The sequence below is a fragment of the Equus asinus genome, chromosome 1 (assembly GCF_041296235.1).
Source record: "Equus asinus isolate D_3611 breed Donkey chromosome 1, EquAss-T2T_v2, whole genome shotgun sequence".
NCBI lineage: Eukaryota > Metazoa > Chordata > Mammalia > Perissodactyla > Equidae > Equus > Equus asinus.
In genome coordinates this window covers 124695971-124954620 of record NC_091790.1, presented here as the reverse complement: position 1 = coordinate 124954620, position 258650 = coordinate 124695971, and the positions used below count along the sequence as shown (strand labels likewise).

The 258650-nt window shown below is 41.8% G+C and overlaps 5 protein-coding genes, 1 long non-coding RNA gene and 1 pseudogene across 16 annotated transcripts; 5 read left to right on the top strand and 2 right to left on the bottom strand.

Annotated features, from left to right (window-relative positions):
* Nucleotides 1-5083: 5083 nt before the first annotated feature.
* Nucleotides 5084-37298, top strand: KATNA1 (katanin catalytic subunit A1). The gene is made up of 11 exons (XM_014850630.3): nucleotides 5084-5404; nucleotides 12226-12400; nucleotides 13990-14147; nucleotides 20210-20390; nucleotides 25791-25912; nucleotides 27561-27666; nucleotides 28859-29017; nucleotides 34509-34635; nucleotides 35199-35333; nucleotides 35652-35778; nucleotides 36941-37298. The coding sequence occupies exons 2-11, from the start codon at nucleotides 12239-12241 to the stop codon at nucleotides 37137-37139; spliced, it is 1476 nt and encodes a 491-aa protein (XP_014706116.1). The 5' UTR covers nucleotides 5084-5404; nucleotides 12226-12238; the 3' UTR covers nucleotides 37140-37298.
* A 1517-nt stretch (nucleotides 37299-38815) lies between these two features.
* On the bottom strand, nucleotides 38816-58328 carry GINM1 (glycosylated integral membrane protein 1). 2 transcript variants are annotated; one of them, XM_044768317.2, is made up of 8 exons: nucleotides 58020-58328; nucleotides 53439-53498; nucleotides 53180-53276; nucleotides 46517-46668; nucleotides 45814-45970; nucleotides 45120-45253; nucleotides 43560-43723; nucleotides 38816-39524 (listed from the first exon to the last, which is right to left on the bottom strand). In XM_044768317.2, the coding sequence occupies exons 1-8, from the start codon at nucleotides 58137-58139 to the stop codon at nucleotides 39413-39415; spliced, it is 996 nt and encodes a 331-aa protein (XP_044624252.2). In that variant the 5' UTR covers nucleotides 58140-58328; the 3' UTR covers nucleotides 38816-39412. The 2 variants fall into 2 exon arrangements, with proteins under 2 accessions (XP_044624252.2, XP_044624264.2); XM_044768329.2 differs by having other exon boundaries at nucleotides 45120-45250; nucleotides 58020-58235.
* Nucleotides 58329-72458: 14130 nt separating this feature from the next.
* Nucleotides 72459-106489, top strand: PPIL4 (peptidylprolyl isomerase like 4). The gene is made up of 13 exons (XM_014850634.3): nucleotides 72459-72635; nucleotides 77372-77439; nucleotides 77526-77590; nucleotides 78089-78206; nucleotides 78848-78990; nucleotides 79774-79870; nucleotides 80587-80703; nucleotides 85508-85632; nucleotides 87217-87283; nucleotides 91365-91476; nucleotides 94792-94888; nucleotides 99298-99445; nucleotides 103183-106489. The coding sequence occupies exons 1-13, from the start codon at nucleotides 72566-72568 to the stop codon at nucleotides 103432-103434; spliced, it is 1479 nt and encodes a 492-aa protein (XP_014706120.3). The 5' UTR covers nucleotides 72459-72565; the 3' UTR covers nucleotides 103435-106489.
* Nucleotides 106490-119341: 12852 nt separating this feature from the next.
* On the top strand, nucleotides 119342-150113 carry ZC3H12D (zinc finger CCCH-type containing 12D). 6 transcript variants are annotated; one of them, XM_070507004.1, is made up of 6 exons: nucleotides 119342-119590; nucleotides 127671-128046; nucleotides 138738-138877; nucleotides 142931-143160; nucleotides 146177-146283; nucleotides 147317-150113. In XM_070507004.1, the coding sequence occupies exons 3-6, from the start codon at nucleotides 138740-138742 to the stop codon at nucleotides 148156-148158; spliced, it is 1317 nt and encodes a 438-aa protein (XP_070363105.1). In that variant the 5' UTR covers nucleotides 119342-119590; nucleotides 127671-128046; nucleotides 138738-138739; the 3' UTR covers nucleotides 148159-150113. The 6 variants fall into 6 exon arrangements, with proteins under 6 accessions (XP_070363105.1, XP_044624283.2, XP_070363114.1 ...); XM_044768348.2 differs by having other exon boundaries at nucleotides 142926-143160; XM_070506999.1 differs by lacking the exon at nucleotides 119342-119590 and adding an exon at nucleotides 121155-121294 and having other exon boundaries at nucleotides 142926-143160.
* A 2265-nt stretch (nucleotides 150114-152378) lies between these two features.
* On the top strand, nucleotides 152379-180180 carry LOC123285142 (uncharacterized). 3 transcript variants are annotated; one of them, XR_011502604.1, is made up of 6 exons: nucleotides 152379-157584; nucleotides 162410-162585; nucleotides 163443-163681; nucleotides 164542-168282; nucleotides 169241-169319; nucleotides 171139-180180. It is a non-coding gene; the product is annotated as an uncharacterized lncRNA (long non-coding RNA). The 3 variants fall into 3 exon arrangements; XR_011502603.1 differs by having other exon boundaries at nucleotides 169241-180180; XR_006526663.2 differs by having other exon boundaries at nucleotides 152381-157584; nucleotides 164542-180180.
* Nucleotides 180181-180313: 133 nt separating this feature from the next.
* Nucleotides 180314-258232, bottom strand: TAB2 (TGF-beta activated kinase 1 (MAP3K7) binding protein 2). Of its 3 annotated transcripts, XM_044768394.2 has the most exons (9): nucleotides 257958-258232; nucleotides 232473-232621; nucleotides 226758-226866; nucleotides 215208-215398; nucleotides 206615-208115; nucleotides 187517-187677; nucleotides 187216-187309; nucleotides 185834-185914; nucleotides 180314-182352 (listed from the first exon to the last, which is right to left on the bottom strand). In XM_044768394.2, exons 4-9 carry the CDS (start codon nucleotides 215307-215309, stop codon nucleotides 182210-182212), a joined length of 2082 nt encoding a protein of 693 aa, XP_044624329.1. In that variant the 5' UTR covers nucleotides 215310-215398; nucleotides 226758-226866; nucleotides 232473-232621; nucleotides 257958-258232; the 3' UTR covers nucleotides 180314-182209. The 3 variants fall into 3 exon arrangements, with proteins under 3 accessions (XP_044624329.1, XP_044624318.1, XP_044624335.1); XM_044768383.2 differs by lacking the exon at nucleotides 226758-226866 and having other exon boundaries at nucleotides 257958-258231; XM_044768400.2 differs by lacking the exons at nucleotides 226758-226866; nucleotides 232473-232621 and having other exon boundaries at nucleotides 257958-258231.
* On the top strand, nucleotides 215408-226750 carry LOC139045038 (large ribosomal subunit protein eL30 pseudogene; annotated as a pseudogene).
* Nucleotides 258233-258650: the final 418 nt, after the last annotated feature.

Sequence of the window (258650 nt, the reverse complement as noted above, 5' to 3'; positions counted from 1 at the left end):
CCCTCCACTTGCTCTTTCCCTCTTCCCACAGGAAAGAACATGGACAGAGCAGTGACTTTAAAATTGACCATGAAAACTAGGAAAGCACCCTCATGATGGTGGATCAACAAAATGAATAGAGCCTGGCTACTTGAAAGACGGTGTGAAGTGGGGCCATCTGTCCAGCCCGGACTGATCGACTGCAGAATGTTAGAGAAAAGAAAAGGATATATATACACCTTTGTATATGTATATGTATATATAATCTACATAATATAAATGTAGGTAATATATACATATACATTTGTTACTGCTGCTGAATCCTATACCCTAACTGAGTGTATAATTTGTATTAGTGTATAATCAGATTTGCAAAACAATTAAGGAGGTCATTTTGTACTCTGACCATCTCCCTTGCAATCAATCATGAAATCCAGTTGTTTTACCCTGTATGTTTTTCTCTAATTCATCATCTTCATCCCCATTGTTACTAATTTAGTTGAGGCCATCATCAGCTCTTGCCTGAATTACTGTAAAAACTTTCTAACTGGTTTGACTTCATTCTAGTCCTTGAAGTTTATTATCAAACCTATCACCCAAATGACCTACTTGAAAGATAACTAGATTCTGCTTTTAGTAAGACCAACTAAGCTCCTAATGGATTGACTTTATCACATATAACAACTATATGCTCTGGGGACAATACAAAAATGACCACCTAAAGATACTTGAGTGGAACCAAGAGCAGGCAATTCTGGATGGAAGTCAGCCCTTGGGAGAAAGGAATGGCACTAAGTGACTACCTCATTTTCATTATATCTTGCCTGAAAAAGGACCAAATCTCTAGCTGAATCATGAACCACACATGTGTAGGGAGGAAGCCAAGCGTCCTATCTAAGAATAAAAACTAAACTGGCATTCAAGGTGCTGCCCAACAAGGTCAAACCAAGTCAACTGCCTGCTTACTAAAACAAAACCCTCGAGAGAAAAATCAGAATACAGAGGATCTACAAGATAACATATCCAAAATCCAGGATACTTTCCAAAATTACCTGATACACAAAGAAATATAAAAATATGACCTAGTCTCAAGAGAAAACACAATCAGTGGAGGTCAACCCGAAAATCCTATTTCCAACATCTGGAATTGGCAAATATACCACAGTGGTTTATAACTGTGCAATGAGGTAAAGAAAAATATTCTCATAACAAATGTAAAGATAGGGAATCCCATCAAGAAAATAGAAGCTATAAGAAATAACCAAAAGGAAATTTTCTTTGAATGAAGACATAAACTGGCACACTGTGAGAAAGTTTGTGAGAGGACCAATAAATTGCATTACTTAATTGCATGTATAATAAAAGAATATCTCTGGGAGGTAATTAATGAATTTGATGTCCTTGATCGTCTCTGGGGAAGAGAACTGGATTTCTAGGATGGCAAGAATAGTAAGACGACTTCTCACTATATATACCCTTTGGTATCGTTTGAATTTTGCTATGTGACTGCACTGCCTCTCCAACTATAGAGACATAAAATGGAAATAAAAAACAAAATAAGTTCAAGTGAAGGAAATGGGCTTAGACAAAGGAAGATGAACTTTTATTGAGATGAGAGGCAAAAAACCAAAGGGCAAGTGTGAAGTAGAGAGGTTTGTAAGCCGGAGGGTGAAAGTATTAGGATCAAGTTCAGCTGCATGTAAAACCCAAAACAACCACTGCTTAGACACACAATGTCTGGACTTGGCAGTCCATAGCTGGCACAAGCACCTCCACAAAGTCAACCCACACTTTGTTCAGTTCTGCCATCCTCATCATATGGTTTCTATCCTAAAGGTCACCTATGGTCAGCAGCTGGCTACTTATACTCTATCCGTCTTTTCCCTGTTCTAACCTGGTCAAAATGGGATGGTGAGGGGGAAAAGGGATTTTCAGGGCCTCTTCCTTTAAAGTCCCTTCCCAAAAGTTCTACACAACACTTCCACTGGCCAGAAGTTAGCTCCATGGCCACACCTAGCTGCATGAGTCTATAAAACGTAGTCCTTACTCTAGGTGGCCCAATTTCATCAGCTAGGTTCTGCTACTAAGTAAGGAAAATGGGTTTGTAGTGGGCAGATGGCAGACTGTACCTCAGTGAGCAAGTTGAGGGAATTTCAATCTGGTAGCTTCTATTTTCTCTGAAGGAGCAGATACAGTGATTTGCTGAAAGGGTAGAAAGGGGTAGGTGGCTGGCTTGAAGAAAGTGGTGAAAGTCTGAAATAACTAATGTGCAGAGTAGGAGAGATAACTGAGGTGGGACATGCAGAAAAATGTTTCAGGTGGGCTGGAAGCCATGCAGAGGTGGTACACTAGTCTTCACGGTGGTGTGGTTTTTTCCATAGCATTCAGGAGTCTGGGAGTAGCAGGTCTGTGATGGAAGCTATTGTTGAGGAAGAATGTGTATAAGGTTAGTGAACAACATGGGGATCCGTCCCAGTTTGTTACTGCAGACATTGAGACATAATCTACAAATTCGGCAGATTCTTACGCATGGGTGCAATTTTCCAGTCTTAGACATACTCTGTGTTCCAAGAGATGGCTCAGGTTTTTGAACTACATAGATGAGGAGTGCCAGATGCAATCGGCCAGGTAGATGAGTGAAGTTAGTAAGCTGGTCCAGAAAGTCCTTTTAGATTTCCCTGATGAAATGTAAAAAGTGTCTCCAAATTCTTTTTTAAGTGATTTATTTATTTATTCTACAAATGTCTAATTAATGCCTATAATATGCCAGACGCTGCTCTAGTCAAATGGAGGAAGTATCTAACTTTGCTAAATTTACCGACTGAGGCAAGAGAGACGACAAATCCACACTGCCAAGAGGTGGTTTTTATGTCATTCCCTTCTGCATAGTTCCAGAGGTCACCACACCTCCTGCAATAGTCTCCCAGTCTATTTTCTCTTCCCTCCAAACCTTCCTCCGCACAGCTGCCAAATAAATCTTCCTATTTGCTAGATAACTTATACCTTCACTCGAAAACTTTCAGTGGCTCCATTTTTGCCTATTGAATGAAGTTTAAACTCTTTGCTGCCACCTACCTTTCTACGTCTTTTTGCCTAACTTCCCTTCTATATGTCCTATGATCCTGCAGAGTAACTGACCATTCACCAGGAAAAAATAATCTCCGATTTTCTGAGTCCCAGTCTGGACACAATCATTTTAGAAGGGTGGTGGTTGTAGAGGCCACGCTGTAAAAGAAGACATGACTAGTGTAGTAGTCAGGATGGCACTACACAAATATTCTGTTTCTCCTTTGGGGTGCACTGCAGACTGGAACATCCCCATCCCTTTGAAGTCAGGCTTGGCCACATGACTTGCTCTGGCCAATGAAATCTAGGCAGAATTGGCATGTATCATATCAAGGCAGAAGCTGAGCAAGTTATCTCATTTTCTTTTTTCCACTGCCAAGGGTCCCAGTGCCTGCTATGAACATACAGAGTAAATGAGAAAAAATGCTGTCATTTGAAATCTCTCTGATGTAGGGGTTACTAGGGCATAGGATAGTCTTCCCTGACTAGTACAACTACTGAAGAAATAAAGTAGTAAATGTAAGCCACTCTTTGGAGATTTGTTTTTTTTACTTTAAAAATCAACTTTATTGAGGTATAATTCATAAACAATAAAATGCGCCCATTTTCTATGTACTGTTCAATGAGGTTTTTTGTTTTTTGGGTTTTTTATTTTGGTGAGGAAGATTGTCACTGAGCTAAGATGTGTGTCAATCCTCCTCTCTATTTTGCATGTGGGACACTGCCACAGCATGGCTTGTTGAGTGGTGTGTAAGTCCACACCTGGGATCTGAACCGCGAATCCCAGGCTGCTGGGGTTCTTGGAAGTGGAGCCTGAGAACTTAACCACTATGCCACCAAGCCAACCCTTGTTTGATGAGTTTAAATAAACATATACACCAGTGTAACCACTACCCTAAATGAGATATAGAGCACTTCCATCACCTCAAAACATGTCCTCACGCCTCTCTGCAGTCTATCCTTTCCTCCCTCCCCCTACTCCTCAATCCAGCCTAGGCAAACACTGATCAGCTTTCTGTGACTATAGATTAGTTTTGCCTGTTTTAGAATTTCATATAAATGGAATCACACAACACATACTCATTTTGTGCTCTTTGAGAAAATTTTAAACTTTAAATTGGCTTTATAATTCAACTGACCTTTGCACTTAAGATTAAGGTTGATTCAGCCTAATTAGGGTAATTAATCTGTACCTCCCTGAATTGGTTTTTTATTTCAAAAATATACATTTCATCACAGAATCCATTACAGTAGAGTTCACATCCACCATAGCAAAACTCTCTTCTACTTAGCTGAGAATTTTACAAGACTTTAAGCTCCATAAAACATTCAATTTTGTTGACCACTGTATGTATACCCAGTGCCCACAACAGTGTCTGGCACAGTAGGTACTCAATAAATATTTGTGGACTGAATGGATGTATTTCCCTTGAATGGCCTTTCTATAAGTCTGTGTTAAATTACTGGGATGCCTTAAATTAGAATTTTAATCCCCATGCACTAATAAAGGGAAACCTGTTTTAAGCGCCTCTATTCCACTTTAGGTGGAGGCAGAGGATGGAGTCTGAGACCGGAGGAAGCACAGGACAGTCGAGAAGCTATCTGTAAATCCTGCAACATCATAATTTTAGTTGCCGTCTGCTTGTATTAAAAGGTTGACTCCCCCCCAAAATCAAGAAGGCCTGTCCGAATGTCTTCGTTTACCCATTCCCTATTTTATTTCATGTTATTTCGAGACAAGCACCTCAGCCGAATTCTGAGCATTTGGTTCTAAAACGGGATTTGTCATAAACGAATTGTTTGCCCCTTGACAGTCACCTGTAAAACACACACTCTGATTTCCTAACCTCCGAGGAGTGCAGGGAAAACCAAAAGGAAGGAACAGCGAGCAAGCGCTTAGAAAAGATACTGAGGGCCACCAAGCAGTACCAGCTCAAGTCATTACCAACTCTAATTTTGGCAGCGACCGCAACAAGGCGGCGCGGACTGCGCAGGCGCGCCTCCGCCGGCCCCGCCCCGCCCCCGCCGGCCCCGCCCCGCCCCCGCCCGGCCTCGCGCTCCGGGCGCGCGCACGCCGCCCCGCGTCCTCGCTCCCAGGGGGCCGCCCCGCGTGCGCCGGAGTCGCGGAGGCCACCCCCGGCACCGGAAGTGACCCTGGCGGGTTTGGCTTCAAATTCTCGGCGAGCTGAAGCAGCGCCGGGGGCTGGTGGCGGTTGGAGCCGGCAGCGCGGGGGCCGTGGGCACGGAGCGGGGTGCTGGGGGCCGGGCAGGGCCCTCCTCCCTCGCTGCCCGGGGCCCCGCTCGGCCCTTCCCCTCCGCGGGCGGTGGGCGGCCTCCCCAGGAGCCTCGGCCGCCGCAGGTGAGTGCTCGCTCTCCGGGTGCTCCGGGGCCCCCAGCATGGCCGGGTCGGCGAGGGCCTGCGGACCGGCGGCGAGAGCCCCCGGCGCATCCTTCCGGCAGCCTGCCCCTGCCTGCCCCGAGGGCGTAGGTCCTGGCCGCAGTCGCTGACACCTGGGGCTCAGGTGACGGTCCCCTACCTGAGGAGTCCTGGCCAGCCGGGGACTTTTCGAGCGCTCCTGCCGACCCCATCCCTAGGCCTGTGTCATTAGGGTCTCCGGCAGAGACAACATGTTATTTCTTCGCTTTCGGATGCGTCCTCTCCCCAATCCTTCCACGCCCCCGCCCCGAAACCCTCACCCCTCGAAAAACCCCGAAAGCCTTGATGTTGGGATGCAGCTTCCTTTCATACGTTTTGTTGTAATATTGTTTAGGATATTTTGTATTTAGTTTATTTGCGTTCTGGAGCTGGGCGTCCTCTGGGAGGCTTAAGGCCCTTCTTGTTCAGAGTTGGTAGCTTTTAGAAAATGTATCCGTCGAAACGTTCGTTTCATACGTATATTATATGGTGACGAAGTTAGGGAGAAGCGTGGATCCTTAAGTACCTTAGGGTGGCTAGTCTCAAGCCCTGTTTAATCGCGAATAATTTCCTCTTTCAACTGCCAAGTGCCATTTTTATATGTTACTAACTTCCAGCTGCTCAATGTTGCACCCTTCTCTCTTTGAAGCGCTCATTTGTGTCTTCCTCTTTGAAATCGGACCTTTAGTTATTGCTGAAAACATTCCTAATGTTTTAGAATGTGTGCAATAGATCTTTGCCACATAGTCACAATGATAGAACAATACAAGTGTCAAGGAAGATTCTTGTAATGTTCATACAGGCCTAAATAATATCTCAACGTGCAGCCTCTTTTCTTTTGCATAGCAGATAATTTTTGTAATCAGTGGGTTCTCCCACAAAGAAATAGCCACAAAGTTGTTTGTCTTGTATTAATTTTAATAACTTGTGGCCTGTATCATGCCTTAAAAAGAAAGGCAGTGCCGATCAACTTTCCAGCATTCCGAGAGCGTGAAGAGCTATATAAAGCTCCTTTGTGGCCTTGGTGATTCAAGAAGCGTTTACATTTTATAGACTCAGTGCTAGGCATATTACGTAGTCTACAACAGATTCTGCACCTTTTTTTTTTTTAATTTTTTCCCCTTTTTCTCCTCAAAGCCCCCTGATACATAGTTGCATATTTTTTAGTTATGGGTCCTTCTAGTTGTGGCATGTGGGACGCTGCCTCAGCATGGCTTGATGAGCGGTGCCATGTCCGCACCCAGGATCCGAACAGGCGAAACCCTGGGCCGACGAAGCAGAGCGCATGAGCTTAACCACTTGGCCATCGGGGCGGGCCCCTCTGCACCTTATTTTGAAACTGGTATCACAATTCTGACAAATGCTAAAGGTTAGAGAGTCTTGTAGAACTTACTGTGTTAACAACAATGAATTTCTGTTTACAAGATGGTTTGGGTTTTTTTTTTTTTATCTACTTGACTGGCTGGAAAGAGAGCATATCAAATCAATATGGTCAGTGTTGATAACATACTAAATAGATTTTGCTTTTGGTGTTTACAGATATGGCTTGAATATGGCTTTTAAATTACATTTTAATTGTTATATTCACTGATTTATTTTTGTTTTGTTCGGGGTAAACCAAAAGAAAGTTTACCAAATGCATATATATAGGTATATATGAATATGTATAACTTTCTCATGCTTCTTGAGTATTTATCATATGATGATTATAAAGATAAGAAAAATGTATCCTATGCTTTTGGTCATCAGTCACTCATTTATTTTGATTATTCATAATCATCAGTGACTGACTGTAAATTAGCATGTGTTGCTTTCATATCCCAGAGATGAACATTCTGAAAATTGCTTAACAGTGTGTTGTCACTTAAAGTTACACACACTTGGTTTACTGAAATGCCCTCAGAGAAATGCATGATGGAGGTTCATATATTTTTGTTTTCGGACATCAGTTTTGCAGATAAATATTTTTAACATTGATGCTGATCTTTTAGCTTGTGCTTAATAATATTCTATGCTTTTTTCCTCCTACTAAGCAAAGAAAAAAACACCTAGAATTTAAAAAACTTTTCCACTAACTTCAAGGATTTCAGGGTCTAATTCTGTCTTATTTTTGTCTTCAGTGCAATTCCTTGCAACTCAGTAGGTGCTCCCTGAATATTTCTTTTTTTCCCGTTTTTTTTAAAATTTAATTTAATTTAATTTTTTTTTTTTTGAGGAAGATTAGAGAGAGAAAATATTTCTTGAATGAACGACTTATGCACATTTCAGTAAAAAATGCAATTAGAGGGGCTGGCCCAGTCGAGTAGTGATTAAGTTCGAACATTCTGTTTCAGTGGCCAGGGATTCGCAGGTTCAGATCCCGGGCATGGACCTAGGCACCACTCAGCAAGCCATGCCGTGGCAGCGTCCCACATACAAAATAGGGGAAGATTGGTGCAGATGCTAGCTCAGGAACAATCTTCCTCAAGCCAAAAGAGGAAGATTGGCAACAGATGTTAATACAACCTTCCTCACCAAAAGAAAAAAAATGCAATTAGAATAGAATCCAGTTTAATATTCCTTAAAAAATTAAGTAGGTAAGGTATCCTTTTAACGTGTGGAGTAGGGAAGGCCCCATATTTGTTGTTTTGGAATAGAATAGGAATGTTAGAACTCAAATATTTGGATCTGTAGCCTGTTCTTTTTCAGTCTCTTTATCACTTTTTTTTCTTATCCTGGAGGAGAAAAACACACTTTGTGGAGATACCACACCACATCAAATATTAAGTTTGCTAGAAATTTTGTTGTAATACTGAGTTTTTAGTGTTCAAAAGATTTGACTCTGTTAGTTGATTTAAAATTTCATGTCACACCTTACTTAATTTACATAAATGAATTTACTCATTAGCTAAAATAAATACTCATGCCATGTAAGCAAAAGGTTGGTTCTGATGGAACAATGTAGAGGAAAAGCTTGCTGTGAGATAAAGCAATCGCCTGTGGTTATCTTTCTCTTAATAATCTTTAACCAAGAGTCTGAGCTTTTGGACAATCTCATTTTTGTAAGTGTTCTATTAATTGAACCCCTAGGTAGTGTTTACAGTTCATGGTGGTTAAAATTTGGTATGTAGGTTTTTCTTCAGATACATTCTTTTCTTCAAGTATTGCCGGATATTGTGCCAGGTAGACCCAATTTCTGTCCTCCTGCAGTGTAATTTTAAGCAATAATAAGGGTATGTTCTTGAAAATTGGAGAATCTCGTAAATTTCCAGTGTTGACAGTCACTTGAGAAGGAGGATATCCTACACTTAGAGACTGCTAAAGAATACGAAAAATTTTGTCTAATTTTTTTTCAAACTTATTTTTGTCTTTAGTGCAATTCCTTGCAACTCAGTAGATGCTCCCTGAGTATTTCCTGAATGAACGACTTATGCACATTACGGTAATAAATGCAATTAGAGGGGCTGGCCTCTAGTCAACTAAGGGTATTTTGATACTATTGCCAGTAAGCACATTGTTTCTTTGATAACCCAAAATTTTTCAGGTCATTTTTAATGTGGCCTTGGATTAACTTTCCATTTCTGTTTGTTAGAAAATGTTAACTCATTGGCTTCTAAGGAATTTTGTCTGACTAGAAAGAAGTATTCATAACACAGAACCTTCAGGGAAGGCCTGGAGGGGCTGGCCCGTGGCTGAGTGGTTGAGTTCACGCGCTCCGCTTTGGCGGCCCAGGGTTTCAGCGGTTTGAATCCTGGGCGCGGACATGGCACCACTCATCAGGCCACGCTGAGGCGGCATCCCACATGCCACGGCTGGAAGGACCCACAACTAAAAATACACAGCTATGTACCGGGGGGCTTTGGGAGAAAAAGGAAAAATAAAATCTTAAAAAAAAAAAAAGGCCTGGAGTGATCTGTGAGTTTAGGGACATTGAATCATGGGCCCCCCCCCCCAACAAAATGAAGATCAAGATCAATTATATATAAGTAACAACATTTAGATTTTTCTTAGTTGGGGGAAGGGAAGAAAGATCTGGAGGGAGTCTGTTTTGGAAAAGAGAGAGAGGGAAAAGACAGGAGAGGCCTGATATCCAGGCTCCTGCAGGTCAGCTGTATACTGCCAGCAGCTGGCCTCAGCTGTACTCTTCCTACATCGTTGCTGGGCTGGGTGTCACCAGTCACCGTAGGGCATGGATAGCTTCAGGGCAGAAGCAGTCACACAGTTCTAGGAGGGATGAGCTGAGGATCAAGGAATCTGAGAGTGCTGAGGGTCAGGAACTGGACAAAGATAAGGGATCTTAGTAGTTAAGACAAAAACCTGGCAGTATTCATTCATTCAAAGAGTTCCTGAGTATCTGCTATGTGCCAAGTGTGGTTAGGTGCTGGGGATGTGTCAGTAGATAACAGCCGTGGTCCCTGGCCCTGGAGCTTTTGTTAAGATGGGCCGTTATCAGTGGTCCTGGCTCCAGGGAGTCACCCTTTAGGTCACAGGACTGTTTGCCTTTCCTTTTGGACCTCAGATGCTCAGTCTTGAGTTAGTATAGACCTCAGTTCGGAGCTGTATTGCTTCATAACAAATTACCCCGAAGCCGAGTGGCTTGAGACAACAAACGTTTCTTATCTCACAGTTTGTGAAGTCAGGCTCTGGGCATGGCTTGGCTGGGTGCTTCTGATTTAGGGTCTTTCACAGGCTGTAATCAGGATATCAGTCAGGGCTGCAGTCCTCTCAAGGCTCAACTGGGGGAAGATCCGCTTCCAGGCTCCCTCACGTGGTTGTGGATTCAATTCCTCATTGGCTGTTGGCCTGGGGCCTCCCTCAGCTCCTTGCCATGAGAGCTTCTGCACACAGCAGCTCACAGCCGTGGTAGCTGGTTTCCCTTAGAGCCAGCCAGCAAGAGACAGCAAGCAAGATGGAAGCCACGGTCTAATCTCAAAGATGACATTCCATTATTTTTGTACATTCTTTTTATTACAAGATCACATTCAAGGGGAGGCAATTACACAAGGTTATGGATACCAGGAGGCAGAGAATGAGAACTACCAAAGACTGGCCTGAGGCTGTGGGTGTGATTTTGACGTCGCTGCTTCTCCACGAGGTTGTGATTCCATTTCCCTCTAATCTGTGTCCTAAGGAGCGTAGAACCCCCCCTCTTCTGCTCTCATAGTAGTGCTGATTTTTAGCTCTTCCACCTGCCAACATTTCCTAACTATTAATCTTGCTTCCTCTAATCCTCTAATTCTGGGCTGTATGGATATGATTACCTTCTCTTGTCTGTTTGGCAGAAAATCTTTTTGGTCCTGTGTCTGACAGATAGTGAGTCTGATTGATATTCCTGGTTGGCTTGCCATCATTCTCCTCGCCATGCCCACCAGCTAAACACTCTGCATTAAATTAAACTCAAGAAATTTGCTTGGCATGTTTTTTTCACAGGAAACCTCATTCCAGCATAAAGAATTAAATATGCAGAACGTAAGAGCCATGGTGGTCTCTATCAGAATTAAGCTCTGTTGCATCACTTGCCCTTAACCGTGGGTGGAGTTGGGGAGGGAGGTGTTAAGAAACACAGTTTTAGGAACCATCTCTGGCTGCATTCAGTAAGCAAGGGAGAGAGGTCCCCACACAGACGTTATCTCTGTTCATCCATGAGATACATCTATTTGGATATCCCACTGACATGCAGAAGGAGTCAAAAATAATCACATTTCCTTCATACATCTGTCTGCTTAGCTGTCCTGTGATCTCTCGTCATTCTTTCGTTTTTTACTTCCACAGGCTTGAAATGTCAGTTTTCAGCATCTTCTCCACACTAGTTCATAAGTACTCTGAGCAGTTCTTCACCACGTGCTTCAAATGTGTTTCTTTTTATTTCCAAAGCCACAACCCTAATCTAAATTATTGCCCTCTCAAAAGCATGCAGGTCTTTCCAAGTTTGGACTTCACCATACTGTGTACAGTTAAGAAGTAATAGTAATTATCGTCAACATCAACAAAGCTGACGTTTATCAGATGCCTGCTTCTGATGCTTTGTATCCACACCCCGCTACGTGCAAAGACTGTGCTCGTTTCTCGTGTATAGAAAGCTTCAGGGAAGATGTGGTTAGCATTTATTGAAGCCCTGCTCTTTGTCAAGTAGTATGCCAAGTGTTTTGAATCGTCGTTCATTCCTTACAGTGCAGCTCTTGAACGTAGTTATTATCTCAAGTTTACAGATTTAAAAACTGAGGCTTAGAAAAGTTGTGGGATTTGATCAAGGTGGCAGAATTATAATGCTAACCAAGATTTTCCTAACTTCAGTCCACATGTGCTTTCTGCTCTCCCACACTGCCTTCCAAAAACTAACATGCTGCATTTGTTCTGCAGCTGTTTGGTAAGACCTGTGTGTCGTGCCTTTCAGATGCAGATCCCGCTCTTGAAGAACTTAGAGATACGACCTGTGTCAGTAATATAACTCCAAATAGTCAAGTGCCTTGAGATGAAAGGTCCCTGTGGAGTGCCAGAGGACTTTAGAAGGGGGAGAGTTTATTTTGAACTGAGAAGTTCAGAAAGTAGACATACTGAGAGAACCGCCTCTGAGCTGGGCTTTCACACGTAGGTGGGTTTGGTGGTGGGAACTAAGACATTTCTTTGAAAGAGTGGAAATAGGTTGAGCAAATGTATAGAGATGGAAATGTGGTGTGTGTGATTGTGAGCTTCTTGAGCGCCCTGGAGAGTACACTTTTAAAAAGCTCATTGTAGTGCTTATTGTTGAGACATATAATATAAAAATGTTTCTTTCTTTTTTTTAGCTTATGCTTGAGCATGAGTCTTCTTATGATTAGTGAGAATGTAAAATTGGCTCGTGAATATGCATTGCTGGGAAACTACGACTCCGCAATGGTCTATTATCAGGGAGTTCTTGACCAAATGAACAAGTATCTGTATTCAGTTAAAGATACGTACCTCCAGCAGAAATGGCAACAGGTGAGAATCACGGCTGCTGTATGTTTTAATGGTTTAAGTTTTCAGAAGAGAAGATTTAAATAGATTGTCACTGCTTTTTGCAGCTATGCATTAAGAGTGTATGATATGTTACGTGGATTTGTATATATGGTTACTTGAAACTTGACATTAGTAATAATCCGTATTCACCATCATCAGTATTGAGGTCTATTTAATTATTCTAATTCTTGGAATGTAATAGCTTTTTTTAAAAGTAATTTTGAAATTTTTTTCTAGATCACGTATTTTACCTGGTAAAATTTGTGTTGACTGTATTAAGCTATTGTTGAAGCTGCAGGTGACACTTGAATCTCACGCTGCTGCATTCTCTTTAGAACATCGTAACGCAGACCATATTTGAGTCCCATTTGAGGAACTTTAGTCACTGAGGACCAATAGAAGTTTATAGGTGGAAACTGTAGAACTTATGGGTCCAGGTGAAGATGGTGTTTCTAATAAGGTTCACCCCCTCACAGAGGAAGAACATGCTACAGAAATGAATAGTCTTTTTGAGCTGGTCTTCCGCGTGGAATATTATCCCTCAGATTCTGCCGAGCTGCTTTTTTGTTAGTGTTCCATATTTTTCTTAATTTCTTTAAAAGAGAAATATCCTGCCTCTTTGAATTTAGCCTCTTTCCCTAAATCTGCCTCTGCATACTCCTTACGTTACCAGAAGTGGAAAATCTGTTATTTCATGAGGAGTCTTAAGTTTGTCACTGACAGACTTTTTTTTTAAGCCAGACACTTTTGACTTTAAAAGTCTAAGCTTTTTTGTAAAGATACTTAAATCATTTATTTATTTATTTACTTATTTGCTGAGGAATATTCACCCTGAGCTAACATCTGCTGCCAGTCCTCCTCTTTTTGTATGTGAGTGGCCACCACAGCATGGCCACTGACAGGCAAGTGGTGTGGGTCTGTGGGGAACCGAACCTGGGCTGCCAAAGTGGAGCACGCTGAGCTTCACCACTCGGCCACCGGGGCTGCCCCTAAACCATTTAGTTTTAAAAGCAAACATTACCAGCTTCATTTCAATATTTCATATATACATATAGTGTTTAAATTGAGTCAAGACTGCTTTTAAAAAAAATCTTGATTATATTTGAATTGAGCAGTTTATCCTCTGAAGTCATACTTTTCAAACTGTGGGTTGCAACCATTAGTGAGTTATGAAATTAGTGAATTCTGATCAGCATTTTAAAAGTCAATTAAATAGCATAAAAAACCATCCATGTGCAACTTGCAAAAGTATTATTTTTATCAAACTTTAAAGTTACAGCTAACTTTTCAGTTTGTTATGCAAGCTGAATAAGAACCGTACGTCAGTAACATAGCTTAATTAGCCAGGATATTTAGTTCATTTTACCAGAATTAATTTTGCAATTGAAAACGAAGAATTAATAAACCATTTTTAAATTTCAACAGAACATTTTGGTGTGATTTACTGGGTATCTATCTGATGTCAAAATGGAGGTTTCTGACATCTCTAATAAATGGCCTTAACTTAATCTTGGCAGTGATTTATTAGTTATAGAAACTTGAAGAGCCATATTCTCCTTCTTTGAAACCAGGTTTGGCAGGAAATAAATGTGGAAGCTAAACATGTTAAGGATATCATGAAGACACTAGAGAGCTTTAAACTAGACAGCACTCCACTGAAGGCTGCACAGCATGAGCTGCCAGCTTCCGAGGGGGAAGTCTGGTCCTTGCCGGTACCTGCGGAACGAAGGTAAGTGGAGACCTTTTAAGAAATAAACTAGCACAGGCAGCTAGTCACAGTGCTTATATCTAGGAGGAGAACTGGGTGGCTAAGAGACAGGAATGGGAGAGGGTTTTTTATTTTATTTATTTAGTCACTTACTTTTTGAGGAAGATTAGCCCTGAGCTAACATCTCTACCCGTCTTCCTCTATTTTATATGTGGGACGCCTGCTGCAGCATGGCTTGATGAGCAGTGCATGGGTCTGCGGCTGGGAACCCAGGGCAGCTCAAGCAGAGTGCACAAACTTTACCGCTACACCCCCAGGCCAGCCCCAAGAGGGTTTTTTGCTGAATGCCTTTTATAACTCTTAAATTGTGTATCATGTAACTCTATGGTCCATTTCAACAAATTAAATTTGGGTGGAAATAAGCCAAAAATATGCTTTTGTGAGGGAGTTAGACTAAAACAGTGGTTCTCAAACAAGCTATCAGAGGATACTGCTATTCATCAAGCCATACTGCTGCTAAAATTAAAAAATGGGGGGCCGGCTCCGTGGCTGAGTGGTTAAGTTCGTGTGCTCCGCTGCGGCAGCCCAGGGTTCAGATCCTGGGCGCGGACATGGCACTGCTTGTCAGGCCACATTGAGGCGATGTCCCACATCCCACAACTAGAAGGACCTGCAACTAAGATATACAACTGTGTACAGGGGGGTTTGGGGAAATAAAGCAGAAAAAGAAAAAAAGAAAAAAAAAAAAGGTTGGCAACAGTTGTTAGCCCAGGTGCCAGTCCTTAAAAACAAAAAACAAAAAACAAAAGATAGGCAACAGTTGTTAGCCCAGGTGCCAATCTAAAAAAAAAAAAAAATTAAAAAATGGGTTTTTTAAAATTTAATCTTTGTTGAGTTAATGATAGGTTACAATCTTGTGAAATTTCAGTTGTACATTATTGTTTGTCAGTCCTGTTGTAGGTGCACCACTTCACCCTTTGTGCCCACCTCCCACCCCACCTTTCCCCTGGTAGCTGCTAATCTGTTCTCTTTGTCTACATTTTTAAATTCCTCATATGAGTGGAGTCATACAGAGATTGTCCTTCTCTGTGTGGCTTATTTCACTTAACGTATTACCCTCAAGGTCCATCCATGTTGTTCCAATTGGGATGATTTTGTTCTTTTTTATGACCGAGTAGTATTCCATTGTATCTATATACCACATCTTCTTTATCCATTCATCTGTTGCTGGGCACTTAGGTTGCTTCCATGTCTTGGCGATTGTAAATAATGCTGCAATGAACACTGGGGGCATGGGACTTTTGGGATTGCTGACTTCAAGCTCTTTGGATAGATACCCAGTAGTGGGATAGCTGGGTCATAAAGCAGTTCTATTTTTAACTTTTTGGGAAATCTCCATACTCTTTTCCATAGTGGCTGCACCAGTTTGCATTCCCGCCAGCAGTGTATGAGGGTTCCTTTTTCTCCACAACCTCTCTAACATTTGTTACTATTTGTTTTAGATATTTTTGTCATTCTAGTGGGTGTAAGGTGATATCTTAGTGTAGTTTTGATTTGCATTTCCCTGATGATCAACGATGATGAACATCTTTTCATGTGCCTATTGGCCATCCGTATATCTTCTTTGGAGAAATGTCTGTTCATGTGTCCTGCCCAAAAAAATGGGCTTTTTAATTCAAAGAAAAAAAGAAAAGATAAAATATTCTCAATTTTAGGTTTCCCTCTGGCGTTTTTTCCCCAAGCTTCCTATTATTTGGTGCCAGTAAGTGAACAATTAGTGAAAATGATCGTCACCAAAATGCTCTAAACAGCCAATTAGGTTTAGTTTCACTGAATGTTTTTTAACTGACAAGTGAGCAGGTAGAGGTCGCTTATCTATTTCCTTACATGATAGACTTCCTAGTTTGTATTGTGGATTTAAATATCTGAATGTATAATAGCAGTCTACAAAGAACACTGACTTGCAGGTTACTCACCCCCTAACCGGTTTGAGAATATTGCATTAAGACATTACTTAGGTGTTCTTCAGTTTAACGTTCGATCATTGTAACTCTTAATTCTTGATTGTATTTTATAATAGGTGCTAGATATTGAGTGGCTCACTCACAAAGCCACTATTTTAGGCTACACATGTTATTGCATGTATTTCTCACAATAAACCTTCCAAATAAGTCATATTTTCCCTGTATTTCAGATAAGATAGCTGAGGTACAGTGAGGTTGGGTAACTTTTTCCCATTATCACAAAGCTAATAACTGGTGGAGCTAAGATTGGAACCCAGATATATTTGACTACAAAGCTGGCGTTCTCTGCCGTACCAGTCATTCTCAAACTAGTACACATAAAGATCTCTTGGGGCACTCGTTAAAAATGTGGATTCTGGGGTTGCACTCCCAGAGAGTCCAGTATAACAGACAGCAGGTGGAGCCCAGGACTCTGCAGGTGATGCTGACACGGGTGCTCCATGGCCCACACTTTGAGAAGTACTGTATTAGAGTGCTCCCTCTCCAGTTTAAGATCAACTAATGGCTATTGATTGTTTCTTAGCCACTTTAATTTTCTTCAGTTCCAGATAAAAGTACTGATGTTCTGGTCCTGACTCTGATAGCTTTTGAATGTTTACTAAATTTTTCCCTTGCTTATAAGCGCTTTCATATATATTTTCTGTTATATTTTAGAATTCACTAAAAAAAAAAGCACAGCAGTAGGCTCATTAAAGAAAAATAGGAAAATGGCAGAAAAGTAAGGGGGAAATCATGTGCTCATTCTATTGCGACTTCTAGTTTCCTGAGCAGTGTTTCTTTTCATCCTATAATTGTGCTCTATCCACAATGTGTAACTTTGTACCCTCTTTTTAAAATTAAAAAAAAATCCTGATAGACGACAGTCACTACACAGTTAATATGTGCCAGGGACTGTATTAATTTCTTTGCATACATTATTTAATTCTCAAAACAATGTTAGAAAGCAGGTACTAATTTTTTAGCTCCAATTTCTGATGAGGAAACTTAAGCTTAGATAGGTTCAGTAATCTGCTCTTGATATGGTAAACGCTGATAATTTATAAGCCAGCTCAGACCTTTTCCTGCTCTGCTACTTTTAAAGGGTTGTTTGCTACTCTTGAGTGGTATGTAACCTACATAGTTAACCACGTTCTGATCCGTCGTTTTCCCCTTTCTTGTTATTATAAATAAAGTGACCATTTGTGAGTAAAACTTTTTCCATATTTATGATTACTTCTTTCTTAATTTCAGAAGTAGAACTAATAATAAATGGGTCAAGTTCTATTTTTATTTTTTCTTGCCTATGAATGTTTTACTCCCATTTGCTTTCTCTTTTCTTTCCTCCCCTTGTATGAGTCCGCTCCAGCTGCCATAACAAAATACCACAGACTGAGTGCCTTAAACAACAGAAGTTTATTTCTCACAGTGCTGCAGGCTGAAAAGTCCAAGATGAAGGTGCTAGCCGATTTGCTGCCAGTGAGGACTCCTCCTGAGCCGACGGCTGCCTTCTCTCTGTGTTCTTGCATGGCAGAGGGAATGAGCAAGCTCTGTGGGGTCTCTTACAAGGACACTAATCCTTAGATCAAGGCCCCACCCTTATGACCTTATTTAACTTTATTTACTTCCTTACTCCAAATGGTCACATTGGGGGTTAGGGATTCAACATAATGAATTTGGGGGCATACAGACATTCAGTCCGTAACAGCCATGTCACTCCTCTCTGTTATTGGTAAGAGTTTTCCAGTGAATAGATGTGCCCAGTGAAAATTCAGTTGGTTTCAAATTTCATGAACTATTTGGTCACCTCAGTCCAACAAGCAGAGGCAGGAGGGTTCTCTCTTGGGGGGAGTGGGAAGTTGAATTATTTAATTTTAGGGGTGGGGGGTTTTGTTTTGTTTTCTTTTTGTTTTTTGAGGAAGCCTGGCCCTGAGCTAACATCGGTGCCCATCTTCCTCTACTTTACATGTGGGACGCCTACCACAGCATGGCTTACCAAGCGGTGCCATGTCCACACCCGGGATCTGAACCAGTGAACCCTGGGCCGCTGAAGCAGAACATGCGAACTTAACCACTGTGTCACCGGGCCGGCCCCTAGGGGAAGTTGAATTAGATGAGCCTCTTCGTCTTGAAAATTCGATGATAATGAGCCCTGGTGTCCCTTCTTACTGCTTCTTGCTTTCTTCAATATCTTTTTCTGCCTCTGAATGCCCTGGATTACTATTACTCTTACTATTATTTGCTGCGTCTTTCTGTTTCTGTAATTTATTTTACCTGCTCCCTCAACTGAATATCCCTCAAAACTCCCTTTCTCCTTGTCTTCCTTTGTGTTCATGCTTGAGAGAGCTTATTCATTCTTCAGCTCTGTTGGTGATTCTAACCTTGTCATCACCTAAATTCTAGTCCCATTAACGAATAGATTCAGCTGGTCCAGTATCCTCTTCTAGAACTGTGCACAAAAATGTTTGTACAAGGAGGTTCATTGAAGCCTTTTAGAGAGAAGATTAGAAATAGCTTGAAAACTGTTAGATTGATTCTTTTACAAGTCAGCTGATGTCCCTCAAATATCTTCTCATCTCACAGAATAAAACCCAAAGTTCTCTCCATGTCCTTTGACGCCCTGTGAGATCTGGTCCCTCTGTGACCACCCCTTCTGTGCCCTGAGTTCTTCTAGCTCTCTCCCTCAGCCTCCTGGAGCAAGCCAGACACACGGATGCGTCACTTCTTGGCACTTGCCTTTCCTTCAGCTCAGGCGTTTGATGGCTGGTCCTCTCATTTCTTTCAGGTCTCTACTTAAATGTCTCCTCAGAAAGGGCATCTCTGATCCCGCCACCTAAAATCCCACTCCCTGAATAGCTGGCAGGAAGAAGTGGATAAAGTGTGGCACATTTTATGTGATTGACTGATATTTGGTCATTAAAAGTCATTTATGAGGAGATGATACAGGAAATGCCTCATGATACGATGAGGAATGAAAAATACGACTGTGTGTGTATAATGGTTCCAATTTCGTTTAAATGAAAGGCAACTATGAAAAAATAGTCTAATATGTTAAATGGTTAACTCTGGATAGTGGACTTACAGGTGACTTTTATTCTTTATACTTTATTATATTTCGGTGTCTATTTTGTATTGTTTTTCTAGTAAGGGGAAAAATAAATATATATTTTAAAGGCATATCTCCACTTGGCTATCCAAGTTTCTAAATCCAAATTTGAACAACCATCATTCCTTCCAGATGTACATTGGTTTGACTTTATCATGCTCCCACATGCTCATGCTCACTCCGTTGTCTCTTCATGAGGCCATTGCCATAGCACGAAGTCTGTTTCGCACTTTCTAGGATGCTTCCCTGGTTTCACATATCTTCTTTCTTAACCATACTTGAGGGATTTGAGGACTGGGCTCCCCTACCTTTTTTATTGCTATTTTAATGGCCCCAACCAAGTCTGGGAGCAGAGTAAGAGCTAATAAATATTTGAGAGGTCTGAATCCTGCTGCAGAAATAAAGATGAAATGAGGTGATGTATGTAAGTGCACCATACATCCGTTCCTGTAACTGTTTATAGCTAGAGCTTATATCTGTTTTTTATGGGAAAATTATTACATTTTATTAATTAAAACATGAGAACTATGATGCATTCTAAATAAAGTGGTACCAAATTGCACATATACCAGTGGATAAATGTGAATCTACACCTTTGCTGTATTCTCGTTCTTTTGATAAAACTCTCTTCTCTGATAAATTACGCTGTTTGCAGTTTCCAAGAATCAGACATAATTTTTCATTCATCTTTGATCTACAACTGCTGTTTCCTTTCAAAGGAGGGTGCCAATCCCTTGCCTTCCGTTATTTCTACCGCAGTAACCATACTGCATTCCGTTCCTCTCATTGTATCACCACAGACGGCTGTCGGGTTCACACATTGGATCTGAGATTTCAGTGACCTTGAGTTTATTGGTCTGGTCTTGTGTTCATTACTGCCTTGGCTTCTTTACTTCATAGACTCTAACTTGCACACTGGGTGCTCATCCATAGTTGGACCAATTCCTGGAGTCGATTATGATCTTGTATTTGCTTAGACCCTCGCCAGGACCTAGAAAGCGCCAGTCTCCTCAGTATAGTGACCCAAAACCACACGGGAACCGTCCAGGTACGACAGTCAGAGTTCACCGTCCGTCTGCACACAATCTTCACAACGACAGAGGGAAAGCTGTTCGTCATCGGGAAAAGAAAGAACAGAATAAAGGAAGAGAGGAAAAGGTAAATGTTCCTGATTTTCATCGTTGAAAAAGTTATTTATTAACCTTAAAAGTGAAAACTGTACAAATTTTCATCATTTTTAGTCATTAAAACTGCCGGACTATAATAAAACCTTAGTCATACTCCACCCAGGCTAGGATTTTTCCCACTCACTAGTCAACAACTATTTTTGGTGGTTTTTGGTAACTTTTATATCTTGATATAATTTCAGACTTGCAAACAAGTTGCAAGAATGCTATAAGGAACTTGCATATATTCTTTAGCCAGTTTTACCAATTATTAATATTTTCCCCTTTTGTTTTATCATTTACTCTCATGTACATTTTTTTTCCTGAAGCATTGAGAGTATGTTGTAGATACCATGCCCTTTTACCCTGAAATACTTGAGAGTGTGTTTCCTGAGTATTAGGACATTCTTTTATGTAAGCACAATGCAGTTATCCAAAGCTGTACATTTTACATTGCTACAGTACTGTTGTCCAATCCATAGACCTTCCTAAAATTTGGCCGGTTATCCCAATAATGTCGTTTGTAGCTTTCCCCCTGCCCCAGGATCCGGTATAGAAGCGTGCCTTGCATTTAGTTGTCATGCTTCTTTAGTCTCTTTTAATGCCAGCGTTGCCTCAGCCTTTGTCTTTTTCGGCCTGGTATTTTTGAAGAGTTCAGAATGTCAGTATAGAATGTCCCTCACTTTACGTTGGTCTGACTTTTCCTCATGAAGCACTTTTGGCAGGAACACCACTGAAGCGTGGTTTTTTTCTTCCCAGTATGTTGTATAAAGAGGCACAGGGTGTTGATTTGTTCTGCTGTCATGATGAATTGGATTGCTTGGTTAGGGTGCTGTCTGGCTCCTCTCTCCCCTGTGAAGTTACTCTTTTTCCCTTTATAATCATTTGTGGGGGCATACTTTGAGACTATGTAAAAAACCTATTTCTCATCAAAATTTCTTCTACTTGTTTTAGCATCTGGTGATTTTTGCCTGAATCAGTTATTCCTGACAATTGAAAAATCATGATTTTCTAAGGCTCTTATTTCTTGTACATTAAAGAATTTACATTTGCTGTAGGAAAAAGCTTTGTCTCTTCCCCTTTATCTAATTTTGTAACTATGGACTCGCGGATTCTTATTTTATTCAGTGAGTTATAATTTGTTACTGTCTTTTTAGTACTTAAATTGTCTAAGATTTGAGGAGTGAGAGACCCTTGAAGCAGCATCTTCCGTCTTTGTGACATGTGCTCAGCGTTCTCCGAGCACTTCCTCGTTGTCTGGCACAGTAGAGGCACAGCTTGTATTTCCCCCATTTCTCCAAGTTCCTCTTAGTGAGGAATGGGATTTAGAAACTGAGATTTTGGTGCCTATATTCTTCAAAGTCTTATACTCTCTTGTAGTAAGAAGCATATGGGAATCTGAGAGCTTGGTTTCTGTCTCCTCTGCTTCCACCTCTTCCCCGTCCCCTGCCCAGGGCACAGAGCCAGCGGCTGCGATGTGGTAAAGTACAGGATAATTCGTTTGGCTTGTTGTCTCAGAAGGATGCCTCCACACCACCTGGGCAAAGTGGAAACTGCATATAGCAAAATAGAAAGCCCCCGTGCTGCCCATCCATTCCTTTTCAAAGCATCACGTCAGCCCCTACTTCACGTTCCTTCTCCTAGATTTGCAGTCTAAGTTTGTAGTTCTGCATGAGAGCCCCATCCAGTAGCCAGCAAAGGCGCACCTTTGACCACAACCTTCCTTGTTGGTAAAGATACAGCTGTTCTTTTAGCTCTTGATTTTGTACCATCTGCCTTATCCCCTCTCCTCCCCATTGCTGGAGGTCACTTGCCCTTGTACATCTGGGCAGTCGGTTCCCTGAGTCCCTCTCACCACGGTTCTGTAGTCATGCATCCCTGCACTTTCAGCAACGGCAGTTCTGTTTTAGTGCCTGAAACAAGGAAGGATATGGGGAGGGTGGCTAATGAATCTGGCCTTGGAATGGTATCAATTACCAGGGTTGCCCTGGCCTGTCGTCTAGGGTTTGGGTTGCAAGCCCTATAACTGTCTGTGGTCTGTAGAGCTCAATGTCCTATACCTTTTTCATTTTGTATCTATACTTTTATACCCTGAGAAATGATGTGTAGACTGGAGGTACTGTAATCAACATATCAGTTGTCTAAGAGAAATTAAATTAAATTAATAGGATCTGCTTGTTAAGGAGGAAAATAGAAAGCTTTTCAAAATATAAGGTGATCATTAAGAGTATGGGCTTTGGATTCAGGTAGACCTGTGTTTAAGCAGCAACTCTGCTGTTTCTGGCTATGTTACTGTAAGCTCTTTGGTCATTCTAAAATTTAATTCCCCATATTTAAAATTATTTTAACACTTGTCTCATAGAGTTTTCGTAGGATAAGTGAGATAGCATGTTCTGGTACCTGGTGCGTGCTCGACAAATGTTAGCTATTATTATTCCCAAACACTCCAGGTAACAGATTTGACTGTATTTGCTGTTGGCTTAAACAGTTTCCCCATTGCCTTTTTTAAAATTTTAATGAGATATTTAGAGGCTGATGACTACATTAAAAATACTCTTTAATTTATCCAAATGCAAAAGTAGAAATACTAGGTTAAAAGTAGGACAAAAATAAATTTCCCAAAAGGAGGCTTACTTAAAAAATGATCTGTTTTGAGTTGATTTTTGAGTAAGAGGTGAGACGTAGGTCAAGGTTCATTTTTTGTCTGTACGTGTCCCGCTGCTCCAGCACTGTTTGTTGAAAAGGCTGCATTTCTCCATTGAATTGCTTTTACAGCTTTCTCGAAAATCACTTGGGCATGTTAATGTGGGTCAATTTCTGGGTTCTCTGTTATGTTGCGTTGATATATTTATCTATCTCTCAACCAATACCCACAGTCTTGGTTACTGTAGCTATATAATAAGACTTGAAATTGGGTAGACTTACTTATCCCGTTTTATTTTTCCTTTTCTAAATTGTTTTAGCTATCGTAGTTCCGTTCTTTTTCTATATGAATTTTAGAATCAGCTTTTCTACATCTACAGAGTCTTGCTGAGATTTTGACAGGAATTATGTTAAACCTGTGTATCAGTTTGGGGAAAATTGATATCTTTATTATGTGGAGTCTTTTCAATCCATAAACATTTATCTCTTTTTATTTAGTTCTTTAACGTGTTTCATCAGCGTTGTATAGTTTTCAGCATACAGGTCTTGCATATGTTTTGTTAGATTTTATACCTATTTCAGTGCCTACATATTCATTGCTAGTATTTAGAAATATAATTGACTTTTTAAAGTTTTTTTAAATTGTAGTTTAAATGTATGTAACATATTTACCATTTAACCATGTTTAAGTGTGCAATTCAGTACAGTTGAGTTCATTCACAGTGTTCTGGAACCATCAGCGCTGTCCATCCACAGGACATTTTTAGTTTTGCAGAACTGAAACTCTGCACCCGTTAAACAGCAGTTTCCAGAAAAGGAGAACTGTTTTCTGTTTTGGTTCTTACGGAGGCTTCATTATGTGGACATGATGGATTCAGTCATTTGCCGTCGGTGCTTAATTGAACCTGCAGCCACTTTCCCTCCCCAGATGTTGGGAGGGCCTGTAAGTTCCAGCCGTCTAATCACAGGTTTGGTTCCCTGACAACAGCCCCATCCTGTGGTTGTCTAGGGCTTTCTCAAACTCAGCTCATTAACATAAACTCAGGTGTCATTGAAAGGGGTGTATTATGAATAACAGGACACCCCTTTCACCTTTACTGCTCTACAGCTCTTTCAGGGACTGGGAACCAAACTAAACATTATGACAAAAGATGCTAGAACTGGAAAGTGCTTTCTCTTTGTGTCTTCCTGTGCTTGCAGTGTAAGTGCCCATTAGTCTCTGGGGACAGTGTCTGCTTTCTCTCCCCCACAGCTGCTAGCACAGAACAGATTCTCGGTAAGTATCTGTGAATGCATAACAACTTCATAAATACTTAGAAGAAGAGACAGCCTTCTCCTGTTTTAAGTGTTGTACAATACCACCCGTGAATCTGTTGTTACTATTGGATACTGAGTTTGTAAATTGTGAGACAGACACTTATTTGGTCACCTAATAGAAGACTTTGAAAATCATAAATATTAGTTATGTCTAGACATTAATACTGACTTCAGACAGTGTCATTGGTGAAGAAATCATCACGTTGTAGGCAAAAAAATATTATGGAGATGGGGTAACAATCCTAGCACAAGACCGAGTAAATGATTATTTACCCTATCGCAGAGCTTCATAAATTTTCTTGGCTCATAAAATCCATGAGTGTCTCAGTATTTTTTTCACAGCACCTCTAGGAAAAAAGAAGACCCACCCACTTATGAAGAAGTTAGGTTCAAGCAGCTTTGTTTATATCCTAACAACACCTATTGAACACTGCACAGTTTCTCAGACCTGGGAGTCAGAGTGGACATTGCCCTCTCATTCCTCTTCCACGCTGATTTTTCCCACTGTAACTTTTATCTCAGCAACTGCTGAAAACCCGGCTTCACAAAAAATGCGGTGTTGTTGAGAGGAATGTAGCGGTCTTAGTGTAGAAACTGTGAACGCCCTCGAGCGCGTGGTTCGCCCAGTGTTCAGCAGACGTTGCTGTGTTTCCCTCAGATGTCTGAATACTCCGCGGTGCCCTGTGAGTCTGCCCCGTGCCTGGAGCACTTCAGTACACAGTTTGGGAACTGAGGCCCCAGTGACTCTCGTCACAGAGGATGGCAGGCATCTCACCTAAGGACTGAGATGTCCCTATGGGAGGAGGGGAGGGAATAGTGGAAGAGGATGCTTTAGGAGCATTAATGAGGACTTGAGTACGTGGTTAAAGATTGAGCCATATTCTTAGCTGAATAAACATCTGTCTTTAACCTTGGCTCCTCTAAAGGTTTGAGATAAATGTCCTACATATCCAGTATTCACTAGTGACCACAGTTAATCTCAGTATTAGTTTTTTTGATTCTTGCCAGCTCATATGCATAATATTTTTATTTTTCTTTAACACTTTTGTCATACATTTTGTGTAAAAATAAAAATGGAGTAGGAAACTCTGAGATTGATGTAGAAGGATGACTTATAGTCTTTGATTCCATCCTTAATACTTGAACTGTTATATTTGCTTTTTAAAAGAATATCACTGAGTCCAGTCTTTGTTTCTGACTCACAGAAACTTTCCCCCCCAGTCTAGCTTTACCCTTTATTTCATGAAATAGTTTTGCAGTAACCCAATAGACATTCTTTTTTTTTTAATGATTGTATTTTTTTTCATTTGTTTGTTTTCAGATGTACATCATAATATATTTCGAATTCTGTGTAGATTACGTCATGTTCACCACCCGAATCACAGAAACTTTTAAGTCAATCCAAAGCTCTTGTTTTTTTCTCCCAATGCAGAACAAATCACCCGCTGCGGTTACAGAAGCAGAGACAAATAAGTTTGATAGCACTGGATATGACAAGGACTTAGTAGAAGCTTTGGAAAGGGATATAATTTCTCAGAATCCCAATGTTCGATGGTAAGTTACATCACAGCAACATAGTTGGGTACTGATCATGCTTTCGGCAACAGAAACTGGAGCAGATGTGGGCACGCACTGAAGCTCGGTCCTTGGGGATAGAACCAGAGTACGTACAGTGTGAGCAGGACACATAATGACAAACTTCACTTCGGTTCAGGCTGTACCAGTTTTTTGGCTGAGAATTTTTTATTTAATAAAATTAGTAATAATAGCAGTAAAATAAAATTTTTATTAAATAAAAAACTCATATACAGAATGGGAGTAAGGTCACAGAGATGTTGTCTTCCTCTTGGGACAGCTTCTCCTGGTTGAAATGGCACTGATTCTTAGGCATGTGTGCTGCTTGCTGCTGGTTGTCTCTGGGTTTATCCAATAGATGCAGCTTTTGTTTCATCTTACTTAAAGCAGTGATTCTCAACTGTTAGTATTATATCTAATCAGAGAGGTAGTTTACCACAGTGAGTTATAAAAGCTCCCTTTCCCACAAAGTTAGGTACATTCTGTTATTTTACTTATTTATTTATTTATTTATTTTGAGGAAGATTTGCCCTGAGCTAACATCCACTGCCAGTCCTCCTCTTTTTGCTGAGGAAGACTGGCCCTGAGCTAACATCCGTGCCCGTCTTCCTCTACTTTATATGTGGGACACCTGCCACAGCGTGGGTTGATAATCAGTGCGTAGGTCCACACCCAGGGTCTGAACTGGCAAATCCTGGGCCACCGAAGTGCAGCACATGAGCTTAAACACTACACCACCAGGCGGGCCCTGTCATATGTTTTTTGTTAAAACCTTAATGATTTTTAGATATGATTTTTGGAATATTTTTGAAATATTTTTTTGTATTTTGGTATTTGATATTTATACAACAAACAGAGATTTTCGTAAGAAACGCTCCGTGTAGCAGCAGCAGCAGCAGCAGTGTTCTAGTGGTGTAGGTGACGTCCTCACAGTCTCGGCGACACTCTAACCTTGGTGTCTACCAAGTCTTACTAGGGTTGGGGGCAGGCAGCAGTGTTGCAGCCTGTCTCTGCTTTATGCCCTTTCTGTTCTTTATGGCTTTTTTTTAATGGGCTCATTGTTTCTATATCATGGAGTTTATGGAAGGAGTATCGTAAGAGCAAGAATTTATAATGAGATGGCATAATACTACTAAAGGTGGGGCCACAGACCTGTGTTCTCAGTGGCCACGCTGAAGATCATTACTGCCAAGAACTGAAGATATGCACTGTACTCTCTACGTATCCTAGTTGGCATGGCAGTCCTCATCACAGTGCGTTAGTTCACTGGGCCTACGCAGAGGCTTGACGTTCTGCCAGCAGCATGAAGTCGTGTGCTTCCAGCGGTTCTCAAGAATGCCTACATAGATGGGGGCTGGCCCCGTGGTGTAGTGGTTAGGTTCAGCGCACTTCACTTGGGCAGCACAGGTTCATGGGTTCAAATCCCAGGTGTGGACCTACATCACTCATCAGCCATGCTTTGCTGGCAACCCGCATATAAAGTGGAGGAAGACTGGCATAAATGTTAGCTCAGGGAGAACCTTCCTCCAGTGAAGACAAGAAAAAAAAGTCTAACAAAAAAGAATGACTACATAGAGTTAAATATATACTCTCATAGATTGTTGATAACATAAATCTTCTCTTTCAGGGATGATATTGCTGATTTAGTAGAAGCTAAAAAGTTGCTTAAGGAAGCTGTGGTGTTACCAATGTGGATGCCAGAATTCTTTAAGGGCATTAGGAGACCATGGAAAGTAAGTTTATTACTATATGTCATTGCATATTACATATGTCATTACATTACAATATTACATATTGTCAAAGTGAATGTCAAGTGCATTGCCATAGAAAGCCAGTGTTTATCTGTATTGGGAAAAGTGAGGGGACAAAATAGATAAAGAAAATTTTAAATTAAAAAGTATTTGTTGTGTTGTCAGAATTTTCCTTAGAACAAAAGCTCTTGCAAGGTTCCCAGAGTAAGAAATGGGTATGCTGTGATCTTTGGGAAGTTGGACACACAGCAGATTTAGAATGAGCTTTTACTTGCAAGTTTAAACGAGTCACCCAATGTAAAAACACTCCATTTTATGTGTCATGTTGCAGAACTTATATCCTGTATTTCTTGGAATTGTTCTTAAGAAATTAATGGACATATCTGCATCTAATGAGTACTTTGTTAAAGTCAAGAGCTGATCTGAAAAGAGTCTGTCAAAAAAACTCCTTCTTAGATTTGGAAAATGTGCTAATGGCTAACTCTGCGCTTATTATTTTTAAAAATTGTTTAAATGTTAAGTAATAAGCAAGGTACAAAATTATAGACATACTTTGAGTATAACTATGTAAAAAAAGACCTTAATTTGTTTGAGCAAAAAGACCAGCAGGAGTATGTCCAGATGCCAGTGACACCTGTGTTAGGGTATGCTATTACAGTATCAGTGTCATCATATTGACTATATTTCTTCTCATCTCTGAGTTCCACATTTTTAATAATGTAGTTACCTTACTTTTGTAATGGAAAAATTAAATTTGTGATAAAGTATCCTTCTGTTTATCTTTTATTTGTCTTAATAAGTTGGTTGAAGATTGATCCTGAGTGGGGCTGGCCCAGTGGCCTAGCAGTTAAGTTCGTGCGCTCTACTTGGGCAGCCCAGGCTTTGCCAGTTCAGATGCTGGGTGTGGAACTACACACCACTCACCAAGCCATGCTGTGGCAGCATCCCACACAGAAGAACTAGAAGGACCTACAACTAGGACATACAGCTATGCACTGGGGCCTTGGGGAGAAAAAAAAAGAGGAAGATTGGCAATAGATGTTAGCTCAGGGCAAATCTTCCTCACCACAAAGCATACTAAAAAGAAAAGAAAATTGATCCTTAGTAGTGGAATTCTTGGGAATTAGAACGATGGCAGATAACTCCTTTGCTTACCGTGTTGTCTTCCCCACAGGGAGTGTTGATGGTTGGCCCGCCTGGCACGGGGAAGACCCTCCTTGCTAAAGCAGTAGCTACGGAATGCAAGACAACGTTCTTCAACGTCTCTTCCTCTACCCTGACCTCCAAATACAGAGGGGAGTCGGAGAAGCTTGTTCGTCTGCTCTTTGAAATGGTGAGTGTTTGAGTCAACTCAATGATGCTATACCTCTGAAAGGGGAGAAGTGAGTTGTGACTGTCTGCAGTGTGTACAAAATAGCTAGGCACGATGAGCTTGTGCCCAGAGTGTGGTTTCCTGTGACCTTGGAGCTGGAATCCCTTACTCACACAAGTAACTGCATTTCTCTTTGTCTCCTTTCCTCTGGAGGAAGAGCCATCTGTTAGCTTATGGGTATGCTCACACTATGAGATCTACACCACTCATCTGTTATAGGAATTTGAAAATATTATGTTTTTTAAATCAGTAGCCTTAGTCATAATATGGTAAATGCAATATTATAATAATAAAGCAAAAAGGTGAAAACTGTAAGTAGTTGTGGAACTTAGATCACCTCTGATCTTTTTTTTTTTTTTTGAGGAAGATTAGCCCTGAGTTAACATCTGCTGCCAATCCTCCTCTTTTTGCTGAGGAAGACTGGCCCTGAGCTAACATCCATGCCCATCTTCCTCTACTTTATATGTGAGACGCCTACCGCAGCATGGCTTGCCGTGCAGCACTGTGTCCACACCCAGGATCTGAACTGGTGAACCCCGGGCTGTCAAAGTGAAACGTGCAAACTTCACCACTACGCCACAGGCCAACCCACCTCTAATCTGTTAATTATACCAAATACCCTGAGTTTAATGACCCAATCTTTGGATTAAGTTCTTTGATTCTTTGAGTTTCTTTTTCCTTCTTCCACCCTCACTAACCTTAGTATCAGTAGGAGAAACATAATTCAGCAGGTTTTGATAGAGTGTTTGGATGGACTTCAGCAGCTTTTTAGACTTCAGACTTTGTTAAGCTTCACTAATTATTTCAGTCTTGCCTCATTTAAGAAATAGTGTAGTTACATGTATTAGGACAGAGTTATGCTTATTGTGTAGACAGTGACAAAGACTTGCATTCCTAATCTTAAAGGATTTATCTAAGGATAACACCTTAGTTGACCATGCTAATATCATAACCAGATCTTCCTTCCTAGGATCAGAATAAAATACAACAAGCAAACAAAAACCCTCACAATTTCAGTTTATCCATTTCCTGTAAAAGCTCATTCCTGTTTCAATTCCCATTTTCTTTCTCCTTCAACTTCGATAATTCATAAGTCAGGATGCAAATTCTAACAGGTTCTTAATGGTTTACTGACAGTCCACACCACAATCGGAGTGTAATGGGGACCCTTTTAGAGGAATTAGTTTGCCCTTTGCTTCAGGGGGAAAAAATTTGTATTGCTAGTATGCCAGCATAACTAGGCCTTTTAAAATGTAAGCTCTAAAAGCCAATATGGAAATTCCTCAAAAAATTAAGAATAGAACTACCGTATGATCCAGCTATTCCACTTCTAAGTGTTTATCCAAAGAGTACAAAAACACTAATTGGAAAAGATTGTGCACCCGTATATTCATTGCAGCATTATTACAATAGTCAAGATATGGAAACAACCTAAGTGTCCATCAGCAGATGAATGGATAAAGAAGATGCGGTGTATATATACACACACACACATATATATATACTCAGCCATAGAAAAAAAGATGAACTCTGGCCATTTGTGACAACAGAGATGGACCTTGAGGGTATTATGCTAAGTGAAATAAGTCAGATAGAAAAAGACAAATACCATATGATTTCACTCATGTGGAATATGAAAATAAACAAATGAACAAAACCAGAAAAACCCACATATTTACGGAGAACAGATTGGTGATTACCAGAGGGGAAGGGGATTGTGGGGAGGGTGAAGCGGGTACAGTCAATTGTATGGTGATCATGGAAACTAGATTTTGGTGGTGAGCACAATGTAGTACATGTGGAAGTCAAATTATAATGTTGCATACATAAAATGTATATAATGTTAGAAACCAGTGTTAGCTTGATAAAAAATTTTTGTTTAAATGTAAGCAAATAGAGTGAGTGGCTAAGTGTTGAGTTTTTAGAGTCTGCTGGCCTGGGTTCAGATCCCACCTCTGTCACTTTCCTAGCTGGGAAAAGAGCCCAAGTGTGGGCACATTCCTTTCCTGATCCCCAGCTGCTTAATGGATGAGAAGAGGACAGTCACATAGGACCTACCTCTAATGTTCGCAGGGTGAAACAGGCCGATACATGTAAACTACTTAATACAGAGCCTGGCTCACAGGGGCTCATAGATGTTAGCTGTTGCTGTTTAAGAATTATTTGATGTATAGGATAGGGTTTTTATAGTCAAGAAAACTGACTGTTTTCTCCTCTGAGGGGAAACCCCTCACAAAGTGCTAATTTGCAGTTTTTTCTGGTGAGGTTTGTGAGGCATATCAAACAGCTGATTTTCTCCTGGCTTCCCCGGTATTGCCCAGGAAGGTCTTGGCTGTGGTGAAATAAGGCCCAGCTGCTCTGGAGTGTGCTCCTTTGAGTTGCCAACTTGAGCGTGGCTCAGTCACAGACCCGTGCCTGTGGTTCGGAGCTTCTGCCTTTGTGGCTTTGAGGGTTAGTATTCAAAACAGTGTGATCGTTTTTCTTTTCAGATGGGTCTCTCAAGGAGTAAGATTGCACTGCCTCTCGCATCTTGGTTTTGACTGCTCTGTAGATGATTGCCTCTCTCTTGAGGCCCACCGAGAATCGCTCAGAGGGAGCCTCCTCATCTTACCTTAAATGAGGCCACTTAAACACTATAAAAATCTGTCCAGGATTTTCCATATGACATGGGAACAAACACATACAAAAGCTTTTAATTTAACTGTATTTTTATTGTATTGTCAAGAACTTTCATTTTCAAGTGTCAGAAACCTGATCAAATGAGTTTAAACAAAAAGAATAATATGTAGGGTCATATAACTGGGAATATTCCTAAGTTATTTTTTAGATTTTTAGGCCAGCAGGATCCAGCAATTCCTGCGTCCTTGGGAATCTCTCTCTGACCTTTGGCTGTCTTAGCTCTGGGTTGGTTTTGACTTTAGGCAGGCCCATGGGCTGGTTAGGATCACATCAGAGGCTTAAGCCTTCTTTTTATTGTCTTCATGGTAATCCCAGAGAAATTAGCCCTCATTTCTCAGTTGTTCCAGCAAGAGTCCAGGGACTAATGTTGGGCCTGTTTGGAGTCACATACCCATGCCATCATTTTGGTGGGAGAATTGGAGTGACCTGATTGGCCAGGCCTGAGTCATGCCCCTGGGACTCCAGTGGAGTTGGCCTCTCTTGAAGTCATAAAATAAGAATGGAAAAGGGATGATTTCTGAATGAAAAAGAGGACTTCTTTTACCAGAAGGGATGCTGTGCAGACAACATTTGGTGTCCACTCCAAAACTCTGTAGTACTTTCCTGGCCCATTTTACATGTGCCACACAGCCTCTGCTTTCAGTCAGACCCTTTTACACCCCCTCAGTATCAGAGAAGAATCCATTAGTTTTTGCTTGTTCTGGCAAGAAACGGATTGAAATTTAATTTTTGTCAATGTATGTTCTATTGGTAGATGATTTCTAGCTAGAATTTTGAGAATTTTCTTGGATGCTTTCATGATGATAAGTTCATTCTCTCCCCTTGTCCATTTCTTGAAAAGAAAGTACAAAAATTTTTGTATATAGTACCTAAAATCTAAGTAGGATGCCTTATTAAAAATGAAGTTATCCCTTTGGAGGGAATAGATGACTTAGAATTCAAATTTTCTATTAAAAAAGAAAGTGAAGTTTAAATATTAGGATTTTCCAAGTGAACACACTAAAACTGCATCTGTACTTTGGAGGCACAGTGCTTGCAGCACAGTTAATTGCCTCTTAGAGGACACTAGATTATAACCTTATGGTCCAGAAGAATTGATAGACCCAGGACAATTGCATGTTCAAGTCTATGTTGTTGACTTGCCTTTGCGGACTTTTAATTTTAGAAAAATCTTTAAAATGCTGTGTGTTCACTCTAAGTCTGTTTTAAGAAATCTTTGACATCATTTAGTTTCAAACTTCCTTTTTCAGTGATTCTTTAATTTTGGATACTTCATTTAAAATATCCTGAACAGGGGCCTGGCCCGGTGACGTAGTGGTTAACTTCCCACATTCCGCTCTGGCGGCCCAGGGTTCTCGGGTTCGCATCCTGGCTGCAGACCTACACACGCTCCTCAAGCCAGCATCCCACATACAAAAAGGACAACCATTGGCACAGATGTTAGCTCAGGGCCAATCTTCCTCACACACACACACACACACACAATTAACAATAAATTTCTTTAGTTACTGTAATAAATTGCTTTTTCAAATCTCCTTAAGAGAAAGGTGAAACTCTGGAGAGTCTTACACAGCTGTTACTAGATCAATACTTGACTAGATCTGTTATTTATTGGATCAGTCTCCCCATTCTTTGATTTGAGGAAGGAATGCACTTAAGGTGCAAAAATAAAGTTGGGGGATATGTACATGGTACAACATAGATGAACCTTGAAACATTATGCTATGTGAAAGAAGCCAGACACAAAAAACCAGATATTGTATGATTCTGTTTATATGAAATGTCCAGAATAGGCAAATCCATAGAGACAGATAATAGATTAGTGATTGCCAGGGGCTGATGGGAAGGAAGTATGGGTTATGTTTTGGGGGCAATGAAAATATCCTGGAATTTGATAGTGGTGATGGTTGCACAACATTGTGAATGTACTAAATACTTTGTACACTTTAAAATGGTTTAAATGGTGAATTTTATCCAAAAAAACTTGGGTCATGTAAATTGACTCTTCTGATTGACTACTTAAGAGGATAAAAATAGTATGTATTACTCAAATGAAAAAATGGCAATTTAATTAGAATTTCTTAGAGGGCATCTATATGATTTTATTTAAGGTAATGGTTCCCTATAACCAAATTTGTTCTAGAACTTGAGAACACTTACCAGTATCTGTAGATGTTTTCCTACCAGTTACCCATATCATTGTGTTGTACAGGATAATCTTGTATTTGTCACTCATACATAAGTATAAACAGCCACTTATAGTACTGAATGGTACAAAAGATTGCCATGTAATATCTAAGTATATGATAAGTCTGTATTAGAAGCTATAGTTTATGGGGGCCGGCCCAGTAGCCAAGTGGTTAAGTTCGCATGCTCTGCTTCGGCGGCCCAGGGTTTCACCAGTTCGGATCCTGGCTGCGGACCTAGCACTGCTCGTCACCCTGAGGTGGCGCTGAGGCGGCGTCCCACACAGCACAACCAGAAGGACCTACAACTAGAACGTACTACTGTGGACCCCGGGGGCTTTGGGGAGAAGAGGAAGAAAAGAAGATGGGCAGCAGATGTCAGCTCAGGTGCCAATCTTTGAAAAAAAGAGAAGAAAGAAGCCGTATTTTAGTTGTTCCAAGTTCCAATTCTGTCTTCTCCCTCCAGTATTAGGGCAAGAGGGAGGGATGCACAATGTGGCAGGCTCCTCAACTGTTTCCTAATTGCTAAACTATAAACTATTTTTAAATGAAATAAAAATCTGGCATTGCACGGTTTCTTCCTTTAGGCTCGGTTTTATTCTCCAGCCACCATCTTTATTGATGAGATAGATTCCATTTGCAGTCGCAGAGGGACGTCTGAGGAGCACGAGGCAAGCAGAAGGGTGAAGGCTGAGCTGCTGGTTCAGATGGATGGTATGCCTGTGTCTCTCCACAGATGACGGGGGAGGGAGGTTGTGCAGCATCTCCAGCCCCAGCAGATCAAGCTCTTGTCACAGTGCTGACCCACACCGCTCAAGACGACTAGAGGGGGCTGGCAAGGAGGTCCTGGAGGTTGACAGCAGTTAATTGGGTACACTGACAGTAGTCAGAGGCCAGAAATAATGGCTATTCACAGGGCACCCTTTGGCATATACACTTATTTCTTCTTGTTAGCTATGAAATTGAAATAAATGCAGATAAATTGGCTTTAGGGATAAATGCCTTTGAAAATTAAAAAAAAAAAAATTGGTATGTAGTTGAGCCGAGCTGGCCTTTGATTAAATCTATTTTGAGTCATATTTTTTGCATACTACAAAAACTCCCTTTTCTTGGACTACATATTCACATATGTTACCCGTTAGCTTTATAAGTCTTAAGTAGACTTGAAGATTCTATTACCGTGTAATGTGCTAAGTATTTGATGGTGTTTAAATAACTGAGCTGTATTTTGTGTGGTCTGATTTAGATGTTTTACTCTCTCCTTACACTTCTTTCAGGTGTTGGAGGTGCTTCTGAAAATGACGACCCTTCCAAAATGGTGATGGTTCTGGCAGCTACTAATTTTCCCTGGGATATCGATGAGGCCTTAAGACGACGTCTTGAGAAAAGAATCTATATTCCATTACCGTCAGGTATCTTCATTTGAATCTTGTCAGAAAGCTGATGTTAACTATTTGTTAGTTTTATGTAAACATTTTAAAATTTGGTATTAATTAACTTTAAGAGACAAATGTAGGATGTCTTTCTTCATATTAACTGGCTTGGCTATATCTCGCGCCTGAAAGCCTTGATACTAAGAAATTTAAGATTCAGTGAGGAATGGCTCTTAAATTTTTAAGCGGATGAAGTCTAAGAATTGGGAAACGATTTCGCACACAAAGTAGACTTAAAAAATAATACACTGTGTTTATGTTGAAGGCTTACATGTTTACATTCGTCTCTACCATTAGCAAAGGGCAGGGAAGAGCTCTTACGAATAAGTCTGCGTGAGCTGGAACTGGCTGATGATGTTGACCTTGCAAGTATAGCAGAAAACATGGAAGGTTATTCAGGTGCGGACATTACCAATGTGTGCAGGTATGAATTAATTTGGACGGATAGGTTTCTGTGGGTATAAATTTCTATTGTGAAGTTTTTAGTCTGAATTAAGATAGATGAGGAATAGACCCTCACATTACAGTCCATAGTCAGAGACCCAAGTTTTGGTATTGTTAGTGTTAGCAGGTGCTGGTAAAATATTTGGGTATCTTGCACGTTAGTGAAGAGTCTGCAGTTCATTTGAAAGCCACAAGTTCAAGAAGCTAATGTTAGAACAACTGGTGTGAAATAGAAAATCAATAATTGTCTTGGATTAAAAAAGTTGTTGTGTGTTTGTTCAGTATACTGTTAGGTAGGAAACATAATTGTGAAATAGATTGATTTGGCATGCCCAAGGAAAGTACAGTCTCATTTTCAGTGAAAGTGTCCTAAATGTGATAGAACAGCAGTAAAAAGGAAAAAAAAGACTGTCTCTAATCCAGCTGATTCAAGTAGGCTTTGCCCTAATCTGAGTCCTGGCTCAGATGCTCTTTGTCAGTGCCAGACTGCACCCGTGTCCTCATCTCTGAAGCCAGCCCAGCGTGCAGGTTCTTGTGCGGGTTCCTGATGGTGTGTGTAGATGAAGCAGCTCTGGGGTGCTGTCCCTTTGCGTAAATGGTGTCTGCTGTTAAGGATGAAACTGGGCGAAGGGAAAGAGGTCCTTGAGTCTGAAGTTTCTCCTTTTTTTAAAGAAACAAGCGCTCAATAGGGAGAGGGCAAGGAGAAGCCACCTAACTTGATCATTGAGCTTTCCCTACACAGGGTAGAAAATATTTCATTTTCTAGGTAACAGGTTCTTTCCTGCCTCTGTGAGGCTTAGTCTTCATTTTATTGGACACCTACAGTGAGAGTCAATTATAAGTATAAATTCAATTGCTGGCTTCTTTATTATACTTTTTTACTTTTTCTTGGGCTTTATGCTCAGTATCAGTTATTTAAATTGATTAGTATCCTTATTTCATCATGGAAGATTCAGCTTCTAAAAAACAACTCAGAACAGGTCTTATATTCTGATACAAGATTCTAGACAATACTACATATGTACATATAATAAGATCATAATTACAGAATGTTATAACACACACTGAAAACAATTTCTATTCACAGGTTTTCTTTGAATCGAAATACCACTTTGTGTTTTTTTTTTTAATTTAAAACCTAGGGATGCATCCTTGATGGCAATGAGAAGGCGTATTGAAGGTTTGACCCCAGAAGAAATCCGAAATCTTTCAAGAGAAGAAATGCACATGCCTACAACTATGGAGGATTTTGAAATGGCTTTAAAAAAGGTTTCTAAGTCAGTATCTGCTGCAGACATTGAAAGATATGAGAAATGGATATTTGAGTTTGGATCATGCTAAATTCTCACATGTAAACGGTGAGAAACCTGCCTTAAGCATCTGAATAATAATTAAATGTAGTATTCCATTGCACCGAGTACTCTTATTTTTTTTAAAACTTTCGTAATGGTAAGATTTAAAAAAAACCTTATGATTCTGAATAAAAGGCAATTTTTCAAAGCTGCAAGCAAATTTGTTTTATTTTAGAATTACCTGATTTCTTTCATTGACCACAAATGTTGCAACACAAATGCTGTTAGTCAGCTTGGAAAACTGTCTTTATATGTACTTCTAAGTAGTATAGCATCTTCTCTTCCACTGTGTGTGCCTGCTGTTCCTTCTGGGGAATAAGACTGGCTCTGGCTCCTTGGATGCCAGTGAATAAGTGAAAATTCCTGAACATTCTTAAACAAGTAGCCAGTTGAGGCATGAACCGTGCACACCCAGTATGCCTGCCTTCCTGCCTGGTGTTATGGTGGCTTTCCTCCTCTTCCTGGGAGAGCTTTAAAGACGCTTCATTCTACTGTGCATTTAAAAGGAAAAATTATGTATCTGTATACAACCTTGCCTGACTTTATTCTGCCCACATAAGAGGCTGCACTGTAGGCAAGTAGGTAATTCTGTACCTGTGCTGCTCACTGCACCCTAAGGAAACTCACTGAGCCCGTCACTCAGGGATACTAAGCATAATTAAAATAAGTTAATGGTGTAAGTAAAAGTTAATAAATGAAGTAAGTTAATCATATAAAATTTTAGGTAAGATTTCCATTTATGATTACTTATAAAAAAATAACTAACTGTATCATCGCAACCATAGAAAACAGCCTCACGGAGACTGAGTGCCGTGTGCGGTCCCAGGTCTCACAGGTGAGGAGAGAAGGCAGGATGGGGTCTGCTGACCGCACAGCCTCCTCTCCAACTGGCTGTTCTGCTCGCTGTGCTTGTGCTCAGTCATTGTGTGGAGTTAGAACTGGTTAGAACTCAGTAGAAACAGCTAGGCAAAATGAAACATCACCCCCTCACTCTACCTGTCCTCCTTCCCCCAAACTAACACACCTGTTTAGCCTAAATCTAAGGTGGTTTTAAAAACCAGTCAATACTTTCTTGGACAATGTGTTTAAAGATTGGCACCTTGGCTACCAACTCTTGCCAATCTTTTTTTTTTCCTGCTTTTTCTCCCCAAATCCCCCTCGTACATAGTTGTATATTTTAGTTGTGGGTCCTTCTAGTTGTGGCATGTGAGACGCCACCTCAGCATGGCCTGATGAGCAGTGCCATGTCCGCGCCAGGATCTGAACCAGCAAAACCCTGGGCCGCCAAAGCGGAGTGCGCGAACTTAACCACTTGGCCACAGGGCTGGCCCCGGACAATGTGTTTAAAATGATGGGATGCAATCATTTTTTTTTAATCAAACAATAGAAAATATCTATCACATAGAGTAAAGATAAGTATTATATGTACTACATCACATTGTAAAATGTATGTCAGTATGGGTAATGGTTAAAAAAAGTAAGACCAAATGCTGTTTTAGGATAACTAGCACCATACTTAGAACCACGGAGCGAAGGCACGTTCTGATTCCGTGTTACTGATGGACTCAGCAAGTGCTGGAGCCCTGGTTTCAGCCAGCGCATGTGATGGGAGCTGTTATACATAAGTAATTCTCACCTGGGCCAAGTATATCAAAAAGACTGTACTTTTTTTCTCAAAAAAAGTTTATTTTAGAGTGAGAACATGTCACTACTATTTTTAAATCCCGGTGTATTCAAGGTAAGTAGTCTTGGTACAGGATACAGTCAAATCATTATACACTTCAGTGATTTTATACTGAGTCACGTACTTAATATAAAGGCACATTTTACTGAATAAAAAAATAAGTGTTAAGTTCTCGAGCATTTAAATTAGAATTTCATAAAGTGCTTTTCATAAAGTCTTATATATTATAGTAATTAAGTGGATATAATTCCCTTAACAAAGGCACCTTGAAAAGTATTGGCACATGGCATTTTTGTCTTGCCTTTTTTTTTCTTTTTGGTAATTTCAAAGTTTCTTCACTTGTCTTCTCTTCCACTTCATTTAAATTTTCCTTAACAATTCATCATCTGAATAGCCAGCCCTGGTATAGAATAAGGTGAACTTTAACTTGTCACTTTAAAGGTCAAGTTTTAGGCAGTTTTAGTTTAGCAATTTCTCTAGTGTATAAACTGATTCTTAATGATTTAAAGAAAATTATATTCAAGTGGCAAATTTAGAGCCAAAAGACTAATTCAAAGTCAATGATTTGAGACGGTGTTTTAAACACATGTTTTATCTCCACGGTTTTCCACTGTTTTCTCAGGACCATCTGGATGTAAGTTGATAGCTGTCACAGGTATAACATTCACTTTATCCAACTGAAGAATTCCTCTGAAATAGAAAAATTCCAATGAAACATTTGCGCTGTCTGTAGTTTGGGAGGAAGACAGGGATACTTCATGGTTGTAGGTAAATACATCCCTGGGGTTAGGTGCTTCTGCTTCATTTTATTTAGTTTATAGTGGTTGTACGAACTCTGAGTCCAAAGTTCAGTTTAACCACAGAACTGCGGGAGTCGAAGGGATGGGGAGTCAGTCCTTCCTTGGTGCTGCAGGGAAGGGAAGGACGGGGGAAGCAGAGATCTCCAACGCAGACGCTCCGAGCCCTAGATCTGCACAAGGTGGGCAAAAAGACTAGGCCAAGCAGCCTTCTCAGCAGTCCTCACCACAGAAAGCAGCCCTAGACCTCAGGCACCATTCTCTCACTAAGCACCCGGCCAGGGAGAGGCCTTCGGATCGGATCCAAGAGCCTGCGCTGCGAGTTCAGCGTCGTCCCAAACCAACCGTCGACAGAAGTCAGTGGTTTCTAGGACTGAACAAGCAGATTCCAAAGTTCACAAGGGAGAAGCTGCAAGACCAGCTGTAACATTTTCTTCAAGAGAACAATGGGAAGGAGCGGCAGGTGCCCTAAGCGGCTATCAAAGGTTTTAGTAAAATGTAGTAATTCAAACCGTGCTGCTGGCACAGGAATAGACAAGTCAGTGGAAGAAGACAGTCCAGAAACAAGACTAAGGTACATGGGAATTTAGCTCAGAAAAGGGTAAGGTTCTAATCACTGGGCAAATTACTAATCGAACAAGGGCCTCTCTGGAAAACAAGATCAGAACTCGAGCTTAAACTCAACCAAAACTGATGGTAAAAAATAAGTTTTAAGAAGACTCTTATGTAATTTAAGATGGGAAAGGCCTACTTAAGACAAATTAAGAACCCTAAAAGCCAGAAAGGAAAAGTATGAATTGTTCTGGCCCCAAATTTAAAACTTCTGTATGATATGGAAAGCCATAAACAAGAGCAAAAGACAAATCGTAGTCTGGGATAAAAAATACATATATCTGCAATACATGCCATGTGTGTGTAACAGACAAGGGAGCTCCCACACACTGATGGTTACAAAAGGCAAGACAACTGAAGCATGGGCCAGGCTGTGACTGGGCACGTCACAGGAGAAATATATACAGCCAATTCTCACAGAGACGCTAGACTGAGCTAGACCCAGACTAGCAAAGATGCTAGGAAGAAGAAAATGCAAATTAAAGTAAGATTCTATTTCTGTCCACAGTAGCAAAAACAAAAAGACTGCTATCAAGTGTTGAGGAGATGCTGAATATATGTACCCTTTGACCCAGTAATTTCACTTTTAGGACTCTGTTCTCCATAAATACACACGTGCCCAGAGATGCATGTACATTTAAGAATGCAGACTAGAGCATAATTGGAAATTAGCTGTCTAATGGAGGAATGGTTACATTAAGGCATCTGCATACTGTGGAGCACTATGCAGCCATAAAGAGAATAAGTCAGCCTGTATATGTATTGACAGGAAAAGATCTTAGGCCCACGGTCCCTAAACTGCACTGAGACCCCGGGGGCACAGCAGACTCAGAGGCACTAGAGACTACTGAAGTTGTCCAGACTTCATGTGTAATACTAGGCTGAGGGCACTTCACGGCTTCAACGTGAGATGGCACTACACGTTCCTTTCAGTGAAGTCCTGTCTTTGCAAAGCGGGATTTTGGGCAGGTACTGTGATAAAAAGCAAATGCTGTGCAAAAACTAGAGTTGACTAGGAAATGAGGGTGGAGGTGTCATTCTGATTCCAAGATAAGAGTATTGTGTGGTGCCCTACACATGCACACATCCCATTAGTGAGTTAAGAATTCAATAAAAATATTTTTCTTTCAGTGTTTTCTTCTGGCTTAGATAAGGGCACCAGGAAAGTTACTGGCACACTGAGAGTGCTGTGAACCGCGACAGCGTGGGGGCCTCCGTCAGAAGTGAGCAAAGCAGCCTGTGGGACAGGTGAGAGTCGAGGGCGAGCACTATAGTTACCAGTATACATTTCTATCAATACACAGCATTTGGATGAAGATGCCACCCAACAGTTAACACTGAGGACCTCCAGGAACATGAACTGAACGGGGAAGTGACAGCTGCTTTAACTGCTCTCTGCGCGTCTGCACTGATGGAATCTCTGACTACCAGAGAGCATCTTCAGTACAGCTGCCATTGATAAAGTACATTGCAAATCTGGTTTTTAATTTGGTTTTTACATTGCATCTTTTCCCACAGAGGAACCCATAACAAATAAAAACATTTGGTAAAAGAAAAATAAAAAAGTTTATAACACTGCTTTCTACACAGGTTTTCATAATAAAGTTTTTAAAAAGTTCTGAGCTTCCTGGCAGCCAAAGAAAAAAGAAGAAACTAGTAAGTTACAGAATTTTCATTATCAGAAAGAAATGGGAAATGCAAATTCTTCAGAAGAAACTCTAACTAAAAAGGGCAGGAGCACTAATATTTCTCAGGTTCTTTGCTTGCACTATGACTCTGACCTTTAACAATCCTTTAAGGGAGGCACTAGTTCAATGTTACACATGAAGACATGGTAATTTTGAAGACGTCATGACAAGGAAGTAGAAAAGTGAATGTTAAAATTGGGTCTTTTTTCCTACAATCATATGGTCTTTCCAACATGGTGCAATGTAATTTAACTAAGCGAAAAATTGTGGTCCTCTCTCTTCTATTGAGATTTACTTTTTTTTTTGAGGAAGATTAGCCCTGAGCTAACATCTGCTGCCAATCTTCCTCTTTTTTTGCTGAGGGAGCTTGGCCCTGAACTAACATCCGTGCCCATCTTCCTCCACTTCATATGTAACATGGCTGCCACAGCATGCCTTGATGAGCAGTGCGTAGGTCTGCACCTGAGATCTGAATCAGCAGACCCCGGGCCGCCGAAGTGGAACATGCGAACTTAACTGCTGTGCCACTGGGCCAGCTGAGATTTACTTCTATTAAGACAACCAAAAAGACTAATCATTTAACTTTTGAAAATGCTAACAATAAATTCATTGTAAAATGTGTAAAATAATTTCATATGGTTAAAAAAATCAAGCTGGGGCTGGCCCGGCAACGTAGTGGTTAAGTTCACACACTCTGCTTTGGTGACCCAGAGTTCACAGGTTCAGATCCCAGGCATGGACCTGGCACTGCTTCTCAAGCCACACTATGGCAGCATCCCACAAAAAATAGAGGAAGACTGGCAAAGATGTTAGCTCAGAGTCAGTCTTCCTCAAGCGAAATGAAGAAGATTGGCAACAAATGTTAGCTCAGGGCCAATCTTCCTCACCAAAAAAATCAAGCTGTACAGAAGGGGAAAAGTGAAACTCTCTTCACCCCTGTTCTCATTCCCACTTATTAGAGAGAACTTATTTTCTTTGTCATTCCAGAAATTCTCCATCTATATACACATAATACTTTTGTTTTACCCAAATGGGATCATACTGTTATGCAGTTTTTCCCATCTAACAGATTTTGGACTTCTCTCCATCTCAGCATGCATGCTGCTTTCTTTTACTGCACAGAATCCCAGTGCATCTGGGACCATTGGTGAGTTAAGCCCCCGACAAACAGTCAGAGTTTCCTCTTGTGCTGTTTTCTCTCACAAGCAGCACGCAGTGAGCATCCCGCTCCTCTGAGAGTAACTGCACTTTCAACTGATACTGTGGGGTCGACAACACACAGTGAAGCCCTCTTGTTTCGTCTCTCTCTTACTATACACACTGCATTTCCCATTAAATTTGTTTCCTTTCTCTCTCTAATAGACGTTAAGTTCTTGGACTGCAGAGTTTGTCTTAATTCATATTTGAATCCCCAAGACAAGCATCTTTATTGTAACAGATAGCCAATAAATGTCTTTTAATTCTCCTAAAGTTGGAAGATGGGCTAGAAACAAAAGGGAGATGTTATCCTCCCTTCCACTTTTCTTCTCCTTCTTAATTTTTGTATTTTCTGCTCTAACATATAGTAAACAATTCAATTTTTAATCACTAAAAGTACTCATACTGTTCCAAACCTAAGAAATACTTACTTGTATTCACAAACTGGGAAAAGCACCTTTAAGATGGTTATCACCACAGCTGCTCCTATAATTCCGACCACCATGACATTCAAAAACATGAAGAACACTGGGCAAACGCTGCTCCAGAACCTGCACAGGTCCTTCCTGAACCTCTCCATCCACTGACACATCACCTAAAACAGGAGTTTTGATTAGACATGCAAGTTTGATTTGAGCTCTACGAAATTTTAAAAATCATGTTCTAGCTCTGGGGTGATAATAATAACATATTTTGATTGTGGGGGTGGTTACATGGGTGTCTACACTTGTCAAAACTTACCTAACTCTATATTTTAAATAGGTACATTTTACTTTAAAACGTACCTTAGAAAGTTATTTACAATTTTAAAAATTAAGTTCTAACAACACAAGCACAGAAATATTACTGTCCTTTACAATTATACGGTTTTCTAACTATAAATCAAGTGCAAATAATTGCTAAGTGACAAGAAGTTAGGCTAGTACACTTTACCCCAAATGGACCAGGAGTCAACTGTGTTTCCAATAGTGGGAGGACAAGAGAAGGAGAGAAAGACACTCCTATTAATAGCTTTTAGAACAGATGGGGAGTTCACTGTGTACAAAACATATTTCTATCCTTCAAGAGTGAGAGAGGAAACTAAGAATGCATTGACGGCACGGGCTTTAAAGACAGCCTGTTCCCAGGCGGCCGAGCTCCGAGGGAGCGGAAGTGGACAGGATGAGGGGGCTAGGGTTCAGGTAGCAAAAAGTGACCTGGGTTTCCCCAGCAACCCCAAACAAGCAATCCCAATCTTCAGTGAGAAGTTCTTCAAAGAATCATCTCTGGGCTCCTCTGAGACTACCAGCAGACCCTGCTCATTTCAATGGAAATTACTGTGAGGAAGGGGCCTAGCTAATACTTATGGAGACATCACGATACTCTCTCTGAACCCCGAATATCTTCCCGGCCAGCTGTGTAAGCTCATTAGTAACACATGAGTACTTCAGAGGTGCCAATGCAACTGACATCAGCACCCATCTTATTTAATCCTTATACAACCACATGTGACGGGCACTACTTTGCAGATTAAGTGGGCATCCCGTTGTACAGATAAAGAAACTGAGGTTAGAGAGGCTAGGAACTCAGGATCCCAAAACTAGTAAGTGGCAGAAGCAGGAGTCAAACTTAAGCAGTCTGACTTAGCATACTGTCAACCAAGCGTGCTCGGTCACTGTACAAGATGGCGAGGGCACCATGCACGTGTGCGTGCGAGGCAGCAGTCACAGACTAAACAAATGGGGATTTAGGAAAAACATGGAACTAGAAATCCCAAACAAAATGAAATCCAGTGCCTTCAGCATCATTATCTGACTCTATCATTATGAAATGAAACTCGGAAAGGAAAATAGGAATACCTAAAAACACCACATTAAAACAGTGATGAGACCATCATTAACAATGTTTCGTACTTCTAATGCTCACGGTTTCCACCTCATTTTAAATGCTATTTTCTTCACTGTAACCATAAATGTTTGTAACATAAAGATAATCCCAAACAGCTGATTTACCTTATAGGGAAACGGAGGCTCTGCTCTGAGAGGAGTCTCAGGTAATTTGCCAGGTAGAGCCTCTCCTTCTACGGTGGTCTCCACGCTCCTGATGGGGTACTGGCTGGTGGTCTGCAACGAACTAACACTTTCTACTGAGGAGGAAGAGCCAAGTTACCAAGACGCAGGCGCACTCGGGCCTCTCCTACTAGTCCTAAGATTACTACACCACAAACACTTAGGATAGTAAGAACATACATTTTGCCATGGGAGGAAAAAAATAACATATTTGATTATTCAGATTTAAGTGTCAGAAAGGTGCCATAAACTAAGACAGTTATACCAGAGCTATGGCAATTATGATTCTATCACACAGAAAGTCAAATTTTTAAAAGTTCTGTTCTGGTGGAAAAAAATGACTACTGCTTCCTCTACATGAAGTTACACGAATGATATTCTTATCATGTATCTTGTGATGATTACCCAGAGTAAGAGTAGATAATTACAGCAAGATGTCACTTTGCAATGAGCACGGACCACATTCTTTTCAGACTCAAAAGAGACTCCTGACGTCCTTAAGTGGACATATCAAGTAATGCGTGTTATAAAGTATGTTTGAAAGAAGCTTACTTCCAAAAATGTTAACTATGATTAAAAAGCTACGAACAAAAGAAATAACATCCTTAATACTGTAAATAACGGTCTCTTAAAGTACCTTTTTTGGAGAGGTTGGGAAGGGTAAACAAAACGTCATTGTCTCGGGAAATGGAGTACAGCATGCTTTCTTCCAAAGGCAGGGTGTAGTTTGTATGTCTGAGTACTCCCTGGTTCTTAACTAAAATATCAATTTCAGTGACATCCTTTTGTTGAGCCTATAGGAAAAAATAATCAATTACTCTTTATTTTAAATAATGGCATAACCCCATGAGATTTTAAAACTGAATTTTCCTCCCTGATTTCTGTAACTAAAAGACTTGTCCTGTTCACACAGTTCCTCTTTATTCCCCCCATTTGAGGCATTAATTTGCATCTTTAATCGTATTTCTGTGCTTTAGCGCTCGCTACCGTCAGCTTGCTCAATTCCATTGCATTTACTGAGAGACTTAGCCAGAGCAGACAGCAGCAGAGCTGTGAACCAAAGTCACTCTCCTCACTTACTTGCTCTGTTTAATGATGTTCATAATATTTTAAAGTGATATCAACAGGTAGGAATATGATCAATTTTTTAAAATTAAGACTTCAAATGCTAAATAAGTAAATGCTAAAACAAGTAAAAAATCCCAAATGACTGGACACAGGCAACATTAGGTACCTTTCTTCCTTATCAAATCAGAAATAAGAAAACAATTGAACATATGCACAATACTGAGCACAAATCTTTACAATTTAATTCCCAATTAATAAGCATACTGTCTTACTTGTTTTCCATCAATCTCTACTACTTCTTCTTGAATGACAATTAGCTGCAAACTGGAACCAGATGTCATAGGCCACTCATGAACTAAAATCCTTACAGTGACAATTCCAAAATATTCTTTTTCCTCCAAATTTTCTAGATTTTCATTCTTCACTATAAAAAAAGTAATGACAGCTTTGAACAAAAAATGCCACCAAATCTGTTAAATTTGATTATTTTGATAATTTACACGGAACAAGACAGCTGTGTATCAATTTCTTTGCCTTTATCTCTGACCTCATTGATGTCTCAGATGTGTAAAAACAAAGACAACTTGACAAGTCCTCAAAACTCTTAGAGTCATTTGCAAAGGAAAAAATGCTTCATGGTCTTTAGACTTTGTACGAAACACCACAGTAGCATCCTCTTTTCTATTCTCTTACACAGTGTGTCAGTGAGGAAGAAACATGGCATAGGTATTTAGGAATTTACAAAACGGGCCAGAAGACACAGCCAATCCCATGTTTTAGCAAAGTAAGCGCCTTCATCCACCCATTCATTCATTCACAGAACCCAGTGATGGAGCAGGCCAAGCAGTAAGGACACTGAGTTTGTGCTCAGTCCTCCCCCTGATAAGTGCCTGTCACTGCTGGAGAAGAGGGCGGAGGGCCCTGGAACTACTCCCTAATGGATGAGGGCGTAGGATTAGCTACTGGCCGTGTTCCCTCTAGCCAAGAACCCCCGACCCCACCCCAAAGGAGACGGGGGCATAGCAGCTGCCGCTGGTTTATAGAGCCAGTGGCTACTCTAAGGCAAAAAGCGCTACAGAAAAAAATAAGTCAGCATAAACCAATGAAACTGCTGCAAAAGGTGCATTTCGTTTCTGTCCCTCAACTGTTTTCATCTGAGGATTATTTGCCAAAATGGAACCCAGATGGCTATTCTGCACGCAGGCCCAGCTGTGTGAATCTGGTCATTCCATTTATCTGGCTGCTCTCTGCTACTCACTCTCCCCCCATCCACTTTGAACAACCTCCTGCTTAGGTGGTTCTAGCTACCGCATCCCTACAGTGCTGAGGACATGCCTTTTTTTTTAAAGCACTAGCTTTCTTGCAGGGTAGCTCTTAGTTCATAAGCCCATCTCCCTGACCAGGCTGAGTTCCTTGAGAGCATGCATTAAGTTTATCGTTCTATAGCTCTGTTAACCACCGACTCCATCCAGAATTATAAATACAGACTTTAAACTACATACGCCACCATAAATGATCAATAATGTTCACACCCCTGGTTCAGTGGTTCTAAATCCCAACTATACATCAGAATCTCCTGGGAACAGTCTAGATGCCAGAGCCTCACCCCAATCTTAATAAATCAAAATCTTGGGGGGTACAGACTAACATTTGTAAATTTTTAAGCAGGCACAGACCTTTTTATTGAGAACCAAGAGACCTAAGCTTTCAGCTCAACCTGACTGTCTCCACAAACTGCTCCTCGCGGACTTCCCTGTTTTGTGAATGAATCCGCCCTTCTCCAAGCTGCCAGGACACGAGTTACCAGGTCACCTCCCACTTCTTCGCCCTCGTCCTGTGTCCAGTCAGGCGCTTCCTGTGGGCCCTTCCAGCTCCTAGGTGTCTCTTACCTTTGCCCTTTTCACTCCTACCCACCTCCCTACCCAATACCCAGTTCATGAACTACTTACAACTGAAATAGTTGACTAACAATCCTCCCCTTCTTTGTCTCTTCCCCTTTGAACCGTCCACACAACAGTACCAGGTTGATCTCACCACCACACAGTTTTCATCACGCAGCCTCCTCGCTCAAACACCTGCAGTGGCATCCCTAGGACTTTGCCGGCAGTTCTCTGAATGGTCCTTCTTTAGGCTCCTGACGGTGGCACTTGTTGCTCTTCTCTCTCTGCTCTGCCTAACCTCCCTCATATCCTCTAAGGCTCATAACTGTACAACTTTCCTCTCTCGTGGTCCCTCTCAGTGTATTCCCTGACTGTGTACTCATCGGTCTCCTTCACGAACAGTAGGCTCCTTGTCAGCATGTGTATGCCCAAAGGCTAATGCACGAGGGCACAAGAGAGTCGATGGATAAGAAAACGCAGTCATATAAATACATCAAAGTGGTGACTCTCCAGCCCCCAAATCTGGTACCCTTGCTGTAGAGTAAAATTAAATTAAAACAATGAAGGCCCTTCATATTCTGACTTTCCATACTGTGGAAGGCAGCTTTCAAAAATGGCTCTCAGTGACCCTTGCCCCTGGTATTCATGACCTCGTGTAATTCCCTCCCAGAGTGTGGGCTGGACCTCGTGGTTGTTTCTAACAAACAGAATACAGCAAAAGTGATGGAAAGGCATGTCCATGATTAGATCATGGAAGACTGTGACTTCTGGCTTGCCAGCACTCTCTCTCTTGCTGGCAGTCTTCTTTCGTCCCCTTGCTGATAAAGCCAACTGCCATGTTGTGAGATGCTCTATGTGGCAAGGAAATGAGGAAGGCCTCCAGCTGGCATCTTGTGAGGAAGAGAGGCCTCAGTGCGAGAGTTCAAGGAACTGGATCCTGTCAACCACCATGAGAGTGAGCTAGGAAGCAAATCTTTCCCAGATGAGTCTTGAGATGATTGTATCCTTGCAAGAGAGCCAGAGCCAGAGGACCCGGCCAAGCCAAGAGGAACTATGGGACAGTATTGTTAGAGGCTACTAAATTTGGGGTTAACTTGTGACACAGCAATAAATAACTAGTACACCTACCAAAGAAATTTTTTAAAAGAATTAAGGAAAGAAGACTTTTTGTTGTTGCATTTAATGTTCTGAAAATTCTTGTAACTGATAAGACGGGCATTTACTTGAGCTATCAAAGAAATGAACGCATGGCGACAACTGGGATGACCAGAAAGATGACTATAACAAACAGAGCAGCCAGGCTGCACTCCGCGTCCAACTCCTGCTGAATACAACACCAATGGGATTATTATGTAAACCAGGAACGGCGCTTCTCTCAATAGCTATGATGGATTAGCTTGTAGTACACCAACTCTCTCACTGAGAACCACCAGAAAAGACGTAAAAAAATAAACCCACAGACACTCAAAACCCGCACCTGTCTAGAGGCAGGAGACCTAAAAACACAGGCGGCACCCCACCAGGCACCTGCCACTTCCCCGGGTGAACAGTGGAGAAGCTGGAAGGCTGAAGAGAAAACAGTGGCTACGAGGCAGAGAAGCTAAACGGAGCTTCCGTCAGTCCCAGGCAGCTTGGGGGTAAAACGAAGTTTAAGGCACAAAGGTATCCAGGGTCCTAGACAAGACCCTAGAGAGAAGGGAAGCATAAAGTAAGCCAACCGTCTATGCAGCTCCCCCACTGAAACAACTGCTGAGTGGTAAGTGGGTTGGGCTGAGAAACTGAGCATATACCTAGGATACTAAGACATTAGGCCAAACTTTCGGCAGGCTCATGATGGTGGGCAGTTTGGGGCCCACAAAACAGGAGGGGCCCTGGTAAAGACTGTTTTCACTTGGGACCCATGAAGAGCCACATCCGAGGAGCATCAGAGAAGGAGAGACAGACCAGGCCTCCCAAGCCTGGGGCCCAGCCTTCAATCAGCTCAGTCCTCGACTTAATATCGAAGGTGCTCCACCCCTTAACATCATGACCACCAGGGACTAAAGGAAATCCTGTCTGGAGGAAGATCATATCATCCAGAGCCTTTAGAATTTTTCATACGCAATATCAAAAATAACAGTACAGAGTAGGAGAGGGATCAAGAGGAAAAAAAACAGATCCAGAGGGGCTCAAGACATTAGAGTGGGCAGATATGAACTTTAAAGCTACTGCAAGTAACAGGTTCAAAAAGATAGATGATAAAATGGAGAATTTCACCAGATAACTGTACGCTATTAGCAACAAAAAAGAATGAAATGGAAATCCTAGAAGGAAAGTCCAACGAGTGAAATTAGCTCAATTAGACTCAGCTGATGAATTTTTGTGCTGGAAGGACAGGAAGAAAAAAGGATAGAGAACAGAAAGGGATGTAAGATATATATGGAACCCTGTGAAAGGGTCAAATGTAAGCGTAAATGAAAGACAAGAAGGGAGTAAGAGACGAAGGAGAAGTAGCATTTGCTGAAAAGACACTGGCCAAAAATTTCCCCAAATGGACAAAAACATCAACTCACAGATTAAAGGACTCCAGACCTGAGCACATCATAGTAAAACTACTGAGAATCAAAGGCAAAGAAAAAAATCTTAAAAGTAAACAGAAAAAAACCCCAGAAAAATAATATATGATCCTCACTGAACAATGAGTATGGGACTGACACTAACTCTCAATGGAAACTACAGAAGCGAGAAGACGATGGAAATTAGTCTTTCAAGAGCTAACCTACGCTTCCACATGCAGTGAAAACACGCTCCTACAGGAAGGCAACGCAAAGATGTTTTCAGACAAACAAAAGCTCAGATAATTCATTGCTAACAAATCTGCACTAAAAAACCCATAAGGGGAATTCTTTAGGGAGAGGAAATATGACCCCAGAGGGGAACAAGATATTTGGGAAGGAATGAAGAGCAACTGAAAGGGTGACCACGAGGGTAAACGCAAATCAATATGGGACTAGAGAAAACAGTAAGGATAATTATGCTGCACAGGGTTTAAGGACATAAAGAGTTAAATGCAAGACAATAACAACACAAAAGCAGAAAGGGAACAAACGGAGTTGAAGTGTTCTAAGGTTCTTTCATTGTTTGGTAAATGATAAAAGTACTAGTTTATTGATCGCAAGGGTAACCATTGAAAGAATAGTAAAATCATATAAGAACCAACAGGATAGAGGAGAATGATGAGACAAAAAATAAATAACCCAGAAGAGGGCAAAAAGGAAAAGAAAAAGGAACACAGACGAGGTGGGACACAAACAGGAAACAAATAATTAAGACGGAAGACTCAAACCCAAATACATCAGTTACTACATTAATGCAAATAAACGGATAAACAGTGGTCTCGGGGTTAAGAGTCAGCACTCTCACCACCGCGGCCTGGGTTCGGTTCCTGGTCAGGGGCCCACACCACCCATCGGTCATTGTCTTACTGTGGCAGCTGTGATGCTGAAAGCCATGCCACCGGTCACCTGTGGTGGACAGGTTTTAGTGGAGCTTCCAGACTAAGACAGACCAGGATGATGGATCTGGCCACCCACTTTCAAAACAACTGGCCCTGAAAACCCTACGAACAGCAGTGGAGCATTATCTGATACAGCGCCAGAAAGTGAGAGAGTGGCGCAAAAAGACTGGACAGGGTTCTGCTCTGCTGTCCACAGGGTCACTAGGAATCAGAATCTATGTGAAGGCACTAACAAAAAAAATAAATTAATTAAAATTCTAATTAAAAGACAGATTGACAGGCTAAATCAAAAAAAAAAAAACACACAAGTATATGCTGCCTATAAGAGATTCACCTTCATTGTAAGGATCCAGAAAGACTGAAAGAAAATGGAAAGATACCATGTCAACAATCCACTGCCCTCCCCTCTCCCTGTCCAAAAAGCAGTTATTGCGAAAATAACATAGATGAAGCGGATTTTAAGGCAGGAACTTCACTAGTGATAAAGAAGGACATGTTATAACAATAAGAGTTGATCCACCAGGAAGACATGACAGTTCTAAATCCATAGGGATTTACCAATGTCGTGTCCAAATATATAAAGCAAACAGTGATGAAACAGAGCGAATACACAGATCCCCATAGCGAAGATCTTAGCATGCCATTCACAGTAACTGACAGAGCAGGCGAGCAAGCGGGAATTCCATGAAAGATTGAACAACACGATTAATAAACGTGACCTACATAGCTACAACATCACATCCAACTTTTCAAGCACACAGAGAAAGCAACATCTACGGAAACTGCCCATGTGCTAAGCCATACAGCAAGTCTCTAATTTAAAGGGTTAAAATTATTTCTCTGATGACAGAGGTGGAATCAGTAAAAAAAAAAACAAACACTAAAATGTTTGGAATTAAGCAACTAAATGGGGACTAAATGACCCAAAGGACAAGGAAGTATCACCACAAATAATTAGAAAACACTAATGAACTGAATGATAATGAAAATACATAACAAATCAAGCACAGGCTACAAGTGCTTAAGAGAAAAACTGACTGCCTTAAAGGCATATTAAAATAGAATACTATATATATTTCTCATATTCTTTATTTCATTCTAATAATATGGTACATTGCAATGTAACAGATTTGCTTGTCTTTAGACAACTCAAGATTTTGAAAGGTTAAAAAAGAAAAATGTGATACAGCCATAAGGGTAGAAGAACCGAAAACTAGAGAATCAGACAGACAACTCGTTTTTCTCTTTACTTTGTGTAGCTGCAATAAGCACCCCTGAGGCTGTGCCTCTTGCTCGTAAATCTCCATTTACTGCACTATGATCCCAACCTACGAGAAATGCAGTGCCAATCAACGCCAATCTCACAGAGAAGCAAATGTGACTATGCCAGGAATAATCAATGTGAAGTAGGAACAGAATTTTAATATATTAGCGTTATGACATACTCCAGTAATGATGTATATTAATTTAAAATGAAAATATATAACATCAAAGAATTGTGTTTCACTAATTTAGTATTAAAAACAGAACAGTTACGGAAATGATTTAGTCATACTCACCTATAAAAGTCTGACAGCTGATTCGGGTGACCCCACTATTTACAGGGAGGTCATTTACATAGACCTGTCCACTCTCATAGGTTATGTTAAGAATCACCTTAAAATAAAGCAGCATATACATTAATTCCAATGGTTTATAAACGATGACAAACTCTTCATGTCAAAAATACATTATCTAACTAAGTTAGATGTGTAGGTAAAAATACAACAGGCTGCATATTAAACCTATATGTTAAAACCTAACCAAAAGGAGACAAACCTGTTCTCGAGATGCCTCCCCACCGTCTTTCAGGGTAGTTACATTAATTCTGATGCTGTCCTGCAAAACAAACATTATATAAATTGGCTAGGTACACATTTCACAAACTGAGAATAACGCAGTTTTCCTTTTCCTCCATTTATAGTATAATCGTTTATGACATTAAAAGAATATTTTTAAAAACTATCATTTCCATTATCACAGCCTTTCTTATGCTCTTACTCACAATTCCAATTTTTCATAATCTCTATACTTTTTCCATTTAACTAAGAAATATATCACATATATGAGTATCTAATATGCAAATTAGAGTTTAAAAGAAAAGATTAATATTCATGTACCTACTACCTAGATTAAAAACTAGATCATCCACACCTTAGAAGTCCCCTACCACCCCTCAGGAAGGTCCTGATGTTGTCGTCCATATTAATCATTTCTTGTGTTTCTTTATAGTTTTACTATCTGTGCATCTCTCTGTATAGGTTTAGTTTTATCTGTTTCTGAGCTTTATGTAAGTGGAATAATATTGTATGTATTCCGCTGGACCTTCTTTTGTTTAAAATTGTTGATGCAGGGGCCAGCCCCATGGCCAAGTGGTTAAGTTCATGTGCTCTGCTTTGGTGGCCCAGGGTTTCGTCAGTTCAAATCGTGGGCACCGACATGGCACCGCTCATCAGGTCATGCTGAGGCGGCGTCCCACATGCCACAACTAGAAGGACCCACAACTAAAATATACAACTATGTACCAGGCGGATTTGGGGAGAAAAAGAAAAAATAAAATCTTTAAAATTGTTGATGCATGCAGTTGTAGACATTTATTTACAGCGCTGTGTAATAGTCCATCAAATGGTTACCAATTTACTTACTTCTTCCACTATCAACGGACATTTGAGCTCTTTTCAACTTGTTTGTTTTCATAAACGAAGTTGCTCTAACCATTCTTAAATGTGTCCCCTCGTGCCCATGGACAAATACGTGCAGTGTACAGTTTTACTGCTTCTCAAGGTACACCAAAAGCAGCCTACTCAAATATTTAGATTTATTACTGACAGGCTTTACATAGAAAAGAAAGCACTATTTTAAGTATTCGGTGTCGCGGGAACTACAATTTGTCATTTGTAAATCAAGTTCTTTCCTAAGGTTATTCATAGACAAACACTGTCATCCTAGAATGAAAACATATACTCCTCTCATGTTATATGTGTGACATATTGCATGTCAGCAATACCTTAGTTAAAAAAAATTCTCAGATACTCTTTTCTTGGCTATTCTTAACTTTGAAAACAGGAAAATTAGGGGCCAGCCCGGTTAAGTTTGCACGTTCCGCTTCTCGGTGGCCTGGGGTTCACCAGTTCAGATCCCAGGTGTGGACATGGCACTGCTTGGCAAAAGCCATGCTGTGGTAGGCGTCCCATGTATAAAGCGGAGGAAAATGGGCACAGATGTTAGCTCAGGGCCAGTCTTCCTCAGCAAAAAGAGGAAGATTGGCAGTAGTTAGCTCAGGGCTAATCTTCCTCAAAAAAAAAAAGAAAATAGAAAAATTATTCATAAACATCAAAATAATAAACAAGTGTATTTCTTGGCACTGTGAGTAACCACAACATTTTATATATTTCTAACAAATGAGAGAATAAGACTGGAGTGATTGTATGAGGTTGGCTTGATTCCAGGGACAACTCGCAGAACAGGATTCTAACAAGGAAGGCCCAGACCATTCACTCAAGCTGACTTGAGTACACTTCCCAATTCCCATAGGAGACGAGAAAGCTTTCGGACTGGCGATTCCTCAGGACCAGCCCCGCTTTCTCCAGGCCTGCCTAATCTAGAATTAAGTGTGGGTGAGAACCAATATTCTCATCTCTAGGACCAATCAACATTCAATAAGCCATCAGGTTGGTAGCTGTATTGTTTTATGCCCAAATTCCAGCCAAGAATTCCTCTTTTCAAACTAGAGGGGCTGTTAACCGTAGGCTATTGTTCCTCAAACAGTCCAGAGATAACCCTCCACTGATGATGTTCTAAGAAACCTTTGTATAGCTTCCGCCTTTCAGCAGTGAACATACACTATACTGTTAGTAAGTTACTGCACTTACGTCTATCACTTGCCCAGTAGAATATGGCGTTTGTAAAAGACAATTAACAGACAGCAGCATACTGTTATTTTCCAGAGAATCAAATTCAATTAAATTCTTTTTGGTCCTTTTGAACGATTTCATTTCAGAGGAGACTCTGTCATTCCTTACTGCCTCCTGACCCAGTGGTCAGAGCCAGGTCACATTTCTTGCTCTTCCTGAGGGCCTCTGACTCAACTGGAAGTTCAGGCTTGTGAGCCAGGACGCTGGATACTGGGAGTGTGGGTGGCAGAAGCGACTCCTGGCCCATGTTTAATTCTTCCCCCAAATTCCTTCACTCACAAGATGCCTATTTGTGATACAATGCCTTCCTAAGGACAAAGGTAAGAGACACCTGGTTTAAAATAAATCAGTCAGTCTGAGGGAAGTATACAAAGTAAATATTTACACATATAAGAAAATGTGGCCTCTGGATGCCTCTCTTTGGTGACTAAGTTATTTCAATATTAGAAGAATGTACCATAAAAATGTTTATTTTTCAATCTCTGTAACCTCAACTCAGACAACAGCATATGTAAACAAAACAGAAAAATGCTTATAATCCAATAAATTTGAGGCACTGAGAGGATACAAGGAGGATTTTCCTGACTTCAATCAGTTTTCTTAGATTTAGATCATGCTGGATACAAACATGAACAGATGAAGAGACATGTGGCAAAGCACAATAAAATGTAAATGGTAGTCTAAGTTTGCATTACTCAACACGGCATCCACTAACCACATGCGGCTATTTACATTTAAATTAATTAAAAAGTTTTTCAAACTTAGTTCCTCAGTCGCACTGGCCACAGTTCAAGCGCTCAATAACAGAGTCTAGCGGCTTCCATAACGGAGAGAACAGACACACCACCACTGCGTGAAAGCCTGCTGGACAGCAGTCACCCAATATGGGTGATCACTGTAAAATTCTTTCAAATGTACTGTATGTTTGAAAATTTTTACAATAAAACGTTGAAAAAAATTTACATCAAGAGGCTTCAGCTTCCCATATACACATTTCCAAGGAATGAGACTCTCCTTCTAGCTGCCTGGCATTCATATAATCTATGAAATTCTGAATTTACAGCTGGACTTTCCAAAAGTGGAAAGAAGGCCTAGGAAGGGAGAACTGAAATGATGAACTAGCTAAGAGCCCACAGGATGGTGTATTTTCAGCTTGCAGTCAAAATGCATTTTTCTCAGATTATAGGAATAGGCTCAAACGTCTTGTGGATTCACAAGTGACTATGATGAATCTTTGGAAGAGGGAAAACAATGTCTTTCCAGAACTTTGGAAACTATTTCACTTTTATTTAGTCTCTTGGTGCTTGCCCATCACATTCACATTTTCGACCAGTGGCAACTGTGGTCCACATACAATTTCAGACACAAGCGGTTGTTAGGGCTTGCATTGTTGTGGTTTCTTGGAATGCCCTAGCAGAAGTGAAACTGAAATACGCTCGTTATTTTTGTACCCAGGGAGAATAATATCCTAACTCTAAAACACCAAAAGTTAAAAGGTGACATTTATGGTGTCAGTCACCCCTGAATTTAGAGTATTCAAGTCTTGCCTAGTAAGAAAAGGAGGACCCAAGTCGTTTCTTTTCATTCTGGGAAAACTCGCATTTTAAAGTCTTCCAACTTTTCCCTACCATACATTCAGCTGATGAAAAGCAAATACTGGTTTGGGTCAGTACGACTCCACGGCAAAAACGATACGAACCGGCCTCCCTTTCGCACAAGCATGCAATGGGGTCTCTAACTGCAGCCGGCCTCAGAATCACCTGGAGGGCTTGCTGAAGCAGACGGGGGGGGGGGGGGGGGGCCCATCCCCCAGCGTCTGATGAGCGCGTTTCTACCAGGTTCCCAGGGGATGCGGGTGCGGATGTCCCACCGCGCTCGAAGATCCGCCAAGGGGACGAGGTCAGGCGAAGAGCGGGGTCTTCAGCCTCTTCCTCCTGCGGCCCCATCGACCCGCCTGCGTGCCCCCGAGCCCCGCGCGCCCGGGGAGGCGATCCTTCCCGCCGCCGGCCGGGCAGACAGGTGGCCCGGGCTCGCTCTCGCGCGCTCTCTGAGCAACGTCCACCTTTCCCGAGCACATACACACCGCCTGGCCTGCTGTCCGGCTGTGCCCCGGGACGGCGCCATGACAAAGGCTGCGATCACTCTCGATCGCGTACTTTCGACGGCAAACGCCGCCGGGATGGTAACAGCCGGGACCACCGGCCGGGGCTTAACCACACACTAGACAGCCCGTCTCAAAGGCTCTCCCGCCTCCCGGGCCCTCCCGCCTCATCTCCGTGACTGCTTCCCCCCACTGCCCCTCCGGAGACTCGGACCCCAGCCCATGGCCTGCGGGCCAGCGCAGGGAGGCAGGGAGACGGGGACGCCGCAGCCCCACGGCTCCGGCCCGGGCCTCCGCGGAGGGTCGGGGCGCAGAAGCGGAAGACCTGCGCCTGCCCTGCCCTACCTTCGGGGCTCCGGGCGCCGGCGGCGGCTCAGGGGGGCCCGTCGTCAGCCACACAGCGGCCGGCAGCGCCGCGAGCAAAAGCAGCCGGAGGGCGAACGGCGCCCGGGGAGCCCCCTCCATCTTGGACAGGCCGGCGGCGCGGGCGGCGGGCGCTGCGGACTGCAGGGCGGGGAGGACCTGGGGGCGCGGCCGAGCGGTCGGGGGCGGGGTCAGGGCGGGGCCGAGCGGGTTGGGGGGCGGGGCCTAGGGGGCGGAGCGAGGGCCGGCGGACCAGGGAACCAGCGGAGGGTTTGAGGCTCCAAGCAGAGCGGACTGCGCATGCGCGCCTCCGCGTAACGCTGAGGGGCGGGGTCAAGCCGGGGACGCTCCGATTTCGTCATTAGCCCGGCGCTCTGGATTCGGTGGGGGAGTTCCCCCACCTGAGGGAGGGTGAACATTTTCGTTGCTATTGTTTTTAAATTAGTATGTACTGTATATGCACATAGCTGTCTCTCTGTGCGTATACCTTTACATATAAGTATAAAATGAAAATAGTGGTAATATATCAGAACTCTATTATACGTTAGAAATAAGATATATCACGTTTAGAGGGGAAGTTTTGTTAAATCGGTGGTTCTCACCCTTGGCTGCAACATGGGAATTGCCTGGGCAGTTTTAAAAGTTACTGATTCTGGGGTCTTCCAGGGCATCTGAGTTTCGGATTTAATTAGTCTGGGCTGTGGCTGGGGCCCTGGTAGTTTTTAAAGTTCCCCAAGTGATTTATTTATGCCAAGGTTGAGGATCGACCACGCATCAAACTTTCAACCTTCGGCGGCTCACTGGAGGCGGCGTGGGAACCTCGTCAAATGCAAGGCAGTCCGCGGGGAGCTCGGGGCCTTTCGAGTCAGTTTCTTAATCTACAAAATCAAGTTGATAGACTTTCTTCCCCTTTCCGACTTAAAAAAATAGTATGAAACCCTCTAAAGCAGAGAGTGCCAAGAAATTCAGGCATTTCAGGTTAACAGAATTGCATATTGATTGAGAGGATCTTTGAGACGTTGCCATTCAGTTAGGATAAGAAACAGTCTTTCTTTAAAACAAAACTTGTGACGTTAAAAAGGACACAAATCTCATTTTCTCTCTTGGCCTCTCTTTTTTATCAACCTCTCTCCCTATGCGTGCTTTTTTAGCTGGAGTAAACTACAAAATCTTTGGCCAAAATCTTTGTAGGTAGACTACAAAATTATTGAACTAACTCCTTGCCTGGTGTGAGATACCCGACGTCATTATGAACTTTCAAGTGGTTTCTGCAATGAAGTCTCACTCACTGGGTGCCATCTGCAACCACTGGCCTCTGTCACTCTGTTTCAGACTGCTGGGATCAAAAACGCACCTGGAGGTCAGAACACATCACATGTGGATCCGTGTAATTTGAATTAATAATATACGTGTAGGGTTCCGAAGTACATTTATATGAAAAAGTAGTTGGGTAAAATGAGGTATTTCCCAACAGACTCAGCTTGATATACTCAGTCTTCACATTAATCTGTAAAACAAAAAACAGAATTATCTTGGCAAATAAATCCATCAGTGTTAATACAGTCTGAACCTTGATGTTCTTTTGAGTCCATTCATGTCAGCTTGATTTCTTTGATCATGAAAACCATCCAAAAGAGCTCAGTTTACCTACAGAAAGCCAGTGTACAGTACAGAACACTGTGTACATCACGTGCTTTATGCTCCTTCAAGATAATCTTTCATATGGCAGAAGATAGTCTAGAAAAACTTAATAGCTTGAAAACAAAGTATATGATATGTATAAGAATACATCTTTATTCTCACACCAAATAGCACTCTGTTACTCCAAACTTCGATCTATTTGCTTTTTCAGCGACAGATTTCATTATTGTTTTCATCATTCTCACAATCGAAACTTGAATTCTTCCTTTTCTATAATTCAAAAGCTGGCTTGACACCAAGGGGCAATCTGGGATGTAATCTGGATCTGTTTCCAATTTCTGGGAAAGTGAGTCACTACACTTCTGTTGCAACACAATCTGCTGGATTATTTTCCAGAGTTACTCAATTACACATTTTTAAACTTCCTTGAAGACCACCAAGAGATAACAAAAGGGAGAGCAAGAAAGAAAAATATCCCTTTTACATCTCCCGAGTTGTTCACAAATTTTGCCTTATTTTTCTTCTAAGATATTTTAAAACTGCTTTTACTGTATCCTTCTCATTTGTGTATTTAGAAATTAATTTCATTGTACTCTTGATAATGACCAATGCTTCTGGTATGAAGACCAACTAACATAGAAATATCATCTTTGTAGCAGCCAGCATTTATGGTGTTAAATGCTCGATATATATTATTTCAAACTCACAACAACCTAATGACATGATTATTATTTATGAACCCTTTTTTTTTTTGGTGAGGAAGATTGGCCCTGAGCTAACATCTGTTTCAATCTTCCTCTTTTTGCTTGAGGAAGATTGTCGCTGGGCTAACATCTGTGCCAATCTTCCTCTATTTTGTATGTGGGATGCTGCCACAGCATGGCTTGATGAGCATTGTGTAGGTCCATGCCCAGGATCTGAACCCGTGAACCCTGGGCTGCTGAAGTAGAGTGTGCGAACTTAACCATTATGCCACCAGGCTGGCCACTTACGAACCCATTTTTTATATACAAAATAAAGATTTATAGAGATTAAGCTTTTTGCCCTGAGTTACAGGACACTAAGTGATGGAGCCAGGGTTATGAACCCTGGCATCCTGAATTAACGCGTTCTGTTGATTCTTAATGAAAGTTTAAAGAAGGTAAAAGTCATAATTTAATTTAGTTTGTTTTTATATGTTTCTAGAGGTTATTACAAAACATTCCATTCATTGACTTTCTAAAAACATGAGCTGAGCTGAGAGAAATGGAGAAACGAGAAAGTGGGAGGCCTTTGCCTCCTTCTCCACCAGAACAGGAGCAGAGAGGCTTCTGGGCCAAGAGGCAGTCCCTGCTCCCTGCTCTCCCAGCTAACTGGTTCCAACAACCTGAGAGTGTGCAGAGACATCTGCACCCAAGGATGTTAAAAAGCAGGTGGTAAATTAGTGTTTATTGGCACTCTCATAAAAATTCTGAAAGTGGAAGATTAAAATAAGCATCCTACGCATATTATCAGATTTCAAAACATAGGGCATCTGTGACAAATACTGCAAGAAGGAGTAAATGGTGGAGGTAGAAGTCATTCTGAGAGTCTATTAGGGAGGATTCCATAGTCAGTAATGCAGATAAGTAGGTGATATTTTGTGGTAAGATCCCATTTTCATTTGTCTTCTTTGACCTTTCAAGACTTTTTAATAATGGAAGAGGCCTCCGTGTGAAAGTGTTAATGCACAAAATTGGGTTCTTTTGCCCAAGGCACATAGACAAGCCAATTAATTACGGCATCACCGTTTGGGAAAAGAGATTGGCTTTATTCTGCAGTATCAATCTGCAGGGAGACAGGGGGCGTGTGGCTGAGATCTGTCTCCCCACTTCAGGATTTGGGGCAAAATTTAAGAGGTTGGGAAGAACAGGCTGGCACGTGCAAATGCTGGTGGGATAGGTTTTGATTGGTGGGCTTCAAGCATTTATGGTAAGGTTCTAAACAGTTATGATGAGGTTCTAAACGTTTATGGTAAGGTTTCAGACACTTATGGCAAGGTGGGGAAGGAATTTAACACAGGGTCTTCCTGAGCGATGGACCCCTCGCTTCTGATAAGAGTCTGACTTTTTAAGTTCCAGTCATCTCTCAGTCCTTTGTTTCCACGTGGAGGAGAATCTTTGGTTCCAAGGTCATTTTAGGTCAAGATTTCTTCTTCTGGGCATGTGACTTTGCAAATTTTCTGAAAGACAACTTCATAATTAGTCTGTTGATAAGATGGGTTCAGTTGAACTGGTCGTGGAGGGCCTGCAGTGACAATGTTCATATCTGGAAAGCAATAAAAACGTACTGATCTTGTTCTCCAGACTAAACCTAATTTAGTATTTACATTTAGTATAGTTGGGAAGGATATACTATATTCTGTAGTAACTACTATACATACCACTTCAATATTTATAGCATTAGAAACTTAAAGTGTAATAATATACTGACAAGGATAAATTGTATAATCGTTATGAAATGTTTTCCCTATGAAGGTAGAATATGTCATATTTAATGATATTTCAGTGTATATACACACGTACACATATACAGCCATGTGTCGCTTAATTGGGAGAATACGTTCTGAGTGATATGTCATTAGATTTCATGCCATGGTACAAACTTCATAGGGGGTACTTACACAAGTCCAGATGGTAGAGCCTACTACACAGCTAGGCTGTATGGTACTAATCTTATGGGACCACTGTCGTATACACAGTCTGTTATTGACTGAAACGCCATTATGCAGTCTGTGACTGCATTCAGTATAACATAATTTAAAGATACTGTAAGTTACACACAGAATAATGAATAAGATATTCTATCTTGGGCTTAAGATATCCGCACAATCCACACAGTTCTTCAAAACAATCTGGCAATATAGTATGTAGTCATTGGTGAATCACTTCATATGTGAAATCATTCTTCATATTTATTATGTCAATTTCCAATTCTTTTTGAATAGACCAAATTCATCTTTAAAAATTATTTGATTTTTCCATATCCTCTCTTTTTCTCCTTGGATCTGTAATATTTCTTTTAAGCATACACAGAATTTTACCAAATATTACCCTGTAATGCTAGCTCTAGTCTTTTTTATTTATTTAATTTTTTTTGGTGAGGAAAATTGGCCCTGAGCTAACATCTGTTGCCAATCTCCCTCTTTTTTTTTCCGCCCAAAGCCCCCGTACGTAGCTGTATGTCATAGTTGTAGTTCTATGTGGAGTGCTGCCACAGCATGGCTTGATGAGTGGTATGTGGGTCCGCACCCAGGATCCAAACCAGTGAACCCCAGGCCACCAAAGCAGAGCGTGTGACCTTAACCATTATGCAACCAGGCCGGCCCTCTAGTATTAATGTTAAGATCATACTGGGAAAAGATTAGATGAGTTCTACACAGAGCATCAAGCATTTAGGTTGAACTAGTGTTTCAGTTTTCAAAGATCCTTTAAAAAAGTAATTTCTTTAGATTCTGAAAAATTACTTTTGGAAGATAATTCTCTAAAATCTCTAATGTGTCTGTACATCTTGTGAGCAAGGTACTGACTGTCTTTCCAAGGAGATTTTATACACACACACACACACACACACATGCACACACATACATCAAGCAAGAAATAGTGATCTCTCTCCAGAGCAAAGGACAGGCATATTTATGCCCAATATAAAAGATTCAAGTTCCCTAAGCTCGGGATTTCTCCTGTAATGTAACCCACTGAATGTGTAGGTGTCATCTGGACCCTGTGGGACTTTGGGACAATGGAACTGATGCAAATATGCTGGTACTCATGCAGCTTTCTATCCTGTGAGTAATAAATTATCCTTTGTCTCTGACTCAGGAGTCTCGTATCTTCTACCAGCATCCATGAAACTGTGGCAAGCTAACTTGTTAGTTTGAAAGTAGGGCAAAATCTCAGACCTTTCACAGTTCTTGACAATTGTTTCCTACATTCCTGTAGTTATCTTATTTACAAGCTATTTCATGTTAGTAATTTTATCTTTATAACTCATCGAAAGGAGTTTCTGGGTTGCCTTATTTCCTGCGTGATCCTCAACAAGAGATGCATTCTTCCATTTTGACATAAAGACTTAAAAGTTATATTGTTTCTTGGAAATGATGTCCTTATAAAAGCTTGGATGTGATTGAAAAAAGCCAGAGAAACAGAACCAATAGGAGATTATATCTGTCTATCTATCTATCTATCCATCTATCTATCATCTATCTATCTAATCTATATATATCTGCAAGCTGGAGAACCAGGAAAGTCTGTGGTATAATTCAGAATAATTCAGTCCAGTCTGAAGGCTGATAGTCCAAGTCTCAGTCTGAGTTTGAAAGCCCGAGGACCAGGAATGCTAGTGTCCAAAGGCAGAAGGAGATGGATGTCCTAGCTCAAGCAGAGATTGAATTTGTGCTTCTTCTGTCTTTTGTTTAATTCAGAGCCTCCAGGGATGGGAGGATGCCCATCTGCAATGGTGAGGGCCATCTTCTTACACAGTCTAGTGATTCAAATGCTAATCTGTTCCAGAAACATGTTCACAGATACGCTCGAAATAATGTTTTACCAGTTAGCTGGGCATCCCTTAGCCAGTCAAGTTGACACATAAAATTAACCATCACAGATATCTTGGTAAAACATCATTCAGTATTATGTAGCAATGCAACAGGTTTTGGAAATCAGGAATACATGAAACTTCTATTTTAAAGTGTCTGCTATAATAAGGTTGACATTTTTATGAGTGGGGTTGGATAGGAGTGAATGGTTACCATCTCAGGGGACTCAATATTTAGGAATAATTGTGGAAAATGTAACCATAAAACCATAGACTATTTTAGGTGCTACATATATAAAATTTAAGATTTAGGACTCTTCATCTTCTGAGTCACTTAAGTGAAAGGTAAAAAATGGTAAATCTTTTTTTTAATGCATTTTTTAGAGCAGTTTTGGATTTACAGAAACATTGGGCAGCAAGTACAGAAAGTTGCTATATATCCTCTCCACCATCCCCCAGTTTCCCCGTTATTAACATGTTGAGTTGGTCTCTTTATTACAATTGATGAACCAATATTGATACACTATTATTAGCTAAAGTCCCTGGTTTACATTAACTCTTCGTTCTATGGATTTGGCAAATGCATAATATCATGTATTCACCATTGTAGTAACATACAGAATAGTTTCACTGCCCTAAATGTCTGTGTTCCACCTATTCATTCCTCCCCCATCCCCCCCAAAACTGTTGGCAACCACTGACCTTTTTACTGTCTACATAGTTTGCCCATTTCAGAATGTCATACAGTTGGATTCATACAGTGTGTAGCCTTTTCAGACTGGCTTCTTTCACTCAGCAAAATGTATTTAAAGTTCCACCATGTCTTTTCATGGCTTGATATCTCATTCCTCTTGATTTTTAAATAATATTCTATTGTATGGATGTGCCAGTTTGTTTATTCATTCACCTATGAAAAAATGTCTTGGTTGCATCCAAGTTTTGACAAGTATGAATAAAGCTGCTATAAACATTTGTGTGCAGGTTTTTGTGTGGACATAAGTTTTCAACTTATTTGGGTAAATACTTAGAAGTGCAATTGCTAGAAGTTATGGAAGATTATGTTTAGCTTTGTAAGAGACTGCCAAAATGTCTTCCAAAGTGGCTGTACCATTTTACATTCCGAGCAAGAATTTCATTGTTGTTTTAATTTGCATTTCTTTAATTAATTGCCAATACTCTTTTCATTCATTCAACAAATATTCATTCATCTATTATGTGGCAGGCTCTTAGAGGTACTATGGATACAGCAGTAAACAAAACAAGCAAAATTGGCTATCACTCTGGAGCTTACATTTTAGTAACAATATATGAATGTAAACAAATTAATTCACAAGTAGCATGTTAGATGGTAAAAGGTACTGTCAATGCAAATAATCAATAACCAATCTATAGATAAGAAAGATAGAGTGATATTTATTGAGCCTAATGTGAGGACTAGTCTGGAAGCACTCTCTTCTACAGGGATGAAAGCACTCCGGAGAAGTGTGGTTTATAGCATGGTCATATACCATTTCAGAACAAAGAACATACATCAAGCATGACGGGAAGACAATTTTCCCCCCAAAGTCACAAGGAGATGTTTTGCTGCAGTTTAGCACATATACAGCCGGTCCACTTGACTTTGGTTGTCTAGTAAGAAAAGCTTATCTTCAAAGAAGTACTGGTATCAGCATCAGAGAAAGGGAAACATCACATTCCTGTCTTTAAAGAGTGCATTCCTTGCTTTGGGAAAATTTTGAAGCAGATGGACAATGCATGTTTGGCAGGCTATAAGTCAGGCTGCCCTGGGGAGAAACAAGTTTTAGGCCAAATCAGATGTAAACCAGAATGGCTTCCCTGTACACCTCAATATGTGAAACATTATTATTATTAATTATTATTATTATTGTCAGTACTATGGAGAAAAGGTGTACAAAGAAAAATAAAAATGAGAGTGATGTCAGGATCTTGGCAAAGTGAGCTATTCCCTTAGTCTCTTCCCCTAAGCTACAACCAAATGGACATTCATTAACCAACAGAGGATTCCCTACAAAGCACAATAGGATGTCTGAGCGATCCATGCAACCATACATCTGAAGGTGGGGGTACTGGATCCCTGGGAAGCAGTGAAGGAGGTGAGCAGATCCCCTCCCCTGCCCCAGTGGCAGTGATCTAGGTTGCAGGTCCTTACACAGCAGCCAGTCTGTGACTGTAAGAGGAGGCAGGGGATTAGGCAGGCCTGTGTGGGAACACTTTCTTTTTGGGAGTGCAGCCCAGCCCACAGGAACACTCCACACCAAGTGGTGTGGCTCAGCCACCTCATGGGCGCCCCCATCAAGCACAGCAGCCCAAGTGAACCACCTGTGAACACAGAGTAGGCCCACACACCTGAAATAAAGCATCTTCCTCATGCCTAGTGCACCAGATCTGCCAGTCCCTGGCCAAGACAGCGGTTCTGCACCAGAGCACATGCATGTGCATGTGTGACCCACCTGGCGGCTGCAGCCAATAAACAAACACAGATGAGACCTATCAGCACAACTTTCAGCATACAGGGCGGGTTCAGAAAACACAGCCCCTCCATGACCACCAGAGGTAGCAGGTGGAATCTGTGACCTGATACTACCACCATGCGCCAGCAAAGGATCACTTCTTCAAACAACATGATGAACTACATTAACACTCCAGAGCAGAAGGAAAATGACAAGTCTCCAGAAACCAATCCTGAACTCACAGAAATTTACAATCTAAATGACAGAGAATTCAAAATAGTTGTCATAAAGAAAATCAATGAATTACAAGAAAACTGAGAAAGACAGTTCAATGAAATCAGGAATAAAATTAACGAGCAGAAGGAATTCTTTACCAAAGAGATTGAAACTAAAAATACCCAGAGAAATTCTAGAGATGAAGGACAAAATGAATGAGATAAAAAAACAATCCAGAAACCTTAAAAAACAGCCAACAGTATGAAGGACAGAATTAGTAATTTAGAAGACAAAAATAGAGAAATGCTTCAGGTGGAGGAGGAGAGAGAACTAAGATTTTTAAAAAATGAAGAAACTCTTCAAGAAATATCTGACTCAATTAGGAAATGCAACATAAGGATTATAGGTATTCAAGAGGAAGAAGAGAGGGAGAAAGGAGCAGAAAGCTTGTTTAAAGAAAAAATACCTGAGAACTTCCCAAATCTGGGGAAAGAATTGGACTTATAAGTATATGAAACGATAGAACTCCTAATTACATCAACGCAAAAAGACCTTCTCCAAGGCATATAATACTAAAACTGGCAAAAGTCAATGACAAGGAAAAAATATTAAGGGCAGCAAGGCAGAAGAGAAGAATCCACAAAGGAACCCCTATCAGGCTTTCAGTGGATTTATCAGCAGAAACCTTACAGGCTAGGAGAGATTAGAATGATATATTCAAAATACTGAAAGACAAAAACCTTCAGCCAAGAATACTCTATCCAGCAAAATTATCCTTCAGATACGGTGGAGAAATAAAAGGTTTCCCAGATAAACAAAAGCTAAAGGAGTTCATCGCCACTAGACCTCCCTTACAAGAAATGATCAAGGATGCCCTCACACCTGAAACAAAAAGGCAAACGTTTACAAAGCATTAAGCAAGGGGATAAATAGACAGACAAAATCAGAAAATTGCAGCTCTCTATCAGAACAGGTTAGCAAACAATTATAACATAAAAGATAAAGGGAAGGAAAGCATCAAAAATAACTATCAACACTTGATTTTAATCACAAACTCGCAACACAAAACAGAACAGTAACTTAGAAGGGGAAGAGGAAAGGGATGGAAACTACTTAGGCTAAGGAGATAAAGAGGCTATCAGAAAATGGACTATCTCATCTAGGAGGTCTTTTATACACACCTCACAGTAACCACTAAACGAAGAATCAGGAGAGAGACACAAATGATAAATAATGAGAAAACCATGATAGAAAGTCACCAAACTGAAATGGCAGTTGGAAAAACCTGGGAGGAGAAACAAGGGAAACATAGAACAACCAGAAAGCAAGAGATAAAATGGAAGTATTAAGTCCTAATATATCAATAATCACTCTAAATGTAAATATGGATTGAATTCTCCAATCAAAAGACACAGAGTAGTTGGATGGATTAGAAAACAAGATCCAACAATATGCTACCTCCAGGAAACACTTTTCAGCTTTAAAAGACAAACACAGGCTCAGAGTGAAGGGATGGAAGATGATACTCCAAGCAAAGGCAAGCAAAAGAAAGTAGGCGTCACCATCCTTATATCAGACAAAGCAGACTTCAAGATAAAAAAGGCAATGAGAGACATAGAGGGGCAGTATATAAGGATAAAAGGGACATTCCAACAAGAGGGCATAACACTTAATATATATGCACCTAACACAGGAGCACCAAAGTACACAAAGCAACTATTAACAGATCTAAAAGGAGAAATTAACAGCAACACAATAATAGTAGGGGACCTCAGCACCCAACTTACATCAATGATAGATCATCCAGGCAGAAAGTCAAGAAGGAAATGGTGGACTTAAATGAAACACTTGATCAGATGGACTTAATAGATAAATGTGGAACATTCTATCCCCAAACAGCAGAGTACACATTCTTCTCAGGTGCACATGGAACATTCTCATAGACCATATGTTGGGAAACAAGGCAAGCCTCAATAAATTTAAGAAGACTGGAATCATATCAAACATCATTTCCAAACACAATGCTATGAAACTAGAAATCAACTACAAGAGAAAAGCTGGGAAAGTGACAAATATATGGAGACTAAGGAACATGCTACTGAACAACCATTGGGTCAGTAAAGAAATCAAAAAATACCTGGAGACAAATGAAAATAAAAATACATGATACCAACTCGTACAGGATGCAGCAAAAGTGGTTCTAAGAGGGAAATTCATAGCAATACAGGCCCACTTCAACAAACAAGAAAAATCTCAAATAAGTAGTCAAACGACACCTAACAGAACTGGAAAAATAAGAACAAACAAGGCCCAAAGTCAGCAGAAGGAGGGAAATAATAAAAATTAGAGCAGAAATAAATGCAATAGACATAAAAAAAAAACCGGTAGAAAGCATCAATGGAACTAAGAGCTGGTCCTTTGGGAAGATAAACAACATTGACAAACTCTTAGCCAAACTCACTAAGAAAAAAAGAGAGAAGGTGCAAATAAATAAAATCAGAAATCAAAGAGGGGAAATTAGAATGGATACCACAGAAATACAAAAGATTATAAGAGAAAATTATGAAAGACTATATGCCCACAAATTGGAAAACCTAGAAGAAATGGATAAATTATTAGACTCATATAACTTCCCAAAACTGAATCAAGAAGTAGAGAATGAATAGACCAATCACAAGAGATTAAAAGAGTAATCAAAAACTTACGAAAAAACGAAAGTCCAGGACCAGATTGCTTCTCTAGAGAATTTTACCAAACATTCAAAGAAGATTTAATACCTATCCTTCTCAAAGTATTCCACAAAATTCAAGAAGATGGAATGCTTCCTAACTCATTCTATGAGGCCAGCATCAAACTGATATTAAAACCAGAAAAGGACAACACAAGGAAGGAAAATTACAGGCCAATATTGCTGATGAACACAGATACAAAAATCCTCAACAAAATATTGGCAAACCGAATACAGCAATATGTTAGAAGGGTCATACACCATGATTAAGTGGGATTTATACCAGGGACGCAGGGATGATTCAATATCCTCAAGTCGATCAATGTGATATACCACATTAAAAAAATGAAGAATAAAAACCACATGATCATCTTAATAGATGCAGAGAAAGCATTTGACGTGATCCAAAATCCATTTATGATAAAACTCTCAATAAAATGGGTATAGAAGGAAAGTACCTCAACATAATAAAGGCCATATATGACAAACCCACAGCCAACATTATACTCAGTGGTGAAAAACTGAAAGCCATTCCTCTGAGAACAGGAACAAGACAAGGGTGCTCACTCTTGCCACTCCTATTCAACATAGAGGTTTTAGTCAGAGCAATTAGGCAAGAAAAAGAAATAAAAGGTATCCAAATTGGAAAGGAAGAAATGGAACTTTCGCTCTTTGCAGATGACATGATTCTATATATAGAAAACCCTAAAGAATCCACCAAAAAACTATTAGAAATAACCAACTATAGCAAAGTTGCAAGGTACAAAATCAACTTAGAAAAATCAGTTCCATTTCTATACACTAACAATGAAGTAGCAGAAAGAGAACTCAAGAGTACAATCCCATTTACAATCACAACAAAAAGAATAAAATATCTAGGAATAAATTTAACCAAGGAGGTGAAAGACCTATACAATGAAAACTATAAGATATTATTGAAAGAAACTGAAGAAGACATAAAGAAATGGAAAGATATTCCATGTACATGGATTGGAAGAATGAACATAATTAAAATGTTCATATTACTTAAAGCAATCTACACATTCAATGCAATATCAATCAAAATCCCAGTGACATTCTTTACGGAACTAGAACAAAGAATCCTAAAATTCATATGGAACAGCAAAAAACCCTGAAAAGCTAAAGCAATCCTGAGAAAAACAGAACAAAGCTGGAGGCATCACAATCCCTGACTTCAAAATATACCATAAAGCTATGGTAATCAAAACAATATGATACTGGCACAAAAACAGACACACAGTTCAATGAAACAGAATTGAAAGCGCAGAAATAAAACCATACATCTATGAACAGCTAATCTTTGACAAAGGAGCTAAGAACATACAATGGAGAAAGGAAAATCTCTTCAATAAATGGTATTGGGAAAACTGGACAGTCACATGCAAAGAATGAAAGTAGACCCTTATCTTACACCATACACAAAAATTAACTAAAAATGGATTAAAGACTTGAATGTAAGACCTGAAACCATAAAACTCCCAGGAGAAAATATAGGCAGTACACTCTTTGACATTGGTCTTAGCAGCATCTTTTTGAATACCATGTCTACTCAGGCATGGGAACCAAAGGAAAAAATAAACAAATGGGACTACATCAAACTAAAGAGCTTCTGCAAGGCAAAGGAAACCATGAACAAAATGAAAAAAATAACCCACCAACGGGGAGGAAATATTTGCAAATCATATATCCGACAAGGGGTTAATTTCCAAAGTATGTAAAGAACTTGTACAACTTAGTATCAAAAAACCAAACAACCTGATCAAAAATGGGCAGACGATATGAACATTTGTCCAAAGAAGATATATAGATGGCCAACAGGCACAAGAAAAGATGTCCTACATCACTAATCATCAAGGAAATGCAAATCAAAAACTACGCTAAACTATCACCTTACACCTGTTAGAATGGCTATAATCACCAAGAAAAAAAATAGCAAACATTGGAGACATTGCGGGGAAAAGGAAACACTCATTCACTGCTGGTGGGAATGCAAACTGGTGCAGCCACTATGGAAAACAGTATGGAGATTTCTCAAAAAATTGAAAATAGAAATACCATACAATCCAGCTATCCCACTACTGGGTATTTAACCAGAGAATATGAAATCAATGATTCAAAGAGATTTATGCATCCCTACGTTCATTGCAGCATTATTCACAATAGCCAGACTGAAGCAACCCAAGTGCCCCCCAGCTGATGAATGGATAAAGAAGGTGTGGTATATACACAACGGACTACTACTCAACTATTGAAAAAAAGATGAAATCTTGCCATTTGCGACAGCATGGATTGTGCTTAAGGGTATTATGCTAAGCGAAATAAGTCAGAGGGAGAAAGATAAGCACTTCATGACTTCACTCACACGTGTAAGATAAGCACATAAGATAGGAGAACAGATTGTTGGTTACAGAGGGGAAGGGGCGGAAGGAGTAAGGAGACACATTTGTATGGTGAAGGATCCCAACTAGGCTTCTGGTGGCGAAAATGATGCAGTCGATGCAGAAGTCAAAATAAAATGATATACACCTGAAATTTATATAACGTTATAAACCAACGTGACCTCAATAAATTAAACTCAATAAAAAGTAAAAAAAGACAGGGCCTCTCCGTGCTCGAGATGGAGACCAAACGCTTTACAGACGCCCTAACGAGCGCTAGGCTTCCGCGCCATCGCCCAGGGCGGAGGAGGATTTTTCAAAAGGGCCGCGCCCGACCTCCCACGACAGCGGGGCGGGCCGTGGCGCCAACCAGGGCGGCCCGCCGAAGCAACCCGGAAGAGGGCGGTGTCGCAGGAGGGATGATGTAAAAAGGCGTCGCGCCGAGCGTGACGCGTGGCGTCGACGTCTAGGAGCTGCGCCTGTCAGCCCGGCGCTGGTTGCGGGGGAGGAGCAGGCGCCATGGCGGTCCTGTTGGAGACCACTTTGGGCGACGTCGTCATCGACCTGTACACGGAGGAGCGGCCGCGCGGTGAGCCCCGGGCCCCTCTTGCCTCTTGCCGAGGCCGCCATCTCCCTTCCCCGCTCTCCCTTTCGCTGCCCAGTCGCCGGCGTCGACCGCTTCCAGCTCGGGGCTGCCGGTGCCCGCGACCTGGCTGTTTTATTAGCGGGCCTTGGTTAGAAAAGTTTTTGCGATGAGCAGCCCTTCTCCGGTATCTGCTGCTGGCCGTTCGGGTGGCGGGTGCTTGTTGTCATTAAATGACTCTGTGTGTGTGTGCGTGTGTGTGAGTGATGCAGGTTGAATATACAATTCCCGTAGCTTTTCTTGCTTGTTGCACTTTACTCCTGGGAGGACCACAACTAGTATTCCTTGGTGTGTAATCAGTAAGACGTGATGAAAGCAGGGAGGATGTGCTTGGAGCAGCGAGGTGGGCATCCCGCCTGGATGGAGGAGGGGCTGTCCGGCGGCGTGCACCGAGCTCTAGCAAACACTCATCGATCGCCTGCTATGCAATCAAGACTCGGTGCCAGGCCCTGATAGGCGTCTTGCCTTTGAGAGTCTGATTTTCCATTGGGAGAAACAAACGCGGGAACCCGTTTCACTTTTCGAGTGTTGTGTTAGAAGAGTGTGTAAGTTGCCATGGAAACCAGAGGAGGGAGTAATTCTTCCTGGTTGGGGCCGGGGAGAAGGGAAGCAAGCGAAGAATGTGGAACACGAGCTAGCTCTTTCAAAGATGAGCGGGAATAAGTGTTTACTTAACAGCTTGCTTGGAATTTTCTGGAAACAGCAAGAAGTTCGGCGTGGCTTGACGGAATGGGACGTGACTTGGAATGGCAGACTGCGAGTCTGGTCGTATACGTTATATAGGTTGGGTCAGATGGTGAGTAGTCTTGTGTGCCCTACTGATGACCAGGGTCTTTGAAGGTTTGAAAAGCAGATTGAGGCATGGCACACTTGTTTTAGGAATAATAGGCAATAGTGTGGAGAATGTATCAGAGTAGGGAGAAACAGGAGGCCAGGAGAGATTAGTTATGATGAGGGTCCTCCTCCCGTGGAATGCAGAGTCTGCCAAAAAGGATGAAACAAATTACAATACCATACCGTGAGTGCCTCCTGCCAGAGTACACTTTCTTCCATACTCAGCTACACCCCACCCCAGACACTCACATCCATACCTTTCTCATACTGTTGCCTCTGCCCCACATTTCTCTCCACTGTTGTCCTTCTGCAGACTTCCTGCTTAACTATTCAAACTCAGATAAGCACGACCTCCTCCCTGAAGCTCTCCTTTCCTCCCTAAGCAGAGTTAGATATGTTTCTTCTGCTCTGTCTCATGTCTTTTTATAAATCACACACACATACTTTGTTATTGTCCTGGAGTTACTTGCAAGTCTTGTTTCCTCTCCAGAATGTAAACTCCAATAGAACAGGGACTGTGCCTTAATTATCTCTGTATCCTGAGCACCTCGTGCAATGGATCCACTCTGAGGGCTCACACTAAGGGCTTACTGTATTGACTAAAGCATATATATGCATTGTATTAGGACTCCTTGTGCAAGTGAAACTCAACTCGAACTGTCTTAAACCAAGAAAATAATTGATTGCCTCATGTTACTGGGGTAAGCTTGGCTTTAAGGTTGGCGGCATCTACAGATTCAAAAGATGATATAAGGAATTGTATTTTGCATCTCTTGGATTTGACACTGTCTCCACAGTGGAGCAGCACCTGGCAAATGAGTGGGCCTCTGTCTCCAGAGCTGTGAGGAACTAAACGGGAGGTAGGGTTATGCCGCCTGATTAACACAGACAGAATGGGCAAGCAGCGTTTCTGCAAAGAGAGTTTGGAACACTGAAAACAGAAGTCCACCTTGTTTGTGTATATTTGTAAGCCTGTGAGTGGATATCTATTTACATGTATAACTGCTTATCAGACTTATTTTCCTTCCTTCTTTCCTCTCTCTCTTCCTTATTTTTCTTCCCTTTTTTTTTTTACTTTTTATTATAGAAAACTTGAAACATATACAGAAGTAGAAAGAATCCTGTAAATGAACCCTCATGTGCTGATGACCAGCTTCATTTAACAGTTGTCAACACTTAACCGATTTGTTTCAGTTATACCCCTGCCTCTGCTGGATTTTTTGTAATAAATCCCTTACATGGGATTTATTTACTCTGCAGTTACTTCAATTTGTGTCTCTAAAAGATACTTAAAAATACCCCACAAATCATTATCACATCTGAAAAAATTAGCAATAATTCCTTAGTATCCTTCATATTTCCCTAATGTCTCATAAACATTTAAAAAATATTTGGTAATTTAAATTAGGATCCAGACAAGGGTCATATATTACATAGTTTGGTATATCTCTTAAATATCTTTTAATGTGTAGATTCTCCCCCTCCCCTTTTTTGATTAAGACTTTATTTTTTTAGAGCAGTTTAAGGTTCGTAGCAAAACTGAGGGGAAAGTACAGATATTTCCCATACTCTCCCTGCCCCTACATGTGCACAGCCTCCCCCCATTGTCAGTATCCCCCATCAGAGTGGTACATTTGTTGTGCATTTGTACTGAGTAACATTGTACATGTTGACAATTGTCACTACACTGGTACATTTGATCAATCTCCATTGACACAGCATCATCACCTGAAGTCCATGGTTTACATTAGGGTAAATTCCTGTTGTACATTCTGTGGGTTTGGACAAATGTATAATGACATGTATCCACCATTACAGTATCATACAGAGTAGGTTTACTGCCCTGAAAGTCCCCTGTGCTCTGCCTGTTCATCCCTCCCACCCCTTAATTTCTGGTAACCAGTGATCTTTTACTGTCTCCATAGTTTTGCCTTTTCCAGAATGTTATATATTGCAGTCATACAGTATGTAGCCTTTTCAGATTGGCTTCTTTCACTTAGTAAGGCATTTGTTTCCTCCACGTGTTTTCATGGCTTGATAGCTCATTTCTTTTCATCATTGAATAATATTCCATTTTCTGGATGTACCACAGTTTATTTATCTGTTCACCTACTGAAGGACATCTTGGCTGATGCCAAATTTTGGTAATTATGAATAAAGCTGCCATAAACATCCATGTGCAAGTTTTTGTGTGGGCATGTTTTCAACTCCTTTGAGCGTGATTGTTAGATTGTATGGTAAGGGTGTGTTTAGTTTTGTAAGAAACTGCCAAAGTCCATATATTATATTGGTTGGTAAATCTCTTAAATATCTTTTAATCTATAGGTTCTCCCTTCTCCCCTCTTTTTTCCTTGAAAATTTTTTGAAAAATAATATGGATCATTTATAGAATTCTCATTTTGGATTTGACTGATTTTATCCATGTTGTATCTTTTAATACATTCTTCTATCTCTTCTTTTTCTCATAAATTGCTGCTTAGATCTAGAGCCTTGATCAGGTTCAGGTTTAATGTTTTTGACAAGAGTATTTCATCTGAGGTCGTTTGTACTTTCAACTGCATCACATTCAGGAGGCACTTGGTGTCTGGTTGGATCTTTTTGTGACATTAAAGTTACTGGTGGGTTCAGGCTTGTCTACCTGATGTATCTGTTATAGTGTTCCCATTAGCTTTTCACCTAAAGAGTTCGGCGACCATTGATGATCATTGCTTAGATCCTTCTAGTTAAAAGACTACTCCTGTATGTTTAACTTTAAGCCCACAAATACATTTTTCTAGAAAAATTCTCGAAAGCCTGGTATTGAAGACCCTCTCCTAGCTTGGGGCCATCTTACCTCTCCAGCCTTTGTATCCTCTGTTCCTCTGTAGTGTTCCTCTGTAGTACTGGAGTATTACACAACTTAGCCTGGTCTTTTGGACCTCTCCAGAAGCATTTAAATTCCCACTTCCAAACTTTTTCATAATGTCCTCCTAGCTTGAGACGTTCGCTCTCTACTCTCTGCCACTCCAACTCTTTTAATGCTCACCTTAAGCCTCCACAGGGTTTTCTAATTTCCCCAGCCAGAAACAATCTCTTTTTTCAACTCTTGAGGGGGTTTATTTAAGTGGCACAAAGGTGTCATGCCCAGTACCCTAACTCTTTGTGTTCAGGGTGAGGACCCTAGTTTGGTGTGAGCTCCTTGAGGGCAGGGGCAGCCCCATGTATCTTTCTGTCTGTCTGGTTTCTATTTTGGTGCCTTGAGAGCTGGTTAGCATGTCTCTCCACACGTATATTATCGACTTGTTGAGGGAAGGGACTATGGTTTAATGGCATTTGTGACAGCAGTGCCAAGTACCTAGAAGATAGTCATTGTTTATTGGGTGTGTAAGTGAATTTATGTGAGAAAGCTGGTACATGGTGAGTTTATGGATTTTTGTGAAGTGCTATTTAATCATTAAAAAAAACAGTCGTCACAGATATTTGGTTTTCCCTAATTAATAGAATCTGTACTCATTTTCAGATACTCTGCTAGATCCTTTCCCCTTATGGTATCCTCTTTTTCTTTTTTGTCTCCTACAAAATCAATCCATCAGTAAATGATTGTTTATCCCAGATAAGTGTCAGTTTGCTGCGTTAGCTCAGAGGCCCAAGAAATCCTAAGAAAAAGAGAATAAAAAGATGATTTAAACTTTATTGCCTTTTTCTAGGCTCACTACCTTTTTTTTCTTTTTCTTTATGGCTTTGGACATTTGACCATTTTGGGGAGTTTTTGTATGGTAATTTAGAAATTAATTATACTAACTGCTTTTACTTGCTTAAAAATATATTCATGAACTACTGTGATAAATTTAGCATTTACTTTCTTTCAGCCTGCTTGAATTTCCTGAAGTTGTGCAAAATAAAATATTACAATTATTGCCTTATTCACAATGTACAGGTGAGTTGGTGGATGTTAGTCTTTTTCTTTGTTATTGGAATCATCTGCCACAATTCTGAATTAACAAAGTATCTTATATATTATAGAGGGATTTTATCATACAAACGGGTGATCCTACAGGGACTGGCCGTGGAGGAGAGTCTGTTTTTGGGTAAGTTTTTTAATTTTTTTTTTTTTTAGATTTTTAAATTTATTTCCTTTTTCTCTCCAAAGCCCCCCCGGTACATAGTTATATATTCTCAGTCGTGGATCCTTCTAGTTGTGGCATGTGGGATGCCACCTCACCATGACTTGATGAGTGGTGCCATGTCCGAGCCCAGGATCCCAACCGGCGAAACCCCGCGCCTCCCCAGCAGAGTGCGCGAACTCAACCACTCGGCCACGGGGCTGGCCCCAGTTCTTTTATTTTTAAAGGAGTAAAATAGAATTGCCTCTTAATGATGTTAACTACCATATTTCAATCTGCATGTTAAAATATGTTTCAAATATAGATTTTTTCCAAGTTCCTTAAATGTCTGTAGCAAAAAAAGAGGAATATTTTGAATCATAGCAGCATTTCTATAAAGAAATGGTAACCGTTTATATTACTAGAACTTCTATATTTCATGTTGAGAGTACTTATATTTTATAACCTTATTTGTATTTTCAGTCAACTGTATGGTGATCAAGCAAGCTTTTTCGAGGCAGAAAAAGTGCCAAGAATTAAGCATAAGAAGAAAGGCACTGTGTCCATGGTGAACAATGGCAGTGATCAGCATGGATCTCAGGTTAGGAAATGAGTGAGAAGATATTTTGCTTTGAAATGAAGGACTGGAAGGATACGATAAAGTTATCTTTTTAAACTATACAATAAGAGAATTTCAGTCAAAAATATTGGTTAGAAGAAGAAAATTACACAGTTTTTTCTATATAGAAAAATTAATTTGTTCTCTTAAATGTAAGTCATGCCTATGTGAAGAATTTGAAAAATACACAAAAGTATGAAGAAGAAAACATTACAGCCATCCATGGATTGTCACTGCTCACGTTGTAGCCCATTTGCTTTCTGTGTTTATGACTTATTTCAGAACAGGCCACGTGCAGCGTCTTTCAGTCATTGCCTTGTTTAATCCTCTCTAAAACCCCATTTGGGGTAGTTGTGTTTTTTCCTCACAATTTACATGTGAAGAAACTGAACCTTGGCTTGTCTAATATTTTAAACAGTCAGGGGAGCATCTGTGTATGTGTTGATGTTTTATGTATAAGCTTTGTACATTTTGCTTAGTGCCAGTAACAAGTGGGTAACAATCCATGCAGTTAAGGTAGAGTCTTTCTTTTGTGTGTTTTTGTCACTCTGTAACTGATTGCAGTATGAATTATATATATGTATGTATATATATTTGTGTTTATTCTGTACCTTTCTATATAGTTTCTTATCACCACAGGAGATAATCTAGATTACCTTGACGGTGTTCATACAGTTTTTGGTGAGGTGACAGAAGGCATGGATATAATTAAGAAAATTAATGAGACCTTTGTTGACAAGGACTTTGTACCATATCAGGATATCAGGTATGGTTCCAATTTACTATCTGAATGTACTAGAATCTTTTAATACGGTGATGTTTGACGTGTAGTGGTGATAGCATGAGTAGAATTGGTTTTTGGATGATTCCAAAATGTGAAGTAATACAAGATTAGAAGAATCCTTATGATTAAAAAAAGAACTTTTGTATTTTTACACCAATGCTAACCATTTGTTACTGCATATGTTGGGAAGAATTATTAATCCTTTAATTTAGTTCTTTTAAAAAGTGGAGATTAAGAAATGTGGCAAAAGTACTAAGATTTAGACATATATATTTTACATCTTATTTATTTATTTATTTTTTGAGTAAGATTAGCCCTGAGCTAACTACTGCTAATCCTCCTCTTTTTGCTGAGGAAGACTGGCCCTGAGCTAACATCCATCCCCATCTTTCTCTACTTTATACATGGGACGCCTACCACAGCATGGCTTGCCAAGTGGTGCCATGTCTGCACCCAGGATCCAAACCGGTGAAACCCGGGCCGCCGAGAAGCGGAACGTGCGAACTTCACTGCTGCGCCACCGGGCCAGCCCCTATTTTACATCTTAGAGTAATGCAGAGTAATAAGTATAATATCAAACAATGAAAAACAGTAACACTAATTGTGAAAGTATGCTCTAGTAATATCTTTGTGCTATAAAATTTAACAGCTTATTTTTTTTGGCATTAGAGATACTTAAGACACTTGTTATAATCTTTATAAAAAGTAAAACATGAATTCTGAAATAACATAAATGTAACATTTGACTTGGATTTATTTTGTTAGGATAAATCATACAGTGATTTTAGATGATCCATTTGATGATCCTCCTGATTTATTAATTCCTGATCGATCACCAGAACCTACAAGGGAACAACTAGATGTAAGTAGAGTCCTCTGGTGATTGATTGTACATGCATATTTCAGTTGATCAATTATATGAGGACAGTTTAGAGTTCTTTCTCTCTTCCCTGGAGATACTTATTTTTCTAGCTATCTTTTTATTTTCCTAATAGGCTTTCTTCAGTTTTGGTTCCACCGAAACGGCCTTACCTCTGGAAGCTTAAATGAACACCTTGGGAAAATGTTTTTCTTATCTTCTGACTCTAGATGGGAGTCTAGCTTTAAGGCTAAATTAAATTGACATCTTGTGAGGGAACTTTTCAACTGGGGGTACTCGGGAGTCCAGTAATTTCTGTGGAATAATGCAGACTTTTCCATCAGATATTTTAAGATATAAATTTCTGCTTATGAGGCTTCCTCAAAGCTGAATTTATCTTTATAGTTGGGATCTGGTGCTTAATTTCTAAGATTATTTATCTTCTGCATTCAGCATTTAGTTGAATACCAGATAGTTTGTTTATAAACGTTTATTTTGATTTAACAATAAATTAGAAACCTAATCTGGCTAATATTATTGAATTAATTTAAATCGATTTTTAGAGGTTTGTAAGTTTGTTTCACATTTGTGACTTGTGTTCAAACACATTTTGGTGGAACAAAGAATAAAGCATAATGTGTCTCCCATGTTTCTCAGATTTTTCTGTTCTTTAAATACGTGTATGTATATATATATGTGAGTGAACTTCTGCCTTACAGAGTGGTCGAATAGGAGCAGATGAAGAAATCGATGATTTCAAAGGAAGATCAGCTGAAGAAGTAGAAGAAATAAAGGCAGAAAAAGAGGCCAAAACTCAAGCTATTCTACTAGAAATGGTAAGATAATTATCTTTGTTCACATAGTTGTTCAGCGATATATTTAGTACATACTTATTGTGAGTTTATCTATTTCTGGCTTTTTAGTAGTCTTAAAATATTAAAAATTTAGCTGAGGGTTCTTTTCTGGATTAAATTTTGTATGACATAATACATGAAAGTAAACAAATTTGATTCCATTATCAATATAGTGCCAAGTGCCTTTTTTTAGAAATGGGAAGTGGATATCCAAGTTACAAATGTTAATTTGATTTTGATTGTTTATTTTTGTTTCATTTTTAAAGCATGTTTCTTGGACTGAATTTTATGTATATTAAAGAATAATTCTTTGTACAACTCAAGTATTGAAATTAAAGAGCAGAATAGTAGTTACAGGATAAAATAAACCTGGGTAGAAATTGAGCACTCATCCTCTGTATTACTAACGATATAAAGCCATTTGGGGAGCAGTTATTCAGTAGATTATTAGTTGACCTACTAAGCATTTTTTCCATTTCTTTTCTTTGTGGAATGAGTATACCTTTCACATAGTACACCGTCAATAAATATTTGGATGGATAACAATCAAGTTTTTATTATTATAATTATTTTGTATAGTAGAGCTTTCAGATCCCTGGTCTGTTTTAAAATTTGTTAGTATCACCAGTCTGAAGGAACAAATATTAAAAACTATAGTTTCAGAAAACTTTACTGAATTAAAAAAAAATGAAAATGCACCTTTTAATGAGCACACTGTGTATCTGACAATATTGATGCAAAACAACCAACACCAAGACACATTCTAAGAAAGTCACTGGACTTAAAAGAGAACAAGTAAACGACTTAGTAGGGAAAGAGCATTAGATTATCATCAGAATTTTCAACAGCAAAAGTACAGGAAGTTTATGCCAGAAGAAAATGGATTAACTTGTTTTTTAAACTTTTTACTTTCTGATAATAAAAAAATTTATGGAAAAATTACAAAATAGTGCAGAGAACTTCTATATACCTTTTACCTAGATTCACCAGTTTTTAACGTTTTGCCACATCTGCTTCATCAGTCGCTCTCTCTTTCTCTCTTTCTCTCTCCTCCCTCTCACCTCTCCTTCTCTTCTCTTTCCCTCTCTCTGTCTCTGATTATACGTGCACATGCACACACATGTGTTCTCTGGACCGTTTGAAATTAAGTTGCAGACATCTTTCTTCTTTGCCTCTTAGATCAGGGTGCATTTCCTAGAGCAACAGTATTACTATACGTAGTCACAGTACAGTTACCAAAACAGGAAATCTAAAACTGATGGAAATTACATCCATATTCCAATTTTGCTAGTTATTTCAATATCTTTTATAGCCCCCCCCCCCCCCCCAGTCTAGAACCTAGCTCTTGATTGATTGCCTTTGCGTTTATTTGTCATGTTTCTCTAGTCTCTTTGATCTGGGAGAATTCCTTAACCTGTCTCTATTTTTCGTGACATTAACGTTTTTGTGGAATACAGGTCATTTATTCTATAGAATGTTCTTCAGTTTAGGCTTATCTACTGTTGCCTCGTGAGTGGATTCAGGTTATGCACCCACAGCTGGAATACTACATCACTGATGCATCCTCCTCAGATGTCACATCTGGAGGTATACAATAGCCAGCTGCCCCACATTAAAAAGTGGTTGTTTTGGTCACTTGGTCAAGGTAATCCACTGCCTGGTGTCTCCATTGCCTACTTTCTGTTATCCCCTTGCAACTAATAAGCAATCTGTAGCAAGACACTTTGAGACCTTTCAGATATTTTATTCCTTATCAGACCGTCCCTCTAGTTTCTCAGCTGTTCATGGTTCTTTCGGAACCAATCTTGACTCTGATGCCTGCAAGATGGTGATTTTCCAACTCTACCACTCCTCCCACACTTCTCAGCCTGCGTTCTTGTAAGGAAGAGCCTTCCTTTATTCTCTACTTAGTGATTCATCATCACTATGGACTCATGGATTCCGTTTTTGTTTTGTTTTTAATAAGTAGACTATTTTTTTTTCCTTTTTCTCCCCAAAGGCCCCCGGTACATAGTTGTATACTGTTCATTGTGGGCCCTTCTAGTTGTGGCATGTGGGATGCTGCCTCAGTGTGGTTTGATGAGCAGTGCCATGTCTGCGCCCAGGATTTGAACCAACGAAATACTGGGCCGCCTGCAGCGGAGTGCGTGAACTTAACCACTCGGCCATGGGGCCAGCCCCATAAGTAGACTCTTTTTTTTTTTTTTTTTTAAGATTTTATTTTTTCCTTTTTCTCCCCAAAGCCCCCCGGTACATAGTTGTGTATTCTTCGTTGTGGGTTCTTCTAGTTGTGGCATGTGGGACGCTGCCTCAGCGTGGTCTGATGAGCAGTGCCATGTCCACGCCCAGGAGTCGAACTAACGAAACACTGGGCCTCCTGCAGCGGAGGGCGCGAACTTAACCACTCGGCCACGGGGCCAGCCCCCATAAGTAGACTCTTTTTTAAGAGCAGTTTTAGGTTTACAGCAAAATTGAACGGGAAGTACAGAGTTCCTGTGTGCCTCCTGCCCCCTCCACGACACTTTCTCTTTTTAATTAACATCTTGCATTAGTGTGGTACATTGTTTCCAATTGATGAGCCAATATGGATACATTATTATTAACTGAAGTTCATAATTTACATTAGTATTCACTCTTTGTGGTGTTCTTTCTGTGGATTTTGACAAATGCCATGTATCCACCATTACAGTATCATGTAGAATAGTTTCACTGCTCCCAAAATCTTCTGTGCTCCACCTGTCCGTAATACCCTCCCTCCCCTAACCCCTGGCAACCACTGATCTTTTTTAGTTGTCTGTATAGTTTTACCTTTTCCAGAGTGTCATTTGGTTGGAATCATACAGTATGTAGCCTTTCAACATTGGTTTCTTTCACTTAACAATATGCATTTAATGTTCCTCCTTGTCTTTTTGTGGCTTGATAGCTCATTTCTTTTGATTGCTAAATAATATTCCATTGTACAGATGTACCACAGTTTGTCCATTCACCTATTAAAAAGAATCTTGGTTGCTTCCAAGTTTTGACAAGTATGAATAAAGTTGCCGTAAACATTTGTGTATAGATTTTTGTGTGGACATAGGTTTTTAACTTATTTGAGCAAAATGCCTAGGAGTACAGTTGCTGGATTGTATGGTTTGGCTTTGTAAGAAACTACCAAATTGTCTTCCAACATTTTGCATTCCCACCAGCAATGAATGAGTTCCTGTTGTTCTTCATCCTTGTCAGCATTTGGTGGTGTCAGCGTTTTGGATTTTAGCCATTCTAATAGGTGATCCTGTGTCCTTTGGATTCTCACTATTAACAGGTTTCATCTTCTGTTTTCTAAGAACATCCATTTCTTTTGCTTTATTTCTGTGTAATATAATGACAATTCAACTTGTGTTTTGCATTATCAACTAGTGTTTTGAACCTTATAGCAGTTAGGAGTATTTTAACTTTCCCTGTAGTACTTTAAGGTTATCTTTGACAAGTAGTATAGCAAGTTCTTTTTTAACTCGTTAACTTTTTTTCTCATTTGTGCTTCCTTTAGATGCGGTGTTTCTACCATTGTAGGTGCTTTTAGGGATTTTTACTGATTTGGTCTTTCCCTATGTGTTGTAATATTGCTTATTGGACATAGGTTATTGTCTTTTGATAGGCTTCAGAAACACTGAGCAGCTCTTAATGGCACTGTTGCTTCTTAATATTTCTGATTTTCAAGATTTCTTTTTTTTTTTCCCAGTGTGTTTATCCAAGAGGAGATACTTTGTATGATAATCTTACCAGAAATCATCTCTGAGAGTTTTCGAACACAAGTGTAAAGGAATATTGTTTCCACCTCTAAAGGCCCATGGGATATAAAGTTTTCCCACAGTGACACCAGTACCGTCATCGTGGTTTTCTCTCACTGTCGCTGTCTCTAGTTCTTTAGTAGGAAGCTGTGTGCTTTACTCGGCGCAATAGTTGACTGTGAAGTTTACTTCAGTTTGGCTGAAGTAGATGATAGAGTAAAAAGCTGGAAACATTATGCAGGAACTGTTGCTTTTCCGTATTGAATAATAATGTGGAAAGAATTGGGTGTTACAAATCACAGAAGACTACATTCAGTATGATAATATTTTTCAAAAGTTTACAAACAAGCAGAACTAAACAATATATTGCTTAGGGATGCACATCTATGTGGTAACACTCTAAAGATATGGAAGGAAATGGCTAAAAAGGAAAGCCCAAAGGTAGGATATTTGTTATTTCTGGTGAGAGAGACAGAGGGATAGTGGGATGAGGGGACATTTTAGTTCTTAAGCCAATTGGTGACATCGTGGGTGTTTTTTATTTTCATGCTTCATAACTTAGATGGATTTTACATAAATTCTTTTTTTAATATATCAGATACTTGAAAAATGAAAAATTGGTGATAAAATTGGGGCTTTGAAGCCAGTTTCCAATCCCACCTCTGTTGTTTACTACTGTGTGGCCTTGGGCAAGTTAGTTATTTGAGCTTTTTGAATTCACTTTACTCATCTTTAAAACAGAAATTGCAGATTTATTTTAAGAATTGACAGTAATGTATATGAAGTGTAAAGCATGGTGTTCACACACAGTAGGAGTCAGGTAAATATTAACTATGAATATTGTTATTGCCAGGAACAATGTGGTGGCAAATTTTGAAATCTCATTTCTTTTCCTGAGGCTGTAGTTTATAATAGAAATTTAGATATTTTAGGGAAATCAGCGTTATGGGTTGGATGGGGCATTTATAATGGAAACTAAAGGAATTGATTTATATTCTGGTTTGTTTATAATTTAGGTTGGAGATCTACCTGATGCAGATATTAAACCTCCAGAAAATGTGCTGTTTGTGTGTAAATTGAATCCAGTGACCACAGATGAGGATCTGGAGATAATCTTCTCAAGATTTGGGCCAATAAGAAGGTAATTTCTAGAATTAGTGAACAATTCAGAAAAAACTCGGTATTGGTGGTTTTCTAATGACAAATTTTTGGTGAGTCTGTGAACTTTTTCTTGGTGAATTACAATATATACACAGACACATACTTACATACAATTGAATGGTTCTCCCGCTCCCGACACGAACGTCGTCACTCTGAAACAGGCAGTGATGGGGCATTTGTCTCGTTCTGTGGTGTACTCAGGAACCTTCTGTAATGTTTAAGATATTTATCTCATTTAAGTTCTCCCTAGAATTACCAGCAATCTGTATTAATTTAATTTTGACTCTAAATTTTCCAGAATTTTTCTTTTGGCTAATTTCTCCTGCATTATTAATACAAAAGTTTAAGAAGCTAGTATTTCTGTGAGAAAGGGGAATATTTTGTAATTGATTAAAAAGTATTATTTTATGTTTAGAATTTCCTTTTACTTCATGTTTTTTTCCCACGAAGCCATTCTTTTTTTTTTTGGTTGTTTGTTTTTCTTTTTTCTTTTTTAAAGATTTTATTTTTTTCCTTTTTCTCCCCAAAGCCCCCCGGTACATAGTTGTATATTCTTAGTTGTGAGTCCTTCTAGTTGTGGCATGTGGGACCACTCGGCCACGGGACCAGCCCCCGATGAAGCCATTCTTTGTTATTCCTATTGAAAGAAATATCTTTCTGTAAATGGCTACCCAACTTTCTTACTCCACCCACTTATGTTAGATCATTTTTATAAAAAACACTTCTGTACTGTTTTTTATTTTTGAATTTTAGACATTTTATACTGACTTCCTGCTAAGGAAGTCAAGGGTTTACCTTTATTACTATCCTCCTCTCTTCATTCTCCCCTCCTGTTGCTTTGGTTGTGTCATAATTTTGGTTAGATCGTTGTTTAATATTTACATTTTAATGTAGATGTAAATATTGTAACAACTGAATCATGTGTTATAATGTGATTGCTTTTCTTGTACAATGTTTTGTTTCCCTGTTGCATTTCATGTTTTTAAAATGAGGCTCATGATACATGAGGAAAGGGACAGGCAAGGGCTTTCAGCTCCACCGTATTGGCTTTTTCACTTGGTTCTTAAGATAGACTAGTTCTGTATAATAGATATTCTTAATGGGGTCAAATTTGAGCTTGGTTTATATTAAAATTCAAAAACTCCAAAGCATAAACTTAATAAACATGTATATATGTATGAATATGTATACATTATTCCACAGTAACATTAGATATTGTATAATTCATCTATATTTGGGGTAGAAATTATGATTAAGACATTTTTTAGCAGTAGTTTACTTTTGCAAAAAGAAGATTAAACATTTTATCTTATTCTTCCTTCAGTACTTTGGGAATTTAGGATTGTAGGCCAAGATAGAAGATTTAGAGTAGAATCTAGAAAAATTGAATTACTAGATTGTGGACTATTTTTAAAAAAGAATTGTCATTGAAGAAATTTGGAGAAATATAGTTCCGTGAGTTTAACTTTGCCTTTTAATAACTGCCTTATTCTCTTCTTCGCTTGTGAAGAGTGAGAGTGAATGCTTTTTCTTTAAAGGCACTTTTTTCCAAACTTTCTTTCAGTTGTGAAGTTATCCGGGATTGGAAGACAGGAGAATCCCTCTGTTATGCTTTTATTGAATTTGAAAAGGTAGGTCATAATATAGATGTATTGTTTGATATTTATTTTGTTCTTGTATGGTATTAAAATGTGAAAAATTATAGAACGTTTTCTAGTCTCTAAGATTAGAAAATTAGTTTGCCCTTTCTTTAGGCACCCAAGAAAAATAGCTGTTATATTCAAATAGGATAAATTCAACACCTGTTAATGTTAATATACATACCTTTACTTTAGATTCAAATGCCATCTGCACGAATGTATCTTTAAAACTTTAAAGTTTTAGGTAAGGTCCCTCAAGTTCTAGAAATGATTTTTCAGTGTTTTTAGGTAGGAATATAACTGAGTAATAGAGAGAACTGGACTGGAGTAAGATCTAGATGATAATCCAAGCTCTGTCACTGACCAGCTGTTAGGTGATATTTAGTAGTTTATTTAGAACTGTTCTTTCTAGGCGTTACCTTATAAATAAAACTTGAGTATTGGATTAGATGGTACCTTCTAGATCTATGATAATAATGATAGTTTATGTTACTCAGATAGCTTTCTTTAAGCCAGGTGTTAGGTTAGTCGACCTGCATTTAATCCTCGCAGCTCTGAGAGAGGGACTGTCCTCCTGTTCCAGATAAGTGGACTGAGGCACATAGTGGTGATGTGTCCTGTTTAAACTATGCGTCTAGTGAGTCTCCCGGCTGGGATTTGAGCTTAGACATGTCTGATTCTGTTCCCATTTCTTTTAGCCGCTATGCTGGGCTGTGCTGTTTCATCATGCAGCTTTGGACTTATATGTATTCAGTAGTGGCTCATTCTGAGTTATGGTTGTTCTGAAGCATTTATCAGACACCTTCTATATTTCAGACACTGCGATAAGTCCTAGGGATACAAGATGAATAATGGAGGGTTGAGGAAGACAGACACATATCACATTGTACCTGGACACCGGGTCAGGTGTACCAGAAATGATATTTACAAGGTACATTGGTTCTAGCAAAAAGGAGATCTTTACCTTTAGTTTGCTATGAATACTTTTTGTAGACTCGACAGTGTCATTCCATCATTGACACTACAGGATATGTAGTTCATTTGCTCACAGATACAATTTCATCTTGTTTATAGCATATAGACTATGACTGCCCGTGTTTCTCAGACTTCTGCAGGTATACCATTTGCCATGAATACGTAGTTCAGTTCAACTTCAGAGCATAGGGTGGTTCTGGAATCTATGGCTTCTTTATCATGATTCAGTGATTTTTAGGTGGATCTTTTGAAGCTTTTCTCTTTTCTTGAAAATCATTAAGCTACCTTAGTCCACTTTATAATTCTCGTGGGTGGTAGCCTCTTTGTAAGTGTTCATCACTGAGTCTGTATTTTTTGCATGTTAGGCAAGTTTTGCATGTTTTGCATATCTATGCTTTGGATAATCTGATCCAAAATTTTTTTAAAACTGAAGAATAAAATACATAAAGAAAATGTATAGCTCCTGAGTGAACAGCTTGACGAATTATCACAGTTAATACACTCATGTAAATCACCACCCAGGTCAAGAAATAAAATATTAATAGAAGAAAAAATTACTAGAATCCCAGAGGTCCTCCCTGTATCCCCTTCCAATAATTTCCCCATTACCACTACTTGTGACATTACAGATTAGTTTTGTCTCATTTTAAACTTGATGTAAATGTAAACACAGTGTGTTTTTTTTCATCTAGCTTCTTTTGCTCAGTGCTATATTTATAAGATGTATAGATGTTACTACAGGTGACTTGTTAACTTTTTTGTTAGTTTTCAGTGACATACGGTATTTCGTTGTGTGTATGTAAATTTTCATTGACATGTATTTCACTGTGTGTATGTAAAACAATTTAGATTTCCATTCTGCTGTTGATGGCCGCTTGGATCCTTTCCCAGTTTTTGGCTATTGTGAATGGTTCTACTGTGAATCATTTCGGTCATGTCCTTTGCTGTACATACGTATGCGTTTCTGTTGGGTATATATCCGGAATGATTTTATGTGTTATAGGGTAGGTGTAGCTTTAGAAGATAATTCCAATAACTTTACCAAAGTGGTTATACCAATTTTTACTTCCACTAGCAGTGTGTGGAATGGAATCCCTGTTATTTCATATCTCTGTGAACTCTACCAGTCTTTTACATTTTATTCATTCTCATGGGCGCATAGTGGTATCTTATTGTGGTTTTATTTTGCATTTCCCTGGTTGAGCCCCTTTTCATATGTTTATTGCCATTTGAATGTCCATTTTTTATGTGTAACTGTTCAAGACTTGCGCACTTTTTGATTGGCTGCCTTTTTATTGACTTCTAAGAATTCTTTACATTTTCTGGCTACAAGCTCTTTTTTGATTATATATGTTGCATCTATCTTCTCCTTTGTGTATTGCCTTTTCCCTTGTTTTAATGATGTCTTTGATAAGCAGAAATTTCTCATTTTTAGTTCAGTTTGTCAGTATTTTCCTTCCTTATTATCGTCTGTTTGAAAAATCTTTGCCGGGGGCTGGCCCAGTGGTGCAGGGGTTAAGTTCGCCCATTCTGCTTTGGTGGCCCGGGATTTGCCAGTTCGGATCCCAGATGTGGACCTACACACCGCTTGTCAAGCCACACTGTTATAGGCGTCCCACATAAAAAGTAGAGGAAGATGAGCATGAATGTTAGCTCAGGGCCAGTCTTCCTCAGCAAAAAGAGGAAGATTGGCGGAAGATGTTAGCTCAGGGTTAATCTTCCTCAAAAAAGAAAAAAAAAATCTTTGCTTATGGCAAAGTCATGAAAATATTCTCCTGTGTTATCTTTAGAAGCTTTGTTGTGAAATTATCTTTCCCTTGTAGATCTGTAATTTCATTTTTGTGTGTTATGTGTATCATGTTAAATTTCATTTTTCTTATGTTGGATAGCCAGGTGACCCAACACAGTTTACTAAAAAGTTGTCCTATCTGTACAGTCCTGAAGTGCCACCTTTGTCATAAATCAGGTGTCTACGTATGTGTAAAGTATCTGGGAACTTTTTCTTTGGGGAAACGGCACAGTGATAGAATTATGCCTGCCCAAGTGTAATCACTCAGATTCATCAAATGTAATGTTAATTGCCTACCATGCGCCAGATGATGTTCTAAATGATGTAGATAAAAGGATGAATAAAGCTTTGTCTATATCTTCATGGAGTCTATAATTCATTTAATTCTTGACATACATGGTAAATAAATAAGATTATAACTAGTTCTTTTATCTGTTTCTCTTTGAATGGTCTTTAGTGAGTAGTGAGCAGACTAAAGATTAAGTTTGTAGGAATATAAGAGAAAATTTATCAGTGCTGGATTGAAATCTGTCACTTCTAGTCTTCAGGTGTCAGCAATGGAGAGACAGGGTTTGTGAAGTTGCTGACAGGAAAAATCCTTACACAGCACAGACGTTGGTATCACAGTCCTGCAATCTCTTATTCAAAACCCTTGGGAATAGCTGTGCTTCCAAATTCAGGCTTTTTCAGAATTTAGAAAGGTAATACTGTGTGTGTGTGTGTGTATACATATATATAAATACCTGTGGATTATGTAATACTCCTCTGGGTCAGGGTTCCATAATCAGTCACAAAAATATTTCTGCAGTGAAACAAATGAATATTCATACTAGGTGAGCAGATTAAGGCCGTAGCCTCCCATTAGGTCAGGTTTTGCTGTCAAATGGATTTTAACACCAAACTTATAAAGACAACTTTGAATTTTCAGGATATTTTTGAGTCTTGAGTAAAAGGGACTGTGGACTTGTACAGCATGATTGATAAGTGTATCTACGTCCACTGCTATCAGACTGGCTTAGTTCGAATCCTGGCCCTCATCCTTGCCACCTGCGGGACCCTTGGCAACTTCTGTACCTTTCCAACTTCTGTTTTCTCTTTGAGAAAATGGAGACAATAATAGATAGTACCTCATAGGGTATCAGAGTTAATTAAGGTAATAGATGCAAAACATTTAACAGCATTTGGTGCATAATAAGCATACAAATAATAGTTTAGTAACGATAAACTTTTTGTATTTTCAGTATTTATTCTAGCTGCAGTAATCTTTTACATAAAGATTTATGCTTGAGTTTTTATAATTACTGTCAGGAAGAAGATTGTGAGAAAGCATTCTTCAAAATGGACAACGTACTTATAGATGACAGAAGAATACATGTGGATTTTAGCCAGTCTGTTGCAAAGGTTAAGTGGAAAGGAAAAGGTATGTTGGTTCATCTTCCTTTGTTTCTGTTCTGCTTTGCATGCTTGTGTGTGTGTGTGTGTGTATCTCCTTTGACCTAGTGTTGTTAATTAGGAGAAATGTTCATTGATGTCATTCCTGCCATTTCTGGTTTTACGTAGCTGCCACCTAGAATATAAGATAGAGGGGTGGGTGTGTGAGTGTGTATATGTGTATTTTAAACTGATGATGAATATATTTTGTATGTTTGACTGTGTTATAAATTACTTAGAATTACCCACTGCAGACATGACGTGTGTCCAAAGTCATTATTATAAGGTTTGTGGTGGTTTGGTTCTTCTAGATGGGAAACTCTTAGCAAACTTTTTTTGAAAGTTTGTTTTAGTTGTCGTATTGTACAGGTTTGAAAGGTCCATGAAAAGGTGGTGGAAGAAAGTGTCCCTTCCACTCCTGCCCCTCGTCTACCCAATTCCCCTACTCAGAGGTAACCACTGTCACCTGTTTCTTTTATGACTTCCACCTACATTGTTTGAATATACATACGTATGTATTTGTTTTATCTTTAGAATTTCCTTTCATTTCATGTTTTTTTCCCGTATATATTTTCTGTATATATGTTGTTTTCTCCTTTGGAAAAAGAAAGCACAACTGGATGCAGTCTCTACATACCGTTTCTGTTTGTCTTTTTTGTTTAATGATGTTTCTAAGAGATAGTTCATATCAGTATATAAAATGACAGTTTATTCTTTTCAGTGGCTGCACAGTGTTCTGTTGAACGTATGTATCATAATTTACTGAACCAGTCCTATTAATGCACAGTTGAGTTTCTAATCATTTATTCTTCTGTGGATTATCCCTGTACATACGACATTTCCCACATATGTATATGTATGCGTCACATAAATCCCTGGTAGTGGCATGCCAAAACTAAGGTTGAATCTGTGGTATGCTGATTGAAATAATAGGGGTTTTGATTTTTGCTACAGTGTTTTTAAAAAGTTTCACTTTGGCAGTTATTCACCATGTGATGCTAAATTTTGCTAGCAATTCTAGGATTACTTTCTTTTTATATACCACTTTTCTTTATTTCCCATGAATTTTATGAACTCTTTCTTTTTTTTCCACATGTGATAATTGCAACTGTGGGAATGAAACAATCAAAGAAGTATATTCAGGGACTACAGACGAGCTGCTGGCTTAGTGCAGCGCAGTTCTGGTCCTGTAGTCCTGCCAAGCAGTTGTGTGGGGCTCTCCTAGAGAGCTAACTTAGTGTTAGCATTTGGGTTATATGTGAAACAGACACTATTTTAATTCCTCATTACAGGGAAGGAACTTGACACATAATCTTATGAACTGATTTTCCCAGGGTCACATAAACTGATGATTTAAACAGGCCCTAAATCTAGTTTTTTTTTCCCTCTGGGTTCTGTCTTCCTAAGCCGTCTACTTACTGAAGAAATGATACTGCCTTCCTAAGCAGTTTCAATGTAGTTTATCTACAAGATGACTTTTAAGTGAAGTTCTTCATGTTTTCTTCTAAAATAAAGTGTCACACAGGAGATATGCTTCAGTTTCACATATGCCATCATAAACATATAGTTTTTTTTATTGCAGTAACATTGGATTATAACATTATATGGCTTTCAGATGTAAATAGTTTGTTTTTAATCTCAGTTAATTTTGAGATTATTTTATATATTATGGATTCATGTTTAGTAAATTGAATATGTACTGTGTACCGTTCATAGTGCTAAGTACTTTCCCTTATAGCCTTATTTAATGATTCCAGCAGCTCTGTGAAATCTTGCTATTATTTTCAGTTCATAAATGAAGACAATGACTTTCAGAGAAATGAAATGTCTTACCTGGGATTTTCCACTAGAGCCAGGATTTGAATCCAGAACTTCTCACTTTAATCCATTGTTCTTTCTGTCATACCGTAACTCCCTCATCCCTAGAGAGACTCCTAATGGCAAGCACATGGCAAATATTTTTTTTGTGATGGAATGATGTCTGTTTGTTACAGTTAAAAGTATTTTAACTCTTACAGTAGTCTATTTCACATTTATATGAAACATTGTCTATTGGCCATTTTTGTTCCCAGAGCCTCTGGTATTGCCAAGTAGATTCTTCTCATCTTTGATGCTTGCCCCCTTTTTTATTCCTGTTTTCTTCTTTCTTTAAAGGCCCTGATGACAAGATGTCTCTAGGATTCACAATCGAAACACCTCTCTGTCATAATGCTAATTTCAGTGAATAAATGACATTCATGCTGCAACTAAAACAAAAGCACAGCTCCTCTCTGTGTCCCTCCGGTTTGCTTTACTTGTGCATTCAGTCTTGGACTCTTCCCGCTAGAAGCATTTCCTCGTGGCAGCTGAGGGGAGAGGAAAGGCGGGTCAGTCAGCAGGTCCGGGACGTGGATAGGAACTGAGTCCTCATCTGGTCGGAGACCAGGCTTGAGAGTAGAGAGGGCACGTGAGTGCTCTCTCCTTTCCTGGCCCTGCCATTGGAGGCTAGCTAGGTATAACAGTAGGTCCTATTTTTCTGAAGGGATTGTTGATTTCATTTTTGGCACTTAGGAGGAATAAAGGTGCTCTTAAGCCAGAATTTCAGAGTAGAGACAGTTTATCTTTGGTGCTCTCACAGCCCTCCCCTCTCACGTCTCTTTAGTGAGCTTCTGCGCGCATCCTCCTCCCTTCAGTGAGCTTCTGCACGCATCCTCCTCCCTTCAGTGAGCTTCTGCGCGCATGCTCCTCCCTTTAGTGAGCTTCTGCACGCATCCTCCTCCCTTCAGTGAGCTTCTGCATGCATCCTCCTCCCTTTTGTGAGCTTCTGCACGCATCCTGCTCCCCTCTCTGCTTGGTGCTCTATTGAGATTTTGGGCAGTGTCTTTTTTGACAGATCACAGGTCGTTGAAGCCTCACTTCTTCCAAACTTATAAGCCTCTCAGATCTCAGACTCAGGTCCCAGGCCCTCAATTTCCCTTGAGCCTAATGTTCTCATGGACTTAGTGGCTCTGCTTCAACACTGCATTATTTTCCAGTGAATGGATTCACTGGTAATTTGGGATTTGAAAGTCGGGTTGTAATATTCATGTATATCGTTAGGTGGCAGCATATAGCTACCTAACAAAATGGATATCTATTTCAGTTAAAATAATAATGGAGAATGCATTACTATGATTCTTTTGTTCTCTTCTCAGCCTTTTTCTATCCCCGGATATATATGTCACTTATAAAATAGCTCTTATATTACACCTCTTATAAAATACTGTTCTTGATTAATTAGATATTTTTCTTAACTAAATTCTTTTGTTCTTTTTTTAATAAATAGGTGGGAAATACACCAAGAGTGATTTCAAGGAGTATGAGAAGGAACAAGATAAACCATCTAATTTGGTTCTGAAAGATAAAGTAAAGCCCAAACAAGAGTATCCTTCACAAGAACCAGTCAGTCAGGCAGTATGCATTACCCCTGCGCTCTGTGTAGAGTCCTGTGTGATATGTTAGAACAAGGCACAAAGGCTGTAGGAGACGAAGTTCCTGAATCCAGATGGTTTGTGGAAAAATCATGTAGTTTATTGTTACCTTTTTTCATCGTCTCACGTTTACTTTGCTTTTTCAGTATCTTCTCTGTTGTGTGGAGAAAGTTAGGGCTGAAAGAATCTTTAGCCTAATTCTTTTACCTCCTTACTCTTAGGTTAAGGTTAACGTTTATTCTCAAAAGATCTTCAGGTAAGATTTGTATTTTCTGTACGTAATTGTAATGTCTTAAATTCCTCTTAGTCAGAAATTTCTTGGTTATAGCTAAGATAAATCCTTTGTGCTAACCCTCCTCGAAGGTTTAACTTCTTTCAAGACGGTGAGTATGTAGATAACAAAATCCTGTCGTTCTCCTACGTGATTAGGTTGTTTCTTTCTGCATAATATGTTGTCAGTCTAGCAACAAATATTTCTTGGGCTCCTATTGTGTGCCAGAGTTGACTTTTATAGGATTAGAAAGAAATCAGTTGACTTGATCATTTTATTTGGGTTCTTCCGAGGTTTAGGTTGAGACAAGAAGCATTGAAACATACTGTTCATATTATATCATTTTAATTTGTTCATTGATATTCTCATCATAAATCTATCACTCCACACCTTGCAGAGGTTCTTTCTTTTGTGATTCTTTCTGGTAAATGGTTTCTTTGTTCCCTAGTTTCTGTTGGTGTTTTTGGGATTCTCTTTTCCCATACTGTATGGACATTTCTTTTCCAGGTGCTCATTAAGGAAAGGTGATATCGGGTTGACCTGTTACATACTCATTTTTTAAAATGTGTTGACTGTCTGCATTGCCTAAAGCATTGTAGGCTGTTAGAGCTGGATAAGTTCTGAAGGACACTGCCATAATCATCCTGAGAAGAGGCTTTCACATGCAGACAGACTGAGCAGTAAGCTAAGATTTAGTCTGAAAAGGTGAACATTAGGAAAAGATATGATTGAAATCTTATTATTTCTTTTTTGTTTTTTTAAGATTTTATTTTTTTTCCTTTTTCTCCCCAAAGCCCCCCGGTACATAGTTGTATATTCTTCGTTGTGGGTCCTTCTAGTTGTGGCATGTGGGACGCTGCCTCAGCGTGGTTTGATGAGCAGTGCCATGTCCGCGCCCAGGATTCGAACCAACGAAACACTGGGTTGCCTGTAGCGGAGCACACGAACTTAACCACTCGGCCACGGGGCCAACCCGTGATTGAAATCTTAAAATCATAAAAGGTGCGGGTGGAATATATGTGAGGTTTATTTACCAAAGCTTTGAAATGAAATTTAGGCTAACTACTAGTAACTGCAGCTGGAACAAGGGGAGTATGTTGGACAAGTAAAAAGAAGTACAGTGGTAGAGTATAAAGTAGAAGGAGGCGCCGTTTCCCCATAGAGGTCGTTCAGGCTGAAAAGAAAGAATACGTAGGATTACAATGTTCTAAATTCAAAAGGATAGGTTACTAAGAATTAAGAAGGGAAACTAGGCATGTTTGAGAATCCGTGTCTGGCCCACTACTGTCCAGTAGAACTTTCTGCAGTGATGGAAATCTGTATCTCCACTGTCCAGTATAGTTACTAATCACATGCGGTTTTGAGCATATGAGATGAACTGAGGAACTGAATTTTAAATTTTGCTTAATTTTAATGAATTTAAATTTAAACAACCACATGTACGTAGTATTGAACACTGCTTTTAGTCTTTTGAAGTTGATGGAGAAGACAGACATGTCCTGGTGCAAGTCACTGTTAACCATTCTCAAATAGAACCTTGAACAGGAGAAAGTAAATTCATGAATCTGATCCAGTAGCATAGTCTTTGTGTTCTTGATAATTGATAGATTTCATCTTATCAAGGCATTTATAATCTCAGGTACAATGATAGAGGGATAGAACATGTGTTTATAATATGTAAGATACCTACCTACCTACATACATACATACATATATATATATATATATATTTCCCCATTGTATATTATGTTACTTTGTAACTCTGGCAAGGGACGGGGATTCAGAAGATAAGCCAGTGTGTGTGTGAGTTATCTTAAGTCAGTTCAAAAGTCATGGGGGGATATGCTTTATGGATCTTGAGAGAAAGAGAAATTGCTGTAAATGTAGACTACTAATAAGATTCAAAAATAGAAGTAGAAAGAGAGTCAAGTTTAACTTAGCTAGGCTAGACCTTGGAGAAGAAACTGGGGAAAAGAGGCAGGGAGATCACAAATCTGTGTTTAATTCAAAGGATTTTGGAGAGATTTGACAGGTTCTGAAAGTGTTGATTGTAGTGGTGAGTAGAAGAGAGTGGCTAAGTGAGGAAGAAGAGAGATGCTGTAACAGGTATAGTGCTATATTCCTGGTGGTGCAACAGTAATCAACAGATACTAATTTGGCATCTGTGGCATACCAAGTTTAGCAGTGAACCATGACCCCTGCCTACATGGACCTTAGGTGTTATTGTTGGAGTCGGGGGAAGAACACGCATTAAATAATTACCATTGGTTCAATATGTCTAGAGTGTTGCAAAGTACATTATCATGGAAGTGAGGGGTCAGGGAGGACTCAGGAGTAACACTAACGGAAGTGACATTAAAGCCGCAGCTTGAATATGGGGAGAGGCGGGCTGGGGTGGGGCGTTGTTTTCTTCCGCTGTGATGCGTCATTGAAGAAATACAGTTTAGGGGCCGGCCCCGTGGCCGAGTGATTAAGTTCGTGCGCTTCGCCTTCGGTGGCCCAGGGTTTCACCGGTTCGCATCCTGGGCGTGGACCTGGCACCGATCATCAGGCCACATTGAGGCGGCATCCTACATGCCACAACTAGGAGGACCCACAACTAGAAGTATACAACTATGTACGGGGGGGATTGGGGGAGAAAAAGCAAGGGGAAAAAAATACAGTTTATATCTTGGCTCAGCACAATCCCAGTGTAACCATTGCCATGCACGCATAACTGAAACAAAAATGTCATGGTATTTTTATTAGGTGCCATGCACTCCATTTTTTATCCTGTGTTGTTAAAAATGCTAGCTGAGACACAATAAATGGATTTTGCACCCCATTGAGGGATTATGATCAGCACTTTGAAAAAAACTGCTCCGAAGCGTTTTGGACAGAGGGAGCAGCTTGTATAAAGCACACACTAGGTGAGGGCTCTTGAATTTGTATCTGAAAAAGGAAGATCCAGAAGCTACTCTGGAAACTGGGTGACATGTTATCAGGAAGAAAAGAAGTTAGAGATAATGGAGTAATAAGAAGATGGAACAGGCTGACTAGCCTTGTAAAAAGCCAGAAGGTACAGTGTTTTCCTGTTTAATCTTATGTAGAGGCGAGACATCCCTGAGGAAAGCATAGAGCTTCAGCATCCTGAAAACAGACGTGAAACTCCAGTCCCGAGGGAAGTGTGTCTGCGATTACTCTAGTCCCACGTGCACTAAAATAGCCCTGCGTGTTGGGCTTCCTCATCAGCTTTCTTTTGAAAACCACTGTTCTAGCCCTTGTCAGCCTTCCGCAAAATCTATTTTAGAATTTGAGATTATTTTCAGCAGAGATTGTAATAGTGTTACATTCACTCTTATTCTAAGACAATAGTCTATTAGAGAAAATACTTAGCTCTTTGAGTTAAAATACATCACAATTTTTATAACACATTTATGTGAAATTAAAAAAAGATGCACCCATGGATCTACCACCTGGACAAACGATACTTTTTATTTCTCCTTATTCCTTTGAAGCCTTGATCTTTTGTAAAGTTTTCTAAAGTTATAATCAGTGTATGGTATATAACAGTTTTTGCTTCAAACTTTTTTCACTTTTAATTTCTCATAAACACCTTTCCAGGTTTTCCATAGCATTCGTCTATCATTATTAATAACTTCCTTTATAATATATTATGTTGAAGTACTACACTGTTTTTAAATACATCTTCATTATTGGGCTTTTGTTCTCAGTTTCTGTTATTAATTTTTTCTAGTTAAAGATATGCCTCATTTTCTAAGTTTAAGTTTCTTCATTATTGATAAATATGTTTCCTTATTTTTTATGCTACTTACATTTTCATGTATGGATAGAGTCCCCCCCTCCATATTTTTTGCACACTTACTGATTGTTAACTGTTTATTTAAGATCAGGGTTCTTTCCATTTTTCCTCACTATGTAATGAAAAAAAATATGAGTTAGTTTTGTCTTAGAAATAAACCTCTGTTTGTGAGATGCTTTTTGCTTTAAAAAGTTACCTTTAGCCTCATGGTCTTTGTCTACCAGAATCTTATGTTTTGATGTGTTACCAGTATCACTTCTCACATTTGTCCTTAACTAGCTGCTGCAGTACAAAATATGATCTTGTACTAGATGAGCAGGCAGAAGATTCAAAATCAAGTCACTCCCATACAAGTAAAAAACACAAGAAGAAAACCCGTCACTGCTCTGAAGAAAAAGAAGATGAAGACTACATGCCAATCAAAAATACTAACCAGGTACTTCTAACGTCCAGCCTTAGCTGTGGAGGAATAAATATGTTATCCCTTTGTCAGTTACACCTCAGCAGTGTAATTTAGGGGGTAAGGTAGAGTTCTGAAGAGGGGTGGTGTGTTCCTAACTCTAAAACATGAGTGCTTTCACTGAGGTAATGAACTTTAATTTTCAAGAATGTGTATCAAATTGTAAAAGATTCTTTTTGAAATAACTTCATATATCATAAAGTTCCACATTGTGAAGCAAGAGTGATTTCCATACCTGTAGACAGTCACTTATTCCCATCAAAAACAAGTGTGGTTTTACTGAAAAAGTTCTTCTCGTTTATCATTTTACTTTATCACCAAGTGTTATGTACAGCACTTAAACAGCTCTTGAGGTTTTAAGACCTGTAAAACATTTATGCCTTCCATATTGTATATATGAAATAAAAACAGCACTCATAATTAACTTGATCATCCCGAAAGCTTTCCTGAACAATACATTTTCTAAGACAATGATAATAAAAATTCCCCAAAGAAAGTTGATTATAAAGAGAAGAAATCATTTCCAGCCTGCATTTTGGTTCTCAGTTAAATGAAAAGCAGGTTGCATTACAGCCCTTTGCTTTTTTGTTTTCCCACATGAGGACGTTTGAGCTGGGCCCTGCTGGATGCGGAGGATGTCAGTAGGCAGGGGTGAGAAGGAACTCAGGACGAGCATGTCAAGCAGAGACACAGATGGAGAGTATATAGCTGTACCAGTTTTCTCGTCTTTCTAATAGAACAGCATCCGTATTTAAGATTTCAGTGGGCCGAAATTTTTCCTATTACTCTGATTTTTATCCTTTTGATTTCATTCTCAAAAATAGAATCATTAAATGGAATTTTCAGCACTAGGTAATTTTCAGGTGTAGCTCAAATTTTCCTATTTCTTGGTATTTTGCTTAGTGAGCATAGTTTCCTAAGAATGTTTTAACTTATTTCTTCAAGTTCGTTGTTTCTTCTTGAGTGACAGCCTTACTGTTCAATTCGAAAACTTCTCTGTTTAGTTTTTCCACCTCATGTCTTAATTCCAAAGATGGTTACTATGTTGTTGAGGTTTGGGTTTTACTGAGGTTACAGGAAATGAGTGCTCAGCTGTGGGTTGCCTGGCTGAGAAGCACTCGTACTGATTGTCAGTAATCCTCTGTGGTTTTCATGGGTGTTTAGTATTCTTATAATTTGAGACTCTCTTTTTGCTGTCATTTTAATCATTTAACGTTATTTGAGTGATTTAGATTTAACTAAATCTTTGATTTAGTCCCAGAGGCCCGAGCAAGGATAGCTTCTAGTTAGATTAGACTTTTTTTTGAGTGCTTTGTATGAAATCATTGGCTAGGTTAGGTTCATTGCTTTCAATTGGCTATTTCATGGTGTCTTTTTTCTTTCCTTTTTAGCCACATGCTAGTTTAATCATGTCTCACATGTGTAAAATGATAGAATTTTTAAGAGTTCATACTGGGAAGGACTGAGAGCTCATCTGATTCATTTCTTTCACCTTTGATATGAAGTTGTCCTGACCCCACAGGCCTGTGGGCTTTATAGTTTAGTGGGAGAGCTGGAACTTTAACGTTTATTTTGATTCAGTCAGGTGTGTGTTTTCTTTCCCCATTATTCTGTACCACCTCCTTTTTGATTTTATGTGTCAAGTTACTCATCAACTAAATAATTATCTCCAGCCTATGTAGGTTTCCTGAGTCTCAGTTTCCTATATTTTTAGAATGAGGATAGTTTTGTACTCCAGCAGCGTTCAGCACTGTGCTCGCACGTCCTCAGAGGCTCTCTTCTCCTATGGCTCAGTCCAGCCCCCTGAACTTTCCTCCTCCGTGCACACAGGGCTACTTCTTCCTGCTTTGCAGTTTTCACTTACGCTCCTCGCATTAGCCTTCTTACAGCTAATCCAAACCCAAACCCACTCATTCTTTGAGGCTCACCTCAAGTCCTGACTTCTCTATGAAACCTTCCCTGATCGATCCAACCTCAAGAGTATTTCTTATTTGACATGTCTCCTAAACGACGAAGACCATTTGAACCTAGAGCTGCCCAACTTCAAAGCTTGTGTAGCTTTGAAAACTACTCCAAGTAGGAGAGATTTTAAGGTTTCAGTCTATTTCAGATTTTCAGCTTCCTCAGTATTTTCAAAGAATTACGTTCTGCATCACCCTTTTATCTCTCTTATTTCAAACACTCAAGCGCCTATTTGTATAGTAATGTGCTGAAGATTTTATAGAGTTACACATCAGCTAACAGTCTCTCCATTTTCAAAGTTTATTAAATGTGCTGGAGATTTTATAGAGTTATACATCAGCCTACAATCATTTTATGAGTTTATTATCTCAACTAATACAGAAATGATACTAGGTGTATAGTCAGAATAGTACATGGATATTTACATTTTGTGTATGTTCTAGGATGCACAAAAATTCTTTTATCTAGGGATGTCATATTTTGCCAGAAAATAGTAAAGGGTTAAACTAAAATACTACTTTTTCTACCTCTAGGACTCTTATAGAATGACAAGAACTATTGGGATTGTGTGGGAAATCATGAGTCAGTTTATAATGTTGTATTCCACAAATACTGTGATTATAACGGTCATGTTGTATCTGTTTTCACATACTGCAGTGTCTGCCAGCTATGATGTATAGTAGCTAGACAGTATATGGAACAATTACCAATCATTTGCTTCAAACTCAGTCCTTAACCATGGGTATCCATCACTCTGGATTTTAAACCTTGACATTTACATCTACTATAATAATGTCTGTGGTGGTAGAGTTGGAGCCTTGGGAGTTGAGGCCTTAGGATTTTGTCTTTCCTCTGAGAAATCTTTTAAGAAAGTTGAACTTTATAAACTATCTCTTGAAAGAGCATTAGCTCTGGTCTCCTTAGATTTTAGCCACTTGCTGAGATAGTCATTTTAATTAGGGATAGGACATGGGCAGAAATAGAATTGTTGTAACTAGCTCTCTTCTATGTGGGAAAATTACTACAGCTACTTAATTATTAAGAATGAAATTAAATGTACCCACTTTATTGTCTTTGGGGCAGTAGATTATTCCAGTGTTTCATAACTAGTTTTTAAGAAATATATAATTATTTAAGTAAAAACATATGTCAGCCTAGTCTAAAGAAAGAAAATCTATTTGAAGATTTGGAGACGAGCTGTTATAAAATAAAACCTTTAAAAATTGTCGCTCAGACAAAAGTCTGCAGTTTCTGTTTTCTTTTCTTTTTAGACTAATTGAAATGTCTAAGACCTCTTTCAGCTATGTTATTTAAGTGATGTCTTTATAGTATTCTTACGGGACTTTTAGTAGTTTCGTTGCAGCTCAGTGATGGGACCATAGTTTGGGGGCACTGGAGAGGGGGGAGGTGGAAAGGTGACCACATACCACCAGAATTCTTAGTATTGCAATTTTGCTCTAAAGACTTGTTCTCATCTCCTTTGGGCTATTTTAGTTCCTTGTTTGGGGGTCTGATCTTCAGTTCAGCTGAAATAATAGATACAAAGCAGTGAGATTGATAAGAAAAATGCTTAAACCTTTTTCTGAATTATTTTTGCTTTGTAATTCATGAGATTCTTGGCGTTAGTGGTAGTGTTCAAATTTGAGCTGTGTCAACTGCTTGCTAATGGTGGACTAAGTTTTATTAATTGACAGGTGCCCACAAAATGATGATTTTACCAATTCACTTGTAACTCTCCATTCCTTTGACAGGATATCTACAGGGAGATGGGGTTTGGTCACTATGAAGAAGAAGAAAGCTGTTGGGAGAAACAAAAGAGTGAAAAGAGGGACCGACCTCAAAACCGAAGTCGTAGCCGATCTCGAGAAAGGGATGGTCACTATAGTAATAGTCACAAATCTAAATACCAGACTGATCCGTATGAACGAGAAAGGAGTAAGAAGAGAGACCGAAGCAGGAGTCCCAAGAAATCCAAAGATAAAGAAAAATCTAAGTACAGATGAACGATGAAGAATCAGACATGCGTGGCTAACGGATTCATCCTTGTCTGATTTAGAGTACCAGAAGTTCAGAGTTTGTGTCAAAGCAGTCAAAGACTCTGCTTGTTATTTTTTTTCACACTAGGATTCTGGCCTTTTTAGATTAATATTGATTGTATAGGGAGCAGAAAGACAATAAAGAATCGAACATTTTCTTTGTATACTTTTTTATGCTAATTTTATTGTTATACATAAATAGTAGTCTTCATTTTTAAAGTCTTTCACATTTTCCACTCTTCTTTTTTTAAATGAAGTATTTCATAGCTACGAAAATATACAAATGTGTATATAAGGTATAAAGAAGAAGAACTGTCTGTGCATCCATCATCCAGCTTAGGAAATGAATGTTCCCTGCCTTTTAGAAGTCCCCCATGTGCCCTCTCCTTCTCAAGTAATTATTATTATGAATTTTGTGTTTGTTATTCTCTTGTTTATTGTAGTTTTACAACGTATGTGTGTATCCCTAAATGAAATGTTAAGTTTTGTATGTTTTGAATTTTATATAAATGATATAAGGTATGTTTACCTCTGTGACTTACTTTTTTCAACTTAGTATTTTTTGAGACTCATTCATTTTTATTGCTCTGTAGTTTTGTGAATAGACCACAGTTTATCTGTTGCTCTGCTGATGGACTTGGGGGTTTATTTGTTTTATTTTTGCTGTTGCAAACGATGCTGCTATGAACATTCTGTATCTAGGAGTGATGTGCTTGGTCCTGTGGTGTGGACATCTTCATCTTTACCAGGTACAGCCAAATTATATTCTATGCTTTATACGCCTCCTGGCACTGTGTGGTTACCTCTGTTTCCCGTCATCTCCAACACTTCTTAATTTTAGACTTTTTAATTTTGCCAGTCTAGTGGATGTTAAGTGGTATTTTATTGTGGTTTCCAGCAAGAGGACTGCTATTATTCTTATCTTTATTCTTCTAAATGTGTTCTTTTTCTCTGGCTGCTTTTAAGGTTTTCTCTTTATCACGGCCTTTAAGCAATTTGATTATGATGTTTATGGTGTAGTTTTTTTCATGTTTCTTCTGCTGGGGCTGATTACCTGTGATTATGTGGTTTTCATCAAATCTGGAAAATTTTTGCCTAACATTTTTTCTGTCTCTCCTTTCCTCCCCCTCCTTTCCCTCTGGGACTCCAACTGGATGTTAGGCCACTTGAAATTGTCTCACAGCATGCTGATGCTCTGTTTGTTTTTTTAAGTCTCTTTTTCTCTCTGTGTTCCAAATGGGATAGTTTCCATTGCTATGTCCTCAAGTTCATTAATCCTTTGTCCTGAGGTATCTAATCTCCTGTTAATCCCGTCCAGGGTATTTTTCACCTCAGGCATTATGTTTTTAATCTTTAGACTTTCCATTTGGGTGTTTTCAATATCTTCCATGTCTTTCCTTACCATGCTCACACTTTTCTCTATTTTTTTGAACACCTGGAGTATATTTATAGTAGCTGTTTTAATGTGCTTGACTGTTCTGTCATCTGTGTCATTTTTGGTTTGTTTCTGTTGATTGACTTTTTTCCCCTTGTTATTGGGTTGTAATTTCCTTCTTTGCGTGTCTGGTAATTTTTAGATTTTACATTCTTGGGTGCTGGAGTTTCTTCTGTTCCTTTAAATATGTTGAGCTTTGTTCTGGGACATGATTAAGTTACTTGGAAGCGGTTTGATCCTTTCATAGCTTGCTTTTAAGCTTAATGAGATAGGACCAGAACAGCCTTTAATTGGGGCTCATTTGGCCCACTACTGAGGTAATGCCCTCTGAATAATCTTCCCTGTGTCTGGTCTGTTGTGAGATTTCTCCACTCTGGCTGTTGGGAAGACCTCTTCTGAGCCCTATGTGAACTCCCAAATTGTCCCGCCTGTTCCTTTCTGGTGGTTCTTTCTCACTCTTGGGCTGTCTCCTCATGTGCATACGCTGATTGGTATTTAGCTGACGACCTGGGGAACCCTGTGTAGATCTGGAACTCTTCCTCTGTGGCTCCCTCCTCGCCAGTACTCTGCCCTGTGGGTTTTACCGTGGCTCCCTCAGCTCTCTACGCAGGGAGACTGCCAGGCTCTTTGGATTCATGTCCCTGTCCTAGTGCTACAGCCTGGAAACTGCACAGAGAGCTCGGGCAGCTGTAGGACTCTCCTTTGTTTTCCTTCTCTCAAGAGGCGCTGTCTTGCACTGGCTGTTGGCCAATGTCTGAAAAACTTTGTTGTGTGTCTTTTGTACAGGTGTTCAGTTGTTCAAGACAGGGAAGGTGGATCCTGCCCGTGTCACTCCATTTGGGCCAGAGTGGCAGTCCCGTTGTTTGAATTTCCTAAATGCTAAGAAGATTGAGCATCTTTTCATATGCATTATATTCATTCTTGAATGCTCTCTGTGAAAAGTTTGTTTCCTGTCTTTTGCCCATTTTATATTGTCTTTTTCTTACAGATATCTTTAAGGAGTTGTTTTATAGATTGTGAATGTCAGTCTGTTTTTACTATTAGATGTTGCAGACATCTCTTGGTTTATGGCTGTTTTTTCACCTTTCTGTTGATGACCTTGGAAGAGCACAAGTTTTAAATCCTCCCTTCACTTTTTTTTTTTTTTTGAGGAGGATTAGCCCTGAGCTAACATCTGCTGCCAGTCCTCCTCTTTTTGCTGAGGAAGACTGGCCCTGAGCTCACATCCGTGCCCATCTTCCTCAACTTTATATGTGAGACGCCTACCACAGCATGGCTTGCTAAGCGGTGCCATGTCTACACCCAGGATCTGAACCAGCGAACCCCAGCCTGCCAAAGAGGAAAGTGTGCACTTAACCGCTGCACCACCAGGCCAGCCCCTCCCTCAACTTTTTAATATGAAAATTTTCATACATATGTAGAAACACAAAAACATAACCAACATCCGTATACACTCCATCCAGATTTAACAGTTAACAACGGTTTGTTGAAAAATTTGAAAGTAAATTGGAAACATCATTTCACCTTTCAATATTTTACCATGCATTTCCTAAAAAGCAAATGTCCTATATAACCACAATACTATTATCACACTTAAGAAAATTAACAATAATTCCATAATATGTAATATATAGTCTATATTCAAATTTCCCTGATTGTCCTAATAATGTCATTTTTAGGTGTTGATTTGTTTTTAAACCCAGACTCAATCAAGGTACATGCATTGTATGTTGTTTTTTCATTTTATTCTCTTAATCTAGAAGAGTTTTCTACCCATCCATCCACCTCCACCCCCCCTTTTTTTGTGACATTGACTTTTTGAAGAGTTCAGGTCAGTTGCTTTGTAGAATGTTCCACATTCTGGAATTATTTGATGGTATCTTCATGATGTCCTCCAGCCTCTCTGTTTCCTGTGAACTGGAAGTTAGGTCTAGACCATTGATTAGAATTAGATTATGCATTTTAGCCAGACATTTTTAAATTTAATGTCGAATTTATTAGCCTTTCCCTTTGTGTTTTGTGCTTTTTGTATTTTGTTTAAGAAATGCTTAATAAAGATATTCTCCTATATTCTAAAAGCTATAAATAAAGCTTTGTTTTTTAGATTTAAATCTTTAATCCGTATTCAGATGTATGTGTGTATGTCTATGTGTGTGATATAAAATCATCTCAACTTTATATTTCCTTTGTGAGAAAACTTAACTAATGATTAGATTTTCAGTGACTATAGAATTATTAGTCTTTCTAGTTCTCTTGAGTGTTTAGTCGTTTTGTTATTACATTTTTCTTGGAATTTGTCATTTTAATTGAAGTTTTTTAATTTATTGACATGAAGTTGCTCATAGTATATCTAGTAGATCTCTTACTGTCCTTTTAATTCTGTCTTACTCAGTGCTTAGGCTTTAGTGTGTCTCAGAAACAGCATCTAGTATAATGGATTATTTTCAATCCTAACTTTGATGGTTTAGTGCTGATTGTTTACTGATCTATTTGGATTTATTCCTGCCGTTTTATTTTGTGCTTTTTGTTTTGTTTTGTTCCCCCTCATTTTCTTTTGAATTAACTCAAAACATTTTTTAAAAATTCTACTCCACCATCTTTTTTGTTTTGGGGAATTGGCTTTGAATTTTACTGTCCGTACTTACAATGCAGTGTCGGTATCCTCACCTTCCTCTCTAACTGAAGGTCTCGGAAACCTTTAGGTGTAAGTCACCCCCTTCCAACTTTTGTGCTGTAATCTTCCAATGTTTTAGTCTTAGCTTGTGATTTTTAACCTTATAACTTAGACTTTATTGTCATTATCGTTTTTATACGGTAATTGTTTAGATTTACCCACGCGTTAACCAGTTTCTGTACTCACCGTCCTTCTTGTACCTTGGATCTTCCACCTACGATAATTCTTCTTCCTGAAACGTGACCTTTGATGTTCCTTTAGTGACAGTCTGTTCAGGGTAAATCCTTAGTTTTTGTTTATCAAAAATGTTTTTAATTCACCCATGTTTTTTAAAGTTGGTTTTCTATGTATGCCATTCTAAGGTGACAGTCATTTTTCCTCAACACTTGGAAGCTGTTCCATCTTTTGACTTTGGTTACTGCCATGGAGAAGTCTATTGTCAATCCAGATGTCATTCCTTTGCAGGTAATGTATCTTTTCTTTTTGGTTGTTTTTTTGTTGTTGTTTCTGTTTTTTAGTATAAATAGGCTTTATTGAAGTTTATTGAGGTACTGAGACAGAAGATGTGTCCACATAAGCACAAGTTGTAACATTTCATAGTTCTGAAAGGAATGTCAACAATTACAAAGACCATGCATGCCATGGGTTATAGTCACATTTTAGAAGAGTTTTCAACCATTTCTAAAGACATGCTTGTAACATTGTTGTGGTTTTTGTTGTTACACTTTTAATTTTGAAGATAATTGTAAATTCACATGCAATTGTAAGAAATAAGCAGAGAGAGCCCGTGTACCCTTTGCCCAGTTTGTCCCAGTGGTAACATCTTGTAGAACTGTAGCACAGTATCACAACCAGGATAGTGACACTGACACAGTGAGGACACAGAGCAGTCCCATCGCTACAAGTTGCACACGCACTTCCCTGCCTCTCCTGTTCCCTCCTAGTCTCTGGCGACCAATTAATCTGGTCTCCATTTCTATAATGTTGTCATTTAAAGAATTTTATATGGATGGAAATACATAATATGTAGCCTTTTGAGATTGGCTTTTTTGTCACTAAGCTTGATTCTCTGGAGATTTTTCCAGGTTGTTACTCGTATCAATAGTTCATTTGTTTTTTTGTTTGTTTTTTGGGGATTTTTAAAGATTTTATTTTTCCTTTTTCTCCCCAAAGCCCCCAGTACATAGTTGTGTAGTTTTAGCTGTAGGTCCTTCTAGTTGTGGCATGTGGGATGCCGCCTCAGTATGGCTTGCTGAGTGGTGCCATGTCCACGCCCGGGATCTGAACCAGTGAAACCCTGGGCCACTGAAGCAGAGCGTGCGAACTTAACCATTTGGCCGTGGGGCCGGCCTCAGTTCATTTGTTTTTATGGCTGAGTAGTATTTCATGGTATGAGCGTACCACAGTTTAACTGTTCATCCATTGAAGGACACCTGGGTTGTTCAAGTTTGGGGCTATCATGCATAAAGCATCTACTGACTTTTGTGTGAACATACATCTTAATTTCTCTTGGTTAATTGCCCAGGAGTATAATTACTGAGTCAAATGATAATTGCATGTTTAGATTTTTAAGAATCTGCCAGACTGTGTTCCAGAGTGGTCATAATGTTTTACCTTCCCACCAGCAATGAATGAGTGATCCAGTTTCTCCACGTCCTTGCCAGTATGGTGTTTTCACTATGCTTTGTTGTGATAGATGTAGAGTGGTATCTCACTGTGGTTTTAATTTCCTCTATGCTAATTGTTAATGATGTTGAACATCTTTTCATGTCTTCATTTTGCCATCTTCATATCCTGTTTGGTAAAATGTCTCTTCATGTTCTTTGCCCATTTCTAATTGGATTTTTTTGTTTTTACTTTTGAGGTTTTTTTTTTTTAAAGATTTTATTTTATTTTTTTCCTTTTTCCTCCCCAAAGACCTCCAGTACATAGTTGTGTATTTTTAGTTGTAGGTCCCTCTAGTTGTGGTATGTGGGACGCTGCCTCAGCATGGCCTGATGAGCGGTGCCATGTCCATGCCCATGCCCAGGATTTGAACCGGCGAAACCCTGGGCTGCCAAAGCCGAGTGCGCGAACTTAACCACTCAGCCACGGGGCTGGCCCCCTTTACTTTTGAGTTTTGAGAGTTCTTTATATATTCTAGATACTAGTTCTTTGTTGGATATATTGTTTGCAAATATTTTCTGCCAGTGTGTAGCTTGTCTTTTCTTCTTCTTAACTGGGTCTTTGCAGGGCAAAAGATTTTATGAAAGTTCACTTCCTTTTATGGACCAAGCTTTTGGGGTCAAAAGTCAGAACACTTTGTCTAGTCCTAGATCCTGAAGTTTTTCTCCTACTTTTCTTTTTCGAAACTTTTTCTAAAAGTTTCGTAGTTTTCCATTTCAGTCTGTGATCCATTTTGAGTTACTTTTTGAGTAAGATGTGATACATAGGTCAAGGTTCTTTTTTTTTTTTTTTTCGCTTATGGACATCACTTGCTCTCACACCATTTGTTGAAAAGGCTCTAGCTGCTTTTAAGTTTTCTTAGTCTTTGGTGTTCTAGCATTGTTCTATGATGTATCTAAATATGGGTTTATTTCTCTTTCTTGGTATATCATTTCCTATGTCGACAGCCTCATATTTTTCGTTATTCTAGAACTTTCTCTACCATTTTCGCTTCAAATATTGCCTCTCCCCTATCCATTTTATTCTTTCCTTTTGCAGTCCTGATCAGTTTTATGTTAGGCCTCCCTCTTTATTCTGTTCTTTGTGTCTTCACTCTCCTGTTTTCCATATGGTGCATTCTGAATAATTCCTTCAGGTCTGTAGTCCAAGTCACCATTCTTTCTTTCTTCATATAAGCCCAATTTACTATTTAACCCATCCACTGAGTTTTTAATTTCAGTGGTTCATTTTTAGCAGTTCTCTTTGATTCTTTTTCAAATTTATTTGGTTATTTTGATTTTCTTTTGTTCCTTGCTCATTTATTTCCACTCAATTTACATGGTTACTTTATGCAGTCATGCATCGCTGAACGACAGGGCTACATTCTGAGAAATGTTTTGTTAGGTGATTTTGTCATTGTGCAAAAATCACAGAATGCACTTACACAAACCTAGATCATATAGCCTACTACACATCTAGGCTGCATGGTACTAATCTTATGGGACCGCTGTCGTACCTGTGGTCCATCGTTGACCAATACATCCTTATGTGGCACATGACTGTATTGTATTTTTTTTTTTTTTTAAGAATTTTTTTATTTTTTCCTTTTTCTCCCCAAAGCCCCCCGGTACATAGTTGTATATTCTTCGTTGTGGGTCCTTCCAGTTGTGGCATGTGGGACGCTGCCTCAGCGTGGTCTGATGAGTAGTGCCATGTCCGCGCCCAGGATTCGAACCAACGAAACACTGGGCCGCCTGCAGCGGAGCGCGCGAACTTAACCACTCGGCCACGGGGCCAGCCCCGACTGTATTGTATTTTTAACAATTAAAATACCTTAATTCCTTTAGAATTAAAATCTTTAAATTTTCTTCTGCTAACTCTCGTGCATGGTGGCTTTTCTTCTTGTGTGTTTCTGATTTTTTTTTTTAATTGGGAATATATAATTTGGGATTCCTAAGGTACCTAAATTGAGGAGGCTTTTCTCCGAAGAGGATTTGTATTTGCCTTTCAGCTCCAGGTGGTGCTATCACTTGTGGCTACTTTGGTTTCTTGGCCGGGAGTTTCCATGTGCATGCACAGTGTACTTCTGAATCATAGACCACAGTGAGAGTTAACAAGGTATCGGGGGCACAAGTCTGTTAGTAAGTGGCCGTCTCCATTGCAGGCTGGGAAGATGCCCGCAGATGTGTTTTTCTAGCCTAGTCTTTCTCTGATGGGGAGCGCTTATAGTCTCCTAGCTTCATGGGAAATCTTAGATTCAGCTTCCCAACTCTCAGGCCCAAAGTCTAGTCTTGAGCAACACCTCTTGTCACTGTGGCCTGAGACCCTCAGTCCGCAAAGCTTTATATTCAGGGCTGGTGGTTTGTTTACCATTTTATTAATGCATTGTTGGGTCTTGAGGAATTTCCCTAACTGTCTTGCAGTCTCATCAGTGCATAAAGTCATCGAATGTGTCTCTCAGTCATAAAGTAGTGACTGCTGTTATCTATCTGTCATGTGGATGTTGTACAGGGAGCCGGGTGGGGGATGGGAATGGTCACAATTCAGAATATCCAGTCCACCATACTGCTAAGAGCAGATGTCTCTCTACTGTTGTGCATAATTCTTAGCCATCCACAGGAAAAATTGTAATGGCATAAGAAACTCTCGCCCTGAACATAGACAAACAAGTATTGTCCATACAGATGATTCTAAAACGTGGTCTGAAAGAATGAATGAACAAGAGAGAAATGATGGTTGAATGTGATAGGAATAATGAGAAGAAATTACCTACTGATAACAAACTTGAATGCAGTAGGTTCAGCGGGAAAAATAGAAGTCGTAGAAAGTTCTGAACCTAGCATTTCAAGGAAAAGATATCCTTAATTGCAAAAGCTGATATTTTAGGTATGAGAGACTGTAGTTTTAACAAAGGTGTGTGAATGGAAGCATGAGTTCTGTTAATCAGAAAGTCATCTTAATGGCAGTGACCTCTGGTCACAGTGTCCCTCAAGTGTCTTTGACTAGATCCAGGGCGGCCGTGGGGCTCTTACTGACATCTAGGGTAAATGGCCCTGTTTCCTGTGTCTTCTGTTTCGCTTCTCTGGGTTTTAGGTGACCTCTGAAAACCAGGCTCCAGTAATATATCCTACCCACTTTTGCTCAAACTGAAAAAAATTGAGTGAGCTGTAGATAGGTATTTTTGTATTAAAAGGAAAAGAATAGTTATTTTGAGACTAAAATTGCTCATTCATTATAACTTTATTTTAAAGTCTCAGGCGGACCTCTCTTACCAGTTGAATTTTCAAAGAGTTCGATCAGAACTCTTAAAGGCTCAAAGTAGAGAACTTTTAATAGATCCATACTTGTACTAATGTCTTTTAATAAATTGGTTACTTTTTACTTACTGAAAGATATATTTCATATCCATGTTTTTCACTCCTCATAAAAACATTTTAATCTCCAGTTTGACATTTCTTACCCATCTAGATTGAGTCACAAAGAATGAATCATAGACAGTAAAATCGAAATCACTCCCCTTTCAGTAGTTGTTGCTATGAAACCGTGTTTTGATGGGAAATTTCAGAGAAGCTTTTGCTTCCTGTTGTTAAATGATAGAATATGGAGATCCCCTTAATTTTCAGAATTGCCTTTTTTTTAAAGCAAGTGATCTCAAGTATTCTTTCTAATGAGGCAATCTTTATTCTTCCCCTATCTCGCTCATATAGGACCACTAATTAGGTTGAATTTTGTGTTTGCCTCCTGTGCTATTCCTTGTGCATTGAATGGGCAGATGGGCAGTTTTTGAGAGATGTTTTTTGTGCAGTTAAGAAGTTGTATTGCTGTTATTTATTTTGCCTAGGATACTAGGAATCTCGAGACTGATAAACGATTGCAAATACTGTAACATACTAGCAAGAGGGCTTGTGTAAAAAGAGAAGTTACAGAAATGCTGCTTTGTTGTCGTGAAACCAGAGCAAGACCGCAGTGACCTCTGGTTCCTGAAAAAGGGAAAATTTTGTTTTGTTTCCTCCAAAGGCAGTTTGGTCTGGTGGGGAGAGCTTGGGATTCCTAGTCGGAAAACTCAAGTCAAGAACACAGGCAAGATATAGACGGGAGAGCAACATGATGATCCAAGTAGAGCAGAGGACTATGAAGAGTAACAGGCATTGAAAGGGAGGAGCAAATGAGGAGAGGAGAGCGCTGGATGCAAAACCGAGGAGCTTGGATTTGATGCGCCAGGCAGCAGAAAGTTAGAACATATTCCTAAGAAGGAAGTGGCACTGGAGTAGTTGAGAAAAGTTACTCTGGGAGTTGTGTGTAGGATCTTCACCAAGGGTAGGCACCAAAGTCTTCAGATGGCATTGCATGCAATTCATTCAATACCTGTTGCACACACAGCCCCAAATCCAGACTTACATCGAAGTAGGCTTCCTAGAGGAGATGATGTATAAGCCGAAACCTGCCCTTGATATCCACCTTGGTGCAGTCTAGAACAGAGAATGAGTATCACAACACTAAAAATTTTAAAAAGTCACATCATCCTTGCTACATAATCCCTCATTTGACATTACTGAAAATAACTCAAGTACCTTTGGAAAGGCCATGGATGGACATGCTTTTAGTAAAACTTTGATATGGTGTAGGTTCGGAATGGAGACCAGACCACCTGGTTACAGGTGCTCACTTTGTACTGCATTGGTGGGACGTATGGCGCAGGGCCAGCCTGGAATCATGCTGAGAGCAGGCTCCTTGTCTGATTCATCTTTGCACATTGGGCAGGCAGGAGGGTACCAGCCTCCCAAATTCTGCAATCTCAGCAGATGACGGTATCGTAGTTTTAACTTTATCATAAATGTTTCTTATGTTGATAATTATCTACCACTCATTCTCTGAAAACAAACCAAAGGCACACATTTGTGGCCTTTTCCCTTAGCATATGCTTATGGGAAATAATGTGATGGGCCTCAGCGTCAAACCTGCTTCATCTTCAGGTCTGTCCTAGACATCTTAGGGCTGTCCAGCCCCCTGCATGTGTATATCTACAGCCCCACGCTGTTATCAAGTGCAGACAGCTGCTTCTTGGCCTGCCGCCTGACCCCCAGGCCACGGACTCCCTCTGTGGCTCCTCTTCCTGTCTTCTCCTGCTGTAGTAGAGTGCGCTTAGCTGAGCAAATGCTTACCACAACTACGAGCTCTGAGGGGAGAAGGTTTCGGGGTTGGGAGGTATGTCAGTTTCCTAGGGCTGCCCTTAGAAATGACCACAAACTGGGGAGCTTAAAACAGCGGAAATCTGTCTCACAATTCTGGAGGCCGGAAATCCAAAATCAACATGGCGGCAGGGCCAGACCCTCACAGGCACAGGGAAGAATCCTCCCTCGCCTCTTCTGAGCTTCTGGGGTGTCCTGGGCCTACAGCTGCGTCACTGCAGTCGGCATCCCCGTGCCTGGCCTTCTTCCCTCTGGTTCCAAAGAAGGCCAGGCCCGTCCCTTGACTGGGGCCAGTTCATCAGCCTGGAGCACACTGAGACAGTGGGTTTTCCCAACCAGGTAGCTTCCTGGTGGCCCAGAAACAGAAATTGTTTTGTTTAAACAAACACCAGCCTGTGTGTGAAAGAAATATTAATGAATGATTCAATTAATTCTACTTTTAAAATGAAAATGCTTCTTTAAAAAAAGCTTTTTAAGTTTTTCCTGAGCTAATTTCACCTTGAGGTGGTGTCCCAGCCATGTGGACCATGTCACGCATCCTTGTGCCTCTGAATCTGTGCCTAGATTTTCCCTCCACCTGGAATGTCCCCGAGCCCCAGACTTCTCCTGGAACATGCCAACCTGTCCTCCAAAGTCAGCTGACCCATCATTTCCTCCACAAGACCTCCTCTTCCTCTCACACAGAGTCGGTCCTTCCTCTTTGATGAAACCTCTAGTCTGGCGGTCCTCAATCGGGGACACTTGACAAGGTCTGGGAACATTTTTAGTTGTCACATTGTGGGGAGTTGTGCTACTGGTATCTAGTGAGTAGAGACCAGCGATGCTGCTGACCATCCTACTTTGCCCAGGACAGCTCCACAGCAAAGAATCGTCTGCCCCCAAATGTCAATAGAGCCGAGGTTAGGAAGCCCTGTGTCAGTCTCACATTTACTGTGTGGCTGTAACTTTGTTTATAATCATATCTCCACTCACTCAGGGGCAGAAACTTCATTCAGTTGGTGCTTATGTTCTCAGCGCAATACCTGGTGTGAAATGAAATTGAAATGTACTTGACATAGTTTTTATTGCCTTGATCCCTGTAGCTTTCTAAGACGGCGTCTCAGGTGGAACTCAGAGGAAGCGACACATAGATTTTGTTTAACAAACTAAAATTGTTATTTTAAATTAGATAATTGGGCTAAGCCAATAGCAACTGCGGTTTGATTATTGACTAGGCCAATATAACAGTGACAACTACTTCCCCACTTGCTTCTCTGTGTATCATGGGTGCACACATTCCTATCGATGACCGAGAGGGTTGTTTGACTTATCTCTAGAGCCCTCTTTTTCGTTGTTTCCTGGGTGCTAGACTTTCCACAATAAATTTTAGTAATCTTGTCTTCATTTAAGTTTGTGCTTGTAATAATAATAGCCATCTAATATATGCCAAGCCCTGTTCGAAGCACCTTATATGCAGTGATTAATTTAATTCTCATAATCTCCTTATGAGATAGAGATGATTATTATCCCCATTTTACATAGGACACTGGGGCCCAGAGAGGTTAAATAATTTGCTCAAGGTTGCACAGCTAATAAGTGGCAGGGCAGGCTGAACTTGAGTTATGACACCAAACTCCCTATCATAATAAGCTTAGATCTTTTCTCGTACCATTCATTAAAATAAATTCCAGATGATGATTAAAGACCATAGTATAAAAAATAAAAACAACTTTAGGGAAAATATGGGAAAAGATCTTTACAATTTCAGGATGGGCAAGCGTTTCTTAAACAAGATTCAAAAAGCACAAATGATGAAGGAAAAACCAATAGTTTTGATGACACAAATGTAAAAACATTTGCAGGCCCCAAAACGTCATAAACCAAGCTAAAAGACAAGTGTTAGACTGGGAGCAGATAGTACAAAACATAAAGGATTAGTATGAAGAATATATAAAGATTAATACTGATCAATAAGAAAAAGAGTACACATAGGGAAATGGACTCTGGAGGAAACAAGGAGGAAAACTGTGCAGAAAATAAACATGAAAAGATCCTCAAGTTCACCAGTAATCAGGGCAATGAAAGTTACAATCACTAGGAGAATTGATATACAATTTCTCACGCATGAGCTTGGCAAAAAGCAAAATGTGTCGCACACATGAATGTTGGTGAGACAGGAACAAGCACTCCCACCAGCTGCTGGTGCAAGAATCAGTGGAAAGCAGCTGAGCTGCCCCTTCGCGTGTCCACACCACACTACAAATGCCAACACTGTTTTAGCTCACTGAGAACACAGATTATTCAATAGAAGTCTGTTGTTGGTGCTCACTGATGCTGTAGATGGACGGGAGGCAGCCAAGCCGGGGGGCTGACGTGGGTCCACCCACGGGCTTCCAGGGCTCCATGAACCACTGAGACAGGAGCATGTGTCATCCGTCTCCACGTCTGCGCATTCCTCCCTGGGGAGGGTCTGGTCTCACATGTTTAGGATCCACTGTTTCTACACCTCCGGGCCGCTTCCTGAAAACCCAGACCTCTGTCCCACCACAAGGGCCAGTGTGGGCAAGAATAGCCTCCGGGCAGATGCGACGCCAGTTTTAAACAGAGTGGAAGAGGGAAATGTGCAGGCCTGCGGTCCCTCTCTTTTCTCAGTACTCGATCATTTTTTAGAGATGTGTGGACATGTGCCAATTTCACGGCAAGCTGGGAGCTGCTGCCTTCTCCCAAGTCTCGTAGGTGGAGTCCAGCTTTGGGTCAGTGATAGTGTAACTACAGTTGTTACCTCTGGCAGACCTTACTTCTTGTTCAATTGGGAATAAATAGCTAAGAGTACACATAGGGAAATGGACTCTGGAGGAAACAAGGAGGAAAACTGTGCAGGGCTTTCGTTCTTCCTGGTCCTGAGTCATAGCAGCTCAGTCACTTTAGCTGAGGAGGAATCAGGATGAGGTTTCTCTCAACCAGATACTGTACAGGCACCACATGAGGGTTCTTTTCTTTGGGAGACAGCTGGGGAACAGTTTTTCTGGTCTAAATAATGTCTCTAAGATTTCAGACACAGAATTCTGGGGCCTCTGTCAAATCCTTACTTCTCTGATAGTTGAGCAGATTCAAACACCTTTTTTGTGAAACAGCTTGGTGCTGGCCACCGAGGTCCTGTCCTGCACACAGGAGGTGCTAGTCGCCTGGGCTGAACCCAAGGTGTAAGTTTAGCTAAGATTCATTGCTCAGGTTCGTCGTATGTTAGGTGCACAGCGTGGTGGCCCTCGGCAGTCTCCTCAGAGAATTCCTCCCTTGGTTGGGTGCTATTCTAGACCTAAAAAAATTGTGGCTCAGTCATCTAGTGTTTGGAAGAGATGGTCCAAAGAGCCGGTTGGCAGTCTGTCCCTCTGAGCTCTGTTGCTTTATTCTTCTAGGCCATCAGAGCACAAGGCTCCTGGACAACATTGGCTCATTTCCCCGCAGAAACCCTCCCCTGAGTTCAGATGTAACAACTCACTTTTTACTGAGGCTCCTGGTGAAGAAGGGACATTGGAAAACGCCCCCCACCTCCGGCCCATCTTCTATGGGACTAGAGCTGAAGATATTGTCTGCTATATTACTCAACAGAGGATTTAGATTTCTCCTAAAATTTAATACTGGGAAAATATTTCTGTCTCCTAAAAACCTGACATGCTTTATTAGAAATTTGAGAGCTGAGAGGCCCCATGTGACCACGGAAAGAGTGTATTTTGGAGCCCCATGGCCCTGAGTTTCAGTCCTGACTCGACCAGTTACTGAGTGAGCTTGGACAGTATGGTTATCTTTTCTCAATCCTAATGAGCTCATCTCAAAAATGAGATAATATTTCCTATACCATAGACCTGTTATGGGGATCAGAACACCTTGACTGAAAGTACTGGATATACGGGAGGTGCTAAACCGATATTCATTTTTATTAGAAAATTGGTTGTGCCAGGAAACTCAGAGCTGGAATTAGTGCTCTGATGAGGTGACCATTTTAATCTAGCTTCCAGCACAACATTCTTTTTTCTTCTAATGACTTCTGATTGTACTTCTAATGTTTATTTCAATGATCCCATTCTCTATGTGTTTTGATATTCTAGACTGCCTCCAATTTTCTGTGGGAGACAGATGGGGAATAAAGAAGAGGAGGAAATTCCAGTTAACTTGTATCTTTCTTATTTCCCCAGCACCAACTGCCAGATTCTAAACCAGCCTGACCAGCTGGCTCGCTGCGTGTCCTTGGGTACGTCGCTGTAGAGACACTGTCGTTTGTTGGGACGTGGGCTGCTATGTGGTTTGACTGTTCTTTCCTCTTCTTCTGACCCGAGAGGGATCCCCCAATGCAGGAAATCAGTGCACAGTTTGGGGACTGTTGTCCATACTCGCTGAGGCTGGCAGCAGGTGGGCGGCAGAAGGCTGTGGTCAGTGGATCTAGGGTCAGGCTCTCTCTGCCACAGGGAGGGAGAAGCAGCCACCAACCCCACGCAGGGCTGCAGCAAGGAGAGCCCAGGGTCATGTTATCCCCAACAGAGGCAAGTGTCCTGGCTCCCCAGCCTGAAGACCTTTGTGACTTGCTTGGGACTCTTTGTAATGGGAGGTACAGGGTTCTCCTCCACGCCCACGCCCCTGTGCAGCCATTTCTGTTCGCTCCCTCCTCCTGAGGCTCTTCTCTCCTGCAGGCTGTGTTTTTGTTTACAAAGTTGGGAGCATCCCCTTAGGAGCATCTGGGGTCAGATGCTCTTCTCGGCTGGCGGCATGAGGGGGAACTTGGGACAGAGGCTTTCCCCCGGATGGTTAATGCTTTCTCTCTCTCTGACTCTCTCTGGCTTTCCTGTGCAGCCAGCCCTCGCCTTCGCGGAGAGGTCGTTTTGCATGTGGTTGTTGAACTTTGATTCCGTGACTCACGCTGAGGCACAGGCTTCAAGTCTCCCACCCTCAGTTGATTGCTTCTTCCTTTCCATTTTTTCAAACCCGAAGCAAAACTACCTTTGCAGCCGAACGTGACTCTGGCATCCAGGAAGTGGAGCGCTGGCATGAAGTGGCTCCTAACGGCTGTGTGGCCGGCCCCGGCTGCGCTCCCTGGCTTTGGTGACACCTGGCTAGCTGGGAGGAGAGCCGTGTGACAGTTGCGGGCAGCCAGGGAGCTGAAGGGAGTCCTGATATCCACTGTGACGGCCTGAGGCACACGCCCTGCTGGTGAGTGCATGTCCCCTGGTCATTAGTCAGTGTGACAAACACTGTGGAGACTCGGTCCAGGGGTGGGAGGAGAGAGACAGAATATACGGGGGTGGGGGCAGGTCAGGGAGCATTGTGGGATGAGTGGTATCTTGAGCAACCTGATCTCCCACACCTTAAATTATTCGAAGTGCTCAGATAAAAAAGAAAATTAGGTAAGCATCTTTAATTTCCTTTAGGTGAAATCCTTGCTCGTTTTAGCAATGTATTTGATTTCAAGATGGTTTTTGTGGAAGAAGGATTAAGCAGAGGAAGCGCTTCAGTTTAAGTAAAAACTCCTGCTGGGGTCTTTGAAGGTCATTTAGTTTCATGAAATCAGAAGGATCAGGCCCGTGAGGCTCATTTTAAACCTGTCTCCACACTCCTGAAAGCACCTCTGGACTCGATGTTGATGTGGGGGCGTCTGGTTTCCTGGCAGATCAGGGACATTTGGCAGCCCCCCCAAACACCATCTCTTCTAGAGGCTGGCTCTGTGGGCTTCCAGAAGGTCTATGGGGACATGGAAATCAGTCTTAATCTGATGGCAGTGAAGGCAATTTTGGCAAACTCCCTGCAGCCATTAGAAACCTCCACCATGCCCCCGAGGGGATGAACTCCCCCCCAAGGCCAGGCGATACCCGCCCGGCCGTGCCAACACTGACATGGGAATAGGGTGGGAGTGGGATACGGCAGAGCGTTTTGTTTGTTCCCAACTTTGTTTCACAGTTGCCTGGGATCTGGGCTGTAAATACTTGTATGTGTACCCAAACTAATATATAGCAGGACAGAGCCGGGGACCAGTTCCAAGGAGAAACAAAAGGCCAGGCCAGGCCACCCATGCTCACAGCAACACTGTTCACAACAGCCAAAAGGTGGCAGCAATTCAAGTGTCCGTGGACGTGAATGGATGAACAGAATGTGGTGTATACACCCAATGGAATATTAGTTATTCAGCCTCGCAAAGGAAGGAAGTTCTGACACAGGCCACAGCATGGATGAATCTTGGAGATATTATGCCAGGTGAAATAAGCCAGTCACAAAAGGACAAATACTGTATGATTCCACTTATGTGAGGTCCCTAGAGGAGTCAAATTCTTAGTGACAGAAAGTAGAAAGGTGGTTGTGGGGGGCTGGGGGGTGGGGGCGGGGGAGTGAGTGTTTAATGGGGACAGAGTTTCAGTTTTACAAAATGAAAAAGTTGTGGAAATGGAAGGTGTCAGTGGTTGCTTAATGCTGTTGAACTGCACTCTTAAAAATAGTTCAAATGGTAAATTTTGTTATATTTTACCACAACTTTAGAAATTATAATTCCCTTGAAGAAAAAAAAAGGGCCCGCCAAAAACACAGTCTTTGTGGGCCGAAGCCCTTGCCCCTCAGTGACTTCCCCAAAACCTAACTGTCAGCCCGGCTGAGGCGCTCCAGACCCGAGCTGAAGCAGGACACTTCTGCACGGACGCTGTTTGGAAGAACTTCCTCCCCATCTCGCTGGGTGACCTCTGGCAGCTGTAATGTGCTGGATTGCTCTGGAGTTGGCAGAGGTGACCCAGAACAGATGAGGGGGTCAGGGGCAAGGTGTGGAATGCTCTCGATCGGTGGCCCTGGGTAGCAGCCTCTGGCCTGGGCAACCTCAGGAATCGCCGCCCTTGGGAGTCTAGTCTCTCCCATTCATTAGCTGTGGGATCCTGGGTAAGTCAGCAAAACCTCTCTTTTCCTCTGTTTTTTCACCTGCAACGTGAGTAATGAGGGAACCCTTTCCACCTCCCAGAGACGTTGGGATTTCCAAAGATGATGTACAAGGAAGCGCCTTACAACCACAGAATCCTGTGTGCTGTGAGCTACTCGGTCTCGCCACATCTTATCCGTCTTACCTTCTCCTCCTTCAGTTTCTCTTATTCTTTTCCTCAGGGGCTCTTCCAGTCAGGGGTTACAGATCTTTTGCCTGGGGGCCCTCAGCCTGGATTGGCTGATTCTAGAAGGACCAGGTCTGATCTGATCCCACCGTTCCATCTGTGAGGTCCGCCTTTCCTCCCCGCTTCCTTCCACGCTGTTGCGTTAGGCTCCCTCCAACTCTGGTTCAACCTGCACACATCTCCAGGTCGCCTTGACTACTAACCATAGCAGAGTGTTGCAATGCTGACCATGGTCAGAGCTCGTGCCGAGACGCTCAAGATTTCAAAGTGTTACTAGTCATCTGTGCTGTTTGTGACTTCCAGTCAAGATTGAGGAAGAAAACTGAAATTGTTCATACTTTCAGGTCTTAAAAATAGAAAGGAAAAAAAGCTGCTGGCAGTGTTGCAGCTCGAAGGCCTCACATCTGAAAGGGAGGGTTGTGACCTGGGGGCCGGGGGAGGCTCCTGAGAACAGCTCCCCACCCCAGCTTTCTCCCTTATTTAGAACTTTTAAAAGGAAATGAAGTTCATTTTAAAGTCTCAAGGGGGGAAAAATAGCCTGTGAAGTAGGTGAATTCTTTCAGTTAATTTTCTGTAAAAACAGCTCTCCTGTCCCACGCGTAAGCTTTCAGAAGTCTCCTCAGAAAAGAGGAGCTCTGTCGGAACTTGAGGCTTCTGTGGACACCCGCAGGGGACGGGGGACAGGGCCTCACGCGCCCCTGCGCTCCCTCACCCCAGGTAAGGGCCCCAGGTTGTTTCATTTTGAAAATGTTCACGTTTCTGTCACACCAGGACGCAAAGTTACAAAACAACACAGACTCTCCCTGTAGCTGTTACTTTGTGACCAGAGAAGTCACCTGACCCAGTCGTGTTTTGGTTTTTCCATTCCTGCAATAACAGGACATGGCCTCCGTCCTGAACACAACTCAAGGCAGCACAGTATTTTTGGCGTCCGCTTATCGTCATTTACTAGCTGTATAGCCCTCACTCTGTACCACTCTGAGCCTCGGTTTCTTCACCTGTGAAGAGAGAATACTTTTATCTACCCTGTCTACCCACCAGGGAGGATAGGAGCTTCCGGTAAGAGTCTCCAGATGAACGATGTGGAAGCAATGAAGGGCCCACGTGAACACGGACTCTGTGGTCATGTTGCCTGTGACTGTCTTTCTTCTCCTTCCTTCTCTCTCACTTTAGTTCCCTCTCTTTTCTTTCTCCCACTCCTCCTATCTCTTCCCTTCCCTCTCTTTCTTCCAAACCAAAATAAGTGCCACATAAGTGCGCACATAAGCAGGGAGGGGTGGAGGGGGAGTGGAGCTGGGCCCTCACGACTGGGAAGGCTTCTCGGAAGATGTGACAGTGGGGGTAGGCCTGGTGGAGGAGGGGCAGATGCTTCAGGCAGAGAGAGGAGCCCCCGTGAAGGCCTGCAGGTCTTTCGGGGACAGCGAGCAACACCTGGTGTGAGGCTGGCCTGTCAGGCCGCGTAGGTGTCCTCTTCCTCCAAGAAGATTGGACCAAAGCTGGATCTCAGCGCGAGGGGACGACTGTCCTGAGAGAGAAGGCCTGGTCACTAGTCAAGGAGTAGAAGGTGGGGCTGGACTAGAGGCACGTGGCCAGTGAGACTGGAAGGTGGGCCAGGCCCAATGGTTAAAGGCTTTGACTCTCATACTGGAAAGTTGTGACACTTACTCTGCATGGGATGGAGGGTCGTGGAAGTCTTTGATCAGTGGACTAACTTGATTAGAGTTGTTGGGGAGGAAATGCGGTGAGGAGGCCCCCAGGAGGCCCCGGGAGAGGTGCCGCCACCCTTCGGCCGCTTGCCCAGGTCTCTGAGGGCCTTTCTGGCCTCTCCTTCCCCCTCAGAGGAAGATAAGTCACTCCTCACCTGTGTTTTGAAAGCACGTTTTTCTAATCAAAAGTACTGTGTTTATCATCATGATTTATGGCTTGTTGTTCACATATTTTGGTCTGTGTTCCTGAATAGGTTGTGAAAGAATTGAAATTGGACTGTGTATTGTTTTGTTTTTTTTAACAGAAGTGAGTCCCAGCACAGTGCCTGGTGGCCAGTAGGTCACCAGTAAGTATTTGCCACACAAGTGAATGAATGAATGAATGAATGAACTAGGGTGGTGGTTGTGTGAGTGCAAAGGGGAGAGTGGTTATGGAAAATGTCCAGAGGGTAGAATTAATGACCAATTCGATGAAGAAGTGAGGGAAAGGGAGGCATCAAAGATGACTTTGCGATTCCTTCCTTGGGCCCTGGGGGATGCCGTTCAATGAGACTGGGAACCTGAGAAAAATGTTAGAGGAGGGAAGATAGTTTCAACTTTGGGTGTTAATTAAAGAAAAACCTATTCAAGTCCTCACATACACCAGGCTCTCTGCTAGGTGCTGGTGATTCCGAGGCAAACAGGTTGGAATGTAGTTTGCAGTTTCTTGAGAAATGGATAAGTGACTATTCAAATGTGTCATGACAGAGGTGTGAACAAAGTGCCAGTGGATGCCGTGACCAAGCTCCTGCTTATAGCTGTGGAGTCGGGGATGACTGCCTTGAGTGGCATTTGAGTTGAATCTTGAAGTTTAGCAAACAAATCGGAACACTACAGGTAGAGAGGAAAGGGTATGTGCACAGCGATAGAATGTTCTGGAATGCCTGGGGAGCCGGGAGAGATTCGGCATGGCTCTAGAAGAAGGGCCGGGAGGGCCTGGGATGGGCGGTGAGGTGGACAGAGGTCAGCCGCATTGTGACAGTTCAGCAGCCTGCTCAGGAATTTGGTCTCGTTCTTGTAGTTAACACAGGGTAAGAGGATATTTCTAAGTGGGGGGTGACATGGTACAACTTGTTCTGGAAATGCAACGCTGGCTACAAATGGGGGCTGGGCCCGATGAGATTGAGGAAGGAGATTCCTTAGGAGCCTGTTGCATTGTTACTACGTGTAGGATGAAGAAGGCGGGACTGGCGCCCGCCCCGTGGCGCGGCGGTTAAGTGGGCACATTCCGCTTCAGCGGCCTGGGCCTCGCCAGTTCAGATCCCGGGTGCGGACATGGCACTGGTTGGCAAGCCATGCTGTGGTAGGCGTCCCACATATAAAGTAGAGGAAGATGGGCACGGATGTTAGCTCAGGGCCAGTCCTCCTCGGCAAAAAGAGGAGGATTGGCAGCAGTTAGCTCAGGGCTCATCTTCCTTAAAAAAAAAGAAAAGAAGAATGTAGGACTGATGCTTGGGTGGGCAAGTGGGTAGTAGGTGATGGGTGTGAGAGGGGCCAGCCTAAGGGGGTGGAAAGACACCAGGCCTCTGTCCTGGGGCCCTGGGTGACACGTCTATAGGCCACATACTCGGAACCATCTACCTGGAAATACCTACTGGAAAGCTCTGGATTTAAGAAGAAACTTCTTGGTTTCAGAACCTCTTTTCACACTTAGAAACTGTTAAGGACCCCAAAGAGCTTTTGCTGATGTAGGTTGTATCTATCGGTATGTATCTTATTAGAAACTAACACTATGAAATTTAAAAATATTCATTTATTTTTAAATGATAATAAGCCAATTATGTTAATATACATGATATATTTTTATGAAAAACATATCCATTTTCAAAACCAAAAAATGTGTAAGAAGACTGGCACCGATTTACATTTTTACAAATCTTTTTAATATCTGGCTTAATAGAAGACAGCTGGATTCTCGTATCTGCTTCTGCATTTTGCAATATCACGTGGCACGTGGTCTCTGGAATACTTCATGGTATACTCGTGAGAGGAAGAGAGTGAAAAAAAAACACATTACGCCTTAGTATTATTATGAAAATAGGTTTTACCTTGCAGACTCCCTGAAAGGGTCTTGGGGCTCCCCCAAGTTTCCCTGGACCACACTTTGAGAACCACTGAAGTCGACTCAGCAAATTTCTGGTGAATGACAGCATCTGAGTTCCCATAGCCCTTTATTCAAACAGCTTGCGTGGTGTTCATCCCACGGTTATAACTGTGGGCCGGTGCTTAGCAAATGGTCTGAGCCGGAAGTACACTTGTGGGCTCATGGATACAGGAGCTGGTGGAGGGCGTGAGCAGGAGGGAAGATGGCCCAGGCGGGACCCCATCATTGAACAAAGGAGCAGAGACTAAGGAAAGAGCTGGAAACACTTAGGAGGAGACTCAGGCCAAGCTGGACAACCTAAGGGAGAGTAGAGTTTCAAGAAAGAGGTGATCCAAAAGTTTTTGATTGAAAATAACAAGTAAGGGAGTGGTCCACAGTGTTGAAAGCAGCAGAGAGGTTGTATAAGGCGAGGAATGTGGAGATGCTGTTGGATTTGGCAGTTAGGAGGTCACTGGGAGTTTTGGTGTTTCTGCAGGCAGTGGGCCGAGGTGGAGTGGGGGGTGACAAGTGGGGGCTGCAGCAGAGGCCTGTCTCCCTAGAGGGTTGGCTGAGAAATGCCCTTCACCTGCCAGACCCAGTCATTGTTAGTTCTGTTCGGGTGCCAGCACTGTGGAGAGAGGCCCTGCAAGAGAATGGGAAGCCAAGCTGGGAAGCAAGAAGAGAGATGTAAATACTGCAGAAGATTCCAGTAGGAGACTAGGATCTGAAGATAAAGAACCTGTGATAGTGAGAAGGGCCAGAGTGAAGAGACAGGTGTGTAACCAATGTTCGTTGAGCATGATATGTAACAGGGAAAAATGGAAGACAGTCTGAATTTCCATCATCTGGCAAATGGTTAAACAGCACTCATTCATTCAACCAATATGCCTTGAGATTCAGCTGTGCCGGGCACCGTTCTAAAAGCTGGGGATACACTGGGCAGCAGAACAGATAAACTGGTGTGGAAAGATTTCTAAGATGCATTTTTATTAAGAAAAGCCAGTTGCTGAACAATAGATACAGTATGACACTATTTATGTAAAAACAAACCCCCCAAACAATACATGTGTGTATCTATTAGATATGCAAGTGGGTGCATGGAGAAAGCTCTGGAAGGGTGCAAACACTTAGCAATGGAGGCACGTGGGATTTTGGGTACGCATAGAGAGACATTACATCCTTCTATTCTTTACACTTCTGCGTTGTTTCCATTTTTTACAGGAAGTATATTTTCATGATTATTTCTGTAGTTTAAAATGTCTTTTGAAAAATGTAGGTCTTTGTGAGTAGAAAAGAGACAGGGACCCAGGCTGTCCAGGGTGTTCCTGTCGGTTTCATCATCTCTTTGTGAACGTCTGTCAGGCTGCAGCCCCCAGCGCCAACCCCCCCCCCCCCAGCCCCAGGGTGTAGACCAGCCAGTGACGCCCGGCTGGAAAGGATCAAGTCTGGGTTAGGACCTTCTATTTTAGAGGCTCAGTATGGTCTGAATTAATTGCTAGGGAAAGTTGCGCCAGTGCACAGAGCTGAATTTACATCTGAAGGTTGTGCTTCTTGCAATGGAATTCACCGGGGAGCAGTCTTCCCTATTTCAGCCGGGAGCTGTGCTAGTTTCCCAGGGCTGGAACTAGCCAAAACAAAAGACCACAGACTCGGTACTTATTACGTATATTTTTATTTTATTTATTATTGTTGTTGCCTCCCAGTTCTGGAGGCTAGAAGTCTGAGATCGAGGTGCTGGCAGGGTTGGTTTCTCCTGAGGCCTCTCCTTGGCTTGGCGGTGGCCGTCTCCTCCCTGTGTCTTCACGTGGTCTCCCCCGTACCCATCTGTGTCCAGACCGCCTCTTCTTATAAAGGACACCAGTCGTATTAGGTCAGAGCCCGCCTTAATGGCCTCATTTTAACTTAGTCACCTCTTTAAAGACCTGGCTCCAAATGCAGTCACATCCTGAGCTTGGGGGTTAGGCTTCAACATATGAGTCTGGGGACACAATTCAGCCCCTGACAGAGCGTCAGAAACATTGTTTTGGGCTGTGCACAAATGTCCCGAATTCTGGGTGGCCTGCTCAGCTGTCCTTGGTGCCTCTGGCGGGTGACCCCTGCGGGGCGCATGTCAGGTGAAGGCCTCTGGAGCTAGAAAAGCAGCATGATTGCATCTGTGGCTCGCCAACCACACTGAGCAATGAAAATCCCCAAGGGGACCAGGCTCCGACACGATTTCCTGACAGATAAGGTGGGGCGGGAGCATGCATAATTTGCCCACAGTAACCCGACAGCCTCCAGGCCAGGCTGCCAGAAAACACCTGATGGATGCTTTTTCTCTTTAGCTCATGCCAGTGGGGCTCTGCCAGGAGGAAGCCAGGGGCAAGACCCTCGCCAGGGGCCTGGCGGGCACAGCATGGAGCGCTCGAACAAGATGGAGTTCTTCCTGAAGCTGGGCTACCGCCGGGAGGACGTGGTCAAGGTGCTGGGCAAGCTGGGTGAGGATGCCCTGGTCAACGATGCACTGCAGGAGCTGATCCAGACTGGCAGCCGCCCAGGGGCCCAAGAGGCCAGCGCTGCGCCCCTTCTCGTCCCCAGGGGTTCCTGCGGACCCCCAGACTCCACCCAGTTTGGGCTAGGGGCTGAGGTGGAAGAGGAGTGCGGAGGCCCAGCCAGTTCCTTGCGACCCATAGTGATCGACGGCAGCAACGTGGCAATGAGGTAGCTTTCTTCATCCTGTAGCAGTGGGATGGGAGGAGAACTGTTCCTCTTCTCGGTGGTTTGGTCCAAAGAACTTTGGGGCCAATGATTGGGGCTTTGAATCCCTGTTTCATCACTTAGTAGGCTCTGTGGCCTTAAGTAAGCCACTTAACCTCTCTGAGCCTCCCTTTTTCCAACTGTAATAAAGGTAGTTGTAAGAATTGGAATGGCACAAAATGCCCAGGACGGTGCTGGACACAGAGTAAGGGTTCCACAAGAGGTAGCTATTATCACAGTAACTCAGAGAGAGGCCCTCTCTGCGGAAGGCAGTGGATAATTGGGGAGGAGCCTAGGGTTGGGCCTTGGCAGATGTGGCTTCTTGTCTGGAGGCCGTCCCTGACCAGCTGCGTGACTCTGGGAAAGCCGTGGTATCTCAGTTTCCTCTTCCGTGACACAGCCAAGAGATACAGCTCTTCTACTTCCCTCGAGGTTATGAGAATCAGATGGGAAAGTGTACTTGAACTTGAATGCGCTGGAAGCCCTCTGCTGGGGTTGGTGGGGTTCCCGAGCCAGGTTTGAGAAGTGGGCCTGTGGCGCCCAAGCTGCAGACACAGTTGTAAATGTTTGTGTATTGACATCTTCGTGTGTTTCGGTGACGAGAGCATCGTGCCCCACCTTGTCATCCTTCCTGGCCTGACCGAGTTCAGCTGTGAGAGAATCTCTGCAGCCTCACCCACACGCCCCGCTGGGCGAGGAGAGGGCCTTGCCCAACCAAGGGCATTAATCTCCTACCTGGCTTCATTGCAGCCGAGCAAAGGGCAGCCCACAGGGAGTCGGTCGGTCCCTCACAGCTGTCAGTAGATGTGCTTCCCTTTTCGAAAGCTGAGCCGTGGGTGGCAATGGAGAGAAGCAGTGTTAGCAGCAGTCCTGAATGTGTCAACAGGGTGTCTTTTGGCTGACAGGCCGAGTGGTTTTCCCTGGGCATTTGGCTCACTTTGGATTGGGCACTGAGGGACGGAAGTTTCGGAGTGTTCAACCCAAGATGGCCCAGCCTTGGGGGCTGTTCCTACCTGCCCTGCTTGGTGTGTCCTGAGAGTGTTTGTTCAAGTGTCAGCCAGCTGGGTCTCCCTGGGCTTGATCATGTCAACCTTCCTACTCCCTGGGGCTTAGAGCTGGTCCTCAGGTCTCTACAACATTCTTGCATGTGCTCCAGTGTAGGCACCAGACAGGCAAGCCTATGAAATCCCACTTAATTCAAGATCTCTGGGGGAGTGAAACGGATTTTAAAGAATCCAGTAGGTCCTGAGGGTCCTGGAGAGAAGGTTTAACGGGTGTGAGAGGGGGCCTGTCCTCTATCTGACCTGGACGAGGCACTTCTTCTGGGCGTCAATGGAAAGAGGGCTTTGAATGTAGGATGATGTCGCTTAAATCGAAGACCTTTCCAGCCCTAAGATTATCCGAGGTCTGGGATTCCAGCAAAAGAGCAGATTGGCTGTAGGGTATAAAGACTACTTCAGGTGCTACAGGAAAGTGTAGGCATTCTCTCTTTGGGGACCAGATGCTTTTAAGGAATTGTGATACGATGGTGGTGGAGGGTTTTCTTCTGGTGAAAGTCTCTGTTGTTACTTGGAATTCAAACTTAAACCACATCCTCTATTTGCACATGATGTGTTCTGGGTAAATCCATTTAGTCCCCCCTGCCTCCCCCAGCCTCCCACAACTGTAATTAGTTTAATCCCTTCATGCTCAATTTGTATGGGTTACAAATGGAAACCGTCACTCAGGCTTATTATGAAGAATGTGCTGGAACATAAATGCTTTCACACACTTGCTGCCTAAAAATCAGCTCAGTTAACCAGAACACGTGTATCCATGTGTATTCTCAGTGTGGGTGAGCATACATGTATGCATACAAATGTCTACACACACAAACATCACCACTGCCCCCATCCCCTGGATTCCCCTCGTTAGCAAAAAGAGATGAATGACACAACCACAGCTTGATTGTGGGACTAAATTTGTTCAAGGGCAAGTCTGCAAGGGAGACGGGGTCTGAGGTTCAGCTCCATCCTCTGCTCCTTTGACAGTCATGCCTACTGTGTCCTCCAACCAGTGTTCCAACAGGACCCGTGACCCTCAGGCTCTGCCGGATCCTCCGTTGTGAAGGATGGATCTAAGTGTGGGGCTCACCCTTTAGAGAGGATGGATGGATGAAACCTAATGTGGTATCTAGCTATTATCTGTTGACATCAAAACTCAATTAACCTCAGAAACATGGTTTTAGAAACTCTCCTACGCTGAGGTTTTGTAGTATCGCAGACATTGCTGTTCTCTGTTTTGAAGATGATACTGCTTCACGTGCTGTCTCGTCCTGGCAGGGGCAGAGGGGAGCTTGAAAGACAGATTGGGACACATGTCCTTTCTGCCCTGAGCAGGTGACAAGTGTCTTCTGTTGACAGCAGCATCATCTAGGGTGCTCGTTGCCAACTGTGGCTCTGTCTCCTGGAGCCTGGGGCAGCGTCTGTCTTTGCTCACGGAGAACGACAGCCTGACTTTTCAGCAAATCTTTTCTCGTTGTCTTTGGGAAGCTGTGTTTCGGTGGACCTTTAAAGACCAGAATCTGTATTAGTTTCCTATTGCGGCAGTAACAAATGCCCACAAACACGATGGCTTAGCACAAATGTTATTGTCTCGTGATCCTGGCGATCAGAGTCCAGCATGGTCTTCCTGGGCTAAATCAAGGTGTTGGCAGAGCTGTGTTCCCTTCTGGATGCTCTAGGGGATGATAAGATAGATTCTAGGAGTCACCTGAATTCCTTGGCTCATGGCCCCTTCCGTCTTCAAAGCCTGCAATGGCCTGAAATGATATACAAAATGTGGAATGTGTAGACATATACGTATTTCTCTGGGGAGAAGATTCATAGCTTTCAATAGGTACTTGAAGGGTCTGTGATCTCCCAAATGTTGAGAACCACTGATGCAGAACGAGAAATTCTGTATGGGTAATGTCATGCTCTGCGGGAGGCACTAAGACACGTGTCCTCTGTTAGCTTAGAGAATGTTAGAGCTGGCCGTAGTCCTTGCATCTGACCCTCTTTGTTGAGAGAGGAAGAAGCACAGGAAGGGGCTAGGTGGGCTTGGCCAAGGTCGACACTGGCTCCATCAGACCTTGGCCTCCAGCCCTGTGTTCCCACCGTGCCACCCAGTGTAGAAGTTTCCATGGGCTTCTCTCCCCAGAGCTTCAGAATGTGTAGCCCAGTGCTGTTTGTCGTGGGTGAATCCAGTAGGCCTGGAGTGACTGCTGCTCTCTGGAGCTCACAGCATGGGTCCCTGGCCAAGTGCTTTCTCAAAGAAGTAGGAGGGTACTCGTTGGGAGCACACACGAGTGGGCCTGGGTCATGAGACACATCTGTCCTCAAGGCATTTGAATAGAACCACACCACCAAATTAAAAAAAGCCTTCTGTCTCCTCATTGTGACCTCAAAAGGAGTCCACTGGCTCTTACAAGGAAGACTGATGGCTTCGTTTATCAATTCATAACTGATGGATGCTTCACTGAGAACACTAAGTTGCAATGTGGGGAAATGCATGCTATAGGGACCTGGGGAGCCAGACCTTGGACTTGCCCCGTAGTTTTGCTGAATCTCTTGTTGTATTTCACATAGGAAACCAGGGAGGTCAGGGACAGGAGATGGAATGTGGGGCTTAAAGTCTGAAGTCCTGAGTGCTGACCTTTAGCTGGAGCTGCCCAACAGCGCTCTCTGCGACGATGGAAGGTTCCATCCCTGTGCTGTCCATTGCAGTGGCCACTTGCCATGTGGACCTACCGAGCACTTGAAATGTGGCTGGTGCTCCCGAGGAGCTGAATTTTAAATTGTATTTCTTTTGAATTAATTTGAATTTAAGTGTCAATAGCCACATGTGGTGAGAGTCTGCGTGCTGGTCTGTACAGCTCTACCTTTGCAGCTTACCAGCTGTGTGACCTCGGCGTGAGTCACCTGACTTTTTTGAGCCCCTGTTTATACAATTAAGAGGTTGGACTAAATAACAATGGTCTTAAATGGCTTTCCAAATCTAACATGCTAGGATTCAAGGTGGTCATTTTATGCATGCATGAAAGAAATAAATGCATTTACTTCTGAAGGGATTTCTCTTCTTCTGCAGATGTTCAGAGAGAGTAACTTGCCCAAGGTCACAGAGCAGTAAGTGCAAGGCTCTGGATTCAGTGCCCTTTTCAAAGCCCTGCATTACCTCCAGCACCACGTACCTCTGAATTTCCCCCCAACCAGCCTTGAAAAGGGTCTCAAGGGGAGACCTGATGCCACATCCTGGGGCCAAAGCCTGCCTGTGCTGACCAGAGCCCTTCCCAAGCAGGATGAGCCCCGAACTTGGACTTGCCTGCTGCAGACAGGATGCGCTGGGCCCGCTCCCTCACCAGGGCCCTGGGTACTCTTTGCAGGACTGGTGCCCAGGATGCGCTCCTGCTGCTGCCAACTCTCAGGGCGTCACAGGTGCATGGAATGGTGGCTCTGATTGACTAGTGGCACAGAGATGATTTCCAAGCACGGTCCCCACACCTTCAAGGTGCATGCATGTGTGTGTGTACGTGAGAGAGGGAGATGTGAGCTGAATACACTTGGCCTTAAGAAAAAATGCCCAGGAGGTTTTAAACAGAAGGTGGCTCTCACTGAAAGTCGGTTAAAACCTGCATCCTGGTGTCTGGGAAGAACACTGACTCTCATGTGCCAGCTGTGGGCAGCGACCCCTTGCCGGGGGCAGGCAGACTCACCGGCGCCCCCCGTGGTGTGCTTTCTGTAGGCAAATTTAGGAAAGGTGTGATTGGAAGGACTTCAGCTTGGGGAAAACCACCTGATAATTTCACATCCTCTTACTGCTCCAAACAAGGGTTTCATTTGAATGTGTCCTCATTTTGGGGTACAGGGGTTTTTGTTTGGGTGATTGTTGTTTACTTTTTAAAGTCTTAGGCACTTCAGCAGAATGTGGCTTATTCTGGGGGAACGGATCTTCAGTGGTGAGGGAGCTCAGGCTTACACTGGGAGTTTTCATCCGGCCCCTCTCAGGGGGTTATGGGCAGGAGGTGACCTCCTGGGATGGGATCAGACCTGCTTCTGAGCCTCTGAACTCCCTGTGACCAATGTTGGCCTTGGGCTCCTGCCCAAGTCAGTACCCATTTCTCCTTTGTAAGATGAGGGCGCCCAGGGCAGCCCCTGCTCACCCTCTCTCTTCCCCCAACTTGAGCTGGGGAGAGATCTCTTGGTGAGAAGGGCTATAAACTCCACTTTTGGAGCATTTGCAACTTAACCCTAAATAAGAAACAGTTGAAACAGTGGTGTCCCTTTATGTCTCAAACCCTGAAGGGGCTGCTTTGTGAGCCGCTAACTTCTGCAGAGACTTCTTGGGCAATAGTGGGGCTCCAATGAGATGGTTTAGTTACCGTAACTGCGGCGGCCCCATGTAGGCAAAATTTGCCTCGGGCACCCACCCACTTCCCCTTCCCACCCTCTCTTTATTCAAAACCTCCCACTCCTGTTTCCTTTTCCCAGGGCTCGGTTCTCAGCTTGCTACTTGATAAACTGGTTCTCAGGGACTGTTAATAAGGTCCCTGCCCAAGCTCGAGCTTTTAACGGCAGGTAACATGCTCCAAAGGAGCTGCCGTCTGGATCCAAGAGGCGGAGACTGGAGAGGAGCAGGAATAAATGGAACAAATGGAGATGAGGAGGGAGAGTTTGCAGCCCAAGAGATCGGGCTCTGCCGTCTGCTGCTAGATCAGCAAGCTGGGCACATTTCTTGGCGTTAGTTTCCTCAAGGGTAAAATGGGACAGAGGTCACTTCCTCAAGGGCTTGTTGTAATGATGAAATGGGGTACATGTGCAAATTGGCCTGGTACCCAGGATTCCAAAAATACGAAAAATGAGCTCCAAGAAGAAGGGTGAGGTCTGCTCGCTGCCTGCTCTCTGAGTACCCAGCACAGAGCTTCACTGAAGCAGCGTTCGTAACTCGAGGTCGGGAGATGGAAGGATGTGCGAGGGAAGGGATACATTTGCTTATGTATTTCCCTCCATGTGCCGGGGAGTAGGCTCCCAGGGTGCCCGTGGATGCTTTCTTCCTGGACTGGGAGCTCTGCTGGCCCCCAGAGACAGATCACCATGTGGTGAGGACTACCCCTGCCTGAGGCATCAATCCTGCCATCGCCTTGGGCTTTCTGGGGTCAGAAATGGCAGCCATGATGGGGTTTTGAGGTTGGTAAAAAGATGGGGCAACGATTGAAAAAATAGACAATCTTCACATCTCAGAAGAGACCAGAAGGCTCATGAGAAGAGGCCGGGGTTGGATGTGTGGGAATCCAGTCCGGCAAAACAGTAGACCTGAATGAAAATCTTCATTCTGGAGAGACCACCTTAGCAGTTCTGGGGGTCTGCCCCTGACCGCCCTGTGCCTGGAGTCCAAGCTGGAAGGGAGAGCATTTCTTAGGAAGAGAGGGAGGTATTGATTGTACCGAGGTGCTATGAGTGGTTGTGAGCTTGCTCTATCGTCTCGTCGTCTTAGTGGCACTTATCTCCCTTGGGAGATTCTTGGCCGAGTGTCCGCCATCTTGGAGTCTTGTGTCAGATAAGCCTTGGGGTCTGTTTTGTGTTGCATGAAGCTGATGGTGGCGCCATTCCTCAGCTCTTCTTTTCCTGAATACCTGAATTTCCGACCCCCTCCCCTCCACACGCCCCTGGCCAGGGCTACTGCAGGCTGTGGCTCTCACCAGAGTCGTCAGAACTCATCACCCTGCTCACCTTTGCCCCCTCGCAGGAATTGAGTTCAATTTCCCTCATCACTGAACGTGCTCCCTCTAGCCACACACCCATCAAAGGTCTTTGGGATGGAAAGTTGGCTTTTGAACAGCTAAAAACAGATGTGCAGTCACAGAAAAGAGAGGACTCAAGAAACAATTTTTAAAAGAATTGTGGTATATATATTTATTGAGAACCCCCTTAGGATGGACTTTGCTGCAGCCAAGAGACGCATGTGTTGGGGCGAGGGGTGGAGGTGGGGGTGTCGTCCATTTTTCACATTACTGCTTCAACGTGCGCAGAAAATAGACCTTATTTTCTAGGATAGATGTAGTCTCTTCCCTACTTTTTAAGGTAGTAGGGAGGGGCAGACCTCAATTTGCCAGTTTGTGGTATCTCAGTGTCTTCTTTCTTCTGGACGACTCCGGGTTCACGTTTCCTCTCCCTTCCCCTGCTCCTCTCCCAAATGGCATCTGGAGGCTTTGAGACCTGGTCTTGGCTGGGAGAGGGGTTCTAGGACCCTCCCTGGGCTCTGCTGCAGAGTGGCTGGGCTGGCCTGGCTTCTGGAATGGTGAACATAGAGGAGTCATTGGTCCCACTTGGCCTTTGAGAAGCCATGCCGGCCTAAAGTGCTGTCCTCCTCATGCGGACGTATTTGTTCATCCCGGGGCCTCAGACAAGCCTCCAGAACTGGGCACGCAAGGGATCCAGGGCTCTTGCTGTTACCACGCCAGGTTCATTTTTGCCCGCCCCCAGGAAAGCCAAACACCGAGACGACAAGATTGCAGCAGAGAGAGGGTTTACTCACAAGGTAGCCATGTGAGGAAGTGAGAGCATGAGCCTCAAATTTGCTTCCCCAAAAATAGGGACTCAGGGGTATTTATGGGATGGGGGCAAGGTGGTCTGAACTGTGGAGAGAGGTGACTGGAGGTGAGGAGAGGTGAGGTAATTGATGATCTGCACTTCGTTGTCAGACTCCATGCCTCTTCAGAGGACCCGTGTTCACAAAGTGGCGGTGTGAGCATGATCTGAGGGTGAAGTTTTTAGCCTCTTGATGTCAAAAGGTTGCTTATTGGACATCTGTGTGGGCCGGGTTAATGAGCTGGTGGTCTCAACAGGCCTGAAGTGGACAAGGGGTTCTAATTCCTGAAAAACTGCTCACACACCCATTACCGCGGTGACCCAGGCTCCAGGGAGATGTTATCTGTAGGAGCCCAGTGAGAGTCAGAGAACATACTGCCTAAGGAGTACCGTTAACAACGGGCGAGTTAAACAGCTAAAAGCTATAATCAGTAATTGCGAAAAGGAAAAAACCTTTAGTTCCTAGCTACTTAATCATCATTGGCTAACTCTCTGCCGGTTTCATTGCTTCGGGTCACCTGTCTTGTGAGGCAGCCCTGCGGCCTGTGGGATGCTCCGCCCTCTGAAACCAGGATTTCTCTGAGAAGCTTGCAACCCACCCAGGCTGTGTGACGAGGACTCAGCCTCCTCTTCATGCCCATCTTGATGTTCTGCGTCTCCCCTCCCCTTACGGTGGAGCAGGGGTGGCACGCGGGCGACGTGGGGGTGGTGGTGGTAAGGACCCTGGGAATGACCTCCTCATTCTCCCTCCAGCTCCTTTTTTTTTCTGACTTCCACTGGGGAGGAAGGGGCTGGCTTTCCACTTCCTCTTCCTTTTACCACAGACAGCCCCATTGACATTCTCCCCTTCCTGTTTGCATGTGCCTCGCAGGCTCGGCCTCAAGGGCTGGAGGGATATTTTCTCTAAACTGGAAGACACTCCAGATCTGGGTGGCAAGACCTGGTTCCTGATGGTTACGGAGGCTAAAGGAATTCAGAGTTCTCTTGTAGCCCCACAAAGCCTGGCTTCTAATACTACTCATGAGTGTTTCCCAAAACTCCCTTTTTCTCTTTGTTGACCCGGACCTGTCCTGATCCCCCCTGAGAAAACAGCAGGCGAGGCCATGTACAAAGCACGGTAACAACGATTGGAAGTGTTCTCCCCGGCCACAGGTGGGCCAGTGTTGTAGGCCGGGCTTCCCCGGAGAGGGGGAATGCCATGGTGATCCCTGGGAGGAATGCCCTGGCCCTCCCACCTCACCCCATACAACTCTCCCCTTTGCTCACTCCACATGCTCCACTCACACTGTTCTCTTTTTGGTCCCTCAGCATGCCAAGTCTTTCCTGCATCAGGGTCTTTCCAGCCAACTCTTCCCTTTGCCTGGAAAGTTCCTCCTCCAGCTGCTCTCGAGACCACTTTCTTCCCAGTCACTCATTTATTCAACACGTTGTTATTGAGCCCTCGCCTATTAGCAGACACCATGCTAGGTGCTGGGAATTCCGTGGGGAGCAAAAGAAACTTATGATTCAGAGAGAGGGAGACCTGATTCATCCCACAGCGGGTATAAACATTCAACAGCGATAAGTGCCAGAAAAGAGTAGTCTGGTGTTGTGAGGACTCCGGAGAGGGAGATCTGATGGGGTGTACGGGTCAGGGGCTGCTTTCCTGAGGATGTGGAGATGAAGCTGAGATTTGAAGGAGGAGGAGGAGCAGACTCAGCTGAGAGGAGAGGAAATAGCTGGTGCAAAGGCCCTGTGGTGGATGTGGAAGAAGGTGCATGGACAGGGTAAAGGACTGAGGGAAGTTCAGGTGCCTGGGGTGGAAGCCGTGAGTGGAAAGATCTAATCTTGAGGCCAGGCTGCGTCCCATTGGTGGCTAAGTCCAGTTGATTTTGCCTTCTCAATATCTCAAACCTGACCACTTGTCTCCGTCTCCAGCAAAACACCACCAACCTCCACTGACTAAGCCTGAGGGATGTTTCCAGGCTTCACGGGTCCCTCAGAGCAGCATACATGGCTGCTTCTGTGGCTTCCACGATGTAGCACTCTTCTGGTTTACTTCCTTTTTTCCTGATAGATCCTTTCTGTCTCTTTTGTAATATTGTGCTCATCCACTCGTAACCAGCTACTGAGTTCCAGAGTTCCCCCAGGTCCCTCCTTGGGCCTCCTGCCATCTCCCAGGCAATCAGGCAGTGCTTTCCACACGGTGGGTTTACCCAGCTGACCCACACATTTCCTCACAGACCTCTTTTCTGAACCCTGGCTGTTTACTGAACATTTCTGCTTAGAGGTCACAAAGGCTCCCCAACTCAGTGACTGTCTGCCACCAAACTCGTCTCTTTCCCTCTAAACCCTGTCCTGCTCCAGAATCTCCTGACTCAATGAAGAGCCCACCTTCCAGTTACAGAAGCTGGAGGTCGGGAAGCATCCTCAAAGCTTTCTCTTCTATCACCTCTGCATCCAGTCCTCACCATGTTCTGGAGATTTTACCTTCTAAATCTCTCTCAAGTTCACCAACCTTCTCCCTTGTGCACCACCAGCTCCGGCCAGGCCACGGTCAGTTTCCGTCTCGACTACGACAGCTCCTTAACTGGTTCCCCATGCCCACTCTTGCTCCCTCCCAATTTATTGTCCTCTGTGCTACCAGATTGAGCTTTTTGAAACCCACGTTGGATCACATCACATCACATCTACCCTCGATCTGAAAATCCGTCTATGGCTTCTCATTCCTCTTACAAAAAAGGAAGAATCTTCAAGAAGGCACGCAAGGCCCTGCCTGGTCCTGAGCCTCCTCTCACACCACGCTCTCCTTCCTGTCTCCGTCGATGTCTTTGGTGGAATTTGTGGGGCACGTGGGCCTCCTTTGTTGGACTTGGGAAGCCCAATAACATTTCCCACCCTCTCTTAGAGAGTATTCAGCAGGTAGCTACTTGCCTTCATGTTATGCTGATCCTTATTAACTTGCCTGATTCCCTTTGGTTATGAGACTGTGAGCCAGGATATCCCCAGGGGAAATCACTCTTTGGGCCCCCTTTCTGTGTCTCTACAGGTTTGTTTGTTTTCCCTTTGTAGCCATGGAAATAAAGAAGCCTTCTCTTGCCGGGGAATCCAGCTGGCTGTGGACTGGTTCAGGGACAGAGGACACACCTACATCAAAGTTTTTGTCCCCTCCTGGAGGAAAGACCCGCCAAGGTCTGATACGCCTATTAGAGGTATGCTGGAGCAGATGCACACTCAAGAGGTACTGGGCACCTGTCCTCGGTCGCACCCCCCCGAGTACAATCACTTATCTCCTCAGCTATTTGTGTGATGGTGTCTGTCTTCCTCGCTGCACTGTAAGCTCCACGGGGCCCTGCCACTATGAATGTTCACTGCCACAGTCCTAGCACCGAGCATGACATCTGGCATGCAGTTGGTGCTCAATAAATAGTTGTTGACTAGATAAATGAGCAAATTACTTCATCCAATCTCTTATTAAAAAAAGGAAAACGTGGGGCTGGTCCAGTGGTGCAGTGGTTAAGTTTGTGTGTTCAACTTCGGTGGCCTGGGATTTGCTGGCTTGGGGTTCGCCAGTTCAGATGCCGGGCGTGGACATACGCACTAGTTGTCAAGCCATGCTGTGGTAGGCGTCCCACATGTAAAGTAGAGGAGGATGGGCACGGATGTTAGCTCAGGGCCAGTCTTCCTCAGCCAAAAAGAGGAGGACTGGTGGCAGATGTTAGCTCAGGGCTGATCTTCCTCAAGGAAAAAAAAAAGGAAAAGGAAACTGAGACCCAGGGAATTCTTTTACTTTATTTATTTATGTGTACTGAAGTATAGTTGTCATACAATATTATGTTAGTTTCAGGTGTACAACATAATGATTCGACGTTCATGTTAGTTATGAAATGATCACCGTGGTAAATCTCGTAACCATCAATGACCATACAAAGTTATTACAGTATTATTGACTATATTCCCTGTGCTGTATATTACATGCCCATGGCTTATTTATTTTATAACTGGAGGTTTGTACCTTTTAGTCCCCTCACCTATTTCACCCAACCCCCCAGCAACCACCAGTTTGTTCTCTGTATCTATGAGTCTGTTTCTATTTTGTTTTATTTGTTCATTTGTTTTGTTTTTTAGATTCCACATATAAGTGAAATCAGATGGTATTTGTCTTTCTCTGTCTGACTTATTTCATTTAGCGTAATACCCTCTAGGTCCATCCATGTAGTCACGAATGGCAAGATTTCATTCTTTTCTATGGCTGAGTAGTATTCTGTCATTCGTATATACCACTTCTTTTTTATCCACTCATCCATCATTGGGCACTTACATTGTTTCCATATCTTGGCTATTGTAAATAATGCTGCAATGAACATAGGGGTGCATATATCTTTTCAAATCAGTGTTTTTGTTTTCTTCGGGTAAATACCCAGAAGTGGAATTGCTGGATCATATGATAGTTCTTTCTTTAGTTTCTTGTGGAACCTCCATATTGTTCTCCACAGTGGCTGCACCAATTTACATTCCCACCAACAGCGCACAAGGGTTCCCTTTTCTCCACGTCCTTGCCAGCACTTGTTATGTCTTATCTTTTTGATGATAGCCATTCTGATGGGTGTGAGGTGATCTCTCTTTGTGGTTTTGATTTGCATTTCTCTGATGATTAGTGATGTTGAGCATCTTTTCGTGTGCCTATTGGCCATCTGTTTGTCTTTGGAAAAATGTCTATTCAGGTCTTCTGCCTATTTTTTTTTTTTATTTAAAGATTTTACTTTTTCCTTTTTCTCCCCAAAGCCCCCCAGTACATAGTTGTATATTCTTCGTTGTGGGTCCTTCTAGTTGTGGCATGTGGGACACTGCCTCAGCGTGGCTTGATGAGCAGTGCCATGTCCGCGCCCAGGATTCGAACCAACGAAACACTGGGCCGCCCGCAGCAGAGCATGCGAACTTAACCACTCGGCCACGGGGCCAGCCCCCTCTTCTGCCTATTTTTTAATCGGATTGTTTGTCTTTTTGAGGGATTTTTTAATTTTTAATTCCTGTATCAGCTAAGACTATTTTAAGCTACAAATAATGGAACATCGTGGTTTAAATAAAGAGGATTTTTCAGTTGTTGTTTTTTGTTTTTGCCTTTCTTGTAACAAGAAGTCAGATGCTAAGTCATGGCTGGCATTGTTTCAGCCAAGTCAGTGGTGGTAGGGCTGACCTCTTGGTGATTCTGGGAGATTTCTTTGACTTTTTCTTCCAGCCTTTTTAATCAAAAGTTTTGTTTTTAATTCTATCAATGGTTACCATTTGCTGCTTCTTCTCTCTCTTTCTGTCTCTTTATTTTTGAAAAAAAAAATGCTGTTTTCATCTTATGGATCAGTATCTTCTTGACTATTTCTATATGAATATAGATTTTTTAAAAGTTCTCTCAAGTTCCATGAATCGTATTTATTTTTCCGAGGGTCAATTCTCTTTTTTAATCTCTCTCCCTCTGTTTTTGTGCTGTTAGGTATTACTCTCAAAAGTCTGGTGACCCTTTGGTTGTCAGTTTTTATTTGTGAATAAAGAACTAGATTGGTTAAGTATATGTCTGTGCAATTGCCATGGGGTTTTGCTCCTAGTACGGGGCTCTTTCCCTGACTGGCAGGGCTGACCACAAATGTCGTTCAGCACACCCTGCATGCAGGGGCGGGCAGCTGGGCACCGCTGCCCACCACATATTCCAGTGCCACAAGGATGACGGTTTTATTCTACGAGGTCAAAGGCCACATGGAAACGTCCTCCTTCCAAGTTCTATCTTCGTTCTCCACATGGGGGCAGGAGTAGGAAGGGAGCGGGTGTAGCTGCCCCACGAGCAGCCCTCCCGTTAGTCATCCCGCCTTCTGCCAACTTCCCTCCCTCTCCCCGTGCCTGAATTCCTCGAGGACTTTTCAGGGAAAACGCTGCCACCTCCACTTCAGCCTTGTTCACACATCCTGGATGGTGGCTCCCTCCACACCGTAGGATCAATATAATCCTACCTGTTTCCTGTCTTCCTAAAATTTGTCAGAATCCCGAGTTTGCTGCTATCCCCAAGCCCATTTTAAAAGTCATTATGGATCCCCTCCCCATTTTGTACTTCTTTACTGTCATTTCAGTGGGATTATGGGAAGGACGGGGGATAGATCTTTGTGTTCAGTTATCCATTCTGAATTGGTTTCCCCAAATAATTCTTTATGGCCTGAACATGGGGAATGGTGGCTTTCAACAGTTGTGTCATGTTTAAATACAGTATGCGAAAGAGTGGGGACGTCATTATAGGGCAGGGAAGGAATTTTTAAACAAGCCACAGCAAGTACACATTAATGGGGGAAAGATTCATAAATTTGACTACATTACAATAAAACCTTCTGTTTGTTAATGGACATGGGAAAAACAAAAAAATGCAAAGATGAGCCTCAACCTGGGAGAGACTATACATTCCATATTCCTGGTGAAGATTACAGTCCAGAATCTCTAGAGAACCTCCCCAAATTAATAAGACAAAGGGAAAGGACCCAGAGAAAGATGAGCTGAGGCATGAATAGGCCTTTCACAGAAGAGAAAGCATAAATGGCCAACAAACATGAAAAGGTGCTCAATCTCATTAGTAACCAGAGAAATGCAAAATAAAACCACTGTAAAAGGCCAGCTGACACCCACCAGATTGACCCATACATATACACACCTGTATGCGCATATATAGCGGTGCATGTGTATGTGTGCCTGTATTATCTACACACATGCGTATATGTGTGCACATTACACGTGTATACGTACATACGGCTATGTATATGCACCCATTAAAACAATGATTCTTTGTACCATCTGTGCATTTGGCACTTTTTACAAGTCTGGAAGCCATGTCATTTAAGAAGGGACTTAGACTCGAGGGAGGAAACAAGGTGTGAAGAATATGCTAATTGTGGCATGTAACCATCAAATGGACCAGAGCCCTGGCTTCTCTCTTCCTTCTAAAGTGACTCTCCCTGGTTGGGTTCCGTTCTCCGGCCTTGTGTCATGACCCAGGCAGGACAGAAACCAAGAGCCCCCTTGCCCTGGGGCTGGGGCAAACGTCTCTGAAGACCTCCCTGCCCCTCACCTGATGGGCGGGGCGGAGGCGGAGAGGTGGGAGTTGGTCCAGAGAAGATCCCTGAGCTGCCAAATGTGCTCCGTGATCTTAGGATGCTTCTTAGGGGCGGGGAGTCCCTCTGAGACAGCCGCTACATGCCGTCCCCCCTTGCCTCCCACTGTGGCCCCCAGAGCAGCACGTGCTGGAGGAGCTGGAGAGGCAGGCGGTGCTTGTGTACACCCCATCCCGCAAGGTGAACGGCAAGCGGGTGGTCTGCTATGATGACCGCTACATCGTGAAGGTGGCCTATGAGCAGGATGGCATCATTGTCTCCAACGACAACTACCGGGACCTGCAGAGCGAGAACCCCGAGTGGAAGTGGTTCATCGAGCAGAGGCTGCTCATGTTTTCCTTCGTCAACGACCGGTACGTGGTGGCCGAGGGAGGCCCGGCCCGGAGCGTGGGGGGACAGGCAGAAAGCCACCTAACTAGCCTAGGCCACGAGGGCTAGTGGTCATGGCTATGCCATGCCAGAAGCAAAGGACACCCAGCCCTGGAGACAGCTGGCTTGAGGTCACCCTGTCCGCTCCCCCAGGCTGCCCAGTCTCTCTCTGTCCCTCTGAGTCTCCTCTCTTTCGTGACCACCTTTCCCCAACAGGGCTGTTTTGTCCCAACTGTCCTTTCTGTCCCCATGACCTTTCTGTTGCCATGCCCACATCTGGCTGACCCGGCACAGAGTTGCGCAACAGGTGGGCCAAGCACAGGCTTGGGGCACCCTGAACTGTGTTTTTCTTTTTAAAGAATTTAATACGTCAAATAAGAGCACTGAAACAGTCGTCATGGGGAAAATCTGAACATTGTTGCACTTCCTTTCACTTTTTTTTTTTTAGGTTTTGAATTACATATAGGAGTGAGCAACATCATCTTCTCTTTGAGGCTGTAAAGATCTTGGAACTGACAATGTCTCAATCCTTTTGGTTGCAGTTTCTAGGAGAATCTGGTTGGTTCTTCTGTCTCCTAGGATGGTCCCCCTGGATCAGGTCCACCCTGGACCAACCACTACAGCTGAAGGAGGGCGATGTCAGGGTCACAAGGCACAAACCAGTTAGCCAGTGCTGGGCCAGGGCCCCTAGACAGGGCTAAGGTGGGGAGGAAGCGATGGCTGGTCCATGCCAACGTGCTCAGGCCTGCTGAGGGCAAGGGCTGGGAGCCTGGCAAGGTGAGCGTGGCTCTGAGACCAGCAGAGTGAGGCACAGCAAGCTGGGCATCCCTCCCATTTCAACTTCTGTTCCAGGCAAGGACAGCTCGGTCCTCATTCTGGGCTCTCTGACTGGCTTTTAGGAATGTGGTTTGAGACAAGCTCCTCAACTCTGTGAGGGCAGGGACTGTATGTGTCCTATCCGCTGTGGCCCCCGCGTGCCTGGCACATCACAGGGGCTCAAAAACTAGTTGTAGATGAGGGAGGGAGGGAGTGAATGGCTGCGGCCCTGGGAAAGGGGGGCATGGGGAGGGGAGGTGACATGTGGGCTGGCTCAGGCCACTTGCACATGGCAGACCAGCTCCTGACCCTGAAGCCCGGGAGGCAGTATGGTGTGGCGGAAAGAGCTGGGGTTTTGAAGGCAGCAGATGAGGTTTCAGACTGAGGCTCTGCCACGTACAGACTGTGTGTGGTGGGGTAATCACTCAACTTCTCTGAGCTGAATGTTCTTCCCCTTGAATTGACTGTACCTGGGTTAATCATACTTACCTCTGAGATGGCTGTAAGGACAAGAGAGAATTGTACCCTGTTCTCCTCAGGCCAGGCCAGGAGGTGGTGTCAGGAGGTACTATTGTCCCCACTTCCATGTGGCCAAAGCCCCAGGCCAGCGGCTCCCCTGCAGTAGCCCCCAGGGACATTTCCACCTACACAAGGCCAGCGGCTCCCTCTTTCTGGCTCAGGCCTGGAGGAATCTGGCAAGTCTGGTGACTCTTGGTTCCAGAAAATCCTCATGGAGGTCTGATGGATCATGGCTGCCTCTGGCCTGGCGATAGCCTTGGGCCGGGGCCAAGGCCTTTTGACGCATTGGCCTTTGCTAAGGGCCAGCCAGAAGGTCCCCTGGCTGCCAGAAGGCAGAGCCTGCCTGTCCGCCCATGGGCGAGGATGCCTCCCCGGTGCCCCGGGCATGTCCGTGGGGCCCTCCTGGCCCAGCTCGTAGTGGAGGCCCGGGAGAGAGTGGGAGGCGAGGCCTCTGGGAACTTCTAACAGCCGCTGTGGGCGGCTCCCCAGATTCTTGGCCAGGGCCCAGCTCTGAGGAGCCGGCTGTGTCGCTGGGATCTGAGCCACGGAGGCTACCCAGGCCCGGGATCACCCAGCTCTGGGCTGGCCTGGTGGACGTGGTCTGCAGGCTGGGACCTCGGCATGACCCTGGACTCTTGGGGGGAGAGCAACACATACAAATAGGCCTCCCATTTGCAATCCACAACCCCTCCAGCGGAACCTTTGTAAGACCTGGAAGTGCCGCCTGGGAACCAAAGTATTCACATAAAAACGTGGAGTGTGCCCAACAAGGGGTGTTTTCCTTCGGAGGAATGTGGTTTTCCTGTTTGGGCCATGGGCACCCTGAGGATGCGTTCCCCTCCGTGTTAGACTTAACGCCAGGGAGAAGGGAAGGGGTAGGGGGCAGGGTAGGGTCAGAGAACACGGCCGGGGTCAGGCAGCCTGGAAGCTGAGACCAAGCCCACCCAGAGCCCCCGGGTCTGCGGAGGAGGGACGAGTGTGCACAGAGCCTCGGTATGCGGACCACACCCGGATCTGCTGCTTCTCTGACTCTCCGACTGGCGTTTCAAACCCTGTTAATATTGATCCCCCACCTGTATGTGCCCAGAGCTGTGGGGCGACACAGGAGAAATGGCATCTGAGCCTCCAGGGAGCCCATGGAGATCTCTAACCTCCTGTCGAGGAGGATGGGAATGCCGCTCAGGTTCCCTTTCAGCCTGGGATCCGGGCGAGTCCTAGGGCGGTTATGCATGAAAATCACCTGGAAAGTTGTTAAAATGTAGATTCCTGAACAATTTGAGATTCCGATTAAGCAGGTCTGGGGTGACGCCCGGAGCCTGCGTTTTTTTCAGGAGTTGCTAGGTGACCCGGGCACTGCTGGCCTGAGCCTCAGGAGGAGAAAGGTTTGAAGAGGCCCAGGCAGCGCTCCTGAATCCGGGCTCGCAGCCGTGTGGTCAGCGCCAAGGAAGGGCTGTGCTGCTTTAAAACGCTCTGACCGCCCCTGGGTGGGAGAAAGAGCCCTGGACGGCAGCCCTGGACGGGAGCCCAGGCCGAGCCTACGCCCGGTGCTGCTGTCCCTTGCTGGGCGGCCCCGTCCTGCCCCCACACAGGTGCCAGCGGCAAGTCCCCGTGGGTCTTGCAGTCACCACCCACCCCCTCTCCCCCGCCCCCTGTGCTGTTTTGCAGATTCATGCCTCCTGACGACCCCCTGGGACGGCGGGGACCCACCCTGAGCAACTTCCTGAGCAGGAAGCCGAAGCCCCCGGAGCCGTCCTGGCAGCACTGCCCCTACGGTGGGTAGCAGCACCTGGTGCCGTGTGGGCCTGCTCGGGGCCTTGTGTCAGGGCAGCTCGGGGCCGTCAGAAGGGCTGCCCTGGCGGTCAGCAGCCTGGGTGCCAGCCCGGGTGCTGCCCTTAACCAGCTGTGTGACTCTGGGGAGGTAACAACCTCTCTGGACCACGGTTTCCCGACAGAGTCACTGTAAGGATGAGCTGATGTCCTGGACGCCTGCTGCAGGGGAACGTTTGTGAGGGCTGGATGCAGGGGTCACACACAGGGCCGAGTCTGTGTCCTGCCCCGCCATCCCCCACCCTGTGCCCTGATGGACTCTGGTCAGTGTTATCCATGGAGAGTTAAGCATCCTGTCCCAGAGGCCTCCAGGACGCCAGCCTTCTAGCCAGCTCTGTCACTGACTTGCTTTGGCAAGTTATTCAGTGTCCTCAGGTCTGTTTTGAGTCTAAAGAAGTTCAATAAAGCCTTAGGTGACATTCAAAGTCACGTCCAGCGTGGCTCAGCCTGCTCCCCTTCACTCTCAGAAGTGCCCGAGTTTGGATGACTATTTGCTCACCTCTGTTAGAACCGTCTGTAAGGAAAGGGCCATAGTTAGCACAGGGATGTGGACAATGGGTGGAAACTGAGGCCGCACTGGAGGCGCAGTCCTGTGCCAGGAGCATCCACTCCCCACCTCCAAGGTTGGTCCTGTCCACAGGGCCCCTGGGGAAGTGGAGGCTGAAGGTCATTGGATCCAGAGATTTGGTCCCAGTTCCTGGTGAAAGGGAGTTCGTGCCTGACATCCACCCGCCGACACTGGGGTTACTGTGCCCAGCGCCCCACACCATGGGGTCGGGGGTGTGCCCCCTCGCCCATCCCACCTGCGCCCTAGGGCACTTCTCCTCACCTCGACCCGCGCCTATCCTGATAAGTCTGCAGCGGGCCTGGAGGCCTTCCTGGAGGAATCTCCACGGGGAGAGGCCGCGCGGGGGGCGGGCACTGCCTCTCTGCGCCCCAGGTCTCAGCCGCGCCCTCTCTCCGCCCTCCCCCTTCCAGGCAAGAAGTGCACCTACGGCATCAAGTGCAAGTACTACCACCCGGAGAGGCCGCCCCACGCGCAGCTCGCGGTGGCCGACGAGCTGCGCGCGCAGACGCGGGCCTGGCGGGGCGCGGGTGCTGACGAGGAGCGGCCGCGGGGCGCGCGGGCGGTGGTCCGGGCGGAGCAGGAGGCTCCCCGGGGCGCCCCCGCCGCAGCCTGGCCCGGCCCCCGGGAGCCTGGCACGCGCAGCCTGCCCGGGGCGCGGCGGGCAGCGGACGTGGCGGCCCTGGAGGGCGGCTTCTCGCGGCTCGCCTTCCGCGACGACACCGGGCCCCGCGGGCCGCCCCCTCCGGGCCCCGGCTGCGCCCTCGCGCTCGGGCCGCGCGGTCCAGACTGGGTGGCGCCCGGGGCCTCGCGGTCCCCGCCGGCCCTGCCCGGCCTCCTGACCCCCCCGAGTGCGTCCGGCCCGCAGGTCGCGCTGCGGGGTGGGGTCGGCCCGGGGGACCCGCAGGGCGACCTGCTCCCCCAGCGCCGGCAGCCCGCCGACCCGTGGGCCCTTCCCCAGGGGACCGGCCGCTTCCCGGGCCGCTCGGCCTGGGCGGAGTCCCGCTGGGGCGACAGCGCCTTCGTGGGACCCTCGGGGTCCGCGCCCCGCGCCGCGGCCGGCGACATGGACGCGCGCGCCCGGACGCGCACCGCGCTCTGCAGCATCTTCCCGCCCCAGGAGGTGGACCGCGTCATGGCCCTGTTCCCCGCGCTCTCCGACGTCACCAAGCTCATCCTCCTCATCCAGAGATTGCAGAGGTCCGGTGCGCCCGTGGGAAACCCCTCAGGGGCTAGTCCAAGCCACCGCAAGTGATGTCTCAATCTTGCAGCTTGGCCGGGCAGGCCCGTGGTTGCCAGCCTGCACCTGGATCGGCCCACCCCGTGGGGCCCCCTGTTTTTGAAAGATGGTCATGGAAGCCAGCTTCCTGACCCTCAACCGTGCCCATGGTGGCACCTGGTGACCCCCCACGGATGATGCAGGGCCACCTGCTGAAGTTCCACGTCCTGCAGAATAAGGGCCGCTTCCGGGAAGGGAGTGATTTCTCACGCCTGGAAGACTACAGTCTCACTACAGGCTCTAGGAGTTTGTCTGGAACAGTCACCTGGGATCCACAAGTGGGTCACAAGATCACTTTAGTGGGTCACACCCGAAATAGAGTGGAATAGGAAATCTCTGAGCACGCCCCACATAATCAGGCTAAGAACGAAACTCTTATTTCTTAGCCACACATGGGCCTATGAACCCTTGGTGGCCGTGTGAACTTCATGTGGGTCACCGGCACAAATTTGAGAAATCCTGGTAAACGGCCTTCAATTTCACTGCATCGAATCACGCTTCAAATATGTGGTCACTTGGCCGCTGGAAGGTTTGGCATCTGGAGGTTTCCACACGAGCTCTTTCTAACCTCACGAGGGGAGCCTGGAGCTCTAGACTCCACGCGTAGGCTTCACTTGTCACTCTGAGATTGTGTGGCTGTGCTGGTCTGTGGAGGTGTGGCAGGGGCATGTTGTCCTAAGGGCCTGCCTCCGGGGCCTTCGGTCCCTTCACAAGCACACATACACCACACACAAATGTCACACCACACACACACACACACACACACACATATCACCTGACTCAGGGCTAAGTGTCCCGTTTTTGTCAGCTGTCTGTTGTGTCAGTTTCCAGCACAGGCCCCCTACTGGCTGAGCCCTCTAAGCCACAGTCACGCTGAGCCGAGGCCCAGCGAGTCAGGACTTCCGCTCAGAAAGCTCCAGGTGGGTCAGTGGAGAGCTGGACGAGCCTCCGTCGTGGAGGTTCATGGCCACCTTCCACCACTCTGATTCTTCTGGCCAGCCACTGCTTTGAGTTTGGGGGAGAAGGGACCCACCTATTTGCAACGGACAAGAAATGAGACAATGCTGCCAGAACACGGACCCCGTGTCCTCAGGGGCCCTGGCATCACCTGTGGCTGCATCCGCCCCTTCACTTGGGGTCACGGGTCCCGCTCTGCAGGTCTGGGCTCATTTGTTCATGAGGGGCTTCGGGGGCTTGGCCATCGGGGAGAGTGCGAGGCACCTCGCAGTGGAAAACCAGCCCTCAAGCCCCGCAGCTCCCTGGGGACTGGCAAGCTTAGTGGGGAACTTCTCGGGCGTTACTCTGCTGCGGGCGATGTCGGCACAGCCCAGGGTGCGCCCAGAGAGCCTGCTCCAGTCCCTCTAGTTCCTGGTCAGTGCTGCATGGGAGATGCAGGCGCACTGCGATCCTGTTCATCTTTTTAAACCGGATTCTCAGCATGGCTTCAGCCACATCTGTCCTTCACCTCTTTTTTCCAAAGAGGACACTGTACCCACAATTGTACCTATCATTGGGACCTCAGTCCTGAGGGGGGTCCGCTCTTTCTGGATAAATCGAATTTCCCTCATGGTGGTTTTTTTTTGTCTTTTTGCACGACAAGCTTTATGTTAGAGCTGCTTTTGTCTCCGGAATCTGTCTCCCGACGTGCCACCATCGCGTTGCTGATTTACGGTTGGAAACGTTTAAACTGCTTCCTTTGAGGACGAGTTGGAGTTTTAGTAAGCTGTAAAGCTATCTTATTTGGTTCACTGTGATTAAGACAAGAACAAAAACAAGTGAAGAAACAGCACATTTCAGTGTAATCCCCTTTGGAGTTTTTTCCAAAGTCTTGGTATGTCTTTGTGACACAAAACTTGGATGGGACGGGCGAACGAGATGTTCCTGGTCGCATAGCTGTTACCGTGCTCCAAAAATAAATCCTTTTTATCCACACCTGGACGGTCCATTGTCACATTGTGTATCAGATTCTCCTGTGTGGGCTTTTCCCCTTAGGCTGGTTTTTCACGTTAAATGTTGTGGGTGTGCAGACTGAGGTTGAGGGTGTGAAGGCTGCTTCAGTCAGGGGTATTCCACCCATGGAGGTGATGGGGGGGCTGGAGTCCACCTTTTCAGGAGAAGCTTCGAGGCCCAAGGCAAACAGGCCTTTGCTGGGTGTTCAGCAGGCTGTTCCCAAGGACACAGGCTGCTTGCCTGTTTGCTAGAGTTTTAAAAATCCTCATTACAGAGCCACGAAGCAGTCCCATGAAAGCCACTCTGCTTGTGCAGCAGCATCCTCATGCTCAGAGCGGAGGAGCCCGGTGCTGCACCATGTTTATGTGGGTGCAGCTTTTCCAGAGGCCTCTGGAAGGTTAGGTATGAGGCAGAATCTCGGGATGTCAGTGGTCGAGGGGCAGAAGCAAGAGAAGCCACTCCTGTCGCATTATTCCAGCTAAAATGAAGCTCAGCTTTCAGGATTTTACACAGAACTCACATGGGGAGCAGGGAGCCGCCTGCCAGCTGGCACAGTGTAGCTCCCTGCCCCTGGGAGAAAGTCCCCATGGGGTGAAGAGCATGGCGGTGGGCACAGAGGCATGAAGGCGTGGTGATGGGGGAGGGCTCTGGGAACTGGAGCAATGAACTGCCATGTGGAACCCCCCCAGGAGGGAATGCATGGGGCCAGGACCAGCTACACCACTTGGGGGGCCCCGTGCAAAATTAAAATGCGGGGCCCCTCGCTCAAAAGTGATCAGGAATTTCAAGACGGTGACAGCAGAGCATTCCCCAAGCACAGGGTCCTTCTAAGCGCAACTGCACGGGTCACAGCCCATGAAGCCACCCTGCGTGGTCACCAAAAGGACAAGCAAGAGAACGTCCTCCGTGCCTAGAGTGTGTTCCTAACAAAACACCGAGGGAAAGGGGTCGGAGCCCCGGCTGAGACGTGCAGGTGACAGCCAGGAAAGGCCGCATTCCTCGGGGCGGCGCTGGCCCCTTTGGCTTTCTCTGCCTGCCTCTGGGGCCGGGGGCTAAAGGGAGGTCGAGGGCTTGGGCCAACCATGCGTTGGATCGGCCACTTCCAGCGGGGACAGGGCGCCAGTAGGGGTGACTCGAGCCGGGCAGCAGGATCCTGGTTGGAATTAGGCGGAGCTCACAGGCCGCGTGGTGGGGGACCGGCTGGAGGTGGCTCCGGGCTGACCCGCGTGAGGCCTGCCCCTGGCGGCCTCGCTCTGTTGCCTGTCGCTGGGGGATTATTGTCTTCTGCGGGGTCCCCTCCACAGGGAGAGGCAGGCACAGCCCCCGGCTAAGGGACCTTCGGCCCCAGAGATTCCTGGGGGCGCTCCCATCGCGGCCCAGACTCTGACTAACAGGCACTGACTGACTAACAGACACCAAGTGATGCTGACTTTGACTGCTAATGACTGAGAGACACTGACTGGCTGACTCTGACTGGCTCTGACTGACTCTGACTGACTGACTGACTGACACCCACTGACTGACTGACACCCACTGGGTGGCTGACGAGGTTGACATGCAGTCAGCGCCTGTGGCCGTTGGCAGTGAGTGCTCACACAGGACTAGCAAACCGCCACAGCTCTGACTTGATCCGAGATCAAGCTCACTCCTGAAAACGCGCACGCACCACGAAACGGGCCGTGCTGAGCCTCGAGGGCCGGCTCCCCGGCCGTTCCCAGGGAGGAACTTCCGGAGGCGCTTTCCCCACAGGGAGGCTGGGAGCACCGTCGGGGATGAGGGTCCACCCCGCAGCAGGCCGCCAGTCCCTCTGACGCTGGCTCCAGCTCTCGTTCTCTCAAAACCCCTGCTTCCCACAAACCCCCTGCTCAGCAGGCCCCTGGGCCCCACGTCTGGATTGGGGCCACCCCTTTGCTCTCCCACCCTCCGCCACCTCTGGCGCCCACCCTGTCCTCCAGTCCCCCAGCCTTCAAAGCCCCCTCTTCACTCTTCCTCCGTGGGGTCTGCCCAGGCCACTCCAGGGCTGTGAGCCGTCCTCCCTCTCAGGTTGCCTCCACGCTGTCCTTTCAGGGCTGAACACTTCCAGACTGTTCCATGGCACCCTTGAAAAGGTTTTGCTCTGAATGTTTTTTTTGTTGTTGTTGAGGAAGATTGGCTCCAAGCTAACATCTGTTGCCAATCATCCTCTTTTTTTTGCTCCCCAAAGCCCCAGTACCTAGTTGTATATCCTAGTTGCAGGTCCTTCTAGTTCTTCTGTGTGGGACGCTGCCACAGTGTGGCTTGCTGAGCAGTGCCATGTCTGTGCCCAGGATCTGCAGCTGCAAAACCCAGGCTGCTGAAGTGGAGCACGTGAACTTAACCATTGCGCCACCAGGCCAGCACCTGAATGGTTTTTTGCTGTTCCTTATTGATCTCTTTCCTCATGTTCAGGCCTGTATTTAGGCCCTCAGACACTGGGAGGGTGGGGACTGTCTTTAACCTTGACTCTCCATCAGCCCTGAGGCCAGTCGGGCAGGACCAGAGAGGTGATGTTCCAGAAACAAAACAGGCCTGAATCCCACTGGCTAGGACCACAGAGCTCGCTTCCCTGGGGCTGTGTGTCCATGGTAGGCTGGCTGGGGCTGCCTGAATCCCACTGGCTAGGACAACAGAGCTCTCTTCCCCGGGGCTGTGTGTCCATGGTAGGCTGGCTGGGGCTGCGCATGCGAGACCCAGGCTGCGGGGGGCTCTGTCTCCAGCTTCCCAGTGGAAGGGAGAATGTTCTCAAATGTGCACTGGCTCTTAAAACTTCTGCGCAGATGTCAGCACTGCTCACATTTCATTGGTCAAAACAAGTGACATGGAAACACCCAACTCCCTGGGGGCAGGGAGGTGCGATCCTACTGTGTGTCTGCGTATGGTGGTTACATCCGGAGAAGGGCACTACCACAATTTGCCAGTGGTGAATGAGAGAGAAATATTTACTGATCGAAAACCTCGAAGGAAGGAATAACTTAAAGAAGCAATGAGTTAAAGGAACATCCATTTAATAAAATACCGTAGGCCACTAAAATGATATTGTAGGAGGATGTTAATGACATTGAAGTGTTGGGCATATACTATAAAGTAAAAAAATAGATTATACAAAAGAATGTACCAGGGCCAGCCCCGTGGCCGAGTGGTTAAGTTCACGTGCTCTGCTTTGGTAGCCCAGGCGTCTCTGGTTGGGATCCTGGGTGCGGACCCATGCACCGCTCATCAAGCCATGCTGAGGCAGCGTCCCACACAGAAGAACTAGAAGGACCCACAACCAGGATATGCAACTATGCACTGGGGCTTTGGGGAGGAAAAAAAAAAAGAGGAAGATTGGCAACAGATGTTAGCTCAGGATCACTCTTCCTCACCAAAAAGTATACTTAGAAAAAAAAAAAAGGATGTACCATATGATCTCTTTTTTGTTAAAAAATGCATATTATATTTATAGAAAAGAACCACAGGAAATTCACTAATGGACCAAGAGAACGCCTCTGGGGAGTGGGGTAATGATTACAGGTGGCCCTCTCCCCTTTTTGGTGTCTATTTTTCCAAATCTTCTATAGTTAATAACTTTGGTAACAAGAAAAAAAATGCCTTGCTAAACAGTGCTGGCTTTAAAAAAGTCATAAATACACATTCCTGATAAAAGATTCAGAAAATTCGGACATTTTGAATAGACCTCTGATAACACTGAAGAAAGAGGTCTGGAAAGAGCAGATCTTTCCACACCTGCATGCATATTTAATTGAAAGTGTCCTCATGGAGCGGGGTCTGGGGAGCACCAGGTTGACATCAGTGACGTCACAGTCCAGGTGAGCATCATGCTGTCCCACTGCCAGAAAATCCTGTGCAGGCCCTGGTTCCCGGGCAGGTTGAAGGATCTTGGGAGGCCCCACTACAACTCCAGCTCTGCTGGTTGCAGGGGCTGTTCCATGAAGACCCACAGCCTGGTGGCACCCTGGGCCGTGACACTTACCTCTGGGCTCACGAGAATGCAGAGAAAGGAGGCAGCTCCCACATGGAGACTGGCCCTGGGGCCTCCCGCCCTCCCGCTTGGAAGAGGAGAGAGATGGACATTCCCCATTCTCTGTCTGCATTCTTTGAGTTGATTCAGCTCCAGGGAGTTTTTCGGCCAAGTCATGTTCAACATAACTCTTCATGAGCTGTTTGGTGCAAATGCACTTGATTTATGGCTCTGCTGACCTCTGATTCCTTGGCAGAGTGCTGCTGGGGCCCTGGGGAGGCTCCGCTCTGCTCCTTTACCCAGAGTCATCGAGGAGCCGCCGTGCCAAGAGGGGTCCCCTATTTCTTCCGCCCCAGGACCTGACCTTGAGGCCCCTGCCCTCAGGGTTCACGCTCCAGCTGGCTCAGCCTCATATTTCATCCAGAGTGGCAGTTGTCCTCTGGACGCCCTGGGCCACGTCACTCAGAGTCTCTGGCTTGTAACCCCTTTCCAGACGCCCGCAGGGAAATCCCCCAGGGCGGCTTGTCTCACTGTCCTCATCTCCTCTGGGGCCCCGCTCCTCCACTGCTGGTGGCCGAGGGAGGGCCGCGCCTTGTTATTCTCGATTCCACTGAGTCCGTGAGCGCAGCGGGGGCCTGCAGGATGGCGGGATGAACTCTCGGTGTGCGCAGCACGAGTGAATCTCAAAATCATGATGCTGAGTGGCAGGGGCCAGCCAAGCGAGAGTACAAACTATATGATGCCATTTCTATCAAACTCCAGAAGACGTAAACTAATCTCTAGTGCCAGGAAGCAGATGAAAAGTGACCCAGACATAAGGGAGGGGGGATCCCCAAAGCGTGGGAGGGAATTTGGGAGGTTGGAGAGGTCAGCATCTTGACTGTGGGTATGGTTTCACGGATGTACGCAGATGCACACTTTAAATATATCATACCTCAGCAGAGCTCTTTAAAAGAAAAAGAAAAAAGAAAACTGGTCTGTGTAACCTCCCGAATCTTCCTGCGTCTCTCAGTGGGGCAAGGATCACACTTTGGAAATCCTTGGCTACAAGAGCTCCGTGGTCCTTTCCGGTTCTGCCATCTCGGGGCTCTTGTTAAAGCTGCAACGTGAGCGAGAGGTGCGTGGGGACCCGCGTGGTGCACGGGGAGGGGACCGGTGGGAGGGAAACCGCTCCGCTTTCTGAGATAAGTGAGCGGCGCCAGCTGTCTGGGAGCCGAAGAGGGCGCAGCCGGGTCTCGCCCAGGACAGAGCCCTTTGCTGGTGACAGTCTGCGCGTGGCTGCGGGTCGTGGGCAGGGTTGGCTGTTCTCGGCCCATCTGGGGGGTTATGCCCCACGACGGTATTGTTACCACATCGAGGGCTGCCGAAGCATTGCTGAACATCCGTCACCACTGAGAACACACATCTGGGATGCGCAGCTGCAGCTGACCTGGCCTCATAGCCATTCCGCCACGAGACCACTGGGCACTTCTGTGGGTCCAGGGCTGAGCCAGGATCTAAATTGAGGGAGGTGAAGAAACTGGAGCCACTCGAAGCCCCTCAGGCAGGGCAGAGATCCTTGGCTGGCCATCATCCAGGTGGCCCAGGACTGTCCTAAATCTAGCATTGAAAGTCCCACATCCCTGGGACACCCTTCAGTCCCAGGCAAACAGGATAGCTGGTCACCGTGATTCCTCTTGGGTCCCTGAAGGCAAATGCCCAGGCCAAAAGGCTCCAGAAAGGCTGCAAGAACTGGCCCCACCCTCCTCCTGCTCCAGTGTCCACCGTGCCCAAGACAGCTCCTGGAGAAGGGAGCGAGAACGGTCTCTCTATACACCTGGCAACCCATGTTCCCAGAATAGAAAACAGGAATCCAGACGGTAGGGAATCAGGCCCTTGGTCAGGGCAGCGAGGCCACTCCAAGGCCTTGGGGAGGGGTCTACAGCACAGGGTCACCTGTGGGGCCCAGAAGGCACTTGCCTCCCTCAGCTCCTACCCTCACCCTCCAGGGGGTTAACTGTCAGATTGTGATGGTTAATTTTGTGTGTCAACTTGACTAGGCCACAGGGTGCCCAGATATTTGGTCAAATATTATTCTGGGTGTGTCTGTAAGGGTGTTTCTGGATGAGATTGACATTTGAATTGGTAGAATGAGTCAAGCAGGTTGCCCTCGGCAATGTGGGTGGGCCTCATCTAATCAGGGGAAGGCCTGAATAGACTGAAAGGGCCGGTCCTCCCCAGAGTTAGAGTTCTTCCTGCCTGACAGCCTTCCAACTGAAACATGGGCTCTTCCTGGATTCCAAGCCTGCCGCCTCTTCCAGTTCTCAGGCCTTTCCAAGCCTTCATAATGGTGAGAGCCGGTGCTGTGTAATAAATCACTCTCTCTCTCTCCTGTCGGTTCTGTTCCTCTGAAAGCCTCTAATAGACTGATGAACTTGGCTCTCCTGCACCACTCACTTAACGACCTTCATACGAAGATGTTGATTTTCGGTAATTTTTAAAGGCTCAGGCTGGTGATGACTCCAGCGTCGCGGCAAGCAAGCAGTCGGTTTTGTGACTGGCCTGTTATTATGCAGATTTAGAGAATGGACAGATGGCTGTGGAAGGAGGCGGGTCTGCTCGTCTCGCGGCATGCTGCCTGCCTGGGGAGCCATCCCGTTTCCCTTGTCCTGCCACGTGCAGTGCCGGAAATACTAGCGTCATGGAGTCAGTTTTGTCTGAGTCTCATGGATGCTCTCGGACATTTTAAGACGTCCAAATGCCTGCGGGGAATTGGCAATACGAACTCTAGGGTCTTGTGTGGCCCTGACATTCTACGATTTCTAAAAACTGCCCCACACATTTATGTAGCATCGCTAACCAACTTGCTTTGAAATGAAAAAAGCCTGTGTTCCCACCCCGTGCAGTCTTTGCTATCCGTCCACGGAAATATTTCTTCCCCTGAAATCGACTTCAACTGTGGGTTTGAGCCATTATTTTAAAGGCCTTCAGACCCCACCTTGGTGTTGTCGAGGATGCTGGGCGAAGACTTCAGGACTCAAAGCTCGGTTCCTTTAACTCCTGGAAGGGAGGAAAAGTACAGTGGAAATTCTCTGGCCTGGGTTCGGTCTTCCGAGGGGGGAGGGTGTCAGCTGCTTCGGTTAATGGAAAAGGGAGCTGATCAACTCCCTTCCAAGGATTCTGGACCACTCCAGGCCAGAGTCCCTCGTTCTCTTTCACGTGAGAGCCGCTGGCAGAACAGGCCACCAAACGGGGGCAGGTGCTGTTCCAGGTCGCTTCCCAGCCCCTCGCCCCTCGAGCGCATGTAAGCACCGACACTGACCATTAGGTGGCACTGTTGCACACGGCATGTGTTGACCGGGGCCCCAGACAATTGACCGCGCTCCGACTTTGTCCGCCCTTGGCTGTCCGCGTCCCCGTGGGGCTCCCCAAAGTCTAGCCGGGCCCAGCCTGGGGCCAGCAACCAGGACGCAGTTGACGATGAGGATAAAATACAGGTAAAACTCGCCTGCACTCGCACCCGGGCAGTTGGAGCTCTTTGTGATGGAAGATGGAAAAGCGGTGGCTATCACCTGTAACTGGAAAGGGAAATGAAATATATTTCCATGTTGCATTTTTAAATTTATAACAAACTATTTCAAGTATATGGAAAATTACAGAGAATATTATAGCAAACACTTGAATTGAATTTTAACATCTTGCCACGTTCGCTTCAGTATTTTGTCTTAATGAGAAGAAACATGTGGTTATAGTTGTGTTTCCATTCCTTGCTCTCCAGAGACAGTCTCTGTCTTGAATTTGGTGCTTATCATTCCTGTGCATATTTGTGTGCCATCGCTGCATTTCCATGTACTCGGAAACATTATATACTCTAGCATTATATAGCATCGTTCTGTATGTTTTTGAACATCATATAAATGTGACCATTTACATTATTTGTATTATTTTGCAAGTTCTTTACTCCCTCAGCTGTTATTTTTCATTTTGGAGGTTTATTCATGTCGATATAAGTAGTTCTGGTTTATTTGCTTGAACCACTGTGTTGTATTCAGTTGAATCTCTTCTGCAATCAATTTATAAAATTATTGGATGTTTCCAATTTTTTTATTATTGCAGATAAGGCTGCAATGACAATTGTAAAACAATTTTGTTTAGGGGTAACACATACCACATAGTTTACCCACTTTAGGTACACGATTCAATGATTTTTAGCAAATTTACCAAGTTGTGCAACCATGATCACAGTCCAAGTTTCATGCATTTCTATCACTCCAGTAAAATCCAAGTGCCCTTTTTTTGAGGAAGATTAGCCCTGAGTTAACATCTACTGCTAATCCTCCTCTTTTTTGCTGAGGAGGACTGGCCCTGAGCTAACATCCGTGCCCATCTTCCTCTACTTTATATGTGGGACGCCTACCACAGCATGGCGTGCCAAGCGGTGCCATGTCCACAGCTGGGATCCAAACCGGTGAACCTCGGGCCACCAAAGCGGAACATGCACACTTAACTGCTGTGCCACCGGGCCAGGCCCCAGGTGCCCATTTATAATTAATTCCTGGCCCCAGGGCAGTCTAGGCAACTCCTAATCTACTTTCTGTGCAACGGCTTTCCTTACACAACTCTCTTTGTGCTCATGTACAGGACAGTTTCCTTCTCCACCTCAGAGGGGAATTGTGACGGCCATGGGCAAGCACATTTCAATGCTCAAATTTTGCCTCATTGCGTTTCCTGTCGTTGAATCAATTTACACTCGGCTTTTCTTTAGTCAAATTTGTCAACAATTTTGTAATGGTTTGTGCTTTTCACATCTTATTTCCCTATGTGAAGGTCACAAACATATCCTTCTATCTTTTCTTCTTAAAGTTTTATATTTCACTTTCGGTCTTTCTTCCACCTAGGACTGGTTTTGGGGTGTGGCGAGGAATTTTTTTCTGCATGCGGACATCCTTTTCCTCTATCAGATTGCAGCGCATGTCCAGTTTCTGTTTCTGGGCTCTCTGTTCTGCTCATCTGTGCCTGTGCCCACACCGCAGCATCTCAGTTATTACAGCTTACAGCAAGTCTGGTATTTGGAACAGGACTGAGCTCCACAAGGCAGGGACTGCTGGCCATTTTGTCGGTTCCCAGCACCTAAAGCCACAGCACATGGTACACACTCGGTGTTTGTTGAATGAATGAAAGAATGGTAGGCAAGTCTCTTCTCCCCTTCTTCTTTTTCTTTAGGGATATCTTAGCTATCACTGGTCCTTAATTGTTCTGGATAAACGGTAGGATCAGCTTGTCAAGTCCCACAAAAAACCATATGGGAAATTTTATTAGAATTGCTTTGAATTTATAGATTTATAGATTAATTTGTGGAAAATTGACATCTTTATAATGTTGAATCTTCCCATCTGGGAACATGACATATCTCTAGATTTCTTTAGGTTGTCTTTTATTTCTTTTAATAATGATTTGCAATTTTCTCTACAAAGGTATGGGCGCCTATGTTACTGAAATTATTCCTGGGTACCTTGTAGTTTTTATTGTTATTATGAATCGGTTCTTTTTTCTTTATACTTTCCCATGGTCTATTATTGGTGAATTTATTTTTGTATGAATAAATCTTGAATTCCCTGAATGCTTTGTCTACGTCCATTGAGATGATTACATTTTCCCCTTTAATCTGTTAATGTACACTTCCTTTATAATTTTTCAACATTGAGCCATCTTTGCAGATGGGAAAAGCCAGTTAATTTTCTCCATTAGTGCTGATTAATAAAAGTTTCTGCGATGATGGAAATGTTCTGTTTGTCCAAGAGCATAGTCACTACACGTGTGGCTATCAAGCATTTGAAATGTGGCGAGCGTAATTGAGGAACTGAACCGTAAATTTTCTTTTTCTTTTTTTTTCTTTTTTGCTGAGGAAGATTCGCCCTGAGCTAACATCTGTGCCAGTCTTCGTCTATTTTGTACGTGGGTTGCCACCATAGCACGGCCACTGATGAGCAGTGCAGGTCCGTGCCCAGGAACCAAACCCATGAACCTGGGCCACTGAAGCTGAGCGTGTAGAGCTTATGCGGCTCGTGGCTGCCGTACTGCACGAAGTCCAGCCATGCCTGGTGCTGGCCTGTCTGGGACCTTGCTCAGGGTTGATCTCCTGTGCTCTCCTGGCTTGAATGGGCTCGTCGGGAGATGTGATAAAGAATGAAGACCATTGCTTTCCCTGGGGAATAACAAAAAAGCAACTGAAGCTGAACCCCAAATGCAATGCACTGAAAGTCACATGGTGGCCAGAACAGCCACGGTCCCAGGCTCTCCGGCTTCATGCTGCTTCTCACACCAGGGGGACTGGCCCCCCCCCAACATAACCAAACAATGCACAAACCCACATTTTGAGTGAAAAGCCTTACCATTAACTTTTCTTTAGAAAATAAGGCGCACATGTGCTCCATTATTAAAGAATACATTATAGAAAACTCAGGAGATACAGAAAAATGACAAGGAAAAAAATCAACCACTTAACATTTTGGTGTATTTCCTTCTGACGTGCTTTCAAGATATAAGTTTTTTTGGTGGTTGTTGGTTTGCAGATGTACAGCCGAGATCATTCTCCAGCTATAATTAAAAACCCTGGTTTTCTCCTCATAATATTACAACGTGATCATCTCCTCGTCTTATTACAAACCTTGTAAGCATCATCTGTTAGAACTACATAGTTTCTGCAGTGGAGAGACTATCATTTGCTTGACTTATTGCGCATTCTTTCTTTCTCTTTTTTTGCTGCTACAAATGTAACTATCTTTGGCGTAAAGCGTTTTCACCATTCCAGAATTTACCCGAAGTGGAATTACTAGATGTGAGCAGAGTGACATATCTTAAGGCCTCTGGCGCCTACTGCCGAGCTCCTTCCCAAAAAGACTGCTGATTTCCGCCTCACAGGAAGTCAGAAGCCCCCCCCTTTACGGCCCCTCCCCGGCCAGAACCGTTAGAGAGAAACCCCAATGGCCACTGGCGGCACCGTGCCAGCCGTTGATAGGAGAGCAATCTAAACGCCAAATCTTTGATTGACGTTTTTTCCATGTGTTTGCACTCACGTCATTTGCTTTGTTCAAGCAATTTACCTACTGGGTTCAGGGTCTTAGTGCCTTTTATTTATTCATTGTAATAATGCAATCCACATTAAAAATTGTAATCTTCTATTTGTTGCAAACATTTCCCCTCTGTTGGCTTTATAGAATTTGGCTGCTCCGATAGACTGATATTTCAAAATCTCTTTTTTTCTGCCCTTTCTTCTCCTCTGCCTGCCCGTGAAGCGCAGCAGCGCTGGTCAGATGACCTGTTTCCCGCTCACGCCCCTCCGGTGGGCGACCTTGCCCCCAACTGAAATCATCACTGCCGGGGAGCTGCCTCTCCAGCCTGGACCACACCTCGGCGTTCAACGCCCCGGACAGCTGTGTTTCCATGACTCCCTGCTGTTGGGACTCAACACGCTCAAACCTGACGCCCTGACCCCGCCCCACACCCCCTCTCTCCGTGTCCTGTCTCCACCATCTATCTGGTTGTCCCGCCAGAAACTGGAGGCAGGCAAGGATTGACGCCCCCCTTCTCCACTTTATAACATCAAATATCTGGTCCATTCTGCTGCCCTCATCTCCACTGTGCCTGCTTCTGTGGAATCCCTTTCTGGATTATGTGGAACATTTTTTTCTCCCGAAACAATTTTTTTTTTCAGGAAGATTAGTCCTGAGCTAACATCCCGCCCATCTTCCTCTTTTTGCTGAGGAAGACTGGCCCTGAGCTAACATCCGTGCCCACCTTCCTCTACTTTATATGTGGGACGCCTACACAGCATGGCTTGTCAAGCAGTGCCATGTCTGCACCTGGGTGCATCTACCACTCAGATTTTATAAATGCTCACGTTAGCCATTAAATGCATCAAAATTTTTAAAGGATGAGAATATGATGTGGTGGAAACCCTCTTTATGACTTTCTAAATCCTGTCATCCATCCTCTCTCCCTCAGGGGAACCACTATTCTAAAGCTGGTTCCTTCCCTGCTGTTTTGGATACTTCTGCCACATACATATAAGTCTGACAATACATAGCATTTTGCATTTAAAATGTTATAGAAGTGACACCAAATTTCACGTAGTCCTTCTGCCTGCAGCTAGCTCTTTTCACTTCATGTTCTGTTTTGGGTTGGAGCTCTGCTGGCACAGGGTTCCAGTTTATCTTAATTGCTGCACAGACTCCATGGTATGAACTTACCCCAATTCACACATCTATTCCCCGCTTGATGGGCATTCAGGTTATTTCCTTCTTCTTTTTTTTGCATCACAAGCCATGCTGTGATAAACATTCTTGGACTCGCCTTCTCTGGCATCTGGATGGGCATCCATGGGGCACCCCCCCAGAAGCAGAACTGCTGACAAGACACATCGTCAGCTTCACGAGATCCTGCTAACTTGTCTTCCTGCAGAGTTTGAGAGCTTGTTTTCCCACATTCTCACCAAAAAGGTATTGACAGCTTTTCCACTGTTGCTAACTGGGTGGGTGTGAATCGCATTTCACTGCGGTTTTAATTTGCACCTTCCTGTTTACAAGCAAGGCATAGCTCTCTCCCTCTGTTGTGTTCTCCTCGTCTGTGACTTGCCTCTGGGTGACTGTTGTCCCTACAATAGCCTTTTGCCCCCTCCAATCCTTTCTCTACACTTGCTGCCAGAGAGACCTTCTAGAAAAGGCAGCTCTGACTTATTAACAACCCCAGGGCTTCTCAAAGCTCCCCACTCACAACGTGGTCTCAGATGTGCACCCGCCAGCCATTCCGTTCCTCTGCATTCAGACGATGCTCCCTTCATCTCTCTGGGCTCCAGGCTGCCTGGACTTTCGTTGTGCCTCAAATGTGCCAGATTCTTTTCCACCACAGGGCCTTTGAGTCACAGTTTTTTTTTTTTTAAAGATTTTATTTTTTTCCTTTTTCTCCCCAAAGCCCCCCGGTACATAGTTGTATATTCTTCATTGTGGGTCCTTCTAGTTGTGGTATGTGGGACGCCGCCTCAGCGTGGTTTGATGAGCAGTGCCATGTCCGCGCCCAGGATTCGAACCAACGAAACACTGGGCCGCCTGCAGCAGAGCACGCGAACTTAACCACTCAGCCACAAGGCCAGCCCCATGAGTCACAGTTTTTTGTGCTGGTGCCCACCTCCTCTCCAACTCCTGAAATTCTCCAAGCCTGGAGCAGTGTGGAACCCAGGGCCCTCCACCAGGGATGCCTCGCAGCCGGGCCAGTGCGCTCCGCAGCCTCCCTCCCTCAGGCCCTTACATCCCCCTGGAATCCGGGCCTCTGCGTGTCTTGTTTTCCACTGTGTCCACAGAGCCAGGCCCTGGGTGATGCATGAATGTCAACTGAGGAAGAGACTGAGGCTCGAAGCGCGTCTGCGACCTGCATGAGGCCACGTGACCGCCCCTTAGGGGTGAACACAGGAAGGCACCTCTGGACCAGCGTCCCCACCCTTCATGGAGGAGGTGTCCCGAGTGGGCGAGGAGCAGCGCCCCCGCGCTCACTTCCCCCGCAGTAAGGCCGCCTTGTATCTGCTTTCCAGATGAGTTTTAGGTAAGATTTTGTTTGGAGAAAGAGTTCAGCTGCTAAGCATTTTTTTTCCTAAAGATTGGCACCTGAGCTAACAACTGTTGCCAATCTTTTTTCTTCTGCTTTATCTCCCCAACATGCCCCCCCCCGTCCCCCACCCCCCCACCCCCCCACCGCCGCCGCCGGCCCTCCAGACTTAGTTGCATATCTAGTTGCAGGTCCTTCTAGTTGTGGCATGTGGGACGCCGCCTCAACGTGGCCTAACGAGCAGTGCCAAGTCCGCGCCCAGGATCCAAACTAGGGAAACCCTGGGGCGCCGCAGCGGAGCGCGTGAACTTAACCCCTCTGCCACGGGGCCAGCCCCTGCTGAGTGTTTTTTGAAAAGCCCTGCCTTGGGCCACAATTGGCTGCCAACCTGTTCCCCACAAATTTCTAGCCAGTGATGCAGGTGACAGAGGGGCAGGCTCCTCCCAGCGTGGGTGTGCGTCCCTCTGGCCAGAGTCCGCCTACCAAGTAGACCTGGAGTTGAGGGCGGTTGTCTCGGTTGCATAGGGAGGGTGAGCTCGTGGATTCTGGAAGTTTCCTTAGCCTTGGGACTGCCACTTCCTCCCTGTGGAGCACAGATCACGAGTAAGTAAGGCTCGGTGCATAGTTTTAGGCGACCCCAGGAAGACTCCGGATGACAGAAAACCAGTAAGAGAGAATCTTAGCGACACACCATATGGTCCTGAGCAAAGAGGCTGGTGTTGATTTGCATGAGGGAGGAGGCAAAGGGAGGAGTCCGGAGCATTATGTCTTTGCAACCCATCATAAAGCAGCTTCTAAGACTGAGAACCGAAGGCAGACGGGTTCAATGACTTGCTCAAAATCCTCTCCCTTTGCAGACACCACAGCTTCCTCTGGATCTAGAACATTCCCATGAAAAGCCAGCCATCCAGCCAGTGCTACATTATGCCTCTTAGGAAGCCGGTCCTTCCTTCCTACTGAATACTCAGGCCCTGGAGACATGGTTGCAGTTAAAGCTGTTACAAGACCACCCGGACAAACGGATGCACAGGCCTGAACTCCGGCCGAAGGAGGGAGTTCATCTGTGATCCTTTTCATCCTTGGTTTTTCTTGTGCTCCGCGCCCCCACGGCCTGAGAGCACTCAGTGTCCTCTTACTGACCCCGGGTGCTGAGATCCCTCCAGCGTCACCTGGACACACAGCATCCCAGGTGCGCGATCTCTCCACCCCACTTTCCCTCATTAAACTTGTGCACAGCAGCCCCGTCTCATCAGGCCCTTGCTGGATAAAAATGGATCAGAGTTGGGAGGAAAAGATATCAAGTTTCCAAATATGTCAAGGCTGGGAGCTATCACGGGATTTAAAAATACAAATAATGATGAACACCTGCCCCAAAGCTGCCTGCGGCCTCACCCCTCTGGACATTGTCATACCATCCCATACGCTTTTGGGGCTAATGAAGGCCTTTCTCACAATGGAGTTACACACCATATACACTCGGTGGCTTCAGGATGGTAAGAACCAAGTCACGATGCTACATTATTGACACTGGACTAAGAGGGCCTGAAAAAGTGTGGCTTTGCCAACCAGCTCAGGATTTCCCCCCCAGCCTTACTGAGATACTATAACACTGGGCAAGTTTAAGGTATACAGCGTGATGGCTCAGTCCACGTGGTATATATCGTGAAATGATTACCACAATAGGGTTGGTTAACACCTCCATCACCTCACATATTTACTTTTGTGTGTGTGGAGTTAACATTTAAGATCTACTCTTTTAGCAACTTTCAAGTATACAATACAGTATTGTAAATTACTGTCACCATGCTGTACATTAGATCCCCAGAACTTAATCATCTCACAGCTGGAAGCTTTTACCCTTAACCAGCATCTCCCCGTTTCCCCCACCCCCATCCTGGGAACCGCCATTCTGCTATTTCCCAGCTTGGCTTTTTAGATTCCACATGGAAGAGGACCACACCGTGGTCGTCCTTCTCTGACTTACCTCCCTTAGGCCAGCTGCGTTTTGAGTTGCTTTGCTGCCCTGGCCAGGAGCGTCCTGTCTCTGCCCGCGTGGAGCCCTCCTGGGGGAGCTTCTCAAGCTGTTCTTCTTTCACAGTCAACCGTCCTTGGAGCCCATGGCGGAGGAGGGAGGGGCCTTTTGCTGACCGCTGTGGAAACGCACCCCTCAGCTCTCTCCCTGCAGGAAGCTCAGCTGACAGAGCCCCCGCTGCTCCCCTCTCTGCATCCACCACTCTGCTGGTGCTGGGGTCACTTTTCCCACGAGCTGCCCCGGCCAATGGCAGCATGGAGCGCTCACTCAGACCCTTTCCCGAGAGACGCGCAGCTCCTCTGTCCTTCAAGACCACCCGTTGGCCTGGCAGAAACTTCCTCAGGATGACCTGCAGTCTGAGACCCTTCCTCTTCGTCCTCCTTCCTGCCCTCTCCCTCAGGCGGAGGCCTGCACCGTGCCTACCTCCTCCTGCTTCTTCCTCCGTGATCCCTCACAGCATCTCCCCCAGCGCATCCCAGGCACATCTGACCCATTGTAGTGTTTCCCTCACAGAGGACGTGAACCAACACAAGTGGCACCAGGAGCGGTCCAAGGAAATAAGACGGGGTGAGGGGCAGGATGGCTCAGGGCCCAGACGGGCGTGCGATGCATGCATCGTGCCTGTGCACGGTGGCAGCCCCGTTGCTGCAGATTTCACCAGTGGTGATCAGAGCAAAAGGTCCTGTTGGTGGAAACCATCCTTCAGACGCGGGATTTTAACAGGAATACAGTGCCTGCAGGGAGCAGGGAGTCCTTGGTGACTGCTAAGCTGTCTTGAGGCCTTGCAGAGCGATAACAGACTACGGGCCCTCATGAGCAGTTAAAGGCCAGGGGAGAGGCAGAGGGCCTCCTTACAAAGAGGCCCGTATTTCCTGCAGTGGGACGACTCACACAGCTGCACACTGGACTGAGGACCTGAGAGTCACAGAACTTCAGAGATGTTTACATATTCAGTCAAGGCAGGTCTGCCACGCCGCTAAGGTCGTTGCCCTGGCTGGGGAAACACGGCCCCCAAGCATGGGATGGGGACATCCGGCTGGAAGATGTCTGAGGATCCTGGCTCTGCAGACGCCCCTAATCCCTCAGAACTTGCAGAAGTGGCCCTGTCCCTCTGCCGAAACAGACCGCAGGGGCCTCCGTCCTGCAAGGCAAGGCGTCCCCCTCAGGAGCTGCCAGGCTGAGAACTGGGGCTCCATCCGCACATCATATGGCTGCACACAGACGGCACCTGATCACGGAGGAAACTGACTATATTCCAAAGGAGTTGCCAGAACTAGCCAGCGTGTTCCAGCAGGAGCTAGGAGAGTATCTCTGGGTTTGAATTTCGAGAGGCTTGGTCAAGGGGCCTAGAACATGAGATTGGAAAAGCAAGAACTCCTCTGTTTGGAGCACTTTACGGGACTTAACACCCCGGCAAGGCCTGGGGGGGGGGGGGGGTGTGGCAAACTCCTGCTGAGGTGGCTCTCAGAAGCCGGGAAGTGCCGTAGCCAACGCTGAGGGAGGTGAAAATGCCTGAGTCGCCCCAACAGATGGTCCAGGAAGGAATGAAGAGCCTGAGGGGAATGGTCATGCTGGAAAGTATATCTTTTTTATTTTATTGGGGTCATAATGGTTTATAACATTGTGAAATTTCAGGTGTACATTATTATTAGTTTCCGTATAGATGCATCGTGCTCACCACCAATAGTCTAATTTTTATCCATCACCATATACATGTGCCCTTTGCCCCTTTTGCCTCCCCCCACCTCCTTCCCCTCTGGTAACCACTAATCTCTTCTCTTTGTTCGTGTGTTAGTTTATCTTCCACGTATGAGTGAAATCATGTGGTGTTTGTCTTTCTCTATCTGGCTTATTTCGCTTAACATAATATCCTCAAGGTCCATCCACGTTGTGGCAAATGGGATGATTTTGTCTTTTCTGTGGCTGGGTAGCATTCCATTGTATGTATATACATATACACACCACATCTTTATCCAGTCATTGGTCGATGGCATTTGGGTTGCTTCCACATTTTGGCTATTGTGAATAATGCTGCAATGAACATAGGGGTGCATATGTCTCTTTGAGTTGTTGATTTCAACTTCTTTGGATAAATACCCAGTAGTGGGATAGCTGGGTTGTATGGTATTTCTACTTTTAATTTTTTGAGAAATCTCCATCCTGTTTTTCATAATGGCTGCACCAGTTTGTGTGGAAAGCATATCTGATATGAGGCCAGAAGACCCACCAGAGGTGTTCCAGGGAGGGCCCTGGGATTACACTGAAGGCATCAGGATGCACTGGTGAGAAGCAGCCAGCATCACCAGGAAGATCAGGGGTGGTTTTCCTCCACAGCCCAGGGCTGATGGTAAAAGGGATGGTCAGAGCCAGGCTCATTAATATTCATTTCCCACCCCATGAGGTAATAGAGGCCAGGTAGCAGTACATGACCACCAGAAACCGGGAGGCTGCAATGACTGTGATGAGCAGCAAGATGCGAGAAGAGACCAGCAAGGAATCGTGGAGATGGTCATTAGAGTGTGGGCACCCAGTAGCGGTGCAGCTTAACATCCACAACAAGCAAGAGGTAAGAATGGAAGAGCGGAAAGCCAAGGGACATTGACCAAAGAAAGTCATGACCCTTTCCTCAGTTCCTGAACCAGAGTCTCTTTCAGATCCGGAACCCCTTAACTGAAGGGTAGCCATGTCGCTAGGGAGAAGGATCCGGAAACACCACAGCAAAAGTGTACTGTAATGATTCCCCCAGTCCTTCCTTAAAGAGACGCATGGCCATTTAGTCAGGTGACTGTATATATGGGAAAGGACAATACTCAGGCATTTTGAGGACCACAGACACAGGGTCTGAATTGACATCGATACACATGATCCAAGGTGTCACTGTGGCCCTCTGTTAGAGATGCGACTCACTGAGGTCAGATAATAAATGAAATTCTTGGCTAAAGCCTGGCTCAAAGTAGCCCACTGGGTCCATGGACTCACCCAGTGATCATTGCGCCGGTCACTGAGTCTAATTGGAATTGATATACTTGGTAGCTGAAGTCACCACCACATTAGGTCCTTGGTTTGTGAAACCTTCCCCTCTCACCCCCACCATCCTCCCTCCTTGCTAAGAAAGTAAATTAAAATGGTATTGCGTGCCAGGGGAAATGACGGAGATTAGTAACCCTGTTAAAGACGTAAAGAGCGCAGAGATGGCGGTCCTCATCACATCTCCATTTAATTTACAGTCTGGTCCCTGTAGAAACTGGATGGATCCTGGAGATTCACTGTGGAGAACTGTAGGCCCAACCAAATAATAGTCTTAATTCCAACTGTTGTGTCAGATACAATATTGTATCGTATTAATACAAATTAATAAGGCCTCAGTACGTGGTATGCAGCCATTGAATTGGCTAATGCATTCATTTCTATTCCAATTAGAAAAGAGAATCAGAAACAGTTTGCATTAACATTGGATGGACAATATTCATTTACGGTTTTGCCTCAGGGCTTTGTTAACTCTCCTGCCTTCTGTCATGATCTAGTCCGAAGGGATCTGAACTGCCTGGCCCTCCCACGGAACATCGCACTGATCTCTTACACTGATGATGTCGTGCTGACCAGGTAGGGAGCAGTGTGACTAGCAAGCAGAGGCCTTGTAAGACTTGCTCACCAGAGGTGGGAGGTAAACCGTAGGCAGATCCAGGGACCCCCCACTTCAGGGAAGTTTTAAGAGGTCCAGTGGTCAGGGCCATGCCCAGGTATCTCCTTCAGGATAAAAGACAAATTGCTGTAGTTTGCATCGTCTATCACAAAGAAGAGAACAGCGCCTGCTAGGCCTCTTTGGGTTCTGGAGGCAACACATTTCACATCCACAAAGACTCCTCCTGCCTGTATACCAGGTGACATGAAAGGCTGTCCGCTTTGGGTGGGGTTAGAAGTAGTAGAAAGCGCGTTCTATCAGGCCCAGGCTGCAGTGTAAGCAATCCCGCTGCTTGGACCACAGGATCCATCGGACTCTGGTGTTGAAGATGTTGGTGGCAGAACAAGCTCTGTGGGTGCAAGCTGAAAATGTGTGGTGGCTACATTGGGGGCTACCCTGAAAGGCAGTGGACAGGGACAGGCTTCCCAACGGGTGGAACTGTGAGCAGTGCACCTGGCCATCCATTCTGAGCGGAAGAAGTAGTCTAAGAGACTGTGTACTGATCCCTGGGCAGTAGCCAGTGGCCTGGCTGTCTGATCAGGGGCTTGGAAAGAAAAGGACTGGAGGGGCCGGCCCCGTGGCCGGGTGGTGAAGTTCACGTGCTCTGCTTTGGTGGCCCAGAGTTTCGCTGGTTTGGATCCTGGGCATGGACATGGCATTGCTCGTCAGGCCATGCTGAGGCAGCGTCCCACATAGCACAACTAGAAGGACCCCCAACTAAAATATACAACTACGTACTGGGGGGATTTGAGGAGAAAAAGCAGATAAAAAAAGAAGATTGGCAACAGTTGTTAGTTCAGGGGCTAATCTTTAAAAAAAAAAAGAAAGAAAAGGACTGGAAGATGGAAGACAAGGAGGTCTGGGGTAGAGGTGTGTTGTAGACATAAGGGAGTGGGCAGGAAACGAGATTTTTGTACACACGTATGTCTGCCAGAAAGCATCCACTACGGAAGAGGCATTGAACAACCAAGTAGACAAAATGACTTAGCTAAATGACATTGGTCAGCTTTTGTTACTGACCCGCTGGAACTGGCATGATGGTCACGTGAATGGAGTGGCCATGGTGGTCTTGATGGAGGCTACGTATATGTATGCCTAGCATGGACTCTCACTTACCAAGCCCATCTAGCTCCTTACTGCCTCCGACTTTCCAACCATCAGCACTGGAGACCAACGCTGAGTCTCTGATGTGGGACCCTTCCTCAAGGACAACCACCAACCCCCGAGAGCGAGTCAACCACACTTGGCCCATTCTGTCCTGGAAGGGCCAGTGGTTCTTCCTCATAAGGACAGATACTTATTCTTGGTGTGGTTTGCCTTTACTGCCCACCGACCCTCAGCCAGCAGTGCTATCTGGGGGCTTCCTGAATGCCTGAACCATGGGCACGGAATCCCACCCAGCACATCAGGAGACAAGGGGATCCTCTTCAGAGAGAAAGGGGTGCAGGAGTGGGCCCTTGATCCTGAGCTCCACTGGTCCTATCACGTACTGCCCCTTCCGGAAGCTGCTGGCTTCATGGAGCACTGTGCCTTGTAAAGGCACAGCCGAAACACCAGCTTAGCAGTAAAGCCCAGAAGAGATGGGGGGGCCGTCCTTGGAAACAGTTCGGGCATTAAGTCAGAAACCCTGCGTGGTCCTGTGTCCTCAGTAAGAGTACACGGGGTGGCTCTGGGGCCGTGACCACCCATGACCTAACAATGGATTGTGTGCCTCTCTTTCCTCGCCTTTGGGCTCTGCAGGGTTGCAGGCCCCAGCCCAGAGGGGGAGTGCACTTTTGCCAGATGCACAGCAAGTCCCATGAACTACGAGGTATTGTTGCTTAGGGCACTTTGACTCCGTGTCCCCAGCAGCCAGCAGGTGAGGAGTCCCCATCGTGATCAGCGGGGGGAGGCAGGGCTGCTTTTTTAAAAGTGGGGCAAGGAAGAATGTGTGTGGAGCCCCTGTGATCCACGTGGCCCCTCCTGGGACTCCCCTGCCTCACCGTCTGCAGCCCCCCAGGCTGTGAGGCTGTGGGAGCCAAGGACTCAGAGGCCTAAGAAAGGTGGTTAGGGGGACACCACTAGCTGAGGCTGAGGGGAACTTAGACAGGATATGGACGAGGGAGAGGCGAGGACCAGTCATGGCTCTGAAACCAACTGCAGTGACGGGGCTGTGGTTTGTCCCACCAACCGCCCTCCCCAGGCAGAGGCCAGTGGGAAGCCTGGAGGCGCTGCTCCCTGGACCCGCGTGAAGAGAGAGAGACCTGAAGTGCAAGGCTAGACTGTGACAGCCGTGGAAGCGCCTGCTGGGACCGCAGCCCCAGCTGCCACCCCTGTGGCCCCATCACCACGTTTGTGCTGAGGCTTCCTGCAGGCTGTTCCAGCTGCTGACCCAGCACAGCGGGGCCCTAACTGAAGCCCATTCCACAGGGACATCGGGACCCTCTGACAGACACCACGGCTCGGCCTCCCCATGGCCCCGGCTGGAGCTCTCTCAGGTCCATGCTGCAGCCCCAGAGTCTGTCAGGTCCGTGCTGCAGCCCGAGAGTCTGTCTGCCCAGTTCTTGTCCGTCTTCCTTCCCCATGGGTCAGCCGTGCAGCACGCCCTCCGCCTCATCTCTCCTAATCCAGCCTCATCATCTGCTTCTTTGAGGCTGTGAACTAACAGAGATGCTCTTTGGATTTAAAAGCTCTACTGCTGGACCATTTCTCAAGGGAGCAAAGGTCTCTAAAGAAGTTTGCAAATATTAGAACAAAATCGATTTAGCTTTCTGGAAACTCAGTGTGCTGTCCTCATTTTTCTTATTTGCTACAGAGCCCTGAAAGATCCAGTATGGCCTGGGAATAGTTTGAAGGCTGGTACTGAGAGCCACAGGTGTAAAAATCGCCCCCCTCACCCGACCCCGGGCTCCCCTGGTCCCCCGCATGGACGTCCTCCTTAGGGTGACATCCTCTGAGCCAGTCGAGCTCACACTGTGGTGGTTACTGGGTAGTTTCTCCATCAGTGCTTTGTGAAGAGGGGTGGGGAGGGGTCTTACTCCAGTTTAAACGCCCTAACACAGCAACACAGGTGGCGGGTGAAAGCCCACCATGGGAGGGACGTCATTCTCATGCAGGAGAAGTGATGGCTTCACGTGGGTTTGCAAACAGAACCTTCGGAGATGGAGCTGAGAGGGGACAGTGCGGAGGGTCTGGGTGCTGGCCGCTCCCCTGGGGCCCAGAACCCCTCAGTGGGGTCACCCATTTCCTATGAGCACATCAGGGGCTCTGAAGCCCGAGCGTGTCTGTGCTGTCTTTTGGAATTAACCAGAACTTTAGTCCTCCACTCGGATGATTTCTTTTGAACTACGGAAATATCAACGCTGTGAGAAAGTATTTCTGAAGGGAAAAACTGCAAACAGCTTAAACTTTTCTCTGTAAAGTTTTTTCCGGGTGAGCAATGTTTTCAGCTTAAAAAACGTTCCCTTGTAATTATGCCTCTGCGTGTATTCGTGCTTTTCTTGTGCGTTCCTTCCATTCTGTTTACTCAGCAGTCAGGAGCCGGGCCACAGAGGGCTCAGCCCACGAAAGATGCCCTGGCAATGTGCTGAGAAGCAAGAAAGCCTAGCCCAAAGGGAGAGGGCGGGCGCGGGCCGTTCCCGCCGCTCCCCCAACACTCACGGCAGAAGGGATCATCTTCACCCTCTGCTCTCTTCCTTATTAATAAGAACACTGAGAGACAGACAGTGAGAAAGAAACAAAAAATGACCTCAGATTTAGGAACCCATCCAACTGTGAGAAAAGAGCCTCGGATGCTGCTAAGCAGCGTCTAGAGCACCACGTGCCAGCCTCCGGCGAGCTGTCACCCCCAGCTGTTTACCCGCCCACTTCCCCTGCCACCCGCCTCAACCACATCACCCTGGAACCAGCTCTGAGAGAGCAACAGCTACGTTTTCGAGCTTTTAGCAGCGCCCTTGACTAATGAGGTTCTCTCCTATATGGCCAAAGCGGAAGCCAGGAAGGCATTAACATCTATAACCCTCCAGTAAAGGTGATGTTTGCTCGCATTTAGACTTTTATTCTTCTGAATTTGAGCAGATACTACTAAAGAGAGAATCGGAAACCAAAATATAACAAGACCACTCTCAGAGCAATTGGGCAACACACAGAGAAGGGACACAACGGGGCAGAGGGCATGACAGGCAGTCCAGGGCCATGAGAGACACTGGGGACAGCTGAGGACAGGGCTAACACTGCGTCTTGTTCACTGTCGTCGCCCCAGATCCCAGAAGAACACTTGGCACATAGAACGGCATTTTTCGAGTGAATAAAAAAGAAATGCATCTCGTGGGGGAACTTGTTCTGTTTCTGCTTTTCCTCATCTGCCTTTCTCATGGGTGCTGGCTCATCAGGATGGGGGAGAAGGAGTGACACATACTAGAGGTTTCCTCTCCTAAAGCTTCTTTTAAAACGAATTTATTTCAATTTATATACAACAAAGCGCACTCACATAAACTGTGTAATTTTTATACAATAAAATGTACCCATTTTTAAATGAGTTTTGACAAATGGATACATCCATGTAACTTTGCCACAATCAAGATGTAGAATGTGTCCATCGCCCCAAAAGTTCCCTTGTGCCCCTTTCAATGATCGCTATGCCATGGCTCTCTGCCTTCGCCGCTATAGATTAGCTTTGCCTTTTCTATCACTTCCTGCCAATGAGATCATGCAGCAGGTGCTGCTGTGTCTGGCTGCCTTCACTCAGCATGATGCACTTGCCATTCATCTGTGTTGCTATATCAGTATTTCTTCCCTCTTGATGCTGAGCAGCATTCCAGTGCACGGCTAGACCACAGGCTGGTCAGCCCTTCACCTGCTGACGCATTTTGGGCTGTTCCCAGTTTCAGGCTGCTGTGAATAAAGCTGCCATCCACATTCACCTTCAAGTCTTCAGGCGGACTGACATTTTCATTTCTCTTGGGCAAATCACCCAAATCATTTTCACGACTCATTTTTGCCTATCGAATTTAGTGCCCTCTTCATCGTCCTCCACAGAATGGTTCAGATTACCTTCTTGCTTATCTTCCCAGCCTGCACGCCTCCTGCAGCCCAGCCAGGCCACCGCAGACCTCTGCAGGGGCCCCCGAGTCCCCAGACCTCGCCAAGGCTCGCTCTTTTCTGCAGGTGGAGTATCTTCCCAGCCAGATTCGCACCTACCGTTCGTGTGTCATCTCACCACAAAATGTCCCTGACTCAGGCATTCGAAGCCGTCTCTCCCTCCCTGAACTCCGTGCCTTTGTACGCCCTCGCCTTATGTTGCGTTACAGTCAGTTCTCGTCACTTAAGGTCGTTCTCTTCTCTGAAGCCTCCACGACACTGAACCACGGCTCCCAGGGCAGATACAGGCTTAGGTTCCCACGAGCCTCTGGTCACAACATTTTCATCAATCAATCGATAGTGACCTTCTTTTCTATGTGTCTGTTTAAAGACGCCCTATTCAACATATATGGTTGACTCACTCCATCGAGCCCACAGGTGACGCGAGGGCTCGGCCCGAACGAAGCTCACCCAACACGCGCATCTTCCCCACGAGGCACGTGGCACCAGCCTGGTCTGAGGACACTGGACTGCACCCCCGCGCTGCGCTTGGGGGTTAAACAGCAGAATCACCCGGAAAAAGCACAAAAATGTGAAACCGTGGCCCTAAATAGATGGTAAAGAAGGACACTTGTTTACAGGGGAGCACTGAGACGAGGCCGAGTGCTGCCACCTGGGCTGGGAGCGGGAGCGTCAGGCGACTCAGATTTGTCACTCTCTGTGCCACCCACAAACGCCTAGGGAGCAGGCAAATCCACCAACTGGGCGGAATCCGGAGTAGTGAAGCTCGCCTGCGCTCTCATACCTACTGCTCATTCTAAGCTCTAAGGGGTGACTTTCCCTCCCACGTACCTAACACTCCGCCTTGCCAATGGGAGCATCGCGATAGTGAGAAGCACTGAGGGAAGGAATAGAAAAAGTTACACGAGGTCACTACATCTATCAGGTACCTTAGGATTTGTTGTGTGCCTGCTACGTGCCAGGCCCGCGCCAGGACCAGGGTATTCAGTGGTGAACGAGACAAGAGAGCCTGTCCTCACACACAGGAACAAGATGAGGAAGACTAGCGAGAGTTGAAATGTCACATTTCTCTTCAGATGGAAAGATGATTCTAGAGGTTGAGAGCTGATAACTCACAATAGCTACCTTGGAATAAACAGGAATAAAAATCAACTTGCAGCCCCTACGAGAGCCTGCAGGCGGCACACTGTGGTGATTAAAAGCAAGACTGGAGTCAGACTGCTCAATTTTATTTCTCATTTAAAATTTTTTTTTTAAAGGTATGCTTTTTGGTGAGGAAGATTGGCCCTGAGCTAACATCTTCCTCTTCTTTTTTTTCTCCCCAAAGCCCCAGTACATAGTTGTATATCCTATTTGCAAGTCCGTTCAAGTTCTTCTATGTGGGATGCTGCCACAGCATGGCTTGATGAGCGGTGCTTAGGTCTGTGCCTGGGATCCCAACCCATGAACCCTGGGCCACTGAAGCGGAGTGCGTGAACTTAACCACTATCCACAGGGTCGGCCCCAAGAATGTTCAATTTTGAATTCTGGCCCGGGTCTTACTAGCTGTGTGACCTTGGGTGAGTTAACCTCTCTTTGCCTCAGCTCCTTTTCTGTAAAATGAGAATATTATTTCATCTACCCCTTTGAGCGAGCGCCCCTAACAGGCGACACGCAAGTGCGGGGAACAGCACTAGCCCACTTTCCAAAGGAATCGGGACGCCGAAGGCCTGTGTCCAATCCTAATTCACAGAACATGGTAGAGGAAGCTGGGCCCTAAGGACAGGAAAATAGATGGTATGGGGAAGGACTGAAGTAGTTACTCTGTTTAGAGAAGACAAAGCTGAAATGTTACTAATCTGCATTCTTTAAGAAGGGAAGGGAATTTTTTTTCTCAGTATCATGCCTGCAGAAAACAGAAAATATAATCAATGAGACTTATTACAGTAATAAAATCCTGTTACTTGTGGATGGATGACTATGTCAAAATGCTGTGAAAACAGAGGCCTTCTCCGACCCTAGGGGGTCCTCAGGGCTGCTGCCCGCAGCAGACGCGGACGCCGGGGCGGGCAGGCTCAGGGAGGAACTGGCAGCCGGTCCGTGGCTTTCGGGGAGTCCTGCTCATTCTCCAGTTCACTTGTCTTAGAACGGGGGGCCGTTTGCCTCCTGTGACGTGAAGCCAGTGCATTTAACTCTACCATATTAATGGTCACGAACAGTAGAAAAGAGAAAGACTGTGGTCAACAGAGAGGAATACGGGTGGCAAGTTTCAAAAACTTTGCTGTATGTTTCTGCCGATTGATATTGAATAGAACTACGCTCTGGGGTACTCCACAATCTTAACAAAAATCATCTATTATCATTCACTGGGATGAAACTGCTCACACTGCCTCTCATTCAGTAGCTCAGCAGAGCCTGGTTGCCTGGGTTAGTAAATGAGCGTTCTAAGATGTGTGTACTGTTGTTCTGTTACAAAAAAACCCTGGCACTTCAGCAAAAGGGCTTGTGAAACAATTCTATTAAACGCCAAAAAGGTAGTAATTAAGACTTTAAGCCAATTCACGTACTAAAACGTATGCTTGTTTCATGGCCTCATTACACAGGGGGTGTCTTGGTTACACACCCAATTCACAAACATACAAATAGTGTCTGCTCTCCGCTCTCATCCCTCTGGTCAGAAGCCTGCCTTTCCACCTCTTTCTCGGGAAAGGGGAGGAGAGAGTTCTTATACATTTTGCATTCACTTTCTTCTTTCTTTCTTCTCTTGACTAGTTTTCTCAGGAAAAATATTCTCCCATGTCCCTCTCTGCTTCGAGTGTGAGGAAAAAAAAAATCAATCCTCATCATGTCTAAGAAGCAACTCAAACGTCTGCATGCAAAAGGAGGTTTAAGCTTTGAAGCGAAATTGGATTTAACAGAATCAGGAGCCCCAATTTCAAATGCCAAATTCTGCATTTTCCAGAACATACACAAAGGGGTATGTCATAAAACCTACCCAAAACGGAGAGGGCAAAATAGCAATGAATGCCAAGCGGGCAGAAAATACAGCAAGTGCCACGAGAAGGTGCAGTTTGCCAAGGTCTCATAACCTTGAAACTTGACCTGATCCCTGAAGGATTAAACTTAAATAGGGAGAGAAGATAAATGGGATGGACAAAAGTACATTGGCGGGGATGTGCAAGACCTATTAAAGGAAGTGATTAGGCCAACTTAGTGTTATGTACACCATATAGACAATAGAGTAGTCTGTTGGACAGTAACAAACCATCCCGAAGAGACAGGTAAGGAACAGACTCCAGGAGCTTTTGAGTAAGCCCAGTTGGCAATGCAGAAACAACGCAGCTTTCTGATTGGGACGGCGTGGACACGTGCTCTCTCTCTAGCTGCAGCGTGCAGGGTCAGAGGAAGAGGCTGGAGACAGGAGAGCTGATTAGAGCAGAGTGAACAGGCTCTCAGCTTACGAAGAACCGATGGCCAAGCTCACAGGTGGGAGTGAAAGCTCTTTCTCTCAAAATCTCTAAAAGGCACTTGCATGGTGAGGATACGCCAGGACCGGTTCACTGTGTTCTGAGGATCAATGAACATTTCTGGAATGCAGACCAGTAAGTTGTACTGGTTCTGCTATGTGGTTGGGGTCAGAGGAACGATGTACTCCTGCCCTCAAAAGGGGGAAAAACAGGGAGCAAGGAAGGGGTGGAGGGGTTCTGTAAAAGGAGAGGCTAGAGGGAGGTGAGTGATCCTTGGGTCAATTTTGGGCTTAAAACAAATACGCAGATGTGCAAACGCTTGGTTAAGTCCTCTGAAGAAAGTGTTTATTTTCCTGGAGAAATGATTTGTTATGCTCCATCATAAAACAGACATTCTTTAGAAGGCTGGACATGCATGAGAAATAGAACACACCTGACCTTTGATACTTTCATAATCTTTGCAAAGCAGACCACCTTTTGATAAGGTAAAGAATTTGATTGCAGTGACTGAAATACCAAATTCTGGTCCGCTGAGATGTCCCTAGACCAATTCAGAGAAATAAATAGCGAACTTACCATTCTGTTCATTAACACTGTGGAGAAAAATGCCTTAAAACTCATTCATGCAAAACCATGACCTACTGCTTTAGGATGATCCGGTTCCTAGCCAGAGACCATCGGCTCAGATAGTTGCACCCTAGTCCCCTTAACACCTCGTGAGCTGGGTTTAACATTAACGTATCATCTTCATTTAACAAGACAAGGAAATAAAAGCAAAGAACTATCCTAGGGTCACAGAGTAAAAATGGGCAGATGCCTGAATTGCACCCAACTGGCCCGACTCTTAAGATTTGAGCAGTCTATCTGGGAAGCAGGTGCCAGAGAGTCCACAATGCAGCCGCTTTCACAACCTTTCTAAGTAGCTAGGTCAATCAACGAACTACTACAATGTAACACCGCAATTCTATTTTTGAACCCATAATACAGGAAGAAATTTATAATGGCCAAGACAACGCATTTCCAAGCGTTTTTACATGATTAACTACATCCCCTTAAAACAAACAGACTACTAGATACCGAGGGGAAGAAAACCCAATCTAACAAATAAAAAGCTATAAAATTGTGTTTCCTTTATAAGTTTTTTCTCTTAGTTGCCTGTTTTCAGATGGAAGCAGTAAAAATTAAAATGCAGCCCTGAGCCGTTTCACCTTCAAGTAAAATGGATATAACAATTGTAGCGTCTAGACACTGGAGCCAAAGATATGTTCACTTGTCATAGAGAAATAAAAGTATTTTGTATTATTATATGGCAAACTATGGCAATAGTCGGCTTGAGACTTTAAACCTTGAATGGCCTTTGGTGTCACTACAGATTTAATCTTAATTTCTAAGGTAATACAGCCCACTTCAATTACTCATGGGCTGAATATTGTATCTTACAGTGTTCACTAGAATCTCCCATCAATATTAAATCGGGATAGAGGAAACTGATGAAATGTCAGTTAACGTTGCTGTGCATACGTGCTTTGATTAAAATACAAGTTTACAGTTAACAGCTCACACGGCTTTGAACTATCTATGGGCAAGACTTTCTGCACAATTCCAATTCTCTAACATGGTCTATTAATACTAGACTGGGCAACACTTTGTGAGAATAAAAGCCCTCCCGAGAAGCCCAGGTCACATGAACCGCTAAGCGCCCCTCCCCTCTGCACACAGCGCACATGAGCCCCCAAGGGCACTGGGGGACGAGAACCAGAAGCCCATCGCTGTGTTGTAACGCAGTCACCCTCCGGACCAGCACCGTGGGCAGGCCTCCTAGTCCCTGGCACAGAGTACTTCTGTCCCACTGGGTCTACGAGCCCAACCAAGGCAGGGCTTTCCAGTCAGGTCATGAAGAGCAGCACTTGCCGCTTTGCTCTTCTCAAGCTCAGAAAAACGGAAGTCATAATTTTTTTGAAAACTCTTAATATAAAGGCTCTCTTCAAGAGAAGGACTACCATCCTTGGCACCTACATATTATGTGACAGACCAAATACTAACAAAATGACTATTCAGGCTAAATGGCCTAAGAAATCATGTTTTCGACAATGGGGTAAACTTTAAAAACCCAAAAAGAAATGCAAGGAAAAGGCAAAACAAACTATGGAAGAAGAAGTAATATTCATTGTTCTGGCTCAGCTGAAACATGGCTGCTTTCTTTCCTCACTTAAAAAGAAGCCTGGGGAAACTGATACAAATAATCCAAGAAATGCAGTTAAATGCCATGATGTCATGAGAAGACTCCAGAAAATGAGTTTTCTCTGATTTCAATTAACTGTCAAATGTTCTGCTGGGGTATAAATTATCTCCTGTCCCACAAACTTTAAAAACAAGCCACAAAATCCACATTAGAATATAAGTTTTTTAATTTTTATAAATAACTTATCTGTTACAAAGATAGTTTACCCAGCTAAATCACAAAACCATCAACTCAAGATATCCAAATTACGTTTTATTAATAAAACAAGTAAAAACTGATTGATCAATCTTCACATAGAACTGCAGATGAAGCTGAAAAACAAGGCCTGTTTTTAAAATGAAACGCATCAAATGTAAGGGCTGTGGGTCTATTGTCTCGTTAACTAGGATTGTCATATTTCTTCCCATATACAAAACTCAAAGCCTGGAAGTCAAGGCTTTGACATTCATATAGATCACCTGTAATAATCCTGTTTATTTAAAAACTATCCATTTGCAGACATTTACATGGGTGGCAGTCCACATCATCTCCTCTCTCGCTGCATTTCAGCACTTCCCTCAGCCCCTTCTAAGCACTGATATATAATTCCATAGTTCTGTCTTTCTAAATGCATACTGTTATTTCTTTGTCTTGATTTCATTTAGTTATATACATTCCTGATCATCTGAATATTTATTTTCCTTATAAAAATATATCATCAAAATAAAGAGATGCTTGAGGTTGCTTCAGTGTTCAAGTTTGCTTGTTTTTCTTTTTTCCAGCTTTTCTTCAGTTGTCCTAAATACAACTAACCTTGTTTTATAAATACACATGATACTGTCACCAAGTCAGGTTTAGAAACAAATTGCCCCAACAGTAAAGCATTTAAACTTCTCTCCAGAAAAAGGGCTGTAGGTACTGCTGCTGTGGCTGGTTTGGAAACGGGACTTTCCCCATAGAAATCTCCTGTGACAGTTCTGTGGGACACCAGGCAGACGAAGGGAGCTTAACCTTGGTGCTCTGTCGTGGGTTAAAATATCTTTTGTTTTAAGCTTCCCTGTGGAAGATAAAACACTGTGTGGTGTCACTCACCGCTAACGTCAGTATATAGTGTGGCCTACAGACCTAAGTCCCGTAACAGTTTCTGCATTCACTGTGCAGCATCTGTACGTCTTCAGAGAACATCGGCACTCAGGAGGGCAAAGTACAGAGTAAGTAGAGGAAAGTTATTTTGTGCATAGTTTCATTTCATTAATGCTTTTTTATTTTAAGGCATTGCTTCTCGCAGGTAAGGCTTAAAAAGGGACATGATCGTGCTTAATCACTAAAAGGAAAAAAGAAAATTAGTTAACAAAAGACTATTACACTATACATATAGAAATATAAGAAAATAATAAAGAAAAGAGATCCCTTAAAGCAGACTTGAGAGATCTGTACAGTAGGAAAAGCTTCGGGATGTTTCACTGCACGTTTGTACAGACAATGCATGCTGCTTTCCTTTCCACCTTCAGACCCTAGATGCTGGCTTCACAGAGCGGAGGCGTTTCAGGGAAGACAAAGACAAGGCCAAGAGTACCACAGACGTGTGAAGTTCTCTCCATCCACTGGCGCTATGCGGCAGCAGAGTTCTAAAGAGTTAAACCTTGCTCCTTTTCTTCATGTTTGTAGTGTTTCACCGAAAGCTTTAAAAAAAACAGCCATCGTTCTAGTCCTTCCTCCTGTCAAAATTCAGTAGTGACATGAGGGGAAGAAGGTACTGGGAACAGCTCGCATTAACAGATCGAGAATTATCCACAACGGGCTACTGGTAACACTGTACATGGTTAGGCAGCGGGCAACCGAGTCTTCCAGCAGATGACTTTTCATGTGATGAATTTCAACTGCCCGTGACATTAGACTGAGGTATTATTAGCTCTGTGGGCTGACATTTAACATTAGCACAACACCATCTTGTCGCACCTTCAATTTGAGAAAATCCTATGTAGCAGTGAAACTTTTCCCCTGATGCCAGCCTAGTTCCTTGAACTTCAGATGTGGTTTCAGAGCAGATACGGGGCCTTTTGGCTCAGAAATGCCTTGGCATCTCACACTGTTCGCAGCGGATTAAGGCTGGATGGTTCAAAAAAGTACAGGCAGTACAATTCCACTGAGCCCCCTCGTCATCCTCTGTGTCTTGAGTCTTTGGTGTTTTGATGGTGGACCTTTGATCTGTAAGGAAGCAAAAAAATTATTTTAGAAGCAAAAATCCCAAAGTTATAAATTACTGGCAACTTTAAACACTGTGTACTACACAGCTGCAAGCAGCCTGTTAACTAAATGGAGCGTCTAGCTGAAAATGACATACATGCTTGACCCTCACCAACCTCTTTCAAACTGGTACTTCTCTGCTGGGGAAGAGCAACGTGGATATCACATAATCACATCAATATTTCCTTAAAGGGGAAAAGTGCATCATTCTCTACAACTTATAGCAGGAGAAAAGGGAAATCAACTCATATGGTAACTAGTAGCAAAGATTCCCATGTCACCTAAGATTGAGAGCAGGTGTCCTACTACAAAGCAATATGGACAGTGAATTTATGTCTCCTTAAAATTAAGGGTCTCTTTGCCCAGTAACTTATATTTCTGTTTTATACCAGGAACAAAGTTTTCGTTAAATGTTCTCTCTCTCTTGAAAACATAAGGCTGAACAACACAAATGAAATATAAAGAACTAATTTCCAAAATCTTATTTAACTATATATAAACGATAGACCCTGGAGAAGTAAAAACCAGTGTAAAGATACTACTCTACTTTATTTGTAATTTCATTTTTAAGTCATAGTTATTACGGAGCAGCAGAAAGGATACCAGATTGAGGTTTGGGGGAACGAAGCTCTGCTCTCGGCTCTGCTATTAAGGCCTGATTCCTCTGCTCTGTGATCTTAGAAAAATCACGTATCCTCGAAGTTTAACCTTTCTTACTTATAAATAAAGTCACTGCAGCTTTACAAAGCCAATGTTCTAGAGTGTTTGCATGGATAGAAGTATCTGAAATATAAGAAATAACGATATTCCTCCAAGGTTGTGTCTAAAATAAAATTACACTTATGAAACTTTTTCTCTGGGGGTCCCATTATAAATTGAGCACAGTCGTCCTAGAACTTACTGGGGAGGTGTAAAGTACGAGGAGCGCGAGCTGTGGGCCTCTCGGTCGAGGTTTATAATCTAGAGATTCCAACTACGTTAAAATAATACATGCTGCTTGCGAATTCTACCTCTCTACTGAGTCAGAACTAAATGTTCACTTTTCTGCTATTTTAAAAGACAAACTATTGTATCGAGGAGATGAAAGTACAGAAAGCTTTTATAACAAATTTACAATAATCAAGTGATGCTTGGTACTCTGACACATTTAGCAGCACCCTATTTACTAATTAGTCATAAAGAACATTTTACTGCAAAATTCCAAGCTTTAGGCATTGGTCACAATTTTTAGGCATCATCACAATTTTTGCCAAAAGCATGCACAACTTGAGAGTATTAATTATATAGTAATTCTCTTTAAACAGAATTATTTTACAACAAATGTCTAATTAAGGCTTATTTAAGTAAAAATATTTGAAAAATTGAGGGTCTGACAATACTAGTTAGTGTCCTCTAAAACACATTAAAATAAATGCAGTAAAAAAAAGTTTCACTTTTTTTTCCATCTAAAATTATTTCACACTCCATACTTGGGAAATTTTTTTTTAAATTTAACAAAACTTTTTATTTTTCCTTCTTCTCCCCAAAACCCCTCAGTACATAGTTGTGTATTCTAGTTGTGGGTCCTTCTAGTTGTGACATGTGGGATGCCACCTCAGCATGGCTTGATGAGTGGGGCCATGTCCGCACCCAGGATCCGAACCGGCGACACCCTGGGCCGCCCAAGCAGAGTGCGCACACTTAACCACTGGGCCATGGGGCTGGCCCCCATACTTGGGAAATATTTTAATGACTGTTTTAATCTGGGCATCCATCCTACTTAACAGAATTTTGGTCTCACTTAAGCATTAGAAAACATTCCCACTTGGTACATTTTTAGTAAAATTCTTGTCTATCCTCTTTGTTTAACTACAGAGGTTTTTTAGGAAGGGGGACCAGTCAATCTCTATTGACATTTCAATCTCTAAAATGCCAGCATCTTCTTCACTAAGTAATACCTAAGGTAACCAATAGGGGACCTAGAATTTTTTTTTTAATGAAAAATCTCCAACCGTTTTCTTACATCTGCAAATCTCATTTTGTACTTAGAATTATGAATCTTTTTATTAATGGCATTTCGAAACTAAATAACCACCAGAAGTGAAAAAATAGGAACTTAGATTGCAAAGGATGACTTGTGATTTCTACACTTAATTTTAGCTGTTTAAAAAAACTGCATTGTGAAGTAGAATTGACTTTAAGAACCAAATAAACCTCTCTAAATGAAACTAATAACTCCCTATTTTAGCCTTTAGGCAAAAATGATTGTTTCTTTATTTCTCCAAAAACAGCCAGCATCCAAGCTTCTATCTTTTGTGAAAAAGCTTTTAAGTAATAGATTTTTTTTCTTACTTTTTATCGTGGAAAATTTCAAATATATACCAAAGTAGACAGAATAGTAAAACGAACCCTCAATATACTTTTCCTGCTTCAGCAATTCTCCAGACCAATCTTACCTCATTTATATTCCATCTCCCTCCCACCCTCAGAATATAAGTACTGGATTATGTTGAAGCAAAACAGGAATCTTTTAATAAGAAAAATTCTAGTTTTTGAAAGAGAGTATCAAGATTACATTAAGGCCACTCATTCAGAGTCTCAAATGCCCACTTCGCGTATTTGAAGGAGTTGGGCTACGCCACTGTTTCCTTTACTCAACTAACATCCAAACAGCACCCAGTGTCTGAACGCTCGCTTACTGTGCCAAATGCCCGAATCTCATTTTTGTTCCTCTGTAATGACAGTTCCTTACATTCCAGCTAACTATGTTTAAAAACATTTAAATAAAAAAAATATGAAGATACAGCTAGGCCTAATTAAATTATACTTAAAACAAATAAGGGAGTGGAGAGAACAGGATACTTAAAGGGAATGTGAAAATTCTTTAACAAACCAAGGAACTAGTACATACTTGTTCTTTCTCGTTCCTATTTCTATATACTATTACTATATACTTTTAATGCCTGGAGTAAAAAACCCACACATATTCTGATGTTTCTTAATTTGGTATGCATATAGCCTGTAAATATCAATGATGTAAAATGATAGTAGGTAATAATTTTCAAAAATCCTTCATCTAGAATTCAGAGTATTTTGATTATACAGAATTATGCATAAATTAAATAAAATAGGATACTCATGAAAAATAAACTTGCCTAAGGTGTCTTCCTCATTATTTGTCAAAAATTTTTAACACTCATTTTCGCACCTGATTTTTTTTTTTTTGCCGAAACTTGCTACTCTAGGAGTGTATGATGAACTTAAGGCGTGTGACTTTCAAAGAGGTAAGTACACTACACTTCCACATCCTCCCCACCCCCAGCACGTGAGTAAAAAGTACCTTCCTAATGAATCTATCCAAGAATGCCAAAGTTTGAAGCACTTCTGGAGTTGCTAAAAATAAAATTTTCTAAAATCTTGCTTTTCAAAATATAACAGTTTTCACACTAATGGATACACTAACCTTTGGGTTTTGGTGGCACAGGACCTACAAATCCAATATTGTCATAAAAGTTATGAATAGCGCTGGGATTAAAATGTGGTCCTGAAATATATAAAAAGTAAATATATCAATGTTTACAGCTCAAAAATATTTAATTTTATTTTTTAAAAAGCAAATATTTTCCTTCTAAAAATATCACAGTATAAATAGAAGAAATGCTTTTCATTTATTTTGCACCTCTAATCTCAAATTATATGTAAGGATTTTAAAACAGCTGAGGTAGGTATAATACAGTACTCATGACAGAGGTCTAAGTGGTAAACTGGGGAAGAAGCCAAATGAATGCTAGTACAACAGTAACAGAATTAGAGCACAGACCCCTGTTCTACGTGACAAGTTAAAATAACTTAAAATTTAACAATTTAAAATATAATTTTAAATGATCAAACATGGCCTTTGGCAACTAAATAGCTTGACTCCAAGTAAGTACAAAAATCTTGGACTAACGTAATATAATAGTTCAGATTTTAAACAAAAGAAACAAGTTCAAGGATTATACTTTCTAGACCAGCACTAACTTTTTTTTTCTATAGTTAAATCATGGCATTTTCTATGAATGTTTCAAGATAAACAGCTTACTAACATTAAAAATAAAGCAAATCATCTTCCAGTTTAATGGATTCTGGCACACACTCAAAAGTGTGATTAAGGACTTCTTTTTTGCTGGCTTCCTTCCCTTCCCTGTCTTTTCTGTTTTATATATTTCTATTATTTCCCCAACTTCAGAATTAGCTTTAAGTTATAAAATTCTCTTTTAGTCTATGGAACTGAATTAAATTGTAAATGTATTTTTTACAATAAGCAATTACTGCTTGTCAATAATAGCTCAAGTATAATAAACTACTATTGTCCTAAAATGTGTAAGCTATATTTTTATTCTCTTCTCTATTTTATCAATTAAGATAGTACCATTAGGGTGGGGGTGCCTTTTAAATTACGTTCTTAAAAGCATAATTCTTGAAAGGTAAAAGCAAAAAAGGGAACTAGGAAAAAGGTATATGAGTACATATATTTGAATCTTAATAAACATTATTGTAAGAAATTCTACTAACAGCAATACTTCTGACAATACAGTCAGACATACTAAGCCTCCTCTTTCCTTAACTCGGGACTAAAGCGGATTTGAATGCTATACAATCTATCAAATTACTCCTCAACCAAACAAATAAATTTTGGAGGGAGGGGTAAGAGAAAATAAAGACCCAATAGTTCTTTAGCATTATCTGGCTCCAAAGTCAAAGCTGAGACAGTAAGATTATGATTGATAAGTCTTTTTTCAGCCACAGCAAATGAGTTTGTAAATTAACACAATGAATTTCAGCTGAGTATGCACTGAGATTTACCTCGGGCTTGAAAAAGATCAATTTCTTTGGTTAAGCAGTCAATGTCAATCTGGAGTTGTCTATTACAACTTCTTAACTGCTGCATTTCTTCGAGCTGAAAAATAATTCCACGTGAGAAGGATCTACATTGAATGCTTGTATCATTAGTTAAGAAACAGTCGAGTTTGGTAGAGGAAGGTAAGGACAGAGAAACAAGTATGAATTAAGGGTATTTCTAGAAAACTAGATCAAGCTTTTGTACTTATGACAGACTGCGTATTCTCATGTTCAAGAATAGGGGTCAGAACAGTTATAGACTTACTGAAGGTATTTGGGATATGGAATTTGATCTTTTCAGGCGCCTTCGAGTTAGATTATTTTCCATTTCATTGACCTCAGATTTTAGTTTATCCAGCTTTTTCTTTTGAATCTCAAGTTCTCTTTGAAGTCGTTCCATTCTGGCCTTCTGGTGTACCAATAGAGCTGCAATACATATTAGTAAATATGAGGAGCCATCCACTTTAGTCACTTAACCTTTACACAGCCTTTGGAAAACAAACAAATGAATATTCCTGTGACAAACATGAGTTTGCCAAGAACCCCAAAGATTCATTAAAACAAAATATTGTGAGTTTAAACGTTTAAAATTTCAAAAATTTTAACCTGAAAATTATTTCAATTATTTAAGCAGACAAATGTCACTCGCTTTCATTTTTTTTTAGGGTTTAGATAAACCCACAAAAACAAAACATAGCATTTTTAGCCTACTACTTCTCTAATGGCTCTAGTCCAGTCAATTAACCTATTTACTACTATTTAATTCACCTCTGACCCTCCGAAAGGATAAGCCTCTGCCCTGTTTAAGGGATTCTAACAGGAACATTTCACAGATCTTTAGAAGGGAATGTGGGTTAGGTTAGACCCATTTTGATGTATGCAACACATAACACAGATAGATTTCAATCCACATGAATGTTAACATTAAATTGTTCAAACTGCAAAGTAAAAATGATAACATTTAGAGAAATCAAACACTTATATTTTCTTATATTCCAATTACATTTTGTGAAGATATTGTCCTAAGATTTTTAAAGAAAGAAAATAAGCAATCAATCTTGGAGCATGAGATGAACCGCTTGGGAAACCTTATTAAGCCATAAAATTTGGTACATGTTCTTGTGATCCATCCCCGAACAATGTGAGTCTCACTTTTTAGGATATTGGACTGGAAGTGAAGACACCTGAATCCATTTCCATAAAAAAGGTAGCTTGGGATGATTCTACCATGAGAAAACAGCATTTGGAAAAGTACAATAAACAAGCTCTAAAAATGAAAAACAGTAATTGAGAAAGTCAAGTAGATTAATGTTGAACAGTCAACTTCAATTAAACTCAAATTTCTATGAATCTAAAAAGTAGGGGAAAAGCTATGGCATATCAAGGTACATTTAGGCCATTCAATCCAGCAGTGTATTCTAGAACCAGAATTAGGGTATGGGGTAGGAGAGGCTGTCAGGCTCAAGTACTTCAAAATTAACTTTAAACAGTAGATAATTTTTCCCAACAAAACCCTGACACTAATATAATCCACAGATGTTTCCCTCTGTAATTTTCCTTTCTTTTTATTGGAAGAGTAGTAGGGCATTATGTTTCAAGTTTTTCAAACCATGGCTGAGTCTGATAAACACTAAGATTTCGAAGCTTTCTCTTCCATTTTAATATAGGGAGATGCTGTCGGAGGTACACACGTTCCTGGTTGAAAATTCGCAGGGTCTGTGCACATCCCTACCTACCAACTTTGTTTTGTCAGGCTTTTATTAATTTGGTTTATTTTATCTGAACTACAAAGTTTTATCCCTCTATTTCCAAAATATAAAAATTCTGCATGAGAGTTTATTTATTCTCCTAAAAGAGGATGACATGGGCTGTTATTTTTTGAGTGGGACAATAAGAGAAGAGAAGACAGAGGCAGGAAGTGGGAATGAAGGGTAAAGCAAAGCTGGGTGTAATATACTTTCCTTCATTTCTAAACTCCAACCATCTACCAACATGTTTCAAATGGCATTAATTAAAAATTTGTTCAGATTAATGACTATTTTATTTAAAAGCAGCATTTCTTAAAATTAATGCTGGAGATTTTCTCCCTAAAAGTTTTCTTTTCAAAATACGTAAAAGAAATGTAGGGGCTGGCCTTGTGGCCGAGTGGTTAAGTTCATGCACTCCACTTTGGTGGGCCAGGGTTTCGCTGGCTTGGCTCCTGGGTGTGGGTCTAGCACCGCTCATCATGCTGTGCTGAGGTGGCGCCCCACAGAGCAGAACTAGAAGGACTTAGAACTAGAACATATGTAACTATGTACTGAGGGGCCTTGGGGAGAAGAAGAAAAAAAATTTAAATACATTTACCTAGTGGTTCTAACGACTAAATGATGGTTTGTTTATGCTGAGATCAGAAAACAAGATATACATTTATGATATTATTCAGTATTATATATGGAGAGGGGATAAGAACAGATTTCCTGAGAAACTGAAACCCAGCTTATACCACACTTGAGCGGTCAAAATCTATACCATAAGGGCAGAGAAAGAACCTCAGGGTGAGATGTTATAACAGTTAATCCCAGGCTGGTGATTTCCTTGGGGTGCCTAGCAGAAGCAAATGCAAACTGCTGTGGCAACCCACTTCCACTAACAGGGAGTTGCTACTATGGCATCCATAGACATCTTCAATGAAGGGAAAACCTCAAAGGAGAAGTATGACCAAACAAGAAACTGACCTACCATGAGAATCAATGGCCCAAGACGGCTGAGCCCCTCAAACTTAAAGATTTTACAATAGTTTGAAAGAAGCTATGGAAAAGTCTGTTTAAGATGATTATAGTGATAACAGAAAAAACAAAAGTATAACAAAAGAATAAGACACTATGAATGAAAGAACAGACAGATTTGGAAAAGTACCATAAACAACCTCTACAAGTGAAAAATAGTCATTGAAATGAAAAAGTCAAATAGAGAAACAGTAGATTAGATATGGTCAGACACTGTTAGTAACCTGAAAGACAGCCCTAAGATTATCACCCAGCACAGAGATAAAGTGATAGAAAAGATGAAAGAGGGGTTAAAAGAGCTCACATAAATCTAAAAAGGAGTTCTAGAGAGAGACAATAGAGAGAATGGAGGAGAGGCAAAATTCAAAGAAATACTTGCTGAAAATTTTCCAAAACTTAAAAAAAGAAATAATAGATTCCTTGGGCCCAGCCCTATGGCCGACTGGTTAAGTTTGTGTGCTCCGCTTCTACAGCTAAGGTTTTCACCAGTTCAGATCCTGGGCGTGGACATGGCACCGCTCACGAAGCCATGCTGAGGCAGTGTTTCACATAGCACAACCAGAGGGACCTACAACTTGAATAGACAACTAGGTACTGGGGGGCTTTGGGGAGAAAAAGGGAAAGAAAAAAAAAGAATAAGATTGGCAACAGATGTTAGCTCAGGTGCAAATCTTAAAAAAAAAGAAAAAAAGAAATAATAGATTCCAGAAGATAATGAAATAATGAGGAGGAATAAAGACATTTCCAGAGAAAATCTGGGGGAATTTACCAACCACAGACTACTGCTGAAAGAACTCTAAAGATGTTTTCTGATAAGAAATTAATAAAAAAGGAAGGAATAGGATGAATAAATCTAAAAAAGTTCTAAGTATAAGGCAAATGAAAAAGACCACAGAAGTGGGTGGGGTGACAGAGATTGTTTAAAATAAAGGAAAACTAAAATATTAGAAAAGAGTAACAAGAAACCGGAAAGATGAAGACTAGAGGCGAAGCATTCTAAGGTCTTCAAAGTGTTTAGGAAGAACACTTTCAAATGCTGCTAAAGCAAATATACACGTTAAATATTCAGGGATCACCACCAGAGGAAGCCAAACAGAATGCTGTTTCCAAATTAAAAGACAGAACAAAAGAAGAAAGAAAATGTGATCGAACTTAGATGGCAGGAAAGAAGGAATAAAGGGAAAGAATTGGAAGACAAACAAAAACATACGACAGGAATAATTCCAAATATATCGATAATCACAATAACTGCAATCTAATTAATTGTATCTGTTTAGATATAAGAGATCAGCATACTGGATTTTAAAAATTCAGTTATATGCTGTTTATAAGAAACACTTAGAAGCAAATTCACCAATCCAATCTTACGATATGTTGAGAGCCTACTGTGTGTCAGGCACTGTTGTAGGCACTTGGGAAATCAACAAACCAAAGAGGGAAAAATCTCTGCCTCGCAGAGCTTATATTACAGAGGTAGAAGAGATGGGAGGTGGGGGTGGGGGAGGAGCAAGACTCTAAACAGGTTGGCAAACTATGGCTCATGGGCCAAATCTGGCCCACTGCCTGATTTGTGAAAGTTTTACTAGAATACAGCCAAGCTCACTTGTTTACTTATTGTCTATGGCCGTTTTTGTGTCACGACAGTAGAGTTAGTAGCTGCGAAAGAAACCACGAGGCCTGCAAAATGCTACATAATTTACTATCTGGCCCTTTATCAGATCACATGGAGACCTGCTGGCCACATCAAAGACTGAATAAATGGGGACCCCTGGCAGCACAAAAAGGCTCAAAGTAAAAGGACGAAAGTAAGAGAAACACTTTGCACTTTAGGCACCAGTCTAAGAGACACAAGGTAAGAGCAGGCAACTGCTGGAGATATTTGAAGACTGTGGTGCACTCAAGGCAACAACAAACCCCAAATCCAGCTCCACTCCTGACTCAATTGACTCAACCCCTCAAACTAATAACCTGACAGAAAAAGAGGTGTTCTCGTTGTTTCTGGGTGTAAATATTATTTATACTATTACATTATAGTATATAATACTACTTAGTCTCTTCTGTTTTTTTAAACATGATATTTGGCATTCAATAAAAAATTATGAGACAGAAATGCAAGAGCAAAAGCCAATTTATCATCAAGAGAAAACAATCAATAGAACGATGCTTAAAGATGACCCAGATGCTGGAACTACCTGATAGGGAATTTAGAAATACTGACTATGACTAATATATTAAAAGATCTAGTTAAAAAGTGAACAACATGCAGGGACTGATGGATCATTTGAGGAGATGTAAATTACTTTAAAAAAAAAGCATCAAATGCTAGACATAAAATACTGTATCAGAGATAAAGAATTCCTTCAACAGGCTTACCAGCACACTGGACACAGAACAATCAGTGAACTGAAGACAGAAATTACCCAAACTGCCTACAAAGAAAAGAGTGGAAAAAATAACAAAGCATCCAAGAGGTGCAGGACACTACCAAGTAGTCTAATATACATGTAATTGGTGAAGAAGAAGAGAAAAACAGGGCAGAATATTTGAGGAGATAATAGCCACATATTTTTCCAAAATTAATGAAAGATCATAAACCACAGATCCAAGAAGCCTAGGGATCTCCAAGTAGTATTAAAACAAAACAAAAAACCTACGCACAGGGGCTGGCCTGGTTGCACAGTGGTTAAGTTTGCATGCTCTGTGTCAGCAGCCCAGGGCTTGCCAGTTTGGATCCCAGGCACAGACCTACACACCGCTCATCAAGCCATGCTGGGGCAGGTGTCCCACGCAGAAAAGTAGAGGAAGATGGGCACGGATGTTAGCTCAGGGCCAACCTTCCTCAGCAAAAAGAGGAGGATTGGTGGCAGATGTTAGCTCAGGGCTAATCTTCCTCAAAGAAACAAACAAACAAAACACCAAACCTATACACATCATAGTCAAACTGCTGAAAACCAAAGGTACAGAGAAAACCTTGAAGGCAGCTAGGGAAATTTTGAAATTACTATGCGAGGCAAATATAAAACTGAAATAAAGCCAGTGTAGCAATATTCATTTCAGAAAAAGAAAGACTTTGGGGCAAAATATTGGAGATAAAGGGGTTCTCAATGATAAAAGGGGAAAAAAATGCTAGTGTAGAACTCTTATCCTTATGGAAAACCATAAAAGAATATTCTAATTTATTTTCCAATTAATGGATGTCAGAACATACATTCCAGGACAGGAGCTGAACATTCTCCTCGTCACAGACAGCTCCATCAGTAATCCTCAATATGGTACTTCTTAATGTTTCTATCAAAACAGGAGTGTAAACCAGAGTTGAGAGCTACACAGAAGGCCAATATTAGAAGAAGACAGCTTTCAGCAATGGGTAGAAATCTGATTCAAAAAAGATTTAGGAGACATAAAGGAGCCACGGTTACTGAAGGTATTGTTGTGGGGCTGTTTTGAAGTTAAATGTTTCTAAAATAGAAAAAATATTACATCCTGAGGAATTCACAAAGAAAGCAGTTTCTGCAATAGCTAAAGATTTGCCTTGACTTTGGGAGTAAAGGCAAGATTCTCTCCTATGATCAGACTGAAGCCCTAAAGTAAAATACCGTGAATCCATTGTCTTAGAATGTGTTCGAGATTTCTTTCTAGTGAAAACAAACTTCTTAGAGCAGTTATAACGACTATATTACTTAGAAAAGACAAACCTAGTTTGTAGACTACTCAGGATCTCTGAAGTATGTCTGTTAACTATAAACAAGCTAAAAAATGCTCTGAACATAGTAGGAAAGAGATATGATCTTTATTTCTTAGCAATTCTTTCTTCTAATTGCCTGGATTTTATATGTCTAGTTCACTTTTCACTTGTGGTTTAGGATTTTTAGATAGGAATCTGAGAAAGATGAATTACAAAGAAAACAGGGGTGTCAGGGTGAATTTCTAAAAATTACTATGAAAATTCAGCTAAAGCTAAACTTTTTTCTCTAGTTGTGGTTTTTGTCTGCAATTTTAACATTCAGTGTACAATACATATCCATTAAGAAACAACATTAATTCATAATAAAGAATAATAATTACACTATTTATAAAGATGCTTTTGCTCTGATCAGCCTCCACTAAATGAAAAAAGGTTAGGTGTTGACAGGGGAGAAAGAAACATAATTATACTTCCAGGGTCCAAAAGAAGGGGAGAGCTTGCAAAGAGAGATGCAGTTGTGGGGTAAGGCTAGAAAATTTCACCTCTGCTATGGGAATGACTGTGAGGAGGGATTTGAGGAAATCCCTAAGACTGGCTTTTGGGGTTTTGTTTTTTTGTTTTGGCATACGAAGAAACTGCTACAAACAAAATCATACCAACCACACACACACATGCAGTAGGCTCACACGCCATCTACTAAGATGTGGTTACACAGGAGGAGGGGTGATTTGTTATACAGAATCCAGTGAGCAGGCTGAAGGAACAATCCTCTCCCTTCCTGTCATTTATTTACATACAGACTAAGAGGGACTTAAAAAGCCAAATGATGAAGAATCAATCATATTAGCTAGGATTTTCATTTAAAAAAGGTTGACTGAGATTCTATTTATACAATCTTCCGCCTCCTGAAACCCCATGAAAATGACAGAGGAATAAAACTGGTACAATTCCACAATGATAAACAGCAGGAAGAAGGCAGTTAATAAACAAGAGATTTCACCAAGTTTCCAGAAGACTGAAAGGAGATGAAACGGCGCCGACTACGGCAGGAGAGCGGAGGAAGCTACAGGCTCAGGGACAAGGAAAGCGCTGCAGACGAACAGGCAGCTGACTCGCCCTGCAGAAACCGAGAGGCTTCAGACGTTGGAGAAGGCAGTAACAGGAGGCAGAGGTGTGGAACGGCACAGAAAAGAGCGGCTTAACTGGATGTCTTTCTGGAACCGTCCACCCCTCCGCATGCTGTGGAAGGGCAGGTAGCTATGTTTACTCTTAGGGCCCATCCAAACACACATCTCTCAAGCTGGTCCACATACACAAAGAATGCTAGGTAGTGGCGGTGAAGCGCTCTCTTGCAGCAGCTGGCTCCTCACTTATGCATCACAAAGCAAAGTCGGCCAAGCGACAAGTCTCACTTTCTTACACAGCGCTTTTGGTTAGCCTTCATAGTTCTTCACTCTTAAATATGAACCAAAAGCCAAGGATCACCATACATTTGAGGAACATCTGACATACGAAAGATCTAGATAAACAAAGAGAAAGATTAAACCCAGAATAAGCAGAGATAATTAAAGAGAGAGCTGAGAACTTAAATTCTAATTGACACCATTGACACCATTAAGAGATGTGAGGCAATAACGCACCCATAAAACAATAATCTGCTATGAAAAAGGAATCAGAGAACTAGCTCTTGGCAATTAAAAACATCACAGCTGAAATGAAAACTTCATACATGAGTTGGAACAAAAACTGATGAAATCTCCTAAACTAGAGAATAGAAAGACGAGGAAGTACAATATACTGAGGATATGACAATGACAAATAAGTAAAAGGTTGGTCCAGGATGTTAGATAGCTGAGTAAGAGAAATTCTAGAAAGAGACAATGGAGAAACTGGGAATAAGAACATTTCCAGGGCTGAAGAGAGATACTAGCCTTTAAACTGGAGGGTCTACTCAACGTGGAACAAGGACGACTTAAAAAAAAAAAAAGACCTACACTTAGACACACCGTTATGTCTGTATACAGAAGGAATATACATATAACATATATAAATATATGCACACAAATATGGATATCTTGATGAAATTAAAATAATATCGTTACATACAAGTAGCTAAACCACAATAAGGCCTGGGTAAAAACTGTGCTGCGGCTTCATTTGTGGTATTTGCGCTGTAATATTTTAGTTATTCAGCCAAAAACACACGAATTAAAATTTTACTATTCTGGAATCCAAGATAATCTGAATAGTAATGGAGCTTAATTTTGTACTACCTGTTCAAAGGGCATTAAATAAATTAATACCCCGAGTGAAGTGTGAAGGAAGGAAACAAGGTCAAGGGGAGAAACCATTTGAAGAGCTTACATATTATTACTTGGTATTTATAAATCATCATCACACTAATGGAGAAGCTTTTTCTGTTAGATGAATTCGTTTCATTTTGTACTTGAAAAAATTCAGCATTTTAGATTTTTCAATATCAAGTACATCTCAATTACACCCCAAGCTCCTTGAGGGTAAACACTGAATTCAACTTTGTACCACATGGTATCCAGCATTAAACTTTGAAAACTGTAGCCATTTGATGAACATCTATTAAATGTAAAATAATGACAATTTGACTTTTAATGGATAGTAGAGTAAAATACTAACTTTAAGTCCAAGAAATAGAAATCCTGATAAAACAAAAACTTGAGTTGTAAAGTCTCACTGAATGTTTAGTTTTAATATTTTCACTGAGCAAGAGTTAATACATTTTGAAATACGGCAAGACTTAGGTCGCTGCCATCACAGAAGGTGGCTTTTCTATATGCTCGTTCTACCAAGGAAATAAGTGACATATTCAACATCTCCATCACACATTGACTCCGTTGGTTTTCTAAACTTACCTATCTACTTCGTTATCTTAAACAGACAAAAAAGGAGAGGGAATGACGGGTAGAGAACAAGTTTTCAGTACCTTTTAAATCCGCTTTCAAAATTAAATTTTAATGGATAAAGGTAACTTAAGCGTGCAACTCCCTCTGGTGGCTGTTAAAAAAACTGACAGTTAATTCAAATACTAGGGCTCTTAAACCACTCCCATGGGCATACTAGATATTTTATATAGCAATTTCAGAAAGCTTAGTCTTTACCCAACTTTTGTAAGCTTTTGATGAGCAATAGAGACAATTTTTTAGCCACCTTCATTTGTAATTGGAAAAATAAACACGAAGTTCCAAATGGTGTAAGAGTGTTACTAATTTTAGGCATTCTGCAGTGTAAATAATGTCTAATTTCTCCAGAAGTTACAAAAAAAAAGATAGAGAATGGAATGTGAATATTAAAAAAGTACCTTTGCCATTGGAAAACGTACAATGGACCTTATAAAGACCTTATAAGACCCTATGCTTATTTTTAAAAAAAGAGAGAAATTTTGCCATTGGAAATATAATACGTACTTACTTCTGGTGTCTTTTAAATTTTTGTCTGTCATGACAATTTTATATGCCTAAGTCAGGCACACGCCTAAGTCATGCACCCAGAAAAGTACAATATCAGCTTGCAAACTAAATGAAGATTTCCTAGACCGTAACTGCTGGCAGCAGGGGCACCTGCTTCACACATCACTGTATAGTTACAGTCACTTATTTGGTGATTGAGTCATGAAGGATTCAGAGATGGCAATTATCCTTTAAAATAAAGCATCCTGATATTTTCATCTATTTTGCCATTTTTTTTAAAAGATTTTATTTTTTCCTTTTTCTCCCCAAAGCCCCCCAGTACATAGTTGTATATTCTTCGTTGTAGGTCCTTCTAGTTGTGGCATGTGGGACGCCGCCTCAGCATGGCTTGAAAAGCAGTGCCATGTCTGCGCCAGGATTCGAACCAAGGAAACACTGGGCCGCCTGCAGCGGAGCTCGCGAACTTAACCACTCGGCCACGGGGCCAGCCCCTATTTTGCCATTTTTAAGGACAGACTGAAATCAGATCTTGCAACAGTGCTGCAACTGGGTCTGTAATTTGGGTAACAGATACAACAACAAAACCATGAGGAATGATGCTTAACCTCTGCAATTCTTTTTAAGAAATTTAAATTACTTATACATTAGTATTAATAACAGATGAATGTGGGGCCTCTGCTAGATAAAATTTTGTTTGGCATTTATTTGTATATAATTAAGACTCTGCATGTAATCTTATAGTATTAAGATACAGACATTGTCCAAAACTTTTGTTTTAGAGACAAAGAAAACTGGGGCCTAGATACCGAAAGAGCCTCAAAAAATACAGCTGGACAAACCATTATAGGAACTGGGGGATGTTTCTAGCTGAGAAAGGTTTATACTTTAAAAGGGGATATGGTAGCCATTTTCAAGCTCTTGCAGGAATGCCATGAAAGAGAAATGAGGCCAGTCCAATACAGTTTCGAGAAATCTCATTACAATTAAAGAGAAGATACGTACAAGCTTTCTGTTCTTCTTTTTCAAAATCCTAGAATGGAGAAGGATTTCCTAAATAAGACATGAACAAAACCCACAAGCCAGAAGGAAAAAAGACTGAGATGTTTGAATACATAAAAGTAAGAAAATTCATAAAAAAAATTTACTGACCAAGTAATAACAGATTAGAAAAAATAGAGTAGGCATCCTACAGAAACCGGCAAGTTCACAAAATAAGAAATACAAATGGCTTAAAAATTAATACATGAAAAGATGCTCAACCTTACTCATATTTAAGATAGAAAATTTAAAAAACCAAAACAATACATTTTTACCTACCAGACAGACTGACAAAGATGTATGTTTTTCAATCACTTACACATTGATGGATGAGGCAAGGAAGGAGGAAAAGAACATTCTAAGAAAAGTTGCCAAAAATGTCCTCCATTTATAAACATGGGGAAAAAATAAATATTCTACTAGCTTACACTCTGGTAAAATTTCTTTAGAGAGAGTCTAAAAATTAAAATTGGCAACCTGCGCTGTGGTAGTCATCAGTACCCTTCACCAAGTATTTCTGGCTCCTCGCCTTCCAGATACATGGCAGAACTGCACCTTCTCATTCTCTCTGAATTAGGTGTGGTTACGTGACTTGTTTTAGCTAAAGAGCAACGTGTGCTGGGGGAGGAGCCTAAGAAGTCAGTGCTGATTCACCGTATTGCCTGAACAATCATGGAAGCACGGAGAGGGAGCTTCCCTCAGCCTGGGTCCCTGAGTGAGGAGGATGTAGAGCTGCCCACCAGCTAATCTATAATGGTAAGTGAGATAGAAATAAACCTCTGTTGTTTTAAAGATAGTTTGGTATTGCAGCATAACCAAGCCTAAACATCTATCAAAATTAAAAATATACATATCCTGTGACACAGCAGTTACACTCCTAGTAATCTCTTCTGCCAACATACCTGGGCATGGGCACAAATAGGTATATATAAGATTTTTACTACAGCAGTTTGTAAAAGGAAGACCTTGGGGTCTATCAAGAAAGGCCTGGTTAGAGATTACAGTACATAATACTATGCAGCCATTTTGTAAAAAAGCAGATCTACACTTCCTGACATGGAATACTCTCAAAGAGATAAAGATAAAAAAATGATAAAGACAAAAAGCAAAATAATATGTTCTATTTATATTAAAAGGAGGTATAAATATATATATGCTTGGTATACAATTTCAATTTCTAGAAGAATACAAAATGAACTGTTTGTGATAGTTATTGGTTGTCTTTGATGAGGTGACCTTCTTATCATATACCCTTTTGCTCTGCTTGCATTTTTTTAAAAAAATCAAGTATACGTAGAAAAATATTTTAGTGCAATCCCTATTAGAATCCCAGCTGACTTCTTTGTAGAAATTGACAAGCTGATTCTAAAATTTATATGGAATAGCAAGAGACCCCAAACAGCCAAATAATCTTGAAAAAGAACAAAGCAGAACTTACATGCTCCAATTTCAAAACTTATTACAAAATAATAATAACCAAGACAGTGTAGTACTGGCATAAGGACAGACATAGAGATCAATGAAAAAGAACTGTTAGTCCAGAAATAAACCCACGTGTTCATGGTCAACAATTTCCTGCAAGAGTGCCAAGACCATTTAATGTGGAAAGAAGTCTTTTCAACAAACAGTGCAGGGACATCTGGACAGCCATATGCAAAAGAATGAAGTTGGATCCTTAACTCATACCATTATTCAGAAATTTAACTCAAAATGAATGAAAGACCAAAATACAAGCATGAAAACTATAAAACTGAAACACTGGGGGCAAATCCTCATGACCTTGGATTTTGCAACTGATACTTAGAAATGACACCAAAAACATGAGGAATGAAAGGAAAAGCAGATAAAATGGACTTGAGCAAAATTCAAAACTTTTGTGCTTCAAAGGACACTATCAAGAAAGTGAAAAGAGAACTCATGGACTGGGAGAAAATAATTGCAAATCATATTAGGGACTTACATCTAGAATATTCAAAGAACTCATACAACTCAATAATAAAAAGGCAAATAATCTAATTAAAAATAGGTGAAGAATATAAATAGGCATTTCTCCAAAGAAAATATACAAATGGCCACTAAGTACACGAAATGATTCCTGAGGTCACTGGCCATCAGAGAAATGCAAATCAAAAGAACAATGAGACACCACTTTATGGCCACTAGGATGGCAAGAATCACAGTCAGGCAACAGCAAGTGTTGCTGAGGATGTGGAGAAATCAAAACCCTCATACACTGTTGGTGGGAATGCAAAATGGTGCAGCCGCTTTGGAAAATGGTTTCACAGTTTCTCAATGGTTAGACGTAGAATTCCTACATGACCCAGCAATTCCACTCTTAGGTATATACTCAACAGAAATAAAAACAAATGTCCACAAAAAGTGTACATGAATGTTTATAGCAGCATTATACATAATAGCCAAAAGGTAGAAACAGCTTAAATGTCCATGAACTGATGAAGGAATAAACAAAACGTAGAGTATCTATACAATGGCATATTATTTGGCCATAAAAAAGAAGGAAGCACTAACATATGCTACAACATGGATGAACTCTTCAAACATCATGCTAAGTGAAAAACGTCAGTCACAAAAGACTACATATGGGGCAGGCCCCGTGGCCAAGTGGTTAAGTTTGCATGCGTTGGCGGCCCAGGGTCTCACAGGTTTGGATCCCGGGCACCACATGGCACAGCTCATCAGGCCATGTTGAGGCGATGTCCCACATAGCACCAGAGGCACTCACAACTAGAATATACAACTATGTACTGGGGGACTTTGGGGAGAAGAAGAAGAGAGAGAAAAGAAGAAGACTGGCAACAGTTTTTAGCTCAGGTGCCAATCTTTAAAACAAACAAAGATTACATATTATGTAATTCTATTTATATGAAGTGTCCAGAATATGTAAATCTACAGAGACAGAAAGCAGATTAGTGGCTGCTTAGGGCTGAGGGTGCGGGTAATGGGATAGGAGGGGACAGTAAAGGGTAGAGTAGTCTCTTTCTGAGGTGCTCAAAATGCTCTACTATTCGCTGTGGTGATGGCTGCACATATGCGACTAGACTAAAAATCACTGACTTGCATACTATAAATAAGTGAACCACATGGGATGTTAACTCTTTCTCAATAAAGCTAAAATTCTCAATAAAGTTAAAATGATGACTAAAAATTTTTAAAAGTAAATTAGATGAAATAGATTTGCACATCCTTAACACAATAATCTTAAATATGTTAAGTAAATATGTGTAAAGGATATCCCCACAGTATATTTATGTTATATATACTTAGAGTATGTATAGATTATATAACCCACATATATGGTATATTTATATATACTCCTATATGTACAGTGTGTTCCCATTAAAAAAAAAAGTGTGTGAGTGTGTGTATGTAATTATACAGGGAAGGAGGATAAAGAACCACCAATGCAGATTACTTCTGATAGTTAAATGGTGGGAGGGTTGGGGGGAAGGGATACGTCAGGGGTTGAAAGGAGACACACTTTTATTCTATCTTCCCTTTTCTGGGTTAGAATTTCTTTTACCATATGCATATATTATTTTCAAAATACTTTTTAAAAAGATCAGTCTAATACAGGAAATAACTTGCGAGTATGGAGAGCCCTTCAAAAATGGAACATGCTGCCTTAGGAAGCAGCGTGTCTCTCAGAAAGTCTCCAAGTATTGAATGGACGTACACTTGACGGGGATCCTGCAGGACCAAGTGTTGGACAGGTATATACATATATATATATTTTACACAATGCAGTTTACCAGCTACATCGACACTATGGATGGATTTTTGCAGAGATAATAGAGAATGAGAAATCCTTTTTGGCAGGAATGTTAGTTTGGTAAGAGCCTCTGGCTATTGTAACAAAATACAGAAAGTAGGTCTGTTTTTCCTCTGCCGTGAAAATTGGTTTGAATGAGTGAAGCATTTGTCCTCCACACCTACAGAAGCTGCCAGTGTTACAAAAAGCATACTTCCATGAATGTGAGAGAACACCAGAAAGTCTCAGAATACAGTGAATTATGAAGTATTTATCAGTACTTTTCAGAAGTTAGGTAGAGTCAAGTGGTATGACTCAAGGGGAAAAATGCCGCGCTCTGGCCAGTAACCTTACCACCAGTAAGCAATTTCACTTCAGTATTTGTTCTTCTTTGCAGGTAAAGTAAGAGCCTTCATCTCTATAGGCTTTAAACTGAAATTTCTAACTTGAATCTGTCGTTTCTGTTTGGCACTCATCTTTGCCTCTCAGTCCTGCAGCACCTTGAGGACTCGAGTGTACTTTATGTCCTTTAGCGGGTGGTGGTGGTGGCAGACTTGGTGCCGAGACGAGCAGGGCTCTGGTGGAAGTGTCATTAATTTACCTCTTTCTCTTCTGCTCATTATACAGCAGAGGGAATATCAAACAATGTGTTTTTTATAAACATAAATTCTCACTTTCGAAATTTTTACTACAGTATTTTTAGATTTCAAATGTTAGACAAAACATAAAAACTCCACAAATTTTGATTACCAAATTGATTTATGTATGTTCCCTTCTCAATGTGAGAAAAGTACTTTCCTATGATTCTAGTACCTGGCTCAACTTATTTTTCTACTCTGAAAGTGTGTTCCAGGAGCTTTAGAAAGATCAACTTCACTGCAGGAGGCAGAGACATTTCTTTTCTCTTTATTACCCACACCATACAAATTAGAGCTCAGAAAAGACCCTTGCTTAAAGATTGGCACTGTTGGGCTCACCTCACTTTGTACTGTAACGAGCGCTGTGGAAACTGTAAAGCCTCACACCCATGTAAGTTAACATCAAAAAAGATACATTTTTCAGAAAGGAACAATTCTTTGATTTGACTAGAACCAAGTTAAAGAAATACTAGAACGAGATTCTGTCACTGGCTGATATGTAAGTGTGGGTCCACCGCGGTAAGCAGAAGGAAACGAGAGGAAAGGCTGCAGAAGAGCACCCAGCCCGCCACAGGGCGCACACAGATAATGCAAGGGGACACAGCCACACGGATGCTCAGAATTCCACAGGTATGCACGTGTGTTTACCGAAAGCGAGCATATGGCTGTTACAGCTATCTGAAGGCCGTCAGTGAAGAGTAGCAATTTGAGTGGCAGATTCTGAGGAATCCCGCTTTTATGGTAGGCTTTGAATTCTCAAAGCAGAGCTTCACTCATCAGCAATTTTTTTTCTTTTATCTTCAGGTGCCTTTAGAAGGTGCTCCCTACAGCTACCCAGGTATTACTTCATTGTTTCAAGTTATTTCTAATTATATCTATATACGGTGATTTCTTTCCCTATAGCTCCCTGTTTGTTTCATTTATTTTGAGTGATCTTTTAGCTCTACATTTCTCAAACTGAGGCACACGCGGCCCCCACAGCAGTGTACCAGGGGTTATATGAAACTGCAGGATAAACTTGAAGCATCTTTCCAGAGGGTTTATCTTGAAAATCTGGAAAGACATTAGAGGGTTGTGGTTAAGAGTATGGGCTCTGTTGTCAACTTCCTAGGTTAGAATCTTGACTCTGTGACTTGTCCTTTGGCAAGGAATTAACCTATCTGGTTCCTAAGCATTTTAATCCGAAAATTAGACTACTACTAGTGGCCTATTTTAAAGTCAGTTGTGAGAAATAAACAGGCATTCAGGACAGGGCCTAGCACATAGAGAGCGCTCAGGAGGTATTGCTTATTATATATCTTAATATTAGATTATTCATCTTTTCCCCCTCTGAGCAAATATAAGCAAGGATGGAGCAGTAAGCAATGCTGAGGGTGGATTCAGATAGGGACACCAGGGATAGTCTCATTGAAAAGGTGACTCGATATAGACCAGAAGAAACTGAGGGAGGTAACTGGATTCTGGGAGAAGAGACTTTCAGACAGAGGGAACAGCAGGTACAAAGGCCCTAGGGTGTGCCTTCTATACTGAAAGGAACAGCAAGAAGGCCAGGAGGGCTGGAACAGAGTGAGAGAGGTGGCGAGTACAAGGAAAAGAGATGGAGGAGGGGCAGCGGATGACATAAGGCTTTGTAGCTTTTACTCTGAAGGAAACAGACAGCCATCACGTGTAGAGGAGTGGTCTGATCTGACTCAGGTTTTTAACCACATCTCTCTGGCTGCTGAGCTGAAAGACCATAAAGAAGCAAGGGTGAAAGCAGGCAGGCTACAGCAACAGTCCATTTGAGAGATGATGGTGGCTCAGACCAAAGTGGTGACACAATGGGGGTGATGAGAAAAGACAGGATTCTCGATATACTTTGAAGGTTAGAGTGGCCAGGATTTACTATCGAATTAGATGTGAAATGTGAGAGAAAGGAGTCCAAAGCTTCTGGCTTAATCACCAAAAAAATAAGCTGCCATTAACGGATATGGGAAGATTGATCACAGGAAGAGTAAGTCGGAGGGAACATCAGAAGCTGTTTCAGACACAGTAAACTGGAGGTGCCCAGTAAATATACAAATGGAGATGTTAAATAGGTAAATAGGTAGATGTTAAATAGGTAGTAATGGCCTGGAATTCAGGGGTTAAGCCCAGGTTAGAGTTACAAATCTGGGAGTCATTAGCATATAATGATATTTATAGCCAAAGAGGCCAAGGATTGAGCTCTGAGGCTTTGATCTCACTTCTCTGAACAAAGGAGTGGAAGAACAAAGAGATGAAAGATGAGGGACATGAGGGAGAACCAGCAAATAAAAGGAGAAGTGGAAATCCTAGGAGTCAAATGAACAAAATGTTTCACAGAGAAGAAGGTGCTCCACTGTGGCAAATGCTGATCAAGGGAGATGAGAGCTGAGAGACGACTGCTGGGGTTGGTAACAATGCTGCTACTGATGATCTTGACAAGAGCAAATTTGGTTGACTGTAGTGGGAAAAATCCTGACTGGAGCAGATTCTAGAGAATGGGAGAGAAACTGGAGATAATAAGTTCAAAGTAACACTTTATTTTCACACTCCAGTTAAATGTGAATACTTTTGTCTACTTCAAGAGAAAATTCCCCATATCAAATTATCTTCATAAAAAAATTTACTCTCCATTTAAGAACAACTATCCAAACACAGGAAATCTGTTACTCTGATGAAAGGAGAGTAAGAAAAGAAAGAGGACTTTAGGGGAAGAACAGGAATTAAATACCAGTGGAATAAATAATGGTATATTAAAATTCACACACTGCTGAAACTGAACAAAAATGGTTCCAGTTTAGTCATAGATATATGGAAAATAAGAAGTTCCAGAACAATTTCTAGTGGAATAGACTTTTAAACACACACATACACGCACACCTGGGCTTCATCACTCAGAGATTCTAAATGAGTAAGTTTGGGCCAAGCCCTGGGCATTTTCATTTTTTGAAAGCTCCATAGGGGATTACAAAATTTCAGCACTACAGCCCACCTTGGGTTGAGAATCGCTAGAATATAACTGTTTAAAACACAAAATAAGCCAAAACAACCAGGCTCCTCTAAGAAGTTCAGCAGTAAAATCACTACTTCAGAAATTTTTACAAGGACACGTAGTACTAGTAGCAGCAGGGGCTGCGTGCTGCCTGCAGCCGACGATACAGGATTTTCCAACCTACAGTACTTGGAACAATTCACTGGGGACACAGAGATGACTAAGACGTCATTACCCTAAAGGACTCACAGCTGGTCCACAAACTTGCATCGATATTCAGGAAAACAAACACTTATCCTCTACTTTCTTATCTGAATGAATTTAAGTTTCCTATGGAAGATTAAGTAACTTAAGGGGTCAGACAAAATATATGACGGAAATTATCTCTACCAATATCAACTAGTCGATTTCAGAAAAGGATAATCAAGTGAGAGAGATTTAAAACTAACATTCTTATTCACAACTCCAAACAGAAAGGTTGCATTAACTGATGTTTAAGGGAGGCTGAAAGAGACAAGTATCAGAAATAGGATTCAAATTTCTCTTTGAGTTGGATTATTCTAGCACTCACACCAATTTAGACTTTGATACGAAATAAGACTAACAACGTCGATTAGAAAAATGAGAAGAGAATTCTTTTGGTCAAAGGCAGATTTACTATATTAGTTGGTTCACTCATCTCTTATTAAAATGTTTTTTTATGAATTTTTATTTGCAGAAATTTTAAAGGGAAAGTCAACAACACCAGTGCTAAGACAATAACTGAAAAGAAAGTGTTATAAACATTAAGAAAACAAACACACAAACCAGCACTGATTATTCTGAAGATCTGACAACTCTATTATCAAACGTCAAGTTATACAATAATAAAACTGAAATTTACATCAATTCTCTAAAAGGTTCTTAAGATAGTAGTATTTGAGGCAACGTTTAAAGGATGAAATAATAATGCTGATACCCAGTGAAATCAAACACACAGCACTAAGGCCAGCACGGCAAACGACCCCAGCTTCAGCATCGTTATTACCTTGTGTGTAGGCAGCATCATCAGATCCCATACTCAACTTCCGTGCTTCACTTATTCTATCCACATGCGCTAAGGCAGGGTCCGTGAGGTGCTGAATATTCTCTGTTTCTACATAATGATCAGGATGATTTAGAAGATTTGCAAGTTCAAAGGTAGGGGACACTACCCCTGGTGAAACTGCAGGGGGTTTATTGGGAGAAACTGTAATTTTGAAAGTATATTTTGTATTGGGTTGAGTGACCACCACTCGAGGAGAGGTTGCAGAGTTATTACCTACTGCTCGACTTTTGGGAGGGTGGTGATGAATAAAGGCAGGACCCATGCTCACTTGCCCGGACATATTCCTGGAGGCAGCAGATGCTCCAGAGTTTGTGGATATGAAGAGGGTGGGCTGATTCCGCATGACCTGCTCATCTCCTGCGGTGGCATTAGCGGAAATATAGACCTTAGGTTGACTACGGGACATCACCTCATCAGTATTTGGGGGACTGGCAGCTATGTAAACAGTGGGCTGATTTCTATTTAAGGTCTGGCTGTTGACTGAAGAGGAACTGCTGGAGGTTCGAGGTCCAGAAGAACGCAATTTTGAAGAATTGTTTCTTTGTGGGGGTTCAAGTTTGATTTCAATCTGGTTTTTTCGAGGTCCTGTTGAAATATTCTGAATGTTATATTGGCTATGAGCAGAAGATTGTGAGCTACCAGATGAATGAATTGTTGGTGGTTGTGGAGTAGTAGGTGAACTGATGGGCATGTAGACATGAGAGGTCTGGTGGCCTTGCTGATTTGGCTGCTGGGCTGAGGTATGTGACAGAGGATTAGATGCAGGATAAGTAGTCCAGGGACCAGGTTGTGAAGGTTGATAGACTTGTTGAGGGTTCATGGGATTAAACTGAGATACCCAGCCAGAATGCTGTTGTGTCTGCCGAGCTGTACCACTAGGAGGTGTAATGTAAGGCCTAATATAGATAGAATTTCCCTGTGGACTGTTAAGTACAGGTGGAGGTACACCATGTATGTGCAAAGATGTAGGAGTATTACGACCAGTCTGGATATTTGGGGCTAACGTTACCATAATGGGATTAAATCTGGGAGTTTGTTGAGAAAGGTTAGATGTTCCTTTGCTGCCTAAGTGAAATCCAAGATGTGGTGTCGAATTTGAAGCACCAGACGTACTGGACATTCCAAAAACATTAAAACCTTGAGGAACTTGAGCTGGTGCTGTCTGTGGCTCCTGCTGAAATAGCTCATTATTGGACTGACCACCTTGAAGTTGTCCATCACTAATGCTGTGCGTTAGAGTCCTACTTCCATTCATTCTATTTCCTTCTCTTCCATGGTGGTAAACATTCTGTGACTGCAAGTCCAAGTTGAGAGAAGTCATGTGATTGCGTAGACCAGAAATTCCAGAATCATCTGAAAAATTCAAGTCTCCTTCACCATAAAGATACCTTGTACTCTCCTGGGAGAGAACTGCACAGCAGGCATCCAGGTTATTATTATTCTATAAAACAAAACAAAAACAGCTTGACGTTAACAACCAGAAGCTAATGTTTATACTCTCATCACTACTAAGATATTATGTGATTAACAAGTGATTAGTTAATACAATTATAACAGATATATTTGAACCTTCTCATTTGAGAAGAACTACTTTTTATGCAAATGGATGAATTAGAAATCCTCACTACTAATGCAATGTAAAAGTTCTCTGCCTAGCAATAGCTAAGCAAACCAAGTCATTTTGCTGTTTTAGGAACTATTTTATAGTAAAATAGATTAATGCAAATACAGTAAAATTACAACCTAATTAACTATGCAATTTGAATGTTGAACAAAATATAACTATTCAACTTATGCATACAATACTGTGTAATTAAATATTTTGCACATTCAAGCACTATATAAATTCTTTCAAACTAATCATCTTTTAAAAAATTATATTCGTAGCATTTAAACAAAAGGTAAAGGTTTATATTAGAAATTTTGTGGAAGAAACTGTTACAAAAGCAGATTGGGATTAAATAATTGAAGATTTTGAAAAATGAGTCACACTGGAGTTTGGACTTTAATACAGGCAATGGGGAGAGGCCCTGAACGTAAATGAACAGTGAAGTAAAGACCAAAGGGTGTTTTGGGAAGAGAAGTCTATTGATACTTAAGATGAATAGAAAAAGAAAAATTTTTTGACAAGAAGACCAGTTAGAAGATATGAAATAATAATGTCTGATAGTAGAAACAAATTATGAAAAACTACAAATAGTCAACACAATTTGGCCACAAGAGGGAAAGAGAATTCAAAGAGAGCTGGAGGCTTACGAATATGACAGAAAGGGGACGTTTTTAGACATAAAAAAGATGAATAACCAGGTTAAAATGTCTGCAGGTGGGTTTGATATAAGATAAAATCTTAGTAGAGAAAACTGAACTAAAAACGCATCGTGAAGTCTTGTTAAGAAATGACAGTCCACAGTTTGAACAGGTAATGCAAAAGAGAAGGTTACTGAGCAAGGTTCGATGCTTTTCCTCCCCAAACCAATAGTTCAAATTTCTAATGCTATAAAAACCCTTTTACCCTACTCATATTCTGAATTGATATATATTAATTTTTCAAATAAAATTTAAAAATTCACCACAATCTTTATCAACTGATTAATCCTTATTATAGTTAGACGTTATTTTTTGCCAAATCTAATTGGTGCTTTTAGCTTCAAGCTAATTTTATTGCTATTCCTAGTAAATTCTTCTCCCCTCTGAGCCAAAACTCACAAAGACATCATCTTCTTCTCATCTCCTTTCTGCCAATCCTCCCAAATTAAAATGTACGTTCCCCACCAAATCCAAGTCCACATTTCCTTTTGAAAAGCTGATCTTATATTTACAAAGTCTTCCTCTCTAATTCTCTTGAGTGCTCATAAATCCCTTCAACCCTTTATAATCTCTGATTATTAATATGTTCTAGTCCCGGCCATGCCATAACTCACACGCCCCTAGGTTATTCACCCTCTGCAGACATCATTTTCTTATCAGCAAAACATAAAAGAACTTACAGGGATTTTATAAGGCTGTGACAGAATAAAAGGAAATGTACTCTTTATTAAACTTTTATTTCAGAAAATTTTTAAAATATGCAAAAATAGAAAGTAAATATGATAATCTCCCCTATATTTATCATCCATCTTTAACAATACCAATATATGGCAAATCTTTTTTCATCCCATGTGTATGCCCCAGCTACTCCCCCCATCAAGCTAGATCAAGTCTCAGATATTTTGTTTTCATCTGTAAATACTTCAACACGTATCTTTAAAAAAAATAGGGACTTTAAAAAAACATAACCATAGTGCCATTATCATACCTTAATCAATACTTAATATCACCCAATATCCAAACAGTGTTAAAGTCCCCTGATTGTTTCTTAAAACTCTTTTTAATTTAAATCGGGAAATAAGCAAGGTCCACATATCTCATTTGGTTGATATGCCTCTTAGGTTTCTTTTAATAATTAACCCTCCTCTCTTTTAAAAATTTTCTAGCCATTTGTTTGTTGAAGTACTTTGTCCAGTAGAATTTCCCATATGGACTGGGTGATTGCACCCCGTGGTGTCAATATCCCCTGTAACTCATTGTGAACTAGCAGTTATATATAGAAGTGTGAGCAGGTGCACATATGAATTGTTGTCAAGACTCTTCAATAGGGTCTATTTCTTATTGCATCACACAAGGAGGCACAACAATGTCTGCCTGTCTTTTTGTGATCTTAAAGCTGAGTGGTGGATTCTGACATTGTTAGCTTGATCCACCTAATGATTTTTAGTAATTACTGATGATCATTGTTTTGAAATTTTATTTCATTAGGGGTTGCAAAATGGTGATACTGGTGATATCCCAATGATAAGATTCTTTCTTCATGTATTAGACGCACTTGTTCCTCAAAGAACTTGCTCTCTTCAACTATTTGGTTAGTCTTTGCACAGAAGAGGCAGGATAAATAAATTCTTTCTTTTTACTGGTTTTTAGAATAATGAATTGGTACCTTAGCAACTTCTAAAGGTAACTAAGACATTTTTAGTATCACTATAAATTCCTGTATCTTTAACATTTTGTTGTGTGTCAACCGATTGTGGTCATCATATCCTATCCTTCGGCTAGTGGAAATGACTTCAAGGTGGCTCCTGTGTACACACGACATGAACCCAGTAGTCTTTCACAGCTTCCTTGCTTCCTGATATGACAAGGTGTCCAAGACCATCTTGGAGACTTCCTATCCCAGACCTGGAATCACCTATTTCTCAAGGAAGCCCTGGGTACTTTTAGGGGGAAACTGTAGAGGACTTCCTTAAAGTGTATCAAAAAGGGGAGGATGAGTTTTTAAAAAGTTGACAATCACTGCTTTTTTGTATATACACAAATCTGCACTCTCTCCAAAGCTATGAAAGCGTCTGAATCATTATTTCCAGTTTTTCTTTCATTTTTCCCCAAGCTTCTTGCACAGACACAGAGACTATAGATAACATCAAAGTATACACTATGATCATCTTTCTCAAACTCTGATTCATTTGCTCCTTCAAGCAGTATTTACGGAGCATCCATTAGACAAGTATAAAGGAATACAATTGCTGCTTTAAAGACTCTCACAGTGCAGTAGAGTACATCTACGTGTTCACAAATATAATGCAGAATGGTAGGTGTTTTAAGAGAAATATGGATAAGGACTATGGGTGGAGGTCATCTGAGAAGGCTTCAACAAAGGATACGGTACGTAAACACTAAGTCTTACAAATACTGAATAAACAATATTTAATGCATTACTTTGGAAAGAGCAATTTTAAACTTACAGATTCAATCATCATATTAAGAAAATTAAAAAATAATGAAAAATTCAGCTAAAAAAGAAAAAACTCAAAGCGTCAGCTATGCAACATTTTCACATTATTCTAAGATTTAATTACCAAATATAAGTAAATGTTAAAGATATGAATTACAACTGCTGACGATATAGCTATCTTTTTTTTTTTTTTTTTTTAAGGATTTTAGTTTTCCTTTTTCTCCAAAAGCCCCCTGGTACATAGTTGTGTATTTCAGTTGTGGGTCCTTCCAGTTGTGGCACATGGGACGCCGCCTCAGCATGGCCTGATGAGCGGTGTCATGTCTGTGCCCAGAATTCGAACTGGTGAAACCCTGGGCCGCCAAAGCAGAGTGCGTGAACTCAACCACTCGGCCACAGAGCCGGCCCCTCAATATAGCTATCTTAGAGAACCTCCAGCACAAGGAAATGATGTGAGTAGTTCCAAATGAAGGGATCTGAGCAGTAAAGTCAAGAAGAGAACAGAGTATAGATACTTCTGTTCTCCTCCTAAGAAGGAAGATGGTTAAGAATACGTATACAAAGTAGCAGCGTGGCAAGATCCTTTAACTACTAATTTCTTATATTTTGTATTCTATGTTTTTTTTCATCTAGAAAAGTTCTGAACCAGTGTACTATAGGGAGGATCTCTCTAGAGAAAAGACAGAAGCCTACCCAATTGAAAAAGGGAGACCAGCTCCCAAAAGAAAGGCTATCACCAAATCAGAGATGTCTATACTTACATTTGGAGGTAGCTTAATTTGCCTTTACAGTTTAAAAATATTTCTCCCAATTCGGGAAGACTTACACCCTTCTTTTATCCCCAGAGGAGCCCTCCTCATTCCTTTCTTGTCAAATTTCTTGTTATATCAGCTAAAAAGCACATTACTTGGATGTCCAGACTGATTATCAACTCAGTTTAAAACGGTGTGGTCTGCCTCATGGATAATTTACAAGCAAAACATTTTAGTCATCACTAGGTGCTGGGAAGCACACCGCAGGATTTGTTCTTGTGAAATCAGATTAACATTGTGAAGACAATATTACTGGGTGCCCAAAAGAAATTCAAAATCATCTATTTTCTATTTCTTGGTAAAGTTGAAAACATGTTTTTTTTTTTTTTAAAATAGACAATGCATTTACACAGATCAAAACAATATAAAAAGATATTTGTTTTGAGAAGTCTCACTCCCATCTCCATCCCCATCTTGCCTGTTTCCTCTTGCCCACTATGAATAACCATAACCATCTTTTATTAATTTTGTTTTTAATCCTTCCAGTACTTCTTTATGGAAACAGGAGCAAATACACATACATGTGTATCTTTATTCCCCCTGCCCTCAACTATATATACTGTTCTGTGTTTTGTTTTCTTAATACATGCTGAAGATCATACTGTAAGGGTATGCAGAGTTCTTTATTTTATGAAAATATTTTAAATAATTCTATAAAGGGCTTTATATTTTATTCCCAGTTAAGATATTTCAAAATCTCTACAGCTGGGCTATCAAGAAAGTGTTCTGGACAGTTCTTTCAATACCAGGTCTTAACAAAATTTTACTGAAGAGCCTACAATATTTTTTTCTATTTTTCAATGACTCACTAAAGACTCTCAGTATACGTCTTATTTTATCAGAAAATTCTATTTGAAAAGTTAGGAGAGGTACCTGAGTTCTAAGGGGAGACACCTTCCTCCCAGTATCTCTGCTCCTCCCCATAATTTCTTTAGCTTCTGACTCCACCCTCACTTTTTCTTTGCTCTTTCATTTTTTTCTTTCACAGTCTATGTCGACAAGTGTGGACTATTAATTCATTCACCAAATATTTATTATGGTTCTTCTACTATTATTACTGTTATTAGTACTGGCTACTAACATTTGTTGAGCACTCAGAATCAGGTATCCTACTAGTGGCTTTACCTGCATTATCATATTTAATTGCCTGTGACTTTTTTTATTCCCACTGTACAGCTGAGAAAAATAAGGGTCAGATAGGTTAATTAAATTACTGCTAGTAACTGTCAAAGCTTGAACTCAATCTGTTTATCATCAAAACATATGCTATTTATTATTATTTTTAAATTTTATTTTTATTTATTTCCCTCCAGCTTTACTGAGGTATGAATGACAAATAAAAACTGTATATATTTAGGTTGCACAGTGTGATTTTTTAAAGGTGTATGATGAGATGATTTAATATATGTATACAATGTTAAATGATTACCATAATCAAGTTAATTAACACATATACTACTTCACATAGTCAACATTTTTTTGGGTGGTAAGAACAATTAGGATCTACTCTTTTAGCAAATTTCAAGTATATAATACAGTATTATTAACTCAAAATATATGCTCTTAAACACTATACTATAGAAGGAGCCAGGCAAGTTCAGAGAATTCCAATCAGCTAAGGATGACTACAGAATAGTGTGTGAGGAGGAAGACCTGGGAAGCAGTTAAGGCTGTATAAGGCAGGACTGCAGATCACTGTATGCTCTAGACAAGACATATGGACTTTATTCTGAAGGGTATGGGCAACAATCATGAGGTTTTCTTTTCTTTCTTCTTCTTTTTTTTTTCCTGAAGAAGGTTAGCTCTGAGCTAATGTCTGTGCCAATCTTCCTCTATTTTATAAGTGGGTCACCACCACAGCATGGCTGACGAATGGTGTAGGTCCATGCCCAGGATCCAAACCTGCACACCCAGACTGCTGAAGCAGGACACGCTGAACTTAACCACTAGGCCACAGGGCTGGTCTATATCATGAGTTTTTTAAGCAGGTAAATATACAATAAAATCTGCATTTAGAAAGACACTTTCGCAGAAATGAGGAGGATGGATTGGGGAGACCAAAACTGGGTTAGACTAAAGGGAGGTAGACCAGTTAAATGTACAGATAAATGGTGAGAAAGGTGTGAACAAAATGTAATCACTCGATATCAAGTACAGATATTGAGCCTTTTAAAATTTCATACAATTTCAAACTTAAAAAATCATTTGTCAAGAGTAAACATGTCTGAGCCCAAATTATTTTTTTACATCTTTATTTTAACAAGCTTAAAATAGTTTTTGATAGAAAGATTTCCAGTTTAATCAAATGAGAACGCACAACTGTCACGAGACATTTAGAATTATAGATTTCTAAAACTGAACTTTTGAAGAAGAATGGAAAAATTTATTAGATGTTTACAGATATTAATTGGAAAATTTAGATTAAATCAAAAAATATAAAAACAGGCTTTTTTCTTTAGCATTGAGACGTTAGGGACTGCCTAATCAAATTCCTTCGCTTAACAGATAAGAACACTAAAGAATAAGAAGGCATACTACTTGCCAAGTATGCTTGGGGTGCCCATTTAAAATTAGAACTCAGGTTTTCTAACTCCTTATTTAACCATTTTTTCACTTTCATAAAGATCTGGAATTTGAAAAAGTTCTCCTGGCAAAACAGGAGGGGGAAAAGTGAAGCAAGCTCATGGTAAGTAAGTATGGACCATGTATCAGTGCTTTATATTGGGATCACACTTAATCCTCACATCTACTCTATAAAGCAGGCATTAGCCACACTATAGACGGGGCACAGAGAGCCTAAGTAACTTACTAAAGGCCACATGACCATCGGACATCAAAGCTCATCTCTTTTCATCACAGTACACTAACGTCAACAAGAAGATAAGAGTTTTCTTCCACTGTTTAAAAAAAAACACCAGGTTTGTATGAATAAATTCAGAAATTGTTGAACACTGACCTGTAACATGCACCTGGATACAACAACTTCAGGTACTTCAGGGAATTTTTGTCGCAGGTCATGTAAAACCTGAAAATCAATTTGGTGGCTTCCTTGGGCCATTCGTATATTGCCTGATCAGGACTATTTGTACAGTAGGCAATTCTAGGCCTTAGTGGAAATAGGACTCATCTCTTCTGTCCAAGCATTTTCTGTGAAAGAAAGAAAAAAAATTTTAATGAGAACTTATTATAGAATGAATATTGCTGTGGATTTAAAAATTTCAATACAAAAGGGTATGGTGCTTTAGTATCTAACATTTAATATAAACTATAAAAATATTATTTAGTTCTATAATGTTTTCCATATACTTATACTGTCTTTTCAGTTTACAACTCCTGATGGCAAACTTCTAGACTGTGTAATTACTACGTATCTGCATGCTTTATAACGGCTGTGCCAAAGAGCATTCAAGTAAGACATTATTGTCAAGCTTGTCTTCCCTCATTCTTTTAAAAGGGGACAATGAGTAACTAACTATACACATTTTTTTCGTAATGACTAGAGGACGGCCTGAGGTAAGTAATCTTATCTACTCTTATTAAAGTTCTTCAAGTTTGGATTCTGAAAAAGTTTGCTTCTACAAATGACTTTGCATGCCTTGCCTAAAAACGACCTATAACCCAATACATCTGGCATTTTGTCTTAATTATCAGATATACTTAATCCTTAAGTACGTAATCAACTCCTTCTCAGGGGCTTAGGAGCATTTATTCCCTCTGCCTCTATTAAATCAGTATTGAAAAAATACTAACGCTTGGGCCCCAACCCCAGAGGTTCTGATTTAATTGGCTGGGGAGCATCCTGGGCACACGGATTTTTAAAAGTTCCCCAAGTGATTCTAATGTGTGGCCAAAGTGGAGATCTACTTTATTTTTATTCCTAATATTCCTAACAAAAACCATGTTTAATTTTGAAAGCCTCTTTGGGATATAAATAGTATGTGTGTATATTAAACCTACATAACATATTGAAATATCTAAAATCATGCCATTTGCTTAATAATTAAAACACATTTCATTTCAGGATAAATTTAACAACAAGACAATCTGTTTAAAACAAGTTTCTTAGCTGTCATATTTCTCTTTTAACCTCGCTAACATAAGCTTAAAAAAATACAAGTGTGTAAACTCCATGAATACAGGAATTAGGCCTCTTCTGTCAATCATCCTGTACCCAGTACTGTGTACAAAGCTTTCAGCAGAACAGTGGATATTAAACTATTCTTGTGTAAACTGAGTTTTGATAGAACTTCTGAGTCTTTAACAGAATAAAAGCTCATTTAGATATCATACATAGTAAAGTCTTTCTGGTTTTTATTATCCTTTGATTAAATGATAATTCTTTTGTTTATGTGACTTAAGCTTAGTTACAACTCATAGGTAAAAGCACTGCCAAACCAATTTATTTGCATTACAGATTTCCCAAATCTACCTCTATGTAAAATACACACACACACGCATACTCAGTAAATAGTACCAACACGCGTCCAACTGGTCCTTCTCTCACATCCCACATGTAATCCATCATCAAGTCTTGTTGGCTTTATCTGAAAAAATACATTCTCAACCTGACCACTTTTCCCTACCTCCGTTGCTGCTCTTGTCTAAGCTGCCATCATCATTCACCTAGACGACTACTGCAAAGACCTCCCAGCTGGTCTCCTCCCTCCCCAGTGCCCATTCTATCGAGCGCAGTGCTCTTTGTGAACAGTCAGTCAGAGCAGTTCTTCCTCCTGCTCAAGCTCCTACAACATAAGGCCCCAGGGAAACTACCACCCCCCCAGACTTCATCTCCCACTATTCTTGTTTCTTGAGTTCCCTCAGCCCTGGCTATTTCTCACAGAAGCCAATCTCATTCCTCTAGTAAGGCTTTTGGACTTGCTGCTCTCCTGTCTGGAATACTTTTCCCTCAGATACTTGCATGGCTTCTGCTCTTATTTCTGTTTTTTTTTTTAAAGATTTTATCTTTTCCTTTTTCTCCCCAAAGCCCCCCGGTACATAGTTGTATATTCTTTGTTGTGGGTCCTTCTAGTTGTGGCATGTGGGACGCTGCCTCAGCGTGGTTTGATGAGCAGTGCCATGTCCACGCCCAGGATTCAAACCAACGAAACACTGGGCCGCCTGCAGCGGAGCGCGCGAACTTAACCACTCGGCCACGGGCCCGCCCCGCTTCTGCTCTTATTTCATTAAGATTTCTGATCAAATGTCACTTCCTCAGAGACATCTTTCCCAACCAATCTCTCTATCTAAAATAATACCACACTGTCTCCCCATCACATCTCATACCCTGCTTTTTCTTTATAGCATTTATCACTACCTGACATGTATTTATCTATCTACCCTGAAAATGTCAGCTCCACAAGATCAAGAACTTTGAAGTTCACTGCTGTTTCCCCAGGATCCAGATCAAAGATGCAACATTTGTTGGATGAAATGAAGGTTTTAATACATGGTTTCTTCATATTACTTTGCTTCCAAAACACATTTCAAATGATCTAAATTTGGAAATTTATACACAATTTAAGGAAGGGGCAAATATATAGTCAGTCTAATTCAGGACCACCTTTATTATTTAGAAGGATGAATCATGAAAATAATTTTCAACTTGCTCCATTATTAAAACATATATACAGAAATCTCTAACGTTCTCTGAAAAACTCTTATCACACTTGCCTGCTTTCTACTAAAGACCATCAAGTACACAAATAAGAAAATCGTTCAAACGTACAACTGTATTTCAGGGGCCTCACTTCCTGTAATGGCTGAGCAGCTCTTACCGGACCAACTCTCTCATGAACAACAACTACAAATACTAGAGCAGTATAAAAACCAACTACTTGAAGGCAGGAGGCAGAGGGGCGCTGGACTGGGCGGGGGTGGCCTGGTGGTGCTGGGGCTGGGAGGAGAAGAAGGGAGTCAGTACTTCGAAGAATGGAATAGTGTGGGGTGACTTTCCTTTTTTTTTTTTTAAAGTGCTTTTAGCCAGAGAACAGGCCCTAGTTGGTTTGGGTAGCTAAAACCCAGACAGAAAACCTGCAGTCTTACTTGCTTAATGAACCAAATGACTTTGGCATAACCACAACAGCTGAAAACCTGGTTGAGTAAATCACAGAAAGGAGAAAAGCACTAAATTCTATGTATAAATTCTGCACAGATCTCTGATCCCTAAATTATACCTATGTGATAGATTCCACACAGCCAGGCTAAGGCTAAAATAACTGAACTAAAATTTCAGAGTTTATAGTTTGAGTCCAGCTAAATTAACTGCCTAACAAAACAAAGAAAGAAGCAAGCAAACCAACCAACCAAACATCAATACTCACTGGAGGAACACAAGAGAATCTAGAGTCTCTACAATGTATCATTCACAATGTCCAGGATACAATCCAAAATTATTTCACATAAGAAACAGGAAAAACTGACCCATGTTCAAGAGAAAAGGCAACCAAAGGAGATCAAGCCCAAATGGCCCAGATGCTAGAATTTGCACATAATGATTTTACAGCAACTATTTTAACTATGTAGGCTCAAGGATGTAAGGGCAAATATGCTTGAGTCTCTCAGCTAAAAAAAAAAAAAAAAAAGAGAACGAAACCATTAAAAAAGGGAAACAAATGCAAATTTAAGAAGTGAAAAATAAAACTTCTAAAATAAAAAATTCACTGGATGGATTTAACCTCAGAATGGGAATGACAGAAGAGAGTGTCAGTGAACTTGAAGAAAAAGCAATAAAAATTATTCCAACCTGAAGGATGGAGGAAAAAAATAATGGTAGTGGTGGTGAGGGAGGGAACCAAACCTCAGACACCTGTGGGAAAGTATCAAAAACCCTAACACACCTGTAATTGGAGATCCTTTAGAAGGAAAGGGAGAAAGAATGGGGTAGAAAAAAGTATTGAAGAAACAGTGGCTAAAAATTTCCCCAAGTTAGTAAACGATATAAATTTACAGATGAAGATGTTGATTGGCTCCCTAGCCCCCTGGTAGTTACTCTTGTTTCGGGGCCATCCCACACCTAAGGCAGGAAAATGGTGGCTGCAAACAAGACAAAGAAGTTGCTGGAGCTGATCAACTCTAGGCTTCCATTCCTTATGAAAAGTGCAAAGTATGTGCTGGGGGTACAAGCAGACTCTGAAAATGATCAGACAAAGTAAAGCAAAATTGGGTCATCCTCACAAAGTGCCTAGCCTTGAGGAAATCTGGCTATGTTGGCCAAAACTGGTGTCCATCACTACAGTGGCAATAATATTGAATTTGGCACAGTGTGTGGAAAACACTACAGAGTATACACACCGGCTATCATTGATCCAGGTGATCCCCACATCATTAAAAGCATGCCAGGACAGACTGGCGAAAAGTAAATCACGCAAAGTTTTTCTTTAATAAAAGTGGCCAAAGCTTGTCTTAAAAAAACAAAATAAAACAAAAACAAACAAAAAGAAGATCTTGATTAAGAAGATCAACAAATCGTGAACAGGAAAAGCCAAAGAAAACCATGCATAGGCAGAACAGTCAGACTGCTGAAACCAAAGAAAAAGACAATCTTGAAAGCAGCCAAAGAAAATGACACACGGGGAACAACAATTTGAATGAAGGCTGACTTCTCATCAGAAACAAGGGAGGCCAGAAGATAGTAAAATGAGATGATATAAGTGCTGAAACAGAAAACACACAATCAACCCACATTCTACATCCAGCAAAAGTAAACTTTAAGAACAAAGTAAGATGATAATTTTTAAATGTAGCCTTTGTGGTGAGTAAACAAGTTTTACAACTAAACACATTACTGAAACAAACAGGCATTTACTTAATTTCAGAAGGAAAATCAAGAACTACCCTATAACTTAATCTGGAAAATTATTTCTAATAATAAACAGAAACATACTTTCTATGGTAGATGCAAAATGACTGCTCTTCTGAGAAAAGAATAAAGAAATCATACTTTACAAAAATGTTTCTAGCATTAGGTACAAAGTTTTGGCTCCTACACTGCCGCCAGCTCAAATCATCTAGGAGGACTCCACTACAGAATCTAACAGTAAATACATTGGAAAGGTTTATAAAATGTGCCATATTTTCCTTTTTTTTTTTTGAGGAAGATTAGCTCAGAGGTAACATCTACCACCAATCCTTCTCTTTTTGCTGAGGAAGACTGGCCCTGAGCTAACATCCGTACCCAACTTCCTCTACTTTATATGTGGGACGCCTGCCACAGCATGGCTTGATAAGCAGTGTGTAGGTCCATACCAGGGATCCGAACCGGCGAACCCCAGGCCAACCCCTATTCTTTCCTTTCTTAAAGAGTATGTAAACAATTTATTTCTGACCTCTCAATAATTATTATGACAGTGCAGAGTACTAAGTATCACTTAATGGCTCACTCAGACCTTGAGCTATGATAGCAAGTCTTCAAATTTACCATCATTTATCATGGTGAATTTCCAGGACTCTTTGAGAGTATAACCCAGCTAACTATACCCACAAGAAGAGACCATGGTCTCCAGATTAAAAAACAACAACAAAGAAAAGCAATGGGACTTATAGGTCCAATCAAAATTTGGGAATTTAGGAGGCAACTGAATAAGAGTATTTAAAATTGGACTATCATCATCTATTTATCCAAGACTCATGAATTTAAGGAGTGCCATACGCAGCAGATACTGTGCTGGAGATATAAGTATTGGAGTCAATGTCCTTGCTCTCCAGGTCACAGAAATTCCTGGATTAAAGGCACATCAATGTGAGTTCGTAATTTAGGTAACTATTTTATCTTCTGCCTGCCTCCTCCTGCTACCAGATGTGCTGTCTGCCATCTCAGTCTTTCTTGTTACTATCATGGCCATTTTTTCTCATCTCTTTTGCACCGTTCAAAAACATAGATTGGAAGGGAGCATAGTACATGAGGAAAAACTGTCAAGAGCAGAGAGCAAGAAAAAGAGCCCATATCATGAATTGCTTTATAGGCCATTAAAATTTGGAGGTTTTATCTTCAGAGTAACGGAAAGCTATTCAAGGATGTAAGCTCAGAGGCAGGGAAGGTGAGATGGTCAGGAAAACACATTATATATGAAGAATGGCTATAGTATGGAGAAAAGGGCAAAAGAATATAGGAGAAGACCAGTTAGAAAACTACCGCTATATAGTCCAGCCAGGAAGAAGTAATGGCTTATATTGCAGAGACAGCAATGGAGACTGAGTAGAAGGGAAAACAAGGGATATTTAGGAAATAAAAATTAACAGAACTTGGTGATGGATTAGAAATTGGGGTGAAGTAGGAGGTGTCAAGGTTGATTTCTGATTTGCTCAACTGCATGGCAGTCACATATATGAACTAGGGAACAACGGAAAAGGTCCAAGAAAACAAAGGGGCAGATGACAGGTTTGGTTTTGAACATGTAACATCTAGGGTACCTTTAAAACCTTAAAATAGAGATATCATGCAAGGAGTTGGGATACATGGGGCTGGAGCTGAGACAAGTGGTCTGGGCTGCAGACAAAACATTTGAAAGGCATCTTTGGTACTGGCATTAATTAAAATCTGACTGGAGATGAGATAATCCTACCATACAATTTAAGAACACCTGAAGAAAAATATTCTTGGTTACATTATGTATAAAACATTACACAGTCACTATTAATTTTCTCCCTGAAGGCCAACATTCCTTTCAGCCCAAACAACTGAACAGCACCTACATACAAAAGTTGACTTTTAAATACCTTAATTTTCTGTTCAGGAAATATTTTAACATGGCACATTCTATATAATGAAACATTTAAATAAAATTTTCAAGAAGAAAACATGTACATAGTTTTAAAAGCCAAAGCATACTATAAAGTTTATCAGGGACACCAGCAATTTCCCTGCCTTGTGCCTCCCCACTCTCTTCCTATTCCATGGAGGTAACCACTGTCAACTCTTGAGCTGTTTCTCCACATTCCTGAACAAGATGATTATAGGGTTATTTCTTGATTTTTCAATTTTACACATTATCTACAGATTTCCAACTGTGGAAAATGAAGGTTTAGCTTTAAGACTCAGTTCCTATCCCATATATATAGACCATGCTTCTCCACTCCTATGCCCATCTGCCCAATTACTTATTTCACAATTTTTGCTTAAATCCATATTCAGTGTTTAAATTGCCTTTATAGCCTAGCCACTCAGTCTATTATGAAGGATGGACTGTATCTCCAAGGTCCTTTCCCATACTAGCATTTTGGGAAGAAAAGTGTGCACGTCCTTAATAAAAAAACTGTAGAATATTAATATGACACACACACACATATGTAATATTATATTAATGTGACATACAATAGTCAATAACATATGTGACCAAATCCTGGCTTTTTATCAAGTCAAATAAAACAGCAAAGCTCTTGCAATTCTAATCCCAGGGGACACAGGGAGAAAGGGAGGAGGGGCGAGGGGGATGTAGCATCATTCTCCCAGTGAAGTGACAGATTTAGATGAGACCGTTACTTTCTAACAAACACGATGCCTTGACAACACATTAAAAACAAACAAAACCCCAAAACAATGACTATAAAGATATGGAAAAGTCTGTCAATGTTAGCAGCTGACTGCTCCTGACCAGGAGGTACCATACAAAGTAAACGATGGAGCAAAGTTAAATTCCCAGAGATCCAACTTCTAAAACAAATGGAGTAACTGGCAATGTACCTCGTATAAACCACTTAGATTATATAATTTAAACTTGACAGTTGAAGTACTGGCCTTTACTATTAAAGGGGTATCAAAAAAAGAAATCAATGAATAAATTAAATGTCACTCTGAGACAGGCTTAAAAACTTTTCTAAAGAGTAGAATTTCCTAAGAGCAGAATTTCTAGAAAAAGTGTTCTACTTTATAGCCATTTGTTTCTAAAATTTTCTGGCAAAAGAACAGTTAACAGTTAAAAACAGAGATAACCTAACATTGCTTAATATTTTGATCTCAATTCTATACTAGTGAGCATTGTCTCATTTAATGAGACAATTAAATGAGATAATGTATATAAAGTGCACAGTATTTGACACAGTCGCGATTGGTTACCTACAAATTCTAGGATTCTACAATTTGTGCTCATTTATTTATGAAATTTAATTTGCCACTTACTTGCAGTGTTTCTTGGGCAAATCATTTAAAATCTGTGCCTGGTTCCTCATTTATAAAGTGGTGATGACAGAGTAACTCTCTCATATGATTACGAGAATTAAATGAGTTATACACATAAGATAATAAAAAAGAGCACATACTAAGCACATAAGTAAATAAAATAGCTTATATGAGTGTTATCCATTAATACTATCATTCCTTCTTTGTAAAATGGCGATAACTCAAAGAATTTCAAGGATTAGTGGTAAGATAGTGAAAATTAATTGTATTGCACCTGCCTGGCCTCTAGCAAAAAATACAAACACTAACAGTAATAATTATTTGTTCTAAATATCATGAATTTCCACAAAGTACAAAGGAACAAAACCTAGCAAACAGGTCGGCATGCTACTCTGGCTGCAGAATACTGAAGGAGTTGACTGAACCTGTGAGGTCTTCCTTTCCCAAGTATATGGGACAAATAACTTGTCTAACTGGGGAACCTGGACAAAGCTACCTGAAAAACCAAATAATACTAGGTTGTACGTAAGTGCCAGATAAGTGGTAAACACTGTGCTATCGGTGTTTAAAGGGCTCTCTGGGCTGAGGGAGGGAGCAAGAGGGTTTGAATCACGGGCACTTAAATGAGAGGGCTAAAGTATGAAGCAAGGCAACCAAAATACTAGGCAGGTTCTGGAGACAGTGAGTCAGTCACCTGTCCAGCTAAAAGAAGAAATGAGGGACAGGAGGAAAGAAGGGGATTATGAAGAAGGAGTTGGAGGTGGGGAGCAGTTAGAGGAGAAGATGAGAGAGGTCACTGAAGGCTGTGCGTATATGGCAGCCTTTATTATAGAAGGCCTAGAGATACACTAACACGAAAGTTCCAGCATTACTCGGTCAAGCTATATACATACATCATTTTATCTTTGCCCCATTCTTACATGGTTGAGTTTTACTGAAACAAATTTAATTATTCTAACAAAGAAAAATATAGTTCATGTTGAATATCAAAGAGAAATAGGATAAAATATACAAAACTAAAATTCACTTCTCAACTGCATTAGGATCCTCCTTTAGCTTATGGACAAGAAGGTAAGGAGGTCTTCCCATTTTAACATATATACCATCCTAAAATTTAATTCTGGTTTCCACAGTAATCTCTAGAGATGATAATTTTCTTTGTAAACAATGGAATCTTGAGTTGGACAGGACCCCAGGAAATCATCTTGTAGAAGTATACAGTTTAAGAGATTAGAGAAAAGCCTTGTTGCCCAGCAGATTCCCTGCTAAACTGCCTCTCCCATCCACCTATCCGATTTTACTTCTTAAAACCAACCCTCGACAACAAACAAAATTCTCTACACACGTAATGTTCGTTCCAAAGTGGAGAGATGCCCTTGCTCACTGCTGCATGCTAAATACTTAGAAAGCATATGGCAAGCGGGAGATGCTCAGTACATCATCTGCTTCAATAAATCTCTAAAGATGCATCAGAATACATCTAGATTTTACAGACTGCTATAAAAAGAGGTATCTATTCCTCCAAAATAAACTGTTTCCCTTACCCTCAGCTATCCTATAATACTTGTTTCGAAGCTGCAAACTTGTTCCAATGCAATATTAGGGAACAATATGAGTGTTAAGTGAATTTTGTTATGATTTCATCTGTGAAACACTAGGAAACCTAGGTGAATACGCAGCTGAAACAAGCTGCAGATGAATACACAAAACATAAATATGAACACACCTCAAACATCTGCCAGCTACCTCCGCTCACCACATCTGTCCGCAATTGGTCACAGCCACCCACATCTTGCATTACAACTTTCTTTCTGATTTCAGAAAACTCTTCGACCACTTCATAACAACAAGCTGCCACATCTACGCCCACTTCCAAAAGCAAACTTCAGGTCTTTTTCAAAGCAAAGCATGGTATTTATTTCTATTAATATTGTATAAATATTTATATGTTTTTTAACGATTTAACATGTAAAATCATACTACCATATTTTTTTAGGTTCCTATCTTTCATGTTCACTCATGAAGTTTTTGACTGTTGTACCCTGTATTCCATTTTCTCCATAAGCCCTTTGGATTTTTTTTTCTGCATGATTTGCATAGCATGGAACACATATGTCAAATTTTAACAGAACTGTCTGTACTGCAAAGCCCTTGTGACCTTAACAATCGTTAACACTAACTTCCCCAGGATTCCTAATGAGAAGGCAAAATGTTTCAGCTTACATATTTGGTTGTTAGTATGATGTTAATAATTTCTTATTACTAATCATAATTTGTCATCTCTTCTGTGGACTGGCTGACATGATCAGATTGTGCAGTGAGTTAAACAATATCTTCACACCATAGACAGAAGCACTGACGTACAGTAAGAATAAATGAATGATGCTATAATTTTTAAAATTAAAGCTAAAGCAAATTTTGAAACCTTTTCGTCTCAAGGAAAATTTGAGAATTAAACCTAAAAAAAATCCTATTATCTGCTATTTTAACACCTTTTACATTACTGATGTCTTACGTAAGTATTACATCAAAAGCCAGTTAGGTAACAGTCGATGCACTTCACATCCCATTAACTTTAAAAGAAACTACAAATGTCATTAATTGAATATAAAATATTTCAAAATTATTTTTAACAGCAAATTATTAGAATTATATTTCTCGTAGCATGATGTTACAACTCTACTAAGGCAAAGCAAACTTATTCCCAAAATCTCTGTCATCAAGTTACTTTCCTGAGTTAAAACTTAAGAATTATAGCTATGCAATCAAAAATCTAAAATTCAAATACTATCACCATTTAAGATTAAAAACAAGATAATTATAATCCATCTTTAGCATAAGCCTTAGCATAAAACAGCTGTAATACGAAATCATTTTACATAGATAAGTTATTTGCAAAAATAACAAAAACATCCCAAATTAGTCATCTAAATGCTACTTACTTTAAGTTAGCTATTATGTTCAGATTTAGTGTTATTTAAAAGCTTGAAGGGAGCAAAGGATTATGTTACCAGAAAATGGATTTCTCAACCTTATAAGCCCACAATAATTTACTTTCTAAAGAAAAACAATAAACATTGATAGTTGAAGTAACACAATGATCTGTACTACCTCCTCTTAAAAGGAAAACGTCCCAATTTTCTCATTTACTACACTGCCTCAAGTCCATGAATGCTGACCATTTCTTATGGTTAAAAGGCTTCCTAGTTATAAGTTTTTCTAAAAGGAATGTGCAAGTCAGCCACACTTGGCAATTTATGTATTGTGGTTTGTGGTGAGTGCTACCATTTTCTAAAGATCAAGAAAAGTGCAACAAATCTAAGACAGAATGGTTATAATTCATAAAAACATATTATATAACTAACTACCCTGTGTGTATTTTCCAATTCATACCTCATTATTATTTTCCAATACATGAGGGCTTTCCGATGGAAACAAAGTTACTTCAGTGCCCCTTCTCTACTATAATTTTTGGGTAATCCATCCTGTGCATAAATATCACCTTTAAAAGAAAATGATATAAATATGTGCTATGAGAATAAGTTCCTATTTATGAGTAAAAGAGAAAAAAAGAGGAGGAAAGAAAACGAAGGCATTTGCAAGAAACAGTTTTCATCTTACCTCAAACATAAACATCTGTGATGAACCAATGAACTCAACGATGTGAAAATTGTAATAATTTGGTTAAAATATTCATCTAAAATGGCACCTTAATACGAAGATGCAGAAAAAGTTATGAGAAGTTTCACCAAGTGGTCCCCTTGCAGTTTCAATCCCTTACTTGGGCCCATGTTTTCCTGTTCATCTCATATAATTTGCTCATCTTCTTTCTAATGTCACGGCCCTCAGGTGACTTCTCCCCAGAGTGGACTGCTGGGCAGATGCCAGTGGGTATGTGTGTGTTATGGCATTGGCAGTGTGATGATTAAGTTCATGAGCTAGACAGAGCGTAGTGTAAATGGATAGTTATTACTGCTCTCTTAAAACCTTTACTAATTAACAAAAAGTTAAAGCAGCAATTTTTAAATTACACACATACACTTGACTGGTAATTTGACAACTGCAGTGAATCATGAGACCGCTAAATCTGCTAAGGGAGAAAAATATATAAAAATCTATGTGCAAAAAGAAAACATTGAAACAAGATTTCATTACTATAATAGTATTCAGAATCTTAAAAAGAAATTATAGAGAATTCAAGATGAGCAACGTTAAAACAATATTAAGTTGAATCAAGTCTCTAAAATACAATATAATAATTTTGTTCAGTATTTAAAATCTAACACTGAAGCTGTTGTCCACTTGGCTATTAGTTTCGTTATAGTTATGGTGAATGAGTTTTATATTAGATGGTCAAGAACAATCTCAGAACTCTACAGAAATTTCTACCTCAGCAGACTTATTATATATAAATCTATTTCATAATTCTCTAATTTAATTTAATAATATTTTTAATTGTATAATATAATTGAACAAAGAAATGTCACCCTAAAATACTTCTCTATTAATCAATAAGGACTTTCCTAATGAAATCTGAACCATAAGAACATATGAAAGTGATCATCTACTTAATTTGATTTATGAAATACATTTTCTGATGTATTATTTTTATATATTCTATTTTCATATGAACTATATATATTGCTTACTCAGTAAAACTTTTGTTGAGTCCTACTACTTACTTTCTACTATAATGAGTGCTGAAAATATGAAAATTAATAAAGGCACAGTTGTCTATGTTCAAGAAATTGACCTTTTAGTAAGGGAAGGCAAACACAACAACAAAATATGTCATAAGTGAGTTGTCACACAGGGGAAACAAAGGAGGGCCCAGTCAGTTGTGAGGGAAGGGCAGGAGCTAAAGAAAGGATTCATTAAAGAAAGTGGCACCTAAGAAGAAGTGGGGGAGGTAGGGGGTATATCCTAGAAGATTTTAATTGCCCTCCTCTGCACCATACATGCTGCATCCCACAGGTCAGCAACAGCAACATGGCTCTCACTTTCTCGATTCAGATAATTTATCTCTGAAGCTCCAGGCCCTGCTTCGTTCTGTGACATTTCACTGAGACCCAGAGTTGGGCAGGCATTCATTCAGCAACATTTACTCTGTGCCATTTAGGTGTATAAGCTGCAATGGAGGTCAAGAGGAAGAAGTGCCTAAAACTTAGGAATTGAGGAAAGGGTGGAGAAACCTCTCAAAGAATGCTGCGCTGGAGCCTAGCCATCAGAGATTAAGAATCGAAGTCTTGCAGACAATGGTTCCTGTAGGGGAAAAGGCCATAAAGGACCATGATAAACTTGAAGCATTAGGCTGTAGTGCAGCAGGGAAGGGAGAAGGCTGGAAAGGTGGGAAATCTGCAGTGAAAAATGTACAGATTCCAGATAATATAAAGGATACATCTAAGAAAATTCTACTCGTCTGGAACTTTCTCAGAGGTATGATCCACTTTTTGGTTCACCTTCATTTCTGGGATCCATTCTACAAACATTGCCCACTATAGGCCAGGCAATGTGCTCTAAATATGCGAAGATGAATAAAATGTAGTTCTTGCTTTTGAGAAGATTATAATTTCAGAGAATTCAGCTTTACATTGGATTTCTTAAAGCACACATCTATTATCTCACTTTATCTTCCCCACATGTGAAGCAGAGAGGACAACTATTATACCATTTTTTTTAACTGAAGAGATTCATGGAGAGACATATTAAGAGATATCCACAGTTCCAACTAAGTCAGCAGCCCTCAGCATTCTCAGCCAGCAGTATGCAACTGTGGTGTCACCACTCACTGCTACTGTGAGGTGGGCCCAATGAAATTTGTTACTAATAATAAAGTACCAGAGTTCTATCTCTCTATCTGTATCTATATAAATTAAAGCAACTAATTTAGAAACAGTGTCTACAGAGGAGCATACAAGGGTGGTTACCTCAGTGTATTACTAAAAACCTAAATGTCCATGGAGGAATGAAGAAGTAAATTACCGTATAGCAATACTAAGGAATACCAGGAAGCTGGCTGGTTATCTGTTTTTTTTTTGTGAGAAAGACTGTCTCTGAGCTAACATCTGTGTCAGTCTTCCTCTATTTTGTATGTGGGACAATGTCATAGCACGCCTTGATGAGTGGCATGTAGGTCCGAGCCTGGGATCTGAATCCACCAATCCTGTGCCGCCGAAGCTGAACACACAAACTTAACCACTATGCCACTGGGCTGGCCCCTAAGTGGTGTTTTTTTTTTTAAAGTGGAGTAAAATATTCAAATAATTATACGGAAAGACCTATAAGACATTACCAAATTAAAAAGAAGACGTAGAATCCATGTATCGTGATACCCTTTGTGTTAAAAAAAGACAAGCTTACAAAAAATATATTTTTTAAACAGATATTTTATATGAGTGCATAGAAAAGGTTCTGAAAGGATACGTACTAATTAATTATTTTGCAGAGGGGGCTGGGTAAATGACACATGGATGGAAGATGGTCCAAGGAGATTTAGTCATCTCTGTTGTGCTATAATTTTTCTAAGCATATATATTCATGTATTACTTGTAAAATTAAGCCTAAACAATTGAGAATATTTTCCCTGTAAAATTATTTCCTATATATTTCCCGATAACATAACTTGTATTTCTGATATGAGGGTAGGAGAGTAAGAACAGAATAGAATGAGTTATTTGAAAGTACATGTACTCAGCCAACTACATATACTATCAAATAACTCAAAGCCTACGTTATCTATGTGGAAACTGTTACTGATACAGTTAACAGCTGCAACAATTATCAATTACCAGGATGCTTGCCAGATAAGGTATACAGCTACGTTTTGACTTAAATGTTACCTATGGACTTACAGTTTAGGTACATGACTATTTCTATGCTTATCTCCTAATTTACAACCCACTGTTTAAACATAAAAGCCAGCTCCCTTTTTGTTCACCCAAGGCTAACTCAATGTGAACTAATAAGCAGCCCTCAAACTGAGTAAGCAGTACTCATTCACCAATGAGATGGTTTTAAGTGTTTAAAAGAAAGAGGTAGGGGGTAGTAGAAAAAGAAGTTTATTGTTACTATTTTAAGCTTAAAGAGTCCTCCAACTAACAATACCCTTACAGAAAGTTATCATACATAAAGGTGGACAAGAACACTTCTCTCTGAGCTTACAGTATAATCACTCTGGTCAACAGTTACTATGGGCCAGGTCCTGTGCTAAATGGTTAACATGTATTATTTCAGTTACTTCTCAGAACATTCCTGTAGTAAAGATTTAACAAGGAACTGCAGGTAAAACTCTTCACAATATTACACATGCCTCTTCACAACATAATAATGCGTCACATATATAACAATAAATGTTGTCCATTATTAGGGAGCACTACTGCTGAATCTTAATTTCATCAAGTTAACCCTCACTGTACTGCAGTCAGCTTTTCAAAAAACTCATTGACTTAAGTGTGCCAATGCTAAGAAATCTTTAATGGATTTCCAATACCTACTGAGTTAAGTCCGAACTCCTTCACCTGACATTTGAAAGCATGTATGACATTTCCATTTCCTGTCATATCTGTCTGAACGCCATTATTCTTGAGGCACACTAGTCTGCTCACAACTTCCAGAACTGATTATATACTTTACTTCCATAACTTAGAAATACTCTTGCCCCTCTCTCTAAAGAATTCTATCTATCCTTCAAGGCTCAGTAGAAATATTATCTTCCCTACAAGGTTGATTCTCTTTGGTACACTCAAGTATATTGTTTGTACCTCTATTATGATATTTTTGGGTATCACTTGTCTGTAAACTCAATGAAAGAAAAGTTTACTCATTTCTACATCCTTACTGTGCCTTGGACAGTGTTTTATACACAATTTGCATTCAATGATGTAGAAAAATTTTAGCATTACTAATAGTCCCCATGACAACTAATAAGACTTGGAATTCAGATGCAATTCTCTCTTTAATTTCCCCTTCAATTCACCTAACAGTGGTAATGATCCTATAATAACTCTGGTAGTAGCTCCCTTTCCAGTCTTAATTCTATACTCAGTGAGACCTTATTCTTTCAATACCAAATAAATAATGTGGCACATAATCAAAGACCTAATGCTGACTAGCTTGGCTGACATTAAATTCACTATGCAGTAACAGTGAAGGAGGGAATATAAAGCACAGCTAGAATATTAGCATCACCTTTTAAAATCACAATTGGGATATAAAATTCTTCTGATCAATTGTGGGTAATCTCTAATCTATCTGAATTAAACTTTAAAATCAAAAACATGTATGGTTATCCACCCATTTAGTAAATAAAGTCACCTTTTATGGATTAATTCCGTTTCTAAACCTATACAAATTGGTAAAAGCAATAAATGTCCTTAAAAGTTAACTGACCTCAGCCCTCTAACTATTCCTAAGTAATTGTCTCTTGGTTAAAATCTAAGGCAGGAGGAAACCTCAGCTTTTCGTTTTGTTGTTACATTCCAGGACAATTCCAATTACTCATGACTTTGTCTGGTTTCTTTTTTAATCAAGTAAAAATACAGCAAATATTAGTTACATATTTACATTTAAAACATAGTTACATTCTCCAGGCAAAAGTACTACATAACACGTTATTTGGTTCTATCCAGAAATCTTACTAAAGACTTCCGATTACTGAAGACTACATTAACTCCTGATGCATTCGTAGCGTAGAAAAGTTGAGGATCTCAGGACAGAGGACTAGTTTCATTTATTTACTCCCTAAGCTACTTATAATATACGTGAACCTTTTAAACAAATAACAGTCTCATTGCTAACGTTTACTTTTCAATGAAGACAGGAGTACTGTTTGTACATTTACAGGGCTTAACTCAATAGCATTTCAAATTTGTTTTTCTTAAACTTTCTGCATTAGTTTGCTACTACTAGCAAACAAGTTAAATAAGAAATATTCAGGCAAAAGGTATGTTAAAGTCAACACTAGCCGCATGTTACCTAGATGTTACGGATGTTACTACACTTTAAAGCAAGATAACCACAAGTTTTGAAAGTAAAGTTTTGGTTATTATAGATTTCATAATAAGGCAGTTACATAGGCTAAGCTTGACTGGTGCCATGGACTTTGCATACCTGGAAATAGAAAAATTCAAATTGTAGCTGTCCTTGGTTGGCCCATTGCCATTTTTGCAGCTTACAAATTTTTAATTAAGTAACTGCAGTGAGCTCATCTCTACTGGATACTTCTTTTCCAGGGCAGGTCCAGGAACTGGGTCTGGAGCCTTGAAAGCAGAAGAGAAACTAGAGTAAACTAGAGGTAGGCAGAACAAGAAATGTGACCAGATAACATAATGAGAGCTAACAGCAGTGAGGTATCCCCAGTGTCTCTCTCATAAAATATTCTGAAGTGGAAAAAGGGTTTCTTAAATTACAAGTTACCAAAAGATGCTATTTACACTAGGTATGTCATTGTCTCAATCTATCCAACTCTATGCTAGACTCCCAATTCTAGAAACAGTAGCCTTTATGCAATCTCTAATGGCTTTTAGCAAGACTGCCCAATATGGGACCACACAGTGTAACAGAAAGAGAAAAACAATAGATTCATTTTCATTGGTAAAACTGGAATTGTAAAGTCCTCATTTTCAGGTCATTTTGTTCTTCTCTTTTGCTATCTTATTCCCAATCGTCTTCTAAATGCTCGTGTAATTTCGTACAACCAATTCTCAGAGGTTTCTTAAATGCTTTAGATACATCCAAGCGATGAACTGAATTTCAAGTTCCAATTTTTAAAAATACATGGCAATTCTTAGAGGAGGAGGCAAGGGACAGCTCACAAGTCGCGGTTCTTAACCACACTGGAAAGTTTTTCCATTACCAAAATAGAGTCAATGATTTTTTTTCTTAAATTTGTTAGGCCCATATTTAAAAAAACAAGAAAAACAAAAAAATGTGCAACTACAAAGTTACAGGAATGGCAGGATGCTAAAAACGGTAGACTGCTGTACTAATTGATTACTAGGGCCTGGAAACAATGTCCTTATGCTTGGTGAGCTGGCACTCCTAGGAGTTTCTCTAAGAAATGAAACCCACAGAAGTCAAAATAAATTGAATTCTCTGCTGCTGTCAAACAATGGCAGATTCTGAGAATTTAACAGGACAGAAAAAAAGTGGAGACAAGGATTCAATAAGAACTTAACTCCCTGCATTTCTAGTAACCAGCAACATAATAAAGCAAAACAGAAAAAGAGTGTTTTAAAAAACGTGAATTTTCCATCTTTCATGATGGTATGTTGTAGGTGAAACAATTCTGAGAGAGACAGATCTAGGTTCAAATCTGGTTTCCGTATGGCCTTGGACTTAAACTCTCTGAGGAAGTTTCCTAACAACCTGACACATAGGAAGTATTTGATACATTTTTCTGCATTACTAAAGAACAAAATACATTTTTTTGTTCTAAACATATGGGTATACTTAAGTTTTTTTTTTTTTTTAAAGATTTTATTTTTTCCTTTTTCTCCCCAAAGCCCCCCAGTACATAGTTGTATATTCTTCGTTGTGGGTCCTTCTAGTCGTGGCATGTGGGACGCCACCTCAGCGTGGTCTGACGAGCAGTGCCATGTCCACGCCCAGGATTCGAACCAACGAAACACTGGGCCGCTTGCAGCGGAGCGCGCGAACTTAACCACTCGGCCACGGGGCCAGCCCCATACGGGTATACTTAAGTTTTGTTTTCATAAATACTAAAGCAATAGCTGCATTAACAAACAAGTTTAAACAACTCCATCACATCCTAAGAGATATAACTCATGTAGCAACACTGATTTCAGAACAGCTATAAAGCAAATGTATCAATACAAATACAACAATATACTTTTAGGATATAAAGGAAATTCATGGTAAACGAGAAGACAAGTTATTTTTCTCCCTCCAAGTAAAGCAGAAAATACTTCTGTCAACACACCTCTTGTTAAAAGGTTATAGATCTGGAATACAGTGCTTTTAAAAAACAAAGGGAATCAATGCATGATATAACTTGGTCTTAAGTCAGGAAATGCTTTAAGGTCAAAGAAAAGCCTTACATTTGGGCAATAATTTTCCTCTTACTGATAGAACAGTGGGTTCCACACAAAATTATTATTTACCAAATATGGCTCACAGATCAGATTACACCTTCCCTGGCATTACCAAGTAATACAGCAAGTATCACAAACCACAAGGAATTAAAAAAAAAAAAAAAAAAGGATTTCCTTAAAGTCATTCTAAATGTATTCACTGCTGCAGCTTTAATTCAAAAGTTTTAAAAAGTTAACATAGACTATGTCTTATTCAAAACAGATTTGATTTATTTGGAGATGATAAGATTAAATTAAGTCTGTGTATTCCCCAGATGCAAAAAAAGAGTATTTAAGAATGAGGATTCCGTTCATTTTAACCCATATGGATAGGCCTTCAGTTTAAAGACCATCAAGAAAACACTTTAGATAAACCATTAATATTTGTTTTTATTTTATAACTAGCTGTCATATTGAAATCTCACTACTCACAGTAATGTTCCAGTTGATTCTTTTGGCTTTTCCAGTTACACAATGTCATCTACAAACAATAAATTTGCTGCCTCCCTTTCAATAATTACAACTCCTATTTTGTTTTTTGGTCTAATTACATTGGCCAGCATTCCCAAGACAATGTTACGTAACAGTAATGCTAGCCAGACCTTTTTTGATTCATGACTTTTTAAAAGGAATTTAGTATTTCACTGAATACTAAAATATGAATTCTAGTATTTAACCATTTCTAGCAACAAAATGCCGTGGTAACTGAATTGACCACCGCAGGTCTGGTGCCTTTTGCTGGGAATAGTCTCTTAGCAGTAAGACTATCACCTTCATTTGTGGCTCCAGATCCTATCCCCTTCTTTCACATTTCCTTGAGGAAACAAATCCTTTTTCAATTTCCCTTCAATCTATGAACATGTTTAAGTCTTTACCATCTTAAATAGACATCCATGTACACACTTGTATCACAAAATTTTTCCTTACCAGTTAAGTCTTGTTCAGTAAGTTTGAATTCACAAAGCTATTTATTAAAACTGGTACTTTATTCAAGGCCCTGAGAAAACAGAATGAGCTGCAGGCCTTGCTCTCTACCTACTCCTAATCCAGTAAGAAACACAACTGTGCATACAAAACTGCAATAGCGATGAAATGCATCTGTTATGCTAGCCCACCTCTCTTCTACCACTCAGGCCTTGCCAAACTTTTCTACTGAATATTATACGAGGGCCTCTACTTTGTTTTAGTCTGCCTTCAAGTTTCCTCCCTTGATAATAGTTTTACTCAAATCATCAAATCCAACAACCCTTTCAGGACCCTCATCCACCATTTTGCAATAACAAGTTTTTAAGAATATTTTAAGTTTTATTAGGTACTTTCTAACTCATCATTTGATCCTCTTGAAAAACCATTAAGGAAGGCAAGGTAGTTATTACTCTCATTTTGCAAGGTTCAGAAAATTAAGTAATTTACTGATTATCAAGCTCCAATAAAGCAGCAGTCAGGGCCAGAAATGTACTCATGGCTTTTTAACTCCAGGTCCCAGGTTCCTTCCTCTATGTTCTATTCACTTGAGTGATTACTAATTTGAATGATTACTGATCATTCTCTTATTGGAAACATTTCTGGTCAACACCGTGCATGTTCTTCTATTTCCCACAATCCTTATTTCCGTGCTTCTTAGCGTCTGTCTAAAGGGTGCAGGTGCAAACTTATGCCATTCGCTCTCTCACTTCTTCCTCTGGCATCTTATCTACACTCACAGCATAATCTAAAAAGAATCTCCTTTAAGTTGTAGTTTGAGCTTTCTCTTCGACTTGATGAAACAAACATTCAGAATCACAGAATTTGATGTTGAAAGGAACCTTACAGATTATCTAGTCCAATATCCTTATAATAATAGAAGAAAAACATAAAGTTCAAACCATACAAGTCAGTAGCAGAATTTGAATGAAAGTTTAAGAGAAAATTTGCTTTTAAACTTATGAATCATAAAATAAAAGCACATATTCATATATAGTAAATATAAAGTAATTAAACTAATTTTTAGAATAATTATTGGACCTTATTTCATTTTTGTTAAAAAAAAGACTTGTCCCTATTTCTAAGAGATTTTACTTATATGACAATACTAATGTATAAGTCCATTTATCGAAGTAGATTTTTTAAAAAAATTACCGAACAGCAATAAAGTTAAAACCTACTCAATTCTTCACATTCATGCATTAATTATTATATTCCAGATTTTTAAAGTGAACTGAGAATCAAATCACACAGGTACCTAGGCTAATGCTTCCCACCTTGTCTGACGCCATGACCCAGTCCACAGGCAGAAACAGACACACTAGACTGCTTGCAGAACAGGGCCTGGCACAGGGTAAGCCTTCAAAACATGTCAGCTACCACTGCTGCTGCGACAATGACCACTTCCGAATCTACTTATATCATTATCAATATGGCCCCAGCAACGACTCAACCATACAGAAAAGAATGCTGCTAGGGGACAAGTACCTTACTCCACTCCTTTCAGTCTAGTTTCCAGGTTTTGCTCCAGTGAGCAGGGCCACAACTCTGAGTTATCTGGCAACACCCTTCCCATCGGTCCCACGGAGAACTACTTCAGTATCTCAACATCAGTCCGTAGGCTCTGGAAATTCAGAGCTCACTTTAAGCGGAAATTCTCTACTCCAACACTTCTAAACTTTCACGTTCACTTACCCATGATATGGAATACAAGAAAAGCAAAAGGGAATCTCGTGAGAAGCAAGTTTAAACTTAACCTTTCCCCCAAACTCGCTTCCTTCCTCAACTTCCCGTTTTTAGCAGAAGTAGTGATTCTCTTTCTAGCCTGAAAACTAAAGTTACCTAGACCGGCCTCTCCCCTTTCTCAACTTCTTCAAATCTCCCCCATCTCATAATTAACATTCCTTAAAACGCAACTCCTAGGACTCTCCTCACTGGACGTTACCGTCAATACAGTCCACAGTCACTTCCGCAGTTCTAAGATCTAAAATGTTCTGAAAACAATTTTTCCATGAAACTTCATCTCAAAACTCATCTGGTAGTGGCAAAAATCTGCTCTGAACTGATGTGAGACTATTTACAGGCTTTATTTAGCCTACCTACTGTGAATATTTCCATGTTTCACTGCAGAAATATTCATTTTTAATTACTGGGTGATGCCTCAAACCTTGCTGGGGGTATTATAATAATATATAATATATACACTGCATTACCCTTCTAAAACTCAAACAATTTTGAATTCCGAAACACAGTTGGCCTCAGGGTTTCAGATAAGGTGTTGTGGACCTATACAGTATTATTCCAGGAATCCTAATTTAGGCACCCTATTCTTAACTATCTTTTTGATATTTTTCCTTATACTACTCCATGCACTTCAGACCCCATATTTACCACCAAGTCCTCTAAGTTCTTTCAATATACGTCTTGCAATTGCCAATTCTACTCCAACCACACTATCCCAATCATCCAACATCTAAATGACCAGATCCATAGCTTCCTTCCCTACCCTCAAGGTCTCCCCACTTGACCTCTCAAGTATAGTACAGCAGATTAAGAAACGCTCCTATATAACCACTGAATATTTCACTTCTTTGCGCAAGAACTGAATAAACTGGAACAGACAGATAATAATAGGGTAAGGACAGTGATTGTGAGATAACAGATGAGTTTCTATTACCTTTTAAACCTTAGTTTATCTATAGTTATGAGCTAAGAAGAAGTCTTCCCTCTCTCTTTTTAAACTTAATGAAATTTAGAATTTTTCTAGTGTCCGGCCTGGTGGCATATTGGTTAAGTTTGCGCGCTCCACTTTGGGGGCCCGGGGTTTGCAGGTTCGGATCCCGGGTACAGATCTGGCACTGATAGTCAAGCTGTGATGTGGTGGCATCCCACGTAAAATAGAGGAAGACTGACACAGATGTTAGCTCAATGGCAATCTTCCTCAAGCAAAAAGAGAGGACCGGCAACAGATGTTAGCTCAGGGACAATCTTCCTCCCAAAAAAACCCCACAAAAATTCTAAATTAACTTCATTTATTCTGTAATTAAAACAAAACAAATGAAACATTTACTAGGCTTCTCCCCTGCTTATCACCTCAGCTAAATAAAACTCCTTGGTGTGTTTTCAAAGCCTTCTCCAGTTTGGTTCCACTAGATTCAGCGTCATGGATGCCTTCGGCAGTCTGGGTAAAGCTACAGATTCGTCTCAGAATGGTTTTAAATACATGAAATACAGTACATATGATTACAAAGAAAGCCAATTTTACTGAAATATAGTTAATTATTTTTAAAAAATATGAACGGTTTTAGATGTATGAAATAAGATACATGATTACGAAGAAAACTAATTATACTGAAACACAGTTACCAAGTGTTTTTTAAAACCCATATTTGTAATATATTACAAATGCCTCTTTACTAACACTCAACACAATAAAACTAGCAGGGATCTAGTAACAACTATAATTTTGAAGTAGTAATCTGCATAAATTATATTCACAGATAGTCACAATTGTAAAGTAATATGAAAATATCAGTGCTTTTTCTATTAGTAACAAAATCACAGGCACTGCTAATAATACTGTGGTTTACTGCTTAAAATCATGATAGAAGGAAATGCTAAATTTCAGTTAGAGTTTATTGCTAGTGAAAATATAAAGGTATGATTTTTTTTCTCGTCTAAATGCATGGACTCCTCTAAATTCTATCCTCGGACCCCTCAGGGTCATGGAGCCTGGAGTAATAAGACTTCTCTACTAAATGCACCTACTTTGATCTCCCACTAGTCCCCACACGCACAGGAATCCAGTCAGGCTTGTCTGAACATGTTCAACCCCATTTTATTCCTGACCGTACTACTGCCCTTGCTTACAATGTCATTTCTCTATCTTGATGCTTATCAAAATCTTAACTACCTCTTCAAAACCAATTCAAGTTTCATCTCCTTCCTGACTCTCTTTTCTACTGGTTCAGCCCACATGGATCTCTCTATTCCTAGAACTCCTACTGCACCTGTGGGTCAATGCTTCACGACCCAACATGTAATTCTCCCCTTAGAGTTCCACTTCTGTGTCTCTTCACCTAAAGTATAAGATCCCTGGGACACGGGCTATATGCTTATATATAGGACCCTGCCTACACATAATACAGGCACACAGAATGTATTCAATAAAGAAACAACTTTCAATAAATCAAGTATTCGAAGATCATTTGTTTGGCAACTTTAAGTACCAGAAAATACCTCATGAGAAGGCCAAAAATTCCACTAAGCAGCTGAAACAGATATTATAAATTAAGCTTAACAGTTCACTTCAATCAGACCCTAGATACTCCTATTATATTAAAAACTCAGCAGCTTATTTGCTAGGCAGTAATAAATTCCAAGTACTGGGGTTGGCCCAGTGGAGCAGCAGTTAAGTGCCCACGTTCCGCTTCAGCGGCCCGGGGTTCGCCGGTTTGGATCCTGCGTGCGGACATGGCACCTCTTGGCAAGCCATGATGTGGTAGGCGTCCCATATATGAAGTAGAGGAAGATGGGCATGGATGTTAGCTCAGGGCCAGTCTTCCTCAGCCAAAAGAGGAGGATTGGCAGCAGATGTTAGCTCAGGGCTAATCTTCCTCAAAAAAAAAAAAAAAAATTCCAAGTAATGAATCAGGAAAGGAGTGCTAAAGTAGGCATAAAACAATGATTCACTCCAAAAATATTTGCTAAGCACCTACTACACGCCAGGCACTATTCCAGATTCCACAGATTCAATGGTAAAAAACCTAAAACATTTCATGCAGGAATTTATTGTTAGACCTTGGACTAGAACCTGGGGCTCCTGACTCTCATTTTGAAGCCCTGAAACAAAAAGTTGTTTTTATTTCTCAGAAAAGGTGAAGTATGGGTCAGGGGGAATGTTCCCTATTTCAGAAGGCAGTTAAATCATATAAAACATCATAGAGAAATAGATGTAGAATTACTTAAAAAATACAGAAAATTTACATAGCATATATATGTAATATAAAAATCTCTATACATCAAATCTATAAAGAAATAAATTTTGAGATGTTTCAATTATCTGATGTAGAATATTTACTACCTAATGATACTAGATGAATAAGGTATTACTCTACTCATTGACTAATATTCTATTCACAAACACTTCATGAAGTTTTGTTTTTCTTCAAAAAGTACTGCCAAGTTGCTTCATGTATTTCATATAAAATATAAAAACTTATCTACCAATATCTCAGAGGTGGGGTGGGGTGGTAGCAGTGATTCTAAATATTATTCTAAGTGATCTTTTTTCATTAGAGGGAAGGGTCGAGAAGAGGAGGATTATGGGAATGTGGGTAGGAAACATGGAACTGCTCTCCACACATTTCAATCTCTACTGCTGATGATGACCAGAAAGAAACTACTTTTCCCAAAGTTCTTAGACTAATAGCAATGGAATTCAGACAGAGAGTGAGTGAGGGGAAGAGCAGAATGGGTGGGACTGGAACAAGTAAACCAATAGCCTGACAATGTCATGCTAGCAACCTAAAGTCATCTTGTCGAAACTCAGCTCACCCCCTCCCACCTAATAATGGATCTCTATGTTGACTATTAATAATAGAGCACGATGCTGAAGCTAGAAATCTTAGTCTTCAATTCTTCCTTTCCTTGCCGTATATAATCAACGGCAAAGTTCCACTGATTACTCCCACAAACACTTCACCTTCTCTATTTCCATAATGTCCTTGTTCAGGTATCTGTTAGCTGGACACAATCATCTCTTATCTGATGGGTTAGTCCACTCATAGGCCCTTCTAAGATACATCTCACAGTGGTAACAAACTCTCTAGCTCCTAAAACATAGCCAGATCATGTCACTTTCCTCCCCAAGAGAGGTAAGAGATTTTGCAGAATTATGCTATACTGAGTTTCAGCAGAAGGTGGTGACAATGACCTAAGGAATGGAAAAAAGGCTAGGCAGGAAGAGAGGAGACTTGAAGACCAAGATCTAACAAAGGAGTTAGAAAAGTTAGACAAAATGCAGGAAAGAATGTGATCAAGAAAACCAAATGAAAAGAGGTGTAACAATAATTATTATAAAATTTTAAGTTTACTATGCTTGTAATAATTTTATAACAAATAGTTTTCTAAGAATAGCTAAAATTTACTGGACATTCATTACGTACTAGGCACTGGCCAAATGATTTATAATTCATTCATTCATTTAATGCTCCCCAAGATTATGCAAGGTAGGTACCTCTATTTCTTTTCTACTTCTTTTTTTCTTGAGGAAGATTACCCTGAGCTAACTGCTGCCAATCCTCCTCTTTTTGCTGAGGAAGACTGGCCCTGAGCTAACATCCCTGCCCATCTTCCTCTACTTTATATATGGGACACCTACCACAGCATGGCTTTTTCCAAGCGGTGCCATGTCTGCACCCGGGATCCGAACTGGTGAACCCCGGGCCGCCGAGAAGCAGAACATGTGGACTTAACCGCTGCGCCACCAGGCCGGCGCCTAAGGACCTCTATGTTAGACTCAGTTTACTACACATCATTCTCTCCCAGAGAGAATAAGGATTATTTTATACAGCGCCCCCTGCCTTATTCCCCATGACGCCTAAAACAGAGCATTGACAATTTACATTGTTACTGTGTTAGTGTTAATACCAGAGAAAGCCATTGTTCCTATAAACTTTATTAACTAGTCATAGACTAACATGATATATACATGTATATACAGATATACATATAAACATATACATACATACACATACAAACACACTATGAATCTGGAAATAAAATATTATGGCTTTCAAAAATAATTATTCTCCTGGTGCTTCAATCTGCATTGGAACAGAAACGCTCAGGGTAATTTTGCCTTGTCAAGGTCAAAGGGGAAATGGAATGTGAAAATGCTTTGTAAAGTACAGTGTTTACTGATAAGAAACTTGGCCTATACCTCTACCATCTACCTGAAAATGGGGAGAAGGACTAGGTAGAAGACAGACAGATGGACATCACTTTCTTTAAAATGTGCACAGGGGATTTCCTATGAGACAGGCTACTACAGACGAAACTCTAAGCCCAGTCTACCACCTGCAATGTGTGCTCCATTCGATACAAGAAGTCTGAGCCAAAGTTTAGATGATTTTGCATAAACCCATTACCACTAGGGAAAAAAGAACAAATAATGAAAGGCAAAATGTGTGCCTCACTGACCTCGGGTTAGTAATGTTGCTATGAATGAGAGCATTTGGTTGGAGTGGAATGTTTGTTTGAAAGCATCAAGGTACTACTTGGAAAAGACATTGGACCATAACCCATACTCAGGAATCTCAAAAACTCATTTACTTTCAAAAGCAAGCAAGTCTTCTAGCTTTAAACTTTAGTAGTGTGCATGTGTGTTCACTCATTCATTCACAAATATTTACACAGAGCTTAAGTGCCAGGGCATTGTACTAATGCTATAAAAACTTACATTTAGTGGGAGAAACTGAAAAGTATATAGAATATTAGAACACGATATGGTAACTCATGCAATATGGGAAATTAAGTGATAGAGATATATAAACTATCAATAAGAAAATATCATTACTCAGTTACAGCAGAAACGATTATAGCATTTACAAAATATTTTCCAGAATATCTTAATATGAAGTAAACATATCTGAATGGAACTCAGAAAATCTGTCTTTTCATCAATTCTGTAAATTGAGGCTTACACTCTCTCTTTACCAATTTATTTCTGGCTGTAAGTCAGAAATCTAAGTCTCTCCTTGCTAGCTATTTAGCATTTCTGTTTTTAATTGTTACTTTTGATCTGTCTCTCTGGCTGTCCTGTCTGTTTTATCTACAAGAGAAATGGTGCCACAGAAAGCCATTCAGGCACTCAATAATAGTTTCAAACACTTTTCACAATACACATAGAGCTACTTCATTTTATGAAGACTTAAGACAAAGCTCTGAAAATTAGTAAGACACATGTGTCTACACTACTATTATAGCCATCTACCTATCAAACATGTATAGTGAAACATATATTATAGTAAATATATATCCCCCAAATTGTCTCCCAACCATATAATTTCTGGTACACTTAATGTCAGATACACAACAGTCTGTTGATAAACAGAACCAATCTAAATTTTCATAAAGTTCTGCACATGCTGGGAGAATCTGTTTTTTTTGTTAATAAACCTTAAATACATGACAGTAAAAACAAAAAAGGTTGGGCCTGCTCCAGTGGCCTAGTGGTGAAGTTTGGCGTGCTGCGCTTTGGTGGCCCAGCTTTGGTTTCCGGGTGTGGACCTACACCAATCTGCTAGTGGCCATGCTGTGTTGGCAGCCCATATACTTAAAAAAAAAGCCCAACAAAACAGAGGAAGATTGGCACAGATGTTAGCTCAGGGCGAATCTTCCTCAGCCAAAAAACAAACAGAAACAAAAAAGTTAAAGATACTGTTTTTAATAAATATCACTATAATTTCTCATACATCAACTGGACTGGTGACTCTCAAACTTCTATTTCTAGCCTGAACCTCTTGCCTGAATTCCATTTCATATATCAAATCGTCTATCTGACATCTCCAGTTATATGTCTAACAGGCCTTTCAAAGTTAACATGTCCAAAACCGAACTCTTGATCGCCCAGCCCAAACTTGCTACTTCACCATCTTCCTCAACTCAGTTAACAGTGACTCCCTACCTCCAAGTGCTTGGACCAAAAATCTTGGAGTCATCCTCAACTTCTCTTTTATGCCTCAGATCTAATTCATCAGCAATTCCTGCCCACAGAGGAACTGAAACATATCCAAAATCTGACCTCTTCTCACCCTTTCCTGTTACTGCCTCTGGCCAAGCCACTATCATCTCTCATTTGGATTACTGCAATAATTTCCAATATGGATTCCCTGATTATATCTTTGCCTCACTCCCATAGTTTATTCCACACAGAGCAGCCAGAGTGAATCTTAAAAAAGGAAAGTTACTATCACTTAACAGTTTAAAGAAGAAAAGCCATAGATCATACCAACTGATGTAGAAAAAGCAACTGACAAAATTCAATATCCAATTATGACAAAAGCTCTTAAACTAGGACTAGAAAGGGAACTTTCAACCTGATAAACAGCATCTACAAAGAACCTACAGCTAACATACTTAATGGTGAAAAACTGAACGCTTTCCCCTAAGATCAGGAACAAGACAACCTTATCTGATCTCACCATTCCTAGTAAACAAAGTACTGGAAATACTAGCCACAGCAGTAAGGCAAGAAAAGGAAATAAAAGACATACAGATTGGAAAGGAAGAAATAAAACTGTCTCTATTCAGAGACACATTAGAAAACTCTGAAAGCTACTGAAAAACACTCCTAGAATTGATTAGTTTAGCAAGATCTCAGGACACAGGGTCAACTCACAGAAATCAATCATATGGCTATAAACTAGCAACAAACAACTGGAAAGCAAAATCAAAACCAAAATCACTTATAATTGCCCCCCAAAATGTATCTAGGTATAAATCTAAACAAAACACATATAGGATTTGTGTGCTGGAAACTACATGTCTGATGAAAGAAATCAAGACGACCTAAATATAAGGAGAGAGACACTGTGTTCACGGATTGAAAGACTCAACAAAATAAAGCTGTCAATTTTCCTCAAATTGATCTATGTGTGTAATGCAGTTCCTACCAAAATCTCTGCAGGATTTTTTGTAGATTCCAAATTTTGCATGGAAAGAAACTGGAATAGCTAAAACAATTCTGAAAAAGGAGAATTAAAGTGGAGAAATTTCACTACATGACTTTAAGACTTTATATAGCTACGGTAATCAAGACAGTGTAGTAGTGTTGGAGGGACAGACACAAAGATCAGTGGAACAGAACAGAGAACCCAGAAACAGACCCTCACAAGTACAGCCAACTGATTTTGACAAAGGTACAAAAGCAATTCAAGGGAGAAAGGCTAATTTTTTCAACAAATCATGTTGTAACAACTGGACATCAACAGAAAAAAAATGAACCTCAATCTAAACTTCACACCTTTATATAAAAATTAAGTGAAAATGGATCATACAAGACATAAAGCTTTTAAAAAACTTTTAGAAGAAAATCTTTGGGACCTAAGATTAAGCAAAGAGTTTTTAGACTTGACAACAAAGGTATAATCCATAAAAGAAAAGATGAATAAATTAGACTTTAACAAAATTAAAATTAAATTTTTTTGCTCTGCAAAAGCCCCTGTTAAGAGGATGAAAAGATAAGCCACAGACCAACAGAAAATATGTGCAAATCAGATACTTCACAAAGGACTTGTATCCATAATAAAGAACTCACTAAACTCAACAAGAAAACAAACAATTCCATTAGAATATGAGCAAAAGACTTGAACAGACACTTCACTACAGAGAATATACAGCCAGCAAAGAAGCACATGAAAATATGCTCAATATCACTGGCCATTAGGGAAATGCAAACTAATGCTATGATGAGCTGTCACTTCACACCTGTATTAGCATGGCTGAAAAAAAAAATACTGACAATACCAAATGTCGACAAGGATGCAGAGAAACAAGATCTCTCATATATTGCTGGTGGGAATGTAAAATGGTGCAGCCACTCTGGAAAAGTGAAAGTTTCTTATAAAGTTAAACATACATTTATCATACAACCTAGCAATTGCACTCTTGGGGATTTATCCTAGAAAGATGAAAATGTATTTTCATATAAAAACCTGTACAAAACTGTTCACAGCAGTTTTATTTGTACAGCCCAAAACTGGGAACCCAAAACTCCTTCAATCAGTCAAGAAGCAAATCATGGTACATGTATACAACAGTATACCTCTTAACATTAAAATGGAATGAACTATTGACACCCGCAACAACTGGGATGCATAACTATGAGTTAAAAAAGTCAATCCCCAAAGAAAACATAATGTATGATTCCACTTATGTAACACCTCTAAGTGATAAAATTATAGTGATAGAGAACAGACCAGTGGTTGCCAGGGTGTAAGGTTGGGGAAAAGATAGGACTTTATGGGGGTAACACAAAGAAGTTTCTTTGTGGTAATGGAACAGTTCTAGCTTTATATCCTGACTATGAAGGTTACACGAATCTATACACATGATAAATTATACAGAACTATACACAGACAGAAAAATCATGTTCTATAAAGTAAGGGGGAAAAAGGCTAATAGATCATGTCCTAAAACCGCTCAGTGGATTCCTATCTCACTCTGAATAAAATTTGAAGTCCTTACTACCATCCAAAGATGCTACATGAAAAGCACATCCACACTCGGACCTCATCTACCCTTCCCCCCTCTCTCAATCTAACTACACTGGCCTTCCTGCTCTTGGAACATGGCAAGCCTGCTCCCACGTAAAGGCCTCTGCATTTGCTATTGCCTCTATTTGGAAAGCGCTTCCCCTTTATCACTTCATTCAGATACCTGCTCAAAAGTCATCTAATCAGAGAAGTTTTCCCTGTCTCCCCCCATATAAAGTGATGGCTTCTTCCTCTTTCTCTCTCCACAGGAACCTTAAAACCAACAAAGAGAACTCAAATATCTTCCTTACGTGTTACTGTCCCTGGTATGTTCTTGTACTGCTGAATGGCAGGCATACAGGATGCACCCAGGTACTCAAGCTAGGGCACATGTGATCCCTACCTTGCCTTACCTCACACTCGGTATTCTCTTCTCAAATTCATCAGCTACTCTTCTCCTTAAAAACAGCCTTAATTCAGGTCCATATCAACTCACAAACAGGTTATAAGGCCTGTCCTCCCTCCCAAGCCTGGCTCTTTAAATTTCTCTACAATGCAGCCAGAGAAATCTTTCTAGAATGTTAATTTAAGCATTTGTCTTCCATCATTTGTAGTCAAATCTACTTTACAGAGCATACAAGTATCCTCATGTTCTATCTTCTAATTTTCACTTCACTTCCTATTAACCCACCATGGTGGAACTCGTCATAGTTACTTGAATACATGTGGACTTTCCTACCTCCACGTTGTTTTCTCTGACAGAAATGGGCTCTCTTCTCCCAACCTGTACTTCTCTTTCTTGTCCATCTGACACACATTCAGATTAAGTATCACCTTTCCTATGAAGATTTCCCTGGCGTATCCCTCCATCTCTCACTGAGTCAGACACTCTCTCCTGTAGATTCCTAAAGTGTTTTATGTTTAACCCTATCACTGCATTTGTTACAGAACAGCATACTAGTTTGTATACATCTCCCTTGGGGGCAAGAACTGTATCTTACTGATCTTCCCATCCCCAACACCTAGCAAAGCACCTGGGACACAACAGGAACTCAAAACTAACTCACAACTATTGGAGAAGTGAATTAGATTGACCAAAAAAGAATGTAGAGATGAGACATAGTGGAAGAATGAGTCAGGTCAGATTTCCTGGGTCAGCCAGCTCTTTTGCACAGGTGTGTCATAGATGGCATATCAAACAAACTCTGTGGAGTTTCTTTCCATTCTTTTGATCATGTGATAGCCTATAAAAGCTGAAGTACTGAAGCTTGATCCTGACGCTTGGTTTGGCTAAGATCACCAGTCCAACTTTCCTATGAACCAGTTACCATCCCCCAAAGAGAACTTCTTATTCTATCTGCAGAGCTGGAGCAATGGCTCTCAGTAGTAAATTCAAACTCAGCTCTCATCCTGTAACTCAAGCCACTGTCCATGAGGGGAAAATCTCATGAATAGAATGAGGATGTCTTACTCAGGCCAACCTCAGCTACAAAAAAAATCTCGAAACAACCAATATGTGTCAATACATTTTTATATGTAAAGAAGCAGAATTGTCAACATGGAAATGAGAATTTTTTTTGAAACCTTCATTTCCATGTGTTTATCTTCCCATTTCCTTAGAAAATCATCAAGTGGCAAACAGCACTTAGTCAAGTACAGTTCAGATACACGCTAGTCACAAGGTAAACAGTAAGTTACTGTCAATGCAAATATACAGTGCCTATATTTCCACCAACTTTTGTTTGACAATGATCTCTTACATATCTCCTTGAATACTTTTTCCCTTCAATTCTAGTAACTACTTAACTATGACGCCTGCATATATCTGCTTAAGTTCCAGAGTAGACGCCCATGTTTATCAGGTCACTAATTGCCTTTTAAAAATTAACCAAGCAACTATAGCACAATTTGAGCTCAATGGATTAAAATAGAACACAGTCTATTCTGAATTCTTTTTAAAAAGCAAGTTTTCTTGCTTATATTGCTATCTTCTCTGTAACTATTTTCTAGTGACGACTTAGCACGAATAAAAACCTATGATCAGAAAATGCTAGTATAAAAAGGAAAGAATAAAATACAGAATAGTCCACAGAATGTCAAGAATATGGAAGCAAATATCAATCTTTATCCCACAGATTTGAATATTATTAATTTTTAAAGGGCGGTTTCTTTAATTTAAATTTTCATACAATTGATTATTGGTTTATTTGCTGCATATAAGACAGACTCTTGCAAATGACAAAAGGCAAAATTAGCTTGCTGACCTAATTATTACTGGCATTAAGTGACCCGCCCTGAAAAGATATGAAAATGTTAGGTTTTCAAAATAATCGTATTTGATGAAAACAAAAATGAAACTTCTGTGTATATACATATACTCTTTCATACTACATGTTGACTTTGCTAACAGCAAAACTATTCAGCTATAAAAACTAGACTGAAAAGACCAATATGTACCTCACAATTCTTTCTGCAATAATAATGCTATTTATCTGATGATTAATGGCTGAGTCTCCATCACTCTTTCTGCTTCTGGCTTTATTTCACAGACTGCACAAAATCTGCACATGTATAAGACTAATGAGTACGCATTACCTCTAGGATTAGAGATTTCATGTATACGCTACAAAATGTTCTAAACATACTTATTAAAATGCAGGGGTTTTTTGTTTGTTTATTTGTTTTTACCGTTTCAACAGTAACTACAGCAACTGTATTTATATTTCAGTAAAAAGTTATTTGTGCTATAGGCCCAGGAAGAGTTCTGAAGTTTACTGAGTGATTGATGAACAAACAGTATTATCAATATGCTAAAATATTATTTATACAAACAGCATTTAATACTAATTAGTAGAGCAAAATATTCTACAACAATCACACCAGGTCACTCAATGTATTAAGACAAAAAAACTTTTAGGAAAAAGATCAAAGCAAAAAAAATCCACAGTTAATCCAGTAACAAACATCAGAAAATTTAACACTATACTCCTTCTGAATGTAAATATGGACATAGAAAAGAGTATTATCAAAATAACGAGAATACATTAAACAGTAATTTAAAACAGAGAAAGTGTAAACATCATTTTACACAGATAAAGTGGTACAAGTTTTGTAGTATTATATTTAACCTCATTTTGAGGTGTTTTCAAAATCTGATCCATGCCAATTTTCTAGTGCTTTCCATACAAAAGAACTAAATTGTGGGTTGTAGACTATTTTCAAATTGAAAACATAGGCTTTTTCACAGGAACGGGTAAGAAAAATACAAAAAATTAGTAATTTGCATGTTTATTTTGTGATTAAGAAAGTAACGGTATGCTTTATTTCATCCTTGGTTTAAATAGTTACAGTAAATTAAACATTATAGAAATTATTTCCTTTTCATTCTCTTTGTTGAGGGAAAATGAAGTGAACAGGTACCCTGAAGGAAAAACCTAACAAAGCAACATTCCAAATGTAAAATTACTTCCCATGATTTAAGCTACGTCTAATGTAACCAGAACAAGAACTTGCCTTGTTCCATTTGAAAGCTTCATACTTTTAAAAATTAAACTTTACTAAATAGAAGGTACTCAAAATGAAGCTAATACAAGAGAGTTACAGGGAAGAAAAGTTGTCCTGAAAAGCACAGGACATCATAGGACATATTTTACATTTTGACTACTTCCTGCTTACTGATGCCCACTAAGTTCCAGGTAGGTACTGTGTTAGGTAACATGAGAAATACAAATATAATGAAACCACCATGCAGAGTAGGTATTACTATACATATGCATTTTTCTAAAGGAAAGCTCTAGGCTCAAAGAGTTTGAGTGATTAGCCTAAGACCACGAAGCTATAGTTAGAAATAGAACTCGATTTTAACTTGGACTCATCTGACTTTAAAGCCTAGGCCTTTTCTTATTATACCTCACTGACTCCCAAAATGGTAAAATTAAGCTACTTAGTTAAAGCGGTGGAGGTTGACAAGTTAACAGAGACCAACTCAAAGTCAAAAGTACTATTTTCTTCAGTTGCTGAGAGAATTAAAACTAGGTAAACTCCCTTCTACTCCTAAATCCCCAGTTCATGTCGGAATTATGGTTTTTGTTGATTTCTCTGACTAAACAAAACTTGCCCACGTTCTGCAAGGTCAAGTTGCTGATTTCAAGATTTTCTTTGTATTGCCAAGTATCTTCTCTCATTGATAGGGAATGGAAAAGCAGTGCACCGAATTGCCATTGGCTCTATACTGATGAAACAAGCAGTATCTTTGGCCTGCCTGCCTGGCAAACTGACAGGAAGCAAACTGGTGATATGCTCAATTTTGCTAACACTAAAAACGGTTAACATTAAGATATTAAAGGTCAAAAGAAATTTTCCTTAATATAAATGTCACAGTAAAATGTTAAGCTAAATCTCAAAGTAAGACTACTATTTAATAATTTAGATCAAAGCATAATTAAAATAAACCAGGGAATAAGCAGAATTTACTAACCAGAAATTACTTTTATACCTTCCTCACCTTTTTGGCAAAAAGTCACTGTCATTCCCCCAGAATCTGTCTTCTCCACCAGCCAAAAAGGCAAGTTACATGGTCAGAATTACCCCCTGGAAACGTTCAAGTGCCTGACATAGCACTATCTCTGTAAGACACCCAGGAGCGTGGCAGTGCTTTCACCTTGGTGTTTCAGAGCAAGGCTGGGTGAGGGCTGGGTGCAGGGAATCACACACTTCAACGGATTAATTCTTTTGAATAATTCTACTAATAACAATCAGAGTTCATATATTTCCACCAAAATTTCTGTTAAATTCTATATATCTTTATTCTTGCTTCTCCTCTCTGTCTCTCTCTGTAGGACCTTTCCAACCTCCACTTTATTATCTGGCTTCTGTGACTTGTACTAGGACTGTTTTTATTTTTCTTCTTAAGTGAAACAAGGATGCCATTTTCTTTACCAAGGCAATTAAAAGACTATAAATTTTTATAATGCCCTCATCTATGTTTTACCTGTTTGTGGATAAATTAGACTTTCTTTCTGAAGCCACTCAAATTGACACTCTGGAACAGTCTCTCTTCCCAGTGGTAGGTTGTCACAGTTCAAAACAAGCAAACAAACAAAAAACTCACTAGAGTATCAAAATGTTCAATTGGGGGCCAGCCCGGTGGTGTAGTGGTTAAGTTTGCACGCTCCACTTGAGCCACCTGGGGCTCGGAGGTTCGGATCCTGGGTGCAGATCTACACACAGCTCATCAAGCCATGGTACGGCAGTATCCCATATACAAAACAAAGGAAGACTGGCACAGATGTTAGCTCAGGGACAATCTTCCTTAAGTAAAAGGAACAAAATTGGCAACGGATGTTAGCTCAGGACCCATCTTCCTCACCAAAAAAAAATAATAATAAAATATTTAATTGCATGTATTTCTATCTCATTTCTAAAATAGTATTGTGTCACAACAAACTTCAATATAAAGCAACTTGTTCCTATACATCTTCGTGGGGAACTTTTTAAAAAGCCAAGAAATATTTTGTGTAAATGACTAAAGGTCTCAGAAGTTAAGGGAAGTCTTAAGTTTTAGAAAAGCTACAATTATTATTCATCAGGTAGAGGATAACTTGCCACAGAACAGGAATAAGCTGACTGCTGCTAAGATGTAAACATCTGAAAAATGGTTACTCTTATAAAGCAGGGTGGGGCAGGGTGGGATGTTCTGCCGTTTCTGTGAAAACACCAATATTCCCCACATCACAGGAATGTAAGAAAGTGAGCCATTTAATTCATAAAGCCAGTATAAATCTACAGTTTCTTTGAAATTGCCTTAAAGAGATAAGATAAACTTGTCTTTTAACAGTTAAGAGGATATAATTATGCGTGGATTATTTCTTCTACCTTGCTTTTTAAAACTGATACTCACTTTTTTACTTTACTGTCAACAACTTCATAGGATAGGTTAACGAATACTAATCTAGCTGGAAATAATCAATTTCTTCCTTTCAATTTCTAGGATATTTTTCAGATTCTTGGCTAGATTAAAAAAAAAATGGCATTCAGAAGACTTCACATCTTAGTCTGCGCCTAAAACTAGCGATTCAAAGACTTAAGTCCGGTGTAGCTACTTTTGAAACTCAGAAGGTGCTTATGACCAAAAAGAGTTGCAATACACAGAAAAACTATCAGTGAGAACCAGGCAACACTTAACACACAGAACTACTTCTTGAGCTCCTAAATACAGGCCAACCACTGAAGATATGGTGAAGTCAAGACTGAAAGGAAAATCAGACATGATGTGTCCTTGACAAACTCAATTTAGTGATTGTCCAGTCTAAATATGAAAAACAAATACGGCAATTTGATTGGCTATTCCACTCTTCCTTCAGAAAACCCATCCAGAATTTGCATTATTTTCTTTTATCTTCGTAAAAGTTTTCCTTAATATTTGCTAATTTTTTGGATTACCCCTCTTCACACAATAAAGGAGTAATAAATAATGACAAAAGCAAACATTTATTTACTACTTACAATATGCCAGGCACTGTACTAAATGTTTTATAAGTATTTCCATGCGTTAGAATCTTACACAACGCTTGCATCTACTTGTCAAAATGTTGAGATCCAACTCATCAACCTATATGCCAAGATATGTCACAACGTTCTTTCACTAGAAAAAGACTGCAGGTTTACTCCTGATAGCAGTGACCAGGTAACACGTACAAACTCCCCAGAAAGCACCAGTGATCTGAAGTTACAGTTGCGTGTTAATTGCCCTTATGCTCTCAGACAAGACTGCTTTAGTGGTTAACAAATGTCCATCAAACAGTGTCCCACACAGCGCTATGACAGGTTCTTGTAAGGCTCACCAACTTCAACTATGCTTTATACAACTCCAGATAAGCAACAAAAAACTTGCAATCTACTAAGCCCCTTGTATATATCAGATAATTTACACAAAATGCATAATTTATCATCACAACAGCCTTATAGATATTATATTCATTTCACAGAGAAAAAAACAAGCTCAGAGAGGCTGAGAAATTGTAACTGGCCTCAAATCACAAAGCTAATGAGTGGCAAAACCCTGATTCAAACCAGGATAGCAGACTCCAAATTTTCTGTTGAGCCACAAAGCAGCTTTCTGCTGCTTTTCTGCTTTTAAACTCTGTAACTGTGAAGTACAAACACAATTGTGTTCCCAAGTTATGAGGTGTATTCTTAACCAAAGAAAAAATTTATGTATGGGACAGTTGTTTTTGAAATCAAGAGTAATATCCATTATGCAGGTTTTAAATGAGTAAACATGCAGTCTATTCCCCAACCCCTTTTTCGTTTTACTTTTCTCCACAGTACTTTTTCTCCCAGACACACTACATTTTACTCATTTATGATGTGTTCCACTACTAAAATGTAAACTACATACATGAGGACAGAAATTGTGTCTCCTATTCACTGCTGCCATCTCCAGCATCTTCACGGTCCCTGGCACAGACTAAGTGCTCAATAAATATTTGTGAAATGAATGAAAGATTGGCACCCAGCAGGCATTCAGTAAATGCTGGTTTCTTTTTCTTTCCTTTACTATGCAGGAAACACTAAAAAGGCTACCATTAAGATATTAAAGGTCAAAAGAAATGTACCACTCCCTGGATTTTCAACTGGAAGAGATGATTAGAGATGCATTAGAATTTCTTATTAAACTTCTACATTAAAAATGTTAAGAGGCAAATCAAAAAGATACATTCAGCAAAGCCTCATTTATCAAGCATCATCAGGAGATAGAGGGGTCTACATAAGCTATATTTTGAAGGAATGCACTTTTAAGTGCCAAAGCTTTAATCCATTTTCATACAGATCTTTTACTGATATTAATATACACAATTTTACTTTGTGGCAATTCTGACTTGGCTCTCCTTCTGAAACATCAACTTGTCAGCTGACACCTCTTACTGGGTTTTTAACAGTAGTTCATTCCTTTTCTGAGGATTAAGAAATTAGAAATTAGGCATATTCGGTAAAATGAGTCAACGAAAACCAAAGTGAAAAGTCAAGTGAAATGTATAACTTCATTGCTAGAAGGCTAGCAGTAAGTACTACTTAGTACTAAACATTGTGTTCTGAGGGACAGAATACATAGAAAACAGAGAAGACGACAGTCATTCTTAATCCCTGACTATCAAGATCATAGTCAAGTTGAGTGGTTAAAGAGAAGGTAAAAAGTACAGAACTGCTACCCCTCAGAGCACTTACTCAAGTATTTTTAGCTTTCTGATTCAGCAACAATCTTTGATTATTTAGGATCAGAATCATAATAAATGAAATGTTAAAATACTATAAGTATTTTGGAAATATGAGCCAGAGGTAAATATATCTGAGCACACACAGAAATTTCATACAATTTCAATGTCTCCAGATCCTTACCATCTTAATACAGAAGGTTCAAAATACAATGACACGTAGATTGTTAGAGTCTATCAAAAGATTCAGAGCAATTCTCCTTAGTGCCATTCAGCCCGATCATCTTCCTATGCTTGGCAGCCACCACTACCCACATCTCCACATTCCTAGCTGCCTAAAACTGTTCATCTAATCCTTTACCAGCATCTAATCCCCTATCTTCTCCTCACTACTGTTTTGCCCCAACATTCACATTTGCCTCTGCTATTACCTCATAATCCTTCTACTATAGAGTCCTAATCTTAGATGGATCAAATAAAGACGACATAAGTGAAACAAACGAAAAGGGCTATTACTCTTCTCCTCTGGGTCATGGGAGTCTGACCAGGGAGAGAATGGACTTCAAGTCTTTCTGAATTATATTTAATTTACAAAATCCATATATTGTAAAAATTATCAGGAATTTATTTTCAAAACATCTATAACAAGCAAAAAATCCCCCTTTAAAGGATGCTACCATTAAAAAATAAACTTTTAGTCTTGATCAGTTTATATAACTAAAATTTTAGAAAATTCAGACATTCCTCAAGCACTTTTTGGCCTGAAACTCAAGTTTCATGTAAATGGTCTACGTTACACCTATTTTTCAAAGTGCAGCATGTCCAAAGACACATACGTACATTTCATCCTAAATAGTATTTTGAGAAAAGAATTTTCCTTACAGGGAAAACTACAGAAGTAGAATAAACTTTCATTTTTGTCCAGATACAAGAGTAATCATGTCAAGACATTTACCCAAGTGTAATGTGTTACCAATACTAAAGGAGCAACACTCAGTAATGACCTAATTGGGGATGTGGGTAGTGTCTACTTAACTCTGCAGAGTTTAAAAACCTCATTTCATTAGATGTACTAATTGGATGCAAGTCTTAAACAATATCCTTAGCTGAAGGTGAGCATTCTTTCCACTAGACAGAAGACCAAATATAGGTGCTATTTCAATCAAATGGGATTGATTTAAGTTAAAATTTATTTTTTCAGGAAATCTGTATCAGATGAAACTCTGATCCTTTACCCACTTCTTAATGAGTTACAAAAGCACAGGTTCTACTTATGTGACAGTTCACTAAAGAGGGCTGAATGGCTACATTTCATCAGTGTCCTTTGAGAATACTTTTAAACTCAGGAAAAGTTATTCCACACACCCCAGAGAAAGATGAAATAATGAAGTATGTTCAGTGGATGACTTACTCATCTAATTAACACATTCAACTTTCAGTTGATCCTTTAAAGATTTAAACCTTAGGCACCCCCTATTAGAAACTGATTCGATTTAAGGGGGAAAAACCCCCACAGAAGTTCTGAATCACTGGAATTTTTGTTCTATTTCCTGTTAACACACTGATAGTAACATCATTCAATATACCCGTTCCACACACAGTTTTTAAAAGCTATAAGATCCCTTTTAAACTAGCTTGGCCCTAATTTAATTTGTAGCTTATTTATCTGACAATTCCTTCCATTGTTTCTAATTTAAGTGCTTAGCCAAAGCTTACACTAAGATGAACAGCGTGTCTTCCTTTATTACAAAATGCAATGGTTTCAAAATCTAGAGTTTCAAACTGTCAGGGTTTAAAATGAATCACGATTTCACTGTCACAAAGAATTTAAAGGTATTTTAAAAAATACTCTGCTACTGTACGAAGAGTGTGGTAAGCAGCAGTACTGTAAAAACTGAAAGCAAAAACTAGATTCTATGCCCACCAAAATTCCAGGCCAAATCTGAAACTGCATAATGAGCAACATACCCTTCCGAGTGAGCTAAAACACAAACTAATTCCTTTTATAAAATGTGAATCAATCCGACCCTAAAACTTGACACTTTCCAAACTTACCTAAAACCAGACAAAATGGATGCAAAATTACACTGCCTCCCTGTTGCCTCGAATATGACTTTAGTGTTCAAGAACTTTCCAATGAATAAAGGCACTGAAAACAGCCTCGCATTGGGGACCTTGATTTCACGAACTCTTGAGAAACCTCGGTGAAGCCGCAAACTCCCTCCGCTCTCCTGGAAACCCCTCTTATCAGAAGCATTTGAAGAATTTCTCCCCGACAATTAAGATGACTTGAAGAATGGAAATCTAACATCTCAAATATACTATATATGGAAGGAAACATGGCCAAACACATAAATACAAACTCACACGGTCTCTGACACTTTGGTATACCACTCTGCCCGGGCAACCCCACAGCATCAGCAGCAGAAAGATACACCTGTCACCTGTTTAGCCCGACCCAGACCCTTTCAGCCTCCCTGCCACAATCACAATCTCCGAGTCGGAGGTCGATGGGACCAGAAAACTGGAATGAGCCTGTGAGATCTAGGGGGCCGCCTAGTCACAGCGGGGCTTGCTCCCCACTTCCAGGTGGCTGCAGAAAAGCAGCGCTGGAAAGGGAACGACCATCTCCCTCTGACCCCCACACACCTCACTCGGTCTGTCCTCCCACTGCCCTCGCCCCTAAGTCATCTTCATCCGACCACGGCTCCCCAAAAGGAGTCTTCCTTCCCCCACCCTCCTCGCACACATGCCAGAGGGGCGGGCCGGGGGCACCGGTGCAGGCAGGGGCCCTCCCCCACCCAGCTCTCCCCCTCCCCCTCCACACACGCTCCCCGGAGCCCAGGCCCGGCCCGATGCTCCCCACCCCCACGCGGCTGGAGGACTTGGGGGGCCTCCCTCTCCGCCTCGCACTGGGGGAAGGAAGGAGGCGGAGGGAGGAAGAGCGAGAGGAAGAAGCGGACGCCCCGCAGGGGCCTCGCGCGGCGGCAGAGCCCCTTCCAGACGGAGGGGGTGCGGGGAGAGCCGGGACGGGGGCGCCGCCGCGGCCCGGCAGCGCTGTCCGCTTACCCTTCGCCGCCGCCGCCGCTTCCCCCTCCTCCTCCTCGGCCGCCGCCGCCGCCTCTCCCACTAGGGCAGCCGTCTCCACCGTCGCCGCCGCCTCCACCACCACGGCCGCCGCCAGCGCCGCCGCCGCCTCCGATTCCGCCCGGCAGGGGGGACACCTCAGCCCGCCCGCCCTCCCCGCTCAGCCCCTCCGCTCGGCCGCCGCCGCCACCTCCCTCCGGCCGCCGCCGCCGCCGCCGCCGCCGCTCGTGGCTGAGGGGGAGGGGTGGGGGTCGGGCTGGGGCGCCCCGCCGGCGGCTGCTGCGGCTCCCGAACGCGGGCTGGGTGGCTCCTCGGCCGCCGCTCGCTCGGCCTCCCGCCCTCCCTCGGCCCCCACCCCCCTCGCGCTCGCCTGCCCTCCCCCCACCCCCCCAGCTCTCGCTCGCTCTCGCCGCCGCTCCGCCAGCCCAGTGCAAATCAAAATACTGTCACACAATATGGCGGCGCGACGGCCGGCAAACACCGCGAGATCTGCGGCCGCGGCCGAGGCGGCGGCTGTGACGAGGCCTCCCTCGGCCGGGCGGCGGCGGCGGCGGCGGTGGCGCGAAGATGCTCTGCCTCCGCCTCGCCCCCTCCCCCGGCGCGCTCCCTCGCTCGCAGGCTCCCCGCCCGCGCGCGGAGCTGGAGGGAAGGCGCGGACCGGCGCGGACAGGCGCG

Excerpts from the sequence above, each read along its gene's own strand:
- KATNA1 (XM_014850630.3), top strand. The coding sequence starts at position 12,239 with ATGAGTCTTCTTATGATTAGTGAGAATGTAAAATTGGCTCGTGAATAT. Across the intron at positions 12,401-13,989 it reads TCCAGCAGAAATGGCAACAG|GTTTGGCAGGAAATAAATGT; the intron begins GTGAGAATCACG and ends CTTTGAAACCAG. Across the intron at positions 27,667-28,858 it reads GCATTAGGAGACCATGGAAA|GGAGTGTTGATGGTTGGCCC; the intron begins GTAAGTTTATTA and ends TCTTCCCCACAG.
- GINM1 (XM_044768317.2), bottom strand. The coding sequence starts at position 58,139 with ATGGAGGGGGCTCCCCGGGCGCCGTTCGCCCTCCGGCTGCTTTTGCTC. Across the intron at positions 53,277-53,438 it reads GGGAGGCATCTCGAGAACAG|GTGATTCTTAACATAACCTA; the intron begins GTTTGTCTCCTT and ends CTTTATTTTAAG. Across the intron at positions 45,254-45,813 it reads TCCCAACCTCTCCAAAAAAG|TAGAAAGTGTTAGTTCGTTG; the intron begins GTACTTTAAGAG and ends CTTCCTCCTCAG.
- PPIL4 (XM_014850634.3), top strand. The coding sequence starts at position 72,566 with ATGGCGGTCCTGTTGGAGACCACTTTGGGCGACGTCGTCATCGACCTG. Across the intron at positions 85,633-87,216 it reads AGATTTGGGCCAATAAGAAG|TTGTGAAGTTATCCGGGATT; the intron begins GTAATTTCTAGA and ends ACTTTCTTTCAG. Across the intron at positions 87,284-91,364 it reads CTTTTATTGAATTTGAAAAG|GAAGAAGATTGTGAGAAAGC; the intron begins GTAGGTCATAAT and ends AATTACTGTCAG.
- ZC3H12D (XM_044768348.2), top strand. The coding sequence starts at position 127,742 with ATGGAGCGCTCGAACAAGATGGAGTTCTTCCTGAAGCTGGGCTACCGC. Across the intron at positions 128,047-138,737 it reads GGCAGCAACGTGGCAATGAG|CCATGGAAATAAAGAAGCCT; the intron begins GTAGCTTTCTTC and ends TTCCCTTTGTAG. Across the intron at positions 138,878-142,925 it reads GTCTGATACGCCTATTAGAG|AGCAGCACGTGCTGGAGGAG; the intron begins GTATGCTGGAGC and ends TGTGGCCCCCAG.
- TAB2 (XM_044768394.2), bottom strand. The coding sequence starts at position 215,309 with ATGGCCCAAGGAAGCCACCAAATTGATTTTCAGGTTTTACATGACCTG. Across the intron at positions 187,678-206,614 it reads TGATGCTGCCTACACACAAG|CTCTATTGGTACACCAGAAG; the intron begins GTAATAACGATG and ends TATGTATTGCAG. Across the intron at positions 182,353-185,833 it reads TGTGCCACCAAAACCCAAAG|ATCAAAGGTCCACCATCAAA; the intron begins GTTAGTGTATCC and ends GCTTCCTTACAG.